We start from the raw sequence: 275325 nt of genomic DNA, 5'->3' as shown, positions 1-275325 counted from the left end.
GTTTAATCTTAAACTGATTCGTTCAGGGTTTAAATACAAAATGAACCACATACATGTACAGGTGAACCACGCTGATATAAAACTTATCTACTCTTGGGGTAGTCTCCATCCGAAGCAGTGAAAAATGTAAACAGTTGCTCAACTTCAGTTGGACAATAATTATTTGATAGTTTGCATGTGTTTCTGTTGACTAATGTACCTCCCGTACGTCATCGCTGAGCTACGAATATTCCCATCTATGCTTAGATTAATTAGCGACATACGCATAGTTTTGCGATGACAAAATCTTCCAAAAATTAAGTAATTTCAACATTTTACCCAATTTGTGTTTACAAGTATGGATCCAACATGCTAGAATGGATCACATCCATGTTGCTTTTTTTGATTTGCCTCTTATCTAACTGCCACTTAGGCTAAAAACTCACAAAATCTCTACTTATTGAAAAATGTATATATATTATTATATTTATCTGGGTATAGAGTAAGGCTCTCTAGACGGTTTCCATGACGATTCAAGGCATTTTTGGAAAGATAAATATATGACCATATACCATGTCAAGCTTAACCAAGATTGGAAACGGTATATGCATGTATCTGGAAGATTGAACTGACACCTACCAACCCAAAGGCTAAGAATACCAGAACCAAGATTCATCAGGACGTTGTTTAACTGAAAATGTATATGATTTTCAATTTGCAAAGACCTAACTCTCAAATTAGCTCATCAGAAATTGGACAATCTTAACTTAACTTGTGTTTTATGATTTGGTGGCTTTCAAGACGAAAAGTAAGCTGTAATGTTAATGATGAACAACTTTTCGGAAAATTTTCAAAATAAACATGTATATATATTTCGTTTGACCGTAGCGCCCTCTATAGTTAGTTCCATGTCAATCAAAGATATTGTTTGAAAGATCTATTCATGAAAAATAAGTGTGCTGAGTTTGATTAAGATTGGTTAAGGTCTGCTCAGGTTATGGCATTTTGTTTCGTCCCCTTCGAACCCTAATGCTATAAGAAAATGCCTTCTAAGCTCAATCATAGGCCATTCCAATAATTGGCTTCCTGAGAGAGAGCATCCCTAAATTTTCACTGTTAACATCTTTTTTCCTATTGGGGACATGCAAAGGATCAAAAAAATATCGGTGGCGATGGGTTCGGGAGGGGGGGGGGTGCACTGGGACCCCCCCCCCCCCCATAGCCCACGGACTATTCTTTAAGGGGATGAACATTGTTGCATGGAATTTTCTCCCAAAAGTCATCGGATTACCACCCAAAATTACACTGAAAATGAAAGATCATGAAATAAGCTTTGATGGGTGTCTCAAACACTCTGGAGAGTTTTGAGTATTTTAAATGATGTTTGGAAGTTCGCGTAAATATCACTGATGTCTATGGTAGTCGAGTTACCGGTCTGCGCCCTATTACAAACAAGCACCAAGTGGTACATGCTAAATTGACTTCGGCAAAAACCGCAAGCCTTATCGTAGAGAATAAGTTAAGACAGAAGTACCGGACTAACCTTCACAAGACTGTGGATTTTGCCAACCAAACCGAATGGTGTTTTCCATATTAGAACCAAACTGCTAATATATACCGCCTCTTTTACACATTTAGATCACGCCCACAAAATGGGTTGAAAATAACAGGTGTTTAATGCTAGAATTTCTTATTTTATGTTTAACTTGATTTCAAAGCATAGAAAAAGGAAAACGGATGTTAAATACAGTTTTTATGAGTTTGTATTGTTTGCACCCCCATTTTTTTAAATCAAGCTCCACCCTCAAAAAATGGGCCACATCCAGGATGGCTCCCGATGTTAAAATGATTTCTAGCCCATTTCGCTTCCGCGTGCCACATTTCATGCTTTTACCACACAGTGGTTTTACCACAAATGGACAAAAACCGTTACAGAAGGAATTTAATATAATTTAAGGAAATTGCAGTGCAAGGACACTGCAATTTTACCATAAAGTGAAACATTTTGACCTAAGCAGCTTAACTATAATGGAATTTTGCAAATTGTGATATTAATATCTGTATTAAAAATGCACACTCCATCCAGAAAAAAGTGGATTTATTTGCTGAGTAAAATTGGTGAGTACAACGATTCTGTAATTGTTGCTCAATATTGAGTAAAATGAAATGTATTTTATACCTCTTACTTGTGTCATATTTGGTGCATGTTAAGAGGGTTAAGCGGTGCCTATGGCGATGAGCACAAAATGCAGAACTGGCCAAGCTGGAAGGTAACATGACTGAACAAAAAGGTTAACAAGAATTGCATTTACAGCCTTTTATTCTAATTAGCCAATACTTCTTGTTTCCGCTCGCAGGACTTTATTTTTTTTTAAATTATTGTAACCCTTCTTCCCATCCGAAGCTAGCTGGCTCCGGATACTGCATTTATCATAAGAAATACCATTAAATAATTACTATAAGCAATATCATGAGAGGCAATCCTTGAAAGCAAAGAAATAAAATGCCATTATTGCATAAAGCATAGAGTACGTACGCACGAAAGCGGGGGTGGTGGGATGGGTTGTTAATAATATTGCATGCACCACGCGTACAGGGATAAGGGGGTATAAGCCAATGCGTACATACCCAGACAATAATCTGTTTTTAAATATATGCCATGAAACAAATATGAAATACCTAAAATTTCCAATTTGTATGCATCGAAAATACAATAAAATAGTTATAAACACTGTGCCTTTCGCCCGCAAAATTTATCTTTCCTGTTCCACCGCCAGCCGACTCCTTTATAGGTCGGTAAACTTCAGAGCCCGCGCCATTACTAAATAAGACTGTTTCCATTAGCGTGGCCAGCGTAGCGCAACGATGCTTTGAAATGCGTGTAGATGTACACGTACACCATGATGTTTGTACAGTTAACTGACTCTAGTCGAACTATTGCAATGTCAACGACCCTGAGAAAATGGCGGTAGCACAAGTTGTTCAACTGTTAATGTTTCCGTTTCTTAAAGATATAGTCAATCATTTGTAATTTTTGAATTGTGTTCGTTTGAAGCAACAAAAGTGTTCAAATAGTAATGAAGGATACTGAACAACTAATCTGATGAAGTTTCAGCTCAGCTTCAGCTGTATATTTAGAGAAAAACAACATTCTAGGATCTCAATTTCAAATCAAAAGTTGCTGAATCATGTTTTGAATTGGGCCTGAATTCAACGCCCGAGATGCGTTCTCACTGAGCCGATTGCAGCTATACGCGATGTCGCGCACTGATCCGACGAATTATAGCACCCGCGCGGGCGTGTGCGTCGTGCCAATGTTTGCGCGCGCTTCGCCGAATAACAAAACGAACTACTAATTTAAATTTTCCTACGGTGCGTCTTAAAGATATAGTCCATCATTTGTAATTTGTGCATTTTGTTCGTTTGAAGCAATAAAAGTGTCCAAAATCTAATGAAGGATACTGAACAACTAACCTGATGAAGTTTCAGCTCAGGTTCAGCTGTTTATTCCGAGAAAAACAGCATTCAAGGATCTCAATTTCAAATCACAAGTTGCCGAATCATGTTTTGAATTGTTTTGAATTGCAGCTATACGCGATGTTGCGCAATGATCCGACGAATTATAGCAACCGCGCGCGCCTGTGCGTCGTGCCAAAGCTTTTGCGCGCTGCGCCCAATAACAAAACGAACTACTAATTTAAATTTCCCTACGGTGCGTCTTAAGACGCACCGTTGAAAAGGCCTTCTTTCGTTGATGATAGCTTGCCAGGAAGATTAATTTCACAGGGAATTTAGTCCACTTACTATCTTTTAACCAAGTATGTTTTTCAACAATAATACGCCAAATACTTTTTTCGGATGGCTGCAAATGATGGACTATAGCTTTAAGACGCACCGTTGGAAAGGCCTTCTTTCGTAGATTACTTCAAAATGACAGCTTGCCAGAAAAAAATGATTTCACAGGGAGTTTAGTCCCCTTACTATCTTTCAACCAAGTATGTTTTTCAACAATAATTACGCCAGTTACTTTTCGGATGGCTGCAAATGATGGACTTCAGCTTTTACACAACCATTTTCGACTAGCGTGCGCTCGATCCAGGCCCGGATTATCTAATGAGCACAGTAGGCACCGTAGGCCTACGAACAATTCGGAGGCCTACGGACAACTCGGGGGCCAAAGAAAATGCTGCAGTGTGCCATAAAACTGAGAGGCCTACCCACAAACACACAAGTGTGTATTTGCCTTCAACCGGGGAACCCATGTTGTCCCTCTTTCGGGGATCTCTCGGGAATTAGGGACCCTATTGTCCTCTTTTGTTTTATGTCCCTTATTGAAAGCAGATACAAACTCACACAAGCAGAATTTTTTTTTTTTTAAAGCTTTAGGGTCTCTCTAAGAATTTTCGATTTCACCAACTGACGCTGTACAGCATCACATGTAGGCCCTACGTATAAAATGTACGTGTAAAGTCCGTTCTGAAGCACGGTGCCAATATGGGCGTCGATCGGTGGGGGACGAGAGAATATCGTTCCCCCTACTATTTTCGTCCCCGAAAAAAAAAATGGCAGAAATTTGCTTCTATAGCTTAGAATAGCCGATTCAAGACTCCCAACTAAAAAATGATGCTTAAATGATGATCTTTCGCTAAACAAAAATTGGTTAAAGTGGTCAGAAATTGCCTCAGATCGCACAACAAAGCGTCTATAATCCATTTTTTTTTACCCCACGCCGTTTAAGCTTCGCACTCGCATTAGTTTTGATCAAGATAAACAGGTATGTACCCCCCCCCCCCAGGTCTGAGAAGCGATCGACGCCCTTGCCGTGCTAACAGGCTTACAGGTTGCAGACCAGTAAATAAACTTCCATTGACCCCAATGATAAATGCTCCTACTTCAGAAATTCGGGAAAAATACTCACAACTCTCCAAGGTGACACACATCAAATTAAAGCTTACATCATCATATTTCATTTTCTTTCCAATTTACGTGGGGTCAACTGATGACTTTTAGAAGAAATTTCAATCCGAATATGATTATTACCCCTTAAAATAGTCCTAGAGCCCATCGCCATTTTGAAAAACGATGCTTACACTCCTTTGCAAAATAGAGCGCTTTTAGTTCCCCCATTTCATCCGAATGGAACGGAACTACAAGCTCAAAGTCCTGTGCAGAGCTTCCACCCATATTTTTTAACAAACCCTCTAGTTCATGGCCCACATTATGCTCAAATACTGAAGATTTTGAGATCGTGATTTGGCCGGCGTAGGCAATTTCGGACCGATTTACTGGTCTGCAACCTTAAAAGCTAGGACCTATACCAGTCTGGCCTGGCTTTATTTGTACAGTGCTCCGTACTTTAATAGCATTAACATTAATTTGGTGCCGGTGCCTAGGGCGGAGTATCTAGGGCCTATGGAACACTGGTGACTAGTTCCTACTAGACACTTAAACCGGGCCTGGTTCGATCACAGTTAGTCGAATTTTGGTAAACTATATGGTCCTTGATCGAGCTTGCCCTTTGGTATCAATGTAATGCGTATGCGAAGAGGGGGAAGGGGGTGGAACCGCTGTGTATGCATTGAGTACTGGAGGAGGGGGTGGAACTACTGTGTATTCCATGAGAACAGGGAAGGGGAAATAAAACAGTCGGCATCTCGTATTTCACGGACGGCCCTTGATATGCTCAATTGTCGTCAGCAATTCCATAAGTGGGGTGCGATTACTTCGAAGGCAATACATGTATCGTGAGAGTCAATTACCTTGAAAGCAATATTATAAGATGCAGTTATTATAAGCTATATCTCGAGCAAAATTTTTTGTGTTGTGAGACTGCTCAAATAGTCATTTTTAAATTTCCAGTGCAACTTACGAACATATCAAGCAGCAGAACGGTTAGGAATATACACTTTCATGCCCCTTTTGCTCAATTTGGCCCTTAGTATTTTGTGCCTTAAAGATACAGTCCATCATTTGTAATGTGTGCATTTTGTTCGTTTGAAGCAACAAAAGTGCTCAAAATCTTCAGCTGTATATTTCGAAAAAAACAACATTCTTGGATCTCGATTTCAAATCAAAAGTTGCTTAATCATGTTTTGAATTGGGCCTGAATTAGGCGTCCGAGACACGTTCTCACTGAGCCGATTGCAGCTATGCGATGTCGCGCACCTATCCGATGGACGAATTGAGCAACCGCGCGCTAGTGTGCGTCGTGTTAACGCTTGCACGCGCTTCGCCGAATAAAAAAAACCCGAACTACTAACGGACTTTTCCAACGATGCGTCTTTAGACGCATCGTTTGATATGCCTTCTTCCGTTGATTTCTTAAAAATGACAGCAATAATTTCACAGGGAGTCTAGTTCCCTTACTATCTTTCAATCTAGTACGTTTTTCAAAAATAATTATAAACATCAGTTACTTTTTGGATAGCTGCAAAGTGATGGACTGTAACTAAAGGAATGGATCAAGTGCTTTACCCGAAATTCCCATGAAACATCGTAAATAAGGGAATAACTGTGTGCTTCGGAGGTTTTTATCACTCTGTTTAAGACTACTTAGAGTCTGGGTGCTGATAATTACCCGAAATTAAAAAATGATGCTTAAATGATGATCTTTCGCTAAACAAAAATTGGTTAAAGTGGTCAGAAATTGCCTCAGATCGCACAACAAAGCGTCTATAATCCATTTTTTTTTACCCCACGCCGTTTAGGCTTCGCACTCGCATTAGTTTTGATCAAGATAAACAGGTATGTACCCCCCCCCCCCAGGTCTGAGAAGCGATCGACGCCCTTGACAGGCTTACAGGTTGCAGACCAGTAAATAAACTTCCATTGACCCCAATGATAAATGCTCCTACTTCAGAAATTCGGGAAAAATACTCACAACTCTCCAAGGTGACACACATCAAATTAAAGCTTACATCATCATATTTCATTTTCTTTCCAATTTACGTGGGGTCAACTGATGACTTTTAGAAGAAATTTCAATCCGAATATGATTATTACCCCTTAAAATAGTCCTAGAGCCCATCGCCATTTTGAAAAACGATGCTTACACTCCTTTGCAAAATAGAGCGCTTTTAGTTCCCCCATTTCATCCGAATTGAACGGAACTACAAGCTCAAAGTCCTGTGCAGAGCTTCCACCCATATTTTTTAACAAACCCTCTAGTTCATGGCCCACATTATGCTCAAATACTGAAGATTTTGAGATCGTGATTTGGCCGGCGTAGGCAATTTCGGACCGATTTACTGGTCTGCAACCTTAAAAGCTAGGACCTATACCAGTCTGGCCTGGCTTTATTTGTACAGTGCTCCGTACTTTAATAGCATTAACATTAATTTGGTGCCGGTGCCTAGGGCGGAGTATCTAGGGCCTATGGAACACTGGTGACTAGTTCCTACTAGACACTTAAACCGGGCCTGGTTCGATCACAGTTAGTCGAATTTTGGTAAACTATATGGTCCTTGATCGAGCTTGCCCTTTGGTATCAATGTAATGCGTATGCGAAGAGGGGGAAGGGGGTGGAACCGCTGTGTATGCATTGAGTACTGGAGGAGGGGGTGGAACTACTGTGTATTCCATGAGAACAGGGAAGGGGAAATAAAACAGTCGGCATCTCGTATTTCACGGACGGCCCTTGATATGCTCGATTGTCGTCAGCAATTCCATAAGTAGGGTGCGATCACTTCGAAGGCAATACATGTATCGTGAGAGGCAATTACCTTGAAAGCAATATTATAAGATGCAGTTATTATAAGCTATATCTCGAGCAAAGTTTTTTGTGTTGTGAGACTGCTCAAATAGTCATTTTTAAATTTCCAGTGCAACTTACGAACATATCAAGCAGCAGAACGGTTAGGAATATACACTTTCATGCCCCTTTTGCTCAATTTGGCCCTTAGTATTTTGTGCCTTAAAGGTACAGTCCATCATTTGTAATGTGTGCATTTTGTTCGTTTGAAGCAACAAAAGTGCTCAAAATCTTCAGCTGTATATTTCGAGAAAAACAACATTCTTGGATCTCGATTTCAAATCAAAAGTTGCTTAATCATGTTTTGAATTGGGCCTGAATTAGGCGTCTGAGACACGTTCTCACTGAGCCGATTGCAGCTACGCGATGTCGCGCACCTATCCGATGGACGAATTGAGCAACCGCGCGCTAGTGTGCGTCGTGTTAACGCTTGCACGCGCTTCGCCGAATAAAAAAAAACCGAACTACTAACGGACTTTTCCAACGATGCGTCTTTAGACGCATCGTTTGATATGCCTTCTTCCGTTGATTTCTTAAAAATGACAGCAATAATTTCACAGGGAGTTTAGTTCCCTTACTATCTTTCAATCTGGTACGTTTTTCAAAAATAATTATAAACATCAGTTATTTTTTGGATAGCTGCAAAGTGATGGACTGTAACTAAAGGAATGGATCAAGTGCTTTACCCGAAATTCCCATGAAACATCGTAAATAAGGGAATAACTGTGTGCTTCGGAGGTTTTTATCACTCTGTTTAAGACTACTTAGAGTCTGGGTGCTGATAATTACCCGAAATTAAAAAATGATGCTTAAATGATGATCTTTCGCTAAACAAAAATTGGTTAAAGTGGTCAGAAATTGCCTCAGATCGCACAACAAAGCGTCTATAATCCATTTTTTTTTACCCCACGCCGTTTAGGCTTCGCACTCGCATTAGTTTTGATCAAGATAAACAGGTATGTACCCCCCCCCAGGTCTGAGAAGCGATCGACGCCCTTGACAGGCTCACAGGTTGCAGACCAGTAAATAAACTTCCATTGACCCCAATGATAAATGCTCCTACTTCAGAAATTCGGGAAAAATACTCACAACTCTCCAAGGTGACACACATCAAATTAAAGCTTACATCATCATATTTCATTTTCTTTCCAATTTACGTGGGGTCAACTGATGACTTTTAGAAGAAATTTCAATCCGAATATGATTATTACCCCTTAAAATAGTCCTAGAGCCCATCGCCATTTTGAAAAACGATGCTTACACTCCTTTGCAAAATAGAGCGCTTTTAGTTCCCCCATTTCATCCGAATTGAACGGAACTACAAGCTCAAAGTCCTGTGCAGAGCTTCCACCCATATTTTTTAACAAACCCTCTAGTTCATGGCCCACATTATGCTCAAATACTGAAGATTTTGAGATCGTGATTTGGCCGGCGTAGGCAATTTCGGACCGATTTACTGGTCTGCAACCTTAAAAGCTAGGACCTATACCAGTCTGGCCTGGCTTTATTTGTACAGTGCTCCGTACTTTAATAGCATTAACATTAATTTGGTGCCGGTGCCTAGGGCGGAGTATCTAGGGCCTATGGAACACTGGTGACTAGTTCCTACTAGACACTTAAACCGGGCCTGGTTCGATCACAGTTAGTCGAATTTTGGTAAACTATATGGTCCTTGATCGAGCTTGCCCTTTGGTATCAATGTAATGCGTATGCGAAGAGGGGGAAGGGGGTGGAACCGCTGTGTATGCATTGAGTACTGGAGGAGGGGGTGGAACTACTGCGTATTCCATGAGAACAGGGAAGGGGAAATAAAACAGTCGGCATCTCGTATTTCACGGACGGCCCTTGATATGCTCGATTGTCGTCAGCAATTCCATAAGTGGGGTGCGATCACTTCGAAGGCAATACATGTATCGTGAGAGGCAATTACCTTGAAAGCAATATTATAAGATGCAGTTATCATAAGCTATATCTCGAGCAAAATTTTTTGTGTTGTGAGACTGCTCAAATAGTCATTTTTAAATTTCCAGTGCAACTTACGAACATATCAAGCAGCAGAACGGTTAGGAATATACACTTTCATGCCCCTTTTGCTCAATTGGCCCTTAATATTTTGTGCCTTAAAGGTACAGTCCATCATTTGTAATGTGTGCATTTTGTTCGTTTGAAGCAACAAAAGTGCTCAAAATCTTCAGCTGTATATTTCGAGAAAAACAACATTCTTGGATCTCGATTTCAAATCAAAAGTTGCTTAATCATGTTTTGAATTGGGCCTGAATTAGGCGTCCGAGACACGTTCTTACTGAGCCGATTGCAGCTACGCGATGTCGCGCACCTATCCGATGGACGAATTGAGCAACCGCGCGCGTGTGTGCGTCGTGTCATTGCTTGCGCGCTTCACCGAATAAAAAAAAACCGAACTACTAACGGACTTTTCCAACGATGCGTCTTTAGACGCATCGTTTGATATGCCTTCTTCCGTTGATTTCTTAAAAATGACAGCAATAATTTCTCAGGGAGTTTAGTTCCCTTACTATCTTTCAACCTAGTACGTTTTTCAAAAATAATTATAAACATCAGTTACTTTTTGGATAGCTGCAAAGTGATGGACTGTAACTAAAGGAATGGCTCAAGTGCTTTACCCGAAATCCCCTGAAACATCGTGAATAAGGGAATAACTGTGTGCTTCGGAGGTTTTTATCACTCTGTTTAAGACTACTTAGAGTCTGGGTGCTGATAATTACCCGAAATAAAAAAATGATGCTTAAATGATTATCTTTCGCTAAACAAAAATTGGTTAAAGTGGTCAGAAATTGCCTCAGATCGCACAACAAAGCGTCTATAATCCATTTTTTTTTTACCCCACGCCGTTTAGGCTTCGCACTCGCATTAGTTTTGATCAAGATAAACAGGTATGTACCCCCCCCCCCAGGTCTAAGAAGCGATCGACGCCCTTGCCGTGCTAACAGGCTTACAGGTTGCAGACCAGTAAATAAACTTCCATTGACCCCAATGATAAATGCTCCTACTTCAGAAATTCGGGAAAAATACTCACAACTCTCCAAGGTGACACACATCAAATTAAAGCTTACATCATCATATTTCATTTTCTTTCCAATTTACGTGGGGTCAACTGATGACTTTTAGAAGAAATGTCCATCCGAATATGGTTATTACCCCTTTAAAATAGTCCTAGAGCCCATCGCCATTTTGAAAAACGATGCTTACACTCCTTTGCAAAATAGAGCGCTTTTAGTTCCCCCATTTCATCCGAATTGAACGAAACCACAAGCTTAAAGTCCTGTGCAGAGCTTCCACCCATATTTTTTAACAAACCCTCTAGTTCATGGCCCACATTATGCTCAAATACTGAAGATTTTGAGATCGTGATTTGGCCGGCGTAGGCAATTTCGGACCGATTTACTGGTCTGCAACCTTAAAAGCTAGGACCTATACCAGTCTGGCCTGGCTTTATTTGTACAGTGCTCCGTACTTTAATAGCATTAACATTAATTTGGTGCCGGTGCCTAGGGCGGAGTATCTAGGGCCTATGGAACACTGGTGACTAGTTCCTACTAGACACTTAAACCGGGCCTGGTTCGATCACAGTTAGTCGAATTTTGGTAAACTATATGGTCCTTGATCGAGCTTGCCCTTTGGTATCAATGTAAAGCGTATGCGAAGAGGGGGAAGGGGGTGGAACCGCTGTGTATGCATTGAGTACTGGAGGAGGGGGTGGAACTACTGTGTATTCCATGAGAACAGGGAAGGGGAAATAAAACAGTCGGCATCTCGTATTTCACGGACGGCCCTTGATAATGCTCAATTGTCGTCAGCAATTCCATAAGTGGGGTGCGATCACTTCGAAGCAATACATGTATCGTGAGAGTCAATTACCTTGAAAGCAATATTATAAGATGCAGTTATCATAAGCTATATCTCGAGCAAATTTTTTTGTGTTGTGAGACTGCTCAAATAGTCATTTTTAAATTTCCAGGGAGGGGGGAATAAAGCAGTCGGCATCTCGTATTTCACGGACGGCCCTTGATATATCCGATGGACGAATTGAGCAACCGCGCGCGTGTGTGCGTCGTGTCAACGCTTGCGCGCGCTTCGCCGAATAAAAAAAAAACCGAACTACTAACGGACTTTTCCAACGATGCGTCTTATACAGCAATAATTTCACAGTGAGTTTAGTTCCCTTACTACCTTTCAACCTAGTACGTTTTTCAAAAATGATTATAAACATCAGTTACTTTTTGGATAGCTGCAAAGTGATGGACTGTAACTAAAGGAATGGATCAAGTGCTTTACCCGAAATCCCCTGAAACATCGTAAATAAGGGAATATCTTTGTGCTTCGGAGGTTTTTATCACTCTGTTTAAGACTACTTAGAGTCTGGGTGCTGATAATTACCCGAGCCGGAGGCGAGAGCAATTATCAGCACCCAGACTCTAAGTGGTCTTAAACAGAGTGATAAATACCGACGGAGCACATATTTATTCCCATTCATAAATACCTTTTCGGTAAGAAAAAATCATATAATTCGTTCAAAACATCCCGATTTTGTTCAACAAATTCACTTTATGCTTTTTGAAACATCCCTCTTGCAAAATAATGGAATGTTCAGCTGGCGAGTAAGATGTAAACAACCCTTTTATGGAGATTGACGCGCGCGTATCATGTTCTGCGCGATGTCGCGCAGAACGCACCTGGCGCGTTGCGTTTTGAATTTAGAACTATAAAATTCTGACTCCCTGGTAGTGTTGTGCATGCCTACGTGAGGATTGTGAGCGTTCAACCAATGAAACGATAAGAGGCACTGGATTTTTAGGAGTCCACATTTTATTGTGACACTGGAAAAGTATTTAAGACCAGCTAGCCATGTCTTTATCATCCGTTTAAGACCGGCCACGTGACGGGCTCTCGACCAATAGGAATGCGTAAACTGACTTAGGTATTTATGACTAGAGATTTAATGCGGTCAATACCTGAGCCCTATTGGCGCTTGAAATGCACGCTATAAAAAGTGGCTTGGATTTCATGTGCTCTTGCCGATCCCCACAACCGAGAGAATGTTTTTTTTTTAGACAACTTAACCTGCGATGCAATTGGGTATATTGAGTATTTGGATAAGCATTCAAAAAGGGAATCATGCTATTATGTGTTATTTGTGTTTGCACTATATGTCGACACGCATGCTCGGTTGCTCGCTCCAGAGATTGTCGCTAAAACCCAATCGCTTTTTACTAACGTCGCCAAAAAAGGCACCATTGCGTACACCACCCACAAAACTCACCAAACCAATGCATTTTCACGCCTCCCCTTGCTTTTCATGTTAAATTTGAGGATTTGAGGCGGACAATTGTTGGACCCACTTCTTCGGGATCAAAAAACATGTTGCCTAGCCAACAAAATAATAATTATGGTGTTCTGGACCCTTGCTTGATGGCCGAATACAGACAGGAGGCCACGGTGCGCACAACCGCAGATTGGCCGGATACATTGCAAACGATTGAAATCATTGCATATGCGTTGACCACCGTTGACAGATCTGAATCCGCAACAAATGTACTGACACTAAAACCAAAAAGGTTAGATTTCTACTACTTGATGGACTTTAACTGGGAAGCCTGCTTAAAAGCTCGAATCTTCCAGCGCCAAGCTAGCCTTGACCAAGGCTGTCAAGCTTGTTCCCAAACGAGCTTGTTCCCGCTACCGCACACCGCGCGCACACTAATATAGTTGTAGGCCTACTACCGTTAAACTCAACAAACCTTGCTTGTGCTTTGTCTGCACGTGGAGACATAAGTAATTTCCCACCCCACACACCCTTACACAGGCATAGGAGTGGGGTAATTCCTTTGTTCTCGTGTACTAAAATTTTGCAATGTCGCGCACTAATTTCAAAATGCTCTTATTTTAACCAGAGTTAATTTCCTGGGCTGAAATTCGGACTTAACATCCCTTTTCTAAAACTCTTCCATTTGCGACTAATCAACCCACCTTGGAAATTCCTAGTTTTTGAGTAAAATCCATATATCTATTTCGTGAAAAACTTGTGGGGTACCAAAACGGTACCCCGCAAGTCGGTGGGCATTCCTTGTGGGGTACCTCCCATTGTTCCGGTACCTCACAAGGCAGTGTTTGTACACACACACACACACACACCCATACTTGTTTCACATGACTAGTGTGGACTTTCCTTTCTTTCGTGTAGTTAAGGAAAACCAGTGGAAAAACTCATTTTTCTCAAACTGTGAAAACTCTTACAACCCAATTTTTTTTCAATGATTCCCTTTAGTGTTTCTCTTCATTCTGCTACAGATAAACCTAACCCAAAAATGCCTCTAAACCTGTTTTCCAGAAATGGGGAAACACTGTGTGGACGTGGGCAAGTCCACACTTCGTCGCTGCTACCTACATTATGTGGACGTCTTTTGTTCGGAAGTCCACACTGCGTATGTAAGACAAGCTCACATCCTCGAGCACCCACGCATGCACATCTAGTGTGGAAATTCCTTTGTTTTCGAGTAGTTAAGAAAAACCTGTTCCGGGTTCGAATTGTAGAGGCATTTTTTTTGTCATATTTCTTTTTTCCCCCAAACGTGTGCTTAATCAAGTTTAAATGATTGATAAAATGAAATGCCCCCCTTCTTCTCATTCATAGCTCTGGATGATTTTTTTGAAGGGATTTTAAGCCCGAAAGCTATTCTGTTACCAATTGACGCATGCACATTGATATAGGCATGGACTAGAATTGGTTTCATAAAGAGTTATTGCATACCGGATGTCAGAACCAGTTCCTTCCTCTTATAATGTTCAAAGACAATGGTAAATAGAATAATGTCCACATATTTTTTCTGTGTTTAAAATTAATCTATTACTTTCAAAATCACTCCTACCTACAACAATATCTGGAGCTTGAGTTTATACTTTTAAAATTCACTAATTGTAAATTGTAATCAACTATACAAATAGTAAGTGTCACAGCTGTGTATCACATTCAAATTAACTACGAATGAATACGTACAAGTTAATCCGCACCGATCAGGTAACAGGAACAATGTTGGACTAATCCAAGCGGTTGAATATACCCAAGATCCAAAACCGTCCCCAAATTTTTAATTTGAACTTCACTTCAATATGAATACACAACTCTTGAAACTTCGATTTATAAGTGGATTCAAAATCTCAAATTCCTGTCCGTAAATATGACAAAATTGCTACGTTATCCGCAACTCCATTGTGCGAACAAGGTCACAAATTTAAATAATCTATCCAACTTTTGGTGTCGTATGACGTCTGCACTTTGGTTACGTCAATTCAAAATAAAGACGTCAGTAGTTATAGGCTCACCACTGAGTTATCTATGACATCAATACTACAATACACATGGACACTTATATAAATACAGGCAGAAAAATAACCGACTTCCTTGTACATAGTTACAAGTCCGCCCTAAGGATACACTGGAAATCCTGCAAGCTGATTCTGCTAAACCTGAATGCATGCAGCTTTGTATTTAAAACATTTTGCTGGCTAAATTTCAACACAATTTGTAAAATAAAGAGATGCAATTTCTGTGTTAACAACATGAAACTTGCATGGTACTGTGACACGGGTAAACGTGTTAAATTTAACACAAGTATTAGGTAAAATATGCACAAAACAGTGTTTATTTAGCTCTCGTGTTGTGCAAAAATTTGACACTAATGGACGACCATGTTTCCTTTTTACTCGCGAAAAGTTAGCAGTGTACGTTTGTTTTTTGAAAGTAGTTCATTTTTAATGTTCAACAGGCATTTTCAGTTCGTTTTCTCTCTCTCTTTCCATTTGTGGACGCGTTTCCTCATTTACCGACACCATGCCCCAGGAAATAGTTTCTAAAAATGGATTGTCTTTTCATTTAAATTACATTTTTCGCGACTTTAATAAATTGTTTTGATGACTTTTTTGCCAGCTGCAGATGCGGCATCTCTGAACACTACTTTTGTTTTTCAATAACACAAATACCTTAGAAATTAGATATACAGCAATACTTCAAATATTATGAAGGCAATCACTGTAAAATAACCCGCACATTCTTTGTATCCTTTTTGCAATATATGTCAAATTGTTTTTTTTTTCATTAAAACTTGTGTTTACACACTGACAAACAATGTTGCCGTTATTACAGTTTAAATTCACAAATTTACACATTTTATCATGTAATAAAGATTCACAAGTTATATTTATCGAGTGCCAGTAGAAGCAAGTATAATTTTATACACAGACATAACAATCTCCTTTATTTTTAATGAAAGTGCTATAAACGTTTAATTCGCTTGGCTGATTCGTTCGCAAGTGGAAATTATTCTAAAAGCAACCAATCACTTCAAACCTCATGCAGCAGTGGTTGTTCCATTCAGTTGGATTAATGCGCAGGATTCTGGTGCGCAAGGCGAATGGCAAAGTAGAAGCTACCGGGGTGTTAGCGTCCTTGTTGCCGGGGAACTGTTAACATAATAAGAAGCGTATTCATGGTTAAGAGGATCGAATAGTTATATCAGTAGGTATAACAATAGTTGGCAAACGTCTGTATTTTGATGTGTTTTTAAAATTCCTACCTTCATTGGTGTACCTAATGCATCAGTCACGTGGTCCCAGGACTGACCGTCGTTGCTGTACGTTACTTGATACTTCGTCACCCTTTGGTAATAGTAGTACTCGCCACGCCCCTGCGAGATCAGACTAGTGACTGTGACTTTTCTATTGAAGTCAACCTGTATCCATGGACTAATATTGTCAGATGTGGCATCATTGCACCAGGCTGCGGCATATCCTGTTGAACAACATGAAAACGTTTGTGTTGAGAAAAGTGCCACAGCTAATTTAAAAGGGTGCCACCTTGCGGCGAGATCCAAAAGCGTGGCCGGATAAGGATGGTGAGTGCATCTGTTTCCCTTCTTATTACTGTTTATGATTGTCTAAGTTTAATTCCGATAATTAGATGATTGATTCATATAATGACAGATTATTCAGTTGTTAACTCGGGTTCAAATTCTTCAATCACAAAGTGTCGGAAATACACGCATCTAACAAACATCGATGTACCACCGTATATTAGTGAATGTACATGTGCATGTATTTAGGTTTTCGACATCCTGTTTCTCGCACTTGTTGAATTGTTTCATGTTTTCCTTGTTATCCTTCAGGCTTATGATGGACACTCCTCATACTGTGTTTAACAAGGGCCTACCACGGTGCTTACCACTGTAAATACCAGGGATTTTACAGCTGCAACAATGTACTGTGTACTTTCCCAGCCAACAAGAACTTGAGAAATAAATACACCGTTTTCTGCCCAGTCTCTCCACCGGTCATTTCCTTTCCTCCTTTGCCATTCCATAACAGTTTTCTAACCACGTTTAACGATAACATTTTATGCCAGGAAAGCTGACTCAAAGTTTTACCACTAACTATTTTGTTGAACACGATATCTGTGCAAATCCAAATGCGCGATTGGTAGCTTAGTTCCATGGCGAAGATCCGAGTGGTTTTGACTGCATCATTTGATTACACTATTTGACCCGGAAGAAATGACGTCTGCACTTTTCTTTCAGTGTGGAGGCCTATTTAGGCTCTCGATTGTAGTTGCTCCAGGAGTTAAATAAAAATCTCTTTCCATTTAAATGGTTGTACACAAATGCGATTACCTCAACCACAGAAAGCTTACCTTCAGTATTGAGTCTAGCCCTGACTGGGGCGTGAGAGCCGAGGTTTCCATAAAAAGACGAAGCTGTGATGCTTTCATCAGGGATGCATCCATCTTCCATCCCAAGAGGTCCTTCCAGAGAGCAAAAGGAGTCACCTGATGATAAAAATGCAAAGTTTTGCACAAATGAAAATAATCATATGAGTATTTTTGCCAAGACTACAAAACAGTCGTAGGCGCCAACAAGAGACAACATTTTATTACTAGCTTCGATATGTGCTTGAAAGGTTTATGAGAACTTCAAATAAAGTATTATACATTTCCCCCGCAGGTCTAGTTCTTGTATTAATCAATTGTCTCACCGCTTCTCCTGTGGTATGTCAAGTTCTCTTCGTTGATTGAAACGATTGATTCATCGCTCAGTTCACACTGTCTGGTGTCTCTGGTATAGCTGAAGTATCTGCAGTTTTCTTCATTAAGGCAGGCGGCCGCACATTTTATGTAAGAGGCGCGTTGGCTTGACCGAATCACTTGAAATTTGACGGTGCTTTTGTACTGTGAAACAGCCGTGAAATCCGAAGATATCACAGAAGGGAGATAACAGGCAGCTCCACATTGGACCACGCAGAAAAGAAATAGGGCAAGACGCCAAATAACATGGATATTCAATACCTGACAACTTGGACAATTCATGGCGACTGTGTGGTTTAACGGCAAAGTGCCTTGTGTATGCTGACACGAACTGTTAGTCTACGTTGTTATGGTTTGATTACACGATAACCCGCCGCAGCGATAACCCGCCGCCATGAGAGGACGCTATCACGACCAACAAAATATCACAAACGAACCCGTCTAGGCCAATTCATACTGGTTTTGTAATACGCGCGCACCTGTTTGACCTAATATATGCAGCATGCATTAAGAAAAATCATAGTAGTTTCTGCCAGTAATGTGAAAGATGCAGCAAGACGTTTGTGCAACTTCACTGGTCAGGTCGTTTGTTGTGTGAGGTATGTGTGGGATTGAAAATGAACAAGTGCCTGCAGAAATTGCGCCGTGCGCAATAGTTTCCCCTATTTTTCGGGGAAGATTTTTGGATTTGGCCTTGACGTTGTTTCGACAGGCTCGTGGATGATATGGATGCACACCTGTAAATAGGCCTAAACCCATCCGCCGAGCTCATGAATAAGTTATAAGTTATACCCTCAAAATTTTCTATATCAGAGAGTTCTGAGAGCCATAAAATTAGGGAATTGAAGAGATATAGCATTGAACCTCTGGCCCGGACTATGGGCTTCGAATTCGGAGCATTTAGGATGCAATTGGGTTCGAAAGTGGCACTATTTTGCCTTGTTATGGATAGATCGTTTTTCAAGATGGCTACTTTTCCGCTTTGGGAAAAATAGGCGTCGTCTTCTCTGGGTGAGAATTCCTCGAAAAGTCAATGGTCACCAAGAAAATGAAAGAAAATAAAAGATGACATGTTGATCATCTTTTTTCTGTGCGGCTTAAATACCTGTGAGAGTTCTGAGAATTTTAATAAGAATTTCGAAGTATGGGCATTTAGCACTAGTGTATGCAAATTTTAATGCAGGGGTGCATCCATATTGGTTGGTCCTGATAACGCCCTCTGGTGGCGGCGGCGGCTATCGCTGCGGTTGGTTATCAAACCATTACAACCTCTAACCCGTAGACTAACGAACTGTTGGTAAACTGTGTTCTGTGGCAACCGCACACAAATATATCTCCATGTATACACAAAGGGGATGAGGTCCTATCTTCAGTAGACCGTTCCATAGTCCCTACCCAGTGCAAAACCACGTGCGCCTATCTAATGCCGACCATGCATGTTAACGCCGCGCGTAGCATAGGCGCGTTCACACAAACTTCCCTGCTAACTCTTCAAAATACATTTCAAAATAGTATAAAATATTATAGCTGGTTGAAATCAAAAGCAGCAAACAATATGTTAAACAGACTTAGAAAACGAGGTGTTTTTTTTAGCTATCATGTAGTAATAGACCGAACTGTATTACCGACTGAATAAACCAATTAACAAACAAACGTACTAACTCAATACCATGACCAATCAATACTGTAGAATTTTAATTGGTTACCATTGGCGAATCAGGAATACATGTATAGTGCTCAAGCCGGCCGTAATAAGGGGCTGAGAAGTTTGAGATCATTCACATAACGTAATGCTTTAAAGATAATTCCTAAATACCTAAGACAGTTAACCCGTTCCTATTGGTCGAGAGCCCGTCAAGAGGCCGGTCTTAAACGGATGACAAAGACGTGGCTGGCTGGTCTTAAAAAACTTTACCTGTGTCACCAACAATGGACTCCTATGAAATCCAGTGCCTATTAACATTGTATTGGTTGAATTGAACGTTCACAACCCTCACGTAGGCATGCGTAATACTACCAGGCAAACCTTTGCCAGTTTTATGCCAAATAACCGAATACAAACCTTTAAAAAAAGGTTCCTTTCAAAGCAAGTTTCAGTAGGATAACTGAATCAAAAGTGAACTGAGGCTAAAGGTACAGTCATTGTGTTCGTTTGAAGCAACAAAAGTGCTCAAAATATAAAGAAGAGTGCTTAACAAATAACCTGATGAAGTTTCAGCTCAGTGAATGCTGTATATTCCGAGAAAAACAATATTCTAGGATCTCGATTTCAAATCAAAAGTTCCTGAGTAATGTTTTGAATTGGGCCTGAATTGAGCGTCCGAGACACGTTCTCACTGAGCCGATTGAGATGTCGCGCACTGAACCGACGAATTATAGCAACCGCGTGCGAATGTGCGTCGTGTCAATAGGGCTCGCTCAATGACAGCCATTTCTGTAGGAGAACTGCAACTGCGTATTTTACGCATTAAGCACGCATTGCGCAGTGTGAAAAATGTTCCAAACACGCGCGATTGTTTCTCTAAATGTGTTTGAAATACGACGCAGCCGATGCGCGTTAAGCCCGGTTCATACTTCATGCGAAAGCGAATGCGAAGCGAATTGGACGTCATAAAACATTCGTTGCAAAATTCGCCTGAGTTGAAATATGTTCAACTTTTACGAATTCGCAGCGCGAATACTTGCCACGACGTCACAAATTCGCGTTCGCTTTCGCTTTCGCGCAGAGTATGAACCGGGCTTTATGCAATTTGACGCCGCTCAAAATGCCGATGCACGTGGATGGTCTGTAGGAAATGACGTCATTTGAATGAGACCTATACCTGCGTGCGCTTCGCAGAATACAAAAAGAAACTACTAAAGGAAATTTCCATTAGTGCGTCTTTAGACGCATCGTTGGAAAGGCCTTCTTATATTTTATTTAAAAACAAATCGCTCAGTTGACGGATGGTGATAAAGCATGATGCATGTCCACGTATATAAACCATGAACGCATGCAACATTAAACAAAGGTGATCCTTTTTCCTCGTTTTATCGTGTTCACATGTATTTTGTACAATGTTCTTAACTTTTACCTGTTGCTTTTTAATGAACCCTTTTAATTGCAATATTGGCTTTCTAGCATCTCTATCATAATGTATTTCTCATCTCGCTTAGACATGTAGGATTTTCATTAATTGATTTTTTCTTTTGATATGCAGAACAGAGCTTGAAAAGTGATCAATTTGGTTATTTTGTGGTTGCTGCTTTCTGGCAGAATCTAGTGAGAAAAGTTCCAATGTAGTTTCGAATTAAATCATATGAACCGGTTTCGAATTCCTTTGCATATGATTTTTTTTTAAATTGGAATGAACAATATTTGACATTTAATAGTTAAAAGTGCATTCGCATGATTTTAGATTTAAAATCGAACGATCTATTTAGTTACTTTAATGTTGATATAAACAAGCATAAAAATGTACGCGAAAATGCGTCATCAATCAATTAAACTGACCGGGAAATATCTATATACTTAGGGGCCATTCAGAATTTTCAATCTTTTAAAATTTCGACTTTTTTCCAAATTATTTTGACCCACCCACCCACCCCTAATTTCGATTAATAAAAAACTGAACATGTACATGTACATGCACTTGCATGCACATATACTTGAACATGAACATGTATACCCATGTATATGTGTGTCTAGTTCAGTGACGGCGTGAAGTTGTCGGTCTTCCTCTTTTGCACTGGTGACCTTCAGTTTTCTTGTGTTTTGCCAGCTGATATGCTGTTGGGAATGACAGGTTGCAGTTTTGGAAGCCACAAAGGTGACCGTGGTTTTGTCGTTTTCTGGATGAGGTGGATGACATGTGACATACGAGGTTGTGCCTGTCACGTGAGGTAGCTGAGAAAAACATTCGCTCGTACCCCCCCCCCCCTCCCCCGCCCTGTTTGCAGGGCGGGGGTACGAGCGAAAGAAAAACATCAGGTTTGGGCAGACATCACATCACAGGCTGCGGTCCTCGTAGTCTTGGAGTCCAGTGGTTGAATAGTCCAGTTTTTATAGCGATTGGTAATCGACGCCCGCGGCGTGTTATAGAGCCGATCTAGTACACCTGGTACCCTGCTGCCTTTGCACGGCCTAACCGCTACAAACGCCCGGCGTCCGAGTCTACTGAAAAACCACCTCCCTCTCATGCCACAGTGGGTCTATATACACGTACATTTCGTCGTGTGCCCGCAGAAGGGCATGTGTGCATATGCCCTTATGCAATAGCGCATAATGACCAAAATGTTCCCAGCAAAAGGGCACATGCAGAAAACTGCCTCCATTTTGATGAAATTTAAACATTTTCGTCAGAAATTAATACAAGTTGTTCCAAAACTTATGATTCATACGTGTGACAAATGTCAAATTCGTACGATTTATATTACGTGTGGGAGAACATTGGATGCATAATGCGCGCGAGGGAACAATGGAACCTTTCAATGCAATTTTCTTGAAAATGATTTTTGCGTCATAACGCTCTTATGCCCTTCTGCCGGGCACCCGACGGTTTGTACATGACGTACATGTACAGTACATACAGGGGACGAAGTTGGAAAAGAAACACGCATCGCGATATCGGAACGCTTGCGCGTAGTTCAGGCAAGTCAAAAGATCTATCTTTCTTTTCTTTTTTTCTTTTTCCATGGAAAGTGAATTTCGATTTTCAATTATTTAGCTTGACCCACCCACCCACAATTTGGAAAAAAGATCGAAATTTTAAAACATTGAAAATTCTGAATGGCCCCTTAACACAGAAATACTTGACCCAGAAATACCTAACACAAAAGACACACCATTAGTCAATTCGTTACAGGAATCGTGACACTCTTTTTTTTTGTAAAATAAGGATTCTGTATTATTTTCAAGGAAGAACATCGTATTGCCGAATAAAGCATCTGCTTGTGCTTTTGGCTTCTTAAATAATTATTAATCTTAGTATGTGGCCATAAATAACCTTTGAATATACCAAAAAATGAGTGTATACAAATCGAAAAGATTCAGATCCAGCTCACTCTTTTTGGTGGTTATCTTATTCTAAAATGTACGTCAATCATTAGTTTCGTATTTTTCAGTGGGAAAAATAAAGAATCAAAATAGAGTCTTGACGTTTGGTGCAAGTTATATCGATCTGTTCATTACTTTACACGCGAAGGCCACTCCTTGGTTTGTATACTGTGTATTGTGCATCATCTGCATACCTGCTTTGCGTAAGCGTACCTGTTTCCTGTCACTTTGTTCATCGAGACGATACTAGAAGGAAGTTAATGACAAGACTGAGCAGGTACAGCAAGACAGCGAGGGAAGACTGGGAAGTATAATACAGGGTAAGATATGCCCTCAGTTTTAATTCATATGTTGGCTTGATTAATGTTGGTGAGGTGCGGTTTAATCGCTATGAAGGGGTGAATAGTGAAATGTGAGATGTCTCTGTGCCAGTGTTTTTTTTATGATACAAATCATTCAACATGTTGTATACAAATTAGTTTATCTCCATGACCAGAATTATTATTGTAATTGTGACGCAAGTAAATTGAGAGGCTCTAAAGTAAATTTAGGATTTGTAAATTAATACATTGGAAAATTCTGTATTTCCGTTTGCCCTTTAATTTGTGTTCGACTTTACGCACCAGGATCAAAGAAGGAATGGCGACGTAAACCAACAAAAATTGTGTTTTTTGGGCTTTATGTTTCGTTTAAGGGTGTCTCAGGAAAATGCAGTTTACTTTGGAAATATTGTATAATGATAATCATCGGTGATTTTGTAATGACATTAAGCGGAGTGCACTTTTCATTGACTTGTCATGCTGTGGCTCTTGGCCGAGTTTATCCGATATTACTTTCCCCATCAAATCTCTATTCGGTTCAGAAACCGGTAATAATTACCTTTTTCGTAGGCCTGTAATGTCCAGCGTGCATTGCTATGCAGCCATGCAACCATGCGATTGAGGCGCGTGACAGGGCTCAAGCAACACGTGAATCTTGGATATATTACTACGAAGCATATGAAAGAGCAGTAATAAATCTAGAAACAAAGCAACTGTTGCTATGGTAACTGTATTACAATCTGCAAGGCAGCAGCAGAAAGGCTTGCATAATTTAGCACACATCATATAATCAATGCAAGCATAGACCAAAATATGTGAGGCAATTCTGGAGGGCTTGTTTTTAGTCCAGTGGGCATACAGATAAACGGTCGGAAAATCCGACCATGCTTTATCATGTCTGTCCTACAGCAAAGATAATACTCTTTGTGAGAGTTAAAGACCTTAAGCAACGGCTGTATGTTGTAAACTTTGCTTAATAACTTAATTGATAAAGTGTCTTTCGTCTGGGTAAGGGGTTGTCAAAAAGCAACAAAATATTCATGCCATATTTCCTTGACTAAAACAGATTATGAGGAAGGAAAGCAATTAATTTTAATCCCAATTTGGAATGCTGCACTCAACAACAAAAGTGGCCACACCTTCCGCAGGTTTGGTAATCTCTCACACGGAAGTCTGTGCCTAGACTAGTCAGGGTTTGGTACAAAGATGTTCACAGAATTAAACTTGAATCGGCGTAACTTGCACGCGCTATTATTGTTGTCATTTATTGATAAAAAAAGACAAAGTTTGTGAGGTCTTTGCATGAATTATATTCCCCGGAAAAATAAGGTTTAAAGAAGCCGCCAATTCTTAATTAAAAACATATTTTTTTTATGTCAAATCAAGTTGGCGTCGCCCAAGACATACTTTTTATATTTGCTCTCTCCTTCAACAGAAAGGGCATTTGGTGTTTGTTTGTTTGTTTGTTTGTTTGTTTTTTTTTTTTAAAGAGGATCAGTTATTTATTGTGCTTCACCATTTACACCGGGCTTCACCATAAGCTGCTGAGTTAAAACTTCTATTTGGCAACTCTTTTAAAAGCATTAAGGAACATTTACAATTACCCAAAATCTTCTTAAATTATCATCCAAAAGTTTACTTGAATTAAAAAACGTATTGGTACAAAGCAAGACGAAAGTAAAACAATTACGATCAGTTGTTCAGAATTTTTGACAACCATTAAAGTTGGTGTATATGTACTTTGTGGGTGTTGCACCTTGAAAACATTTTTTTTTTCAAATTGAATTGATAATGTTGACGTCGCACGAAAAAGATCAGCCCACGACAAGTAATCAATTAAGTAATTCCATCTTTCGAATTAAGAACGGGACGCTCATAATTCGTTGTTGACAGTGTGCGCAATTTCTGAACTGCAGCACGCAATTTAAAACCACTTTTTAAACCTGCCAAAAAAAAAAACTTGACCAGAAAAACAAAAGTTTGGAAAAATAAACAAGAAAATGTATTAGCTACAGGACATTATTTCGTTTGGAAAGGAAAATCAACATATTAAAGAGCACACACCAACTTTAAAGGGTTGGATTCGTAATAAATTACTATGTCTTTAAGTGACAATACACCATGATATGAACTTTCAAACAATTAATTGATGGACTTATACGAAAAAAGTGAAACTGAGGTTGGGTGTAAGAAAACGTAAAGATTTAAATATGGCCAGTTTTATAACAAGATAAAATTGATTCTTGACAGTCAAAACTAATAAAATATGTAATTCAAGTATACAGTCAAAATCATGTAATAACTTGTAATTAAGTTACGTCGGGTAGAAAAAAAACACCAACCAAACCAAACAGCTTGCAAACACCAACCGTACAACAACTGACAGCAACTGACAAACAATCAAAAAGGAAAGTTAATCAATCAAACAAACAAACAAACAAACCATACAAACAGAAAGACACCCCAACAAAGAAACAGACATGCTAAAAGGAAGCCAACAAAGTATCACACCTTCATGCTCAGACAGTTGATCAGTCACAAACAAGTCACACTCTAAGCAAGCTTAAAATTAGCAATGTTACTAACAATAGGTACAAGAACATTATAAATGTGGGGGTTCACTGGAAATCAACATTAAAAAACCCATTAAAACCCAAATGTAATTGATTAAATACACGGGACGAAATAATTCTTAAACCTGTTTGATCGGGTGCGAGGAGAAGGGAAATGAGGAGCAGATTTTAAAATATAATTCATTAGACAGGGAGTTCGAAGTAGGTGATGTAATTTATAACTGTTAACTTTGAATTTGTTGAAATACGACTTACATAATTCGCTATGCCTCTCATATGCAGTGGTTGTAGTTTTAGCCCTGGTTAGATGGACACGAGAGCTCTTTTCTGAACCATTTCAATTTTAATTGACTGATTGTTCCAAACAAAGAGATCTACGTGTATAGACGAAATTGTATATAATGATCAAAATCTTGATCTAGAAAAGTTTAACAGGCGTATCATATGAACTGAAAACTTGTTAGGTTTAACATCCTTCTTTTGGTATTGAATGAAGTTATTATTGTAAACGAACAAGACGCGCGAAGAGTAAATGATCCTAATATGCCTTTAAGAAATGCCTTATCTAATTGCTACCCATAAATTCCAAGTTTCACTACAACGTTTCTTTAGGAAAAGAAATGCCACGGTGTAATTTTTTTGGGGGATTTGAAACCAAGCTGTAACTTGAACACCAATAATTGCCTTTTTTGTTTTAGGTCTGAAAACAAATACCAGGTTGACTATTTTATGCAAATGTGTTATTTCTTAATGAATCTGCTTGTGAGGACAAATCACACAGGGTAGATAGAACAGAACGTTTGGTTTTTCACCGTTCCCGTTATCAGCGAATGTATAGAATTACAGTCAAGTGTTTTTTTGTGATATCACAAGAAATGTCAAAATTCCTCGTGTAAACTTAAATCACCTTAGGGATGTCGTTTCAAACTGTATATGTTTCTTTGTAATGTTGTGCAATAGTATAATAGTTGCTTTACAATCATGCAGTATTCTCGCATGTTTTTTATTTCATTTTCATTGTGGTGTATTGTTTTTGTAATGTATTGCATTTGTACATGTGTATTGTCATTCGTATAGTCATGCAGTAATCCCATGTGCTTTTTATTTTATTTCATTGTGTTGTATCGTATGTGAAATGCATTATATTTGTAAAGGTGTGAATAGCCATTAGTAGTGTATGGATGGTCCCAATGGAAACCAGTTTTAGACCATTTTGGCACACCATGGGTAAAGAAATGTAATAAAACGTGACAATTTTATTGTTATTGCGGCAAGGTACTAGGCATCCATTGCTGTGCAGCCGGGCACTTAGCGATTGCCATAACCAGGCCTTCAATCGATATGCGCTCGACAGCTCTTCTAAACACGTATATTAGGTCTATTGCTACGGTTCTCACTAAAACCCAATAAACAAAAGCTAAATATACACCTGTATTTCCATGGTAACTTCAAAACAGTCTGCAAGGCTGCATCGAAAAAGCTCTGATGAGGTTCCATAATTTGCAGCACAAGGTTATACCAAACGCCTGTAAATTGTCCAAATGCAAATGCAGTGGACTGCCTTCAGCGACAATATAGAACAACACTTTTCCTCTTAAAATATATCAAGGCAACAGATATTAAACATGATGTAGACCTGTACAGCGTGTCCCCAAAAGACATTATGCATGAAGAAGTCGCTGATTTGCTCAAAAGATGGCCATACTAACTAATCAAATGTTATATTATTTTAAAGCCTATGGTGTTGTTTATGATAGGTGAAAATATCAAGGCAATCCATCAATTCAAACCAGAAATATCGTTGATTTTGTAAGGCTATATGATTTTCCTCGTCCACAATCCTGTAGTTAAGCATGTCAACAAAGAACGTCTAAAGGGTCTACAACGCTGACGCTCGATTTCTTCATGCACAGTGTTTATTGGGACACCCTGTAGTGCACCGTGACATTAGCCTAAATTCTGGCTTGAAATCAAATAAAATTCCTCTACAGGAAACCACAGTTTATAAATTATCAACTCTGATATGTGTTATCTAAATTGGGGGCAGTATATGAAAAAAAGCCAGTTTTATTTTACAACGCTGGCCCGAAAAATACCACTTTTCTTCAGCATGTCAACACACCAGGTTTCATGATTTCACGGGATGCTTTAGACTTTCACTAACATTCCACTAATGGTTTTCATAATGATTTGGTTTGCCTAGGTTTTTTGTTTGCAAAATAATTTTCATATTTCCTTTAAGGAAGTGAAGCGTAGTAAACTATCGCTTTTCACGATACAAAATAATGTGCATCTTATGCAAACTTGATAACGCACTGTTAACCTTACATCAAAACGACGCCTTTAAAGCTTGTTTTACTGTTCGCTCATGCTTTATCAGTGTTAATGCATTTGGGATGTTTAGGGCCCTAAATGTAAAAAAAATAACTTGCATTTTTTTATATTTTTCACTACAAAATAAATCTGAGGGATGATCCAATGGCCCATCCCATTGTAAAATGTGTGTCTACGTCTGTGGAAGGGGGGGGGGGGGGATTTATCCTCCTCTTCTTCCGGGATTTACGCCCTTGGTCTCGTCGTTTATTAGTTATTGTTTGTTGTTTATGCAGGTCGATGGCAGCAAAGCATCTGCTACTCCTGTTTTTCTTAACAGGTAAGTTCACTTCCAGGTACGCGTGTGCTTGAACTATACGAATTATCGGACGGGAACCTAAAACGTAAAACGTAAAAAATAAATATCAAAAAGAAGAAGAATATCGTGCAACTAAAATTAAAAACGCGTGATTCTAAATGTTTTCTACCAGTGACGTCGAACGTCTTTACAAGTAAGGTGCGTGCATGGAAAAAGCTTTGCTTTCTGGTAATAATATCCTTTGAAATATATATTAGCCGTCTTTAATGCCCTTCTACATTGACCTAGTCCCAGCATGCTATTAATTATATCTTGCAAGCCCCCTTCAATAGCGACAGCACTTGTGGTACCTGTTAAAACCCGACACACATCTTTCCGATTTTACCGATTCACCAGTACGGTTTTTTTTCACCGTTGCGTTTAGACCGTAACGTCAATCGCGCTCGTGCCCAATTCCCATGGTCACACGATTATCAGTCACATGATGACCAGTCACATGATGACAAAATGGCAGCCATCTATTTTGAATCATGTGACTTCCTTCGTGAATCTGATTGGTTAACATGAACATCGCGTCCGGTAAAATCGTTCGGTGAATTTTGCGGGGTAACTTTGAGCCGGACACATTAATAAAAGAGAAGCGCCATTTTAGGACCTTTAAGAAGACCTGGCTTCTGGGTCAAATCTGGCCGGGACTTTCCAGAGGGCTTATAAGGAGGTATTTTAAAGATCACATTAAAATTCCACTGCATCGACCTTTAGGTATACCTGCGGTATTTGGAGCAGCATGTTCCATTGGGAATCATCAGGAACCTACAAGCAACGGCCATGGTCGTGCTCACCTGACATCCTACACACAGGACCAGTGTAACTGCTCCGGCTTTTATCTAGGCGGAGTCAACGTCTTGGAGACGGGCCAGCAAGTGCCTGGAAGCACTTACATCAAGGAGATGGTCATCGGTAATGACGCCGATGAAATACGGACCTTCTTGAAGTGCCCAGGTAAGAACAAAATAATAAGCTGACTCAAACAACGTATCTTACCGATACCCACTGCGAAAGATATCTCCCGCGAGTCTGCGATCTGGGAAGATTTTAATCATTGCAAAGAAGTAATCGACATACAAATATAATCACTTTAACAAAAGCAAAATCACGTAATGTCTATAATGGGTACATGAAATATTGTGGTACACTCACAACTTGGGAATCTCCTGATTCTTGGTTTGCAGAGCCGTGCGATATGAAGCCACTTGGGATTGGGAAACGCAACGTGTGGGACCCTTCTTCTGTCATCGGTCAGGAGGCACCTTCAACTCGAGTCAACGACCAGATAAGGCTTTGCCCATTAAACCAAGAGCCGTCCATTTCGGTAGACCTCGGCAGACCAGAGCGAGTGGCTGGAGTCTTGCTGCAGTTTGAGCCGCACGGAGACTTTCTGGTATCATCGCTCCCGATTGGTTACATGGAGCTTCACTACAGCAACCAGACCTGGGGTTCCTATCAGGAAGTAAGTGAATTACCATGATCATTTATATGGGTATTTTAATGTATCTCTCGCAGCATTGCACCAAGCGATTCATCACAGCACCCATATACAAATTAAACAAAAAACATAATATAGTCGAGTTTTGTTGGTAATGGAGAGGTTTCGCATCCAAGCGGGGACAAGGCCAGTTCACACTTTCCGCGAAAGCGAACGCGAATCCGATTTTTTTTTGGTGACGTTAGGACAGGTTTTCGCGCTGCAAATTCTCAAAGGTTGAACACATTTCAAGTCGGACTTCTTTGGCAGCGAATGCTTCGTGACGTCAAATACGCATCGCATTCGCATGAAGTATGAACCGTAACCATAAAGTAGTAATCCAAAATGGCAGCCTCTGATGACAGCCTCGTATCTCCGGCTAGTCCTGCTTTGAAACACTGAAAAGCGGCATCTTCGTGTTCAGCAGTTCATCCTCAAAAAAGAGGGAGAAAACTGACCGTAGCGTAGCGCGCGATATATCCGTGCCGCGAGTAAAGCCCGGTTAATTCATACTCTGCGCGAAAGCGAAAGCGAAAGCGAACGCGAATTTGTGACGTCGTGGCAAGTATTCGCGCTGCGAATTCGTAAAAGTTAAACATATTTCAACTCGGGCGAATTTCGCAGCAAATGTTTTATGACGTCAAATTCGCTTTTGCATTCGCATTTGCATGAAGTATGAACCGGGCTTAACAAGACGTCCACCGTTGACCTATCCAGCGCGCAATGCCTAGGCCTAAACCTTCGATTGCCAAACCTCTCTATAATAACATGGCGTCTTCAAAATGCATGTATATTGACGTACAATCGGTCTGTGGGTTGTCATGTATAGAAGATAGCCATATTATTTTCAGTATTAATAAAATAAAATAAGTTGATACAACTGGCCAACAGCAGTCCAGCAGGCATTATTTCAATACGAAAAACACCCACAGGCTCAGCGTTAACAATAATATTGAATGAATGAATGAAAAATAAATTTTGAAAAATGGGAATTTCAAAATTAAAAATAATCTTTGTTTTAAAAATCATCTTAAAATTACGTTTGCTTCACGTTAGTTCATTACTTTGTTATACAGCTTTCACTAGATGAGACCACATCCCAAGTACATCACACCTTTGAGATCTTACTCGACGAAGTTATCGTGGCGCGCTATTTTCGCTTGGAGAGTCACCAGTTATACTCCGATTGTTTCCTTCTTGACCTTTTGGGCTGCAAAGGTACGTTATTCATAACAAGCTGATTTACCCGATCATAGATCGGGTAGGGCGTAGTGTTGGGGATGAAAATGTGGGGAGTTAAATGTAAATGGGGGATATAGTTGGGGAGACATGCAGTTATAGAAAAGCAATTTCTGTGGTGTGATCTGAGGCAATTTCTGACCACTAAAACCAATTTGAGCAAAAGATAATCTTTTAAAGTTTTGAGTTTTGAGTAATTGAATCAGCTACATGTATTCTGAGCAATAGAATCATTATTGTAGGCTACAATATTTTTATTCGGGGAAGAAAAAGTGGGGGGGGGGGGACCAAACAATGTCCCCCGCCTCAAAATGTGTGTGTGTGTGTGTGTTTGTGGGGGGGGGGGGGGGGGGTCCCCCTGTCCCCCGTCGATTTACGCACATGATAATTATGTACCGTGGCAACTGTCTGTAAATGTTGCCCTTGGTCTGTTAAATTGGCATTTTGTGAGGCAGTCGCATTTGGAAAACGTAGTGAAAAGGTTAGTGTAGTACACAGGCGAAGGCTGGTTGTACAGTTTTGACAATAAATCATAATGCAATAAAAGGTGAAGGTGTCATTTGAAATGAAAATGTTGAGTGTTACCATAAAATTACAAACGGTCTGAATCATGGAGGAAGGTCATAATTAAGTTTCAGTATTGGACTCTTCAACAAACGTAAACTTGAACTTCTTATAATTTGCGAGACCGTCTGCGAGGAAAAAGTCGATTCAACTTTTATTCAAGTTGGTTCAACCATCTATATAAGAGCAAGTTTTACTCGGCCTCCGAGAAATGTTTGCTCCTGAAAGGATCCGAGACCGCGGCTTCACGTCCGTGGAAAAATGTGGACGGTGTCTTGCACCGGGTCGGACACTTTTTCGTCGATTTTTTTTGTGACTGCGTTTAAGATCGCGATATTTGAAGCAATGCATCGATCCTTCGTTGATCCCAAACAGGCTCCTGAAATTATAACGCGACACTGAATTATACGTGGCGGGCAGCGAACTCACAACGGTCAGCCTTGGTTGATGCATGGAGCTGTAAACACATGATGGAAGCAACAGAGCACTATACCACGTCACATGCTTGCGCTGCAAATAGCGAGCACCGTAGACCCAACCTCGTTTCCAGGGTGTGTAGCAGGCTGCAGTACGCGTTGCCATCGACGGTTTTACGCATAGCTCGGAAGTACTACGCAGTGTAGACTTTCGATTGGTCAGACCGCGCAAGGCATACTAATGTGTGGTCCTTCTGAGTATTCGTTGCACTCGGCCAGGGGCGGCAAGCGAAGCATATGAAAGAATAGGAACACTTGATGGCCACGCACCATGGAGAAAAAATATTTTGCCAAGGTCACCCCATGCTACCGTTTGGTGGACTCTTTTGCAAAACAGTCAAGTAGAACACGTAAACGCAACCCCTACGTCGAAGCCGCTGACCTCGCACAGTCTAGACACGCAGAAAAAGCCAGCACAGGGGGCGGCCAGGCAGTCAACGTGAAAGCGCACACGACGGCAAATTCCTGCGCAAAACGCAGTCACGAAAAATCGACGAAATGGATCGCCGGACCGTACGGGAAAATCAGGACGACCCGAAGCGTCCGACCCGGCGGAAGACACCCTCCGCATTTTTCCACGGACGTGGAGCGATTTTGGCGCCGCGGGAGCCCGCGGTCTCGGATCCTTTCAGGAGCAAACATCGTCTCGGGGGCGAGTAAACTTCTCTCTTATATATATAGATGAATGCCCACTGCAGGAGGTGTACTCATACGTATCCCTATTGAACAAAAACACACACACGCCTCAAAGATGACTGCAGTTCAAAATGAATGCTGAATACTTGATTGATAATGACCCATGGAATCATATTTCATATTTCTGGGCTGAGGTGAGACTTATAAGTTATAATTCACAATCGACAGCCAGTCAGTGAGCCAGTCTCCAAACTTCGAAACATTCGTTTTAGGAGGTGTTATACACATCGTATCGGATATAGACGATTGACTTTTGATTTTCTCACGCGGTTGCTTTCTCTGCAGCACTCTGTCAGGATCCATTGGGACTGTCGGATGGTTTTATCCCCGATGCAAACATTTACATCTCCAACAACGTGGCCTTTGACTACGGTCCTGAGCAAGCTAGACCAGTTGTGGTCGGTGCGTACGACGAAGGTCACATGTGGTGTGCTGGAGAACAGGGGTAAGAACAAGTGAAATACATTACCTTAAGTCCACTCTAATTGCTCTAATCCCGTCAAACCCGTATCTTTCAATGTCCAGTGATGATTAAGACTGTGCTTTTGACCAAAACGATTGGGTTTTTTTTGGCAGGAGTAACGTAGAGTGGATCCAGGTGGACCTGGCATATGCTACCCCTGTATCTGGCGTCAGGGTGGAGAACATGACGGATTGGCCAATCACTGACGGGTTCTATGTAGGCTTCACAGACAAAAGCAGTTCATGGCACACAATCCACGTAAGCTATGACACTCAGACTCGGCTATCCTACATAGTACACACCGTGACTTTAATGAGAAACTGTGGCATACGCGTGCACGTTCAAAGTCAAAGGTTTTATGTGGATCTATGCTGTGTCGGGGCCTAGGAAGTTGTGGGTAGAATCATTCATTGTGACCGGAAGAAGTTTTGCATTTGTCCACATGATCCGGAGAAATAGCTGATATCTATACTGCGGGTATTTGCTCAATATCCTGCAACTTATACCCGATACATTGTCCGAACTTGTCCGGAATCCGTCTGGGATATGAATTGAGACGGGCCTAGAGTAAAACTGATACGATCAAGCAATCTATGGAATCGCAGGGCTATTATGATGTCACTTTCGGGAAAACGAGAATTACAATTTCCTTGACATTACTGAGGCAAAACCATCGTGATATTGAAACAAATCTGCTTTGTGTATAGAAAAAAACAACAACATGCATTTTCACAATTTTTCGGGAAAGTGTGATATACACAGAGCTACAATTTCGACAGGCTAGTATTTAAATAACTAACTTCAGATTTATTTTTTCCCCTTGAATCAGATTATGTTTTGCAAATGTTTACCATAACCTTCAAGTACTTTTACATAGTATTGTTCTACTGTTACGCTTTTAATATACACACTCAAAAAGTATTCAAACAAAAATGAAAGTCGGTTTAATATCGCCTTTGGATCGGAAGAGATGATGAATATGGTCTTTTGAGGGTTAGAAAGATTTTATTATAGGCCTACATTATTGTTCAGTTCCATATAAGTTTTAGCTTTAGTCTTTCAAAAATGTCTGTAGTTTTTATATAATTTGCTACTTTTCGCTTGAACTTGAACGGTTTAGTAATTATTGTGATATTTGTATAATGATGTCCCCAATGAAAGACATTGAAAAAAAAAATAGTAAGGAACGATCGAAATCCAGTGTTTACCACATTATCCTTCAACAGAAACGCACAAGAAAGGTTATTTATTGCTATTCTTTCAATGGTAGGATTTCCTTCACAAAGATAACTCCGAGTATTTTCCACAACCCGTAGTAGCCAGAAAAGTCCGAGTTTACATCGAATGTACTCTCAACAAGGACGTATGTTTGCGCTTTGAGCTTCTTGGTTGCCGAGGTACGTATAGCATGACCAAAATCATGTGGATTTTTCATCATGACACGAAGATTTCCAAAATGATATCAGTTTCTGTGCACGTTTCCCCCCTCAATAGTATTGTTACCTTTGATGTTGCATGAATTCCTTGACAAACAGCCACGCACTTCATGTGACTTGATTAAAAATAAAAAACCCACACATATATGACCTGATTTGTCCATTCAAATAGCTTGCAGCATCTTTTGGGCCGTCTAATTGCAGTCGAAATAGTCATGTATTTTTTATATTCGTGTATTCAAAATAATGTTAGTTGATAATCATTAATTACAACTCATGAGCCTACAAAAACCTTCCAATTCCGCATGGAGGCGCACAACCTTCTGACAGAAAGTGCGGGCTAATTATTGACGAAAGCTCCTGTGTCGGGTAATGCATTCATGACAGGAGACACAGTTGTGTGCTCTCTTAAAAGTGCTGGTTGGATTCGACCCAGAAACGGATATTATTTGACCTCAGTCCCAAGGGGTTGAAATAACACTTTTCTTCTTTTGTCGGAATGACACTTTTCTGAATCTTCCATTGGGTCATCTTCAACCAGGACCCTTGGGAAATGAGTCTTTTAATCAAGAAATGTGTCCTTTTGACTGGAAAAGTATCGGTTCCACCCCGGGACATTTTAGAGTATTTTTTAGAGTACGAACGCCATGGTCCAGTGGTTACGGTGTTTGACTCATGTACGAAGGTGCGTGGGTTCGAACCCTGCCAGGAAAATGGTGTTTGTGCCCTTGGGCAAGACACTTAACTACAGTTGCCTCTCTCCATCGTGGCGTATCATTGGGTACCCTCGATGGTCGAGGACCGATTGAGGGCTGCTATCGGCTGCCGCGTGGTCTCATGGCCTGATTCGAACGTAGTAGTAGTTGTAAAGCGCTTTGAGATTGTTCATGCGATGGAAAGCGCTATGTAGAAGCACAATTAGCATGAATTCCGCAAAAGGGCGACAAGTTTTGCGGGACTTCCCCTACATGAGGGCGACACACCGCAATAGGGCGACAATTTTGGTGTCGCCCTATTGAGGTAACTACCCTTTAGCGAAGGAATTTACTGTCGCAAATGGGCTAGATCGATTGCTCGTGGTCCAAAGCGTACACATACCAAACTTGGTTGGGATCAGATAAGGTGAAACTTGGTTTGGTCACATTAAAGTTTGAAACATTTTGCACGTTTCTATGGAAGTGTCGCCCTATCATGCAATCCAGGGTTATTCAAATTATTATTATTAGTAGAGTAAACACTTGGCCAAGGTTTCCTGCCTGGTCAAAAGAAGAGGTGTCATTCTTATCGACAAAAACGTAAATTTCCATCCTGACAATGTCAGGCTAATTAGAGCATCAATTTCGAATCATTCTTTTGCCAAGATTTCCAGTTCAAAAAGACCTGGAAAATGAGTCACTGAAGTATTGTTTTTATCTTGACAAATGTCGGGCAAAAGAAGCCAGTTTCCAACCAATCCGGCTGGAGTCTTTTTACAGTGTAGTCTTAGAAGTCCAGAAAGCTCTGCCGCATGAGGATAGTCATGAAATCCTGAATATTTACATTTTACCCAGATTGTCATGATCAGCTTGGTATGGCCGATTACTCCATCCCAGACTCCGCCATCACCGCCTCGACCGTACAAAGTGACAACCTCAGACCACAGTTTGGAAGACTGAACTTGAACTTATGGCCAAATGGTAACACTGGTGGGGGCTGGTGTGCCCTTGAAATCGATGATTACCCCTGGATCAGCGTTGCTTTAGAGCGCCTTCTACCCGTGTCTGGTGTAATAACTCAAGGGGCAGCGTGTTGCCAGCACTGGGTACAAACCTTCAAGGTGAAGTACATAGACGACGCTGGAGACAGAGCCTTGATTTCTACTGGACAGGTATACTTGATTTTACTTTGAAACTAACTCTGTACACGATAGCTCAACCCCCCCCCCCTCCGCCCACCCCAACCCAACGGTGGGTGCAGGGACGGGGATTTGTTAGGAATGAGCACTCAATGTGTTTTCAGCAATAAAATCTCATGTTTTGCCTTCCCCAAATTCTGAGTGGGGTACATGGGGGCAGGCCTGTGGCCATGCCCGCCGTTCCTAAGCTATTTGATTACGACATGTTCCGTATATATTGATTTAAAGAATTCATAATAAATGCAAACAATATTTTAGGTGTTTGTAGGGAACACTGATCAACACACGCCAGTTACAAACATCTTTGATCAGCCGATCGTAGCACGGCACGTGCGGATTGTAGCACTCACATGGCACCAACTGCCTTGTCTTCGCTTCGAACTCCTCGGATGTAAAGGTTGGTGATTTTTTTGTTTCAATTTTTTTTTGGACAATCTACAAAAGAATGAAAAAATGGTGACGTCTATGCCCTGACCCCAGGATTGCTAAATCGTTTTTTTTTCGTAGGACTTAACTTTACGAATCCCTTAAAAAACATTGTTAATTAACACTGACGAACGAATTTAGACTGAAAGAATGTGTCAAAGTCAAGTCCGTCTCAAGTCCTCTAAAGCCCTTTAAATTCATTCACAAGTCACCCTTCTTAAGTTAAGTTACAAGCAAATAATGCTCTCTGACAAACACATTATTTTGTAATTGGTCATCCATTCTTTTTTTGTGACCGCACTTGTGAGTCGACTGTGACTGATGTAAAACACTGCACGATAATTGTATGCTTTTGAAACAGTTGTTGATGAACGTTGTTGATCAAAACTGACGATCGCCGTACATTGTAGGCCTAGATATGGAGATTGTCGCAAACGATCGTTTATCTTTCGTTTTCTGAACCCAAATGCTTGATAACAAACACTGCGCAACCGAATTGAATTATCTTCCCGTTCAGGCTGCAACGACACACTGGGTATGGAGGATCGCTCCATTGGAGATGAGGACATCACTGCGTCCAGCAGCAAGATTCACCTGATGAATCCGATCACAGACATGAGACTGGGCCACCCTGAACCACAACAGTGGCTTTCTAGTGCTATTACGCATTATAACGACCGGAATTATCGGAAAACGTGGATCCTTGTGGATCTTGGTAGAGCCACAGTTATCACGGGCGTCACCTTATATTCCCAGTCACGGCCTGACAAACGTATATACCAATTAGAATACTCACTCGACCCTTCTCGATTGACTTACTACTTGGACGAACACAATCTAACTGTGGTGAGTGATTTCAGGCCATTTTTGAGCACAGGTGTCTTCGAGTTTTCACAGATGTAGCAAAGATGACCTTGCTATTGTAATTTTAAATTCGTCGATTTTCATTTTACTTTGAGGGGTGTTCCTCTGTTCCGCTACAAGTATTAATACGAATTTTTGTTCGAAGAAAAAAAACATGAACAGTTAATCATTCCTTTACTGAAAAAGTTAATTGTACAAAATGTTCTCCTTTCTCTAAACAGTATTTCGCGGCAACTTCCGATAAAGCAGAAGTGACACTTTTTGAATCGGCCTTGTATGCTCGGTTTGTAAGAGTGGCTTCAACTCGATTACTTAGAAAAAGATACCACTTTCCTCAAATTGAGCTGTGGGGATGTAGAGGTAAGCCACCAACTCTTAAATCCGTCTGTGGAATTGTTATTTGCTATTACTCCTGCGATCCCGATATCTTGTGATCAGGCGCGGTTCTAGAACCAATATTTTTTTTTTGGGGGGGGGGGGGGCTAGCAGGGTGGATCCAGAATTTTTTCAGGGAGGCGTGCTGAAATGTAGACCGGTTATTTTTTCCAGACACTTAGGCCTCCGAAAATCAAGAGGTGGGGGGGGGGGGGGGGAGGCCTCATGCCATATTTTCAATGGGGAGCGCCAATAAAATCCTAAAATCATTGACACTATATTAACTAATGCACCCTTGTCACGACTATTTTTTTTAGGGAGACCGTTCGCATGTACATCACAATGCTTCTTTTTGCTAATGCAATTTTTTTTTTACGGAATTTATTTGGGGGGGGCTAGACAAAAGCCCCCCCCCAGCCCCCCGTAGAACCGCGCCTGCAGTTGTGATTCACTTGTCTATTACTCTTTAGGCCAATCATATTAATGCTTCACATTTTTAGTATGTAATCCAGCATTGTTTGGGTATTGTTTCAAGATACACCGTCCATAACACGTAAAATAACCTTGGAAATTACCAAGGTAGCAAATATGCAATCTTCATACAAATACTGATAATACATTTGTGTCCTAATCCAAAGTTGGTACTGTGGAACGATACCCGAGTTGGGCTGAATCAATTGCCGTGTTCTGTGTAATCTCTGCTCAAGTCGCCACTAGGGTCTGATGGCCTTGTCAACAGCCTACAACCGTCAACCTGACACTTCGAACTTCCTTTTGTGTCTTGTGTGTATCTTGACAGGCCGATGTGAGGATAAGTTGGGCGTTGAAGACGGGACAATCCCTGATGACAGGCTGACGGCGTCCAGCGCGACTGCAGGTTACGGTGCCCACTTCGCCCGACTGTACAGCCACAACGCGTGGTCCCCAATGAATACCGACTCCCGCCCATGGATACAGGTCAACTTAGGCTTAGATACGGTTGTTAGCGGAGTGATCACCCAGGGAAGTGGGTTTGATTACAAAGACGCTACACAACATCAGTGGGTGAAGACCTATAAGGTAGGCTTCAGCAACGGCTGGTTGGCGACTAGAATGAACGAATCCATCCGTGACGTAGCTGATGAAAGAGGAGTAACGCAGGTAATTATAATTATAGGTCTTACGGGAAATGGTACATTAGGGTGACATTCCCATGGACTTGTACCAAAAAGAGCCGATCTTTAATGACACTCAATCCTAACCTAAACGTAAACTACCCTCTAGAGATTTCTAACAGTTGGATTTTGCAATAAAAGGAATCGATTCAGGTTATTAGCGACGATTAAGTCATGGGTAAACATAAGGGATACATCTAAATGTCTCCCTAATATACCTTGTCGCCCTAAAGGTAAACATTAAAATGTCTCCCTAATCTACCTTGTCGCCCTAAGGTAAACATTAAAATGTCTCCCTAATCTACCTTGTCGCCCTAAGGTAGAACATAATGTCTCCCTAATATACCTTGTCGCCCTAAGGTAAAACATGCAAATGTCTCCCTAATATACCTTGTCGCCCTAAGGTAGAACATGCAAATGTCTCCCTAATATACCTTGTCGCCCTAAGGTAAAACATTCAAATGTCTCTCTAATGTACATAGTCGCCCTAGGATAACACATTCAATATCTCCCTAATCTACTGTGTCACCCTGATGCAAAGCTTTCAAATGTCTCTCTAATCTACAAAGTCGCTCTAAGGAGAAACATTCAAATGTCTCCCTAATCCACCTTGTCGGCCATAGGTAGAAATTTAAATATCTCTCTAATCTACATAGTCGCCCTAAGGTAGAACATTCAAATGTCTCCCTAATCTACCTGGACACCCTAAGGCGAAGCTTTCAAATGTCTCTCTCATCTATATAGTCGCCCTAAGGTAGAAGATTTTAGCTTACCGCATGTTCTCTTATGGGTCATTTGCGATAATTAAAAACATGCTCATATAATTTGTTTCAGAGCTTCTAGCTCCTACATTCTTTCCTTGTTAAGTTTGAATGCTTGTGACCCCACCGGGAATTGACGTGCACTGTAGAAACCCATGAATGATATAAAGCTAGATCGTATCGAACATCATATCCAATGACGTAGCTGACTGCTGTTTTGTCCACAGACGTTCGTATTGGGGATTAAAAAGCAGTGTGACTGAGAAGTAAGAAATGCACGTTTCGTACTGTAATGCTCGAGCAGAAGTGTTTAACCTAGGTCACTGATTAAGTAAAAAAGATACTGAGCCATTATGACCTTAAAGCTATGATCAATCCCTTTGCTGGCTGATGCCTGATTATGAAAGCTGAATAAATTATGAGAGGCTTACGCTGCATATATTTGAGAAGGAACACAGTCATCTCATCTTCCTTGTCCAGGTCTTCTCCGCAAACTTTGACTGGAGTACGAATGTTACAAACCTGTTCAGACAACCCGTCTTAGCTGTATTGATCCGTATTGTGCCACTCTCTTGGCATCATGCCATCTCGATGAGACTGGAACTCCTTGGATGTCTAAGTAAGTACTACCGCACTGTAGTGAATCCTATTCCCATTGCCCATTTCAGTCGCGCACCCAGGATTTGGCCTGCGGGGGGCTCACAATTTTATTATTACTTTTTAAAATTTTGTTTAGAAGTTTGAATTGTGTCAAAAAATGTTGCAAAAATTGTTTTGCCGCAGACTTTTTTTTTGTTTTTTGTTTGTTTGGGGGCGGACTATTTTGACGTTGGTGGCGCCATTTACACCCCTATTATACTACTCGAAAACAGGCCACATACATATCAACACGGGGAATAAGAAAAATGCCCCCCCCCAAAAAAAAAAAAAAAAAAAAATTAATAAATGAATAAATAAATAAAAATATGACAACCTGGTTTTTTTTTCTCATTGCAAGCCCCCGATTGATACATGTTCTCAAAATATGATGATTAACTAGGGATAGGGCCTCTTAACGGTTTTTTTTTTTGATGTCTTAGGTTGTCTGATTTGGTGCATGTCTGCACCAAACTTGAAAGCATTTGATTGACAAATGTTTGTAAACTATTTAAAAAAAATTCGGATTAATAAAATTGGGTACAAACTAGCAAAACACCCTATTGTGGTCATAACAACACAAGCAAATAATGCAATATTATAGAGAACTGGCCAATCAACATTTCTGGCAAATTTAGGGAAATTGGCCTAAGCATGTTGAATTTGGGATTAAGGCACCATGCCTCCCTCTCCTCTCGCCCCGGCTCTTTGATATCATATACTCCAGTTCGGTAGGGTAAAGAAAACAAACAAGGTACAATTAAAATAAATCCTTACAGTCAATGTGAAATTTTAATAAAATGATATTGGTAATACCTCGTCAAAACATCGCAAACATTTTGGTACACGTGTCATCTTTCTCAGCTGTATGTCAGGAACGACTTGGTATGGAGAATGGACACATTTTGGATCATCAGATATCCTCTTCGCGTAGCTGGAACAGCCAGACGCACGGGCCGCAGCGGGCCAGACTGAATCAGAGAGCCGAACCGGAGCTGGGACTAGCCGGGGGCTGGCGCGCCGACGACATGGATAGCTCAACAACCGGAGACAAGTGGATACAAGTCGACTTTGCACAGTGGACCAATCTTACAGGGGTCATCACGCAGGGTCGTCAGGATAAAAGCGAGTGGGTGACCCAATTCAAAGTGTCATATCTGCAGAATGACTGGCTCTTTATTAACACACCTGGAAACGGCCAGGCACAGGTAAAACTTTTCAACTTAAAACGCCGAGGATTAAGTGCTGTACCTGACTCTCTCTCACTGACCAAGTGTGAATTATGAGCTTGGTAGTACTATTGATAAGTATTATCTCCTAATGCCATGGAATATAATATATATCCGACATATGGTGTAGACCAGTTCTACAACAAGACCTTATATGCATTCCAAATCAATTTAAAATACCATCTGTAGGCGTTCTGAATCATGTGCAATTGTGTGCGCTCTAACACTGTCTTAAGAAGGCTTACCCAATTTTGGTTTTGTTAAAAATTTAAACCAACGTGATCGTATAAACCGTATGCGTTTAATAGGTCGGTGTTAATCGGCAGTGACCTCGTATCGTTTAGATAGCCATGAGTCAAGCGTCGGTGCATGTGTTTGGTACTAAACTAAACTAACAACGAATACCCTATGAGATTCCTGCAATAATGTATGTTGTATCTGTATGGTTTAATTACTGTTTGATAGGAGTTCGTTGGCAACTATGACAACTACAACCTTGTGACAAACCTCTTCCTACACCAAGTTGTTGCCAGGTCGGTTCGTGTGCATCCCGTTAAATGGTACAGGAGACCAAGCATGCGATTGGAGATCTTGGGCTGCACAGGTACACTCAGCAGGTGTTTTATTTAATCAATCAGGACATATAGTAATATATGTGTGTGGGTCCCACCAACTAATCTCCATGTTGAACAAGTACATGACTTGTAGGCCTACATACACAGCTCATGGCGCGCTGACAACATTGGAAGTAAAATTGCAGTAGCAAATGTTACAAGGTGACGTCACAATGCGAACAGTCTCCCCCCCCCCCCACGAATGGTCATGAAAAGGGGGCATTTGTAAACTATAAGGTAATGTAACGGACGGGACCTTATTGGGTTCTTGTCCTCCGAGTCCGGCCAAACGCAAGAAAAGGGGACAAACACACAGGATTTCCAACTTCTGAAGAAAGTCTCATTTATTCAGCACAACAACTCTGTGGTCAACCTGTCACACTGCTACCAGTACCACGACTGCTGATTCCCAGCATAGAAATACACACAGTCTGAACAAATGTATACAATTGTAACAACTTGCAATGACCCCGGCATCTTGCCAAACCTTTCCCGCGTCCCCCAACAAAAGAAACCCACTTAAGCAACCTATTTCCGGAGCGCGCGCCAGCCAGACCCAAAACCAGGTCAGGCTTGCGCCGCCGGAGCCCCTCCGCCGGAGCACCAGCGCTAGGAAGCAATGACAACAAAAATGTGCATAGACTGTCCGTTACAGCAATATAGTGTGCATGGTTGTAGGATGTTGTCAGCGCTCCACATTGAAAATATGGTACCAACCCCCATCCCCTATTGATTTTCGGAGGCCTAAGTGTCCGCAGAAAACAAAACTGGTCCACATTTCAGCACGTTTAGGCCTACCTGAAAAAACTTTCTGGATCCACCCCTGCTAGCCCCCTAAAATATAGGCTCTAGAACGGCGCCTGCCTCTTGCTTTTCAACAGTTGTGTAACCCTCTCCCAGCTACCCAAAATATCGATATTCTTAAGCCAGAGAAAGACCATAAAGAAGCAAAAAGCTACAGACCGATCTCCCTACGGTGTCATCTCTTCAAGGTCTTTGACCGCCTCATCTTGAATAGGCTAGGCCCAATCACAGAACACCACCTTATTACCAGAGCGAGCTGGCTTCCGGCCGGGGAGATCGTGTGAGAGGCTTTGAGAGGAATGAACCAACTGGCGTTGTCTTTGTTGTTCTGACGACTGCATACGACATGGTGAACCACCGAATGCTCCTCAACAAGCTCTATGACATGACAGAGGACTTCTTCCTGACTACACTGATGCAACTGTTACTAGAAAATAGACGCTTCTATGTTGAGCTGAATGGTAAGCGCAGCAGATGGAGGAAAAAAAGGAATGGCCTACCTCAGGGAAGCGTTCTTGCTCCGGTGCTGTTCAATGTATACACTAATGAGCAGCCAGTGTTCACAGGGACGAAAAGCTTTATCTACGCTGCCGACCTTGGAATAGCAGCCCAGAGCACTTGCATAAATCAGGTAGAAGCTACCCTGTCATCAGCTCGAGACAACTTGACAATCTGCTACACGGAAAATCAACTGAAGGCAAACCCTGCTAAGACCCAAATTAGCCTGTTCCACCTTCGTAACCGCGAAGCTGGGAGGAAGCTGTCCCTATATAACATGGAATAGTTTTTCCTTGAAATACTGAGACTACCCTGTCTACCTTGGGGTCACTCTGGATCGAACCCTTTCCTTCAAGCATCACATCGAAAAGGTGAGGGGTAAAGTTATGACAAGGTAACCTTCTACGCAAGCTGACAAACTAATCTTCGGGCCCTTAACGACGCAGTAGATGCATCACTGGCTGCCTTAAACCAACGAATGTGGATAGCTTGCATGTTTTGGCTGGTATTGCTCCACCAGGAGTTCGTAGATCAGCAGCTGCCAGTAGATCTGAACGTAGTGGGTAAGTTAGGGACACCCACCATCCCTGTCACTCCCATCACCCAACCCCAAACCGCCTGAAGTCAAGGAAAAGCTTCCTATCCACACAGCCCAACCACTGTCACAGTCTTCTCACGCAACTGGACAACCCCTGTGGGAAAATAAACGCAGTGAGAACAACTACTACAAAAAGCTGACAATCCCAACCAAGGTACAGCTACCACCTGGTCACATTGTGACTGGAAGACCTGGGAGTCCCTCAACAGGCTTCGTACAGGGATGGGCCGATGCAAGACCAACATGAGCAAATGGGGCTATGCAGATTCGGCAGACACAGCATGTGAGTGTGGAACATCTATAGAATCCATGCCACACCTACAAAGATGCTCACTTCTTGGTGAACAGTGCTGCCTGTAAGATCTAGTGGTGGCAAACGAAAAGGCTGTTCACTGTGCAAGAGCCTGGCCGAACATTTGAAACATAGATGATAAACACGAAAGAAGAACACTAACACATTCTACATACAACATATAGTATTGCGGTTAAACTAGGATAGATTCGTTTACAATGTTCCATTTTAAGAGAAAGATAAAATGGCGGATGACGACTTCGGTATGGACAAATTATGAGCTATCTAGATTTTGTGTAATATGGAGATCAGCGTGCCCGCCCGCCTACGGGAGGTTTATTAAAGCCGAGGGAAGCTGCTGAATATGTTTTTTAAGAAAATTGCAAGATTTTGTACTCAATAATTAAAGCTAAGTCGAGCTGCATCGTTACGCACAGGCCAACCATTCGACTAAAGTGTCAGTACTAGTGTGTGATGAAATTAAAATTGATGTATCTGCAAAGGAAGTTTAAATGTAGTCAAGATTCACAGCAGAGACTAGATTTTCCCAATTGTTTAAAAAAATTAATGTGTCATCTTTACGGAACAACAAACTACATGGTAACATAATTACAATTTTATCAAGACATGCCTCATCTCACTGCGTTGTTGGCATCTCATAATCGGCCAGATTTGTTTTAGTAATGATAAAACCCATGAGACTGTTAGCTTAGTTGTTTAAAGAAAAGGACGCCAGAGCGCCATTTTGATTTTTTTTTCGAGCATTATTTCTTTATTAAAATTACAGTTTGATATCGCTCTGTGGTCATAAGATAAGCTCATTGCGAAGGGAAAAAGAAAAACGGTTGTTGTTGCGAAACGTTTTTCTTGTTCAAACTGGAACTGACGGTTTGTCATGAAATGCGTGAATACAACAAGATGCATGGAATGTCGATAATTTAAATTTTGAATTTAGGTCAAGGTTGGTGTATCATCATAAAATTGTATGAACCCTTGTCATTCTGTTTTTAGTGCATTGTCAGTCTCAGCTGGGGATGGAAGATGGAACAATCCCTGACACTGCAATCAATGCATCAACAAGTCTGCTAACTCGGGGCTTCCGGCCTGATGAAGTCAGACTTGTGCCTAAAGTCGAATGGCCGAGACATCACCCGTGGTATGACTTCGATAAACACCAAGAGCCAGAGTTGTGGATTCAGGTAGTACTTGATAGCGTAATTGAGTTACCAAACAATTGAGAACAAGTACAATTTGGGACATATGCACTTATATAGAGTTTTGAAGAAGAAAACATATCTGCGTGTTTTAGTGAATGGGCGGAAAGGTTCTAATTATGACTCAATATATACGAATAAGTGGAGTGATTGTAGTTGGGAATTTAATTTATAACTGAAAAAAACCTGTTCATGTATGGATTAATTTTTAGTGTCATTAAACATCTGATGCCTTATAATGTGAAAACAGATAGAACAAGGGCATGATTTTCTTTTAGCAAGCTGGAGGAAAACAAAGACTTATCGGCCTCAATTTTGCATAAACTGTAGCAACAGTCACCGTTGCGTGCAACTCAGGCTATGTTGTTAATACCGTATCCAGGACTACCATTAGGCTGGATAAACGTGGTTGCAGTTCCAGTATTATGTTGAAGCCCGTGCTGTGTAACCATACTTTAAATTTTTCATTCGGGTTCTCATGCTCATCACGATATATATATTTTTTTAATGTTAGTGCAAGACCCGGTTTGAATTCTGCTTCCTTGTTGAAGACGGCTTCTGACAAGCGCCATCAAGCCTCCGCGGTGCTAGGGGGTTATATCACTTAAATGAATCGTATCCAGTGTGAGGAACTTTGGCACTCCGACCCAAGCAATTCCAAGCATACCTCAATGCATGCTTAATAGTTTGAAAAGCGTGCATGAAGTATGTTCTAAAATATCTGGTACGAGCGTCAAAATTCCGAAGACTGGACTTGATTCATATTGTTGGTAGCTCCCTTACCGCCCGATTTGACCGCACTTGACAGGCATCAGGACCAACTATTGATAAAACTACCCAAAATCAAATAATCGTTTCTCGTAGGTTGATTTGGGTGGGAGGATGCGCGTTTCTGGTATCATACTGCAGCAGTGGCTCATTTTTAGCATTTGCATCAACCGTTTCCACCTGGAGTATGCCACATCTGATGACTTGAGGACATGGATACCAATCCTGAACAGTCACAAGACTGAGGTAACGGAAATCATTGGTTATAGAGAGCGTGAGATTGTGACTTCTGAATATGTACATCTGTAAGAACAGTGGAGCGGGGTTCATCTAGCCTACGAATGTCAGCGCGGGAGAGTGAGGAAGGACGTACGTGCCCCCACTCCCCCGCCCCCACTCTCCCGCCCCCTTGCAGGTGCTCCCGGATGTCCCCATTTAATCTTGAACTAAACCAAAGTATATATCATTAGTCTTCAATGCCCCTTTTGAAAAAAAATATATATATTCATCCTGGGTGCCACTCAGAAGTTAAACTCTAGTTACGCCACTGATTTTAATTTTAGGAAAGATATCTAACAAAGAAAGGGTAAAATCATTGAAACAAGGTGCAACATTTGATGTTTGGAACCATCGCGCCATATTATTTATTGATGAATGTCATTATTGTATGTATCACTACGTAGATGTTCCCGTCACGAGATCAGCTTGAAGAGTTGTATACTCAAACATCTGGAGAGTGGTGTATCAACTTCTTCTACCGCAGTGTGCTTGCTCGATTCATCCGGTTAAATCCGTATGGTTGCATCTTGAACACGGCATTTGATTTCATCGGCTGTCGAAATCGTGTAAGTTGTAAATCGAGTAAATCCAATTATTCGTTGATTTCTCTTCCTTCCGTTTCTGTCCGTTGCGAATCTGAAAAATAATAGGCCTACGCAATCCACGCAACTGACACGAGAACGGGACAAAGACGCGCTCATAGTACGGCAGCTTGATGCACGTTTTAAGGTATTTGCGAACTATATTTAACCGTTATAATCGGTACAAGGTAAAATATTATGTTATATTGGTTTCAAAATTCTTTCTTGACAAAACGATGTTCAATGTCTTGAAACGATAGGTAGCACTCTCTTGACGTTTTAATAGTAAGTCAGAGTAGTTACTTCTTAATTACACATTGACATAACTTCAGAATTGGAACTGATATTGCGGGCAGTGAAATCTGAAGCGCATTTTTTGGTACGTGCAGTTTCCTTTGATGGCGGGCCATATTTAAACAGTGAACATGAGAAAGAAGATGATGCAGCGAATCGGAACTTGAACAGGCGCAAAACAACTAAGCAACTTAACAGACATCCATTATCTGTTCGATGATAATACCAAACGAGAAATGTGATTGTTCACATAAATAACATTCTGTGCCATAGGAGGGTCCACAATAATCTCAAGTTTTTAACAAATACAGCAAAATACCCTGATATATATATATATAAAAAAACATTTTCAAGACTGATTCAAGCATCTGTATATTGATTTGTCCACCTGCCACATTAAGTCAATGACTAACTGACTCACAATCCATGTGCATCCCTCAGCCGAGAACTACCAGGACTTGTCAGACATTATTCTCTGACGGCTACCTACTTGATGACTCATATCAAATCGACATGGATGGTATGGACCAAGGCAAGCCACCATTCCAGGTCACGTGCAGTATGTCAGATGGTGAGTTGGGAATCAGACAGTATTATAGTTATCATGTCCTTATAAGTCCTCAAAAGTCCCAGCGAATTCCTACAAGTTCCCCTACGTCCTCACAAGTCCATCCCAAATGTCCTTTAATCCTCACAAAAGTCCATCATTAATCAATTTGAGTTCTCTCTCTCTAGAATAATTTCTCCTTCACGTACTATTCATAATGTCTCCTTCAAAATTGACAGCATGAGAAAAAAGGGAAACTATCAGGATATTATAAGCAGATAAATGAAAGAAACACGCAGTCCAAATGTGTGTGTGACTACACGCCTCAGCCAAACGGTTTATTCAAAACATTTCTTTAAACTGTTACTCCGGCTACCGTTTTTCAATTGGGCCACCGGGTGAAATTTCAATTGTGTAGCACCAAATAATTTGTCAATATCCATATCAATATCAGAGTTGGGCACCAGAAGCCCCTGAGCACCACAAGCCCAGAACCATTAATCATTTCAGCCAATGGGCACCAGAAGCCCCTGGGCACCAGAAGCCCAGAACCATCAATCAACGTAAATGCATTTAGTGTGGCTATTAACGAGTGCCACATAAGGCCGAGTGGACACCCGGTCGGGAGACCAGATCAACCTAGGTTATGGCATGTAATGATGAATAACACTTAACAATACACACTCCAACTGCCATAAACAATAAACTATAAATTCCCAGGCACCGTTCGATTCCTTGGTTTGTACTCACAGAAGGAAGAACGGTGCTCCTCCCCTGTTGAACTGACTCAAGGGAGAAGCTGCTACCTGTTACAACTACGATTATAATTAATAACCTTAATGCAATAAACAATAACATATACATTGTGGTTATACTTCCTTTAATTAATGTAGATAATAAGCCACTATAATAACCCAAAATGGGGAATTACTTTACAAAAGATAACACGGTTATAAGAACACGATGTGCTTTTTTTCCTAAGTTTGTTTCATATAAGTCAAGTTGATTGCTCGTAAAATTGCCACTCACGATACTAACATAACAGAACTGGTCGGCATGGTAGTGCAATTCTCTGTTACTTATCGGAAAGCCAGCCTGAAAGTTTACAGATGGTATCCACCGTAGGTTGGACATTTTTTGTGCGCATGTGTTTTGGAAAAAAGTAAAAGATTGGTGAACAGTTTTGTTGGCTTTCGTTTGCCTACAGGTGCGACCATAATCCACCATGATACTGAAGACACTTTCAAAATATCACGATCACCCGACCAACTTACAACGATTGCCATTACGTACAGCATCGACATGCAGCAGATCATTAGTGTGATTGATAAGTCCTCGACGTGTGAACAAATGGTCAAAGTGAAGTGTGGAGAAGCCGACCCAAGTACGCTCTCGCAGCATCCGGCACTCCAGCCAGTCAAGTGGGGTTCCCGCAGCGGGCAGTTGATGCCGAATTGGGGAGGGCCCACTGGTTACACTGGCTGCACCTGTGGTCTGAACCAAGGTAGGCTAGCTCGGGTGGGAGAACACAACCTAAAAATTCATCCATACAAAACATGCAAATATTCTTAAATTTTTAATTATTTTTCGTACATTGCTTCCTTAAGAAAAACGCCTTCGAAAAGGGCCTTTACAAAATTGGTTGTGATGTCTCGATTTATGGAAACTGAAAAATCGCCTGACATGAAAGAGAAATATCATGCCAAAAACAAAAACCGGCCTCTCACTTCCGAAACTCAAAAATACACGTGGACTAGTGGAACTCGGTGGACGCTTACAAAGACGAATATTTATTAAAAACAAAACAAAAAAAAACACCCTGTTGTGGTGGTTGTCGGGTGAAAATTGAAAGTTAAATAATAGACTTATGGTGGCTTTTAGGATATTCACTTTTTGGAATATACTTTAAGAACCCATATCATTTACTAAAAACTCTCAAATGACCACTCATGAACACTGCGTTCAAGCTAGCATGACTAAATCTAGAACCCATCGGCTGTAGGTAGGTAATCTTCCACGGGTTACTTGGGGCGAGTAGTACGGCAGCGGCTGCGGCAGGTAGATATTCTACCTATGTTTAAGGTCAGATCTGTGATGGCCCCACAACCAGGTACAGGTATCTTTCTTAAGACATACTCTGACTGTGTTCCAAATTCCATGCTTGTTTCATCAAAGAAACAATTCCCCCGAATGTTTCCATATCTTCCCCATTGGAGTGGAGTGCTGTTAACAGCGCATCATTTGAACGATTTGCGTTCCTTCGTTGAAGAAACATCCTCATTTTTCGTGTACAACCAACTTTTAGAAAATCGGGTTTCTATTTCTTTATTAGGTCATTGTGTTGTAAAGAATTTATATTGCAGTGAGTTATAATTATATATTGATCCCTTCGCTGTGAGCGCGTGGTTTCAAAAAATCTTAACTGATAAGTTATTTTGCTACTGGTCATATCTAGACCCCACCACGTGTGTATTCAAACAAAGTAGCATTATCAAGGGGGTGGGGGCCGTGGGCCAAATGCCTAGGCCCTCTTTTTTTTCTCAAGAAATAATTGTGCAGTGTGCTGCCATAATCATAACATTTGGGCCTACTTGTCTGTGTCTGTTCCATTCCAACAGTTATTAATTGGGTGGTGGGGATGAACTCGGGACCACACCCTTTAGTTTTCCCTTATTTTTAAAATGTTCTTTCTTCTTTTGGTATGCTGTGTTTTTCTTTCCGGACAGCTAATCTCTTAAGCTTTTCCTACAAACGAAACAGTGTTTAAACTTTAAACTTAGTGTGAACATCATCCCTGATACACAGATGATGATATCGAAGATTTTAATTCAGGAATAACGCATTTGTTTCTTTTAGAACTCAAGTTCAAAATGAAGAAGTATGCCCATACATTGTCATCTGATGAACCGTGTATTGGTGAATCTACAAATAATCGAGTAATTTTAAAAAAAGTCTTCCTTTCGCTGTCTTTAGTCGAATGATAAAATGCTTACTTTCTGAATCTTTTTAAATTTACATTCACGACTGAACTAAGACCGAACGTACCGAGACAGCTATCGGACCTTTCAACCAGCGTTTGTCATCAAAAAGAAAACGTAAAACCACTAGTTTGTTACGCCGAATTAACCCTGTTTTCGCTCTGAACTTGATTTGACAGATTGTAACATTGATGGAGAGCTTTGCAACTGTGGCGTGGGGCTCAACCGATCTAGCTGGGCGTACGACAAGGGGATACTGACGGACAAAGATACCCTGCCTGTCACGCTGATCCAAGCCTTTGCCTTACAGGACGTGTACGTCACTGTTGGGGCCCTGAAATGCAAATGGCCGCACTACTCTCGAGACTAACTTCAGGTCGGAAGGAAGTATGTGGCAAAGTACGTTATCAAATTGCAATGAAAACGGCAAATGTGGTAATTGGATCCTATGAGAAAAGGCCCGCGTGACTGATTAATTTTGAAATATTATCAATCGGTTTTTGATGTCTTATTTATACAGTGTGGCCATATCAGTTAAACAAAATATTACATGATGAATAGAAATTGGATAAGAAATTGAAAGTAGTTGATATTATTAAGCTTAAAATAGTGGTAAAGATGAACGCAACTGTGAACGACAATACAGAAAAAATAGGAAATGATAAAAACAAAATTGTACAATGGCCCTGTACTATCAAATGAAGCATGAATTTCAATGTAAGGGTTTGAATGATGGGTATGGAAAGTGTGTGCATGGAGAAATTGTAAATTCCTTTTGGTTTTTAATCTGAGGATTTGTTTCGGGTTCGTCAATGAAAATAGCTTTAACGACTTCTGTGTCCATTTTTAGTCTGTAAAGAAAATGTGCGCAGGCGTTTGATCCGATTTGAAGCTTCTGCACCTGAGTACACACTATTTGTACACTTTCATAATATGAATCAACTTAAAGGCACTTGTCTCTTATTTCACTTACCGGAACTGGCTACCAAACAAATATTTCTGAGATCAAAGTATACCACTATGAACCCTTCGAGGTGCCATCGTATTTAATGGACAATGTATAACGGACAATGTGTGGTGAAAATAATCCTTTCTCATAGTGTCCAAATAGACGGATAGAGGCCCTCTTTGCTCATGAAAACAGTTTCAAACCAAAAACAATGTATATACATGCAAAGATTACTCTGTATTTTGTCAGTACGCGTGCGAAAAAAAGTTTCGAGTTCTATCTTTCTGCTTTTTTGCCTGTCCACCCCAATACAACAGAGGCTACATAGCTAAAAAGGATGAGGACCACCTGTTTCCCGGCTTCCAAACTGGGCCTAGTGACACAGGATGGTTGATTGCCTCGTGGTAACAGCAGCTTTACAATACAATACAATTGCAATACTATACGTGACAATACAAATCGTATGGGAGTTGACCTGGGTCTGATCTTTGCTTCAGAAATTCTGGGTCAGAAGTTCAACAAGGGTTAAAGGGCACTCGTGATGCTTTTCAGCTATGTCTCAAAAGGGAAATTGTGGATTATGAAATTGTCGACGAAATAAAGGTCAGAGTAATTTTAACATGTACACACCGGAGAGTTAAATTGTGGAAAATTGTTATATACATTTTTTTTTTTCTGGGAGATCATTGGGGTTTGAAATTCCATTTATTTTATGTAACGAATTCCGTTTAAATCGTGTTCTCTTTACCTGCATTTGGAAAGAGTACTTTTCAATTCCTTGGAAATAAGGGTTGAGTTTAAATGTTTATATATTTTTTGAATAACTTTACGTCTGGTCTGCACTAGTCTAAAGTACTTTGTTGTAATACTAAAATTCGAATTATGTATCGCGATCTTTTAATTGGCAGCCATCTTTAACTTACGGCCTTTCGTTCCACACGAAGACGGATATCTGCAGGATCCATGCGAAATTTGGTTTTAAAAAAGTTGATTTTGGCACCTGGGATTTGCCGCTCCAAGCAAAGTCGACTTAAATTTGTTAGAGAAACATTTTAGCACACTTTTATTTTGTTTTTGTACAATCATTTATTATAGGTTTTCCAGGCTATTTTAAAACATTTTTCGTTCGAATTCACGGATTATTATTTTTATATTCAAATTCATCCAGAGACATCGATTTAGTCTTTTGTCTGATATTTTAAAATTCAGTTCAAGCAAATTCAAACACTGAGCGCACGTTTTCATCCCGGAGTATTCGACTTCGTTTAGTCTGCGTCAAACCTTGTTATTTCGAAATCAAATTGGTCTAATTGATTTATATAAGATGAATTCGATCTCTAAATGTTGCCATTTGGCAGCAGCTTAGACGAATTTGATCTCTTATATGACCAACATTCTTGACCCGATGACTAAAGAGGGTGACCAAACTTTGAAATTGAATGGGTAATGACTAAATTGGTTTTGTTAAAAGCGTGTGAACTTTTGCGTGGACGAAATTGAATGTGAGAGTTGGGAATTTTGAAAGGAAAAGTTATAAAATAGCCAGGAAAACCTATATTATTTTCTTCAGGATATTTTTTAGGCTACTGCACGCTTCGTCTTGTTGTTATTTAATATGATCTCACAGCAGTTTGAATGACTGAGGGGAACTGAGATGTAAAAGAGTATCATTTTTGGAAATGTATTAAAATATTGCCAGAAAACAAATTCCTGTCACCAGTGGTATAACAGTGGGTGGGGTGGGTTTGCAACGGGCTACAGTCTTTAAAAGCGAAATTTGGACGCTGATTGAAGTCGGGACAGCGAAATCGTCCGATGGCAAATATGCAGGGCTAGGGATGAGGGAGGAGTACCATCTGTGAGAAGATGGTGACCCCTCCTGCTTTTCTATTTTGTTGATTGCGGACAGCCTTGGGGAAATTCTGTCTACCTTTTACTTTGGATGGTCTGTAAATTAATGACCGAAACGATAATTATAGTTTGGAACGGGCAAACCAAACAATGGTTACGCCACAGCTGTTGACAAATTATGCATTTCGGGATTGAATGTTAGCTTTGCACAACTAGGAAAAGAGATATCCCTATTGGGATTACATGCATGCTAAATTTGCCCATCATTCTTTGCGCGCACGTTTCCTCATGTGTGTGTGAGTTGGGTTTTTATTCAAAAGCGCACCAAGTAAAGCTATAAAAGCCACCCTTGGCAAAGGGCTACAAACCAAATTAACAGAACAAACATCAGTATTTCCTCTCATAACAGGCTAGATCATAGAATGGAGAGAAACACGCAATAGGCAAGGAGTTTCAAAGAGATACAGAACATGGAAAAAAGCATTGTTCCACATCTCAGCACAGCCAGAGTGCAGGCCTATTGGTAATATAGGATGCAGAGAGCTTGCACGCTCAAAAACCCTGACATGAGGGACCAAGTTAAAATAACTGGTGGAACGATTTCCATGGACATATCTCATAGAACAGACTGAGGATGGCTACGTTGGGAAAAGGGTTTGTAATGATGAACCCAGCTCTTCATTAACCAACTTAACAATTCGCTTCTTTGCCCGATCTAATAGAAATTAATGGCAGGCAGAAGCTCCAGCCCATATGTGGCAACAGTCCATCAAGGGAAGTATAATTGTCTTATACAAGTACAGAATAGCATCACGATGTAAAAAATAGCAATATACTTAAGCCCAGCTCATTTATCATGTAAACTTATATAAATGTGAATTATTATTGCATATTGATGTTCGACTTCTGCACGGTCGTATTACATTCACTTTGTAATGTTATTTACATTCGCTTTTATTTGTAATTATTGCTGGTGTTTAATTAAGACCAGCTCAAATACTTCGATTTCTTTTTCTGTAATCTACAATGTGGCTATAAATATCTGACTTTTAGCACGTATACACTTTTTCTCACATTTAAATGTCAGTTAAATCAGCCCAATAACTTATATTAAGTCATTGACTATTAACATCTGATTTTCTGCACCTTTTGGATTTACATTTTAGTAGTTTTGCCAAATGATACATTATTCATTGATTATTTCTTTTTAGGACAGCAATAAATACATTGCACACGATTATCAGTGTTATAGCCGTGTGTGTTTGTCTATTATTTTTTTTATTTTTTTTTTACTTTTTTGTGTTTAACGACGAATGTGTTGATTCCAATTTTTTATACCACTATACGCACGCTTGATTTTGTGTATTTGCATATCATTGTTAAGAACAATGGCCCGCTATTCAGGTAGCGTCCGTCGTCATCCCACACCCTCTCTACCCCGGCTTTTCACATTTTCACGACTCGGCAGTTCCCCAAATAATAAAAATAAGATTAAGAAACTAGTTATGTGTTGTGGACAAACACCTGCTGTTTCGGCTGTCTAGAATGACTATGTGACATGTGATGACGACATGACGACTTTACTACAAAGTTTTTCGATAACACTTGTGCATGTGATAAGATCACCATGACGTCACTTCAAATATAATTGATAACATATCCGTGTTGAGGTACACATCAAGATACAATCAAATTAGGACCTATAGTTCTTTAGATAGATGACTAAGAAAAAGCACCTTCAATGTGACGTCACATGACGTGATAACGTCATGATGACATCACTTAAAGTTTCATCAGCAGCGCGTCCTGGTATAGGTACATATAAAGTTACAAGTAAGTCGGATCTATGGCTCTTGAGATATAGGCCTTAGTCAAATTTGATTTAATGTAAAATCACATGACATGTGACGACATCATGATGACGTCACTTTAATTTCACCCATAACATATCGTAGTCTATCTTCATACCAAGTTTCAACCCAATCGGACTGGTTCTTCAGAAGTTATAGCGATTCAAAAATGCTCATGAAACGAAAATTATCAGGGACTATATTTTGCTGGTGGTCTAAGTGTCTGCCAAATGTATAGTCAATCGGGCATATGAAAGTGCCAAAGTGTACGGTTTGAAATAAAAACGTACACAAAACCTATGGAGAAAAAAAACGCACCTTTACTATAACGTAACTTGACACCTGATGACGTCATGATGACGAAATCCTCTAGGATCATATGTGGTTTTAGGTCTATTTGTATGCCTGAAGTCGATCAGGTTTACGAAAGTGCCAAAGTGTACTTAGTAGCCGAAACAGCTAAAAAAAAAAAAGTACTCGGTTTCCAGACGATAACTTTAGAAATAAAAGTTGCAAAAAAAATGAAATTTCATCTTATTGTTGGTCTTGATATATAACAAAATTCTGTTTAAGAGCAAGAGAAACCGTTCAATAATAAAAATGATCAAACCAAAGTAATGTTGTATGTTAAGCACGAACAATACAAGCCGAAATGAAGCCAACTAAAATATTTCTTTCAAAAAAGGGCGCGCTACACAAACTACTAAGTCACCGCCGTACACAATTTTGCATGGAGAAAAATTGCTCAATTTAATTAAAGGCTATTGAAAACTTGCCACACTACTTAAAAAAAAACCCAACAAACTCATTGACATTGTGTGGACGATAACCCAAGAAATGCCACTTTTTCTCCGTGTTGACATGGATGGGGAGCACTATTTGTGGAGCGCGCCCTCTTGTTTAGAGCTACTACAATACAGGTTAAAGTCAACATACATTGGACCAAATGCAACACACTCGTTTTCCAGACGATAACTCACGCAATACTTGTTACATTGAATCGAAAAGTTGTAAATTAATTTTATGTGATATGTAACATAATTCTGTTGAATATTAGGAGAAATTGGCGATAAGTACAAATAACAGAACGAAACCAATCAAATGTGTTTAGCGCGAAAAATACAAATTGACGCTATTAAGTCAACTTCAATGAAACAAAAACAACACACTCAGTTTCCAGACGATAACTTACGAACTACTTCTTACATTGAATCAGAATGTTATTTATTAACTTTTATGTGATATGTAACATAATTCTGTTGAATATTGGGAGAAAATTGTCAAATAACCAAACCAAACCAATACCAATATTTTGTGATTAGCGTGAAAAAAAGTCCAATTTATGAAGTCAACTTTAATGAAGCAAGCAAACAACACACTCGGTTTCCAGGCGATAACTTAAGGAAAACGTGCTACAATAAATATAAATTTCTTATATTAATTTAGTGTGACGGGTTACACAATTCTATGGAAAATCTGGAGAAACTGTCAAGTAACATAAATAATAATAAACAAAACATGTACAATTTTTACTCGCGAAAAAAAAACGCGACCCGAATTTAAGTCATTTTCTTCGAATGAAAACAACGTACTCGGTTTCCGCCGCACGATTACTCAAGAAATACATATTGAAAAAAAATGAAATTTTATTCCGTTATTGCTCGAGTTATTGCCTTGTCAGGATAAATTCCTTTCATTTTCTTTGATTTTTTTTCTCTCCCAAATGGACTTTGCATAACCTAAGTACGAGAAACTAGCTACGAAATGTTCCATTCAATAGCACGAAGCACAAAACGAAAAAAATAAAAACGAAACGATAAAATTACACCCACGACCGGTGCACGTCATTTTTGTATCCTCCAATCAGAGTGAGTCACCAAACAAGTCGGTGGTCACAAGTCGGTGGTCTGTGATTGACAGGTTGTATGTGCCAATCACAAATCACGTGTTTGGATGATCACCAACATCCATACAATATCCACCAGATGCAGACAATTCAGTGTCGGTGATACAAACGTAGGGATTTAACGTGTGGCAATGAAACACCTTAACATAATTCCGTCTCATTGAACTATGAAGCGAATCGGTGATGTGTGAATGACAGCACGCAGGGTCCAATCAAAAACTGGACCAAGTTACTGAGTCACTTCTCAGGAAATCGATAGCAATATTTAAACAACGACCGCGGCCCATCGCCACATTTAGAGAACAACCCAAGAGAACTGATTGCAAGAACAAGATTTTGCTCGGTGAGTGTTTGAAACAATTTTTTTTTTCAAAGAAATTTGCTGCCTGTTGCACAATGTGTTTGAATCAATGTGGGATTAAGATTCTGAAGAGTATTGGTGACATAATTATTTTTACAACAACGAGCGTGTTTTCCCCGTTTTTATTAGCCTTGACCAAGGCTATCAGCTTGTTCCCATACGAGCTTGTTCCCGCTACCGCACACCGCGGCGCCGCGACACAATCACTAGTTGTACTATACCGTTAGCCTCAACGACCCTTGCGTGTGCTTTGTGTGCATGTACGTAAGCCACACACACACTTCCGCAAACAGCCGTACAGTAAGTTGAGGCGTATCTTCCGCCTCGACTTACTGTACGGCTGTTTGCGGAAGTGTGTGTGGGGCGTACGTACATGCACACAAAGCACACGCAAGGGTCATTGGGGCTAACGGTATAGTACAACATTGTGTCGCTGCGCGTGCGGTGTATGTGCGGTAGCGGGAACAAGCTCATATATGGGAACAAGCTGATAGCCTTGGTCTTCCGCCTCGACTTACTGTACGGCTGTTTGCGGAAGTGTGTGTGGGGCGTACGTACATGCACACAAAGCACACGCAAGGGTCATTGGGGCTAACGGTATAGTACAACATTGTGTCGCTGCGCGCGCGGTGTATGTGCGGTAGCGGGAACAAGCTCATATATGGGAACAAGCTGATAGCCTTGGTCAAGGCTACGTTTTTATGTGCCTTTGAAATGTAGTTGCTAGAGGATTAAAACAAGACCAATACTTTTATAAACAAATTTACATTAAAACTGATCTTGCGTGACTGAGACTATACACGAATTCAAAAGCCAAACCAGCGCGCTAATTTTCTATCCAGAAATTGTGTATTTTCCAAAAGACCAATTTTTCATTTAATTTTCAGTTTATTTCTTTTTATTTGTCTCAAATCGTGGCCTGACAATTCCATTAAAAACAATTAATTTATTAAAAAACACATTAAAATTTACATTGTACAGTTTAAGGACGTTTGTCGTTCATTTTCATTTAAAAATGTGAAATCGAGATATTAAAAGAAAACGATAAAGACATTTAAATCAGGTATTGGCAATACCAAACAAAAGTAGATCATTGTCAGATACTTTTTTGCGGCGTGTCACTACTATACCCTCCTCCCCCATTTTTAATGACTTATTGTTGTTGGTATTTATTTCAGCCAGCAATCTGCTCGATTGTTGAGGATTCCTCTCGTGATAGAATTCAAGAACGTTAAATCAAGGTGAGTGTCTATTATTTGACATTTTCTTCAATCAAACATCGGCATATAGCGGTGATTTTGAGGGGACTGTATCATTTTTATGCAATTTGGCCTATCTTTGCTTAGAAATCCTTTTGAATATAGGCATAACAGACCTTTTAAAATACTTTCATTAATGGGGGTAAATTTCGGCCGAATTCGTCAAAATTGCATTCAAATTCAATTTTGTGCTTTCATATAAAATCAATTTTGCTGATACATACACTCAAAATCGTTCTTAGACATGCAATTGTTTTTTTGTTATAGCAACACTATCAATTCAGATTTTGCGTCTTTCTTTTTAAAAATGTAGATGTCTTGGTTAAGTTCATCAAGGAGCCTCGAGCTAATGGTGATACATGGTCAAGTTTTATTTTCATGTTATTTAAATTTTTCGCAATAAAAGATAACTATAGGTTTTCCCGGCTATTTTAAAATATTTTTCATTCAAAATCACCAACTCTATATGAAAGCACAAAATTGAATTTGAATGCAATTTTGACAGATATTTTATTTATTTATCTATTTAATTAGGCTATATTTGTTGGTCTATTTGTGGTTACGTGTACTCTTGTCATTTTTTTCATATTGCTATGTCTATTTGAGCGCTCTCTTTTTCAAAGCTTTTTAAAAAATATAATAAATAAATATTTGTTGTTGGGTGTTTCACTACTGCAGAAAGTTTGAAATCATTTCAATGTATTTTGCCAAAAATATGAGCAAAAAATTTCCTTTTGGACGTAACATTGACACCGTGTCAGTGTTACACCCAAATATGACACGGTGTCAATGTTTTTAAATTTCTGTGAAACATTACCCAAATTCACTTTGCATACTTCTTACTATAGATGCAACACAATAAGAAAAGCTTTTGTTACGGTAGTCTGGCATCATATGGAGCAGATATGAATGCTTGGTTGTGTGGACGTAACATTGACACTGTGTCAGACCCAAATGTCACACTTCCATTTAGTGATTTTTACACCGTTACATCCACACTTGAGGTATTGTTTCTGCTATATTTGAACCCTGACTAAACCAAAGCAAAAGCTTTTCTTGGTGCTTAGGTGTCCAGTTGTATATGCAATGTCAGTTTGGGTAATATTTTACATATGTGTAAAAAATGGCACAAAAGAAAATTTGGATGTAACATTTACATGGTGTCAATGTTACGTCCGAACTAATACATTTTTGCTCATATTTTTGTCAAAATACTTTCAAATAATTTCAAACTTTCTCAAGTATTGAAACACACTAAGACAAATATTATGTTGAGCAATTGTTTAGAATGCATTGAAACTTTTAATAATATAACCACATATATGGATGTAACATGCACTGCTTCCCAACCCGGTGGAATGACCCACATGCATTTTGAAAGAGTATAGTTCATTAGCTTTTCAACAACAACGACGACATCTTTGCAATCGGCTAATTACTTTTTGAGTTATGACCAATTCAAAATAAGGGCCGAGTTTTCAATCTGTCCACGGTCTCAATTGTCATTTTGTAATAGGAATGTAATGGATTTGGGATGAGGGTTGTTTTGCTTGCTTTAATTCTTTAATAATCTTTTTTTCTTCTTTATTTGGTTCAGTTTATCTTTTGCAATAATAGTCCTTTTGGAAGAAATGGTAGTCCTGAAAAGGACTGTTTCGTTAACTTCTAAGATGTTTACTTTGCTGCTCTGTCTCTGCCCTTTATACTTGGTAGCCTTTTTTCACAAATGCAGGTTTCCGGCCCGTGTTCTTTTATTTTAAGTATCACCCGTTATCCACGGAGCCAAGTCTTCTGTATAACGTCTGATATGACTAAACATGCAGATACATGCAAGCCGCGCGCCAGCCAATCGGAGTCGACTTTAGTAAATCGTGACGTCATTTCATTCCCAAATCAGTACTAATGGTTTGATTGGTCAATTCGCGCATTTCGCGTAACATGATACAGAGCGCGTGTAACAGTTTTCTTTTTATCCAAGTCTATGACGCGCAACGGGTGAATGACCGAAGACCCGATATAGAAAGCGCCCACTGATTGTTCAAAATCTAGAGGCCAAAATATGGTTGTCTTGCATAATCAATCAGCGAATCTGCTCAAATGTAATAGACCATGGCTTTCGACGTGGTCTGTTACATAGCTAATGTTCTTAATGCGGCAGTCAAAATATCAATCGCCGTAACTAACTCAGTGATTAATTCCCCGATTGGATTTTGTTCGTTGTTGAAAAGCTAATGGACTATACTCTCTGAATATGTATAGATATTTGCGATGTATCTTTTTTCTGTTAAAAAAGGGCACTTTGAGGGTTGGTTTAAGACAACCTGTAGCTGTAAATTCATTTATAAAAAGTGCACAAAAGTTATGTCATTATATGCTATATTTTACCACAATAACACAATCTTGCTAATAAAACTGCCCAATTTCATTGAACATGTGTTACTTTTGTAAAATCAAGACGAATGCCTGAGCGGGACTGAAATCCAAATTCAATGCAAGAAATTCAATGCACAAATCAACTAATTCACGCCTACTTTTTACGCGTGAATGAAGATACCGGTACCCCGAAATAATTTTAACTATTGCTGAATTTTAATGAACATTTTAAAGAGTGAAATTGGATACTAGAAAACATATATTTCATATTTGAATGAAATATTTGCTGCTTTTAGAATTTAGAAAAACTCACTTGGCGAACTGGAATTATAAGTACATTTTCAAGTTGTCTGGAGAAATGCCACAAAAACGTGCACCCAAAAAGCATTTTAATGAACTACTACTGCCTCAAAATAGACCTAGGCGATTTATTTGTAATGAATTTGAATAAACGTTTAAATAAATGCGTTTGAATAAAGTCAATGATGTTTCTAACCTGAATCAATTTCGCGAAAAGTTGAACAATGCCACATTTAAAGCAGATTGCTTTTCTTGACGATTTCGGACGGGAAATCTTTTATTTGAATTACTTACCCTTACAACCCTTTTGAATTGGTGTGTTATGTCTCTTGTTTTGGATAGCGATTAATAAAAAATGAGGAAAAAAAATAATAATCTCACTATTAAAGTTATCTAAACTGATAACAAAAGAAGTATTTTATTCCTTACTATGAAGTAGAAACGTAATCGTTTTTTTGTTGGTATGTTTTTTAGCCTACACTGCACTTCTTGTGATCTCTTCTTGGACCTGATCTTCAAGAACGAACCATCGAGGTGGGTGTGATGATGTTTAATTAATGATTCTATTAGGATGGGGCGCAATGTGCTCCACCACCCTCCCCCAACTCCTACCCCCACCCCCTCAAACAATATTATAGCTCCGGAACGCTTCGTCCGATCGGCATGCAATTTGGTGATCCTTTCCCAACTTTTATCAGCGGGCAAAATAATAACAACCCAATGGGATCGATGGGTTACCCATAGTTGCCTGGGCAACCTAATTAACCCCTACGTCACTGTCTATCACGCTGAACGCATTCTCTATTAACGGCTTCTCTAAACTAATCGTATGTGTTTTTCAAATAACGACGAATTGACATGAGTTTTACACTAATTCTTCAGTTTATTTCAATATTTTCCTCTTTCCTATGTCTTTACTCGCTTTTATCCGTTCCAACCTTATTTGTTTTAGTTTATCGGTTTTTTTGTTTTGTTTTTGTTTTTGTATATACAGAATGAAGATCTGTGTGGTAACCATTATTTCAATCGCCCTTCTTCTGGGTAACTCTGTCAAGCTTAGTCAGTCTCAGGCGTGCCAAACAGGCTGCGAGGGACCAGTAGTTTTAGGAACAATTATACAAGGGCCAAAAGGTGACGCAGGTGATTCAGGTCAAAAAGGTGAGACCGGACCAATCGGTCCAGTAGGTGGAGATGGGCGCATGGGCCCAACAGGTGCAGTCGGAGCACGCGGTCGAAATGGTCTCAGAGGTCAAAAGGGTGAACCAGGGGAGATACCAGTCGACCCCAACCAGCGGGTAGCATTCACCATGACGAGGTCGAGCCACTCGGCTGACTCTACGAGTTATGACTACATTTTGCCCTTCCAGGAGACCGAGACACTTCTGCCGGGTACCAGCATCGATATCGAGACCGGCACGTTCACGTGTACCGTGCCGGGCACGTACGTGTTCTTTTTTTCTGTGCTCAAACATTCTTCCTGCAGAGAACTGGACGTTTTTCTCACGAAGAATGACTTCACCGTTGTCGCTGGCCATAGCAGTGATTCAGATCACATGGAGCAGGTGTCTGGGAGCGCGGTGGTGGTTCTGCAGCAAGAAGACGAGTTGCGTATTAAAATGTATGGCAGGGCGTATAGTAATGGCGCTCACTACACCTCATTCAGTGGCTTCCTCCTTTACCCCGAATAAATAAAGTGATCAATTATAACAGCATAAAGCTAACACAGGCATCGTGCTGCTGATTTTTTGTTTATCGCTTTTTAGTTTGCCGAAACAATAACCAATAAATTAGAAAAAGTAATTTTCAATGTTACCAAAATAGTCAATCATTTGTTTTGTATTGCGCATGTGCAGATCTGTATACAACAATATATTAACAAGTATTGTAATTGCTTGTATAGCTTAATGTATAAGAATATCAAAAGATATTAAAAATGATACTTTAATTTGTTGACAACAGTATTTTGTATCCACTGTGGAATGAAATATTTTTAATTGGAATACCTTTACAATATCTGAAACACATTTCATTCGTTTTCCGTTTATTTCATTTGAACAAGGCTTAAAAAATATATATTACGATTGCAAAACGCACATTGTTACTGGCGGTGGGAGATATGTCAATTGATGCATATATATCATTCTTGTTATTTTAATTCTTAATGCTTCAGATAAAATGAATTTCAAATCACCACTAGAATCTGACTAGGCAGCCGACGTTCAAGTTAAAGAAAGTAAAATCAAATTTAAATCAAGCGGGAAATCAACAATGTGCTACTTTAACGATATTCACCAAAATACAACAATACTGATTGCACAACCATACATAATGCCACGGTGCACATTACGACAAATACGCACGGACACGCGAACTGAAATTTGTATCCTTGTGGAGACATTTCTTTGTTCTCGTGTACTAAAGTTTTCGAGTTTGAAAGTACAGTTTCAAAATGCTCTTAATTTAAGCAGAATTAATTCCCTTGGCTGAAATTCGGACTTAATATATACCTTTTCTAAAACTCTACCATTTGCGACGAATCAACATACGTGGGAAATTCCTAGTTTTTGAGTTAAATCGACTATTTCGTGAAAACCTTGTGGAAACGTATTCATCTATAGAAATTGCCCTGTGGAGACGTATACAACCTTTTGTTCCCCATTGTGTGCACGTCTCCAGAGGGCACCGTGTATCAGATCGTATCGTCCGGTGCGGATTGTATACATTCTCTCAGGTTTTTCAGTTGTGTTGTTACAGGATCACGCCCTTTTGATCCACCCAGGCTCGCATTGTCAGCATTTGTCCTCGGAAGCATGTCCTCAGACAACGGCTCAGAACTGATTCCTCACTTAAATGTCTCACATGCAAACATCAACTAATTGAAAAAGGTGTGTTTTCGGATAAGGGGCTTGAGGCTTATTCTTAGGTGGGCTGACACGCCTCAATATCTGTTACTAATTCACAAAGGTTTTGTTATTTTTTGTTTTGTTTTTTAAATAGAATTTGAATTGAACCATAGTTGACCAAGAACTCTCGGATTCAATGAACCACTTTTTCATCCCATGTTAATGAGCATGTCATTACTTTAATTTAATTTTTAATTCCGTTAACAGTTGACTTTTTAAGAGTTTAATTCCGATGAAATAATTATTTACAATTTTAATTGTTTGATGTGACACTACTAGCGATCCGTATTTAAAACGTGGTTATACTTGTATTACAGCTGAAATTTTTTTTCCTGAGAAAAGTGTTGTTCGTTTTAAGTATTGCTCTGTTTAACAGCTTAATTAAGTAATTTACAACACAACGAAACCATGATGTATCTGAAAACTCTAGTTAGCTTTTGATAATGTAGGCCTACCACATGCTACTTTTTCAAACTCCTTGGGCTGGACCTCGATGATTCAAACATTTTGGAAGAATTCAATCGAATCCACAGGAAAGTAATAAGGCGAGTTTTTTCCTAACGTTTTATAGTACTTATAAATCTGTGCTTATTGTTAAAATTGCAATCGCTCAGATATTAAAATTACTGCATATAAAATCAGTCATTTTGTTTGTAATGCTTTATGGTTTGATATTGTAACTTCTGGCAGGTCATTATGCTTACATTAGGGCTGGGGTCCGGGGAGAATCCAGGAATTTTTGAAGGGGGGGGGGGGGTTTCATCAACAAATCAATGCTAAAATGTAGACAGGGCTTTTTTTGTCCGGACACGTGGATCCGTAAAATCAATAGGTGGGGAGGGGGAAGGGGGAGGGGTGGGGGCGCTATTCAAATCCAACGATTATTAATACATGTACTATATTACCGGATAGTGTACAAAATACCCCCGTAACCCAGAGGCTCTGTCCGTTTTTGGGCACAGGCGTATAAATACCATTAAAATTGTTTTTTTGGGTGTCAGAGCGGGGGGGGGGGGGTAGCATTCTTTGTTATGAATTTCTATGGGAAAAAAAGAAAGAGGTGAGGGTTGAACCCCTCCCCACCACTCCGGATCCGCGCCTGGGGGTTTAATTTCCGGACAGGCCTGCCGGTCTGTAATGCCCTTTTCATTTTGGTTCCCCTGGAAATTCTGATATAGATCAGCCATGCAGTGATGGGGTGGGGCATCAGTGCTCATGGCTGATGGGTGGTGATGCGGGCGGGGGTCCAGGATAGGTCCACTCTAAAAACAACTTAGTCAAAATATTGACTTGTTCTCACAGTTATTGAAAATTAACTAGGAATTTAGATAAACATGCAAAGTTTTATACTATGACTATAGAAAAAGAAGTTGGATTTGCCTCCAGTTTTAGTTATTTGCATAACTGTTTTCAAAGCTGACAGGAAAAATCTAGTCAGATTGATTGATTTTCAGTAACGGTTGCACCCAGCTGACCCAGAAAAGTCAAATTAAACTGCTCAGCTTTTTAGTCAAATCTACTAATGTTATATCAGGCCTGTACGTCTCCCAAACTCTCAGGTGCAGGGCGTGGCCAGAGATTGTGTGACACCATATTTTACGTTCTGGTTTTCAATATGGCCTTTCCTGTCAGAAAAGCGCCCTATTGTAGACAGCTGTACCTACAATCCCGGCCAATTCGCTGGGCGGATGTGCGCCCCCCCCCCCCTCCTCCCCCCGATATCCAAAGCTGGATACGCTACTGGGTTTGCTCATTGTGTGGACGTGTCCCAAACCCTTTTGGCCAGGATTGTCTGAATGTATGTGGCCTGGATTGGATGTGGAGACTAGCGTGTGGATCAGAGGAACGGGGGGCAGGAGAGGGTATTCTTTTTGTGACATGTCCAAACCATTTTCGCCGGGATTGTCTGAATGTGTTTAACCTGGATTGGATGTGGATAGGGAGGGTATGTTTATTGCCAGTGTCCCAACCATTTTCGCCGTAATATCCGAGGTTGTTAATGGTGGTCCACAACACCAACACCTTGCATCTTGGCCGACTATCAAAACGAAAGCAAGTAGCAAATGAAAAAAGAATCAACCCTTAATGCCCTGTTTTCGTCGTATTGAAATAACATTGTCAGGGGCGTAGCAAGGTCATTTTTATTGGGGGGGGGGGCATTTCTTGAAAAGGGCACTTGCACCATCCTGAAATGTAGCCACATTAACACTTGGCATCTGTAAAATCAAAAAGTGGAGGCGGGGGTGGTACCACCTGTCAATGGGGGCGCTGTTCAAAACCGACAATTAGGCACACTAACGGACAACGTGTGGTGCTTTTCAGGGCGATACATGCGCCAAATTAAAACAAAAGGCACCCGTAACGGCCGATGGCACAAAAAAGAGCACTATTTTTTGTTTAAAAAGGGCACTTGTTCAGAAAAAAAGCACTTGCTAACCGACGAAGGGTACTAGTTAAAATTTGGGGGGTGTTTTTTTTTTTGGGGGGGGGGAGCTGATGAAAAAAAGGGCATTTGAATGGGAAAAGGGCAGTCTTTACAAAATATTGGGAGGGTAGGTACCCTCCTCCCGCCCGCCCCCCATGGCTACGCCTATGGATTATACTGATTGCATTTCTTCATTGTCTCATAAAACGGAAAATATCCGGTTCGTTAGTGTGAATTCACCTCCAGCACTTTCTGCACGATTGGAGCCGGAAGTTTGTAGCCAATGGGCGCTAGTAAGCAGGCGCGTAGCACGCAAGGGGGGTTTCGCAAGCGAACGGATACGCTTACACTTACGTTTAGCTATCCGTATCCGTTTTTTACTTACGTGTAGCGAGCGAGATATACCCGTGTCGCCGTCTGCACGTTTAGCGGATAGTGAGTGGCGTATGACGTATCCGTCGCAATAAACGTATCCGTTTGCATGCGAAACCTCTCTTAATACTGCACGCAGACGCACGCGTAACATAATTACAACGCAATAACCACGGTTCATTACCCCGTACATTAAAAAGAACGAGAGACACTCACTTCCTTTAAAGATTTGGTGGTTTTTTTTGGTTTTTTGATGGTTCACCGATGGATTTTTTTCGGGAAATTAACGGAATAAGGGAATAAAAACAAATTGACGAGGATTGTATGTTGTTTGTCTATCCTAATGTGCCCTTCCCGTTCAACAAAACGTGTATGTTGTACAGTTATTGGCCAAAATGTCACGGTGAATCGCCACCGTGCACTGCGTTACGATGCACGCTACAATAAGGTCTGATTTAGGATTCGAAATGGCCTCTTGTCGCCGGGTACTCGGTGGCCTGCTATGAAATATGCTCTATACAGGGTGAGTAAAAAAACCGAGACCCAAATGTCGGGACTATTGTTTTATTGAAGTTTTGCATGTAGCACTTTCAAAATCTAGGATATGAAAGCCCAATTCATAAGCTTTTAGTACAAGAATCATTTAATCACACATGTACTTTTTAAGTTTTAGAATTTTAAACACAACCACCGTTTTAAGGTTCTGTCCACGGATCACAAAAAAGGTGTGCGTTCTTTCAGCAAAAGGAAAACAATTCACCCACATCCCAATGTGATTTCTTTTCGTTTTGCTGAAAGAACATGTATTCAATGAGTTATTTCTGCGTGTTTAATATTCATGTGATTTGTTTATGGTCTGTACACTGGGACGTCTTTATGGCAGGATTTCTCCGTGATGACAAAAAAAAAAAACGGTTTTGGGGGTGAGTACAACATTGGTTTGTAGTAATCCTTCATAGGCTTTAGGTACATGAGCCCAACAATAATTAAGAGAAATTTGGAACCAGCACGACATGTATTTAATGAGTTATTGTTCAAGCAACTCGTGGATTGTCTCTGCGTGTTCAATAGTCGGGAGTATTTTCTACACTGGGACGTCTTTACGGCAGGTTTTCTCCGTGATTGTTGGGTGTTTTCTGTATTGGTTGGTCGTAATACTTAATAAGCTTGATTTACATGAGATCAAGAATAAATAAAAGAAATTTCAAACCAGCACAACGTGCATTTAATGAGTTATTGTTTAAGCAACGCGTAAGGTTGTTTCTACGTTTTTAACAGTCAGGAGTATTTTCTGTACACTGGGACGTCTTTATGGCAGGTATTCTCCGTGATGACAAAAAAAAGTTTTTTGGGGTGACTGCAACATTGGTTTGTATGAATACTTTAGAAGCTTACAGTACACGTGCTCAACAATAATTAACCGAAATTTCAAACAAGTACAACATGTATTTAATGAGTAATTGTTCAAGCAACGAGTAGGTTGTTTCTGCGTTTTCAATGGTCATGAGTATTTTCTACATTTTCTATTTTATGGCAGGTATTCTCCGTGAATGACAAAAAGTTTTTTGGGGTGACTGCAACATTGGTTTATATGAATACTTTAGAAGCTTACAAGTACACGTGCTCAACAATTAAGAGAAATTTCAAACCAGTACAACATGTATTTAATGAGTTAATGTTCAAGCAACGCGTAGGTTGTTTCTGTGTTTTTAAGAGTCAGGAGGATTTTCTGTACACTGGGACGTCTTTATGGCAAGTTTTCTCCTTGATGACAAGAAAAGTTATTTGGGGGGTGACTACAGAATTGGTTTATCTTATTACTTTTTAGGCTTTAGGTACATGTGCTCAACAATAATTAAGAGAAATTTCAAACCAGTACAAAATGCATTTAATGAGTTATTGTTCAAGCAACGCGAAGGTTGTTTCTGCGTTTTCAATGGTCAGGAGTATTTTCTACACTGGGACGTCTTTACGGCAGGTTTTCTCCGTAATGACAAAAAAGATTGTTGGGTGTTTTTTACATTGGTTGGTCTTAATACTTAATAGGCTTGATGAACATGTGCTCAACAATAATTAAGAGAAATTTGATACCAGTACGACATGTATTTAATGAGTAATTGTTCAAGCAACGCGTAGGTTGTTTCTGTGTGTTTAATACTCAGGAGTATTTTCTGTACACTTGGACGTGTTTAATGCAAGTTTTCTCTATGATGGCAAAACAAGGTTTTTGGGTGACTACAACATAGGTTTGTCTTAATACTTTATAGGCTTTTTAAAGCTGTCCGGACGGACGCCCTGACTTACAGACGGGCGCCCGGACGGACGGACGCCGTAGGCGAAGACAATACCCCTCGAGCCTCTCGGCAGAGGGGTATATACCTAGCATTTTCAACGGTTAGTGACAATGAATTAGATATCTTATTTATTCCAATGTTTTTTAATCGCATTTTTAACAATATTCATTTACTATTGATTGCAGGTACAGCTAATTTGATTGACGGTTAATGAAAAAGAAACTCCTATTGTACCTGATGCCGATGGCATTAAAATACAAGTGAAATAGAATGGTGAATGTTTGAAATCGCCCTCTAAAAGCGAAATAGAAGTCTTGTAAACGAATCTGAATGGACATAAACGAATGCTACTCAATTGCTTCATTGATTGAACTGAAATGGAATCGAATGCTCTGGTAGCGAAAATGAAACGCGTGTTCAGAGCGATTCTCAAATTAGGTCGAAAATGAATGACCGATTTTCAGAAGTGAATGAACATTTTAGGAAATTGGCAGGGAAAACCTATAATATTAATAATAATAATAATAATAATCGGCATTTAAGAACGCTCTTATTAGTAAACTTAATCACAACGCTTACAGTTATATATCATTACCCCTGATCATTGGGCCAATTAAACATTCCAAATACCATCGCAGCTCCCTGTGGAGTATACAGCTCGATGCTGCCTGTTAGGCGCAAGGAAGCTAATTCAATCACAATAACCATCTCTCACAGCCCTCTCTTATCTCTCAATAGCCCTCTCAGGTATACCCATTAACTCCTGGCTGGGGAGAAGGAATGAGTGACGAAGTGCCTTGCCCAAGGGCACACACACCATAACCCCATACTGGACTTGAACCCACAACCCGCTGGCCATGGCACTCCAGATCATAGAGGAAACATATTCTTCCATTGGTAGACAGGAAATCACTACTCGTACACAATTGCTTTCAAAGTTGAAACAATCATATAGAGCCCTATGAAATGCAACAGTCTTATGGTGTGCGTTTGGCACCACTGTTTCGAGCTGCGGAATATCAGATCAACGTGACCCATCAGTAAAAAAGGCACTTTCCTATAATATGCTAGCGATCGCCGACAGGGGTATGTCATAATTCTATTGCAATCGGAGATTGTCATCCAACAAGTCGGTGACCACAAGAGAGCTGTCTGTAATGGACAGGTTGCGTATGTCAATTAAGAACCACTTGTTTTGATGCATCAACGACAATATCCTCCAATATCACAGTGTTGTGACATAAGTGTCGAGATTTCACGTGTGGCGGTGTCACATTAGCATATTAAGTTCAGTCTCATTAAAAATGAACAGCCGTGACGTTTAATTGACAGCACGCAGTGGCCAATCAGAAACCGGGCCGCCTGGACCCAGTCACTGCTCAGGAAATCGATTGCAGGTTTTAAGGCAGAAGCGGTGGCGCTTAACGGACGCTTTCCATATTCGGACGACACCGAAAGAGAACAGTTTGCAAGAACAAAATTTGCTCGGTGAGTGTTTGAAGTAGTATAGGCTTGACTTTTCCCCTTAGCTTTGTGTGCTTGTGAAATGCATTGACTAGGATACTGATATACGTTTGCTACGAGCAACGCCAATGCGCTAATTTCCTACCCAGAAATCGTGCCTTTCTCAATGGCTAGTTTGGAGTTGAAATTAAATAGCTCGATAATTTATTGAAAACAGAGTGCAAAAGGGCTGTGTTTTGTACAGAAATATGGTACACTTACAACTCTCAGTCTAAACAGTTGGTGCGGATCCAGACAACGGTTTTGTGAGGCCGAATTGTCAGGCAATAAGAACTAAGAGCAAATACATGTATATCAGTTTTTCTTGTTTGGTATGAGGAATTCATGTGTGTCAATATTTCCGCTACTAACTTGTCTCTCTAGTCCTTAAAAAACTCATTTGGATTCTTGTTGCTACGGATAGCACACTGCAAATGCACAAAAGCTTTTATTAAAAAGTGTAAAGCATCAAGTTCTGTGCTGATTTCGGAATATCTTTATTTATTGTCATTACTGCTTATTGAAATCCACGCACTTCACTTAAATAGGTTTTCCCGGCCAACTTCCTGAAATAATGTTCATTCACTTCTGAAAATCGGTCATTCGTTTTTCGTCTGAATTTGAATGCACGTCTTTAATCCCATTTCGATTCAACGAAAGTTCAATCGTTTTCTTTGTCCGTGCAATCGGTTTTGAGAAGCAGACGGCCAATTACGTCACCTGCGCATTCATTTACGCACGCACGCCTTTTCTAAATTCAGCTAATTTGATTGACGGTTAATAAAAAAGAAAACCATAATTGTATCTGGTGCCGATGGCATTCAACTAAAAGTGAAATCGAATGGTGCATGTTTGAAATCGACCTCTAAAAGCGAAAAAGAAGTCTTGTAAACGAATCTGGATGGACATAAACGAAAGTTGCGCTCAATCACTTAATTAATTGAACTGAAATAGAATCAAATGCTCTGGTAGCGAAGATGAAACGCGTGTTCAGAGCGATTCTCAAATTCAGACGAAAATGAATGACCGATTTTCAGAAGTGAATGAGCATTTTAGGAAATTGGTCGGGAAAACCTTTACTAAAGATTTGTCTGGGACACATTATAATGTAAAGGGATATAGGATACTATAATAACCAAACCGATGCGCTGATTTCCCATCCGGAAAATAATTTAAACAAAATTAAAAAAAAATTGTAACGACTGTAACTTTGGTAGTCCACTTACAATATTTCCACTTCTTCCTTGGTATGAGATCGATTTTCCTAATAAATGCTAAACATTTAAACTCATTGTGATTCCTGCAATTTCAAATTGAAATTATTATAGATTATAGTTTTGATTTTGTTGCATTGTTTCCCTCGTTATAGAAGCAAAAAAATTGCCTAAACTGTTAATAAACAATTAACATGATGACATTTCAGCTTAGTGCATGTAATCTGTACATTTTAAGAAGAAATAAAACACGTATGCACAATTGTTGGTTCTTACAACTGGATTCCGTCGGTTACACATGCAACAGAGTATGCCCGACGAGTGTGCTTCTTTTTGTGATTATACTACGTTTGGTTCGAAAATTACAACTCAATTAAAAAAAGATATGAATGTTGCTCGTGCGTGAGTCTAGTCAGTGCCGCTGCAGAACTGACTGGTTTCTCAAGTTTTTGAAAAGCTCAACATTTGGATTCTTATCGCCATGAATATATATTTACATTCACGGACGTTTAATTTATAAAAAAAAAACTGTTTCCTAGTCGAATCTGACTGCAGGTTTTTTTTCCGAGAGCGTATTACATCAGGGTCCGTGTTGTGATTCAGAATAGTTTAAATTTATTTTGTGATTCCCGCTTATTCAAATTCACGCACGTTTAACATTTCAGATGATTTTTTATATGAATAGTTTGGTTTAAAGAAAAAAGCCTGTGAAAGCTCGATCCTTTTCAACCTGACTCATAAAATCAGTATGGCAACCACCCCTTAATTTCTTCCTCATTTCCCCTGTTTGTTTGATCACCTTAATTTCAAACATAAAATCTTGATCTGGATGTTTTCCGGAAATCACTCAAACTAATTCAGGATAAAACGCTATGCGGAAGTTGGTCATGGTAGAACGTATACAGGAAATCCGGACAACTCTAACGCGCATGTCATATTTCTGTAATTAATATTTGGGTAATGTCAGTACCGTCTACGCTTTGTTAAACTGTGTCATTTCGCTAAATAGTTCACAGTCTGTGCGCCATTCCGGTTTGATCATTAATTTACTTTCAAGCATTGCCGGATAAAAGTGTCATTAGAGGGCACAAATACAACCGGACCGGATGAGGATACACGCAGTTTCATTCGCGTTCAAAAGCTTTCGCTAGCTGGATTCATTTGTAGGAATAATGTATGACGTTGATGCTTGTACTAATTAGTTGGCCCTTCTGCTCTGCTGTCCGCTTTCAAAGTGAAGCACAAGTTATCTGACAAATTCAGTCATGTTTGCATGTAGGTTTCCACTCAGTACTCTATATAGATTCTAACTGTTGAATATTGTCTTTTTTTGAAGGAGCGATAATGGTATTTTTTGGCTTCATAATTTGAACACTTTTGGTTGTGCAGATGTACATATTTTCCAAAATCCTCAAGATTTTCTGGAACATATCTTGGTTGAAAAGCAGGTGGTGGCCAAACCGGTGCGCTGATTTCCCATCCGGAAAATAATCCTTTTTGTAACTACTGTAGCTTGACTGCGGTAATCATGATGCACTTTTGATATTTCTGCGATTACTTCCCTGTATGAGATCGATTCCCCTTATTAACTTAAGAAAATGTTTGCTCATTGTGATTCCTGCAACTTCAAATTTCAGAATTTTAAACCAATTAGAGAAACATAGGGTCATTTGCTTTTTGTACATTTTCTTCGAAGCAACCATTTCCCATAAACTCCCCTAAAATAGTATGAAGAACAACTAAACTTGTTGAACTTTTAGCTAAGAAAGAGAGAGAGAGAACATGTAAGCGCAATTTGTTTTGGTTCTCTTAACTGCATTCCGTTGCTAATACATGTAAGAGAGTGTGCCCGACGGCATTCTATTCTGGAAACACCTTCAATCCTATATATTCAACCGATATATCAGGCGGACAAATGTCAAAGGGTATTTGCAATGCAGTCCTGTCGATTTTAAGCATGAATTAGTCCGTGCCGGTTATGTCCGTTTAAATGTTGGAGATGGGCAGCGCAGACATACAAATTAGTGACCAGTTTTTTTTTTTTTTTTGTAAATCAAATCTGATTGAGTGTGCGAGCAAAGGATCATATCCGCAGATCCTCTTGATAGCAGGAGCATGCTTTTGGTTTCGTTGTGGATGACAAGACAGTGTATCTTCGAAGTCATATAAGGTGATATCACATAATTTCTGGGCTTGCTGTGGAGCCCATCACTCGTATTAGGACTGGTACTGCATCCTTTTATGATTGGGGGTCCAGCGAGTGGTTCTCACGGTGGGGTATTGTGCATTTTAGGGAGAAAAAAACATGAACAATGGTACATGGTTGCTTTATGGACAATGACAGTTTTGTGTAAAGTGGGTCATGTCAAGGTAATTCAGAGTACGGTGGTCGATATAGTCGTTTCTCATTTCTATGCTGTGTTCCATGCACCGGAGGACTCCTCCTCGATGGCCTTGTCTTCTGTGGTGCACCCTGCACCGGCGGATTCCCTATCTTCGACGGCCTTGCCTTCTGTGGTGCACCCTGAACCGGTAGATGCCCTATCTTTGACAACCTTGTCTTCTGTGGCGCACCGGGAATCGATTCGACGGCCTTGTCTCCTGTGGTGCACCCTGCACGGGCGGTTTCCCAATCTTCGACGGCCTTGCCTTCTGCGGTGCACCCTGCACCGGCGGATTCCCTATCTTCGACGACCTTGCCTTCTGTGGTGCACCCTGAACCGGTAGATTCCCTATCTTCGACGGCCTTCCTTCTGTGGTGCACTCTGCACCGGCAGATTCCCTGTCTTCGGCGGCCTTGCCTTCTGCGGTGCATCCTACACCGGCGGATTCCCTATCTTCGACTGCCCCGTCTTCTGCGGTGCATCCTGCACCGGCGGATTCCCTATTTTCGACTGCCCCGTCTTCTGTGGTGCACCCTGCACCGGCGGATTCCCTATCTCCGACGGCGGATTCCCTATCTTCGACGGCCTTGCCTTCTGTGGTGCACTCTGCACCGGCAGATTCCCTGTCTTCGGCGGCCTTGCCTTCTGCGGTGCATCCTGCACCGACGGATTCCCTATCTTCGACTGCCCTGTCTTCTGCGGTGCATCCTGCACCGGTGGATTCCCTATCTTCGACGGCCTTGTCTTCTGTGCACCGGCAGATTCCCTCTCTTCGACAGCCTTGCCTTCTGCGGTGCACCCTGCACAGGCAGATTCCCGGTCTTCGACGGCCTTAATATTGCCTTCTGTGGTTCCCCCTGCACCGGCGGATTCCCTTTCTTTGACGGCCTTGCCTTGTGTGTTGCACCCTGCACTAGTACTGGCGGATTCCCTGTCTTCGACAGCCTTGTCTTCTGTGGTTCACCCTGCACCGGCCTTCCCTGTAATCGAGGGCCTTGCCTTCTGTTTTGCACCCTGCACCGGCACGGCGGATTCCCTATCTTTGATGACCTTGTCTTCTGTGGTGCACCCTTCAACGGCGGATTCCTTGTCTTCGACGGCCTTGTATTCTGTGGTGAACTATGCACCGGCAGAATCCCTTCCTTCAACAGCATTGCCTTCTGCGGGGCACCCTCCACCAACAGATTCCCTATCTTCGACGGCCTTGCCTTCTGTGGTGAACCATGCACCGGCAGAATCCCTATCTTCAACAACATTGTCTTCTATGGTGCACCCTGCAAGGGCAGATTCCTTATCTTCGACGGCCTTGCCTTCTGTGGTTCGCCCTGCACCAGCGGATTCCCTTTCTTCGAGGGCCTTGCCTTCTGTGTTGCACCCTGCACTGGCGGATTCCTATCTTCGACGGCCTTGTCTTCTGTGGTTCACCCTACACCGGCAGATTCCCTGTCTTCAGCGGCCTTGCCTTCTGGTTTGCATCCTGCACCGGCACGGCGGATTCCCTATCTTCAACGGCCTTGCCTTCTGTGTTGCACCCTGCACAGGCGGATTCCCTGTCTTCGACGGCCTTTATTGTCTTCTGTAGTGCACCCTGCACAGGCGGATTTTCTTTCTTCAACAGCATTGGCTTCTGCGGTGCACCCTGCACCGATGGCCTTCAAGTTGTCTTCTGCAGTGCACCCTTCAACAGCGGATTCCTTGTCTTCGACGGCCTTGTCTTCTGTTTTGCATCCTACACCAGTGGATTCCCTATCTTCGACGGCCTTGTCTTCTGTGGTGAACCATGCACCGGCAGGATCCCTATCTTCAACATCATCGCCTTCTGTGGTGCACCCTGCACCGACGGATTCCCTATCTTCGACGGCTCTGTCTTCTATGGTGCACCCTGCACCGGTGGATTCCCTATCTTCGACGGCCTTATCTTCTGTGGTGCACTGCCCTGCACAGGTGGATTCCCTTTTTTCAACAGCATTTCCTTCTGTGGTGCACCCTGCAACGACAGATAACCTATCTTCAATGGCCTTCAAGTTGTCTTCTGCAGTGCACCCTTCAACGGTGGATTCCTCGTCTTCGACGGCCTTGTCTTCTGTTTTGCCCCCTACACCAGTGGATTCCCTATCTTTGACGGCCTTGTCTTCTGTAGTGAACCATGCACCGGCGGATTCCCTATCTTCAACGGCCTTGCCTTCTGTGTTGCACCCTGCACCGGCGGATTTCCTGTCTTCGACGGCCTTTATTGTCTTCTGTGGTGCACCCTGGCGGATTCCTAGCTTTTGATGTTCCATGCACCAATGGGTATCCTGTCTTTTGTGGTAATCACTGTACCTCCGGCCTTAGCTAAGGCCTTGTCTTCTGTGATTCGTCCTGCATATCTCGGGGTCAGCAGTCTGTTGGCCTACTGTCGCCTGCTCCTGCCAGCTGTCTGACTGTCGGTGCCATAGCTGTACATCGATTCTAATTTGACGCGATCTTTTTACTGAAGCAGATCCTTTGGTTCACATCAACCGCTTATCCCGTGGCCCAAGGATTTCTTCGACGTCTGTACAAAAAAACTCCAAGGAGTCTTCCAACCTCCGAAAGTGAATAATGACATCGTATCCACGATTTCAGCCATAACTGTGTGCTTCGTCATTTTCGGTCGTGTTGCAAATTGCATTGAGTCAAATTATCCCATCACTACTACGATTTGTATCGAACGCCTATTGCCAGGTCCTTGTTTGTTCCCGTCGGCCAAACGCAAAGGTAAACAAACGAACTCAATCCCACTTCTCGATGCTCACTCATTGAACTCAGTATTCCGCCTGCCTCCTGGCATGGCAAGACAACCTCCAACCATGCCCATTGCGAGGGGGGGGGGGGCAGGCCCTCCCCCACCCCCTGACGAGCAACTGCCCCCCCCCCCTCCCCTATCGGCAAAAACCATAAGCGCAAAAAATGTATATTAAGTGTGTTTTTTCTTTTGGTGTACCCCCTAGTTTTTACTCTGCCCCCCCCCCCCCCCCCTTAATGCCCGGGGCTGGCGACGAGGCTGCCTCCAATAATAGACTCAATAATATAATTGTTATACAACGTATACTCATCGACCCTGGCGTCTGGCCAAACCCTTCACTCTCTCGCTGAAAAAAAGAAACCCACTTAAGACATTTATTTATAGGGCCTATGTCTGGAGCGCGCTTTTATCATCCAAATAGTTTGTGAGAGAGTGAAGAAAGCGAAGCTCGAGAGAGCGTCTTGGATTGCTACTGGATTATTAGAACGTGTCGCAATTGCAAATTGCCGTTAAGAAGAGCGCGCGCCCCCTGTAATTGTCCGGCACATGCTTTGCTGCTTTGAACAGCGCCTCCAATCGATGAAGTTGTCTTATTTTTTTTGGTCGGAGAGCTGGCGCTACATTTGGAACAGTGGAAATTAGTAGAAATCAGTGGAAATCATGGTGGTCACTCGGTAGGTGAGTGAAAACTCTGCATTAAAATAAAAATATGTGGCCCGAAGAGGTCCTTTAAACAATTGTTCCCAATTTTTAAAAGAGATATGGGTCTGGTTCCTTTGTTCGTGGTCATGTAGCCCCACTTGTGTGGCCGGTCTCGCCCTCGGTATTGCTGCGCTGCACCGTCGGCCACACGTCTTTCCAACCTAGTTTAGCAATAGCATTAGCATGTTTTGTCCAAACAGTTTTGGCGCAGATTTTGTGGGCACTTTTTTACATACCACTGCATACGGTTGTATTCTATGATGTCTCATCTTATACCCTCCGGGTAGATAAGGGAGGCCTAATCTTTCATATTTTTTGAGAAATGTTGCCATCTTTCTGGAGTCCATATGCGCCAGTTTCGGCCTATAAAAAACTCCTCACTACTACTACTAGTAGATGCGATGTGTTGAACGCGTCGTAAGTTCCTTGACAACGGCTTAAAGCCCGAGTCCATCATTTGCAGCTATCCAAAAAAGTAACTGGCGTAGTTATTGTTGAAAAACATACTGGTTGAAAGATAGTAAGGGGACTAAACTCTCTGTGAAATTATCCTTTCTGGCAAGCTCTCATTTTGAAGAAATCAACGAAAGAAGGCATTTCCAACGGTGCGTCTTAAGAAGCACCGTAGAAAAATTTAAATTAGTAGTTCGTTTTGTTATTCGGCGCAGCGCGCACAAGCATTGGAACGATGCACAGGCGCACACGGTTGCTTCGTCAGATCAGTGCGCGACATCACGTAAAGCTGCAATTCAAAACAATTCGAAACATGATTTAGCAACTTTTGATTGAGATTCTAGAATGCTGTTTTTCTCGGAATATAAAGCTGAAGCTGAGCTGAAACTTCATCAAGTAAGTTGTTCAGTATCCTTCATTAGATTTTGAACACTTTTGTTGCTTCAAACGAACAAAATGCACAAATTACAAATGATGGACTATATCTTTAAAACACGTCAAGTTACGACGTGTCTAGTGGTCATCGCAAAATACGAAGAGTCCCTTTCTAAGCCAGTTTAATGCCATAAACATGACAAAAACAAGATTATAATAATGCCGAGGCAATGTGTGTAAAGTTGTAAATAGAAAATTCATTGAATAATTGTGAATTAGACTGGAATATTGCAGTTGAAATTTCAAAGTAGCAATACTGTCCACGGAGAGCTTGTTTTCCTTTAAATTTGCATCGCACGGCCACCATTTTGTTTTACTTTGTAACAAATTTCGAGCTGAGATCCGACGACTCTTTGTTGAATATCAGACGACTATTTACTGTACGCTGACTAAATACATAAAACAGTCACATGTGCTATAAATACACCTGCGATGCATCGCACTTACGATGTGTTTCGTGAAATGGATCGCAGCCGCGACGCATCGTATTAAGTTTCGAAGAGTTTGATGAAATCGGGTGCAGGCCACACCTTCCGTGATTGTGTACAAAGTCTGTGTACGTGTACGTGTACATGTACATGTAGTAGGCCTACTGGTAGAGTCAAGAAATTTTTCTAAAGTATTTCCTTACAAAATTGGAAACGTTTCTCAGTCATGTCAGTCCCAGATTCAGGTAATCCTTGCTTTTAGGACCCTGTACCTATATAAGGTTAAAACTCCAGGTGCAGATCTGGGAGGGGGGGGGGGGTAAAAAATACCCCCAGCTCTGTCCCCCCCCCCCAAAAAAATATCATACAAATTCCTAAAAACTAATGCGAAATCCCCCCCCCCCCCCCCTGCTGCTGCTGTGACACCCAAAAAAGAAATTATACTGGTATAAACAGCGCCCCCTATTGAAATATGGTAAAATCCCCCCCCCCCCTCCCCCCAGTTTTTGATTTTACGGAGGCTTAGTGTCCGGAGAAAAAACCTGTGTACATTTTTAGATTTTTTTGCTGATGAAAATGGCTGCAGCATTACATGTAGGTCAGGGAACCAGATAGTTTACTGCCATGCCGTAACTCGCAGTTGAAAATCGCGTAACTCGCAGTTGAAAATTGCATCAGGGCTGCTGTAACGATAGCCACTGCGGTTAAATAAATGGCTGTCATCAAGCTGCCACAGGTGGTCTGAAGTGGATGAGATAAGCTATGGTTTATGGATCAAAAGATCACTGGTTCGAATTCACCAATGCCTATTTTACTACTAAAACTATCTTACTTCAAATTTATCGTTGGGATAGTTTTAATGTAGGGGAAAAAGAGTCCAAGAACCTAAGTGTCTTGCAGTGATTCCACTGAAATTAAACATGCTGAATCTACTGACATAGGTTCTCAGTGTGAACTGACAGCAAATTAGCGTTAGGAAGTACAATGTACATGTAAGTAATTCTTGCCAGGGATGGCAAAATATCCACTGCCAAAAACTAAACCTTTTTGATATTCACGATACAACAGAACAGAAAATGGAACAAGGAATTTTAACTTCAGGGGTGCAACATTTGAAATCTCCGCATCCAGCAAGTCTTAAAGGTAGAGTCCATCATTTGCAGCTATTCGAAAAGTAACTGGCGTAATTATTGTTGAAAAACTAACTTGGTTGAAAGATAGTAAGGAGACTAAACTCCCTGTGAAATTATTCTTTCTGGGAAGCTGTCATTTTGAAGTAATCAACGAAAGAAGGCATTTCCAACGGTGATTCTTAAGAAGCACCGTAGGAAAATTTAAATTAGTAGTTCGTTTTGTTATTCAGCGCAGCGCGCACAAGTATTCGAACGACGCACACGCGCGCGCGCGGTTGTTAGAATTCGTCGGATCAGTGCGCGACGTCGCGTATAGCTGCAATTCAAAACAATTCAAAACATGATTCAGTAACTTTTGATTTGAAATTGAGATCTTAAAATGCTGTTTTTCTCGGAATGTACAGCTGAAGCTTAGCTGAAACTTAATCAGGTTAGTTGTTCAGTATCCTTCATTAGATTTTGAACTCTTTTGTTGCTTCAAACGAACAAAATGCACAAATTACAAATGATGGACTCTACCTTTAATCACTTCGTCAATCAACTCAAACAGCTCAGTTAAAAAAAGAAAATAAGTGGAAGTAAAAAGGGGGGAAAAAACAGCTGGGGGTGGGGGGGATGTCATCTTGCAGTGATGTTTTGTATTGTATTGTAAAATGTCTGTTTATCATCTGTGTAATTCCTATTTTATTTAAGTTTATTTAAATGAATTTTTTTAACATTCTTACATTGTAGGGCCTACTCCTCAGTTCTCACTGAGTGGATCACCCAGGATAAATAAGAAATAAATCTATAAATAAATAAACTTAGGTAAAGATGACAAACTGACCTGGCAATTTGTGCACAAGAATGAAGTGATCATCTTTTTTCACATTGTGGCATTTGTTATTTCAAAATCAATTTTTAATGCTGGTCAGAACGTACATGAAAACAGTTTCGGGAAATCCCTTTTTCTAGATGTCAGTTTCGTTTCTCATGAATATCAAAAGTTTTTATTCGCAGTGCCATTTCTTAACCCTTTTCTAGATGTAAGCATACATTCACTCTGTGCCAAGTTGTCCTTTCAGTCAAAATCAATCAAGTGACTGTTTCCAACGGTTAAGAGTTCAGCCTACGCAAAGCAGGATCAACTGGCTGTAATCATTGGTAACTTGATACAGCTGTGCTTTGACTGTAGGGTGATCCAGCTGTGCCTACCGGTACTTCGTGCCTGCTTTTGTCTGTTGGCTGAATTTGACTAGTCACAGTGCTTGCTTGAAATTTGATAAATACCTTTGGTTAATAGCCTGTGTAAAAGGCATGGCAGGTGAAGAGGATTGACTTTTTGACTGTCTTTGACTGTACAGATAGGGGGGGGGGGGGGGGGGAATTGTCATTTTGCAGATTGATGTGACACTGTAGATTACTGTTCAGTTCTACCCCTCCCCCTCCCACGTTCCCCCCTCCCAATGTGGGGTTCAAAAGAAAAAAAACCAAAAAATGAAGGTAGCTAAAAAACCCTCCCAAATACAGCAGTCTACCTGATGTACATGTACGTATGCATGTGCACATTGTACCATAAATGTGCTTGCTGCACAGTTGAGATATTGGGAGTGCGGCTGTACAATGTAGTTCAAAAATGCCCAGAAAATTGGGGTTAGTACCGGTACAGACCGTTTTAAGTTGCATGCAAAGTGCATGGCAAAAGAGCAACCCAGAAAAAAAGGCTTCATCAGGGGGTTGAAAACAGTCAAAAAAGAAAACTGTAGGTTTTTTTTTTCAGTTGAAATTATAGTGCCTACATTTTAGAATTAATAATGTTCAAAGAGCATGAGTGCAGAAGAACTTTGAGAAAAGTTTGGCCTAAATTATGAATAAAGTTTATATTTCAACTCAATCTTTTTTTTCTCTCTCTTTCCCTCTCTTTCTTCTTCCTTGTAAGTGCAGCCTTTAAATGGCTGAAGATAAGTGCACTGCCAGAAACAGAGGCAAAAACGAGGCAAACCCCTTCTCTTAGAGATAAGGGTTCTTTTACATGCATTACACAACACACGGGACAGGCGGCTTTACCTCCCAACTGAAGGACAAAGCAATAATGGTTAAGTGTCTTGCTTAAGGACACAAGCGTCAAGACCGGGACTCGAACCCACACTCTGCTGATCAGAAACACCAGAGCTTGAGTCAGGTGTTCTTAAGTGCTTGGACATGACACTCCACAAAAGTTTCTCTCGCAAAAGAAAAAGACTGGAAAAGTTGCCTAACGTGTGCTTTGATTTACATATTTGTGAGCATCCCTCCCCCCCTCCTAACTTAACATGCTTAATGCCCACTTTCCAGTCTTCGGGGGTTTGTTGAATTTATTAGAATTCACATTTTTGGGTTTCCAATTTAATGTACTGGTACAAATGTACATTGTGGGCCTACATTTCAATACGGTAAATGTCTTTCTACACATACATGTACTTTCAATGTATGTTTTTAAAACAGAGCAAGCAGAGTACCAGTTTAATTGGTGATCAGATATCATGTGTATTAAGTTAACTCCATATGATATTGCATGATCAGTACGTTTGTATTGTAACGTTATAATATAAGGTGTACTGTCTCAATGAACCATAGGTTTGTACATCTGCGTGTTCATTGGTCAAATTAAAAGCCCACCCCCTTGGGTCTTCGCCAAGTTTGTGGGTGGAGCCAAAAACTGCCATACTTTATACACACGTGCAGTTAAGCAATGGCAAAAATGTTGGCACCGGATCAACTGGGTCTGAGTTTCTAGAAGGTTCGATCCGTTCCTCTTCCCGGATGGACCTTGCCCTGTTGTTCCTCTTCAGTGAACTTTCGATACCTACAAGGAAGCCTAAACCACCCCTGCACATCCTTGTTGGTTATCTTTTCTTTGATAACAACAGTGTCAGGCATCCTGTTTATCGAAGCCTTGAGTTTATACCTCCCTCCCCCCCTCAATTTTTTTTTTTTTCAGTACCTGGGAAACTAAGGTAGCTCTCTCGATGCCATATTTGGGGATAATTTGGTCCTGAGTTGTGCAGCCAGCTAGACGAGGAAGCAGGATGGACATGTGACAAAGTTGTTTTTTTTTCTTCATACAAATCTAGAACAAAATCAGAATCAAATGTACAATTTGGAAAGAAAACCTATTCAGTTTGTTCTCTTTTTCTACCCCACCACCCCCCCCCTTCCCCAAGTTAATAAGAAAAGAAATTGTGACAAAGCTGTCAGAATCTTGCCATGGCAGTGGATTGGATGTTCTAGTCTCTACATGTACCAAACTGGTATTCCCTTTGTCTGTTAATATTCCCGCCACCTCAAAGAGTAAATGAACTAAGACCCAGGTTCGAATCCTACTAAGGACTGTTAATTGTACCTACATGACTGGGGTTGCGTATAGACCTTATACATGTATATATGTGTCTTTATGACCCAACCCAGAGAATAGATAAACTTTTATAAAACTGTGACCCATGGTCCCACTGACAGGTAGTATTACATGTACTGGTCAAGTTCCTACCTAACTATTGTTTTCCCTACATCCTGACTGTGGACTCATAAAAGTTATCCATCCAACAACAAGGCCCCCCCCCTTCCCTTCATCAACCCCCCCCCCCCCAAAAAAGTCCCAATAAGGCCAAAAAAAAAAAAGTCTCCGGTTTCTGGTATGGAGCTTGCCCCAAAAGTGGTGCGGCGACGCGGCTTTTTTTTTTTTTTTACCTGTTTTTTGTTTTTTTTGGCTTCAAATGTCGGCTGATGACTGCAAATGGTGCCCGACTAAACTTAGTGCAAATAAATGGGAGTCCAGAGAGGCCACATAAATCTTATTCTCGATCATAACCCCATCTAAAAACACGTTAAAATTGTGCAGCAGCAGAATTCCAGTCAAACCAGTGAGTTTGGCGGTTTTGAAACATCATCTTGTATTGAAAAAAAAACGTTTTCATTTTGCCGACGCGCATGGCTACGGCGACGCGCGCGCATACCAGAAACCGGAGACTTTTTTTTTTGGCCTAAGGCAATACATTGCTGTTTAAATATTGGGCTGTGGATTATACTTATTCATCTTAATTCCCCTACCTCAAAATTCACCCCAAAGAGAAAGAGAGAGAAGAGGAAAAAAACAAGAAATGTGGCCAGTTTCAGTCAACAAAAAATTCCCATAGAAATTCATGAAAAAAAATGTGAAACACCCCCCCCCCCCCACCCCCTGCTCTGACTCCAAAACAGTTTTTATTGGTAATAATGTCCGCCTTTGCACAAAATACAGACAGAGCCAGCTTGGTTAGGGGGTATATGTACACTATTCTGTGATATAGTGTTAATTATCGGCAGATTTGAACAGCGCCCCAATTGAAAGTATGGTACGAGCCACCCCACCCACCACCACCTATTGATTTTCAGAGGCCAAGTGTCTGGAGGAAAAAAACCTGTCTACATTTCAGATTTCTTTGCCGATGAAACCCCCCCCCCCTGCGAAAATTCCGGGATCCGCCCCTGCAATGTTGTCAGAACACAACCAAACTGTATAGCCTTTAAGCTGAGGAGGGGTTTGTCCCTCTGTCCCCCCCCCCCCCCCCCCCCCCCCCCCCCCTCATTGCTGTACAATGTAGTAATTCCACAACAGTGAAAAGAAAACTCAGTGCTTAGCGCCATGAAATTGGGTCGAGCGTAACTACATCAAATATAATAATTTGAAACAAAGGGTGAAGGTTTCTGGCCCAGATTGTAGCAGTCCCAGTAAATCCCCTAAAGTTTGTTTTCCACTTTCACCCAGTTTCAACCCGGATCTGTTGGTAGAGTTTGTGATCAGGTCATTGTGCCAAAGGGTGCCAGGATCCAACTTCAATCTCATGATGTCATGTGATGGAAAACTAAACTTGATGTTGAGTTCCTATATACCAAACTTTTTTTCAATCTGAACTAACCCCCAATGCTTTAAATTCTTTTATTTTACCCATTTTGACCCAACACAGAGAATAGATTTAAACAAAATAATGAAACTGTTACCCACGTTTGAATACATATACCAGTAAGGCAGTATGGTCAAGTCCCTTTCTAACTATTGTTTTCCTTACATCCTGACTGTGGACTAATAAAAGTTATCCATGCAAAACCCCCCTTATCCCCTTGCCCCCCCCCCCCCCCCCCGCCCATCACCCCTTCTCTTCCCCCTCCTCTATCCCCCCCCCCCTGCTCTCTCTCCCCCCCCCCCCCCTTTCAATAAAAAAAAATCCTCAAAACAAAACAATCGGGTATTGTTACCCAGGTTCGAATTTCACCAAGTCAATAGATTACTTTTCAAGTATTTGCCTGTGGAGTTAACTTTATTTGTCTTAAAGACCCTACATGTACCTTATTCACCCCAGACGGAGAGAGAGAGAAAAAAAACCCCCAAATCCAGAAATGTCAATAATCAAATCCCTGTTGCTTTCCCTGCATCATGCCCCCCTTCAGCAAATATGACAGAGGTTCGAATCCCACCACAAGGCAGTTAAATTACTCCTCATGCACCTACATGTAGGTCTATGTGTAACATTCCTGTGGATTTCTCTGTTTCCCAGTTTCTGTGTGTATGTCTGATGTCCCCCCCCCCCCACCCTCCTCCCCCACTTTCACTGCCTTTCATCCATCTGGCAGAAAGGGCAACTGTATGATGAGTTGTACATGTCTCCTGAAATTCTTTTAATGTGTACAAAAATGTATGGTGCATGCTTATGAAAATATGGAGGGGTGTAGTTTTAGAAACATGCTTGGGGACATCTTGCATACATGCACATGTTTTCTGGCATGATTGGTTTTCGAAGGGCTTTGTCTCTGAAATGCTGGACATTACTTTCCATCCTCTGGTATAGCACAGGAATTTCATGAACTCTTTTTCCTAAAGGATTTAAACAAATTCCTTTGTTGTATTTTTAAGAGAGCTACTTTTAAGCTGCATGTATTTTCATCATCTTTTTCTTTTTTGCTTGTGAGTTCACACTTTCTTGTCCCATGATCCTTTTTTGTGAGTTTACGTAAAGCGTTGCACAGAAACATCAATTTGCTGATCTCAGCTCATCACTGTGGTTCCCAGTAAATGCACCTGTACAGCTCAGATTGCCACCACCCCAGGGATCTGGTAAAGTTTGCAGACCCTGGTCCCACCCTACTAACAGGTGCCACATCTGACAATCTAATTGATCATGTTGTTTTTCTCCTTTTTTTCTCATCAGAACTGGCCTAGATAGACGCTGTTTCCAGTAAACAGGTGAATTCCAAAATTTAGTACTTTCTTGACTTTCACTCACTTGGAGCCAATTGCAGGGAGGGGATCTTGTTACATTTTCAGAAGGGCACACTCAGTGCTTTAAATGATGAAAAGCTCAGTTTGCTTTGCTGCAATTCTAAGCAGGGTTTGAAGGAGGGGGGAGGGGTTGGGAAAGGGGACATAAGCCTCAAGGCAAAAAAAATGGACTTCTATTATTTAAATCCTTTTAACCCTATAACCTATCAAACTCCATCAAAGTCCATCTCCCCTTTGGGGGGATTTGGCAGACCAGCCATCTGTACCAAGTTCATCAAAATCCACTTGAAGTAGTGGTGGTCTTGTGGTGGATTTCAGCGGATTTGGTCCTGAAGCATTAACCAGGGTCAGTGATGGATTTTGATGGACTTGGTCCAGTACATAGTAAAAGACAGTAGGGAGTTAGGGTTAAAGGCCCCCCCCCCCCCCCCTTGCCGTTTAAAAAGGACACCTTCCCACATACGGTACACTGTCACCAGCTGCAATTCTAAGCAGGGTTTGAAGGAGGGGGGTGGTGAGTTTGTTTCTGCATTCAATAGGAGACGTTCAACAATAGAGGACAATAGGGTCCCCAATTCCCGAAGGTCCCCAATTTGGCGATGTGTACAAAACATAAGGGAGGTCTTCCTAAAAAGTTAAAGTACAAACAAAAGAGGGACAATAGGGGGTCCCCGATTGCAGGCAAATACACACTTGTGTGGGTGGGCAAGGGGACACAGGCCTCAAGGCAAAAAGTGGACAAGTTTCTGTCATTGAAATCCCATTAAAGCCCCCCCCCCCCCTTGCCATCAGAAAAGGGCACTACCCCACACTGTCACCAGCTACTGTCGTCAGAACACAACCAAACTGTACAATGTACAATGTATAGCCCTCCAGCTGTGGAGGGGTGTGTCCCTCTGCCCCCTTCATCCCAAAGTTATTCCACAACAGTGAAGAGAAACTGTGTGCCTGCATAGTGTACATGTGCAGTATGCACTTGTAGAATGTAGCAACGCCAGGACATTGGGTCCAGTGCAACATCAAATGTGACCATTTAAAAAAACAGGATGAAGGTTTCTGGCCCAGATTGTAGCTGTCCCAGTAAATCCCCTAAAGTTTGTTTTCCACTTTCACCCAGTTTCAACCCGGATCTGTTGGTAGAGTTTGTGATCAGGTCATCGTACCAAAGGGTGCCAGGATCCAACTTCAATCTCGTGATGTCATGTGATGGAAAACTAAACCTGATGTTGAGTTACTACATGTGTGTATACCAAACTGTCGAGTCCCTTCCTAACTATTGTTTTCCCTTCATCCTGACTGTGGACTCATGAAAGTTATCAATCAAAGACACCCTCCCCCTTCACCCCCCCTCCCTAACCCCTTCAATAAACAAAAATCTCAGTAACAAAAAATCTGGTAATATGGCCCAGGTTCGACTTTCAGCAAGGCATAACTATTGGGCTGTGGAGTTTACTGTATTTGTCTTAGATCCCATACCTCATTCACCCCAGAGAGAGAGAGAGAAAAAACCCATCAACCCAGAAATGTGGCCAATAATCGAATCCCTCTTTCCCCCTTCAGCCTGAGGGAATAGAAATTTAATAGGAAACTGTGTGCCAGGTTCGAATCCCACTATGAGGCCATTAAATGACTCCCCATGAGCCTGCCCAACATTCCCTGAAGAGTTTTAAACAGATTCCTATAAGCAGGCATGAGATTTTTTCAGACTTTTGTCTGAATCATAGAGATACCGATATAAAGAAATGCATTTTTTTCCCAGATCTTTAATCCAATTTTCAGACCTTTTTAAAAGTCTGAACTACATGTAATTTTAAGCTATGTTTATCATTATTTATTTTTGTTGCTTGTTTAAGTTCTCCTTCTTTTGATCATCTGTCTGAGCTCATATGAAGCATATTGCACAGAAACATCAATTTGCTGATCTCAGCTCATCGCTGTGGTTCCCAGTAAATTTCAACAGCTTATACTCCTGGCCCACCCCAGGGATATGGTAAAGATTGCAGGCAAGACCCTGGTCTCACCCTACTAACAGGTACCACATCTGACATCCTGATTGATCATGTTGTTTTTCTCCTTTTTTTCTCATCAGAACCGGCCTAGATAGACGCTGTTTCCAGTAAACAGGTGAATTTTAAAGCTTATAGTTGTTTTTTGACTTTCACCAACTTGGACCCACCCAATCTTGTTACATTAAGGCCTCTCGTAAACACCCCTCCCCCCCCCAAAAAAAAAGTTTATAAATTTTGCTTTGTTCAAAGATGCCAAACTGTCACAATTCACAGTTTCTAGTGAATAACTGAAAAATGTGACATACAGCAAAACAAGTCTGAAGTTTCCAATCATGTACCCCAAAACCTCCTTGCCCATTACTCCCTGTAGACTGTACTGCCCCAAACTGCCGGAGCACTCTTTGTTTTTCCAACTTCTCTGTTAGAGAACAAATACAAGTGCTAATGGGTTTCAACCCTTCAATACATTGCAGCACACTTTGCCCGCTCTTGGAGGTTGGTATCATTGTGTTAATAATTTGGGCGAATTTGCCTCTGTTTAGCACTGTCTTATTTAGCTGGGCTCCCTGCTAACAGTCTCTGTGGAATCCTTGATCTCTGTGAGATAGCTGCAGGGGCCCAGTTTGCAGGGGAGGGGTGATGGGAGGGGATGGGAGTGGGAAGGAAGGAGGGCTTCATTAGAATGGCAGACTTGATCAGTGTGCTTTAAATGGTAGAAAGCTCATTTGGCTTTGCCGCAATTCTAAGCTGGGTTTGAAGGGGGGGGGGGGGGGGGCAAGGGGACCCAGTATTCTGAAGCTCATCATTAAACTCCCATTACAGTTTCAAACAGTTCGAGGTTGAAGGTTCCTGGCCCAGATTGTAGCTGTTTCCTGCAAATCACCGAAGCTCATTTTCCACTTTCACCCAGTTTCAACCCTGGATATCTGTTGGAAGAGTTTGTGATCAGGCCACCATACCAAAGGGTACCAGGATCCAACTTCAATTGTATTCAAATATGCTTGATATCATGTGATGGAAAACTTTACTTGATGTTGAGTTCCTATACCGACTATTTGTTTTTGTTTTTCTTTGGGGGGGGGGGAGGTTTGAAATTCAAGAGGGTTTGAATAAGCTTTTTTTAAATTTCATTTCATGTCGGTACCATGTACAATACATGTGTATGTATTTCATTTTGACTGCCAGGCAAAATCAATCGGATTCCCCTATCACAGCTTGATCAGGCCTCCAGGCCCAAGTCCATCATACTCCATCAATATTCAGTCTAACCACGCCTGTAGGACCAAAATTCCCCCAAATCCACCAAAATGGGGGGATGGATTTTGATGGAGTTGGGGAGGTTAGGGTTTAAAGAAATGACGGGAGAAGTTACCGGGACATCACAAGGGGTCTGTATTTGCCAGGTACATGTACTTGTAACCTCCGCTGCAGCAAATCTACAATACAACTTTTCCATTGGCACATGTCTTTCTCAACAGGCGTTTTACAGGTAGTTCTATCAGGGCCATTCATTCGAACAATCCACTTCTGGCAATGTTTCATATCAAGTGGATGCTTGTCATTAAGAAACCAGAGCTGATTATGTGTAGAATTAGACACCTGAAATGAAAAGAAATAAAGAACAAAATCTGATAAAAAAACAAACCCCCAAAACCAGTTACATGTTGTTGCTTTATCAGATTGGACTGTTTCCAGTGAATTTTCACTTACAGCTCAGTTTCCCCCACCATAGGGATGTGGTATACTTGGCAGACAAACCCAGGTTCCAACACGTACTGGTACCAAATCTGAAACCCTAATTTATCATGTTGTTGTTTTTCTCCTTTTTTTTCCTTCTCTGTATCAGAACTGGCCTACTATAGACGCTGTGTCAGTAAAGAGGTAAATTTCTCATCTTATTCATTTTTTGGACTTCAACCACTTAGACTCATAGGATCGTGTTACATTAAGGACTTATGTAACACCCCTCCCCCCCCCCCCAAAAAAAAATAATAATTAAAAACAAGTTGATAAATGTGGCTTTGTCTGAACATACCAAACTGTCACAATTTGCAGTTGTTTCTAGTGAATTACTGAAAAATGTGGCAAGCTAAAAAAAAGTCTGAAGTTGACAATCCTGTGCCCCCTCAAAACCTCCCTGCCCGTTACTCCCTGTACCGCCCCAATCTTCCCGAGCACTCTTTGTCTTTTCTGACTTAAAAGTAAAAAATACAAGTGCTAAGCCAAAAAAATAAAAGTTCTGCTTCTGATTACATGGCATCCGAAAATTGGGTAGGTACATGTAGGTAGGGAATTTTTTTCGGCCAATTTTTTTTGTGTACGATCACATGGAGGCGTCTGCGTGTAGTCATGGGTAAAAGATAGAAATTGATGGTTTGGGGTGATTTTTCTCATTTTTTCCATTAAAAAATTAGAGAAGGGGCTGTCAGATTAGGGTAGGTAGGGAAACCGGAAGCAGAACTATTTTTTTGGCCTTATGCTGATTATGATGGGTTTAACCTTCAACACACTTTGCCCACTCTTGGAGACTGCTATCATTTTGTTACTAAAGTACTTGTAGTGTGCACTTGACCACTGTTAGCATTGTAGATGTAGCTGGGCGCACTGCTAACAGTCTCGTCCGTGGAATCCTTGGTGTCTGTGAGACAGCTGCAGGGGTCCAGTTTGCAGGGGGATCCGGAGGAGGGGGGGAGGAAGGGGGAGGGAAGGGGAAAGGGAGGGCTGCATTTTTCAGAAGGGCGCAATCAGTGTGCTTTAAATGATGGAAAGTTCATTATTGCCACAATTCTCAGCAGGGTTTGAAGGAAGGATTGGGAGGGGGGGGGGGCAAAGGGACTCGGGGCTCATGGCAATAAATGGGCTTGTCGCTTTAAACCCGTTAAAGTTTAAAACAGATGGAGGATGAAGGTTTCTGGCCCAGATTGTAGCTGTTCCAGTAAATCTGTGAAGCATGTTTTCCACTTTCACCCAGTTTCAACCCTGGGGATCTGTTGGTAGAGTTTGTGATCAGGTCACCGTACCAAAGGGTACCAGGATCCAACTTCAATTGTATTCAAAGATGCTTGATATCATGTGATGGAAAACTAAACTTGATGTTGAGCTCATCTACTGACTGTTTCGGGGTTTTTTTTGGGGGGGGGGGCAGTTTGAATTCAAGAGGGTTTGAATAATGTAGCTTGGCGCACTGCTAACAGTCTCATATTTCATTTTGTTCTTAATTTTTTTTTAATATTTGAAACTTCATGTTGGCACAAATGCATTTCTTCTTGATTCATGGATGCGGTTGCCATAGAGACAGTCAAAGTAAAGGAAAAAACTGATGAATGAGTTCTACACAAGTGCAACACAGCTCTCAATTCGGTACTCACGCTCGTCATTTTCCTCAAAATTAATGGGTGTGATGCAGCAATTGTTGCGTTGCTTATTTACATGTAGTCAGAAAGTTGAAATTCTAGGGCCAATGATTTCCAGCTTCACACAGGGAAATGGATGAAACTGACAGAATCCCCCCTTGAAAAAGAACTTGGCATTATAATATCAATCCTTTAGTGTGTCTGCTCAAAATTTGCTGTTGAAATGCCAATTTCAACCCCCCCCCCCCCCCCCCCCGGCAGATTTTGTTGACAATTTTTTTTGTCAGCAATGATTTGAAGTGTTTATAGAGTTCTTCTGACATCAATCCCAACAAAGAAAACCCGCTCAACAACCATTACAATGCGCCGTGAAATTGTCCATATAATAATATAGTATACATAATAATGGTCAGTTTTGAAGAGCGCCCCATTTGGAAGATTGGATACATGTTGTTGCTTTATCAGATTGGACTGTTTCCAGTGAATTTCTACCTACAGCTCAGTTTCCTTCACCGTAGGGATGTGGTATAGTTGGCAGACAAACCCTGGTACCAACACGTACCGGTACCAAATCTGAAAACCTAATTTATCATGTTGTTGTTTTTCTCCTTTTTTTCCTTCTCTGTATCAGAACTGGCATGCTATAGACGCTGTGTCAGTAAAGAGGTAAATTTCTCATCTTATTCATTTTTTTTGACTTCATCCACTTAGACTCATAGGATCGTGTTACATTAAGGACTTGTGTAATCCTCCCCCCCCCCCCCGAAAAAAAATTAAAAACGAAACAAGTTCATAAATGTTGCTTTGTCTGAACATACCAAACTGTCACAATTTGCAGTTGTTTCTAGTGAATTACTGAAAAATGTGGCAAGCTAAAAAAGTCTGAAGTTGACAATCCTGTACCCCCTCGAAACCTCCCTGCCCATTACTCCCTGTACCGCCCCAATCTTCCCGAGCACTCTTTGTCTTTTCTGACTTAAAAGTAAAAAAATACAAGTGCTAAGCCAAAAACACTGCTTCTGATTACATGGCATTCGAAAATTGGGTAGGTATATGTAGGTAGGGAATTTTTTTTGGCCATTTTTTTGTGTATGATCACATGGAGGCGTCTACGTGTAGTCATGGGTAAAAGATAGAAATTGACGGTTTGGGGTGTTTTTTCTCATTTTTTCCATTAAAAAAGTAGAGAAGGGGCTGTCAGATTAGGGTAGGTAGGGAAACCGGAAGCAGAACTATTTTTTGGCCTTATGCTGATTATGATGGATTTAACCTTCAACACACTTTGCCCACTCTTGGAGACTGCTATCATTTTGTTACTAAAGTACTTGTAGTGTGCACTTTACCACTGTTAGCATTGTAGATGTAGCTGGGCGCACTGCTAACAGTCTCATCCGTGGAATCCTTGGTGTCTGTGAGACGGCTGCAGGGGTCCAGTTTGCAGGGGGGAGGAGGGGGGGGGGGGAGGAAGGGGGTGGGAAGGGGAAAGGGAGGGCTTCATTTTTCAGATGGGCACAATCAGTGTGCTTTAAATGATGGAAAGTTCATTATTGCCGCAATTCTCAGCAGGGTTTGAAGGAAGGATTGGGAGGGGGGGGGGGGGGGGGGCAAAGGGACTCGGGGCTCATGGCAATAAATGGGCTTGTCGCTTTAAACCCGTTACAGTTTAAAACAGATGGAGGATGAAGGTTTCTGGCCCAGATTGTAGCTGTTCCAGTAAATCTGTGAAGCTTGTTTTCCACTCTCACCCAGTTTCAACCCTGGGGATCTGTTGGTAGAGTTTGTGATCAGGTCACCGTACCAAAGGGTACCAGGATCCAACTTCAATTGTATTCAAAGATGCTTGATATCATGTGATGGAAAACTAAACTTGATGTTGAGTTCGTCTACTGACTGTTTTGGGGTTTGGGTTTTTTTGGGGGGGGGGGGGCAGTTTGAATTCAAGAGGGTTTGAATAATAATTCATGTTGTTCTTAATTTTTTTTAATATTTGAAACTTCATGTTGGCACAAATACATTTCTTCTTGATTCATGGATGCGGTTGCCATAGAGACAGCCAAAGTAAAGGAAAAAACTGATGAATGAGTTCTACACAAGTGCAACACAGCTCTCATTTCGGTACTCACGCTCGTCATTTTCCTCAAAATTAATGGGGGTGATGCAGCAATTGTTGCGTTGCTTATGTAGTCAGAAAATTGAAATTCTAGGGCCAATGATTTCCAGGTTCAAACAGGGAAATGGATGAAACTGAGAGAATTCCCCCTTGAAAAAGAACTGGGCATTATAATATCAATCCTTTAGTGTGTCTGCTCAAAATTTGCTGTTGAAATGCCAAGTTTATTAACAACTATGTTTTTTTTTACTACTTTAGTTGATATCCATTCATGTTAAGATGAAATAAATAACACAGACAACAACAAAAACAAACTTAGCACTGTATGTTTCACTGACTGATGCAGAACTTGTACATTTTTTGGATTGATCCTGTCAGAAAAAGAAAGAAATAATTTCATTAGAGATTTACCTGTGCATGTATGTGCGTATTTTGTTTGTACAAAAAAATCTAGGGGTTGGTGAATTACAATCCGAGCACAGGGGAGAACAAACATTTTTTTTTACTCGAGAGATCATTTTGTTGAAAATGGTACTCAGTTGTGAGTTTGTGTGCTTAGTCTATGGGTGAGTGTTATCTTATGGGGACAAAGGGAAAGACAATGCCTTGTTCTCGATTGTCAGGGGGGGGGGGCGGATGTAGAGTATTACAATCCCAGAACCCCATTTTAATTGGCACACCCCTGCATCCCTCGATTGATGTCCATATTATTATCATAAAAACAAAGCCATATCGCTTGGAGGATGATATTAATGGAGCCAGCATAAAAAATATTACGTAGGGGGCTTACATTTTACAGAAGGATGAAAATAATTGAGGAAAATAGAATTACCAGAAGCAGTGTATAAGGACTTCAGGACATGTATGACATGTATGAGGACTTGAGCATGGAATGTTCTCGGGGGTGGAGGATGGGCCACCTGCTGGGTGTGGGGGGGGGGGGGGGGGGGGGGCGGGGGAATCAACTTCGCGGATTATGAGTGAGAAAATACTCCCATGTTTTTTTTGGTCTTAATTATCCTTCTCTGAGGGAAGGGGGTCTGATTGATTGAGTTTAAAGCCTTCACACAAATCTGCCCCCATCCCTGCTGTATATCAACACACATTAAACGTCTCATTTTAGTACCACACCCCGTTGATCGATAGCACTATTTAACACATGGTACATGTACATATCCCAGTTACTGTCCATACCAGGAAAACCCATATGTTGACTGAGATTTTTAATCTTGCACACAAAATGTATGCGTGTATGCTGTGTACATGTATATCTATGTACATACATGTACATGTAGGCCCCCTAAATTAACCCACTGCCTTCAGCCTTCAGGCCTTAAATATATGGCTGTATTTTTGAAAGGCCTTTATAATAAGTTATCATTGTAATTTTATTAGAAAGAGCTCAGTGTTGCTTTCTACAGTTTTGGATTGAACCATTTTTAAAGTCTTAAATTGTTTAATTTTTTTAGGGGGGGGGGTGGACCAACAGTACTTTGGGAAAAGTGGGGGGGGGGGGGGTGTTAGACGCCGTCTGACTACATGTATAGAAAGTGCAGTTCACAGATGTATACATTTATGTACACATACATGTACATACATGCGCATTTACGCTCATTACAATTATGTGCAAGATCTGTGTAAAAAAGGAGATGAGCAATGCATCTTACAGCTGTAAAACCATTGGGGAAAATATAGTCTAGGTACTTTAAATACATGTAGGTTAAAATCTTAACACATTTCTTATTGGGGGGGGGGGGGGGACAACACCATTAGTGTCCCCATCCAGATATTATTGTTTGGAGGGGGGGGGGGGACAAGTCATCCCCCAATTTTGAAATTAACTATGCCACTTTTTTTGCACATGCGTGTGTGATTTGTGTGATGTGAGTACACACACACATAATGAGTAACCAGTTTTCGAACAGACGTGTGATATGTTCTAATTATTGAAAGTCCTGTTTTAATATTACAATTCATACAAAAATGTAGAAGCCTTGACTATTTGCTTTTTGCCATGAAAAAAATGAAAAAAATGGCATATAGCACAATGTACAATGTGCTAAAAAAGTGTTTGGGTTAATTAGACTATTGAACAATTCATACATTCCAGAGATAACAAGAATTGTAATTAAGCTTATGGTGTACACACCCAGATTGATGGAATGGCCCATATTGACCATTCCATGAATGTGAGGTCCAAAAGTGGGTCATTTGTTTGTGTCCCCATATACCTGACCTGTGTACATAATTTGTCATGCAAGTATTTGCCATTAAAATTGACTTCAAACTATTTTCTATTTGTTAGGCGGGACTTTTTTTTTACGTAATCACTCATGGAGGTTTAAAGAAAGTGTCCTGAATTTACAAAGTCTTACATCAGATGTACCAGGACACAATAAAACGGTCCGAAATTTATGAACTGACACATGCGTAGGCGCATGTCCGAATTATTGGCTACGGCTTGAAATCCCCCCCCCCCCCCTTGAGTCTATGGGAAGTGGCTGCAGCGGCTATCATAGACTTGTGTGTGTCTAATATGATCAAGCCGTAGCCAAGTAATTCTGACACGGCCCTACTGTAGTGTATACATTGTATACGTACGTGTATACACTTTACATGTAGGTACACATGTACACATATTTATGTGCACACAATGAAGTTACCAGTTACAATTAGTTTAAGATTTGACTGTTGAGGGCAGTGTTTTCAAGCCGTATATGATCAAGCCGTAGCCAAGTAATTCTGACAATGCCCTACTGTAGTGTATACATTGTATACGTACGTGTATACACTTTAGGTACACATGTACACATATTTATGTGCACACAATGAAGTTACCAGTTACAATTAGTTTAAGATTTGACTGTTGAGGGCAGTGTTTTCAAGCCGTATATGATCAAGCCATAGCCAAGTAATTCTGACAATGCCCTACTGTAGTGTATACATTGTATACGTACGTGTATACACTTTAGGTACACATGTACACATATTTATGTGCACACAATGAAGTTACCAGTTACAGTTAAGATTTTAAGATTTGACTGTTGAGGGCAGTGTTTTCATTTAAGTGGAGATAGAAGTCAAGATCCTTTACTGATCATGTGCACATACTATGTGCATGTACAGCCACAGCTGGTATGAGAGCCAAGGTTTGGCAATTACACACGAGTCTATGACAAGTGACTGCCGCTACCATGGACTTGTGTGTAATATCAAGCCAAAGCCAAGTAATTCAGGCGACCCTACATCGTGTATACAGTGTACATGCATATACTTTTTCAGATACAAGTGTACACACGTGTACATGTGCACACAATTACAATTACATGTAGTTTAAGATTCGACTGTTGAGGGCAGTGTTTCATTTAAGTGGAGAAGTCGAGATCCTTGAGAGAACATGTGCATATGCGGCCATATCTGGTATGAGAGCCAAGGTTTGGAAAATGGCAATGAATAAAGCATTTTACCCCATTTCTTCTTTTTTCCCTGTTTTTTTTTTAACACTTAGGAGCTTTAAATTCATTAGAAAGACGAACTGGGTTGTATCCTACAATTGTAAAGGTGGTAACGATGATTTGGTGATTAAATTGCAATAGTTTTGATTGATGGATTGTTTTCTTTATTTCATTTTCCAGAATTTTGTTGGGGTGAGTGGTGAATGTCTGCAGGCTGCTGAAGGGAAAATTTCTCTGGAACTTCAAGAATTATATTTTTCTTTATTTATAAAGCACACCTATTCTACATTATTGTTGCTCAAGGTGCTACATCATTATTGGCCATTGGGCCAATGAAAAATTCCAAAGTCAATCTCAGCTCCCTGGGGAGTATACAGCTCGATGCTGCCATTTTGGCTCAAAGTAGCTGAAATCAACCACAATAGCCATCTCTGCCCTCACAGGTACCCATTTACTCCTGGGTGGGTAGAAGCAATGAGTGACAAAGTGTCTACCATGGTCACACACACCATAACCCTAGGCTGGTCTCGAACCCACAACCTGCAGACCAGGAATTAAGTACGGCACTCCACAGAAAAGAAAAGACAATGAAAGGATGTCTCGGATTTGGACTCTGTGCACAAACTATAGAGGGCGCTTTGCGACCACAATTTCAGTGGGAGCAACACATCAAGTGTACTTAACTGGTTCAGCCGAAAATGGCGAAGTACACACGACTTATTGTATCTGATGTGCACAAGCCCAACGCGTCAGGCCTCAAACTGAAGGGGGGGGGGGCGGAGTGGGAGTTGTCCCTAGGGCTGTCCATTTTTACATAATTTAGTAAGTTGATTATTTGAAGCAAGTTTTACATGTGCCTCACGCCATGTCGGTCGACTCTATTATAGGCCACGAAGTGTTTTGCAGCATTATAACTGTCGAGGGCTTTAACCTCCTAAGAGGATGGGAGCAATGAAACGAAGTCAACAAAATGTGGCATCAGAGAAAACGCTGCATCTTTACTATTAAAATAACATCGCAATTGCGTGTAAACTGCGTTGTTCGCTGTTTTTTTTTTCTCTCTCTTTGTTTAAAATATTTGAGCCGGCAAAACTTTATTTGAATATTCAGTTGATTATTCATTTGAATAATCAGTATACATGTATTCGCGACAGCCCCAGTTGTAGTATCTTTCTCATAACCTGACTTGACTGTGTGGCAGATTTTGTGCTTGTATCATCAAAGGCACAATTCCCCCAGATTTCCCCGATGTGCCCTGCTATGTAGGCAACTACATTAGGGTCACTTTCATGGCAATATATATGTTTTTTAATCTAACAGGCCCTTCGCGGAAACAATTTATATTAAGCAGGAAGCAGGAATTTTAATTTGTTTTGTGGCGCCAAGTGCTCCGACTCCAAAGTGGCATAACCATGATAACGTGTTAAAATGATTCTGTGTACATGTAATTTCATGTCGTGCTTTTTGGCAAATGTTTGGAGAAATAAAAATGATTGACTGATTTCAGAAATGGCCTCCTAAAACTGATTTTTTTTTTCATTGTCTTAATGTGTTTATGAAGTTTTTTGGGGTCAAATTCTGTCACTTATTGGACCAAAAAAAAGTCTTCGGTTTCTGGTATGGAGCTTGTCCCAAAAGTGGTGTGGCGACGCAGGTTTTTGTTTTTTTGCGCCCTATTTTCTTTCCTTCAAATGTCGGTTGATGTTGCAAGTGACAGTTCGATCCCCGTAAAACTCTTTAAAAAAAATATCCGTCCAGGTGGAGCTTGAGGAGACCTCAGTAAGGCCATAAAGCTTGAGAATTCTGCACCCACTTAAGATCTTGACCGACGCAAGCATTCTTCAGGAAATTTGGATCGTCAAGACAAAAATTTTGCCGACGCGCATGGCTGCGGCGATGCGCGCGCAGACCAGAAACTGGAGACTTTTGGGGGGGGGGGGGGGGCCTTTACTTTAGTAACTAATTAAAACTGTAAATCTCCTGCAGGTGAACTTGACCAAAAAAAAGAACTTAACACTTGCAAACAAGTCGAATTCTCAAAAATGTAGTTGATAAATTTATTGGAAATGACACCTCCGACTAAAAAATTAAGTCAAGATTGGACTACATGTAAAAATATTCTGTCTTTGACATGAAAAATAAATGAATTCAAAAGGGCATAAATGTTCTTTTCATAATTCCTCTCCGTTTTCCCAAGCAGTAAACCTCGGATGCAGAGGGAAACAAATTTTGTAAGAAATTGGTAAACTTTTTTTTTTTTATTGCAAAACGGCATAAAACACTCCCGGCATCAACTTTTTTTTTTTAATTTATTTATTGCAGATCAGTAGTCTCTTCTTCAAAATTCTGGCACAAAAATATGATCTTGCCGATAAATGTCTATTTGGAAAAACTTGAAACTAGCTATGGATCAATAAAATAGAACAGATCTAGCCAGAGCTTTTTATTCACAAGATGCTATACACCCACATGCATACTGCTGGGATAGAAAACTGAAACGCTTTTATATGTTGGACTGATCTGGGCTACTATGATGGAGGCCCCCTTCAATGGTGAAAGCATTGTGCCAGCTATTGTTCAGATAATCCATCAGGGGGCTGTTACTTTGTAGGATAGCATGCACAATAGTTTCTCCATTGAAGGGGGCCTCATCTCATGAGTGTACTGTAAAGCCCGGTTCATACTCGGCGCGAACGCGAACTTGTGACGTCATGGCAAGTATTCGGGCTACGAATTCGTAAAAGTTGAACATATTTCAACTCGGTCGAATTTCGCAGCGAATGTTTCCTGACGTCAAATTCGCATTCGCATGCAGTATGAACTGGGCTTTAAGTGGTGCTTATTATAGCGTTCTATACCAGAGGTCTCAAAGCGCTTCACAATTATTACCCCTGTTCATCAGGCCATCAGACCAGTGTTTTTTTTGCAGCACTTTGAGATCAGCGCAATCTGGTCTCTACCTTCACAGGTGCCAATTTATACTCCTGGGAGGATAGAGGCAAGTGTAGTAAAGTGTCTTGCCCAAGAACACAGCACCATGTTCCCCATCATGAGTTGAACACCATAACCATATAGGGCCACAGCACTCCACAAATCAGTGTACGGTGATCACGTGCCCAGAATTTGTCGATAAGTCATGCCCTTATTGTTCAGGCTTGCTCGGGTTCAGCAATAACTGCTCGGCATTTCGTTTCCTGAAGCTGTTGGCATAGGATTGAGTTGGCTTTACTTCACGTCTTTGTTCCCTTTAAACCTGTCTGCAAGATCCAAGATGCTACGTAGCCTCGGCTTGGGGATGCTTCGATCACTGACTGGATCGGTACGCTCCGACAACGAGGCGGGCTCTGTCGAATGACCGGCAGCCAAGGATTCAAACTGCTGCAGCATGTTCTCGAGGGACGCATCGGTCTCGCCCTTGTGCATTCCAAACGCGTCTCCGTTTGGCTGAGACTGTTGCCACGGCGACTGCGAGCTTACGTCATCACTCTGTGATTCCTGTTTGACATCTCCTCCTGCCCGCGTACATTTTCTGGAATTTTTGTTCCTAGGTGCACTCCTGGGGCGATCGGCCTTTCCACTGGCTTCTGCATTCCGGTGTGGTTTTCGGCTGCTGTTTTTGCCCTCCCTACCATTCGTGTTCACTTTGTTATTGTCGCATTCGTCCAGTTGTGGGCTCTCCAATTGTTGGGACTCCTTAGGACGAGATTCTCGCACTTTTGAAGAATGATTGTGGGCACCCTCTCTTGGAGCTGAATAGCAAGAAATTTCAAGAAATAAAAGCAGATATGTGCTGGTACCTTCTCTTCTTTCCCAAAACTAATGCAACTGCATAGAAAACCGCATTTTCTACTATGAGCTTTTGAAGTAAATGTTAAAGAAATTGTCCATTTTAACCCTTAACCAGTTCACGCTGGGAATATTTTAACGAGAACAGAACGAGGCGCAGGATTGCTTTTCACTCGACCTCAATGCCAGGCAGGCTGAAGCCATCACCCTCGGGCAGCACAGACATATTTCCGGCCTCGCTTGCTGCGAGCGGGCACTGACCGATATTTCCGGCCTCGCTCCCTGCGTGTTTCTCCGTCATGCGTCCCAAATACCACAAAATCTTTGCGTGTATACAGGTATACAGATCATCCCGCTCGAGCTGGTTAAATGGCTGAGGTCGGGATGGGGTGGGGGGGGGGGGGGGATGGGGAGCAAACTAGCTCCTTGCATGCCCCACCCATCCTGTGTATTTGTTTTTGATAAAATCGTCACACATTGGGATAAAATCGTCACACATTTCTTCGTCATGCGTCCCAAATACCACAAAATCTTTGCGTGTATACAGATCATCCCGCTCGAACTGGTTAAATGGCTGAGGTCGGGATGGGGTGGGGGGGGGGGGATGGGGAGCAAACTAGCTCCTTGCATGCCCCCACCCATCCCGTGTATTTGTTTTTGATAAAATTGTCACACATTGGGATGAATCGTCACACATTTCTTCGTCATGCGTCCCAAATACCACAAAATCTTTGCGTGTATACAGATCATCCCGCTCGAACTGGTTAAATGGCTGAGGTTGGGATGGTGTGGGGGGGGGGGGGGATGGGGAGCAAACTAGCTCCTTGCATGCCCCCACCCATCCTGTGTATTTGTTTTTGATAAAATCGTCGCACATTGGGACAGGAACCAAATCGAGGACGACCTCGATTAAAAAATGTGTACAAAACCAATGAGAGCTGTTGCATTTTTTTTTTTACAGTTTTTAATCCATGCACATACCCATCTTCTCTTTAGCTGGCTGAACCTTCAGCGTTGTTCCTTTCAGCTTGTATTCGTCATATCTGGCTATTATGTTTTCTGCCTCCTCGTGACTTTTATACCGCAAGAAAAAATGCCTGATCAAAAAAAAGAAAGGTAATATATGTCATGAATATGGCTTATCTGCCAAAATCCCCCAAAATGGGGGGGGGGGGTGGATTTTGATGGGGTTTGGAAGGTTAGGGTTAATCCATGACGAAAGAAAATCCGTAAATGCCATTATTCCTTTCCTTTTTCCAGATTGTCATTTTATCTTCATAATTATGTGTTACACAAATGACTACTCAAATTAACAGATGGTTGATCATAGCAACTGCCACTTTAAAAATGACAAGCGCGAGTGCACAATAAGCTCTGGCCCGGTTCCGGAATGTCTCACTTCATATGCGAAATAGACGCGCACGCGCATCGATCCAGACAAAGGGGCATGTTCCGAACACTTTTGCCAAGAGTGTGTTATGATGGCATAGCATTTGGTCAATTTGTAGTTATATTTTATGGGAAACTTAGGGGGGCTTGTTTTTGGTCAATTTTCCAGGGACAGACCTACTGACCGACCGACCGACCATGAAGTGGCGTACAGAAGCTCCTGCCAAAGCTTAGAAATGTGATTACTTACATGCCACCCCGACTCAATTCTGCTGGTGATGCCACTTCACTGAAGAGTTCTTGGACATCCTGATGAATAAAGTAAAAAGCAACATCCATGTCTGACAGGTGTTTCCAATCACACAGAACCTAATTAATGTATTAAACTTATAAACTTACTTTGTAATCTAATATTGCCATTTTAAGGGCGTTTTGGTGCCCTTTTGGTTTGTATGCTAACACTGGCTAATGCCAATTTCCATATTCATGAGCACAACTGTGATGTCATTCACGGCAGAAACTTCAGTTTCACATCTGCTTCAGCGTAAAAAAGTCACCAGAATTTTAGGGGTTTGCTGTGGTTAGTTTTCTGCTTTCAGTGGTTCATTTTATCGTTTCAGTATATGACAGTAAGACAATGAGAAAAAATTATGTACAAATCTTTTCAATAACCAGAATTCTGGGTTTACAATTTGAAGGAGAAAGCCCTAATCTGAAGAGTGTGTTCCTATAAAAAGCGACGTCACAGCAACAGCTCCCTCACCTGTTGGAAAAACATGAAACATTTTAAATGTTTAGAAAAGTGCCTTTTACAAAGCAATTTACCTAAAAAAGGGATGCCTCATAGTTTTCATACATTTCACAGGAATAGATATTTGCTACAATGTGCTCAGGTGTATAATTCAATTCATGAACTCTTTAAGAATACGCTTTTCTTTTTTTCTTTTACCATTTTCTGTTACCATGATTCTTACCCTAACTCTATGACTCCTTCAATATCCTCTTTGCCAAAGTGGAGGAATTGGAGGATTGCGGTTACATAGCAAAAGTGCGATACTGATTTCGTAGGAGGCACCTTGTCAAGGTCTTGGGCCAGACCATGTGTTGTTTTTATTCAGGTATGCATAAATATAGGCCTGGATTATGCTTGAAATCCTCCGTACTGCTGCAGGATGTCACTGGCCAAGCCTCAACATGTATATTGACAGTCACTGCTGCAGGATTTTGCAGGATTCAGGCAGTGGTCACCCCTCCACGGACCATATTCAAGAAATAATGGAGGGATTTGCACGATTGAGGCTATGCTATTTTTCCATGAGCCCAATTGGAGGATTTTGCAGGATGGAGGCTATAATCCTAGCAAAAAGACCTAGGGTGCTGGGGTTAAAAAAAATTAAAACCCTACGGTATCAGCTGAACTTTTTGACTTTGCTTTCTGTAAGAAATTATCAATAAATTTTTCCGAGGCAACATTCTGCTTGTGGCTCATGTATTCTGCACATACCCTCTCAAGCTCTTGGGGTAGTCTTGTCACACATACGGAGTACAGCCCTTTCAGGTTAGGCCTCAGTTCCACCAAGCTGCTTGCCTGGGTATTCGTTGAGCTGCCTTGACCGTTGACTGGCTGGCTTTGTTTTTCCCTTCTTTGAAAGGCCTTGGACTTGTGAGCTGCATGCTTAGATTTTGAATCATCAGAATCTAATTTAAAAATAAAAAAATACTCTGATTTTAGCATTTTGTCATTCTAAGGGAGACTCAAGTTGAGTCATACTTCATGTATGGAAATGACTCAAATTGAGTCATTCTAATGGAGTGACCCAAGTTGAGTCATTAAAAGGAATGACCCAAGTCAAGTCATTTTATGGGAGTGACCCAAGTTGAGTCATTAAAAGGAATGACCCAAGTCAAGTCATTCTATGGGAGTTACTCAAGTTGAGTCATTCTAAGGGAGGGACTCAAGTTGAGTCATTCTATAGAGTGACTCAAGTTGAGTCATTCTATAGAGTGACTCAAGTTGAGTCATTCTACGGGAGGGACTCAAGTTGAGTCATTCTATAGAGTGACTCAAGTTGAGTATTTCTAAGGAACTTACTCAAATGGAGTGACCCAAGTTGAGTCATTCAAATAGGTTACTCAACTTAATGAGTTATTCAAAGAAAAGAATCAAGTTGAGTCATTCCAAGACAGTGACTCAAGTTGAGTCATTCGAAGGTGTTACTCAAGTTGAGTTATTCAAAGAAAAGACTCAAGTTCAGTCATTCAAAGGCAGTGACTAAAGTTGAGTCATTCTAAGGGAATGACTCAGATTGAGTCATTCAATGGGAGTAACTCAAGCTAAGACACTTCCAAGACTATTTACAGATTGCTCACATTTTTAAAACTGGAGTTTTGTGCCTTAGACATGATTTGGTTCTCAGTCATTTGGTGACTCGAGTCAAACTGAGTCAGTTGCCTTTAATGACTAGAGCCGAGTCTAGTCACAGAATATTGCAATTAGAGTCAACTTAATTCGACGGGAACCCTTGTGACTTCAGATTTGGGCATTCCTGTCGGCGTGCGTCACATGCATTAATTGGCAAAATTAGCACGAACAAACAGAATTCTCTCGCAACTTTTAAGGCAATTTATTGATTTCTAACATACCTGAATGTTTCTTGGGGTACTTCTTGTTATTCGTCCTCTTTCTTTTAGCTAGAAAAAGAATTGAAATAAAATGATGCGGTTTTGCTGATAAGACTACGACAAACCTGTGGGAATTCAAATGAAGTTGTGGACCAAGATTTAAAGCCCAAAATGCTAATAATACAATTTTTTTTTTTAACGTAAATAAAGTTTTGTAAAAACCAACTTGAAAGTCCAGATTTCACAAATGTTGTTTAACTAATAATGTTTAGTTCTGATGTCTTACTGATGGGTTTGTCTGGAGTGAATTGTGCTTTGATAGCTGGTGAGGACATAAAGGAGTGATCGTCGGCGATTCCAAACAGCATCAGTTCCTGCAGTGCCTCAGAGTACTCAAATCTGTAAAAGCAATAAACAAGTAAATAAAATAATACAGTACTAGCACAATCAGCTTCCCAGATGCATGTGCTTTAAATCTGAAACCCTCCTGGGTATTTTGGCAAGAAACCCTGCCAAACGCAGCAACGTGCAACACTTGCCTAACTGACGGGCCTGCCCAGTGCCTCAAGATCCATCAGGTCAAAAGTCTGAAGGCCAAACTGCCTCAGAGTCTGTGGTCCCCAAATGCAGCAGGATACAACTGTGGCATTGTTCAATGGGACTAGCTCTCATTGTCTCAGAAGTTGGCCATCTCTGCACTGGTGTTGGTAGCTGAATGCATCAAAGGGCATCAGACTTTTGGGATTACCATGAATCTCAAATTCTTGAACAAGAATGACAGTGCGTCTTGACACAAACTCGGACATTTACCTGACAGTGTCAGCCAAACTCTCAAGGCAGGACCGAACATCGCTGAATCCCAGCTCCCGGAAAGGGAACCTTTTCCCAAGCAACTCTCGATAGTCTTTCTCAAATTGTACCAGGGGTACACCCCCTATCTTGGATAGCAAAACCCCTCTGGTGTGTTTCTTAACTTCCGTGGTCAGATCTTCAGTTGACATGATGCTACTCATATGGCTTCTTGTTGGATTCAAAGGTGATGTACCTAAACACAGAGACAAACAAACAAAAGGTTAGCTGTTTTGAGGTTTACGGATAGGTTATGAGCAAAGCCACTCTTACTATTGAAATTTTACTGAAGGTCCCAATTTATGTTTGCATGAGAATATGAATCATTGAATATCACAAATGTTTTTTTTTTTAATCATTGCCCAACTGGAGTGATTTGACACAGTGCTATGAGTGCCTTATAAACAGAAGAATCCATCTGGACATGCTGGAAGTAAAATGAAGATGAAGAAGACAAACACAACACGAAAATAAAGATGGCAATCACCGCGATGCAAAACAGGTAGAAATCGCAATTTCTTCATGTAGGCTTACCTCAAGCATGTGTAAAAAGAAACTTTTCGAAATTTAAAAAGCTGTCATTACACTTTGAACAAGTCTGCTTTACTTTAGGTCCAATATGTCATTTTGGAATGATAAAACATCCTCGACTCTAATTTATGTGCCCAAAACTAAACTGGCATGACTGGGGGCCTATTTTTTTTACACTACACAATCGACAATCGCTGGTCTTTTTTTTTATATATGCCTATGAGTATGACTATGAGGTCTACCACATTAAATTATTATTATATTGGAAAGAATGTTGCAACCTGACGCTGCTTTTTACTTCATCATTTTGTTCATATATCATCTCAATGAAGGTCAGTCGTTGCAGAAATGATGATAAGACATGAATCTGGGACAGAGAAACATTTCCAATTTTGTTAGGAAATACTTAAAAAATTGTCTTGACTCTCCATACTACTGTCTTTGACTTTGTACACAACAACTGCTGAAGTTGCGTCAGGTTGGAACATTATTTCCATTACATTAACATTGTTTAAAAAAAAAGTTGCAATCATGCTATAAAAACTCTTCCAATTGGGGATCTTTAATCCTTGGTAAACCTGTACCTTCCTTCACCACCGCCTCTCCACGCCTCATCCCCCCCCCGGCCCCGGCCACCACATTTTGACCGACGCAACACTGCACTGCTCAACATAACATGCTTATCATTACCATATCGAGCCGGAAATCTACGATCACCCTATGATACACTGACAGAAATCATAGCAATAATCTACCTGTGGTAATTTGCTTTATCAAGGGTAAACCCTGTCAAGTATCAGTCACTTCATCATCAGGCATGTCAGGTGAATTGAAGAGGAGAGGACCATGGAGGATTTACATCGCCTAGTATTATTACAAGAATGGGTTTTTCCCGCATTCCACCTGGCTTAAGGTAGCCGCGGATTTGGCCGGATGTCTGGCTGCGTATTCAGCCGCGCATTCACCAAAATTAAAAAATATATAACACATGCGGCAAAAGGTGATCTATTTTCAAGATAGATAACTCTATTATTTTATTCAACGAATTTCCCACAATACCATATAAAAAAAGACAAAAGCAACCATTTTCTCCACTTTTTTTCTCGAAATTGTTGATGCAATAATTACTATTAAACTAGCTGCATAAGGAATAATGACATTTTGCGTTATTTTTCAACGCAATTGGAGACGTTTTGAAAGTAACTTGCATCATTTGGAGCAAAGTGTACCAAACGTAATATTAAATACTCACAATGTTATTTCATAATCTACGAGATCATGCATGTTACTGGGCATTCTTAATTTTGGTATTGGCTACACACCGAACACTAATTAGTGCCTAATTAGTCCGTTAAAGACCATATTTTCACTGCACTATTACATACAAGTGTCCCCTTCGATTATCAGAACATTATTATTGAACGAAATTTCAATTCAGTGCACTGTGTTGTTCATGAGTTATCGTCTCCACAAGTAATGTGTGTTTTTATTTTTGTTTACTTATTAATGCCGACCAGTCGTTTAAGCAGATCGTGATCCACGTTGAGGTGACCAGTATTTGTGTAGCATGCCCTCTTTTGGAAGAAATTGATGTTCGTAACGGGAGTGCCCCCGACACACTGTAGTTTTTTTTTTTTTGGTGTATTATTTTTTCTTTAACGGTTTCTGTCCAATTTCAAATAGATAGTGTGGTATATCACAGTCAATTATGGGACGCAATTTCAAATCAGTGCAATGTGTTTTCTTGAGTTATCACAAGGAGTGCTTTATTTTTGTTCCATTGAAAGTGACTCGAATTGAATTTTTCGCGATTAGTACACTGTATTTCCTTAAATCATATTAAATTCATTCTTCAATGATTTCCATCGAATGTCAAACGTTTCGTGTCCCATATCTCGAACAATTATTGGAAGTATTTTCAATTCAGTGCAGTGTGTTCTTAAAGGGTTTCCGTTGATTTTCAAAGTAATTGAGTCCTATATCCCGAACACTTTTTAAACTCAATTTCAAATCAATGCACTGTGTTGTTCTTGAGTTATCGTCTCCACAAAATGTGTTTTTTTGTTCACTTAATGCTGACCTCGTGTGGGCAGATCCACGTTGACAGAAGTCTTAAAGGGAATATACAACATTTGCAAACATCGAAAAATAAAACTACCAAGTTTTTGCGAAATACCTTAATAGGATGTTGGTAAATGACAGTCTAAAGCATCCTGTAAAATTATGGCACCTGGTATACTGTCATTTTCAAGAAAAGTGGTATTTTTGTATCAATTTCCAACGCTGATCGGCCGATCAGCGTTGGAAACAACTGGCTTTTTTTTCAAATACTGGACCCAATTGACCATTGCACTTGTTTGCAATCGATTACAAACCTATGAACGGGTACGAGCCAGCTAGACTGGTTCCCTGACCTTACAATTCCCCAATGTATGTAAACTGCTCTGTTTCTTCTTATATGGAGTCAGGGAACCAGACTACAGGAAAATTATCGTTTTTCTTGGTTTTTATAGCATTTTCGAACCCAAAACCTCCAAAAAGTCAGTGTAACTATATTTGCTTTATATTTCCAACCCCCCAATTCCATCCATTTCTGAAAATTACAGCAAAAGCAAATGATGTATATTCCCTTTAACGGTGGTGACCAGTCTTTGTGTAGCGCGCCCTCTTTTGGAAAAACAAGATGTTGGTAAAACATGCGGGAGTGCCCTTACACATTTTAGTTTTTGTTTTTGTTGTAGTAATATTCTTCTCGTACGGTTTCTGTCGAATTTCAAATCTATTGTCTCGTATATCACAGTCAATTATGGAACGCAATTTCAAATCAGTGCAATGAGTTGTTCTTGAGTTAACGTCTCCACAAAGAGTGTTTTATTTTTGTTCTGTTAAAAGTGACTCGAATTCGTATTGAATTGTTTCGCGATTAGTACACTGTATTTCCTTAAATCATATTAAATTTATTCTTCAAGGGTTTCCGTTGATTTTCAAACCATTTGTGTCTTTTATTCCGAACAAATATTGAACGAAATTTCAATTCAGTGCACTGTGTTGTTCTTGAGTTATCGTCTCCACAAAGAGTGCTTTATTTTAGTTCCGTTTAAAGTGACTCGAATTCGTATTGAATTGTTTCGCGATTAGTACACTGTATTTCCTTTAATCATATTAAATTTATTCTTCAAGGGTTTCCGTTGATTTTCAAACCATTCGTGTTTTTATTCCGAACAAATATTGAACGTAATTTCAATTCAGTGCACTGTGTTGTTCTTGAGTTATCGTCTCCACAAAGAGTGCTTTATTTTTGTTCCGTTAAAAGTGACTCGAATTCGTATTGACTGTTTCGCGATTAGTACACTGTATTTCCTTAAATCATATTAAATTTATTATTCAAGGGTTTCCGCTGATTTTAAAAGTAATTGAGTCCTATACCCCGAACATTTTCTGAACGAAATTTTGAATCAATGTACTGTGTTGTTCTTGAGTTATCGTCTCCACAAGTGTGTTTTATTTTTGTTCACTTAATGCTGACCTCGTGTGGGCAGATCCACGTTGACAGAAGTCTATACGATGGTGACCAGTCTTTGTGTAGCCCGCCCTGTTTTGTAAGAAAAAGATGTTGGTAAAACATGCAGGAGTGCCCTTTCACACTTTAGTTTTTGTTTTTGATTAACATTCTTCTAGAACGGTTTCTGTCGAATTTCAAATCTATTGTCTCGTATATCACAGTCAATTGGACGCAATTTCAAATCAGTGTAATGTGTTTTTCTTGAGTTATTGTCTCCGCAGAGCTAGCTTAGCGCTTTATTTTTAAATTCGCGGGATTGAATTTTAGTAGACTGTATTTTCCTTAAAACGAAGTGTACCGCACAAGGCGCTCATGTTATCAAAATCTCAAAATTATATTTCATAATCTACGAGATCATGTTGACACTTAATTATAGTATAAGCTTCAGCCGAAAACTAATTAGTGCCTAATTATCCCGTTATTGAAGTGACCCCATTTTCCCTGCACCGGGTTCTAGTATTCGGCTGCGTATAATGATTGCCTCTTTAAAGTAAAAGGTAAAATGGTTCGCAGTACAATAGGGTCACTTTAACCGGCTAATTAGGCACTAAATAGTTTTCGGCTGAAGCCAAATGTGTGCCCGGTATAACGGTCTCGTAGAGAATGGAAAAAAAATTGTGAGTTTTTGACAATATGTGAGGTATCACTTTGTTTTAAAGGGGCAATGATGTAGTTGAGAACGCATTCTTATAATGTGCTGTAAAGTAGGATGGCTTTAACGGGCTAATTAAGCACTAATTAGTGTTCAGCTGAAGCTTTTACCAAAAGTAATTGCACCCAGTATAATGATCTCGTATATTATGAAATAGACTTGTGAGTTTACTATGAAAACATGTAGTGCAGGGAAAATGTGGTCTCGGGCTAATTCGGCACTAAATAGTGTTCGGCTTAAGCCTAAATCAAAATTAAGTGTGCCCAGTAACATTATCTCGTACAATATGAAATAAAATTGTGACTTTAGATATCATGTGGGGTACGTACACAATTTGTTTCAATGATTCCCATTATGCAGCTAATTTAATCGTAATTTTGAATCACAATTTCAAAAATAGTGGATGAAACGGTCGCTTATGTCGTTTTTTTGGACAAAAATATTGTTATTTGCATTTTATTATGGAAAAATCGTTGAATAGATGAAAATTATCTTTCTTGAAAATAGATCACATTTTGCCGCATGTATTATACATTGTGCGTCTTTTGGTGAATGCGCGGCTGGATCTGTGGCTGAATACGCGGCCAGTTATCCGGCCAAATCCACGGCTACCTTGACATTGTCTTTCCGATTGCACATGTTTATTTCTAGACGTTGGTAAACAATTACTTCGGTATAAAATTGGCGAGAACATGCCAAGTACCAGCGAAATGAAGTGTTGTCAAAATTCTAATCTCTTGAGGGCGCCCTTCAGGACATGTGGAAATTAATATTTTGCAAAGCAAACTCATGACAGCACTCCGGCTGCAGCGCATGGCGACGATGACTACGCTGTCGTACTGGACTGGTGGAGACTGACGTGAAGAACTTTTAATTATTTAGGTTTTGGTTGGTATACGCCTAAAAATGTCGAAATTGAATCTGTCCAAGCTGAACGCGCTTAAGAAGACATCTAAAGGTGCCGACACCGTGAAGTCGGCCGAAAAGAAGAAGCAAGTGTCAATTTCTAGGTTCTTTACGCCGGCGAAACAGCAGCGCCTGTCCGATGTCATTATCGATGTGGACTCGTCATGTTCGTCAAATAAGGAGAGAAATGGTACCGAGGTATAAACATGATAACTGTTTGTATCTTAAGTGTTTTCTTAGTAAATACTTCAATATTTTCCCTGCTAAATTTGACTTTTTACTAGCTTGAGTAATTCCAGCTCTAATGCATATCGCATAGGCATTTAGAGCTAGAGTTACTCAAGCTTACTTTTTTTTTTTTACATGTTTTAGGGCATATTATTATGGAAAGATTCCCACATCTGGCCATTACTTGTCACCCTGTGCCCAAATCCTATTGAGACTGGTCTGAAAATTTTTATGTGTTTTCTCAGTAATACTTCAAAGTTTTTCCTGCTAATTTTGACTTTTTACTAGGATGTATTTTCACTTTTTTCGTTGAAGGGAAAAATAAGTGAAGGCCAGATATGGGAATCTTTCCCATAGAATCATCAAATTTCAAAGTTGATTTGACACTTGTAGAATTTACATTGTCTGAAAGAGCTTTCCAAATGCAATTAAACAAATGGTCTCCTGACTTCATAGGGCAAGCAGTTCTCACATTATTGCAATTTTAAAGTTGCCTTAAAACAATGCTCGATTTGGCAGAAATAAATGTGACCGCATCAGTTGATTATGTGTACAAACGTATGGGAAATTTACACACAAATAACGGCATTGCTGTTTTGGGGAATCCGCAACTTTTTTTGGCAATGTGATTTAATAACAAACCAAACTTTCTATAGCCAGGCAACTATACCCTGCAGTTCTCTTTTGATGATGTTTGGAGCTAAGTGAAAGTATCCCTGTATGTGATACTCCATGTCAAACCTTTTCAAAAAAGGCGGTCACAAACAAATTAGGTCATTTTGGGCATGAAAATAGTGCCATCAATGTCTGTGGCAGTGGTTCAACCTACCCATATTATCACTTTCTTATGGCTGATGATAGGTCACTAAAGGGAAACATTAGTTATGGCCAGATATGGGAATCTTTCCTTTATCTCTACCAAAGGACGCCAGACTTTATTGTTTAACATCAGGATGGGCTAGCTCGGATTGGCTGAATCTCTGCCCTAGGCTAAGCTGTGAACTAACATGTAAGGAGTAGAAACGTAACTTTAAAAGACGGGGAATTGAACTGAACAAACAAAATAAACTATAGGGATAGGTAGGAGACCAAAGTGGTGTTTCAATGATCAAACTTGGGGCTAGTTCTAATCGTAATTTCACACAATCATGACATTGACAATGCTGAAAATGGTGTAGCTACCAGTAGGAGAGAGATCTATGTACATTGTACACAGTGGTGTTATTCGTTCGACTGCCAAACTCGATCTGCCAAATTTTCGGCAATATTCACCCAATTTGCAATGTGTACGCGGAGTCAAGGCACAAATGCACAAACCTAATTTAATTCGCACGCAAGTGACCATTCTGTCACAGTATGATAGACTTTTTCTTTGGTCGCCATCTTTTTTAACAATAAAACCGAAACGAATGAATGAATGAATACATGTCCACTTTTTCAGGCTGCCCTTGTCAAATTAAATTTTTTGATGATGATGTCCCGTCAATTGAGTGCAATTTTGTCCTTATAACGGTTATATTGCCAATTATTATAAATTTATAAGCTTGAATGATGCATCCTTTAATAATCATAATTGTTGATTACTTGCAGGTTGAGGTGCCATCTCCTTTCAGGAAACGATCTCATGTCTCACCCAGCCAGGAAGAGACATCAGGCAACAAAAGACAGAGAATTCAAACAGGTTTGTCAGGAAATCCGTTTCGATTTGATTTTCTGTCAGATCCTTTGACCCCAGCATGACTTTACTGGTGTTTATTTTGACACTGAAGCATTTTTTCTGCCATTCATGTATTTCATTCATATACATTAAAAAAAAAAAACAATTGAAATATATTTATTTTTTAGATTGCAGTAAAGATATCATGAATTGCTTGATTACTCAAAAAAATATTGCCTTTTGATATTTATATAATATTGGATGGCTTTGATGGGGATACAAGAATATATTGCATGAGCTTTAACAATATTACACAAGTTGCAAACAAGTGCAATATTGTTATAGTGAGTGCAACATATATTACCCCGAAAAAAAGCCATTCAATATGAAGCCTGATATAAATAATAATATAACATATCTTCAGTCACTTTAGTGAATATCTGTGTTTTAATACTTATCCCCAATGTTAGAAACTGAAATCAGTCCCATCTCAAGCCACACCCAGCACAAGTTGAACAGCTTCAAGTCCGGTATGCACCAAGACCCCATCAACTCAGAGATGCCTGTCGTCAACATCAGCCACAATTCTGCCAGCCTCAATCCAACACAGGACAGCGAAACAGTACATACATGTGGGGGTCAAAACTTGGGCCAAAGATTGACGAATGAGGAAGCATCGGGAGATCGGAACGAAGCAGACAGCGATGAAGATTTTTCAAACATTGTGTCATCATCCAAGTACAATCCCCACCCGTCATCACAGTGTGAGAATACACCCTCCTCATCCCTGGCGGAAAGATTTAAGTTCGGCTCGCACAAAGGAGGCAAAGCCTGCGCCGAGGAAGGCAAAGCAACTTCCAGGATGTCACCAAAGGAGGGTCCCTTGAGGGGCGTAAAGTACACCCCTCTGGAACTGCAGTTTCTGGAGATCAAGAAGCAGTACCCCGATGCCTTGTTGTTTGTGGAGTGTGGCTACAAGTATAAATTCTTCGGGCAGGATGCTGAGGTATATGGGCATCAAATCTTTGAACACAAAACACAATTTTATCAATAGAACTCTGTATTCCAAAAATCAGTCCATTGACTGATCGTTGGAACCCCCTACATCTGTTGATGTCTTGATTCCAAGTGATCATGACAGCCAGCCAGATGGAATAATTTCACGGGGTGTTTAGTACCAGAACAAGTTTTAATCCAAGTAAGCTTTTTGATAATATCTCGGTAGGTAACTTTTGGGATAAAAGCAAATCATCCAACAGTGCATATGCCTTAAACGTAAAGATCCAGCGGTGCTGTTATTGAGTGAACAGCACATCAGAGTGTACTCTGATGTGATGTGGGTAGCCGTTTTGTCGGAGGATAACGATCCAGATCCTCAGTATATGTATAGAACGACTGACTTGTGACTGACTTGTGATTGACTTGTGATTGACTCATTATTGACTTTTGACTGACCTGTGAAATACTTGTGACTAGCTTGCAATTGACTTGTGATTGCTAACCCTAACCCCCTAGTACTTCCTCAGGACTACCCTGCTGAATCCAACAGAGTCCAAACTGACTTTCCTGTTCAACCCACTTGCCTCATTTTCAGTTGCCTGCTGAATCCAACATTTTGCATGAGGAATGCACACAAGGGGTTAACTGTTCAATCCAACAGGCTCCATCGGGTACATGTATGTGACATAGTTGGATCCTGTTGTATTCAGCAGGGTTAGAGTTCTGATCGACGTGTGATGACTTGATCACATCTCTGGTTTGTTTTTCCTCAGATTGCAGCCAAAGAACTTAACATCTTCTGCCATCCAGACCACAACTTCATGGTGGCCAGTATCCCCGTCCATCGCCTCTTTGTCCACACCCGGCGACTGGTTGCCAAGGGCCACAAAGTGGGTGTGGTCAAGCAGACGGAGACCGCCGCGTTGAAGGCGGCCGGGGACAACAGGAGTGCTCCCTTTCAGAGAAAGCTGTCCGCTCTGTACACCAAGTCCACGCTGATTGGAGAAGATATCCTTGTAATGAAAACAATCCAAGAGTGCCTGTCACATGTTAACAGATCTGGCTACCATGCTTAGGAAAACTGTGATTACTTTCCATGACAGCCATAAGTTAAAGGTATAGTCCATCATTTGTAATTAAGCTGATTGCAGCTACGTGATGTCGCGTGTGCGTCGTGTCAACGCTTGCGCGCGCTTTGCCGAATAAAAAAACGAACTACTAACGGAAATTTAAGACGCACTGTTGGAAAGGCCTTCTTTTGTTGATTTCTTCAAAATGACAGCTTGCCAGAAAGAGTAATTTCACAGGGAGTTTAGTTTCCTTAGGCCAAAAAAAAAAAAGTCTCCGGTTTCTGGTATGCGCGCGCGTCGCCGTAGCCATGCGCGTCGGCAAAATGAAAAAGTTTTTTTTTCAATGAAAGATGATGTCTCAAAACCGCCAAACTCACTGGTTTGACTGGAATCCTGCTGCTGCACAATTTTAACGTGTTTTTAGATGGGGTTTTGATCGAGAATAAGCTTTATGTGGCCTCTCTGGACTCCCATATATTTGCACTTAGTTTAGTTGGGCACCATTTGCAGTCATCAGCCGACATTTGAAGCAAAAAAGTCAGGTACAAAAAAAAAAGAGCTGCGTCGCCGCACCACTTTTTGGGCAAGCTCCATACCAGAAACCGGAGACTTTTTTTTTTTGGCCTTACTGTCTTTCAACCAAGTATGTTTTTCAACAATAATTACATCAGTTACTTTTTGGATAGCTGCAAATGGTGGACTGTAGCTTTAAGCATTTTTCGTTGTTTGATTCCCCCTCCCCCCCAAAAATGTCCTTAAACCAAACATCCTTTGAAATAGTCAGACATTTGACCCATACAAACAAAGTGTTCTGTGGACCCTGAAGCAAATGAATATTTGATACTGATTTCTTTTAAAAAAAAGTTTTCCCTATCACACATTCAGAACATCCAGCAGTTATAAAACAAAGACAATGGAACGGGTATGTGCCATTATCAGTTAGCTATTGGGTATCCGAGGACCCGCACAGCCCTAAAAGCAATGCATTGTGGGCCAACGGTCAACTGTCCCATTTCCAAATGCGAAGTGAACTGTAAACTTGCCTGAGTTTTCATAGAAAGTGCCTGTTTACTGAGATCAGTTTACCTGCCAAAATGGCATGTGGTGTGCATCAGTTGTGACTAGCTCTAGACTGATTCTTGCTAAACATGTACATGTTATTAAGTGTTTGGCAATAATTTCTGAATAGCATTATTTTGATCCTTGCTTGTTGGAGCAAACGCCGTCTGTCTGAGATTCACTCGTTGTTCGTTTCCTTGACTGCTACGGTTTACATGTGGACCCCGTGATCGGCAGTCTTGCGTCTGATCCCACTGACGGTGAGGTATCGTCTGTCGTCCCTAGCAACTACCTACTTTGCCTCAGCGAGTTCACTAAACCCAGCAGCAAGGCACGCAAGAATGCCAGTGTGGAATTTGGAGTCGTGGTAAGTAAATTTTGTTACAATCGTTTTTAAACTTGCAGTTTGCCACTTCTCACCACTTCTCAGACAGCTTCACTGGCTCCCAGTTGCTCAACGCATTGAATTCCGCACACTCGTCCATGCCTACTATTCTCTAAATCACCGTGCTCCTAACTACCTATTCTCTCTCCTTACAATCCATGAATGTTCATACTCCCTTCGTAGTTCTGATGCCATATCCCTTGTGCCTGACAAGTCTCGCAAAAAGTCCGGTGACAGGGCATTTTTCATTGCTGCCTCCCGTTTATGGAATGCTCTGCCTGTCTCCATCACAAACACTGATTCTGTTCTATCCTTCAAGAAAGGACTCTAGACCCACCTCTTCCCCAAACAGTAGCTGGTTTTCCTCATCCTTTCATAATTTGTTCCCTTCTAGCGCCTTGCATCCTTTGGTAATTTGGTGCTATATAAATCTAGTTATTATTATTGTTGTGTGCTAGCTACCATCGGCAGATAAAGAACCAATCGTTATTTTTTTGGCGAAACTTTGCTAGGCCATCCAGCCTGCTACGGGCGACATCATCTATGACAGTTTCCATGACAACGACCATCTGAGCGAGTTGGATACCCGCATTCATCACATCCAGCCGGTCGAGCTCTTGCTGCCCACTGTCTTGACGGAGAAAACGGAGAAGCTAGTACAAGACATTGTCTCAAGCAGGTAACCATGGTAATGCCATATGCCCATCAATCTGGGGCTAATTTCATCGAACTAGGAAAGTCTTTTTTAGTATCAAATTTTAGTCAATTTCCGAATCAAAAAATGTATTATCTCACATGTGTTCATCATGTTTTTAGAACCATTTGTAGAGTCTTTCCGCTTTCTGAAGATGTTTTCTAGTTCTGTTTCTGTAAGCCTTTCAAGTACAACTTAAGTAAAATTTTAGACTGTGTTTGGTTTTGGAGGGTATTGATGCATCCTGAGACAAAATATCGGATTTCTTGACTCTCTTGTACATTTTGAGCAGTTTATAGTGGAGTGCCGTGGCCTTGTGGTTTTGAGTTTTGAATTTGTGGTCTGTGGGTAATTCTGCAGGATGTGGGTTTGAGTCCAGTCTGTGGCTACGGAGCGTGTGCTCTTGGGCAAGGCACTTTGTCACTCATTGCTTCTCTCCACCCAGGAGTAAATTGGTACCTGTCAGGTCATGCAGTTGGTTATTGTCGTTGATTTCAGCTGCCTTGCGCCAAAATGGCAGCATCGACCTGTATACTTTTCAGGGAGCTGAGATGGTGTTAGGAATGTTTCATGGGCCCAGTGAGCAGGGTAATAATGATGTAGCGCCTTGAGCACCAGTAATGGTGGATACGTGCGCTGTATAAAAACGCATTATTGTAGTGTCCAACGTGTTTCTATTACCTTAGCACAACTGAGGATGACCGCATCCGCATCGAGAGAATGGACAATGAGCATTTTGACTACAGCGAAGCCTTGGATGTTGTCACCGCATTCTACAGCCTCGAGGACGAGAGGGACGAAGAGCAGGAGACGGAGAAATGGAAGCAACGCAGAGATTGTGCAAGTAAGTACTAACAGCTTCTTGTATAGCGCTCATATCTATCACGAAGTGACGCTCCTGTTGCTCTATTATCACCCTGGCTTTAGCACAGCTGCCATTACGGCGCTCAAGCATTGAAGGAATTTCTTCCTACCAGGTACCCATTTACTACACCTGGGTGGAGAGAGGCAATCATAGTAAAGAGCCTTGCCCAAGCGCACAAGCACCATGCTCCCAGTCATCAGGATTCGAACCCATGTACCACAGCACGCAAGTCGACTACTGTAACCATTGGACCACAGCACCCCACTAGTAGGCTTATCCTTAGGTCATACATGTAGTTATCTTTATTTCAAGTTTTCCCGAGACAATATGGCACATCAGGCCGGTGTTTATCACTGGTTTCCTTGGCATGCTGAAAATTGCTTCCCCTGGATGGGATGCCAGTCCGTCGTACGTTACTCCCCAGCTAATGCCAGTACCCATCTGTGCTCCTGAGTGGAGAGAGGTAAGTGGAGTTAAGTGGCTTGCCCAAGGACATAACATATTGCCAGCGGTAGGATTCGAACCCCCTTTTGTTCCGTCATCCTTTATTCATCAATAATACTCAACTACTGAAGATACTGTGGCGAAACAGCCGGTGGACTGGTGCGAGTTTACCATGGCTCGCCTGGTTCCCCGACGTCGTGCGTAGGGTATAACGCGTAGTCAGAGATTTTAGGCAGTTTGTCTGCAGACGCTGTTGAGTGAACTTCGGAACGCAATTATTGCCGATTACTGAGTTAACCTCGTGCATGTTCGCCGCTGCTATCGGAAGTGTGGACATCGCGGCGTGCTGTTGAAGGCGTATGGTGAGACTTCAGAGTCATAATTAGCAAGCTAGACCTTTTGTTGTAAGGGGAAATTAGCCTGGGTGGCTGTGGGTTGAGCTGGTGACTGGGGACAGTAAGGTTCGTGTGGTATGTGCAGCAGTATTCCCTGGTCGGGAATTGGGTTGCCTGTTGCCTGTCGACCTTTGTCGCCAGGAGTCACCTCGGGGTTAGAAACCGCGCTCCGTAACCTGAGCCCAGTGATTTCTGTATGCTAGGTTGCATGTGAGGGTTACTCTGGTAAAGTCTTAATCAGTGTGTGCAGTTCATAACTTGTTGCTGTTGATCGCACTGGGTGTGCACAGTGAGGTTCTTGCCACTGTGGGATAATCGTTCTAGCTAATCAACAAGGTTAATTACATAGAGCCTGGTTAGGCTGGTTGTTGTAAGCATTGTATAATAAGAGGTTATTGCTGTGTAAGGCTTACTTTACAGGGATAAACCTAGAGCAGCGGGGAACGTTGTTCTGCGAGGTTTATTTGCCACTCATTAAGCTTGTGTATTTGGACCGAATAAAGAGTTGTTTCTTGTTGTTCTCTAAGACACATGTGTAGTGAGGTTTATTGAGGTTCCCTGGTCACCTCTAGGTTGCTTGCCACGTGAATTGGTATTCCTTTAGCGTTGGTATATTTCCAACAAACGGACAGGCCTAGGACTTGAATCCTCCGTTCGTGACGTAGTCCCCCCTTATTTGCGTGACCGCTCATGCGCATGTAAGGTCATTAAATATTTTTGTGGGATAGTCAGCTCTTGTTGGTGTGGGTGTAATTCCTTATCCATAGACAGGCGAGCGCGCCACAAATGGTGTCAGAAGTGGGATGCTTTAGGTTTATTTTTCACGAGGTTGACAGCATCCTGTGTAAGGTTGCTGAGGTTTACTAATAACCCTCTTGTGAGGTGTTGTCGTCAATATTTTGTTTTTGGTCGATTGCACTTTTGTGCAAGGGTTATTCAGGGTTTTCCTTGCCAAACTGACCCGGAGGTGAGGCAATCACCTGGTCACGGTTGAGAGTGAAAACTCTGGGTGAGGTCACAGCGAGGCTCATAATTGAGACATTGTTGCTGTGGTTATTGATTGCACTTATTTTGGTTGTTCTGGTTTTCACTGCAACTGTGGTCGGTTGCATGTGGTGGTTCGGCTAGCAGACCAACAGAGACGAGGTTAACAGTGGTTGACGGGTGTGAGGTTTAACACCTACAGGGAAGAACTTGAGACGTCAATATGAGCGACAGTTTCAAAAGTAGTGTTGTCACTTCGGGTGAGGTTGCTTCCCCGGGAGTTAACGCTGACAAGTCCCTGGAGGCAGAGAATCAATTGCTGCAATGGGAGGTTCAACAGTTGAAAGCTGAGCTACGGCGGAACTTCCGGAAGGGAAAAACTTCGAGTACGCCTGCTGAAGAGGGTCGTGTTCGGTCTGAGGTTGATTCGGAGATCAATTTCAGGTTGCCGAGGGAAACCTCGGGGTATGCTTCATTTGAGGGTGAACCCAAAGGAGGTTTGGCGAAACCTGGTGGGGCGAACCTTAGTACCAGTACACCACAGGGAAAGTCTTCGCCTGGGGTCAGGTCTGGTGGTGATCTTGGACTGAGTCCAGTCACAAATCTGTTTGTAGGGGTTGTTGCGAGTGATGCTCGGAAGCTGCATACGGACTTAATGAGTTTTGTGACCCGACCGCCAACGAGGTGTACTAGCAACCTCACAGAGAGTTGTAGTGACACTGAAGCAGTTCCTTGGAAACTCACGAGGGAGCCGCGGGTAGTTGGTGAGGTTAATTGTCCGGGGTCTGTGTTGTGCCAGACAGGTATGACGGGAAGGTTGTTTGGAATGAGTATTTCAGGCATTTTGAATCCTGTCGGGAAGTGAATGGTTGGACCGATTTGCAGGCTGTCAAGTACTTGTCCGCAAGTTTACAGGGTAGTGCACTGAGGTTGATTGGTGAGGGTGCACCGTCTGGTCGCGTGCTCACCTATGGTGAGCTTGTGAAGTTGTTAGAGCAGAGGTTTGGTCATAGTCAACAAGCTGAGAACTTTTTGGTGGATTTACGGCATCGTCGGCAGAAACCAAAGGAGACTCTTCGTGAGTTGGGTCAGGCTATTAGAGAGTTGACTGTGAAGGCTTATCCTGAGATACAGGAAGAAGCCAGGGATAGGCTTGCCAAGAATCATTTCATGGATGCTGTAGAGAGTCAGTCAGTGCGGGAGGGCATTCACCGAGCCCGTCCCAGGGGTCTTGATGAAGCTGGAAACTGAGAATTTTGAAAGAGTTGAGCAGCAGCGGAGGCAAGATAACAAGCCGACCAAGTTTGCGAGAGCACTCAACAGTAGTCCGGAGGATAGGCTTGAGAAGATGGGGCATGCCATTGAAAAGAGGGTGTGTTCCATGGTCCAGTCATTGTTTTCTGAGTTGTCGAAGCAGAAGCAAAGTGGGGAAACTGAGATGGTAGTGTCTCCGTTGAGATCAGCTAAAACTCCTAAGAAGGAGCGAGGTGATCTGAGGTGTTTTAACTGCGGTGAACCAGGTCATTTCCGGCGAGCATGTAAGGGGCCGCGGCCGAAGCAAGGTTCCAAGCAGGGAAACGCCGTCCAGCCGACCGGCGGGCTCGCGGGCAGGCTGGAAAGTTAACAGAGCCCACAGGAGGTTGTAGTCAGAAGAGACCCTCGGGTGAGGCAAGCGACCAAGTAGTGGTCGCAGGCCCCATGGGTGGGGGAATGGCAAAATATGGTTTATTCGTGGATGGGACGATACGGGGCACCAAGTGTAGGTTTCTCATCGATACCAGGTCGACCGACACTGTGGTGAGCAGCATAGTGTATCACCAAATTCCACGGGAACAGAGACCAATTTTGGAGACAGGACTGAAGGTGGAGCAAGTTGATGTCAGTCCGTTGGCAGTGGTTGGGGCTGCCTGGGTGGAGGTACAGATAGGGAAGACAGTAGCCACTGCGAAGGTGATCTTTGCCGACGTCCCGTATTCAGGAATTCTGGGGATGAATTTCCTGTTGCCCGTGGGTGCGAGTTTGGATCTGCAATCTCTTCAACTGAGGTTAAATGGTGAGCACATTTAATGCACTTATAGTGCTGGTGAGTCGTTTGTGGGAGAGTAGTTGTCAGTGAGACTACGGAGATTCCCTCTGGCCATGAGGCTGTGGTGTACCGATAACGAAGAAGTACTCGTGCTCCCGTCATTGAAAACCACTGAAACGGCAGCCGACGTTCAAATAGGCACAAATTTGAGTTCCGAGCAAACAAAACAAGTGAAGCGACTTCTCGGCAATTATCAAAGTACAATGACTGATATGCCTGGCAAAACAAACTTAGATGAACACGCGATTACACTGTCCTCAACAGAACCAATCCGAAGCAAGCCTTACCCACTTCCCTATGCATTACGAGAAACGGTAGATTCTGAAACCGCGGAAATGTTCGAAATGGGTATTATAGAGTCATCCAATTCGCCCTACGCATCGCCAATTGTAATCGTCAAAAAGAAAGACCGTAGCAATAGATTTTGCATTGACTTCCGCAAACTCAATAAAATCACAACATTTGATGCAGAACCCATCCCAAATCAGGAGGAAATCTTTGCCAAATTATCGAAAGATCACTACTTCTCCAAATTCGACTTAAGTAAAGGATACTGGCAAATTCCGCTTAAAGAAAGTGACAAAATAAAAACGGCATTTCTGACCCCAAATGGATTGTATCAGTTTAACGTGATGCCGTTCGGCTTAATCAATGCCCCTGCAACTTTCTCGCGTATGATGAGAACACTATTACACGGTATGGATCACGTTGATAATTTCATTGATGACATTTTAATTCATACGCAAACTTGGCCAAGTCACTTAGAAACTCTCAAAGAACTTCTACGCAGACTCCAACGCGCAAATCTAACCGCAAAGCCCAGCAAATGCGTGATAGGAATGGAAACAGTAGAATTCTTAGGACACGTAGTAGGTCAAGGTCAGCTAGCGCCACAAGATGAAAAGATCGCAAAGATTCAGTCTGCACCTCGTCCAGAGACGAAGAAACAAATGAGATCATTCTTAGGACTTGCCGGATATTATCGCAAATTTATTCCCAACTACGCGGCCAAAGCATCACCTCTCACAGACAAAACTAAAAATTCAGAGCCGAACAAAATTACATGGGATGATAGTTCTAAGAAAGCCTTCGAAACACTGAAAGCTAGTCTAATCAGTGCACCCATACTTCATCTACCAGACTGCAATGAACCATTTGTACTTAGAACTGACGCGTCCGAAGTCGGAATAGGTGCTGTACTATTACAAGAACGTGACAATCACTTATTTCCCGTTGCATATGCAAGCCGCAAACTCCTGAATCGAGAAAAAGCATACTCGACGATAGAAAAGGAATGCTTAGCGTTAGTATGGGGCGTACAGAAATTCCAGCGCTATGTTTACGGAAAACCGTTCGTGCTTCAAACTGATCATCAGCCTTTGATGTACCTGCATAAGTCTAAGGTCGCAAATGCCAGAATTATGCGGTGGGCGCTCGCTCTGCAGCCTTACAGAATTCGCATCCAGGCAATCAAAGGTTCGGAGAACGTAGGCGCTGATTATCTCAGTCGAAATGTGTGAGCAATAACAGGCACCTGTTTAAGGTTAAAGCAGCGAACCCAATTATTACGGTACACGGAAGATAGGTTTTTATGACGTTGTAAATATATTTTTGTATATAACGAAATGATCGCAGTTTTTACTTTAATTCGCTCTTTTTTGAAAATGCGGTGCATTTTCTTCGAATGGGGGTTATTTGTAAGAAGTTTTCGTGTATTTTCCCCCTTTTCGCGAAATGGTATAGTCTCAAAAGTTTCTTCCAATAGCACTAACTGCATTTATCACAGAACCGGTCTTTGTTACTCTGTGCGCGTTATGTAACCGTTTTTTGCAGCAAGCTTTTTCGGTAGTTGTGGGTTTTCTCTCCAGCAGCATTACAAAAGCCATGGTTGTGTGCAAATTAGGTGTTTGCAACACCTTTGGTGAATAATAGAATTCAGGTGTTTAAACAAAAGTTACTAGGGAGTTGCTTTGCCAACAGTGAAGGAACAGTGGAGTGATTGGGTGTGTGTGGGTTTCTGACGGAAAAGTGAGAGTGATCATGAAGGAATCAGATCAGAGCAGACCAGATCGTGGTAGAAAGCAGATGTGATTTTGAAGAATTGTCTTGTGTGTGTCACTGCATGAACCTGAGCCAACAGGCATAGCAAAGCTATAGCAGGCAGTTTATGTTGAATAGTTGAGAGCCTATTTGAGGCAGTAATATTTGGGCTTGAATTTCAAGGCCCCAGTGAGCAGTTTTGTGCTCAGTTAAACACACCAAGGAGATCTGGGATTTCAAGAAACCACACAACCGTAAGTGTTTATAGCTAAACTATCCACTGGTAAATTTATCATTTTGTTGAAGAAAATAATAGTATTGTTGCTCCGATTTTATGAAAACCAGTAGTAATCTTGGAAAGAAATACTGATTTTAGTACCTTTGATTTATGTTGATTAAGCATACTTTAAAGCATGATTAATATTAGTTTGAAGATCAGACTGATGTTTGAAATAAGTGTTGGATTTTTATGATGAAGTTATACCTTTCGATAAGACAGCTGATATTTTGAATATAAGGTGTAGAACAAGATAACTGATGGATCATTGATTTGTAAATTACTGATGTCAAGTGAAAGATATTTATTGTAAAGATCACTTGAATATTTTGTAAATAGATGGCTGTCTGGTGAAGGACAAGGGACGAGCTGTAGCCATTAGCTGGGCATCGAACTGGTGCGGCTGTAGGACACCCAACCCAGGAGGCGGTGTATCCAACGATCAACCGGCATCAGACGATTCAAGACAGTACCGTGGGCTGATATCCTTAAAACGCCTGCTCCTCCCATTTAAAGACCCTTGTATAGAGTAAAATAATTTAAAGTAACTGCAGAGTGGAAGTTTGTTTAAAGATTAATTGCTATTCATTTAAAAGGAAACACGAAGGACATAATATGATCTAGAATGTGAATTAATGTAACAAGTGAAGAAATACCGGCCTACCACAGTTGTAAATAAGTGTAAATTGTTTGTAAATAGAACAGATATACTGAAGGAAAAGCTTATTGTGTTTAGTGTGTTTCTTTCGTTGTTGAGGAAATAAATAGTTGTAGACTATTGGACACGAATTTAGGGAATAATCCTAACACCCGGCACCATTTCAAGGTTGTGTGAGGTTGTTGAGGGTCCTGTTCTTGTTGAGCCTGTGGAGGGTGGTGGTGAGTTAGCACAGCGAGGTTTAGTCCTTGCTAGGTTACTGGTTGAGGGTGACTTGGACGTGTTGCCGCTTCGGGTGCTTAACCCTTGTAGGGAGAAGCGCGTCGTGCGGCGGGGTACCACCGTAGGGATGGTCTGTCAGGCTGAGGTTGACCATGGTCATGATATTCCCTGTAGAAGAGGCGAGGTTGAGGGTAACCTCCCTGAACATCTACGGGACCTGTACAGTAGAAGCGTGAGGTTTCTGAGGGATGAGGATCATCATCAGGTGATGAAGTGTCTGTCGGAGTATAATGATGTGTTTTCTCAGGGTGAGCACGATATTGGTCGGACCGAGGTTGTGGAGCATCACATTAACACGGGCGGTGCGGGGCCAATTAAGGAGAGGCCTAGGCGTCACCCGAGTTGTAATCAACAGGAGATCATGAGGCAAGTCCGTGACCTGGAGAAGAGGGGTGTCATCGAGCCGTCGGATCGTCCTTGGGCTGCCAACGTTGTCTTGGTCAAGAAGAAAGATGGTACGAAGCGGTTTTGTGTCGACTATAGGGGCCTTAACGCATGTACCATCAAGGATGCCTACCCTGTTCCCAGGATAGATGAGACTTTGGATGCGTAAGGGGGAGCTCAATGGTTTTCCACACTCGATTTGGCCTCGGGCTGTTGGCAGGTTGCCCTTGACAAGGACGCCAGCCAGAAGTCGAGTTTTGTTGTTCGCAATGGCTTGTATAGGTGGAAATGCATGCCTTTCGGCCTTTGCAATGCTCCAGCGACATTTGAAAGACTAATGGAGAAGGTCATGGCTGGTCTCCAGTGGGACATCCTCTTGATTTATCTTGATGATGTGATTGTCTTTGGGAAGACTGTGGAGGAAGAGGTACAGCGTCTCAGGGTTGTGTTCGAGAGACTGCGGGAGGCTAGACTTAAGCTGAAGTCCAGCAAGTGTAGTCTGTTTCAGCGGTCAGTAGGTTACCTTGGCCACATTGTGTCGGCCGAAGGTGTGTCAACTGATCCTGGAAAGGTGTCAGCTGTGGCCGATTGGCTGGTCCCGAAATGTGTCAAGGAAGTAAGGAGTTTTCTAGGACTTGCTTCCTACTACCGGAAGTTCATCCGGGGTTTTGCGGAAGTTGCATCTCCGCTGCATGAGTTGACAGGGAAGTCTAGGGAGTTTCTTTGGACAGCGGCGTGTCAACAGGCCTTTGAGGAATTGAAACAAAGACTGCAGGAGGCTCCTGTTCTGGCTTATCCCTTGTCTGTTGGTGACTACATCTTGGATACAGATGCGAGTGGAGACGGGATAGGGGCGGTCCTGTCCCAAGTCCAACAGGGGGAGGAGAAGGTAGTGGCCTATACAAGCCGTAAGCTGAGCAAGGCTGAGAGAAACTATTGCGTCACGAGGCAAGAGTTGCTGGCTGTAGTGGTTTATCTCAAACACTTCAAGCAATATCTGTATGGTCGGAAGATTACCGTGAGAACGGATCATGCTGCGTTGAGGTGGTTGCTCAACTTCAAGAACCCTGAGGGCCAGCTTGCGAGGTGGCTGGAGGTGGTTTCTGAGTATGACATGTCAATTCAGCACAGGCCTGGACGGAAACATGCAAACGCAGATGCTCTGTCCCGCAGGCAGTGCAAGCAGTGTGGGCGTAGTGAAGACCCTGGTGAGGTAGACCCTGGTGAGGTGTCCGAAACTGTTGAGGCTTGTGAGGTTTCTACAGAGTCTGTCTCAGGAGTCTCAGAGGTTGCCGAGTCAGCAGTGAGGGGAATTCTTGCTGAGCCTCATCTATCTCAAGAGGTAGTGAGGGAGGCACAGATGGCAGATCCCGATATGAGGTGGTTGATCGAGGCGAAGGAAGGTGCGAGGGGTCGGCCAGACTGGAGTAGTGTCTCACACACTTCCAAGGCCCATAAGACGCTTTGGTCTATGTGGGCTCAAATGGAGGTGCGGCAACAAATGCTGAGCCGAAGGTGGGAATCCAATGATGGTCGGTCAATCCGCTGGCAGTTGTTGCTGCCGGAAAAGCTCCGGAGTGATGTTCTGCAAGCCCTTCATGGTGGACGGACGGGTGGTCATCTTGGCATGAGAAAAACATTGGCCAAGGTGAGGTTACGTTACTACTGGCCAAACATGACGGCCGATTTGAGAGGTCCTTCCTTCGATGTTGTGAATTGTGTCAGAGGCGGAAGTCGCCATCGAAAAGGAGAGTTGCTCCTTTGCAGCAGTACAGAGTGGGTGCTCCCGTTGAGAGGGTAGCTCTGGACCTGCTGGGTCCACTGCCCCAGAGTGACAGTGGAAATGTGTGGATTCTTGTTGTGGGTGACTATTGCTCCAAGTGGATGGAGGCTTATCCACTTCCCGATGCAAGGGCGAAGACAGTGGCATCGAAGTTTGTCACTGAGTTTGTATGCCGTTTTGGAGTCCCGCGGGAGTTTCATTCTGATCAGGGGAGAAATTTTGAGTCTGCAGTTTTTGCAGAGATGTGTAGAGTCCTAGGAATCAAGAAAACGAGGACGACGGCTTACAACCCGAAATCTGACGGGATGGTAGAGCGTTTCAACAAAACTTTGGTTAACATTGTTTCCATGCTGATTGAGCCTAAGAGGAAGCAGAGGGACTGGGACGAGTGTCTACCTTACGCGACCTTTGCTTACCGTTGCAGTCCACAAGAATCCACCGGTGAGTCACCTAACATGATGATGTTGGGACGTGAGGTGACGTTGCCTGTTGATTTGATGGTTGAATGTCCTGAAGTCGAGAAGGTGGTCGAGACTGATTTTGCTTGGGAGTTGCGACGTTGGTTGCAGGAGGCCCATTGCCGGGCCAGTGAGTGTCTGAAGCAGAGTGCCCGCCGACAGAAGCGAAACTACGACCGCAAGGTTGCTGGGAAAGGCCTGAAAGAGGGCCAGTTTGTTTGGTTGTTTAGCCATTCCAGGAAGAAGGGTGTCACTCCTAAATTACAGCTACGCTGGGAGGGGCCATATTTGGTCGTGAAGAAGTTGTCCGATGTGACTTACAGGGTTCAGTTGAGGAAAGGGAGTAAGCCTCTCGTGGTTCACGCAGATAGGTTGAAGCCCTATTCTGGCGACAACTTGCAGCCGTGGGTGTATCAACCTAATAGAGTGACAGAAAGCTCTGAGGATACCGCACACGAGGTTGCTGAAAATGGGACAGCTGTAAGTGACGCACATGAGGTTGCTGCGGATGACCCTACTGTAAGTGGTGATATGGGGCAAGATGGGATGGAGTCCGCTGCGATGCCTGAGACTCGCCCGAGCAACCAACAGGTTACAAGTAATGGACCTTACAAGGAGGTTGAGGTTTCCAGAAGATATCCAAGGAGAGAGCATAAGCTTCCAGTCAGATATCGATAGAAGGAAGCGCCTGAGGATCGCTCTGGTGGAGGAACGACATTCCAAGGTCGTTCACCTGGACAGACAAGTCGTACAGCGGGAGGAACGGGTCGAATTGCATAATCAGCCTGTTGATGCGGACCTGTTCACTGTGGAGCCAGCCGACTAGACATCCATCCCCCAAGAAAAAACTGTAATCTTGCCAATTCCAATGGGGTAGAAAAAAATCCTTAATTCAACTCGTGATCCTTCTAATTAAGAAAAGAGAAAAGAGAATATTTTTCTACGGGTTTTTGAACAAGGTTTAGGCTGTTATGTTTTATATAAAGTTTCTATTTTTATGCATGTGTATTTTAAATAAGGTTTATGGTGTTATGTGTTTTAAATGTATCTTCTATTTAGTGAACCTCGCAGACTATTTTTACTGTATAAGTAAACCTCAAGTGTGAGGTGCATGTTATTTTGTATAATGGACAAGTAGTCCACACTGTTTCTAATTATGTATGTTTAAGCTGTTTAGGCCGAGGCGGCCTAAGCTTTGCTGGGCCCTGTGTGGCGAAACAGCCGGTGGACTGGTGCGAGTTTACCATGGCTCGCCTGGTTCCCCGACGTCGTGCGTAGGGTATAGCGCGTAGTCAGAGATTTCAGGCAGTTCGTCTGCAGACGCTGTTGAGTGAACTTCGGAACGCAATTATTGCCGATTACTGAGTTAACCTCGTGCATGTTCGCCGCTGCTATCGGAAGTGTGGACATCGCGGCGTGCTGTTGAAGGCGTATAGTGAGACTTTAGAGTCATAATTAGCAAGCTAGACCTTTTGTTGTAAGGGGAAATTAGCCTGGGTGGCTGTGGGTTGAGCTGGTGACTGGGGACAGTAAGGTTCGTGTGGTATGTGCAGCAGTATTCCCTGGTCGGGAATTGGGTTGCCTGTTGCCTGTCGACCTTTGTCGCCAGGAGTCACCTCGGGGTTAGAAACCGCGCTCCGTTACCTGAGCCCAGTGATTTCTGTATGCTAGGTTGCATGTGAGGGTTACTCTGGTAAAGTCTTAATCAGTGTGTGCAGTTCAAAACTTGTTGCTGTTGATCGCACTGGGTGTGCACAGTGAGGTTCTTGCCACTGTGGGATAATCGTTCTAGCTAATCAACGAGGTTAATTACATAGAGCCTGGTTAGGCTGGTTGTTGTAAGCATTGTATAATAAGAGGTTATTGTTGTGTAAGGCTTACTTTATAGGGATAAACCTAGAGCAGCGGGGAACGTTGTTCTGCGAGGTTTATTTGCCACTCATTAATTAAGCTTGTGTATTTGGACCGAATAAAGAGTTGTTTCTTGTTGTTCTCTAAGACACATGTGTAGTGAGGTTTATTGAGGTTCCCTGGTCACCTCTAGGTTGCTTGCCACGTGAATTGGTATTCCTTTAGCGTTGGTATATTTCCAACAAACGGACAGGCCTAGGACTTGAATCCTCCGTTCGTGACGTAGTCCCCCCTTATTTGCGTGTAACCGCTCATGCGCATGTAAGGTCATTAAATATTTTTGTGGGATAGTCAGCTCTTGTTGGTGTGGGTGTAATTCCTTATCCATAGACAGGCGAGCGCGCCACAATACTTTATTTTAAACTTTTTACGACAGTTTTTCTCAGCCCTTCAATCTTCTTTTGTTCAAAAAGTAGCGAGACAAAGATAAACCGAGAAACACAATGACGTTGATCCACTTAAATTGTAAATAAAAAAAATACCAACGAGGATAAAAAATGATGACAGCACTGTGTTAAGTTTTCTTGTTTTCAACAGTCGTTCTTGGCCGTAAAATTCACAACAGTTAAGCCTATTGTTTGTTTGTTTACTCGTTTGTTTTAGACAGACAACATTTTTCAGACAGACAACCTATTTCTCATCTTGTTTTGTTTGTTTGTTTATTTGTTGTTTATTTCAGACAGAAAGCTTCAAGAGGTCATCAATCTACCAGTGCCGGTCATCTGTTGTCTGGCCGCTCTGCTCAGATACCTGAAAGAGTTCAACCTCCATCGAGTCCTGAAAATGACCAGGTGAGAATGATGGCCCAAATTAGGCATGACCAAATGACCGTCAGTTTATACTGGCCGAAACCTTAATCCTTTTACAGTCCCTGTACTGCCCCAAAATGCCCTGTCTATCTGATTCTCCTTTTTGTCCCAAACCGCCCAAGCACCTTGTGGTGTATGGATTTTAAAAAAAGTAATTACAATGTAAGGCCAAGTAAAAAAAATAAACCAGTTTCTCTTCCCCACCTGCTTCCTTTTTCCCGTCTAGCACTTTGTTTTGTTTTTAATTCACACATTTACAAATATATTTTGCCAAGTTTTGTCAATTGTTGTCTTTTTTTTTCAAACAAGATTGTAGCTATGTAAAAAAGGATGATGGCTCCCTTGGACACAACTTTGTATCAGCAAAGAGTTGAGAAAATGGAAGAATTCTTCCACCAGGCATCTTGTAAAATCTGCCATCATGGAAAAGAAAGGGAGTTGCTGCTGCCTTCATATTTTCAAAAAATCTGGACCAAACCCTTTTTTTATTTTCAGTTTACTCGGCCTCATACTATGTTGCTCAAGTACTAATGGGAATAAGTTACAACTTCTACTTCACAGAATATATAGCGTTTGACATAGGTGCCCTTTACGTGCATTAGTATTTCCAATTTGCAATCTCTATCAAAGAACAGTCTGCAGAAATTAAATCTGTTAAACATCAAAAGCAGGGCTCATTATAAGCCAGTTCGGTATTTCAACTCTGCATGTGCACAATGATATGGGTCAAAGGTCATTTGGGATAATCAAACGTTTTGAAGGCACATTAACGTGGGCGCACGACGCTTGCGTGTAAATTTTCAGCTGAAAGGGCATGCGCGTAGCATCGCGTAACATCACGTCAGTGATGTTATCCCGAATGACCGCGGTCATTAAAATACTAAACTGGCTTATTAGAGTCCCCAGCCCCACACACCTGCAGCCTGTACACCCCTTAACGGGAGTTTGCTTGCAGTATTGATCCAGATCCATATCCAGATCTACTATCAGTCATAAAATTCTTCGAGTGTTGAATTAATTGCCCTAAGAACACGGATCCTTAAGTTTGAGAGGACGTATCAGCTTGTTGTCTCTAGAGGGTGCCATTTTGAGCTAATATCTCAGCTCAACGACTCATTGCTGATGGTATCAGGGCACATTGTTACAGCTTTTGCTTTGCTGTGCGAAAAATCCCTGCTTAGACTGTGGCAGGCAAATTGTATGCATCATCAAATTATCTATCAAGCATGTGTCAAGTAGATTAATAAGCAGGGTAGTTTTGGGAAATACAAGCGCTAACTGATTCATGGTGGGATGCTCTTGTTCCGTTTTTACATTTTCTCAAGCTCTTATACAGTGGATACGAAATTTTGGTATTTCTTTCTTTCTTTCTTTTTTTGGCCCAGTAACTTGGTATCTTTCTCGGCTAGAAATCAGTGCATGAAGCTGGACGCCTGCGCACTACGAAATCTGGAAATATTTAAAAATCAGGTAAATGTTGCAATCGCTAATAAAGTTAACACGTTAAAATTCCCACAAAAGCGGTTACAAAGTCTGTACGTGAAGTCAAGCCCAAAGCATTCTTTCCAAGTTTCCATTTTTCAGTGCCACCACAAATAGTACAAAATGTGAACTCATTTTGTTCCTTCGAGAAATATGTAATGCTAAACTATAAACAAATTAAAAAATTAAAAATCTGTATATTCTGTGGGTTGCTACTGTAACCTTTTCTGTTACGTGTCGTTTCCACTATGGCCCCTTCACAGATAGTCCCTTGACCAGAAATGTGCAGTTAGCCTGGTACTATATCTGTTCTAGTGCATGATGGGACAGGGCTACAAAATCACTATTAATTACATGTAGCACAAACATCCCACAATGCACTGCAGCAGAAGCCTTCACTGCACATTCCTTACCTATCACACTTGTGACTAATTAATAACTGTAGGCTGATAAAGAGAGCTGGGCAGTGCTCTCGTATAGGATTACCCCTTAATACCAATGAATGGGCTAATTCTGGCCCAGTGTGTATAGACTAGTAGATGTATGAAAAGGCTTCCAACGAATAACCATTCTGAATCAAATGAAGGGAAGGAAAGAATGTAGTATCCAGATGCCACTTCTTTGGTTGTGTACAAAGTCTACGGAAAGTCGAGTGCATTTTCAACGTATTTTCTAACAAAGTTAGAAATGTTTCTCAGTCCTAAATTCATGTCTTTTCAACATTTTTGCAGACGGATGGATCCGGAAGAGGGAGTCTCTTCTGGGTCCTTGATCACACCAAGACTAGGTTTGGCAGCCGGCTGCTACGAAAGTGGCTGGCAATGCCGCTGATGGAACTCAGGTGAGCCAATCAGCCGCCTAGTTGTGAGCACGCTCCCTCAATATAGGAATGCCATTGGTCCAATCTGAGTTGCACTGTCTGACTTGCATGTGCTGACAGACTGTTCATTATTCGGCTGCGGACCATGTTATGAGATGATTACATTTGAAATGCTGTGCTTATTGTAATGTACATTGCTTAGGAACACAAAGCTAGATAAAGGAATCACAGTGAAATTTAAAGTTGGAGTATACCTGTTTTTTTTTTAATTTCAAATTTATTTTCTGAACAAAATTTGAAGGAATAGAATGTCCTGTAACAAATAAATGTAATTTGTTTGTTAGCATTTGCAGGCCTTTATTGTTTTAAAAAGTGGTTTTACACAGCGCGTTCCAGTTCAGAAAGTTTTAAGCGTCAGGCTATAAACATTTATATTTAATGACGTGGCCACATATTCATGTATGTTAACTTTGGAATCACGTACGTCATATATAGTAAACCAATTTGCTGAAAAATATTTTGTTGCTGAAAAACTTCATGAAGTTAAGCCCAGGAAAGTTTTAATGCTGAAATTGCTTTTTATCAATGTTTTGAACAGCAACATCCAGTGTCGCCAGGATGCCGTGGAGGAACTAATGCACTCGGACTGTGAGGCAATGAGTCGGGCCAGGGATCTACTGAGCAAGGTACCAGACCTGGAGAAAGGCATCTGCAGTATCTATCATAAGAAGGTAATACATGTAGTCTGGCGCTCTGTGTTTCCGATTTTATTTGGTGAGACTTTCATTTTCATTGATATTTTGTAATATTCTTCATTATCCAGTTGTCTCTCGGACCCAAGTGTTAAGTTTTTATTGTTATTATTATTTTTTTTTTTTGGCTTGAACTTCAAAACGTTTCCTCCTCAGCAGGTTTCAGAAACTTGGTTTGTAAAAAAAACTTTTTTGAAGAGCACATACATTTAGAAACAAAAGGTGTTGGAAAAAAAGTATTATTCATTTTTCTGTATACAGTGCTCGTCAGCGGAGTTCTACACTGTTGTCAAGTCCCTAAGCAAGCTATGTCACACGTTGAGCTCCTTGCAGCAGCTGGCCAAGCGAGAAATGACCTCGGAGCTCTTAAAGGTCATCTTCACAGAGACGCCGTCACTGCTTGAAGGAGTGAATGAATTCCTTCTTTCCATCAACGAGAAAGCAGCAAAGTGAGTCTAAAAAGCCCCAGAAATATTGTTTGCTCTTTTCAAATGTAGTGGGAAAGGATCAGTAAATGGAGACGAATTTCAACTTTGTGGAGCGATGGTACGTTGGTTCGAATCCTGATGGGGAAACATGGTGTTGGTGTTCTTGGCCAAGACACTTTACAACAACTTTGCTCAGTACAGTGTTAAAGATGGTGGAAATAGGCTCAAAACTGCTTGAACAAACTATTGAAACAAGACCAATCCATTTTGAGCTTTGATATTAGCAAGATTTGCATTCTTTGCACTAACTTCAAGAACAAAATTTGACTGGGATTATAATTTGACAAATATGTGAAATTGTTAGGTAATACCCAATCTTCGAAAGTAATTTAAAGTGCCGGTGAGTGGATGAATATTTTACAGTATTTTCAGCTTGCCATGGTAAAAAGGCACTTTTTGAAGCTTCAAGCATGAAGTTCTACCCTGTCAGATCCACAGTAACGTTTTTGTCCAATTTCTTATCAATAAAGTAAAGTCTGCCATGAGCCAATATGGCCTATCAGGCTGGCATTTATCTCCTGTTTCCTTGGCATGAAACTACTGAGAATATGTCTGTCCCCCCTGGATGGGATGCCAGTCCATCGCAGGTTACTCCCCAGCTAATGCTGGTACCCATTTATATTCCTGGGTGGAGGAGGGAGGCAAGTGGGGGTGAAGTGGCTTGCCCAAGGACACAACGTATGGCCTGTAGCAGGATTCGAACCCCAACCCTATGATCATGAGTCATAAACCCTAACCTCGTGGCCATATTCCTCCACAAATTTCTTGTAGGGATGGGAATAAGACTGAGCTGTTTTGTGACACATCTCCTTTCCCTGGTGTGGAACGCTGTCAGAGAAGCATCAGTGAAGTTCTCCAGAAGATACAAGACCATCGAAGGGAAGTTCGAAAGGTTCTCCGAAAGCCAACCCTGGAGTATGTCACTGTATCCGGAATGGAGGTAAAAACCAAACTTGTCTCACGTTTGTGGGGACCACACTTTGGTTTTACAATAAATTTTGTGGGGAGCAAAGATGTTGTGGGGACACTTGAAAGTCCCACGTCAGTGCAAATTGACTTCCTGCACCCTGTGGACCTCTTTTGTTTAGGTAAACATTTATTCTTGATTTTATTGTTTCAGTTCCTGATTGAAGTAAGGAACATCTTGATCAAGGAAGTGCCCAGCAACTGGGTCAAGATCAGTTCGTAAGTTTGTCATCAAGCTATTTACAGTTTAATAATAAATACTGCATAAATCAGTGTCAGTAAGGTTTTATTGTGCAACACTTCACAGTCTTTTTGTCTAGGTTTCACAAGCGATGGTTCTGTGCCAGAAAATTGTAAGGAGGGACAAGAACAAAGCTGACAACAGTTAAGATAATAGGTCAATTCAACTCTTATTTCATTTGCCATTTCAAAAAAAAAAAAAAATGAGGGGAGGGAAAAGGAGATTGTCTTTTTGGAAAAATGTCTTTTTTATTCAGGTTGGGCAGTGACATGCTCATTTTTCTCAAAGTGAACCAACCAAAAGGCTCGACAGTTTCAAGACCCTCCCAGCCACAAAATGTTGTTCTCAAAAGTAGTTTTGGTCCACAATTGAATTTTGGATTATGTTCCCCAAAAAAGATCTGGCGAGAACAGCTAAAACACTGTACTGTGGCAATGCGAGGCTTCAGACGTCAGGTGGCAGCAGACACTCCGGTCCTTTTCTGTTGTGTGCGTCATTTTGAGCATGCACACATTAACTTAAAGATCAGTCACATTGCCTTACTATCAAAAGCGGTTGTTCATTAGGGAATTGACCATTACATTCATTACGAAAAAAAAGGCATCTTTCCCCCACATTGAAAAAAAAAGGTGTTTCCTGAAGTAAGTCTAGCATGAGAATGCTCAGAATGGAAACTTGCTTCAATGAGGGCAGCAAACAGAAACAGCCTGTTTGCTTACGTCAAGCAACGTCTCTCGTGTGCACCACACAAATCAAAGTTTCTGGACCAGATGACTGTCTGGTTCCGGACCCGTCACTCTCCCCGGGCAGCTGGGCACGCATGATGTGAGCAGTAGAAAAGGGCAGGTATGTTTGCTGCAACTGGGCATTTCAAAGGTCTCCCAATAGCTGTTAGCAAGAGTCCTGAGGTATACCAAGCATACCTGATGCGAGCGCATTGCCATCTGTGGTGTTGTTAAATAGAGAGCTTGATCTTAATCCAGTCTGCGACCCAGACTATTTCACTTCAACTCTGAAGGACTCGGATATAATGGGTCTTCTTTGTTTTTGTTCCAGGACGAAGCAGGTGACGCGATTCCACAGTCCATTTCTGGTGCAAGCCTACAAGACATTGTCTCAGTTACGGGAGCAGCTTGCTGTTGAGTGCCAAAGAGCTTGGCTCCAGTTCCTGGAGTAAGTTAAAAATCTCCGCCCAAAATTTGTATAATTGTCTGCAAACAAACTTGAATCCCCGATCCTGATTGGTTGATCCATGGCAACAGCAGTGTGATATTATACGTAATAGCTTGGTCGATATCGCACTTTGTGTATCACGCCATCCCAAGATGCGTGGGCCGTTCCTTCTGCACACAAGTGTGATGCGATAACTGCTGACAAGTTAGTGTACCGCATGCATGTGCCGTCTTTACTGTGCGTGAAGTTTGTTTGAAGATAAATTTGTTATCCCACTCGTGCTCGTGGCACACGGAAAATGTAGTGCGTTCCACATACCACTTGGCCTTCTGCCTCGTGGCATGTGGGAGACAAACGCACTTCTTTATTTCATGCTCCACTCGCGCATGTGGGATTACTACATGTAATGTTATATTGGCCTCAAATCGCAAACAAATCTTACTGATTTTTCTCTGACTGATAAAAAAAATTCCATTCTTACATGTTGATATATATTTTTGTTTAGTTTATTCGGTGACCATTATTTTGCCTATCGGAAAGCCATCCAGCATCTTGCAGCTTTAGACTGTCTATTCTCAATGGCCGAGTTAGCTCAGCAGGAAGGATATTGCAGGTAAGCAACCAACTTTGTCGCTTAGCTGGCGCTTCTTTCTGCACGCTGTTAAAAAATCACTGGGGAGCATAACCATTGGTTAAAGGGGACATAGACGGAAGATTGTGAAGCGCCATGGTCCAGTGGTTACGGCCTTCGAATCATGTGCCATGTTCAAACCTGATGAAGTACATGGTGATAGTGTTCTTAGGCAAGACACTTTACCACAATTGCCCTCTCCACCCAGGAGTATCAATGGGTACCTGTGAAGGTAGAGACCAGAATGCGCTGATCTGGAGCTGCTGCAGAATAACTGGTCTCATGGCCTGATGAAAAGGGGTAATAGTTGTGAAGCACTTTGAGACCTTTGGTGTAAAACGCCATAAGCACAACATTATTACTAAGTGGCAGTCTGGAAAATATGCATAATCTTGCTTCAACATGTTGTGCGAGCACTTATGAGAGTTACAATGGAAGGAATACGTTCATGCCCCCTTGGGTTTGCACATACATGTATATTGTGCAACGCATGCACAATTAATGTTATTCCTGAATGCGCACAAGCCCTTGTCATCTTGGCTTGAAGAGCACCAGGGCTACGACGGCATTGTATTTGAGTCCCACCAAACTCTCCCTTCGTTAAGGACTAAGGGGGGACTTAGACACCAAGATTTCAAACTTTTTGAAAAACAACAAATAACTAGTTTAACAACTTAAGTGAAGTTTACACTCTGTGTTTCCATACTGAACTCAGTGACCCCACATGTTATAGGTGACCTGCCGTGTAGCATAGTAAGGAATAACTCCCACCGTTGACTTTTTGAGTTTAATTTACCATGTGAAAGAGCATCTCTTTAGCTTTCTAATGATACCAAATGTATGGCGCTGATTACTCAAAACAAGGTTTTGGGAGACATTCCTCATTTAGCCTCAGTAGGTCACATATCCCATTGGATAGCCCGACTGCCTCTAGCCGTATATACTATCACAAGTTCTGTATAACGGCCATACAGGCGGTGCTCCCCTAAACGCTAAAAAATGATGAGTCATAAACCCTAACCTGTTCGAAAACACGTCCCTTTATCTAGAAACCTTCATCCATCTGGCCAAAAAACAATGAGCAGTCATCAGCTCCCACAAATATCGTCTAAAAAAGTTTTCAAAATGGCGGACGCGTTGTAATGTATGCATTATGCGGGCGCACTTGGGCAAGACTATGAATATGCATTGTACAGTTCATGACCTCGTGTTTATATGGCCGGCCGTGGGCGCCGCGCGCGCCCAACAACACAACGTCATGCAGTCAGAGGCAGTGAGGCTACCCCTTGGAAAGCTCTTATATTGCAGAATCCAGAAATATCAATAGCTCAATTCCCCCCCCCCAAAAAAAAATGTGATGACCAAGTTTGTGATGACAGGTCACATACTTGTATGTTTTTTTTTGTTTTTTTTTCATTTCCTGCAGGCCAGTATTCAATGAAGATGGTCCCTCTATTCATATTGAGAATGGTCGACATCCTGTCGTTGATACACTGTTGGGTGAACAAGAGCAGTACGTGCCAAACAGCACCGCCCTGCAGGTTAGGATTTGAAACTTTTCATGTTGGACACTCATGTAAACTGTGTATTAAAACGTAAAGTTTGTCCCAATCTTTTTTCTTCTTTTTTCTCCATACTACGATGCTTCAGGGGTCAGGTCAGCGTTGTATGATCATCACCGGTCCCAACATGGGCGGTAAGAGCAGCTACATCCGGCAGGTAGCGTTGATTACTATCATGGCTCAGATTGGCTGCTGGGTACCGGCGGAGTCGGTCAGCCTAGGCGTGGTGGATGCTATCTATACAAGGTTCGTCATCAGGAGATGGTGGGACGGGATGTACTAGAATTTGTGCTGGTGGAAGTGGGGCCAATTGCTTAAAATGAGTAACCAACACACCAACATACCACCAACAATTATACTTCCCCCTTAAAGGGAATATACATCATTTGCTTTTGCTGTAATTTTCAGAAATGGATGGAATTGGGGGGTTGGAAATATATAGCAAATATAGTTACACTGAGTTTTTTGAGGTTTTGGGTTCGAAAATGCTATAAAAACCAAGAAAAACAATCATTTTCCTGTAGTCTGGTTCCCTGACTCCATATAAGAAGAAACAGAGCAGTTTACATACGTTGGGGAATTGTAAGGTCAGGGAACCAATCTAGCTGGCTTGTACCCGTTCATATGTGTGTAATCGATTGAAAACAAGTGCGATGGTCAATTGGGACCAGTATTTGAAAAAAAGCCAGTTTTTTCCAACGCTGGTCGGCCGACCAGCGTTGGAAATTGATACAAAAATACCACTTTTCTTGAAAATGACAGTATACCAGGTGCCATGATTTTACAGGATGCTTTACACTGTCATTCACTAACAGTCCAGCAAGGTATTTCAGAATGATTTGGTAGTTTTATTTTTTGATGTTTTTTGTTGTATTTTCCCTTTAAAGGCATAAAGGATCATTTGTATTTATCCCAAAAGTAACCTAGCAAATTATTACCAAAAAGCTAACTTGGATTATTAAAGATCCTACTGGTACCAAACACTCTGTGAAATTATTCCGTCTGGCTTGCTGTCATTTAGAAGAAATCAAGAAATACACTGGCGATTTCCAACAATCAGTCAATTTACCGATTTTTGGAAACAAAGAATAATATTAACTAAATGCTCAAAAATGTTGTGAATGGATGTGCAGCGTTTTCTCGAAAGTGTATTATCCACTGAGCTGAAACTTCAACATGTGAAGTTTTTAAGATTCTTGTTTTGATTTTCAGTGGTGTTATTAATGGAAACGAACATATATTGCATGAAGAGCAAGTAAGACCTATTATGCCTGTCATATCTGAAGTCATGAATGCGACACTGGGCAAAATTTAGTGCCAGCCATCGTTGAATTTTTTGGCCGTTGCCGCAAGTTATTTTGATTATAGTTTAAACATCAAACACACGGATTCTGTTCATAGAATGGGCGCCTCTGACAACCTGGCGCAGCATCGCAGCACTTTCATGGTCGAGCTACAAGAAGCCTCGGACATTCTGAGCCGAGCCACTCCACGGAGCCTGGTCATTCTGGACGAGCTGGGCCGGGGGACCAGCACCCACGACGGTGTGGCCATCGCGCTGGCCACAGCGAGACATTTCATTCAAGAGGTGCGTTAGCAGGGTTCGACTGATTGAAAGAGAGTGGGGGATGCACACTATCCCGGGGTGCAGAAAAAAATCTTATACAAAAATTATGATTATGCTGAAGTGCATTCTCGGAATATCTGACAGTGACATTATTATTATTATTAATATTATTAATCATTTCTGGTAATGAAACCAAGGACTCCTCAAAAGCGCCCTAGGCACTGTAGCTCGCAAGCCTGAAGAAGCCTGTGGAGAGAAGACAATGAGAAGAAGTTACAATGTTAGGGGTGGGAGGAAATGTCCAAAAGAATATTCTGGAGATAACCCATGGAATCAGGTAGGGACTGAAAACCCAATCCGAATATTGGCCCAGGTGGGATTCGAATTCGGGTCACAGCGGTGGAAGGCAAAAGTACCGCTACACCAACCTGACTCCCATTAATTATTGTTTTCACATTTTTGTTTTCCTCATAAGGTGCAATGTCTGTTACTGTTTGTAACCCACTACCCACCATTAGCGGAGCTGGAGAGGCAGTTCCCAGACCACGTGACCAACTATCACATGTCATTCCTGCTACATGAAGATGAAAAAGGTAGAGCCATCCCTCCCATCTTTACCAATTTAAACCCCACCCCCTAAGAGGTTATCTCCCCTCCGATGCCCCAGTTGTCGCAACAAGTGTTGAAACTTGTTGACTTCATGTATTTGTAACCGTCTTTTGAGTGGGTTTATGAAGATTGGGTTTTAGAATTAGCTTGCACAGTGATGATACCACATGAGCTATTAACAAAAGCAGAATAGTTTGTGTGCTTTGCTGGGTATCCGCTCCATTCACAAGTACCCCCTCACCGGCAAAGAGAGTACAGTTGGGGGTGACCGACCAACGCCATCTTGCCTGACTGCAATTCATTTGCCGCGAAGCGCGGCCACTGCGTGTACATAGTACAAATCTCCTGGTGACGTGCTTCACACACAAGGAACGGTGCGCGTCAACCAGCGAAATGTCCCGCTCATGGGACGTCGTTGCTAGGTAAAAGGGCGCCCTCTTTTTTCGGCGCACGGAGCCCATAGGCTTGCATCGCTACCTGCCATTTTTGTATCAAAACTTCAAAAAGTAAAATTTTGTATGTAATTTCTAGCTCTTTTTTCATGGTTTTAAAGGCAATATCCAACATTTGCAAACATCAAACAACAAAACTACCAAATTATTATGAAATACCTTACTGGACTCTTAGTGAATGACAATCTAAAGCATCCTGTAAAATCATGGCACCTGGTGTACTGACATTTTCAAGAATGGTGGAATTTGTGTATCAAATTTCAACGATGGTCAGCTGATTGTTGGAAAAAACTGGCCTTTGTTTAAATGCTGTCCAAATTAAGTTCACTTTTTTTGCAATCAGTTACACATCTGTGAACGGGTACAAGACAGCTAGACTGGTTTCCTGAGCTTACATTTCCCCAATGTCTATACATTGCTCTGTTTCGTCTGAAGTAGGATCAGGGAACCAGACTACACGAACAATATTTTTCTTGGTTTTTCCAGCACCTGCAAACACAAAAGGTCAAACCAGTCAGTGTAACATTATTTACTGTAAAATACTAACCCCCAAATCCATCCACTTCTGAAAATGAAGGAAATATTGTATATTCCCTTTAAAGTTTGAATTAGATGTTTTCTACTTTTATTTTGCTGATAGAAAAAGATGACACAGTGGACATCATTACTTTCTTGTACCAACTGGTACCCGGCATGGCGGCTAGAAGTTACGGTCTAAACGTCGCCAGACTTGCGGAGATCCCCGCAGAGGTCATCAAGATGGCCGCCGTGAAGTCACATGATCTGGAGGAGGTTGTCTTGGCAACCAGGTACTTGAAAATGATGCGCCATCTTCCAACCCCCTACCCCCCCCCCCCCCAAAAAAAAGTATATATCTTTATTCCTAAAAGTCAAGTCACCTTATTACCTAAAATTCTGTACAAAAATTGGAAATGCAAATAACTACATAAGTGTTTTTTTTTAACTTAAAGATAGAATTGTACAGGCTAATTCAAAAAAGTGGAGCCCAAATCCAAAAAAAATATTTTTCATATTTTAAAAAAAATTAAGCCCCAAATATAATAATGTCTTGAAAGCCAATTTCATACCTTCCTATTAGATGGAAAAATTAATGAAATTGCTCAGTCTGTTCACCTTTAAACGCAATGAGGAACAACAAAGGAATGACACAGAATGCTTGTTTCAAGAACTACAGTACACAATATCTTTATTAACAAACTTGGTAAGGCAAACAATGTGATTTATAAAATCCACTTTTTTTTTAAAGACGGGCCTTCAAAAGGACATTGTTGAATATTTTTCACTTTTAAACTGAGGCTTTATCGCTGGTGATATTTGAAGGCAATTGTGACGACGATTCTTGAAATCGCATTTTTGGGGGAAAGAAGTTTTAGGGTAATTGCATTTAAATGGTGATATTCATTCTTCAAACGGATTGAGCAATTTCAGTAATTTTTTTCATCTAAAAGTAGCTAATGAAATTTGCTTTCCAGTCTTTATTATGTTTGGTGATACATATTTTTTAAAATATGAAATATAATTTTTGGGATTTGGGTTCTGCTTTTGTTTTTACTCACTCTGTAATACAGTTTGGCAAGGATCAGATGCCAATAGTAACTTTCAGTTGTTCAAAGTTTGCACTTTCTATTACTTAATAAGCTAAATTCCTCTTGTGGTTTTTGTTCTTTTCTTTGCAGAGCAAAAAGATCATCTTTTGTCCAATTGTGGGGATGCTCGTCAGAAAACACCAAGAACACCATAACCAATTTTTGTACATCAAAACAAGCATAATTGAGCATGTTATGGTGTTATACCGACACGTTTTTTTAAAGTCGCTTCATTTTTTAAGCATTATTAGTTGCGCATATTATTCCAGGCTCTATGGGCTCCGTGCGCCAATGAAGAGGGCGCCCTTTTACCTAGCAACGACGTCCTATGGGCTGGACATTTAGTTGGTTGACGCGCACCGTTCCTTGTGTGTGATGTATGTACACCAGGGGATTTGTACTATGTACACGCAGTGGTACCGCCGCGCGTCGAGGCAAACTTGCAGTCAGGCAAGATGGCGTCGGTCGGTCACCCCTAACTGTACTTTCTTTGCCGGTGAGGGGGTACTCATGAACGGAGCGGATATCGGCATAATCTGACCTTTTATGGTGCATTACGGTTTTATAAAACATAATCAAGAACTTTTAAGACCACATCTGTTAATAGAGCATGTTCTTAACTTCTTTGATATTTTTGGGATACACTTGTAAATTCATTCATAATCTCCGTTTATCGTTTTGATTTTTCAGTAAAGACTCGTTGGGAAAAGGTTGTCTTTTCATCGAACTGATTCTGAAACAGTTATATTGACCAGAAAGCAAATATTCATCTTTTGAATGTGAATAAAATTGAAATGTGATCGATTAGATCTCAAATCACTTTTGAGTCAAGTTTACGTCGGATCACAAGACAGGTCGCAAATAACAGTACTATATAGATGAATGACAAACGAATGCCTGAATTTTTCACAGGTCATTCGAACCGCGTGCCACTGTTTCATATTTTTTTATTCATTCATTCTTTTATTTTACATATAATTGGTGTTTACACAATATATACGAAAATAAAAAATAAACGTGGATGGGGGTCTCCAAGAAGCAAATGCTTGTCGAGTAGGTACCCCCATTAATATTAATTGACAATTACATGTACATATTGTATTGACACAAAAAAACACATATACAACAAAAAGGACAATAAGTCTTGTAACCCTATGGGCCTTATTCCGAGTTGGCCATTTTTGTCAAGTTCCCTGAATGTATTTCATTAATTGTTAACTGTTAGTGGGATGGTGCCAGACTTTTTTATGCAGGCACAATGCAGCCTTATTTTAGTGCCATTTTTTTTTTTAAATATGGCTTTAAACATAAGAGAATGTTTACTTACACTGTTAAATAATTCATTGAAGCCGACTGGAATTTATTAAACATTAAGTTGCTTTCATTTCTCTTCGCAAGTTCCAAAAATTACTTTCAATTCCATATGGCCGACTCGTGAATAAGGCCCATGAGACATGTAAACAAGTAGACTAATTTTTTAGTATATACTCATCAGTAAGTAGTTTGGCCTTATTTTTTTGTTTAAATAATGGAAGAGTCAATTTTTTTTTTTATAGAAACATCTAGGGAATTCCACAACTTGGGGCCCTCATTTTTCAAGTTGACTGTATTTTGGGCGAGAGTCGTACGAGCAAAGGATTGACGAAATGCTGGTGCTTTTGTTCACTTTTTGTAAACATGGAATAGATGAAGTTGGGTAAACTTTTTAAAGGCCAGATGACTTTTGTTTTGTACTTGTGATGAATTGAAAACAACATTGGCATTAAAAAACAATACAATTATATAGAGAAAGTAACACTTTAAAGACTAATCAAACTTAAAATGAACATGGCATTAGCTTTCGTAACTACAGCTACTTCATAAGATGTAATTAAAAAATTGTGTATTATAGAAAATAGGCTTGTTTGTGCTTTCGGTTTGCGTTTTTACATTGCCGTCTTAGGCATGGTCTGCTACGAAAAGTTCACGCGCGAATTAAGTTGTCACATTACTTACTGCAATGTATGCTTTGGGTTCATACTTTAATGTCATCAAATCAAACGACCTTTGGCATCCAAGGTCACCACAAGAGGGCCCACTCTATACCAACTCCTTAACTGACGTGATTTTGTCTAACTTTTGTGGGGGTTTTTTCTTAATGGCAAAAACATTTCAAAAAAAATATTTCCATTTTATTCATGCAGGACTTGTCTAAACGTTGGCCTTACCCAACTTCAAACAAAGAAAATTGTCTCCAAAAAAGGGAAAATATAGTGTTTTCTTGCGCCAGAGGCGGCAATATTGGAATCCCAGCGTGGTATAGTTGGACATGTGACCAGTATGTGTATTTCACATCAATGTAGAATGTAGCCTATGTAAGTGACGAAAAGGCACGATGTCACAGTTGGGTGCTTCTGTAAACGGGAGAACTCAATGGACTAGTTTTTCTTTCAACAGAATTTCACAGCTCACGACGCCATTGCTATACAAATAGAACATGTTCATAAAGGGTTCTTTCACATAAGGGTTCATAGTACAACCTGATACTTTGACGAACAAAAAAAGGATTTAACGATTTCGGTTTGTGATACAACATGGAGATGAGTGACTTCAATAATAGATATGGCCACCCTTACCGGGTAAGTCATGTTCATAATAAAGGTACAAATGTATCTGTGATCAAGTGCCTTTCGTACCTTTTATTCGTTTACAATAATAACACCACTCAAAATCTAAAGAAGAATATTCATGGCGCAACTTGTTGAAATTTCAGCTCAGTGACATTTTGATAAAAACGGTGTCTAAATGCGGAACCATGAACACGAAACACGATTTCGCCTTTTCCAACGCTAAGTCTGATTAGTCTTGGGAAATTATACATTTCTCGATTTCTTCCAAATGACAGCAATTAAAACTGGACGGTGGTGTTTCACGGGGTTTTGTACCATTACGATCTTTAATCCAAATCAGATTTTTGAGGTAATTCGGTAGGTTACTTTTGGGATATCAAAACGCAAGCGACCCTAAAATGCCTTTAGCTCTGGTAATCGTACGGTTGAACTGTAACTTTGAACTTGTTCAGTTCTGCTACTATACGTTTCCAAAAATAAATACATGTATTGTCTTACTCTAGTTTGATCCTAAATAAACAGGACATGACAAATTGTATGCAGTTTCATCAGCTTTGCGCAAGGGGTGGCAATTAAACGCCGTACGAAAAATACTTTCAGAATCTACTGCTTTCGACTTGGCACCCTCCAATGTCGATACAGCGCTGGAGAAGGTGGCAGAAGGCGGGTGCTGCGGCCGAAAGCTTCTGAAGGCGCAGGATCACCCCTGATGTGATTGCACACCTCTTCGATTCGTTTGGCGCAACAAAACTTCAGAAGCTTTCGGCCGCAGAACGGGCCTTCCGTCACCGTCTCACCGTTTGTTTTTTCGTATGGCGTTTAAATCTCACCCTCTTGCACAAAGCTGATGAAACTCGCTCCTAAACTTTGTCATGCCTTGTTTACATGATCTGAAATTTGGTTATTTAGGATCAAAAGTAGGACATGGTTTGACACGTAGTAGTTTGGTGTTGAATGAATATTGAATATTTTACTTGTACAATGATTCAAACAACCTGTACAGCTTTTTATAATAGTCGAATGCATCAGTCATTTATCAATTTCGGATACGTGATCTGTTCTAACTTCATCAAAATACGCGTCATCATGCTGCCACAAATTTCCCTAAAATATTGATAGCCGCAGTGCTGTGAGGGAATGTTTTGGTCGGTTTTAGGCAATTAATTAAGAGATGCCATCAAATTGTATTAGTCATCAATTTTTGAACGGGATTTTCCCCTTTGGTTATCATGTTAAAATTTGGTACCGAGTGTTCTTCATGGTGTTGATGTGGTAAGACCAATGTTAGGAAGATTTAAACCAAACCTCAGTACTTACAAAACAGAACTCGGCTAAAAATCAGTCACTGTGGTAATTAGAGATACTTAAGCTTAGGCTGATGTCAATGATAAACTCCAAGATTGTACTCGGAATTGTGCAGGTCTTAAAGTGATGAGATTGATGAAATTGATGAGATTTATTTCAAATGCAAGCCGAACTGTGCCGTTTTAGTAATTTAGCGCTGTTAATTACATTAAACAAAATAAAATAGTTTTTACTACTGACAGCATCACATTTAATCATAAAACTCGTTCAAAGGGTTATTGTATCCGCAATCTAAATAACAGAACCCAGTAGGAAATATGGTAAGTCGCCTCCTATTCTGATTCGAACTACACTGAATTAAGCTTATTCACAGCAAATGGTGTTGAACACCTTTGAAAAACGCAACCACATAGCACGAAGAAGTCCGCCAAGGAGGTTATGTTTTCATCGGCGTTGGTCTGTTTGTTTATTTGTTTGTTTGTTTGTTTGTTTGCTTGTTTTTTGGATGGTTGGTTGGTTTGTCTGCTAACAAGATAACACAAAAAGTAATGGACGGATTTTCATGAATATTTTTTGCAGGGGTGGTTCTTGGTATAAGTTCAAATTGATTAGATTTTGGAAGTGATCCGGATCTGGGTTTGGGAGATATGGCCTGATTCCACAACTTTACTTTTAACTCTACATTAACCCCTTGACGCCGGGATTATCATGCCTCACTTTACGGGCTTACACGCATGACTGCACAGCGGCCTTTGTGCGGAACAGCTGCACGGCCCACAGACCGCATTCCACGTCGTATTACGGCTTAAACAACATACCAGGACGGATTAGCAGAAAGCGGCCAACAATGCTAGTTTCGACAACTTCAGAATATGAGCATTCCTGTTGAAATTTGAAATGTGCAATAAAATATGAAAGTCCAGTGGATATGGGAGTATTTTTTTTTCGGTGTACTAACGATTTTGGCGGGGAATTGTTCATCCTTGGCGGAGGTTTGCGCTCGCTGAGTGCTTTCTAGTTTACCCAATAGACCCTTTGGAAACAGCAGCCCCTTGGGTAAAAAAAAATATGTTTCTTTTTTTGCTGCGGTATAGCAGCTCCACAAATCATCATATCTCTCCGTTAGTCAATTCGTTTGTTGGAACTATTGAGCTGAGTGAGAATTACAGATTTACACGCAAGCATTCAAATACGAATGATATTTTCATCATTTTAATCAAGAGTGAAATATTATTTCCTTTATTTCAGAGTTTGTGTTTTAAATGTGAAAAACAAGTTATCTATACAAATTCCGTGAAATGTTCACAACTACTAGTAAATATAAAACATGTTCTTTAATTTGGCTGTGTGTTTTTATGAAATGGAGCCTGCCACATATTTTTAAAAGATATTTTTGTTCTAATTCAGTGATTTTCTTTTTGATTCTCCCTGTATTCAATTGAAAGAGTTTTTTTTATTAAAACGGCTGGTCCCCAACTCAGTCTGCGGCTGTGAATTTCCACTCGAATCGTGTGCTTTACAAACTTTAGAAATGAGATTGTGTCAATAGAGCTCACGGGTTGCTTTGTACCCCATCTGAGTCAGTGTACCATGTCGTTACCGGTACAGCAAAGCCGCTACTGGGTTTACATCGAACTAGAATGCCAACGTCTGTGAAAAGGAAAAGCGTCTGTGGAACTTTTGACCAAAAGTAAATACTCAGGGATCCCACAAACAGTTCTTGTAAAATCAACGACATGTTTTTTTTCATTCTGTTGAATGGTAAAACGCCTGACGGATGTAATGCCCCCTGCAGATATAACTTGGAAGAAAACTTTTTGATAGAAAAAAAATAATAATTTGCACTCTTTTGCTTGTACTGAAAAGGTTGTACTGAAAAAGTTAACTTTTCGTGATTCTTTGTTCTGACATTAAATTATTCATGACTTAACTGGGAGGTGTATAATAAAATAGTTGTTGGCCCGACCACTCTGCGTTTGTAACTCAAAAACTTCTTTTGGCCTTAAGAAGCGTATAACCATTTTAATGGGAGTAATTAATATCCTACAGAAATTAAATGTCTGCAGACGTTGACTTGTTTTTTTTGGTTTTTTTCTTGTGTTTATTGATTTCATACATCATCCAACAGCGCAAGCGCCAAAGTCGAAACATGTCGAGCATTTATCGGTGTATGGGCTTTGCCTAGGTTTTGATTGGTGGCCGAACGTTCTGGGCACAGGGCCAGCGGATTATGATTGAAAAGAATATTGTAAGCCAAATATCAGCAGGTTCATTGTTGTAGTCCAGACGGCCTCGACTGCGGCATTCCAAGTAGACAATAGGACTGAAATTCCGGTGCACCTGGGAACACAATGAGCTCGTCAAGTGCCGCAGGTATTTTCGAGGGGGAAAATAGGTAGTGCATGCAAACCACATGTGCAGGCGGGGGAGGAACAATGGCCTAGAGGGTTGGAACAAAAGGCAGACGTGTTTCTACTTTCTAAATAAAGTTTACTGTCAGGTGCCAGTTTTGGAATCTGGGTCGTGGCGCGTGCGCTTTAAATTCGGGGTCCACTCATAAGTCCGACGCCTCATAGGTCCGACGCCTCAGCTCATAGTCCGAAATTTCGGACTTATGAGGCGTCCGGACTTATGAGGCGTCGGACCTATGAGGCGTCGGACTTATGATACGGCCCCTTATAATTTCGGGGAATGGCGACGCTGTTGCCGCTCTGTCAAGGCTCTAAGCTCACACACTTTCCGTCAAAATACACTTGGAAATATCTATTTGACTCCCATAGTGACAGGTACGTTTCAGAATACAACCGCTAGGCATAGGGCGACCTCAACGATGACGGGTTTTGTTATTCAAATAAGTGTCTACTCATGCGTATTATATTTCTCCATGATTATATCACAGGGAACGGCAGACTGGGACCTGGAGTGCTCTGATAGAGAAGTTCAAAACTAAATCAGGCCAACTTCAGTACTCAATTTAATAGCCAGCAAATTTCTCCAAAAATTCTATTGGGCAAAGAAAAGGTCCACAGTATTTCACCAACCAAGTTTGCAGACTCAATTCAATTTGTAAAGGAGACTTTTCTTCAACATTTCGCACATGAGAGGGAAGTCAAGTGATTTCAAAATGAGGGTAAAAACTAGACTGGTACATGTATAACCATGGTCCAACTATTCGAAAAAACTGACCTCTTCATTCAGTGTATTCTAACATCTCGCATGTTTAAGGGCCCACTTTAATACTCGCCTGAAAAGGTAAGCATACAATTCGAATTAGAGGGAAGCATTAACAAACTGTTATCATGCTGCAGCCGTGCAACCATGAACAGCATGTGCACACTGTAGATTAAGGCTAGTAATTTAGGCTACCAAGTTCTGACCTCTTTAGGGCTATATGTTGGAAATATCAAGATAAAAACAACTATCTGTGTTTAAACCATTGCTATATGACGTCACACTATTGTTAAAAGTGTGGATTCGGAACTACGAATCTGTTAAACTAGTCACAAAGTGTGGATTCAGTTAAGGAGATTACACGAGAAAATGTGGATTCGTAATTAGTAAATTTGGAATCCACACCTTTGCGGGTGCATTCTTCGACTTAAACCATTGAGTCAAAAAGAACTATTGCCCTTAACGGTCCACAGTGAGAGGACATTAAACGACTTGCATATCTCGTGTGAGACGTGGCATTAGGGTAATTTACAAGGGAGTTTTTCAAAGCTTTATACGCCAAGCATTGTGGCGTGTTTAGCATGTGTATCGCCAGTTCGCCACACCCGTACAACAATGGAGCAAGTCATTTTGTGTGTAGGTTCCTTACGTCAACGTGGATAGCTCATGGGACCCCATGGGAATCCCATGGGATGCTCATGGGACATTTCTGTAAGGCCCCCACTGAGATTTTGAGTTTCTAAAAAAATTATCATTGCTCTACATGACGTGATGATGTTGTAGATATGTTACCTTTGTGTTTGCTTATAGGTTTTTTTTTTAGGTTTCATCGCATTATTGCTATTTGAATGTTATGCGAATCAGAGGCGCATACTGCTGCTGTGGTAAGATTAATGTCTACCTTTCAGTAGGTAATAACATATGGGCGTGGCGAGGGGGGCAATGGGTTCCCCCCCCCGGAAAACGAAAAAAAGGGGAAAAAAGGAAAAAGAGCTGCGAAGCCATATTGCTGTTACTTTGATTGGGAGGGGGGGGGGGCGGTAGGGCAAATGCTCCCCTGCTCACGCTTGGAAAAATGATAAATTGAGAATATAATGAAAAAATTAAGGAATTTTGGGGAAAATTTGCTTCCCCCCCCCCTCCTGCATAGGTGTAGCCGGGGTGGGGGGTATTGAACGGGCTTATACACCCTCAACAATTTGTAAAGAGTGCCCTTTTTTCGGAACAAGTGCCCTTGTTTAAGAAGAAGTGGTGTCCTTATTGTGGCATGTGCTATTTTGGGTGCCTTTTACTGAATTTCGCACATGGATCGCCCTGAAAAGATTGGCCGTTTGTGTGCATAATCGTCGTTTTTGAACAGCGCCCCCAAAACGTTTACCCCCTCCCCCAATAAAAATGACCGTGCTACGCCACTGCCCTGGAAAAATCCTGGCGACGCCCGTGGGTATATATGCGTAAAGATTAATCTGAATTTAAGGCTTAACCAGAGGCTGAGCTTTGAAAACATGTGGTCACATTTTACTCAAGAACAGTAAACTTGCCCTCACCTGATCATAGCTAAATCTGGGTGATGTGAGCACAGTTTTCTGGAAGAATGTGGAAATCTGTCTTTATATATTTTTAAAAAGACTTGTCTTTCAAAAAAGAGTTTTTAAGCCGGATTATATTTCCTCTCTTTTTATACAGACAAACCAAACGAAACTTCGCCTATGCCCCCTCCCCCTTTCACAGGCATGGAATTTTGTTATTTGTTTGGAGGTTCAATCCGAATTCCTTGTCTGGATTCTGAATCCCCCCCCCAAAAAAAAAACCCTGAAGTATCGGAAATGTTCATTATTTGAGCTTAGAGATGTGATTTTGTTTTTCTGAAAGCATGACTATTTTTACGCCGAATTTATAAGGAGCGTGATTCTAACGGTTTTAAAACTTTGGTTGTGCGAAATAGATTTAACACACACGTCAAGTTCAAGTTAACACGCAAAGGATCGGAATTCTTTAACTTCACCTAGCGATAAAGCTTACATACATTTTAAGATATTCATTTTCATACCTAATAGTCAATCATTCGTTTAATTTATATAATACAGAAGGACACACTTCAGTCTCTGATGTTGTGACACAGGAAACACCCTTGTCTGGTAAGTTTCTTTTCAGTTTCCATTACTTTATTTATGAAAACCTTAGTTGTCGAAATAATGAAAGTGATACAATATGAAAACATATTTGAATGTTTTCCCTTAATTTGCTAGTCCAAGCGATATATTATAGGAAGATTGTGAAAACCATTGTAAAAACAGGGTCGGACTTTAGCGGTAGCCCGCTGGCCAATTGCTAGTCGGAACAGCGGCGGGCTGGCTACGGCAAAGATGAAAAGACAGGAAGAAATAAATCATTAAATTCAGAAGCCAACCTGTATTAATATTTGTGTCTAATTTCATTTACTGTTTAGGCTTAAATTTTTGGATCTGTTTATTAAAAACACTGCCAAGATTTCCTCATGAAACATGTTTTACATGACTATACACATTGTTGTTTATGAGACACTATATAAGAGAACAAACTTGCGGGCTAGTTTAGCCCGGCTGACTAGTGAAAAGTTAAAAATCGAACCCTGCTTCAGTGCATCAATGTTGTCGGGGGACCTTATTTTATTCATTAATTAGATACACCGTTGCCATGGTTGCTCTCTCACTGCTGGACACGCTGACGGCACAAGTAGGATGACAATCGGAACCTTAAAACAAAAATCGGAGCATGTTATTCACCTGCCCCCAGCCTCTTTCAAGAATTAACCATAACATAGAGATCCAGAAAAGTGACTTGTTTAATTACCCCTTTGCATTTTTACTTACTTGTCTTTGGGACAGGCCCGGTTGAACTGGACTACTCAATGACGATTCAACAGAAATTTAAGGACGAGTACAACGACCCAACTTCCACAGAGTATAAGGAACTTGAAAACATGGTTTTGAGTACGGTAAGTGCAATCTAAAAAGCCCCGGGTCAAATTTGACCCGGAATCTGGATCCTATATGGAGCCTGACACTTTCCCGGGTCGCAATGTCAGTTATAGGGTCAAAAGGACAATTTCCAGGTCAAAATAATCCCCCAAAATGAGTAACGATAGAAGTGTCATTTTGAACTGGAAATAAGTGCCATTTTGACCGGGAAAAGGACAATTTTGACCCGGAAAGTGTCTTTTTGACCCGGGGAATGTCATTTTGACCCAGAATGTCATTTTGACCCGGAAAACTGTCAGAACCCATAGGATCCGTATGCCTGGTCAAACTGATCTCACTTTTTCCACCAACATAGAAACAAACCTGAAGATGACTGTGGTAGCTTATGGCAGCTATCATGCAATAATTCTCAATTATATAATGTGCCATTTGTTTTCCAACATCAATGGATCAAGCATGGCTGCTTGAATGTCTTACATCAGTTAACAATTGTTGACTGCTGTGAAGATGCGGGATATGACGTTTTGAACACCCAAGGGGCGCAAAGCACCCTAGGCGTTGGATTCTTTGGCTTTTGTTGTAAAAATCACGAAACAAACAGCAGTAAACACAACAATCATGACAATCGAACGTCAACTCACATGCATGTTGCGTGCTCGAAACAGCTAATCGTCTGCTAGTTCGCTGCTCCCACTCACGCGTGAAAACATGGTGAAAATTGCGTGGGTACCAACGATACATGCGTTTCACACCGTGTGTACCGTACGTACACAGTCTATCATAGCACACAGTTAGTAAGTCTTACTAATGGAGATCAATGGATATCACGTATGTGATATCCCACAGGGAGTGTGCCATGCCTTTTTATAAACTTAACAGGTGATAGTTCTAGGCAATGAAAATACAGTATTCAAGACAGTGGTATAACAATCAAAGTTGTCTTAGCCTTTTTTTTTCTGAACAAAAATTTGATTTACAGATTGACAACATGTTCATGAACAGCGATAAGAGTGGCGTGTATGATGGGTCGGAAGTTCGCGGCTTCAGGTGAGTTGAGTAAAAACTTTTCCAAGTGCTTGAGGGCGCATTGGAAACGGTGATGTGTTCAAGAATCATTAAACTTTCATTTGCCAGCTGAATATTTTGCCAATTCTTGCTTTTTTCCAAAGTGATAATGTCAGCAATGAATTCAAATAACAGTTTTTCTTATTTGGTTTTTCACCAATTCGCTCTGTTCACGCTCCACCATTGTGCCGCGATCTGGCAACTTTACACAATAACCGGTTCAGTGATCTGAACCCCGACCCGGGAATCACTGAACCAGCTATATCTATTGTGTAAAGTTCCCAGATTGAGGCTCGGCATGCCCATGGCGGAAGTGTGAAAAAGGTTCTAGTATAATTTTCGAGCTTAGGTTCTGTCTCGTTGCGGTCCAACTGTCCGTGTGTATTTGTTTCTGTTTTGTGTTTGTCCGTCCAAGGCATCTCGCCACAAGCCTGTAGGCTTCCAGTAGATGCCTTCATATACCTTTATATTTTCACCTCTTTGACAAACTCTTTGATTTATGTACTTAATCTAGTATTCTATGCTTGTATTTATCATATGATTTTGGGTATGGGAATATATGTGAGTTTTGAATTGAAAGCATACCGACCGTATATAACGTTGATTATATAATATTATATTCTTTTAACAAACCCTCTTTTCCAAAAAAGTAACTTCTTATGGTTTTTCATGTTGTGTCACCCTAAGCACATAAAAAGTACTAAAATCAGTCCCATAATTGTAGGGCTCCCCCACAAGGAACGAATGATTGTGTATATTATTTTCATAAAATAATGATGCATAGTAGTACGTACGTTATTATGATGTTTTTCAATTTCATAATTGACTGTACTAGCATGAAAAAAATATATGTTCAAAAGATATGCCGACCCTCCGCTTACGTTGAAGTGCTCAAATCTCTACATTATTTTTAAAGTTCAACATTTTCTATACATTTTCCATTTTCGATGCAGTAATGGAAGCGTCATCGCCAAGGTGTTCAGTCGCTTTAAACGAGCACTAATCCACGCCACTGAGAAACACTCAGACTTGAACAAGGTCCTGGACGTGTTCGTGGATGAGGTCAAGAACCTGATCGAAGAGTTTACCAGTCAACCAGGCTGCTGCAATGGCCTCAAATTCGTCACTGTCATCGTCAATGGAGGTGAGAATTTTGACTGTTCCCTTCCCCATACCAGACATAGGATGTAAGTGCCTGAGCTATCCAGTATTATGTGTGCTGTCAATCACAAGCATAGTCCAGCGAGGTCGGACTTCGCATAAAGCCTGGTATCTGCTTTAAATCCTAAACCGAAGGCATTATGAAGATTAATATCACATATCAACACTTTTTTCTTTAAAGCAAACATCGAACCACCATCACCACCTCAACCAGCAGACCCGGCAACTAATCCACCTACTGCAGCACCAACCGATCCACCAATCGTAGCACCAACTCATCCACCCTCGGATCTACCAACCGCAGCACCAACTCAACCACCAACCGCAGCACCAACTCATCCACTAACCGCAGCACCAACTCAAATACCGACTATTGCACCAACTCAACCACCAACAGCAGCAGCTACTCAACTACCGACTATTGGTCCAACTCAACCACCAACTGAAGCATCAACAATTGCTGGTATTTTCATGTTTAGTCAGAAGTTTTAGTCAGTTAAGTTTCCTCGTCTCAGTGTGCGACAGCTTTTGGTCTTCTTAATGCCTATCACTGACCCAGTGTCACACGTGGGCCGGGTATAGTGCTATCCTACAGGGCACAAGCGTCAAAGCACAACAGTGCAGTGGCACTGACAATTAAGTTGGCGGCGCCTCAAAGCCTTTTGTGTCCATACACCTTGGACTGGATGGCCAGATCCGCCACTCATCAGATGTTTACGTCACGCCGGAGGGTGGAGTTACTTGGAACAGGCCATTTTGGGGGGCGGGTGTATGCAGCTTGCGGCAGCGCCGTTGGCCACTTTTAGACTGGTGTGACAGAAACGTTGGATCAGCTTTCTCGGAAGCAGAAAAGCAGAAAAGTGGATTTGTCCAAAACGTTCAAAGGTAGAAAAATGCATTTTACAAAAACGTCTGATCTGCTTTTCTGCTATTTTGAAAGCAGAAAAGCAGATGTCCACTTTTGAACCAACGTGACAAAATGTTCAATCTGCTTTTCTGGTAGCAGAAAATCAGATGTCCACTTTTGAAACGCCAGTGAAGGGCAAAAAGTAAAACTTGCTTTCTGGTAGCAAAAAAGCCGAAAAGTAGAAAAATGCGTTTTAGCAAAACGTTCAATCTGCTTTTCTGGTAGCAGAAAAGCAGAAAATTAGAAAAATGCATTTGAACAAAATGTTCAATCTGCTTTTCTGCTATTCTGTTAGCAGAAAAGCAGATGTCCATACTGTCGGTGTAAAAAGAACCGTAACAAGTTGATTAAACGTAACAAAATGTTGCCTTCTTTCATTTAATGCATTTTAATATCACCATTGGAAACCGGACTTGCAGAAATTGCTGTACACGTTAGCATTAATATCATGAGAATTTTTGTTGTGATTACAGGCTGTGTGTTGAACTCTTGTCTGAACAACGGGACATGTCAACCATTCGGAAGCGATGGCTTCATCTGTGAATGTCTTGATGGGTTTGTTGGCACGAGTTGTGAAACAGGTTAGGGCTATCATTCACTGTATTCAAATACATAATTTAGTAGTTTTAAACAATATAAAACTATTATTTCTAAATTTCATTTTCTTGGGGGTGGGGGGGGGGGGGTTCTAACACAGTGCCAAATCTTGTCAATCTTTTGATGAGAGGAACGAGGAAGTCGAAATTACTTCACCATCCTATCCAAGCAACTACCAGAACAATCTGGACATCCAGTGGATCATCCAAACAGCGGAGGACCTGGGAATCCTCCTCAGTTTCCACGCTTTTAACGCGGAGAGTTGTTGCGACCATCTGAGTGCCGGGGAGGGCCGCGACTCTACTGTCACCTCCACAAGGGTCTTCCGTCGGAGTGGGAGCAGTCCCCCGCCTGATCAGGTTGGGGACTGCTCCCACTCCGACGGACCCTTGTGGAGGAGACAGGCTCTCAACCGGCAATGCCATGTGGCTGAGGTTCACAGCTGATGGTAGTGTCACCAGAAGATTTCTCTTTATCAGCTCGAAGCATTCGATCTGGTAAGAGCAGAGTGAATGAAATTGAGTGATTTATCGGCTATTCCACACCAGTAAACAATACATTCTTAATTAACAAATTAAACCCCGGTTCATACTTCATGCGAATGCGAAGCAAATTTGACGTCATGAAACATATTCGCTGCGAAATTCGCCCGAGTTGAAATAAGTTCAACTTTTACGAATTCGCAGCGCGAATTCTCCTCATGACGTCACAACATCGCGTTCGCTTTCGCTTTCGCACGAATACGAACCAGCCTCAAGACGGCATTTAATGGAAAATGTTTTCAATATTTGGAATCATCGTTTTTGTGTCCCAAATGATTATATAAACCATTGCAATATTGATGCTGTTTTTGGTGTCTTAACCAAGAATAAACCCCTGTTTTTCTCAAAGAAAATAAAGCCTTTGTGTGTTTCTCTAACTGCGCTTTCTCACTTTTAATTAGGAAAGTGGCCCAAGACGATTTTCAACCCTTGAGTTCAATGAAGCATAGCGTTTGTACTAATGCATAGATTGGAATGAAATAAAGTTTGTATGGTACATTGGTTATCTGACTTTAAGAGGTAGTTTGAAAATATTCCAAAACTCACATGCAGTATATTAATTTGTTTTCAACAATATATTAATTGGTTTTTTTTTGTGGGACAACCTGCAGATTCCGCTCCTTTACCGCTTGATTCAAGTACACAGTGGACCGTCACTATATCGAACACCGCTATACCAAACATTCGGCTATACCAAACATCAGCCTTGGCCCCAAACTTTTTGTACAAACGTACCGAACATTGTTGTTGGAAATGTCAACAGAAGAGCGACAAATGGCTATTATTTCCCGGTTTTTCCCCATCGATTAGTAGGAAAAGCCACCTATGTAAGCTCAAAAACTGTGTACATGGTTTAATAGTCGCACGTGTTTAAAGTCGTCTTCAGTAACTACCAAGGCGTACTTGGTAAAGTTGAAGTTCTGCTAAGGGATTGAAAATATTAATGGATACGTTTGGCGACTCCGCGTGTGATTTGTAAATGCAACAACACTGTAACAATGATCAAAAGAAGGCGCCACTAATGTGTGAAAATCGCTATACTGAATGCTACTTAAGAAGGCCTACCAGTCAGATTGAAGCACTATCTAATTTGGTTATCGTAAATACTACATAGGTAGAGGCCTACGGCTAAGCTTATACTTTTCCGTGCCTAGTGTAATTAAATGTCATCATGTTTCACGCAACAAAACACCCTTCAAAGGCTTGTCTGCGAGTTTTGAATTCACAGATGAACTTTGCACGGCTTAATTAGTATTCTAAGCCAATGGCCGTTTTCAGAGGTCGTAAATGACGATGAAAAATGTATTCGAAGGTCGGATCATTGGAGGTGGATTGGGTTTATCAGCCCTTCCTCAACTGACCAGTGCATTTCATTTACATGACTGATAAAGTCCCCAGTTTCCTGAATGACGTCATCACTCAATATTCTTACTCACGATTCATTGCTAATTAGCTTTTTTAGAAAAAAACTGCATTATTTTGTCCACCCCGACCGCAATTTAAACAAAACTTGGACTGCAGCACATGCAGCAACCCTTCTTCAAAAACCCTTGATCCGCGACTGAGGTGGTTTATACAATTTGCTTGATCTCGTGTCTGTCACATTTTGCATCCAGCTGTCTTTCAGTGTGAGGCATTCGGTTACGACTTTGGTGAATCTGAGACATGCGATGGCGTCCTTCAGTGTCCAAATGGCGATGACGAAAAGGGTTGTGGTAAGATTTTTGTTCATTATTCGATTATCGTATATAATAAGTGATTAGAAAATGTATTTTCGTTCCCGACATGTCAAATAAATACTTATTGTATTACGTATTTTTGTTCCCAGAGAATTCGGAATTTTGTCCAGCTCAAGATCTCACTGCCTTTATATTCATCAATGTTTGGTTAGATTAAGTCTCAAACTAATGACAAATAATACTGTGCAACGTTTTTACAGCTGAGACTGGGCGACATATAGTTGCTAAATCAAAGTTTGTCATTTCATAGAGTGCGGTGTACATGAGTACCAGTGCCGTAACACTATCTGTGTGAGTCCGGCTGATGCGGAATGCAACGGAGTCGCTGAGTGTCTGGATTATTCAGACGAAGGAGTTAATTGTAATGACGGTAAGAAAAGATAGTTGAAAACCTTATATTCTGATGAACCATGTGTCTCATTTTATCTGTTGAGACTCTTCTGAATTCCGGTGAAACAGTGATACAGGACAAAAGAGGAACGTCTTTTGCTGCATGATGTCAAAAGTAATCATACGATTCTTAAGAATTAAAATTTAGTTAGCATGAAAACTGCGTGTGAAACTTTTTTTTTATCCTTTACATCCATAACACGTGACCTGAAGCCCTTTCACTATTTTTGTTTATTTTCTTTTTAGCTTACTGCGTAGAAATCGACAGCGATGAATGCCTTGCCATCCTGCCTTATAATACAACCTACTTCCCGAATGACCTTGCGACCAACAACTCCATCAATGAATATCTGTCTCAACTCACGACCAACTGCACCGATAGTGAGAGACTTGCTCTGTGTATGGCGTTATTCCCGGAGTGTCCTCGGTTTGGTTCCCAACGCAGGGTCTGCGCATCACTGTGTTCCAGGGCCTTAGAATGTGTCGGTATGGACACCGACTCTACTCCTTTACACTGCGATATGTATCCGGACCGGGGTGTGTTGTCCACCTCAGATGGTTGTCTCTATGACGAAGAAGGTAAACTAAAATGCCTGACGCCATGATGACGTCATCAAGATGCATATAGATATGGTCTGAACATCCCTGAAACTTTGTGGAATATGTTGCTTGTATATATACAGAGAAGTAACGTAATTTTGAGCCTTTCTCTTTTTCTTCGATGCACAACATGACTCATCTAAATTCAAAGAAAGTTGACATCAAAGTCCACACATACATAGACCATTGCCTGGAAAAGTGTGTCTTAAAATGGCGTCAGAGTCAACAACATCGACACTTAGCACTTTTCTTTCCTCCATTTTGCTCTTTGCGATGTAATTAACTCGGGCATGTCTATCAAAATCGAAACTGGAAAGCTAAGCTCTATTCACATTTTGACGCAAAGACATCTTCTTTTTTAAGGTAGGCCTAATTCTTTTTTTTTTAAATGGTGATTGCCAAATACATACTGAATATCCATAACATGCAGATGTTGTGCAGACAGGAGATTGTGGACGTCGTCCAGCTGCCTCGCCCTCTCTCAATCCTTTCAGTCGTATCGTTGGTGGCGCCCCGTCACACATCGCCAACTGGCCCTGGATTGGTTCATATCAACTTTCTCACGGACTTCACTGGTGTGGTGCAACGTTAATCAGCCCACGTTGGGCAGTCACTGCGGCGCACTGTGGGTGAGTGTTAGACACCATTTAAAATTTAAACCTGCATACAGTGTTATGTCGAATAATTTTGACATGGTCCCGTATGGGAGTGTCAGTGTGGCCTAATGGATAAAGGGTTCATGACTGATGACTCATGATCATAGAATCAGGGGTTCTAATACAGCTGCTGGCCATAGGTTGTGTCCTTGGGCATGCCACTTTACCCGCATTTGCCTCTAGCTCTCTCCACCCAAGAGTATAATACTGTCATTAGCATGTCGTATTATTTTAAAGCTCTTAAGGACAACATGACACCTCTTCGTATAATGCCTAAACGACAACAGAATGGTTACGTCCAGCATGAACCAAGGTTGCCAGTTTCAAAGAGTGTCAGCAAATTTCTTGCGGAAGCAAGATTTATTTAGGATCGAAAACAATGTTAACTCTTGTTTAAAATGAGCAGAAAATATTTAAAGATGAAACAATTTCCACTTGGAATCTTTTTTTTATTGTCCTTTCGCAGCCGAAACCATCAGATAGTGTTTGGCAGTTCACTTTTGGATACTCCGTCCGATTATCCCCACGGCTATCGCATTGCACAGTTTTTCATTCATCCCGAATACGACGACTTGACTCATAAAAATGATATTGCACTAGTGAAGTTAGCTACACCTGTACGATACACTGACACCATCCAACCAGCTTGCTTGGAAACCGAAGACGACGAAGTGGACAAGTACGACACGTGCCATGTGGCAGGATGGGGCCACACTTCATTCGGAGGTAAAATTAAAGATTTGTGATTTATGACTGCAGTTCAAACTGTATTGGACGAGCTCTTGGTAACCTCAATGCTGAACGGAGCCGCTGCTTACATATCTTCTCATCTCATCCAATATTGAAACAAATCTCTTGGCAATTAAATTTGGACAAGTGTACATTATCATGGGCGTCGCCAGGATTTTTTCTAGAGGGGGGCAAACAATTTGCTTGCCAAAAAATGCTTGTATTTCCCAACACATTCTCGATTTATCAGTTTTAGAGGGGGGCAGGGACATTTTTTTTTTTTTTTGCTTTTCCGGGGGGGGGGGGGGGGGGGCAAGTGCCCCCCCCCCCCCCCCCCCTCCCCTCGCAACGCCTATGTACATTATTCAAGCCAACTTACTATCTGTTTTGCAGGGAATGTTTCTCCAGTGTTAAAAGAGGCAAGTGTGCCGCTGATATCATTGGAGCAGTGCAAGGCGTACCTTGGGGGACGTCTCTTCATCTCCCCCGATCAAATTTGTGCTGGGGGTCGGAGTAATGACACTTGTCAAGTAAGTAATATCGCAATAAGAAGATCCAGGTTTTCATTAAAGTCATGAAAAGTTGCTATTTTTGTAAAAATACAATCAAGCATTAACCTGTACATGACATCTGGGGAACCTCTGATGGTCACCTCCCACACATCCCGGTCCAGCGTCAGCGTCCTCAGCTCAGCGGTATCTTGATGCGCTGCGTCCCTCTTCAGCTGGTTGACGTACGAGAGTCTCCTCTTGCCCCTGCTCCTAGCTCCATCAATGAGTTCCCACAGTACTAGCGGTCTCATAGCTAGAGCTCTGGCTGATGCACACAGTGGCCTGCTAGCCTCATCTTCCACTCCCTGACCTTAGCAGAAACTCTGGGCAGGGTGTCATAGAGCTGGATATTAGGCACACGGTCTTCTCAACTGACGTCGAGTGCCATCCGAGAACGTGTCGACTGAAGCTCTCACATCGTCATCACATGACAGTGATTTTAGTTGAGATAGATTCTCTATCATTTGTAAATGTAGAAGTTTAACTTATTTTAGTTTTAAGTTATCTTTGGTTTTGCCACACTTCTGATTTAGAATAAAGGAATCTTTAGACACCACATGGACAAGCTGTATTCTTCCCAACTTCACAATTTTAGTATAACTTCCGCAGGTGCCATTCCTGATATTTACACTTCGGGTGTAACATAGTATGGTGGAATTGATATGCATATTTAAATGGGGTGCTGTGGTCCAATGGTTACGGTGTTCGACTCGTGTGCCGTGGTACATGGGTTTGAAGCCTGGCCGTGGGAACATGGTGCTTATGCTCTTAAGCAAGGCACTTTACCATTATTGCTTCGTCCTTCGGATGGGACGCAAAGCCGTAGGTCCCGTGTGTTGTGTAATGCAGTAAAGAACCCAGTTACACTTATGGCTAAGAGAAGGGGTTTGCCCCGGTGTTTCTGGCAGTGGCTGCAATATGCGCCGCAGCACCTTGTAAATCCTTATAAAGGTGCTACATAATGGGTCTCATAGTTCTCATTATAAACTTGAGGGCCTCCATGGAAAGCAGTGCCTTGCACTGATTGGAGTTTACCCTCATTAAAGATGACGTTAAAAAACTATTAATTCAAAACAACGCACGCAGTTTAAATTCAAATTCCAAATTTCGCACTCATATAGATTTATATTGAGTGACCCATAATATGTCTGTTTTGTATACTTTTCGCTTTATTTGTTAATTGAGATGTGTTAAAATGTCTATTTAAGGGCGACAGTGGAGGTCCTTTGGTCTGTCGTGGAGCAAACGGACGCTGGAAGTTGGTTGGTATTACGAGTACAGGTATCGGATGTGGTGGCGTCACGCCGGGTATTTACACAAGAGTCTCCAAGTACGTGGACTTCATCAGATTCACAATCGCTTCAGGTAAATTGGAAGTCCCTCTACTACTTCGTTTTCTACTGAAGGTTTGCCCAATACCTTATGATGTCAGTGGACACATGTCATAGGCCTACATGGACAGTGGACACATGTTACATGCCAACGATGAAACCCTAATCTATCCGATCGCACACAAGCCCGCATTGCATACTGGTTGTATACATGTACATGTACATACTATGTCCACGCACTGCCCGAGTCACCTCGGATCGCAGCCTTGATTATTCTGTAACTTTTGGGTTTGATGTTTGTCTCCATAATCTCACTACAATCAAACTGTAATCGATATCGAACTTCATCGTTATTGTCAATTAAAAAAGGAGGCTGCAATTTAATTATGCACTTTTGGGGTATTTTTGTTTCCTAATATACAGCATTTCAGCCGTGTACCACGGATCAGTTTGACTGTGGGGATTACGTTTGTATCGACGGTCATTCACGTTGTGATAGCCAATACGATTGTATCAATGCAATCGACGAGGAACTGTGTGGTAAGTTTTTAGCTAAGAGCTGTGGTTCAGAAACTTTTCCATACCGCGGTTGGACAAATTGTCGCCATGCGTATTATGATACTGCCAGAAAAGGTAAACAGACCTAAAAATTGGAAACTGGACTTGCAGAAATTGCTGTACACGCTGGCGTTAATATCATGAGTATTTTTTGTTGTGATTACAGGCTGTGTGTTAAACTCTTGTCTGAACAACGGGACGTGTCATCCAATTGGAAGCTATGGCTTCAACTGTGATTGTCCTGATGGGTTTGTTGGTACGAGGTGTGAACAAGGTAATTGACTCTCATTCACTGTTTTCAAATATATAATTAAATAGTTTTAAACAGTAATAAACCATTATTTCTAAATTTCATTTTCTTGGGGGGGGGTTCTTACACAGACCCACATCCCATCAATCTTTTGGAGAACGAGGCAGTCGAAATTACTTCACCATCCTATCCAAGCAACTACCAGAACAATCTGAACAGCCAATGGATCATCCAAACAGCAGAGGACCTGGGAATCCTCCTCAGTTTCCACGCTTTCGACACGGAGAGATGTTGTGATTATCTGAGTGCTGGGGATGGCCGCAACTCTACTAACTCTGCCACAAGGGTGTTCCGTTTGAGTGGGAGCAGTCTCCCGCCTGATACGCTCTCAACCGGCAATGCCATGTGGCTGAGGTTCACATCTGATGGTAGTGTCACCAGAATGGGTTTCTCTTTATCAGCTCGAAGCATTCGATCAGCTGGTAAGAGCAGAGTGAAGGGAATTGAGTGATTTATAGGCTAATGCACAGCAGTAAAGCATAGCATCCTTTAGAGAGATTTAGAGATTAAACCCCGGTTCATACTTCATGCGAATGCGAAGCAAATTTGACGTCATGAAACACATTCGCTGCGAAATTCGCCAGAGTTGAAATAAGTTCAACTTTTACGAATTCGCACCGTGAATACTCCTGATGCCGTCACAACATCGTTTTCGTTTTCGCTTTCGCGTGAATTTGAACCAGCCTTCAGACGGCCTTTAATGTTGAATGTCTTGGATATTTCCATCGTTTTTGTGTTCCAAATGATCATATAAACCTTTGCAATATTATTGCTGTTTTTGGTGTCTTAACCTAGAATAAACCCCTTTTTTTCTCTCGTTAAAACTAGGCTGTATATTAAACTCATGTTTGAACAACGGGACGTGTCAACCAGTAGGGAGGTCTGGCTTCAACTGTGAATGTGCTGCTGGGTTTGAAGGCACGAAGTGTGAAGCGGGTAAGAATGATTGCATGAACTTGAGCTCAGAACCCTAATTGCAACATCAAAGGACACCTGCTTGATATGATATTAATTTGATTTGTTTCAAACAATGGTTATTGTTTCCTTCCGGAACAGTGAGTATCTTCGTCGGTGAAAACGAAACAGTTGAAGTCACTTCGCCAGGTTATCCAGACAGGTTGCCAAGAGAAGATGCAGCCATTTGGATCATCCAGACAGACGAAGACATGAAGATACTAGTTGATTTCAATGATTTGACCACTGATTACTACGACTACTGGAAAGTTGGAGATGGAGTCGATATCGATGAGTTTACTTTTCTGTCATGGAGTCGACGAACGCATCCCCTTCCGAATCTACTTTCGCATGGAAGCGCCCTCTGGATTTCGTTGTCGTTTTCTTATTCCTTCGGCACGAGAGGATCATTGTTCTTCGATGTAGCTAGCGTTCAATACACAGGTATATGCGAGGCTGAACATTTCTCTTTTCTAATATTTTTTTTGGCACCCAGAAAATGCTGCTTACGATGACTTAATGACTTGAATGACCTTGAATGTAATTTGTATGATGAACGTAAAACATTACTTTTGGCCTTTTTTCCCCTTTTTGTTATTTAGAATCTCTGACATGTTCTGCTGCTGAAATTGATTGTGGGCATTCTGTCTGCATCAACAGTGCCTGGCGGTGTGACAGTTATGATGACTGCCTCGATGGCAGTGACGAAGATTTTTGTGGTAACTATTATGCTTGAATTACTGTAGGCTTTGTCGCGGACAAAGTGAGAATCCGCACAACATTGGAATTCCCACTGGTCCGGTTGGGCAATGTGGGAATTCTAATACTGCCTGAGGAGGAATGCATCCAAAACTTATTGTTCAACGTACTTTGATGATTGTCATGCGAACCTTTACACAGAAGCATATTGTGCCAGTAAAATTTTGATTTTATTTTGTTGTAGATAAGGGGTTGTTAAAATCACCCATTGTTAATATTCCTACATTGCGCTGAACCTGGGCAAAGTGGGAATTTCCGTCAATGTCGATGTAACTGCCATAGTAAGGGTGTTGACATTACTATTTCTCCATTGCGTTACTACTAAACCTGGGCAAAGTGGGAATTTTGATAATTTGATTTACTTTTCTATAGGTAAGGGGTGTTGAATTTACCCATGGGTAATATTCCAACATTGCGCTACTACAGAAACCAGGCAAATGGGGATATTACTAATGGACACTTTAAACAGCCGTTATACTTTAGCAAATTAAATTAAAGTAGATCGAAATTCCCACTTTTCCCAGGTTCTGTATTAAGGTACATTGTGCCAACATTCTCGATGTTTCATTTACAGACGTCTTACCTGTAGCAGGTTGATCGAAATTCTCACTTATCTCAGGAGCGCAATGTAGGAATAGTACATAAAACAACATTCCCACTTTGCCGCGCGCAGTGTTTGAATTCCCACTTGCCCTGGGCAAATTCAAAATTCACCCAGATTAATTCCACATTGTGCGGGACAGGCGTGATGGGTTAAACCAGTGAACGAAGATAATACATGAACTTTAATATAAGATCGTCCAAAATGTCACAATGTGGTTGCACGTTTGGCCTCATTCAGAAATTCTCTTTGGCAAATACAGACACATTATGTCCAGGGTAAAAAAAAATGAACGGCAGAATATTAATCAAACATAACTGATTGAATTATATATCCACGCGTTTGACTGAGTAAACTGCGACTTTGCTGTTATTTTATGTAATAAGTTGTACTAAGCGAGTTGATATTAACATGATTTTTAAAAAAAATGAGTTTTTGTGTGTGATTATTTTAGGTTGTGTGCTTAACTCTTGTCTGAACAACGGGACGTGTCAACCAATTGGAAGGAATGACTTCAACTGTGAATGTCCTGATGGGTTTGCAGGTGCGAGATGTGAAATAGGTAAGAACTATCAATCACTGGTATTCAAATGTACAATTTCAAATGCAACTTCGATGAAATTGAATACAAGAATAAAAAAAAAAATTAAATTCGCTTTTTGTGGGTTTTAAAACAGAGTCAATTATACGTATCAATCTTTCGGAGAACGAGGCAGTCGAAATTACTTCACCATCCTATCCAAGCTACTACCAGAACGATCTGGACATCCAGTGGATCATCCAAACAGCACAAGACCTGAGAATCCGCCTCAGTTTCCACGCTTTCGACACGGAGGATTGTTGCGATTATCTGGAGGTTGGAAATGGCCGCGACTCTACTAACTCCTCCACAAGGGTCTTCCTTCAGAGTGGGAGCAGTCTCCCGCCTGATACGCTCTCAACCGGCAATGCCATGTGGCTGAGGTTCACATCTGATGAGACTGTCACTGGAGAAGGTTTTTCTCTATCAGCTCAAAGCGTTCAACCAACCGGTAAGAACATGTTGAAGTGAAAACCAATCTTTCATAGATATTTAATACTGCATTTACTGAACTTGTACCATTTACTGCATCTATACAGAACCACAATTTCTTCTGTCATTTTTTTTCTATTCAACTCTCAGATCTTTCCAAGTGAGCTCATCAAGTCTGCTTCCCTGAAGTGTTTCAGCCATATAGAGAGCAAGTATCGCTGGCGATGACAGGCATTACTATTAGATTTGCTACACGAAGAGGTAACTATAGTGGCATCATGTTTTATATCTTTCATTTTCTCCTAAAGTCTTCTTTATTAAGACTTGCCTGTTTGCCAGCTTGTTGGCCTACTCATAAGCTGGCAAAATAATGTATAGTCAGTGTAGAATTTCTCATCTTAAATATCTGCTTTAAATTTACAAGATTCGCGGACACGTTCATATGGTGGTCCTCAAAAAGTTACAGAAAGGGTTATATCAAGAACCATTAACCGGATTCCAATTTGGTCAATTCCAAATTAAAATTTGGTTAGTCTTTGGGATGTATCCTTTCAGTAATTGAAAACAATAACTAGATATTTTTGGACTAATAAAATACCTATATTGTGCGCTTTCATGTATATTTTGGAAATATTTCAGACAGGTCTTTTTGAGTCTTAGTTATCGTTCGGCTAAGAGTAAATCTGCATTATCGTCATTTGGGAATTCGGGAAAATGTTATAAAACTGTTACAAAAAAATTGAACTTCGGAAGCAGTACGGAGATTCTGGCGGACCAAATATTATTTAGTATTACTTAAATTATGTGTTCCAGAATTCTTGTCATCAGGAATTTTTAAATAATTTTAATTTACTTGCTTTCTGTTGTACTGCAGAAAATTGTTCTATTATACACAGGAAAACGATCGTTATATTGTACATGTATATGCACTTTAGTGAGAACATTCGCCCGCAGTTTACATATGATTATGTATTTGATTACTACATATAATTATGTATTATGACATTGGATTTTTCTTCAAAATGGTACAATCCACATATAGCAAAATCAGAAAGATTAGTTTGTAATCAAGAATTTTATTGTTTTCATTTCATTCAATTTTTGTTTAAATTTACCGCAGAAAATCATGATTTACCCAGAGATACGTTTATTAATCCGTACATCCCCTTATTAGAACTGATTTGGGATACTCGGAATACTATTAAGAATTGGGTATTTTTTTTTATTTTACCTTTTACACGATTATATACCATACATGTAGTTCCCTTTTTATTGCAAAATGTCGCCCTCAATTTGCTCACACTAAACTGGAACATTCTATGATGTATGCAATCTATATGTAGGATAATCAGAATTGGTGGGATTTGTTAATCGAGAATTTTAATATTTTAAATTTTATTTTTTTTACTGCAGAAAATGTTTCTATTAAAGCTATTATAGCAATACGTTTGTAATACCATAGTTCCCTTTTATCGCAAAAGATTGACCGCTATATGTTCTCGATTGGAATGTTCTATGTAGGGCATATGCGGGCCACATAGTACTGGGTATAATCAGAATGCTATTTTGTATTTCAAATTTGTGTAATCGAGAATTGTAAATATTTGTAAAACATCTGTTTTGTTTTTACTACCTAAAATTATTCTATTCATACACAGATATACCGTGGGTGCCTTGGATGCAAATGATCGCCCGCGATGTATATATTCTAGATATATTCTACAGGGTGACCCCACACAAGTTTTGCAAGCAGACATCTTTAAATTTCTCAAAATATATCCAACATCAGCATTTCGTGTTGATGGAATACCGGTATATTGTTTGTATTCTTGTGTATAATCACAGTGAACATTTGATGAAAATCCATTCATGCAAATGGATTACTACAGATTATAAGTGGCAATTTTCACCGTTCCAATGTGATATACACAGCTGATGAAAAGACCCATTGCAGAGTGCCGGTTTAGCGACTTCGAATTGTATTGAAAAATTGGTTGAAAACACGCACTTTTATAACCTGTTACAGCTCTGGTTTGCAGGAATTGGTTTCCATGACATTTTCACAGATTTTTTTTCCATTTTAACAAGAGTAGGCCTATAATGAAATACTAACGTTAGATACTTTTGGGAATTTTAACGATATTCGCCTACACAACTTGTTGAGGGTCACCCTGTTGCATGCATGCAACATCCACGCATGGGATAATTAGAATGCTACTTAGAATTGTGTAAATGTTTATTCCAGAATTATTTTCTGTTAACGAGAATTTTATTTCAGTTTCATTAAAAAGATATATCACTGCATGAAATCATTCTGTTATACACATAGAGATATTTATTATTCTTAAGTTGCTTTTTAGTTCCAACATTTAATTGGAATGATAATTTACAACAATACATTAACCCTATGTTGATATGCCAAAAAAACTTAAATATTACCCAGTGGTTTCTCATTAGATGATCACGGTCTTTTGAATGATGTACGTACGTTTTGGGTAAAATCAGTCAAAAGTAATGATTTTTGCCCTCATCTTTAAAATATTGGTCGCCCCTATTGGTATTCAGAAACGCTTGTATTGCAATAAAATTTCATGTAATATTTTGTCATGGTATTTGACACGAAACTCTAGAAATTTGACCAGAACAGCTGAAGAATGAATGTAATATAATTAAATGAAACTTCCGCTAGGGGCGACCAATAATTGTCGCCCCTAGCAGTTTACTAAAAAAAGCTCACCGCTAGGGGCGACAATTATTGGTCGCCCCTAGCGGAAGCTCCTTTAGGGGCGACCGTTATTGTTCGCCCTATAGCGGTATACAGAAACGCTCGTTTCTCTAGGGGCGACAAATAGTGGTCGCGTCTAGCGAAAGTTCCTGTAGGGGCGACCGTTATTGGTCGCCCCTAGCGGAACTTTCGCTAGGGGCGACCAAAGTTGTCAACAACTTCTTACAAAAGAGGGCGCGCTATACAAACACTGGGAATTTTAATTTGACCCATAAAGACACTCCGTATTTTTTCATCAAGTCAGCAGTTATTGTGAAATTGGGAACTCAAGATAAACACATTGTATTGCAATGAAATTTTCTGTAGTATTTTGTCATGGTATTAGACACGAAAATCTAGAATCTTGACAGGAACTGCCGAAGAATGAATGTAATATAATTTAAGGAAATTGCAGTACGAAGGAAACTCCGTTTTTTCTCGTCATGTCAACACAGTTATTGTGAAATTGGGAACTCAAGATAAACACTTTGTATTGCAATGAAATTTCCTGTAATATTTTGTCATGGTATTTGACACGAAAATCTAGAATCGTGACAGGAACCGCCGAAGAATGAATGTGATACAATTAAAGGAAATTGCAGTATTTGAAGGACACTCAGTATTTTATCCTCATGCAACAATTTCTTACAAAGGGGGCGCACTTCACAAACACTGCTCACCGCGCTCCGACGTCTGGCAGTTCGAGATGCAATTACAGTTATTGTGAAATTGGGAACTCAAGATAAACACATTGTATTGGAATGAAATTTTCTGTAGTATTTTGTCATGGTATTTGACACGAAAATCTAGAATCTTGACTGGAACCGCCAAAGAATGAATGTAATATCATTTAAGGAAATTGCAGTACAAAGGACACTCCGTATTTTCATCATGTCAGTACAGTGAAATTGGGAACTCAAGATAAACACATTGTATTGCAAAGAAATTTCCTGTAATATTTAGGGGCGACCAATAATTGTCGCCCCTAGCGGAACTTCCTTTAGGGGCGACAGGCGATTGTTCTCCCCTAGCGGTATACAGAAACGCTCGTTTCTCTAGAGGCGACAATTATTGGTTGCCTCCAGCGGAAGTTCCTTTAGGGGCGACCGGTTTTGGTCGCCCCTAGCGGAAGTTCCGCTAGGGGCGACCAATACTTGTCGCCCCTAGCGGTATATAGAAACGCTCGTTCCTCTAGGGGCGACAATTACTGGTCGCCTCTAGCGGTAGTTCCTTTAGGGGCGACCAATAGTTGTCGCCCCTAGCGGAACTTCCTTTAGGGGCGACCGGCATTGTTCGCCCCTAGCGGTATACAGAAACGCTCGTTTCTCAAGGGGCGACAATTATTAGTCGCCTCCAGCGGAAGCTCCTTTAGGGACGACCGTTATTGGTTGCCCCTAGCGGAAGTTCCGCTAGGCCCCTAGCGGTATATAGAAAGGCTCGTTCCTCTAGGGGCGACAATAATACTGGTCGCCTCTAGCGGTAGTTCCTTTAGGGGCGACCAATAATTGTCGCCCCTAGCGGTATAAAGAAACGCTCGTTCCTTTAGGGGCGACAATTTTGGGTCGCCTCTAGCGGAAGTTCCTTTAGGCGGAAGTTCCGCTAGGGGCGACCAAAAATTGTCGCCCCTAGCGGTATATTGAAAGGCTTGTTCCTCTAGGGGCGACAATTACTGGTCGCCTCTAGCGGTAGTTCCTTTAGGGGCGACCAATAATTGTCGCCCCTAGCAGTATGAAGAAACGCTCGTTCCTCCAGGGGCGACAATTTTTGGTCGCCTCTAGCGGAAGTTCCTTTAGGGGCGACCGTTAATTGTCGCCCCTAGCGGTATATAGAAAGGCTTGTTCCTCTAGGGGCGACAATTACTGGTCGCCTCTAGCGGTAGTTCCTTTAGGGGCGACCAATAATTGTCGCCCCTAGCGGTATGAAGAAACGCTCGTTCCTCCAGGGGCGACAATTTTTGGTCGCCTCTAGCGGAAGTTCCTTTAGGGGCGACCGTTAATTGTCGCCCTAGCGGTATATAGAAAGGCTTGTTCCTCTAGGGGCGACAATTTTTGGTCGCCTCTAGCGGAAGTTCCTTTAGGGGCGACCGTTATTGGTCGCCCGTAGCGGTATATAGAAACGCTCGTTCCTGTAGGGGCGACAATTATTGGTCGCCTCTAGCGGAAGTTCCTTTATGTACCCCTGGGGGCGATCAATAACGGTCGTCCGTAAAGGTATGTACCTCTGCGGGCGATCAATAACGGTCGTCCGTAGAGGTATGTACCTCTGGGGACGATCAGTAACCGTCGCCCCTAGGGGTATGTACTTTCCGTAGAGGTAAGATTGAGGTAAATATCGATGATTTTTTTTCAAAATCTTCATTATATTGGGTGTTTGAATGTTGATTGATGCTCCTCTTGCTTGTAAATGAATTTCTGCATAGTTTAAAGAAAATTTATTTTTTGGCAAATTTCATCAAAAATGTAAGGCTTACCCCTTGTGTTTTTTTTCTTCAATTTTGGCCAAAAATGAATCGCTTCAAATTTGGGGTGAAATTAGTCAAAAATAATGATTTGTTTTCCTCTAAATATCGATGATATTTGCCCAAGTCTTCAATATACATGTATTTGGTGTTTGAATGTTGATTGATGCTCCTCTTCCCTTAAAAACAATTTCTGCATAGTTTGAAGAAAATTCATTTTGAGGGCCAAATTTCATAAAAAAGTAAGGTTTACCCCTTGTGTTTTTTTTTCAAAAAATGAAATTGCTTTTAACCTCAAGGACAAAATATCAATCTAATACAACAAATAAAACCCCTTGTATTTTTTTTTTCTTCAGATTTGGCCCAAAATATGAAATTGATGGAAACTTGCAGGGAAGACTCCTTAAACCCACGGATGTTAACTGAACCAAATTAACGTACAAAAAACATAACACAAAAGTCCAAATTCGTTCACTTTAAATTTATTTCACACGTCAATTTCATTCGATCCTCATAAAGTTAACCAATTTTACTGATCATATAAGTGACATTGAAATATGAGAAAATAAAATATGTATTACTCATAGTGAAGTTAAAATGCAATGATACTACCTTCTGAAAATTTAAAAGAAGCTAAAATGATATTACATCAGTAACATGCAATAATAAAGATCATGCTAACGTTCATTGTTATATCGTGTGCTTGGATACTGATATAAGATTTGAGGCTTTGCATGGTGGGGTATCGGTATCGTTTCGGTTTGCGGCAACACCATGTGGTAATAACTACTGCTTAGAAGATATTAGTTCTGAAAAGAACTTGTCCTGCTTATTATCAACTTTGCTAAGTAGTTTTTTGTTCTGATAAGAACAGTCCTGCTGTAAGTTCTAAACGAACTTGTCTTTGGTCTCAACGTTTCGACTAGCCTGCTCTAGTCATCGTCAGGAGACTGGCTTGGATACTTGGATACTGTTTGAACATTTGATAGGCGCATACGTTTCAACCATTTATCTTTCTGAGTTTATATTGGCACGATATAACAAAACAATTGTTGACTGCTGTGATGTGGGATATGACGTTTGTAACACCCGAGGGGCGCATATGAGGGTGCTATGCGCCCATGGCGCCCAAACGGGAGTTAAAAAGGTCACAACCCACATCACAGCAGTCAACAATATTAAGTGAAAAATAGGAGAACATATTATTATTTAATAATGACACGTATTATAGAATATTGATAGTGATTGCACTTACAGGTATCATACGGCAAACATTTTCACAGAACAGTATCTAAAACAAAGATATAAACAACAAACAAACAATGCCAAAATTTGGCCAATGCTGACTGGAAGATATGAACTGGCAAAAATTGATCATTTTGCTAATGTAAAATTATTTACCAAATTCATTATATCATAACACAGGTGAACTGTTCTGACAAACAAAAATATCCAAAATCGGCAGATTGTAACTGCCATTAGTAAGGGAAGATCTTTTTTCTTTTTTTTTTCTTACATATACATGTATCAGTTAAGTGGGGTTGCATTGCTCATGGCGGTGAAATGGGCAAGATGTCATGAAGAGCACAGCAGCCACCCCACCCCCCGCCCGAAAATTTCAGTAATTTGAAAAAACAATAAGGGGTGATCTAAAGAATGCAGCACACTACAGGCCATGCTATAACACATGATGTATCATGTGCACTGAGGTCATGTGACTAATGACATCATGTGACTAATAACATAATCAAACCACTGACATAAAAACCAATGACATCATGTTGGTAATGATTTTATGTGATTAATGACATCATGTGACCAATGGCATGATGTGACCAATGACATGTGAATGATCACATCATGTGACCGACAACATCATGTCATCAATGACATGTGACCAATGAAATCATGTGACCGATGACATCATGTGACCTCCACAACGTCCTCGTAGAGTCCCATTCGCACCCCTTCGTCCAGGCTGTCTGGCAGGCCACTGTCACATGACGGAGGGTGGAGGTAGGCGTCACTTTGGAAGGACATCACTGGCTGGTGGCTGGACCTTTGCAAAAAGTGATTATAGTCAAATATTTTAGAAGTTCTTAAAAGTGACATGAACGTCTATCAAATCTTGGCAATTTCATCTAGAAGGTTATTATTATTGGACTCTTGTTTATTTTGGGAATAGATAAGCAGATACATATAGCTCCATTTGCTCAGAATTGGGAATTTATGCTGCTCCAAGTGACTGCTCCATGCTAAAGAATCAACATCATCAAACTCCACAGACACTTCATACCAGATCTTATTGCCAAGGAACATTTGATTATTGCAGCATCAGAAGAATGGAAAAAAAGTACCTCATCAAATCAAGATCAGCCCATCCTTGGAAAGTTTCAAATCACAACTTAAGACACACTTGTTAAATGCTTTCAGAAGTGCATAGAGACATTTCTTGTGCATATGCGCTATATAAGAACTGTTAATTATTATTATTATTAACATGTTTCTAGACCTTGAGTGCCCAGTGTGTTGGGGACGTGGTTATGCGCTACAACGTACCACTGAGTTGGTCTTGGCCCAAGACTTGATTTGGATTTTATTCCCCTTTATAAAGCCAGTCCATAGTAAGCAAGGTCGCTATCAACTAGATGAATCAACTCCGGTGTCACGGTCTCACTTCTCCGGCGTGCTAGCTTCTCCGGGTGGATTTGGCGGGTAATTGAGCACGTTACAGTGCACGTTACATGAGCACAATTCATGCTCATGTGTCCGCTGTGCTAACTTTTCCTCGGGCTGTGAGGGACACCCAAGAATGCGTTATGTAACACCTCCTGCGGGTCAAGTCATATTGCAAGCATTCTGAAGTTGTGTTCCCATCGTCATTGCGTGTGGGTTGAGGAATAATTAAGAACCGTGTTCCTTGCTTGGTCGTGGTCCATCACATGCATGTTCAATTTGCAACCACGTTCAACCACGGTTTAAAATAAATGTGCATCCTTCAAGTCTTTTTGGGTATTATTAGGATGTTGGTTTATAGTTAATTGCGCGCTAGGTCTGGATTCGATGGTACCCTGTGACGTATACAAAAGTGCACCAGTACAACCCCAAAGAACTCAGCACACAAATAAAGTTGGCGAAAGTGAGCACTATACTGCGCAATTTTGTGCATGCATGTTGAAGCGAAATGTCCAACTTGGAGAAGCTAGCACGCCGGAGAAGTGAGACCGTGACACCGGTCTTGGCAATATTGGCAGCGCTACCCAGGAAATTTTGATCACTTCACACTCGCGTTGTTTTCAAGCCAATGCATGCGCGTGAGGGATGCTCGGAACTTCCTGGGTAGTGCTGCCAATGTCGCCGAGACTGGATTTGATAGATCTTGTTGAAAGAGACCTCCACCGCTGAGGCAACTTTACCGCGTTTGTCATGGGAATGGACCAAGATTACCACTGAGCATGATTTGTACATTGTTACCTCAATGGATTCCAAAGACTTTTTTTCAGAAATCTGAATTTGCAGTTTGGGAGGGGAGGTTTTCAGATCATCAAGGTATCCATTGGAGGAAACATTTGGATAATACAACGGCTACCTTTGAGGTTCTTTCCCCAGTTCATCCAGTGAACTGAAATACAAACAGCATGCAAAACTTAAAATGAATAGGAATGGAATATACAATGAGAAAACAAAAAGGCCCCCAGAACAGATATGATAAAGCATACTGCCCGATGAATTTGCTTCAAGTCTAGCCAAAACAGAACACCATGATTCACTTGTCTTGTCTGTAATTTCCACAGTATTTTTGAGTAGGGATTTTATATGGAAAATGCGGAGGAAGTGGATGCCTGAGCAGATGGAGAGTTATCTCCGATGATCTTCCTTCACAGAATCATGCTGTGTCCGAATTAACTGACTGTGACTGGAAATTACACACATGCCTATCATGCCTATGGAAGCAGCTGCAGCCACATCCCATAGACTTGGTGTGTTACCATAGAGCTATATTAAATTACTAGAGCACTACCTCGTCATTCTGCGCGTGGAGACGCTTTGAAGCCGTCCTGGGCGCAGACATTTTGAATTCATGTGCGTGTTTGTAGAACATAATGAAATTAAATGGACTAGTGCAGGGCCAGTCGAAAATGTGCGTGTTCGGAAGGGGCAGTTGAGAACTGCAGCTCGTGCAAACAACGCACATTATTCAATGGTGTGAACGCACACTCGCAAGTTAAACACACAAAATGTCGTCATCCCCTGGCACTGATATTTACCCCTACTGGACAATATGGTATCGCCCTACAACTGTAGGGATACCATATTGTATTAGAGTTGCTCAGTCGACCGCCTACATACAGTGCAGTGATGGTTGCTCAGTTGACTACAAAATACATGTGCCCGTGCATGCCACTCACGTATATGTACGTACGAAGACATGGTGTGCAGTGCTATCGCCCTACAATGTGCCCGTCCCTTTTGCACTGCTTGCGTCATATTGAGCACGCGCGCTTTAGCTCGAACATGACGTAAACAATTGAAAAGAACCCCATGATGTGCCCGTCCTTTTTCCATTGTTGCGTCATATTAAGCACGCGCGCTTTTGCTCAAACATGACGTAAACAATTGAAAAGGACGAAAATATGCCTGTTCGGGAGGGGCAAGTTGAAAATGTGCCTGTTCGGGAGGGGCAAATTGCTTGACCGCTGCATTTTTGAGAATTTTCGTGCAAACAACGCCCACAATTATGAGGAAGAAAAGTGTACCATTGCTTATTTACCCTCTATTCTATGCGCGGACGCGGCATATTGACGCCATAGATATAGAACTATACCTTTGATTGACGTGGCATATTATTCTACACGCGGCTTATTATTCTATGCGAGGACGCGCGCTTTGGCTCGAACATGACGTAAACAATTGAAAAGGACTGCGCGTGTTCTAGGCTATACTCTGCCACGTTGAAGCTCAAAAAATGCTGCTTTTTTGCAGCTTTTTCGAGAACCGCTCGTCCAAACCACTTCAAACTTGGCACTGCACATTCTGCTGTCCCGAGCAATACACCCGCCGATTTTCAACTTCATACGGTGCCCGGTTCTGGAGATAGACAGACAGACAGACAGACAGACAGAGATTCCTGGAATTATAGTAAGGATTGAATTTTGAAAGTGTACTCTACATGCAACACGCAAGTAGAACATACGCAAACAACTTAAGTGCGTCATTGTGACGGAAAAAAGCATCGGCAGCGAATACGCGCACGCGTTGCGCTGTTTGTGTAGAGCAAAATGACACGCTCATTTGTTGATCGTGCATTTTGGTTTTGGGCGTATTGGCTTCGATAACGCACCGGTATGGAATACAAACGCAGATATGCAAATAGCCGTACAAAAGCCGTACAAAATTTCTTGTTCACCATAGGTTTGTGCACAAACATGGATGCGCCCAGCAGGCATTACTTTGTACACGAAGTTGGCGCTCTAGTAATTTAATATAGCTCTATGTGTGTTACGGACGCAGCCTTACAATCAGCTCAGTGAGAAGATCAATTAGCGCCCTCAAGTGTTCATTCAAAGAGTCTATAAAGGGGGTTTTCGAATAGTCGGCTCCACCATCAGGTTTGCCTACAGGACATTTTTATGCTCGTGACATGGGGGTGCTCTGACTCTGCTTCAGGATGCTGGCATAATGTCCTTTTTGGCTGTTCTTGATAAGTTTGAAGCCAGAGCTGAGGCTGGAAACGTGGCCGGGACTTCGCAAACCACCAAAGTTACCCACATAATGTATCAATTCTTATCCCCAAAATAACCACAACAGTTAAGAGACCCCTGCATGAATAATTTTTGAGTCTGTAGGTCCTTAGCAGTGGTGGGATTAAAAAAAACACCCTTCCAAAAATTGAGCCTTCCATTTTTGTGAATCAAGCTAAAGAATACAACTGGAATGTCTCCCAATTTGCTCCATGGTTTCTAAAATCTAAGAACTGAAGAAATTGTGAAATGCTTTGAGGTCGGTGGAAATCTTTCAAAGTTGTTACTCACTCGTAGCTGACAGTTCTGAGGTTCTTGACTTTGAGGAAAGTCAACAAGGACTTGGGCACATTGTCTTTGTCTAGGAGTGTCTGAATGAACAAAAAGAAAAGAATGGATTAAAACTCTTCAGTATCACAATGTTTACCGACTTGAATCTCCCAAGAAATCATTAGAGCGTGAAAAATAGATCTTTTAGTAGAAAACTCACACTTTTCAGCATATTTTTTCACCGTCAAGGAATGATTACAATGGCAAATATCATGCGAGAAGATTGCTTCTTCATCTTTCCTCTTTCATGTGATGTGAAGATTACGGCCATGTGGGTAAAACTAAGAAATGTTCTGCCATTTTTTGTTCTTTATCTGGTCCAATTTATTCATCAAACTGCCAGTTTGTTTTATCACAAGGAAATGGAACTCCATACCTCAAATTGTGCATGCATTATAATTCCACACGCAGTTTTCTCTGGTGAGGGTGGAGACTAATGTTGTACATCGTGTCGGTTTGACCATACCAAACTGACCCAAAACTTAATAGATATAAACAGCATTGGACCCCAAACCGATCTGAACTCCCTAAATCCGACCCGACCCGCCCAAAAATCGAGCAAAAACAGACCCGAACCAACCCAAAACCAAACCGACCCCAAAAGCCCGTATATCTGGCTTGGGCAACTGCGTCTGATTTTTGCGCCTGAAGTTACCTGGATCACATGAAAATCATTGTCTCTTCATTAAGAATCATACTGTACGGTGCACGGTTCAAGATTTATTACCTTCTGGTGGGCCTACACGTTATAGACTGTGCACGATAGACTGCAAAACTGAAACCGACCCGACTGAAATGATGGAAAAACCGACCTGAAGAGACCTGAAGTCGGTTTCGGGTAGGGTAGGTTTCGGGTCTGGCTTGCACAACATTAGAGGAGAGGGGTTGACCAAGCATTGACTGGGGAAAGGGGAGGTTCTGAGGTGGAAAGGGGGTGGGATTTGGAGGGTGATTAAACACAGGAAAGGGGTGCAACATTCAATTTCTTTCACAAATCTTCTCCCCGAGTCCCATCACGGCCTGCCCCCACCCTGGGAATGAGAAGTCAAGATTACAAAGTAAATAGAGCATGTTGCTACAGGCACATTTGTGCCAAGTCTGTCCACACAAAGCACAGCCCACCTGTAGATACGTCTCCAACGCCTGCCTTCTCTGTTCGATGCCTTTCACTGTCAGTGATCGCATTTTCTTTGGGGGAAAGTCGGGCGTCTCAATGGACTTCTTAACCTTTGAAAAATAGAAGCAAAAATACTCACTGAAATTTTTAAGTTTCTGTAATCTAAAAGAACAAGGTAAGATGACAACTCTGTTGTTGGTATATAAGGGCTCTGTGTGCAAACAAGAGAGGGCGCTGTTTTGACCACATTCGACAGCCCCGTGGACGGACCACACCGCGTGCGTAGGGTGCACGACTTCTGAAGGGGCAGAAAGCCACAGCGTCTCCGCCTGAGCGTTAGGCGTCTCACACTTCGTCGGTGATGCATTCAATGTCACTTGTAGTTGTCTTTCCCAACTCTCCCTTTCTTACCGTTGAGGGTGGTATTTGTACACAGACCCCATTTGTAAAGTGGCGTTAGGATACTACATTTTCCTCCGCAAACCTATGTACCAATTTCAAAACTGGAAAGACTGGACAGTGAAGCAGACAGCAATGAACTAATAACAATGCTTAGTTTCAAACAAAGCTTACATGTACATTGTACTTTACCTGTTTATGTAATGAATGGAATTCACTGTATCGCTTCTCAATGACGTGGGTTTTACCGGAGACTTGGACGTGCACCTGGTAAGTCTGTGTGATTAAACAAAGCGAAACATAGACATTTGTGTTTCATTTTAGAAAGATATGGGCTCCATGCACCAACAAAAGAGGGCACGCTTTTGCCACTTTTGAGCGCTCCGTGGACGAGACACTCCGCGTACGCGCGCGCACATTGTACCGTTTTGCATGCAAAGTACCCACTACTTACTCAATGTGCCAAAGGTACTAGTCACAGCGTCTTCGCATGAGCATCAGGCGTACGACGCGTAAATATGTTTGAATTTCACTTGCGATGGTTTCCCAGACAAATCCTCGCCCCTAATAACTTTGGATCATTCAAAGTACATTTCATGATTTGTACGCAGTGGATGAACCGGGAACCAGTTATTTCCTTTGTACATGAACTATGTTTGTACACAAACCAACTGCCGCTCTGCCTCGACACTAACTTGATTGGCTGTCAGTAACATGCCTCCTTTTCACTGCAATTGTAGGCTGAATCTTCCCCATGGATCATTATTTTCTTCAAGGACCTGTGTAGTGGTTATGCTGGACAAGGTTTGGGTGAGTCCCACTCCCAGGGAGACTGAGTGTGTTTCTGGGACGGAAAGATTCCCAAATCTGGCCATCACTATTTTTTTCCCTTGAGTGACCTAGCACTATCAGCCATCAGACAGTGATGTCCTAAAACGTCAAAATTAGCACAATAGCAGGGAAAATATTTAAGTATTTACTGAGAAAACACTTAGAAATTTTCAGACCAGTCCCACAGGGTTTGTGCACAGTCAGGGTGACAAGTGATGCCAAAACTAAAGAACTGCCTGATGCCTGACTGCCTCTACCATGTCTACTCCCCCTCTAGCAATAGCATGTCTAGGGATTAAGAATTGGTCAAAAATGTGTCTTACCGTGTATTTCTCATCATCCTGCACGACCTGCCTGATGTTTGGAATACAAACACTGATCATGACAAGGCTGAGAAAATTTTACTGGAATAAATCATCCGTAAAAGGACAAAACCTCGGTAACAAAACCCCGTGTGACCTACAATTTTGCAAGCTCGGGTGGAGTACATGTAGGGCGCCCTCCATAGTTGAGTTCCACTCAGGGGATCGGGGCGCAGCTTGCGCTTGGTATCGTATATATCGTTTTTAATAGACCCGTACCCCCGTGTAACCTCTTTCGTTCTTAACTTCACCGATATGGAAGGATTCCTAATTTATTGCTTAATATTAATAGCCATGTTTAAACAGAGAAAAAAGGAACCCATGGAAGCTATAGAGCATCGTTTGCCGAACTAACTTTGTTCCCATTATAGAAACAAGAAAACTAGCGCCCTCTATTGACATAGTCAGAAACATTATTCGCACGCACGGAGTGCAGGCTATGATAATTCGATCGTACCCCCGCCCTGCAAACAGGACGCTGATATTAATTCACGCTCTGATTGGATAGATTTTTCGTGGCCTGTCGGGGTGCAACCCTGCATTAAAATTCCCATAGACACTAGCACTTAATGCCAATACTTCTTAAATACTTTTTTTTTTACAAATACTCAGCTTTGGTGAATAACAAAATGTTATGTGCTGACCAAGCATTCACGGGTCGGATGACCCACGCCAACCCTTTAAAGGACTCTTCTGGGATCTCGACGGTCTCGGCCTACACACGTACTTCCTTCCATGTCCATCCATAGGCCTATAACCCCGGAGGGCCATATAGGCCATATAGGCCCATATAGGCATATAACCCCTCCGGGGTTATCCCCCGAGTGGACCACATGCCCTCGAACCTGTACGAAGATGCACAACCTGGACTTCGCAGACTGCAGTCCCAGCAGCAGCGCTTATAGGCCGCCTTTACACAGGGCTGCGACCTTTGTACCACCTATGAGCGACCAAGATGGCCAGGACGCTCAATGGTCGCCTAAACCCAGAAAATCCTGTTTCTATGTAACTATAACTGCTCCAGCGATCCTTGTGGCCTCCCTTGAACCACCAAAACTGCAATTTTCGGGCATTTTCATGTCGACTAGCGACCTGTGCGTCCACTGTACAGGAAACTGCACATCCGTGCCGAAATGTAGACATGTTTTTTCTCCGGGACACTTTGCCTCCGTAAAATCAAAGGGGGTGGGGGAGGGGCTGGTACCCACCTCACAAATGGGGGCGCTCTTCAAAACTGACCATTATTATGCATACTGCAAATTATATACCCATTTTCACGGCGCATTGTAATGGTTTTTGAGTGGGTTTTCTTTTTTGCCCCCTCTGCCCCCGCCCCCTGGATACGCCACTGCGCGCCGGGCTTGCTTGGTCATTGATTTCGTCGCATTTTTTAAGCTCTACTATGCATCATTATGTTGTTTACACTATATGTACGCTTGAGTCGAACACTGCCAGCTTACTGTGCACTCGCACTTATTTCCATAATACAAAATGAATTGATGAAAAGGTTTAACATTTTTTTTTTTTTTCAAAATACATACACAAGTCTACTTGATGAAACAGTTTGGAAATACGAGCGATTTAAATGGACTCACAACACCTTTTATTCAGAAATAAAATACAAAATGTCAAAAAAGATTTTCAAACAGCTGCATTCGGCGAGTTAGAAAAAAAGTTTGCAGGTAAAAAATTAGACACAAGATGTAGCAGTTTTATTTACACACCACTATGGCGCTAAGTGGAGCGGTAACATACCCACTCAATATAGGGCCCTCCTATTTGTATTCACCAAATCTCAACTTGCTAACAACCACCTACCAGCTAATGGACTGATCCATTAAGCCCCGTCAGCTGCGCACGTGGGAAAGCAACACGTGCACGCTTCATCAATGCCAGAAAGGGCATAAACCAAGGCTGTGATTGGTCAAACGTCAGGGGGCGGTACTTTTTAATGGATCAGTCTATTGCACGAACTTGACGTATTTTGCATGACTAAACTTGCATAAACATCCCATAATTGACGCTGCTTATTATTACTATAATCCAAACACGCATATTCAGTTGCAATGACGTACCTAATTTTATACATTTACATTTTGCATACACTGGCGTCTCTCTTAATTGCATAAACTATTAATTAATATGTACCAATTCGGGTCAAGCGGTTTTAGGGCTATGGACTCGATCTGTACCGTGCACCGCAGTGAAGCCCTCAACGTTAAAAAGGAGAGAGCGACTGAGGACACTTAACGTTTCCACCGTGGGCTCATATTCATGTCTTGTGTTCATTTTCTGATTATAAAGACACCAAATTCTGTCACACAAGGTCATTCTCTTTGGGTTTGAAAGCATCAGGATTATTATGAGCCTTGGACTGTACGTAGACGACGAAGATGATACCAGACCGAAGTCTCCCACATATACACATATAGCACGGTAACAAGTGCCACAAACCAACATGTACGCTCTGCGAATCGGCGTTTTCATCGCGAAAAATTGTCCAACGGATATAATTATAGTGGTAACTTTGGCCAAAAGGCGATGGGGACGATATCGATACGAACAAATACGACTAGGCACAACAACGCCCCCTCGTGCTCACGTACCGAATCTGCATAAACACCACAAAAATCAATTTCTATCACTCGGAAGGCTGCACACAACAACACGCAAAGATACAGACGACAATCTTGGAGTGCTTTTTCATTCTTTCCTCCTGTTTCTTGATTTTCTTCTCACTCCTACTTTCCTTCCGGCTTTCCTTATTTTTCGCTTCTTTGTCCTGCTTGTTTCGGCGTCTGACGAAAATCCTGACGAGACCTCTTCCCGTGGATGTTGTCTTGGCCGTCTCATCATCTGGTTAACATACAGGAAATCCAGGCAGAAATTTCAGAATTTCCATTTTTAGACAGAGGTTTTAGATCTCTTATATCATGGCTGCAGCATGAGTTGCCTTAAAACATAAACATGCCTTCCCCCATCATGGGAAAGTTCTTTCTCTACCTAGTTAGCTCCAGATTTTAGTGGGCATTATCTTTTTGAGTTTAAAATAAAAACCCCAATAAGATTTCCATGTTTTTTTTTAAATACTTTGAGCGCCTCTTTAAAGTTCTGATGGGCCTTTGAAGATTTTAAAAAGAATGAAGCATCATCAGAAATCAAAATGGTATTGTTACGAATGATGGTATCGCATGTAGCCTTGGATTCAATTTAAAAAAAAACATTGAAAATAAAAAAAAACCTACCACATTTTCGGACATTCTTTGGGTTCTTCATTTCCGTAGCTACCTCGTCTTTCATGGTCGTCTGTTCAGTTTTCTCGTGGTCAGCATCCGTGCTCGCTTTATCTCCTGTTGCCATGGCCACATCATCATCATCACCATCATCCGTGGTTTTTGTTTCCTTGTCAACAAGCTCTCTCGCAACATCCTCAAGACTAACTCCGCCGGGAGGAGGTGTAGAAAACCCTGAGGGGGTGTTTATGTATAATGTATACATTTAAAGACATCTAAGAATCACTTGTATTTATCCCAAAAGTAACCTACCGACTATTATAAAATAAAAAAACACACTTACTTAGGCTAAATATATGATAGTACTAGTAATAAAACACCCCGTGCAATTATTCCGTCTGGTTTGCTGTCATTTAGATGAAATCAAGAAATGTACGATTTCCAACGATCGGTCAATATAATGGTTTTTGGAGTAAATAGTGCTTTTGATCAAATCGTGTTTCGTGATCAAAAGGTTGTTCATTGTTTTTCACCGTTTTCTCGAAAAGTGTTACATCCACTGAGCTGACACTTTAACGGGTCAGGTTTTGAACATTCCTCTTGGATTTTGAGTGCTGTTAGTATTGGAAAAACACAAAATGCATGAAAAGCAAATGATCCTCTAATGCCTTCAATCAAACTACGTTCGGGTGTGTTTGCAATAATGCAATTAGTTAGGTTTCTGTGAATAAATGCGATTGACATTTTTTTGGCAATGCTCGTATATATGAAAAGATATCGATATCGAGTTTGGAACATGCACCCAAAATGTCATAATTAATTAAAAAGAAATCGATACAACTTCTCTTGTATTATGGTATTCGACAACGGCCAATTAATACATGTCGGTATACTTAATACGAAATAGCAAAGAGGTTTCGTTATTTTAATTCAATGACTTAAAAGTAAAAAAAAATGTGTAATCATTTTTATCAAAGGAGAAATAAAGACCTGCCCTTAGATGTGCCATCCGATGTGAGGGGTCTACTGCAATCAGTTCTAGACACAATGGCTTGAATATGGGAACAAAATAATGTGCTTGGTCGGATTTAAGCAAGTACGTTTAAAGCCCGCCGCACACGAGAGCTATACGTGCTGAGCAAAACGTCATCCGAGACCGTTTGCTGAGCACATAGCTCACAAAATATTCCTGTGTCCGGTCAAATTTGCTGAGTTTTCTGACTGTCTCGCAAGGCTGTGAGGAAAATATCTCCCCTGTTTGATTGTTTTCGCCTCGCGAAGCGAAAAACTCACCGTGTGCGGACAACCTGAGCTGCGTGCTGAGCTAAATAGATTAAAGCCAATGAAAGCACAGTATTCTTGTTTGTCGGTCTTGTGATAAAAAAAAAAAATGGGGGACAAAGGCCAGCAGGCTTGAGAAGAATTACACAATAATATCTTAAAATCACTTGTACAGAGTACGTGATTTTATTGGCTAGTCCAATTACATGATAAACATATCGACGAGAAACGCACAGAATTTCAGACAAACAAAACTTAACGTACCAAATTACGTAGGGTTGTCTAAGGGGCGTGGCTACGTGCCAGCGAACGATAGGTAAATTGATAAACTGTGCCAGCTATTTATGAATAACGATTAAGATCTGCAGCTCATTGTCATGGAGATGCTCAGCAGAGAATACTCAGCAAAATTATGTGCTAAGCAAAGATCAGCTGCGAACCAGTCACATACAGTAATGCCGGCATGAAAATTTAGCTGGTAACCATTTTTTTCTGGGCGTGGCAAATTTCTGTACTTACCAGGTTCGTGATATTGGCCCCTGCCCATTAGCACGTGGTCTCTTACCTCGATTGTCGGCGGGTCTGTCTCCCTCGGGGCCCTCCCCACTGTCCTCCATCATGCCCACCCTTGTGTCACCTTCTCTCCCCCTCCATCCTGCGAGAGGCAACTGCCTAGACTGAGCTTGCCCGACCAGACACCGCAGGGGCTTGCTGACTCACCGGGCCCGCGACTGCAAATGTTTAGCATCCCCCCACCTTCAGTGCTCGAATCGCATTACAAATTGCATGATTCACCTGTGATCGTGTGCACCGGGAACCGAATTTCAAATGAGCGATTGTCCTATGCAAATCTGACTCAACTGACCTTCACAAAGAAAATGACCTGAACGACCTTTCATTTTGTTACATTCTTTCATCATCTTCTCGTTATCTCATCAATGAGTGATCACCGTCAAATATGCCCATCGGCATGCATTCCTTGTCTCCACTCGACTCGTCTCCTAGCAACGCATCTCTATCCAGTCATAATGCCACCACATGACTCATTGCCATCAAGTACACATACATTCGAGACGTTTATTCTTTCCTTTCTGTATAATTCTTGCCGATTTCCCCCCCATCGATTTAAACCTCCCTAAAACAGGTTTGAAATGTATGTTGCTATTACCAAGAGTAAATTGTATTAATTTATCAGCATGAATCATCGCAATCACAAATTCCCCTATTTCCCTTTTCAAATTTTTTCTCTCCCTTTTCGTCTTGAATTTTCTCCTTGTTAGACTTGATATTTTGTCTTCTTTTCTTCCCACATCCCCGATGTCAGCCTGATCACTCAGGATGGCCACCTTGTTAATTGTATCGGTTTGATTACAGACACCGCTTCAGTTACCAATAACTCAACTGGATTCGAATATGCAAAGGCGGATCTGGTCGGCATTAAAGTTGACGGTGCAGGCGCTGCTGTAATCCTCAACGAGGAAGTTTGTGCAATTTCGCCTCCCCCCTTCCAATTTCGCCCGGTTTCTGAAAGCAAGATTCGTAGTCCTTACAAATTAATCACAAGTCATTCAGTCTAAAATGTATTCAAATGAACTGTGACATGTTAGCGCCTAGTTGACAAAATCGCTTCACAATTATTGCACCTGCTCATCAGGCCATAATAAGACAATTTTTCAGTAGCAGCTTCAGATCGGCGCAATCTTGTCTCTATACCCCTCGCATGCAGGTACATATGTACCGTTTACTTCTTGGTGGAGAGAGGCAATTGTTGTAAGGTGTCTTGCCCAAGAACACATATACCATGTTTCTTGTCAGGGTTCGAACCCGTGTACTGTCGCTCCATTTTTCCTGTTATTCGAGATTTCTGACGACTTGCAATGGACTCCACTATAACTGAATGATGAAGGCACTGATTGTATACATTGTGAACTTACCTAAGAAAAGCGAATCTGAAGTGGAAAATCAATTATATATCTTCAACTCACTGTGGTGCATCCTTTCATTTTGATATCGTAAAAACTTCCATGTCAAGTGTTTGATTTTCTGAGCTCCTTTATTAATCACAGAAATATGTTCAACACGACACTAAGATAATATACTTTTTAATTGTTATGCCCATTTGGAATTTTGTTTAAGCAACGCTAAAAAAACGCTAAAAAAAAATAATGCGAGCAAAGTATGGTTGTGAAATATACTCGGGTTCAAAACATTTCTGTTTGCCATATTGTTGTTCAACCATTTAATTAAATAACAATCGAAACTAGGCCCCGACGAAAAGAAAAATGGCAGGAAGAATAACATTCCTTGCAATAAATAAAGTTGTCGGCAGCGGTAGGTAATGTACATCGTTCATAAAAACAAGTATGTTGTCTGTACATAGGATCTCTTTTAAGGACAAAAAGGATCCATTGTGCTGAGTGCAGAGTAGTTGCAGACTAAACAATCCTAAACATTTTTAAAACTGGCTGTAAATTAGTGGGTTGTACGGGGAAAAATCATTAGAGACAAACAAAAAGATAAGGCCAGTTGAAACATGTAATAGCCGAACATATAATAGCAGACGGGCTGTAACAGCGGAGGTAAATACTTTTACAATAAATGGTACATATGGTTCTACGTTCCTGTGCACAAACTGACTTCTTTCACATTTCGAATATAAACGCTCATTATCTACATTATACAATATGTGCACCTGTTGTTACAAATACGAACAGTAAAAGACATTTAATCGTCACGATCAACTTAATTTCTAATGTAAGAGGTTTATATCTTGATAGCTCCAACACAAATTATGGACCATCGTGAATGATCATACTTTGTAATAATTCTGTCAATGCTATGGTTGCCAATTTTACCAACACCGTTTCTGTTGGGAAAACCCTTTGATAAAGACGTGATGAAATTGTAAATCTCTTCTTTAATATCATCCCCAGTCAAATTTCAAATTATGGGTTCATGCTCAAAGCTCAGATGTGAGCAAAATAATAACGACTGTTGTGGAGACTGTATATCAGTGAAAAACATGCTATCGGCTCTGCATGCCGCGTCACGTATCAACTACTAGTTCTTTCATGGGCCACCTCTACATGGAAATGTAGTTCCTACTGGTGATTGGGTGGATTTCAAACGCACGTGCTCACAGACGTCGCCTCAGTGCGAGACAAACGACGTGGCGACCGGTACATCTCGGACCGGTATGAAGAGTTAGCGCCCCCTGTTGGTGAGAATCGACTGTTGACAGAGCGCCCTCTCTTTGGGTTTCCCGACACCATCTGGCGCAGGTGGTGTCGATAGCTGGTGCCCGCGAGGGCGTACACAAACGGGTTAATGCAAGAGTTGGCGTACGTCAGACACAAGCAGAAAACATTGGCGTTGAAGATGTGGAAAGATGCTCGGTGGGTTTCGTGATCAAAAGCGTTCCAGACGTTGAGGGCCTGTTTGGGAGCCCAACACACGGCAAAGAGCATGACGACACACAGTACAATCCTGGTCGTCTTCCAGGTTTTACTAGCGGTGCGCGCCGAGCTCTGGGCCGGGGGAAGGCCGGCAGAGCGAGGGTTCTGAGACAGTGGGCCGTAACCAGCATTCGAGGAAGGCTCCCTGGTCCTACTCACCCGACTCAGCTTCCACAGGTGTGACAAGATCAGGATGTAACACACGGCAATGATAAGGAGAGGTATGACAAACGTGGACAGGCACATGTAAAGATAGTAGCCAATAATGGCGTATCGATCTTCTAGACTGAACAGGCAGTATTCCCTGAGCTTGCCGTAGTACCACTGCTCCTCAACGTCAAACAAGAAGGCGATTGGGATGTGGACAATGGCAGAAACTGAAACAGTGCAAAGAGAAACCACCTTTAGTAACATTATAAAAGATTGCTCAATCGGGTGAATAAAACACTATGCCATTGACAATTCGTTATTACCTCCGCCGAGGAGTTTATGCTTCATCGTGTTGGTTGGTTTGTCTGTAAACAAGATAACTGAAAAAAAATTATGGACGGATTTGCACGACAATATTTGTAGGGGTGGTCCTTGTTAAAAGTAGAAATTACATTTTCGAAGTGATCCGGATCTGGGTTTGGATCCAGGATTTTGTTTAAGGATTCTGCACCATTTATGCGAGTATTTCTTTTGGCTGTACTGACAAGCATTTAGATGGCTCCCTCCAACACTCGCATCATCGCGCCTTGGTTTCCCATCCTGGTATTTCTCACGTCTTCCACATTGGCACAGTGGGGCGGGTAATTAGCCTTGGCGGAGGTTTGCGGTCTCTGAGTGCTTAATTTTTATCTGTTGTGGGGACCGTTTTGGTACAACAATCCTACACATAAAGAGAGACTTTTTAGACACTTGGTGGCAGCAAACACACTGGTCCTTTTCAATTGTCTGTGTCATGTTTTAGCTCATGTACGCATGTACAAAAGACGTACTCTAAAAAAAAACCGAGTGTGTTGGCTGCCACCAAGCGTCTTAAGTCTCCATTATTCGCGAGCAACATCACGACTAATTTTTTTAATCCCCCTCTATTTGATCATAAACGCTCACAATGAGAATGATAGTATTCCTAAGGCCGTTATTTCCCTTTTTCTAAGCTCCGACAGGAGATTCTACATGTCACTTGGTGATCAGTCGGTCCGTCCCCGGAAAATAGACCAAAACAAGCCGCCTAACTTGAATTTCTCATAAAATGTAACTACCAAATATTAATTTTCAAAATAAGCAAACAAAATAAATTAAATACTAACAAAAAATGTTTGTGACAATTTGGAAAGATGAGAAGTTTGTAAATTGAGGCAAATTATGTGCAGCAATGTTATAGTCACGTGCCGTGGTATTCATCACAAATTGCTATTAATCTAGGTATAAATCTAAAGTATGGTGTTCCATATGTGCCGTCGGCGTTGTATTTTTGGGCGTCGCATTTTTAAGCTTTGGCAGGGATCATATTGATAGATTTCATGTAAGACTTTCATGCAATACGGCCAGCAGAGCTTATGTGCACTCGCACTTGTTCTTTCATAAGCCATGCTTTCTCACCAGAACATGCAACGAGATTTCCCCCCACTACAGCACACACACAAGACGTAGTCATATTACATTTGAATAAAGACGCGTCCCCAGACGGTAAATTTCTTGCCGAGTGTCTGCACCCCAACGGCAATTGGAACAAGCTATCGATTCTACTTCCGTGAGCGATGGATATTGCAGAAACCTAAGCCACCGTTACAAAACACCATTCGATTCCATGAACATGAGAACTGTTCCATTGTATACTTCAAAACCGCCTTGAACCAAAAGAAAAGCATACGCTCTTTAAATTGAAACTAAAGTTGGTTCCGCAACACTTCGCATTCGATATTGGGAAACTTTAGAACCAATTCAGTGACGGGGTCTGTTACTACCCAACTGTCAATCTTGCAAATTTCAAAGCTGTGTTGTGTGACATTTGAACACCGTTTTAACAGTGAGGAACCTTTTGGTATGCTGATCTTGCATTGCATTGCATTGCGTCCTACATTGTGAAATGCATAAGATTTTCGTTCGGGAAATCATTTTATCCAACATCCTGTTGATTTTACGCTTGAAATATTGAATTACAGAACGCCAAAGGGTCACGACGGAATCTCCAAAACGCCAAATTTCCCGTGTAATGGGACACCTGATGTCTCAAAACTCCCAAGTCATGTGTTGACTTGGCGCCAAATTTAATCCAAACATCCGTCTAGAATTTTTTTTCTTGAGGTCAATCGTTTACCGTGTGCGCCGTATACTCGACATTTTTTCCGGCAAGGCACTGCTTAAAATTCTTAAGACAACACCGCCGTGATTCGCGTCCGCTGCACGGCCGGCTCGCGATGCCATTAGCCCCTGGTGTAAAAAAAAATAATCACCGGACTTCCCTGCGAGTCGTTTGCCATCGATTTCAACAGCATTAATGACATGGCTTGTTACTTGCCGCGATCTATCACAACACACCGGGAGGAGGGGACTACACAAGATCTAAAAACCGGAGTGACATCTACGGTCCTTACACAGAACAGCCGTAGGGTATTGGGAAATATTATGGGGACACCGCATTGCCGGGTGGGTATGGTAGAGGAAGACGGTATAGACCTTTCTATTGTTTGTAAATATTGAGCGCCATTTTGTATGGGCTGCCGCAAGCGTAAGAAAATGAAGCCGTGGTTGGCAACATATTTTGTTCCAAAAAAGTCCTCATAACACCATCAGGACATAAGAAAAGAGCATGTTTAGGAATTATTTTGTAGCATTTGTTGATAATTTTGTTTGTTCAACAATGAAATAATATTGTTGTAATCATTATTTACTATTCTTCATTGTTGTAGTGTAGGACCTTCCATAATTTGTCAACCCTTGGTTGGCAAAATGTGCCAACCACGCGTCGGCGGTAGAACGGTCTATAAAAGTACTGCCCGAGGCCAAAAAATAGGAAGGGAAGGATTTTATTGGCACAAGGTGCTCAACTTGACATAGCTAAGTGGTGGTAACATTTCAGTATACAGTTTCCGAGTACCGAATTCGTGTTATCCAATGGAAGGCTTTTAAGACGTTGGTGGCAGCAAACACAATGGTCCTTTTCAATGGTTTACGTTTACGCCATGTTTAAGCCTAAACGCGCATGCTCAATTATATGACGCAAATAATGGAACAAGGACCGGCGTGTGTGCTTCCATTAGTGTCTCAAAAGTCTCCCATTGATCCAGAATGGCTATACACTGAAAGTCTTTTCACGCATCATGTCTACACAATAGGCCGGATTTAGCTCATTCGTTTGAGTAATCCTATACAATAGCACTGCCCGGCTCACAAGTGACAGTCAGTGAGTTCATCAGCCAGTGAGTCAGTGAGATAGGTACAAAGAGGATGCAAGGCTGGTACTCTTGCACCAACACTATAGTTTTGGCGAAAATGGAATACGAGATAGAAGAAAGTCATTTCTTTTTCGAAACTCACATATCCAAATGGACGCACACACCACCCCAGCCCTGAAGATGGTGCGCGTGCGCCGTGAAGAGAGCGGACACATGATGACGTAGTACCTATCAACCGTCATGACAGTCAGTGTCGTGCATGTCGCCTGGACCGACACCTGTGAACAAACGGGAAAAAGACTGTCCCTTAAAATTACGTCAAAAAAGCGTTGATGCTCGACAATGAAGATGTTGTCTTGTGCCCCTAATTGCCACTTTTAAAGGGTGCAGCTGGTGAGGGGACATTTCTTCAAATGCATATTGTGAAGGAAACGCGTAGCATTGACGGTATCTTACTGCCTTATGCACGCGTATTTTATGTTTTCCCCGGTGAAAATTCCAACTGGTACCAGTAGATCTGGAAATCGGTAACTGGTTTTGATCGAATGGTATGAATTGGTTTTGAACCAGTTGAAAGCCGCTCACCAATTTCAGTTGAGCTGCTTTAAACTGATAGTTTTCTCCAAAGGTTTTGACCCGGCTTACTGATTATCCCATGAGAACTCCAGAGAAATCAGCCGATACCAGCGCACCCACAAATAGGAACGAGCATAAACGAAGACGCGACTGTGTGCTGATTAGCCCCTATACATAACCTCGTCCCCATGACTTTAGATGTTGATTGGTTTTGTCATTTCTCCTAGTTGGGGCTGGTTGTGGTGGAAGTGGTGGAAAACAACGGTGACTGGTGTGGTGACTAATAATACATCATATTCAAATTATCTCATTTCATTATCGTCTACCGTTTCTTGCAGAAGTCCAAGATGCCTGTAAATATTTCACTCTCAGCCCACAACACACACCTTGAAACGCGGGACAAATTTGCATTTTGATTGAAATCTCCCCGAGTCTTTTGCCTGCAGCCAAAAACGGGCAAATTGCAAAGGCACTTGGGACATTTTCTCTGCCCAACTCTAAAGAGGGGTGTTAGGCTCCTGGGGAATTTGGATGACGAAGTTGTGCCTTGTTCCACGAATACACAGTTTCTGATTGCGATTGAGGTGCAGCAACAACATAGTGAGGTCGGAGATTTCAGTGCAACTCAACAGATTTTGGTTTTGTAATATTCGTAAGATTGTTTTTTTTTTTAACTGAAGGTATCGACTTTCCAGGAAAGAATCTTCAACCGAAAGTCACATAATTACAAATTATTATTTTTAGATCGGCCTCTTGTACCGGTCACATGTATTTTTCAATACCGATCTGTTATTTTCGTGGTGCGTAATTACGGTCGAGCTGATGCATTACAATGCGTAAGAAATCGGCAAATTCAATTTGGTGCAGAAATTTGATAACAAAAGCCATTTTTTTATAGAAACTTCCCATCATCAAGAGAAATGCAATACAATGACCGACAGAGAAAATTCCGACTGGAATTAAAAGTAGGAAAGATAAACCAGCAGGGGGATGAATAAATTTTTCTTTTGTGTATAAAACCGGGGTAATTTTTTGATTTGTAAACTAAATGCATGGACGCGTTATCAAAACAGGAATATTGCGAGGCGCAGGGTGTTTTCTACTGATATTTTCTTCAATATAATATTTCATTTTTCAAACAGAAATGGGGCGCTCAATTATGTTTAATTTGGGTTAGTTATATCATTGGGGCAGTTTGGATACAGAAATTCGGGTTTTTGTCTTTTCGTTTATTGGCACGTTTGAACTGTTGCTTAGGAAATGCACGGGGGTGGTGAGGCTGATCCGACTGTGAGTTTGTGTCTCAATGAGGAATGTTAACCAAAAATCCCTTTCACCCAAAACAATGCAGTTTTCCTGATCAAATGGCACTAATGCTTTGATTAATTATTTGGCACTAATGCTACATACCAAAACAAAGATTTACGAAATGCTTCATCAATTTTATAAACACTTCCTGGACTCGTGGCGTTATTTGATATTTTCTGCTTTGATTAATAATAAAAGAGCATTCACTTTAGGGCAAATCCACGGTAACTATATTATTCTATATAGTCCAACCATTCAGGGTGGATTTTTTTCACGAAAGATTATTTGAAATAAGTGACAAAACTACACAAAAAAGGCAAACTATACTTCAGTTGGTTTGCAAAAGGTGTGTTTTACCGGTAATTCACATTACATGAAATGGAAATGGACAAAAATTAAGTGTCTTACGTTTGAAAGTTTCATCATACTGTGAACTGTTGGAAAAATCTGTTCAGTGCCCTTACATTATTAGGGTGTAAGTCATATGCCACCATTTCAATTATTAAAAAAAAAACCGATGAACTTTTGGTAACTCAAAAACTCTTTGGTACCAAATAAAACATGTTCACAAGAACATAATAATCTCTCAAAAGAAATATTGGCATAAAATATGAAACTTTCTTTCCAAATGAAAACCAAAGACTCTAAAATCCTTAATTGAAATGTAAGCTCCCCCCAAACGGTGTTTTTTTTGTAAAAAAAAAACACTTAGGCCAAACCATATCTGATCTCTCTGGCACACCACTCAAATGAAAGTTCTTATTGTCCCCTTTAATTTGATACCACATTGAGGTTGTGATGCTTGTAGTTCTGAAGATCTCATTAAATTTTCCACTTTCCAGCCATGCCCCTATTCTCATGGAATTGCCCATTATGTTTTTTATTACCCATAAAACTGCAATAATGCTTAATTGGAATTGGAAAGCACCGCTGCAAATTGGCTCACTCACATTCAAACTGGTGTTCACACGATAAACAGACATGTTAAATTCACACAAGCGGTACAAATGCATCGTCCGTGCTGACGAAACCAGGCCAGCTGCCATTGTGACGATATTCGTCAATTTTTGTTGAGTGTCAAAGACCCTTACAGAAGCCATTGCAACATTAAACAATCGCCTGTTTGTGTGATTTTTGTGAAAAACTAAATACCCTTTGGGTGCACAACCTATATTTAAAGAACATCAGCTGACAAAATTAAATAAGGAAAACTGTTGGGGTTTCATTAATTTTGTCTAAAGTTTTGAAGATTTGTGTTTCTTTTCAGTAAACTATACTTTTCAGCAATTATTACAATTTTTGTGGGGGTGGATTTGGAAAGTACATACGTGAATAGACGGATATTGACTTATTACGTTTACATTTTACTAAAATTTGTCATTTTTATAATTTGTAATTGTAGTAATTAAGCATGATATGTCTACTGTAGGAAGCCACACAACGCCATTGTTATAGCGCCCCGTGCTTACTTCCAAAAAGCTGGCCAACATGGTCGCCATCTTAGCTGGATTTTTGTATTATTATGGCTGCGTCCGAATGACTTGGCTACGGCTTGAACATACACACGCGCCTATGGAAGTGGCTGCATGCAGCCACTGTTATAACACCTCACCCACAGATTTTGTGTCTTGATTGGCCGAGAGCGAGTCACATGGTACTTTCTATTTAGGCTATATTTCAGTGCATGGCTAAAGTAAAAGTACTTTACCCATAGCAACTAGGGTACTATACCCGTAGCAACCAAAGTACTATACCCACTGTGTGCAAAATGCATGGGGGCGGTGTAGCGCGGTGCGCGTATTGTTTCCAAGCGAGGGCACTTTAGAGCTGGGATCAAACATTTCGTGAAGGGGTAGTTAGAAAACGTGAAAGTTAATTTTCAACAAATTTCGTATTCAAAGAGAAGTAAATATCAGATTAAATTAATCAATTATCGCTTAAAATCAAGCAGAATCTGTGGGAGAGGTGTAATAAAACAAACATTGACTGCTTTATCTCGTGGTGTAGTAAAACTATCATCCCTCGGTGATCCATGGAGCATTATATTTCCCTGGGCTTCGCCTCGGTAAAAATAGAATGCTTCATGGACCACCTCGGGAGGCTAGTTTTACTACACCACTCGACGCAGTCAATATTTGTATGTGTGTAATTTCAAGCCGAAGCCAAGTTATTCGGACACGGCTTTAATCTAGAAACCCCCAAACAAGCAACATGTCTCATTTATGGTCATGCTGGTGGAACAAAGCATTGCTCCCTGAAATATAGCCGTGCAGGTGAAACAGTCGTCGGGTATTTCCTCAGTGTCCCTATATAACTCTATCAGAAAGATGAAGTGAGCGAGAAGTTGATAGGGGGCTCGGTAAAGTAGGAGATGTTGGTACATGTATATAGAACACTATACAAGGGAATACAAATGGGCCACCAACATATTTTACAAGATAGGAAACATTCTCCTCCATAATCCAAAGTTATACAAGATAGCTAAGACAAACATTCATCACACTTAGTTGCGTACTACCGTGAAGGGTTCACGCAATCACGCACGTCCTCTAGACACAACCTCTCTGAGAAGAGATATGGGAAGCTAATGTGACGACAAACGTGAAATGCATATTATTTAGGGACAATGTGTATAATTGCGTGATTTCATGTCGACTTGAGTGACAACAATGCATATAAAGTGGCTTTGTATCAAAGCAAGTCCGAGTGTCAATTGAATACCTATTAAATGGTATAGTGTGCAACAGGTGGGATCAATTATGTTTGGCCATTACCAAACCCATTTTTAAATATGAGCTTGGGGGAAAAGAAACTTTGCTAACATCGAAAACATTTTGATATGATGCATGAACCTGGACTGACTTCTCTTATAACAGTGACAAAACGACAATTACAATTACAAAACGACAATTGATGAAAAAATTGCAAGGCCTACTCACACATTGGACGTAGGCGTTCAGCTTGCAGAAGAATTCCCCGAAGGGCCAATGAGTGGTGGCAAACAGGACCGACGTCAGTGGGGCACAGACCACGACAAAGACAATGTCGCTGATGGCGACATTCATGATGTAGAAGTTGGTGACACTGCTGCGCATGTTGCGGTAGCGTAGGACAATGAAGATGACCAAGGAGTTTCCCCACAGGGCCAGGATGGTGATAATGGCGAGGGTGACGGGGACAATCACACCTGCTGGCCCCGGATGAGGCTCGGGATAGGTCGTATTGGGGTAGTAATAGTAGAAACTGTCCATTTGTAACTCTACATCCGCCATTTTGCATGCAAATGCCCGAGGGTTGGAAGTCGTTCTGGTGATTATTTCAGTCTAGTAGTCTATAGCAGGTATGACGACAATTAAGACAGGGCAACGAAGGTTTGGTGATGTTCCTTGGCGTCCGCAAACCAGCAGAGCAACACTTATACAGGAGTGTGCGGTTCCTAATGAGGGGAGACACTCACTTAGTCGTGCCTTCAAGCCGGGATGACAAGGGAGGAACTAACCGTGCACACGCAACCCTCGTGTTGTTTGAGCTGAGCTGGTAAGTCTCACCCGGTCGTCGCCAACACTATCTCCCAATCTATGAAGCATTAGTTTTCGCTTGACGCACAGAGCTGGGCTCTCCTCCGGTACAGTCAGCTAGTTTGATAGGTAGAGAGGTTCTAATCGTTCAAATCCCAACTGATCGTTTGTAGCCTTTTCACCGTTAAAAGACTGACTGAGCTCACAAATCCAATCGCTTACACGCGATCACGAAGGATATTCCGCATGGGTGGTCTTTGGATGCACCGCCAACCTGCAACGTGGAGGCAATAAAGGAGAAAGAAAAAGGAGATATGTCTTGAGAAACTTTAGAAGCTGGAAAACAGCGGAAATGGCCAAATTCGACAAGTGGGGGAGCAAATATTGAGCAATGCTCGACGTCGGCATCCACTGCCTGTCACGTGCTGTTGATGCCAATCGGGCGCGGAATGGCCGGCTGGCCAAATAATGTGCGTGCAGATGGGTCTGCGTGCGCGTGACTTGCAGCGCGGCCGCTGATTGGTTACTTGCCGCGTCCCGCGCGCAGTCTCGTGTCTGTCTGTACAGTCCATTTCACTCGACCAACAACTCGCGGCGGGAAAAAGCCGGCGGCACGAACATTTCAATATGACGTGTTTGCCTTGTCGTTCCCAACTTGTGTGTCCAGGCATTACTTGCGAGTGTACAAATCATTTTGTCGATTGACTTTTTAAGAGGATGGATGTGTTTTTGAAATTATCTCCGAGAAAAAAAATTCACATTACATGTGCATTGATTGACAGTTAAACACACAACTCTTCCGTAGTTCGTGCCAGCAGATAGGCTTACACCAAATATGCACACAATGTATTTCATTAATCACTGGAATTTTCAAGTTTTCCTTAAAAAATGCTTAAGGCGAGGTCGAACGTTCAACACTTCATTGTAAAGCTCCTTTGACATCTGTAGATTTATAATTACTGCGAATTAAAAATACTTTTCGAGTTGGGGTTTGGCCTTATATCTTGTATAGGTGATTGTATATTGTGACAATGCTATGAGTCGTCATGAATGTGTAAACAAAACGAGTAATGATTTGTAAAAATATGTGGAAATTCTCTTAGCTTTTTTTTGTTAATAGGAAAGTTATGTTTTTTTCTAACGAAAAAGAATCTACGAGTCCAACTTATTGTTACAGTTTTTAAAACAAAAAACCCAAATTTGTTTAATTTTTCCAATCATACAACAAATATTTAATCTTGGAGACGCAAATTAGTGTACTCATTTCTTTCGTAGCAAACGACCCTTTTCTAAGAACACAGTTGTTTTCTGGCTTCTAACGTTTTACGACCGTGACATGATTTTCATTGGGAAGAAAAGTAAACGACCGTTTGGTTGGGAAAGCATTGTCTTTCACTCTTAAATCCCGTTTCCTTTACAGTGGCTTTGGCGCGCTCCCAGTTTGTTTGAATGGGCTGTTGACTGCGAATACTCGAGAAGTCCACACGGGCAGACGTCGCCATTTGCACTGACACTCGAAACCTTAAAACGATTACGTTAAAATATCCTATGATTTCTTGTAAAATAAAGTACAGCATCTCTGATCTTCAAGAAGTAGCACGGGGAGTACAGATTGTATCATTTTAATTGGTATAAAAGAACCCCCCTGTAGATTTAGATCTGGGTTGAAACACAAGGAGATATCAGTTAAAAACAGTCGCCGTGCATTCAAGGCTGGGTAGATTGTCTTGATATATTCTGTCTCTGTCTGTGTAATGTCAGTGGGGGAAACTGTGATGGGGCTTATACAGAATGTTTGGCAAACTGGCCACACAGAAACTTATTTTATGAGGACCAGATTGAAGAGAAAAAAAAAGATTTAAGATTGCTGATTTAAAGGGAATATACAACCTTTGCTTTTCTGTGATTTTAAGAAACGGATGGATTTTAGGCATAGTATTTTACAGCAAATATTGTTACACTGTTATTGTTTGAAGTGTTTTGTTCGTAGATGCTGGAAAAACCAAGAAAAACAATGATGTTCCTGTAGTCTGGTTCTTTGACTCCACTTAAGATAAAAACGGAGCAATGTATAGACGTCGGGTAATTGTAAGACCAGGGAACAAATCTAGCTTGTACCCGTTCATAGGTGTGTAATCAATTGCAAACAAAATGCGGTCTAATTAAATATGGTAAATTAGTGGCAGTATTTGAAAAAAGCCAGTTTTTTTCCCAACGCTGGTCGGCCGACCAGCGTTGGAAATTAATACAAAAATACCACTTTTCCTGAAAAGGACAGCACACCAGCCGCCATGACTTTAAAGGGTGCTTTCGACTGTCATTCACTAGATATTTCCTAATAATTTGGGGTTGTTTTTTTTATGTTTGTATGTTGTTTTTATATGGTAAATGGATGTAGTCGTGTCCATCACAATTACATCACAACTGAACTATAACAAAGTTATTCCTTTGTCAGAGCTCACTTCGAATAGCTTGTGATTCGAATTGGGACTACAGGACTGGTGATGATGGACATACAGGGACTTGCAAGGACTTGTGATGCACTCAACGACATCCCTGGAGTGACTGTTATGTACTACATGTACATGAATGCACTAAGTGAGCGAATGTACCGAGAGTATTGATTAGTCACGTTCCGCTGGTGCACATCGTGTAAAATGACCTCAAATGACAGAGCGGACTGGAAACGGTTGCCATGACAACTCCCTGATGAAGCTTCATTGCCAAATGCGTAATTTCACGTCAATAAACGGGGGGGGGGGGAGCTAAAATAATCATTTGAAATCTTGCCAGATAGGTAACAAGAAAAGGTGTTGTCGTGCCCGTGCCTCAATGGGGACATTTTGCTTTCCTACTATCAAAATTAAACGATTGGCTTCATCTTTGCTCTCAAAACAATCCAAAACACCATGCAACGACGACCCGAAAACAATTAGAAAACAAGATTAGGAGAAGTAGATTTAACAGAATGTATTTCAGACGTTAAAGGAAGAGAGAAAAAAAAAGAGTAATGCATAAATTAAATGTTTTCGCCTAGTACCCAAACAACTCAAGTGCTTTGCCTCAGATACCAGATGATTTTTACTTGAAATCGGGGTCATTTCGATTTTCCCATAGTTGTACAATAGAAGAGCGTTTCACAAAATATCAATACAATTCTGACTGCTGTCAATGTGTTTTTTTTTCCCCAAAGAAGTTTGTAAAAGTTCTTATCATGTTGACCCTGCAAACTTTCTAGGCACGCAATCACGAGCTTCATTATTCACGATATATGACTTGGTTCTTTGTTTCTTTTTTTAAGGAACAATATCGTACAATCGCGCGAGATCGTATCCTCTCCGTTACTTGCGGGTTGTGAAGCCGGGCGTTGGTAATACACCCTTGCGACCAGCTCGGCAAAATGCGCCATAAACGCACAGTGCAGTGCACACACCAAACCTGCGGGTTCTTAAAAATACAATTATCACCTCAGATTATCAGACAAGAGGTTAAAAGTCACGAGGTCAGAGGGTATCGTACAACGTCATCTGGAGTTGCCACAGGATGTGTTACTAAACCTTCGTACGCGCTTGAGGCGATGGGAAAAAATTGTAACAGTTTGGGAGGAAATCTGTAAAAGTTTGGGGGGATCTCAAAACCTAAGGTGTTTACAGCACTGACGAAGCTAACATGGCGAGTAATCACCAAGTATTTTCTAGGATCCTTACATTTATTTAAATACAATTAAAACGCTTACATTTCTTTTGCATTGGCTTATCTAGCTCCCAGACCTACGGTTCTTAAGTCTACAGTGCTGAATGGTATCACATGGCAACATATGAAAAATTGAGGTGCATTTGAATATATCTTTTTTCAGCGGAAGACGTGATCCCGCCCGCGCCTATAGACCGTTTGCACTGCCGCCATGCTTTAAGGTGTGTGCTTTTGTTCCACAGTGATACGCACGAGACCTCTTGTGCTTGCATTGTAAATGAATCGGACATATAACACACCTCAAAGGTGCCTGCCGAATGTCATCTATATAACGTGATTCGAAGCCTCTAACCATCCAGCAAAAGCTCTGGAATGGTCTGGTGTCACTGTTGCCATTCCAAATGGGAACAACGTATCGGTACTGGACGTCTCACTTAAACGTTGCTAAGCGCACAGGGCCTACTCCGAATCGCGTAATACAGCATGGCTGTGTAATCAGAAAAATTCAAGAAGGGCAACGCATCAAGGGTGCAGACCTGAAAATAGGCCCGAAATTGCCTACGCCGGCCAAATCACGATTTGCATGCCCTCAATGTCTCAGGTATTAAGCATTTTGAGGGTCGTGAACTTGAGGATTTGTTAAAAAAAAGAAAGAAGGAAGTAAGGAAACCGTGCAGAGAACTGCAAGCTCGTATTAGTGTGAAATTTGGATGAAATAAGGTCCTCTATTTTTTTCAATGGAGCGTATAGGCGTCCGTTTTCAAAATGGCGATGAGCTTCAGGCATCATAGGGGTGATCACCTTTGGATGGAATTTTCTCAAATTAGTCATTAGTTCATCGCCAAAAAAATGAACTAAAAGTAAAGGATGATGGAATAATTTGATGTGAGTCTCAAACACCTTGGGGAATTGTGAGTATTTTAAAATAATTTTGGGAAGTCCGCGCAATTATCACTGAGATCTATGACAGTCTATACAAGCCTGCAACCATGGGATGGTAATCAAATTTGACTCACAAAGGTCAGAGGGCAGAGGGCATGGGTAGTCCACTGAACACCGTTTATGGTTGTTAGTGAGCTTAGTTGATTACTCCTACTTCTATTTATTCATTGGAATAGTAATACATCTCGACGCACGTACAATTTGATACTTCCAACCTACACATTTCTTTTCCTAATTATATATACCAGGGTTTTTTGTTTTTGTTTTTGCAGTTTTTGCAGGGCCAGCCTTCATCATGTAAGCCCCATTTGCATCAGGAAATTATTTTAAGTGGTCTTTTGTGAGCTTTCTTTAACTTATGTGACATTTAAATGTCGGTCGATTTATTTTTATTGATACCTTTTTTTAATGGAGAAGAATGCGTCAAAAGAGGTTGGGAGTGGATATCGTCACAAATCGTGCGTATAAGCATCGTAAAATTTCTATAGAATTGCTGATGCATCATCTATTTGGTCGGATACATCGCCGTGATTGTCCGACTCAGCATCTTCATAACAGGTGAGCCCAAGGATGATTTATGTTAATGGAAAGTGTGTCAAAAATGCTCAGGTTGGGGAATCGTATCAGACGAGGAAATAAAAAACCATCAATTTGTGAAGTGGCCGAGATTCACATGAAGCCTGTGTTCTGCTTGAGCCCATACACACTGGAAAATACGTGGGGTTTTTTTACCCAAGGAAGATTGAAAACTGCAACTACCCAAAATTAGGCTGTTACCCAATTGTTTGGGTTAGAATTTCTGTTACATTCAACCAAAAGTTGTGGTCATACAGGACCAAATAAAATTTAGTCTGCTACGACCACACGTTTCGGTTGAATTCAACAGAAATTCTAACCAAAACAATGTGGTAAAGGACAACCCAATTTTGCGTAGTTGCAATTTTCACACATGCTAGGGTAAAATTAACCTAGACAATTTTTCAGTGCAGAGACAGTAAGGAAATTCAAACCCCTTCCTTTTTTCCAATATCATTGTCACGCTTTCCCCAATGGACACTTCATTTCAATGAAAACTTGACATTACAATGCACGGGCAAGACCTCCACGTACGGTGGTGTGAAATCCGCTTCCCGGTTTTGAAACCTTAGATTAAAACAAACCTGGCTATATTAGGGTTAATTCAGTTAAGATTCGGTTTTTCAGAGCACACGGGACATGTCTCGTTTTTCACAGCCAAGGGAGTATTATTTGCATTCTCACAGAGTAATGAAACCGATAATGATTAAAATAATAAATCCTCACAGGAATTCAAAGACCTGTGAAAACAGTCATTGATATGTCTGAGTTGATGATTAATAAATTGAAGTCAGATAACCGGTCAGGAACCTCCATATCGGATCCGATTTCGAACAAGGCGGGGTAAAAGTGCAATAACATCAAATCTAACCTCCTGTGCCCAGGCAACACACATAACCGCGCCATTTTTTTTGGACAATTACATGTAAGGCTCTTGATGAGACATAATACTGAACAAACCAATAAAAGCTGTGTGTACAGACTTACGGTGTAACCTTCAGCACATTATGGGGAGAAAAAAATGACCATTTTACCCACCAGTCTCATCCTCTTCCCCCGGTGACAGCTCATGAGGCGGAGATTTCCCCAATCATAATATTATCTTATTGTCTTGCTCCATCATTTCCGAGCAGGTTTTGTTATTTTTGCGACTCCCAAATGGTCGTGGAAGGGTATCTTGTCTCCTCCCTTGTCAGCTGTGAGCACAATATGAAACGAGGCATTTTTTCTTATAGTTTCATTTTATCAGCACCATTTTCTACGAATATTGATTTCAATAAAAAAAAATTGAAAAACCACGGTTATTGCGCCTCTGTTATCAATCCAAAAATAAACTTCTTTTGTGGCCCGTTGGAAAGGTGATAGGTAGGCATAAAATGGTTGTTTATAAAAACCCTTTGGAGTAAATGAATATCTGAGCATTGATTTGCACAGGACAGACTGTTCGTCGAGTCTGGTTGAAGTCTTTCTATGGCCTTATCGATGTTGTCACTGCTTTCGTATTTGCAAGCGATGCCAATATAAATTGGTTTTCTCTTCATTATTTGAATGAAATATCCAGCAAACATAACTACAATGCCTTGTTAGGGAAAGAAAGTTCTGGATGCAGCCTCGCAGGGCAGATTAAGTTTAGAAAAACACGTTATTGAATCAACTGACGTCTACATTGTGCAAAATGTAGGCGCCCGTGTGACAAGATGTTGAAAAAGGTCCGAAATGTCATTTTGTTTTTATTTAAAAAAAGAAAAATAAGTAGAAAAACATTGTTAATGTTAATTTTTTTTGTATTTTATTAAGTTCCTATAAAATTGCAGACTTTATGAGAACAAGTATAATATAAGAACAACTAAATATTTACGTCGTCTTAAGTGAAACGGCTTTAACTGCCTTGTATTATTCTGTTTTCGTATATCCGCGTGAAGTGTTGGCATTCTTGTTATTACCAAAGAAATGTTTCTTCTCTTTGAACAAAGAATTTGACTCGAGTGGGGTTTGAACATGCGACCTACATATTACCGTTTATAAAAAAAAAAATCAAGTACAAAGAAAATGAGATTTAAAAAACCATCCACATGCAACTTTTGAAATAGGTTTGACTTTTGGTAAAACTGGTGAGGCATTACTGGATTTAGGCAGTGGGGAAAATACTGTCGCAATGTGGTGAATGATGTTGAACTTTGTAGATTGAAACTTATCCTGATTTTGATCCATTACAAAAAAGGAAATGACGCAATTATACGAAGATGCCCATGTGGATAGTGAGGTCTAAAAATGGCCCAAGAACACGTCGAGCTACGTAACAAATGGAATTATAAGAGGCCCCTGCCGGCATATCAATTCGTCATTTTAGAGTCTGGGTCGAGATCGGTATACGGACGCAGTTTGATAAAGTACACGGAGAGGGGATTCGTGCGTCGCTAGGTCCCCCATCTAATGCCCCCAAATGCCGGTGTTAGCCAGAGACCCGGCAATGTTCTCGTGTTTTACCCATTTGGCGCGGGCGACAGCGATCGTTACGCGGTAATTACGAGGCTTGGGTGGTCGCTCTGTACCTCGAAAATTTAGGCCTGGCGGAAAGGGAGGGAGAAGCAAGCTTGGTCACTTGTTGGTGCGTTTTTTTCCTCTTGCTCTATATATATATATATATATAAGTTCGATTTTTGTCAGCGGCTGACAAATTGGATTCCAGCCCTTTAGGTCAATGAATAACTCGGGTTATTGAGAAGGGGGGGGGGGAACAACTGATCCATCTTCTACGTTGCCAGTAGCCCCCCCCCCCGAAAAAGTAAGTTGTGACACTGGAAACTTACGTGAATCTGAGAATTCACATTTGTGTAGCAAGACAAAATGCGAATATGTAGTTTGTGAATGATTCCAATTGCGTTATTACGTTTTTATTTTGTTTGTCTGTTGCTTGTTTGTTTGTTTGTTGGGGTGCTTGTTTGTTTGTTGGTTGGGGGGGTGTTTATTGGTTTGTTTGTTGGGGTGTTTGTTTGTTTGTTGGTTTGTTGGGGTGTTTGTATTTATACTGGGCTACGCCACCTCTAGCTCCCTCCCATCTCCAGAAAAGAACAGAAAGAACAAAGAAACTATTTGAAGTGTGAATTGAATGCAAAGTAACGGAAGGATCTAAGGGTCCTAAACTACGGGCATGTACTTTGCGTTCATTTAGGAGTTTGTATGCGCCCCAAGAGTCAAATGGTGTTTCCAGGGTTTGTACATGGATTTCTCACTGCAGAGTATTCCCCCATCAATGGAAATGATTAGCATATAAGGGCACTGAGACATTAGTGGGGAAAATAGGTTTTGTTTCTCTCGATATATAGTTGGTTTGAAGCAATTGTGTTATTGTATGGCTATCTTTATATTATGGTAATTAGATGAAACACAATTTATAAAAACAAACTGCAGCACTGTTGAGACAAAAAAACTGTCACAAAACCTCGCTAAACAAATAAAGAAAATGTTGTACCAACAACACCCCCTCCCTCTCGGAAGCGTCGAGATTGATACTTCAAAACTCAATATAGCATGACGGTAGAAATGGTAATGCAACATCCGTTATCCAAGACGACGTGCGATTATTTTATAAAAGATGCATTACACGGAAGCCCTAAGGGAAGCTCAAACCGCTAGAGCCGTTATACGCGCAGGGCTAATTCATATCAATGAATTAATTCGGTTATAGGCCTGTCGTGGTGAAGGCTTGATTTGGCATCAAAATAATGGTGAAGTTTGTGGCCAAGAACAGATTTGGAAATTTGCACTTAGACTCAACCAATGAGGACTGAATGCAACCAGGCAAACCTATAGTAAAACTGGTCCCGCAACACACACAGTTCTGTTCGATTGAGTTTTTTTCATGCATTCTGGCTACACAATGGGCCAGGTTAACTCCATTCATTGGCATTACTGGTTACCCTATATGATAGCACTGCCCAGCCGACAAGTGACAGTCAGTCAGTGAGTCAGTCAGTCAGTGACGGTCAAAACACCAGTCTGGCCACCTGGACTGCAAAATAAGAACACACCTTGAAAGCAACAAACGTTTTACGTAAGGAATCAAGCTCTCTGTGCGTTGTGTGCAGTTCTTTGCGTGACGTCACATCTGGAGCTGCATTCAGCCCCTAATTCCGTACGACATTTACACATTGCTTGCAAACTCAATTTAACGAAGGCGTATGATTTTGTTTGTCTGCAACTTAATTCAGACATTTAGACGTAGTGATTTGCATCCTGATATTTCGAACCATATGGATGTTACTTTTGGTTATGGACATCCCAATAGGGCTCGAAAAACCTCGTCTATTACTGTTTTAGGCCGACATGTTGGGTGAACTTACCTTCTTAATTCTCAAAGTTCATCGTTGATGTGGTTATGTTTAACCATAACTCATAATTAGAAACTAACTACGATATTTGCCAACATCAAAACAAGAATTTTGTCATTATCTCTGTTAAAGAAGGTATTCAAATAATTATTTGATAGCTTAGTTGACAAAGGTATGCTAGGTTTGTTGACATTCGGCGTATCCATTGATTTGTTATCAAGATCGACTTAGAATGTACACCAAGAATCCTGGATTTTAATAAACGACCCTTTTCCTTCTTTGAATTCGTTCGTAAACAGATAATTATTACATGGCGCAAGACAAAATTGGTACATTCCTTCTCAAATATTGACCGAGGATGTAATGGACAATCTTGTGGGAACAGATAAACAATATAGTGGCGTGCTGCCACCAGAGGGGAAAATATTGACACAAGAGGGCTTTTGGGAGCTACAGGCGGAAAAGGTACTGAAGTGAACTCAGATCAAAGAGGCGGGGAAGGGGGAGGGGTGGATCTGATGGTTTGCGGGAGCCCTGAGGAAGAACTGAAAACACATCGTACCACCTCCCTTACTCTGCATCTTAAAACATAAATTAAAACTGTTTTTATCGTTGATGTTATTCATTTGAGTAATTCCTCATTGATTATTCTTTTTTGTGTATGTTGTTTTCTTGATCCATTTTGTCGTATTTTGTTGGGCCTCTTTTCTGTACCCTTTTGTCTTATCTCGTTCTTTGCCTATAATCCATACGCTGATCTCAACTCAATTGCTGTGCTTATTTGGATATGATGCTAATTCGACATCTACCTTTGTTGTACACTCTACATGAAAAAGGTAAAACACTCTTGGGAAATGTTATTATTTGCCAACAAAGTGTCTGAAATTACCTCCATTGTTGGTTAATACGGGTAAAAATGACTTACTTCTGCAAAGAATTTGTCCCCAGGAGTGTCGGCAGCTGATATGTTGACCAACAGTTGACAAAATATACCAATCAGTTTGCCCAACTTTATTTTCAGTGTATTTTTGTTAACTAGTCAAAAAAATTACTTTGGAACATATTTCGTGCAACTTTTCTACTCCTCTTAAAATATTTTTATATGTGCATGCTTTTCCTGACAAATGAGGCTGCTGTTTCTGTGAAACAACAACGAATCACCAAAGAAAAGAAAATTGATGACAGCAAAATATCCAAAATATCTGGCCACCTTTGATGCTGAAATAGCTGTAACATGGAGGTGTCTGGCTGAATTTGCCTCACACTTTTGCCCATGAATATGCAAATTTGGATTAGCATAAAAACCGAAAAGGAATAAAATACCCTTAAAAATGGCAAAATGAAAAATTAAAATTAGGTTATATGGGACACAAAGGTGCATTAACAAGGACTGCCTAAAAAAATACATTGCATGGGTTCGTTAATCACGCAGTATGTGTTTTATATTGGAAATAAAAAATGTTATTAAAATTACATTGACCTAGCTCGTCTTATGGCTGCGGCAGTTTCATGACAACCATGACTCAGAATTAATGATGGGGTTGGGGAGAGCTACAGGCGGGGGCGAGGTAGGCCAAGAACGGCTCTCGCCCACATACAGGTCTAAATAATTATAAAACCGGACAGATGCCAGAAAAACAAATGAGCGGGAAATAACGTATCGGCTACAGGCTTCCTGCGTCATTTTGGCGGGAAAGCGAGATTGGCGGGAGAAAAAGTAAGTCGGCTATTAAAATATCGAAAACACTTATTAATTGCCTTTTGTCGTGTATCAGTCATTGAGCTGAATCTTGTGGGTTATAAATGTATTTGACAACTACTAAAACCAACAGATGATACCCAAACGAAAAGAGAACAATCTTGATAAATTGCTATGAAAATGCAACTTTATAGTGGTGGCTACAAGAGAAAAAGACTATAAGTTTGATAAATTACCTTTTCGTGTTACACGCTATTTATATGAAACTACGCTATTCTTTATGCTAGCAGTCACACATTCAGCAACTAGATCATGCAGCACAACACAAGCTTGTACAGAGCGTGCCAAAAAAGGGCAACATTCAGAAAACAAATTATTAATACTGTTTAATGTGTTTTTTTCTGGCCCCTCTCACCTGTGATGTCACCAACTCCAATACCTATTCAATGCCTATTCAATGCTTAACCCAGATTCAGCTTGTGAGAGTGGCCCAAATAAGATTTACCCCCTTTCACTTAATTGATTGTATTTATGGATCTATGGACCCAAATGGAATGGATTGGGAAATAGTCAGGCTTGAATGTATATAATTTCATTGGAGACAAAAACAGTTTTAATTATTTGTTTTCTGAATGTGGCACTTTTTGGCAGAGTCTGTATCTATTTAGCCGTGTACTAGTGGACTCAGTCATTGAAAACGATCATAGACATTGGTGGTAAATTGTTAATGGTTCATATGGAAACGACTTAGTTACAGTAAAACAGACTTGCAAAACCAAAATATACATGCATGTTATCCGTCCCACGCTTGTGTGCATGTCCGCACACTAAATACCCACCGCGCATTTTTGCAACTTTACGTCCATATAAATATCGTGGTTGCCGGTTTTGTTTGAAATTTGGACTATAAAAATACGGACGTCTTAGTTGTATTGCACATGCCTAAGTGAAGATTATTAGGACAGTGACATCACGTGTGAGGGTTAGAGTTCATATAAGGTAAAAGAGACCAGGTTTTATAGGAGTCCCAATGTCATATGACACCGGATAATTTGGGCAGTTAAATAAATGGTCAAGGGGTGCAGACCTGTAAATCAACTCCCATAGACCTAAGTGATAATTACGCGTAACAATTATTAAAAATACTCACAACTCTCCAAGGTGTTTGAGACACCCATCAAATTAAAGCTTATTTCATCTTCTTTCATTTGTTTTTTCAATATTTGGGTGGTAAATCAATGACTTTGGAGAAAATTTCATCTAAAGAATGATAAGCCCCAAAAGTAGTTCTGTGGCTCCTCGCCATTTTGAAAAAAAAATATGATGGCTACGCTCCATTGCAAAATAGAGCAATTTTAGGGTCCAGTTTCATCCGAATTTCACAGAAATACGGGCTCGCACTCCTGTATGCGGCTTCCACCCATTTTATTTATTTATTTATTTATTTGTTTACAGACATTCAAGTTCATTGTCCACAAAATGCTTTAATAGCAAAGAAATTGATGGCATACAAATCGTGATTTGGCACGTGTAGGCATTTCTGGGTATCGATTCCCACTAAGATAAATAAAAATGGTTTCCTTGAAACTAGACGTCTTTGTGATAAACGGTATTAAAAGAAGCGTCCGTCAGAATCAAACTCCTTTCCAGCAAGAATGTCTAGCAAAAAACTCCCGTAATTGTTAGGGCCCATTTCAAAACTTGAGCTCGGAACCGATATCTGCGTCGACCGCAATTGATTTGACGAAACCCTCACGCGGTGTCCTAGATGGAAGAGTGTGTGTACACGTTTGTGTTTGAGTTTGAGAGGAGAGGGAACGGCGGCTATCGGCTCACTGATGGAAAGAGACACATGCATCCTTAAACAAACCATCGGATGTAAATAGTTGTCACACGAACTACAGGCATTTAAAAAGCCACGGCAATACTCTATTACTCCATCGGGTTCGGGAGCAAATATGCACGGTCCCAGGTCGGTCGATCGGCCCACATCACCGGCTATATAGACGGCCATTGGAGTTACGTTAAAAAAATGCAATAAGGCGACCGGAGGAAATATTGGAATACGGAGATTGAAATCGCAGGTTTTTAAGTGGAGCGGGGGATTTTCGGTGTCGAAAACAAATCGATGATACAAACAAAGTTCAGAACAAATATGTATGTTTTTCGCAAAAAAAAGCCTTCGAAAGTCAATCATGATCAGTTTCCGTGTACAAATACTAGACCAGAAAACAACTCATTTACACTATTAAAGAACAAGCACATAATTGCATTAACAAAAACACAAGCACAAATCTGTGCAGACACAATGGAGTAAAATCAGTTGTACACATTTGAAAATAAGAAATACTTCTATAAAATTGAAAATAAGGAATAATTTCATAAAATGATTACAAAATAAATAATAATAAAGCAATTTTTTTTTGCCAAAACATAATGAATCCGTTTTTGCTGACATATTTATTATTGATTTACAAATCGGCAATAATTTCCGTTAAAAAAATATTGAGAAATTTTGGGTGGGGGTGTAGACGCAAAACAGTCGTCAGTAAATCTCACCGGTGAAAGGTATCGCGTTTTATCACTGACACATGTGGCATTTACCTAGCTGCGGTGCATTAGGGCAGGTGCCCCGGCTGGTGTGGAGACAGGAATCGCTCTGCCCACTTAACACAACGTGTCATGCCAATGACTGAACAGCCAGGTAATAGGGGAGACTGGTACGCCAAGTTGTACACGCCTTCAATGCGGGATAACAAATCATATTCAAATAATCGACGGCCGGGGTGGGGGTGGAGCCAAGAAACCGCTTCAAAAGGAGGAGGCTAAAGGAAGCACAAGCGAAGATATCGGAACAAGCTGTATACCGGATGAGGCAGATTTACCCTTGATCTTTTAACTTCTGACCAGGGGATCTTTGTACCAAGTTGCACACGAGAAGTTTCTCCAGTCCCGGAACCGTGTCTTACTAGGAGTGGGTCCCCCGGAGACCGTTTGGCTCAAGTCTTCGGATAATTACCCATAATAGCCTTCGCAAGATGCAATACCACGCTACTATCCACCTACCTAAAAGTATACCGTTACAATTACCAAGCTTGGCCACGATTACAGGTTCAATAACACCCATTTAGGCTTTCTGGCGTACTCTTCGCGATTAGAATTTCAACACCGATGCTTATTTGGTTGTTTAAATTCCACTCATGCATTTTCCAATATTCACCATTTTCAATTCCCAACACACACTGAGATCGCAGTTGGAAATATCACTCGCACGCGCATCAATTGGGTCATCTCGAGCAGACGGCAATGTGCATCTGATAGGCTTCACTTTTGACAGGACTGGTGATGTCGGAGATTTTTTTGGGGGGGGGTGTGGGGTGGTTGGCTCCGTCTAATCCTGTCTCAACAGTCCACTAGCCTCCCTCTAATTGCCTTAATCTGCCTTGACTAGGGGGTACCATATTGTATTAGACCTGACAACATTTCCCCCTCTTTCATCCTGTCAAGACGTTGTCATCTCCGGGACCCTCCTGGGACGAGTACGTTTCCTCGGCGAGGCGCAGTTTCTCCGCAGACTCCTTCTGCACGCGGAGCCCGCGGACTTAGGCTACACGGCCGGCAGAATTTTGCGGGAAGTTTCACATTTCGTCTTTTCAAGAGGAGCTCAGAGATATCTCCACTTGGCAAGAGTGCTTTGGTTCTTGTGTATATTTTAATCGTGAGCTTTTTTTATAAGAAGCTAATCCGTGTGATTAATTAAATTGAATTCTTTGCCGCTGGGTTATTCTGCTTCGATCTGGGCTGGTGGGTAAATAGCCGCAACTTTGTCAACATGAATAAACGCTGCCAGCTAGCGCCAAATTAATCAATGCCTGCACATTGCACATCAAGTGAGGAGCCAGATGGGATATTATGAAAAAGACAAGAAAAAGAAAAACACAGGCACGATATAGCTGTACCGTGCACAACATTCTCTATTCAAAGAATATCACATCTTTACAAACGTGCAAATGTGTATGCTGTGCTAGTTCACGCGCCTTCAAACTGTTTGCTGTTCATCAAATTAAACTTTAACATGGAGTTTCCAAACACTCGTTTGTAAATGCCATGTTTCAGCAGTCCAATTTAATCATTCATGATGTAAGATAAGCATGAAATGTTCTTTTCCTATTTCTGTATGAGCCCATAATGCTCCCACGTTAGTGTGATCTATGTTCTGCGAATAAGCCGCGAATTTGAAAAGAGCCACATCGAAAGAAAGTTCAATTTAGAACATAGAGGGGGAATACATTGAAGTCGATTAGGTAGTCAGGCCTAAGGATAAATAATTACAGTCAATATCGTACGGGTAGGGTCTGAAAGGGATCCCTAGGAAAGTAAAGAAGAATGATGCAATTTTAATTATTACAAAAGAAAATGAATTTCCGAACATTCTTATGGCCTCAATAGTTGCAAATTATTTTCAGATAATTTTCGTAACCGAATTAAACAGTCTAAAGGTTAGCATTGAGCAATGTCTTTCAAATGTTGCAATCTGATAAACAAAAGCAATGATTTCAAACTAAATTCAAGTCGCATTTTGTTAATCAGGCTGTGTTATAAATTTGACGGCAAGTTTTGTATTTGATTGAATACTAGTCGCCCACGAAAGCTAATCATTTCCCCAGCGATTGTTATCATCTGTGGAAATATTGTTTTGCGTTCACTTGAAATGTGTACACAGTCATGGTGGTTTGTATTGAGATCTATCAATCAAATCCGATACAGCGGCCAGTAAGGGGCAAAACACATCTGGGTACAGCTTTGCATGTATACTTCAAGGGGAGTTAAAAGCCTCACCTCTGCTCAGAACTAAACGTCTCACCGACTGGTTAAAAAAACCTTTTGTTGTATTGGCACTGCATTGTGGGAATATAAAAGACTAAACCATACTTTTATGACAAAGACGTAAGAGTGAGGAAGTCATAAATGTTGTTTCCTATGTCATATGAATTTGGACTCCTATGAAATATGGTCTATTTTACCTTTCATTTTAAAACTCAGATTTATACTGTGTAATGTTGATTTGAAAACGTGTGGTGCATTAGTTTGTTATTGTATTATTTAATTTGTGTGGGCACCAAACTTCTACGTTTTAAGTAAAACACTTGAACACTTAGGCATGCGCCATACAACCAACGAGTCCTTATTTCATATAGAGTCCAAATTTCGCACTCCACCGGAATTTAGTGACAGTCTTTTCGATTATTACCTTGTATAGAAGATTTAAAATGAAGCTGTTTATTTTTTTCTTCTAATTATAGCATCAACGTGTTGCTCAAGTTGAGCTGAGTTATGCTCAAGAAGAAGTAGAAGTAGAAGAAGTGGTAGAAGAAGTAGAAGTAGTAGAAGAAGTAGAAGTAGTAGAAGTAGTAGAATTAGTACAAGTAGTGGAAGAAGTAGAAGAAGTAGAAGTAGCAGAAAAGGTAGAAGTAGTAGAAGTAGTAGAATTTGTACAAGTAATGAAAGTAGTAGAAGTAGAAGAAGAAAAGAACCGGAGACCCTATAGCGTATCAGTTAAATGTTTACCATTAAGAAACAATGACAAATGGAGAATTATTTATTCTATTGAACATGCAGGTTGACCTCCAAAACCTGCGAGACCTCCAAAACCTGGAATACACTACATTTTGGCATCATTAGGATCTACAGCGTGTTTAACGTCCTATTTTTGGCATTGTGTCCTGGCTGGGTTACTCCAGTCAAGGGCAATAAATGGGTTCTGTGCAAGAAATAAAAGCATTAAAATTTACAACATATTGAAAATATTGCGAATTGATGACTAAAATAAAACGAACAGGCTTGACCTCAACTTCCATTCAATCGATCAAGCGGATGATAGGTTGGTCAATTCCAACACGGAAGCCTGGGGCTATAGACTAGTCAGTGTTTGGTACCGAGACGTCCACATTTAAAATGGACGTGAGCTGACGAGACCGATTTTACACATTGGCATATGGAGCGAAGCACATGTATAACAGGAAGTGTTGTCATTATTAAAAGTACTTTAAAAATAATTAGCTTCATTGGCGTAGCAATTGGTCATTTTCATTGGGGCGGGGGGGGGGGTTGATAAGAGCACTCGCATGGCCGTGTAGACAGGGTTTTGTCTCCGGATACTTGGTCTCTGTATAGGTTTGGGGGCAGTATCATCTTCCAATTGGGGCACTGTTCAAACCAGACAATCATGCACTCTTTCGGAGAATACTTGGCACTGATAAAAATAAAAGGACACTTTGTTCTGTAAAGAGGTCACTTGTTGATAAAAAATAAAATGCCACTCTTCACAATATCCGGGGGGAATATGCTGGCAAAAAAAGGGCACTTTAATGGAAAAGGGCAGTCTTTACAAAATATACCCCCCTCCCAACATGGGAACGCCTCTGATTGCGTAGGCGTTATGACATTAGGTTGGAGAAAACACAACCATTCTCGACAAACACCTGACAAAAATACACCAGTTAATTTGCAATTCGAATCTGTGGACATCTACTAAATATAGACCCTTATGCAGAATCAATAATGGTCTGGCAAGCCGTTGGACAAACCACACAAAATAGTTAATCATTAAATTTGATATAAAGTAGAATACTACGGAAAGAGATGTGAGAAGTTTTACGTTGGGCAAATATGAAGAGAAAAAACAACAGTTACGAAATGCGGAAGTTAAGTTGCAGTGCTTGAAATTGAACAGATTTGAATATGCATTTATTGGGTGAAAGTAAAATTATTTTATTTTTGGTGGAAACTAGTCATCCTTTATCTTCTTCAAAATGGGAAGACGTTTTTACACAGTAACACTTATAAAGATTTCAAATTGCCAATTTTTTCTCTGGTTTTTGATTGCTTGGAAAATTGGAAAGGTGCACACGTTTCAAATATATAAAAGACTTTGATGTAAATTAATTAATTCATCAATCAATGTTGTACAACTCAGTTCTATTTGTTAGTTAGTGAGCTTTCAAGGAGAAGGTGGAAATGGCTTATTTACAACAAAAAAATTACAGCCAATGTGCCAACTGTGTTATTTAAACCGGAATGGGAAAAGAGTAATAAGCCATTTGCGAATAACCTATATCCTTTGTGAGTTACATTTGAATAACATCCGGTACACTGACTTGCTCATAATGCTTGGCACATTTTAACTTTGAATTCACCAGACCAAAGACACTGTTGCTATATCACATGATTCGGGGCAAGCTATTGCATAGTTACGTAGAGATGCTCAGCATCAATACATTGGTCACAATGGGTGAGAATGGCACAAAGACACCAGACCATTACGGAACTGGGGGTTGCTAGCGTAAGGCTTGCCAGAATCATGATATAGCAACAGTCTCTTTGGTCTGGAGAATTCAAAGTTAAAAATGTGCCAAGCATTCGAGCAAGTCAGGGTACCAGATGCTACTCGAATTTAAATCGCAAATGGCTTATTGCACACTATCGCAAGGGGCAGGGTCCCCACTTTCAAGTTGTCTCGCAACAAATCTCAAGCGAAGCTATACAAGTCAGATCACCCCTCTCCCTCCGGACTATAAACTATACCCTAACCACCACTACTTCCACTAATACATGTTTGCTACTATACCCAAAGTCAATTACACACACTTAGTCATATATTTCAAACTACTTCGCCGACCGTGCGCGATGATTTTCAAGCCCGCTGATAGCCTTACCCACTCAAAAAAAAATCAGGTATAGTAAATTGGAAAGACAAGTACGGGAGATGCCTTAATACTCGCTCTTAACTGGATTTCCAGCACTTATGGGACGATTGCCGAAGCAAATAAATCAACACGTCCACTTCGCTCTTCGTTCGGTTCCAGCTCTTGGCCCTTCGACCGTTTTATTGGCTCAAGTTACTACCAGCATTATTTTCTGAAGACAAATTTTCCCATATTGAGGGTGAGAGTAATCTCATGGGTTCTCGTATACACTATACTTTAAGTTGCCTTCCATTACAAGGTGTAATGGCCGTTCCTTTTACAAATGTATACACTTTCCCTAAAACTGGGGTTACATACACCTAAAACGTTCAAAATATCATAAGGCCTACACGATAGACGCTCTAGTTTACTCGTGATACCTTTTAAACGCTTGGTGCGCTCAAAATTCTAAATTGTTAAACGTATGGGCTCTAAAAAGTGCATCTGACTTACATACTTTCTCTGTGAATAAACGATATGTTAATTTTTCATGGGGAGTAAATACTTTAACTTTGATTTACCGCGGCCGGATGGCCTCTTGATCGAACTACTTACGTATAAACTACATGTACTTATCCTCAATGGAGAATATTGACGTAAACAAAACACTCACAAAACCTCTAAGGCCCTTGAACATTTTGTAATCCACTCCATCCTATATAAGATTTACCGTGTTGTACACTATAGACCTTGTGCATTAAGGTGGAGTTAGAAGGCACAGGTTTTGTATCGCTATATATAGGAAAGGCATGAGCAAACGTTGTTAAAACTAGATGTCTGTGTCTGTTCGATGAACATCACCTTTATGATGATGACGTCACGTAACACCTGATGACGTCATCACGACATTAGTTGATGAGACACAACTTTGCTATGGGATCTATGTCCATGTTAAGCATCATTCAATGCCCAAAGTTGCCGGTACAAAAGCGTTGTACAAAAGCTGTAAGATTTGGGATACAAGACTCAAGAAGGGAAAAACAGAAGAGGAAAACATATCTGAACAAAAACAAAGGCTTTTCCGCAACTGTGCGGAAAAGCCAATAGTGAGTGGCATCGGAGATACCCGCAAAGCATAAGGTCTGCATATGATATGTAAATGCCAGACTAATTTTAAAACTGTTCTATTCTGCCAAATATGGAAAATGTTGAAATACATGTACTGAAAGTAGATTTTCAAGATGTGATACTCGCCCTGAAACCCATTGCCCCCCCCCCTTCGCTTGTTGGTGCCCCTCCCATTGTATGGAGCCTGGATCTGGTGTGTGACACAGGAATGCATATACGTCCGTTACGTAGATATTCACCTTCGGTTAAACCTATTCGTGCAACATGTCCGATTTTGATCTGCAGCTCGGTAGCAAAAATTCTAGATTGCTTTCTCGATAAAAGGACCTGTCTAAAAGACTATCTCCCCGGAAAATCAAACTCGGCCGGGCGCGCGGCTATTTATCAAACAATCCTTCAATTTTGGAAATGTTGACGAACAAAAAGGCTTCGTTTAAAAAAGGAAAAGATTATATCGCAATGGAAATTAGAGATTTGTAGAAACAAGGTTAGTTTTCTGCTTGGCCGGAGCTTTTAATTGGATCGTGGGGAGAATTAGCGCGGGAAGCTTTCATCTCAGCGGGAAAACGGGAAAACACTCTATGGTTATTACAAATTGGGGAATAAGACCATTGTTGTAAATTGTAATTCATTTTATTAATAATCCAATAAGTGTATTACAGTATAGTGTCGGTGCCTCAGTTAAATGCCCCCAAGAGTTGGAGAAAGAAATATTGGTTTCAACTTTATTGCGGTGTTTTGACAACTGTACGTGTTCTTCATCACCAGTGATTCCGATTATTTCCCGTTTATTCTGAAAGACAAATCGATTCGTCGATGTTATTCAAGAAATTCAGGATATAATTTCCATTTCGTAACGCCTAGGCCTACGTCATAATGTTTAATTCAATATCTATGTGATTTAATTTTACCAATTTTCCCCAGAACTGTTGTAGATTACTTTTACAGTGAGTTTTTGAGCAATTAAATCAAATCTGCAGCTGGACAATTACATCTTTCGGACGTGTTAAATTGAATTGTATGAAGGAAATGTTGCCCGTGAGAGCGTGTAATATGCCCAAAAAAATCTCATTAATTTCAAGGAAATTCTCAAACATAGGCCTATACATGTATATCCGAACGCACCACCGAATTAATCAAGCTATGGGTTAGTATTAATAATTTAAATCCGTACCTGAAAGATTATTTAATAAAATACCCTAGGAGTTTGGTGTCAACAATTACAAAACAATTAAGGGAATAATGCGGTTGGCCGGTTTGAATACTCTGTTAACTACCGGTTGGAGTCTTGATGCTGATAATTACCCGAGCAAAACCCATTCATAAATACCTTTTTGGTCTAAAAAATCAAAACGTTTTGATTCAAAAGTATAAAAAAAATATTTAATTCGCAATGATTCTTTCCGGAACAGTTTTTCTTCACGTTTTTGAAACACCCCTGTAGCTATAATTATGGTAGTTTCCATGTCGTAAACAACTCCTTATATGGAGATTGGCGCGCGCGTCGCGCGTAATGCGCGACGACGCGCAGAACGCAGCTGTGGCGGTCGGTGTATTTAGGACTATGAATCACTAGTAGTAGTATTGCACATGACTACTTGTGCATTGTGAAAGTTCAACCAAACAAACGATAACTAAAAGGCCCCACAGTCAAATTTCATGTGACATTGGAAAAGTGTTAAGACCAGCCAGCCAGTCTTTGTTAACCGTTTAAAACCGGCCACGTGACGGGCTCTAGAACAATAGGAATGGGTAAACTGTAATAGATATTTATGAATATAATTTGAAGGTGAAATGTCCCATTTTCCAATCACCCATTGTTACTTTTACACTCCAAATCTACAGGGGAAAAAATGAGGTTTTTATCACCTCTCCAACAAAGAGAGGGAAAAATCTGACATTTTTTCCTTGATATTTTCATCAGAGGATGACTACAGAGTTGTAATCATTTTCCAAGTGATGAAGTTCGTCTAAATTGTGTAAATGTTCTTCCCCAGCGGCAGGTCAGAAATTGAATTAATTATCTTGTTTTCCAGGACGAATAGACTTTGGATGGGTAAATTCTTGGTATGCGCTGACCCTGTGAATTCTGGTTGCCTCAAGTCAACTATACACGTGCCAGAGCAGACGACACTTTTAGATGCCCATCGCCCCTAGCAACACATTCCTGCAGATTCCCGCCAAAAATGAAAAGAGTTACTGTATCAACATTGTAGCGTCCAATAAAAGACAAAAGCTGATCGCGTTTTGCTTAAACGAACGAGGCATTTTGGTGGCTTTGTACACTGCCTTCATTAAACGCGGAGGATAGTCTCCCCTCCAGCCTTTCCCTATAATTGGATTATTTCTACGGCTTAGGGGAATTAGGGTTTACGCCAACTGCACGGGCTGTCATCATATTTGTTTTTTTTTTGGCGGGATGAGCTTTTGAGAGGCGGGGCGCACATGTTTTGGAGACTCAGCTTGAGTAGGCGTACAGAGAACGGTGCCAACGGAGAAAAACACATCTCGGAAGTGAAGATGATATTGATAAAGGGTATTGATGTTATCGACAAAATTAAGCCAATTTGGGGCTTGACAAGTACACCAGGTTGAAGTGTTTGCCGTGAAAATACAAGTACGTTAAAATCATTCACAGAATCTGCAGGTATAATGTTTCCCCCTAGGTAATTTGTGGATGCCTCAGAAATTCTGTTTGTTCGCTCAAGGGAGTTCTGACTTGATAGTCAAGTCGGGTAGTCTGACTGGGTTCCATTTTGATTCCTTTTATAGAAATTGTGTAAATAGGTTTAGGACCTCACAATGAATTAATGAAGAGACTAAAAACAGTGTTGACCCAGAAAGGAGGTCACACAAAGAGTTCAAAAACCCGAATCGAGGTCACATTATCTGTAAAGATTCCAAGAATTGATCGCAGACGCTACATATAGAAACATCTTATCCAAGAGTGTGTCTATAAGATTGAAAAAAAAAATTGTCTGCTACTGTCTGCGATGGTACTCCATACGCTTATTAAACGATCCCTTTTCCCAATCCTTTTTTGCCCCTTCTTACATGGAGATGGATTGATTGTAACTCAGGGACAGCGCCGCGTGTCTGTTAATGCACTTGATCCATTTGGCTGCGTGCCTGCCGCGTTCAAAGTAGAATAAATGTAAACATATCCGAAGGCCAAAAAGGGGGTTTAATCCATTCTTGTTCCGTTTCAGTCCGACCACGCCCCATGGCCGAATGTATCAGCGAGATTTATATATACACACACCAAGGATGGAAGCTTGGGCTGTGCCCGGTTAATGGGTAAGGGGCTAAGTGCTTATCCAAACAAGGAAGGCCGTTTTATAGTTTCGAAGGAAACCAAAGCACGGTGGGTTTAAAATCGCCCATGGAAATCTCGACTGATTTTTCTTGTTCAACCTTCCTTTCTTTGTAAACTGAGAAGTTACCTGTGTAACTTTCAGCAGTCTTAGGCGACAGGTATCGAGTCACGGCTTTATTAGATGAACCTCCTTTAACTCGGCTTGTACAAAGTGGGAAAAGTTTCTAGTTTGAAATTGAACTTAGTCTCGGTGGGCGGTTATCAGGAATTCGAACACTATACGCCAATAGGCGTTTTCATGCAATGTGTTCCTGCCAGCAATGGTGTCCAACTAAATCGAACTCAGACTGATGTACTCGCCTTGCTATTTGGTAAATTGGCCTAACCTATATGACAATAGCCCTTGGGACGAGGCTACCAATTAAGTTAATGTGGGTCAATTTATTTTTTATCGATTGCCGGGGCACAAAATACAAGCCTGATGCCAAGGGGCCTGGCATTACTTAGATTCTTAAATTCTTTGAATTATGATGACCTGATTAAGCCCTCAGACTAAGAAGAAAAACAAATCAATTGGGTACAGAGTATAGTTCCAGAATGGTTACCCACAACAGCTTGTACATGTCAAAGAGTCTTGCAAAAGTTTCAGAAGCACTGATATGGCAACCGAATAAAACAATATAAAAATATCATGTTAAAGGGCCCATGTAATATACTTTTTTTAATGCAATCCTTGAAAATGCAACTTTGTGTCTCATTTACCCTTTTTTCAATTTTTTTGTCATTTTCACGGGTATTTTGGTGCCTTTTTGGTTTCTTTGCTTACAAATTTTCATATTCGTGAGCAAAAGTGTGATGTAATCTCAGGCAGAAACCACAGTGTTAAAATTAGCCAAAATTGTGGATAATGTGCTGGTGTAATTTCCTTTTCTGTGGTGATTCGTTGTTGTGTCAGTAAATGGCTGTAAGCCATTGAGCAAACTTTTCTCACGGATATTTTCAATGCGAAATGTTTGGGTTCACAGTTTCAACAAAAAGCCCCTCTGAACAGAATCTTCCTGGTATGACATCACAGCAAAAGCGCCCTAAGTTGTCTGCAAAAGCATTGACAATTTTAAATGTTTAAAGAAGTACACTTTTTAACAAAATTAAACCAAAAAATGGATGACAAATACTATTTATAAATATAAAAGGAGTAGAAGTTTGAACACAATACGTTCCTCAGAAAAATGTATTTCATGGACCCTTTAAATACCATAAAAAAAGGTTTGTCTGGTTTAGACGCTCTTTACATAAATGTCCTCCAATGTAAGCGAGTGGAGCAATTGGAGATTAATGTCTCATGAAAACCTCTCGTATTATTCTCATCCGGGACGAACCGAGTATCATCCGGCATTACTGATTCATTCCATCATTTTATATGACCCAATTCCAACCAATCATAACCAATTGGTTAGTGCACTTCATCGCCCTGAACGCCATGCGTTCTAGCCAAGCTTTCTAAATGCGTTTGGACAGAAGGAGGTCGAGTCAACTGCAGTCCAGATCTCGATATTCCCGTTTGGGAATACCAACCGAATTGTTTGAAACTTATCCAACGCCGCGGCCGGAGTGGTAAATATTGATATTAGCCTATTAAATTAATCATGTGGTTCAGAATAGCATATAGGGCATTTTTAAAGGGTCACATGTTAAAGAATACGGCAACTCGCAAGTAATCCTATGACTTTTTGATTTTGTCGTACTGAAGGTTGCTTGGGGCTTTGAGCCAGAAATTAGAAGTGAGATTTGGGGGTTTCGTATTCCTATAGGCCCATAACATTCTTCCACCTTAACCTTATGCCTGTCTTATCACTATATGCCCTCAATTGTTTTGTAATTATGTTACACTATTACTTTTATTGTTTGATTAAGTAGGATTACAGTTCAATATTAGGTTTTTTCCTTCACCGACGTATAAACACTGTATACTCAGTGTGTTACCCCCGAGTGAAAATGACAAAAAAAAATCACTCGGGTGGGACTCGAACCCACGACCTCTTGTGGAAGTTCCAGTCCTACCCGAGTGATTTTTTTCTCACTTTCACTCGGGAGGTAACACACTGAGTGTACCGTGTTTATGCGTCAGTGAAGGGCAAAACCTAACATTGAATTTACATCACCCCGACGCAAAATTCCATCAAATAAGTATAGGATTAGAGTGTTTCGTTAAACTTACTTAAAATAAAATTGTCGGTATGGACATTTATTCAGTTTTACAGCTTGCAAAAGATGTTGTATACATAACAAAATTTACTGACAGCGAGATAGTCTGACCAAGTTTGACAAAAAGTTAAACATTAAACACATAGAAAAAAAGTAAAATAAATAAAATGCGAGTCTAGAGAATGGACGGTTTAAATATGATGTGCGAATGCAGACAGAAATCCATATGTACCGATATGAAGTTATGATATTGATTGAGGCTTATCTGGTTGATTTGTTCGGTTTGTTTGCTAGCTGTATCAGCTTTATTGACAGGGAGCTGAGGGGCCTTTTGTCCACCATTACTATCATCTACCTAATCAGTTTCGCTTGTTTTCGGCTTCCCAACCCAAACAATGTGTGTGCAAGGTGCTGATAATTTGAACAATGGAATTTTCAACACCTGTCATAATAATTAACTTTCTTTAAACAAAATGTAGACCTGGAGGTGAAGTGGTGGTATGGTCTGCTTACATTACACAAACTAAGGTGTTAAAATAACACTAACACTTCATGGTGTCTTGACATGATATCAACAGCGATTCAATAGCAGGAGAATCAAAAAAATGAGAATCATAACCTAAATGTTAGTTATTTTAGCGCAAAAAGTTGCTAGAATTTTTGATATTTTGCTGTCGTAAATTTTCTTTTCTTTGGTGATTCGTTGTTGTGTATGTACATGGCAGTAAGCCAATGATATGAGCAAACCTTTCTGACAATTTGTTTCAATGAACACATTTTGGGGTTCACAATTTTGAACAGGAAACCCCCGAAACTGAACAGTGTCTTCCTGAAATGACATCACAGCAACAGCGCCCTAGCTGTCCAGAAAAGCATGAAACCTTTTAAATGTTTAAAGTAGTGCACTTTTCAAAATAATTAACCAAAAGGGGATGTCAAATAGTTTGATACATTTAAGAGGAGTAGACAGTTGCACAAAATGTTTTCTTAAGAAAAATGTATTGCAAGAACCCTTTAAGTTAATCGAATTTAACCATTTCTGTTGGGGTTTTTTTCTGTGAACGATTGCCTATTTACTCGGTTAAAGTAACGATGTATGGTCAGGAAACTCCCTGAAGTGCAGCAGTAAAGTCGACGCATGTTAAACACAATGGACAACAGAAACGAGACTTATTTACATTACAAAAAAACAAAACTTACATTTGTACGAGAACTGAAAGGTTCCCCGTTGTATTCAGTTTTACAGCGATCGGGTTCGGCGACGCATACTACGCTCTGGGGCGTTCGCGCGTATTTCATAAAACGCGCACCCCTACAATATTACCACCTCTGTACATTTTTACACAAATAGGTTTTGGCTAAAAAGTAAAGAAAAAAACGCCCACGTCGAGGTGCTTGGCTTACTTTTTAACTAGATGGATGGGAGTCGATTGATGATAAACAAACAGAGTTTTTTTTTTCAATCCCCGACAGCACTCGATTAAGTGATAAAACTCGTGTCAGCATCGTTTCCTTGTCAGCTGTGCTTACAGGAAAGTACATGTTTAAAGGACATGTTCGAATTAAATATTTAAAGATTGCGCAAGACTGAGCGTAGTTGCCGGATGGAGATTTTTTTTGTTCTTTCCATGTCCAAACTGTGGCCTGCTGTGGTGTCAATCAATTCACTTTTGTCTTTACGGAATCAATGTACTGTTGTCTTATTAGCCGTACTAGCACGCACAAAAACACCACATAAAGTGTGAAGTAAAATTGTAATGAATATTCGAACCAGGCAGTGGCGTAGCCGGGGGTACGGGTCCGGGGGCACCAGCATGTTATGAGAAGGCACAAAGGGTGGACCCAACAACATTTCCCCTAAATTCCCAGGACACCGCAAGTGCTGCAAATTCGAAAAGCGGGGGGGGGGGGGGGGGCACTCTTTTGACGCTGGAGGGCGCTCTGTTTTATCAATTTATTCACATTTAATAAAACCATGCGGTTTCCTCTTTCTTTTAATTACTCAAACAAATACTTCAAAAAGACACTTCCTTGACAAGCGGGAAATTTCAGATTTGTTGGTGGGGGCACTTGGGGGAGCACTGGGAATTTGTGGGGGGGGGAGGACTGCCTCCCCCCCCCTCCCCCCCCCCCCCCCCCCCCCCCCCCCCAACTACGCCACTGGAAACAGGTTATACTCACACTGCGAACATTCTTTCAACACGACTTTCCGATTATGGTTTCCTTGACCGTCACTCTTCATTTTGTGACGATAACACTAACCCCAAAATGCCTCTAAACCTGTTTTTTTTTCAGAGAGGGGGGAAACGTTGTGTGGACCTGTGCAAGTCCACAAAACGTTCACACATCCTGCACCCCTGTGGACCTCTTCTGTTCACAGGTCCACAAAGAGTATACAATGTTTAATGCTTACTTCACATACCTATAGTGTTACACGCACACGTGTCGACTGACATATCGTAGATTACACATTGTCCTCGTTTAGATTTTTAGTATAATCTTCGTTTTGAAATTTGAGGACAAGAAAAGTACACTGCCTTTCTCAACAGGAGTGAACACAGTCTCTTGCGGGACAGCAGTCGTTAAGTGCAGCTGCAGTAATGGAACGGTATATTAATATTTGTTGTTATACAGCCAACGTTTTGTTTGGTCTAACCAAGGGAGGTACTTGACTAACCAGGAATTTCATTAATTTTTTTTTACCGCAGCTCATTCGTTGACATCCACGTTTACTTTTCACCAGTATGTTTCATATTTCACCCGTTCAATTTTCATTTTCACCGCAGCGGAATGGATGCGGCACCAGGCAACACAGTTCAATGTTATAGCTGTCCAAGCAAAAGGCACATTAATGTCAGGATTTTATGCAAGATGATACACATACTATTGTATATGATAAAAACCAGTTTCTCACCATGTTCAATAAGAAATATGTATTTCGGTTGTCAGGAGAGTGTTAATTGACAAGGACCGTCCAAACCCACTCGACGTAATAAAATATTACACTTACCTAATTCAAAACGGCTTTTAACGTCCTGTTAGAATCAAGTTATTTATTGATCCTCTTTAAGTGCTTTTGGCTTTCTTTTCTGACTTTTTACATCTTTCATCATGTCAACAGCTTAATGACAATCTTTTCATGGATATGGGGGATATGGGTAGGGGGAAAACGATATCCATCACAAAATGTATAAGCTGTTTACACAAGGCTTGACACGCAATCCATACAAAGAACCGGCGCAAGTGCTTTAAAATCGCTAACCCTCCCCCTCCCGCCCCGCACATTATCTTAAGCGAAGTGCTAACGACGTGCGAAAGGAACAGATGAAAATTCCCATACATCAAAATACTTTTCTGTAGTCATTTACAATAATTCTGACACTTCACCCGAACGGTGGGGTGGTTAGGGAAACTGACCACGTGCACTGTGATAACTTTAAAGTTGAACAAAGAAATTGATTGGAGCGGGATTTGAACTTGTATATACACGGGTTTACCGATTCTGTCTAACACCCCTTGAACAAAGACATTGACCACATGGGAAACCGCCAACGTTGGGCTCAGAACAGCACCGGAACGGCAATCCAGAGGGTACAAGTTCAAACCTCAAAAGAATGATACATTTTGCGAATTTGGAAAGTCATTACTTTTTGTATTATTTTGAAAACTCTCCGCATTTACATTGGCGTCTTTTGTCAATTGGCACAATGATAAGGCGAATAATTTTTCATAGTATTTTTTTTTCTTCCGTAAAGTTGAATAAGAAGTAGGGTTAGTTTAACTACTTTTTTGGTACATTTTAAACTGTAAAATTGTAAACTGTAAATTTTTAAACTGTTAATTTTGAGCTTTTTTCTTTTCCATTTGTTTTAATTAAAAGTAGATTTCCTGTCAACAATGTTTTTTAAAGTTGCAACCAGTCGACCCAAGTGGTCAGCTCGGGGTCAAGTACAACCAATCTTGTGTTAAAAGAGAGCTGGAAATGTCTGCAGTTTTCAATTTTAAAATAAAAAATAATAATAACAATCAGAGTGCACCCTGGCACTTACCTTAACAAGACATGTGGAGTGTCCTGTGTGCTGCCAACAGTCCTAAAGATTGGAGTCCATATTGTTCTGTGGACGAATGCAAATAAAATAAAATTAAACAACACCGCTGCGAAAACTCGTTTCAACTACCGAACTTATACAAACCCAGAATGGAGTTTGATTGAGGGGTTGTTTAAAAGTTGGAGTATAAACAGTATGTCCCAAAAAAGTATATCCCCAAAAAGTGTCAGTCTGACTGGTTTTAAAATAACTACAAACCATGAGGTCAATTTTTTGGTTGTGCAGATATTCCTAAGCCTTGGCCTCAACCCCTATGAGATTGATATAATTTCAGTCATGCATCACTGCACAATTGTCAATTGGGCACAACAACGTTTTTGGACACTTGTGACCAAGTTTTATGCCTTAATCAATTTCAGTGCTGTGTTATCCTGAACGGTGAGAAAAACAAGCTGATGTGTTTTGGGATTGGAATCATTTGCCTTTGAGCATTTAACTAATGTCTTGCCATGATGACTGATAGCCAGGCAAATGACGCCAATCCCAACTGCAGCCGTTTTCACAACATGAAGGATTTTACACAGCTTACTTAACGCAGCACTGAAATTGAATAAGGCAAGGAACTTGGTCACAGTGTCCAACAAATGTTGTTGTGATCAATTGGCAATTGTGTGTGTGTGTAGAGATACGTGACTGAAATTAAATGACAGTCACAAGGGTTGAGGCCAAGGAGTATCTGCACAACCAAACCATTTCAAAATCGACCTCGCAGTTTTGTAGTTATTTCAAAAATGGTCAGAAGGGCACTGTTTGGGGGACATAACCGTGTACTAAAAGGTTTTCACTTTAATGCTTGCCAGTAGATTTAAAGATGACAAGAGGTATTTCTGATCACACCGGGCTTTTAAAGAAGAGCAAAAGATACCAAAAAAAAGGAATACATCGGCAGAGAAGAGTAAGAAAACAGGAACGATGCAGTAGATATGAAGGCCAACAAAACAAGATACGATTACACAGACAACAAGGCAAGGTCGCGTACTGCACCAGGGTGATTTATCAGCCAGAGTATACCTTCATCGTGAAGTTCGTTCGAAAACACTTTCTACTCCCGCTGACAAAAACAAATAATCTTGCCAGTCCAGCCTGTTATAGAGCGACTGAAATATGTTCCATGGAAAGTCACGACTATCCAACTTTGTGCCGTGTGGTTGCGCCACACGGTACGTGGTCTGACGGACGGGTTTATTTGCTCTGACGCCTTCTATACAGTCACTCCACACACACCCACACTGTGTGTCAATTAAATGTAAATCCTATTTTGACAACAAACACTCTGCGTCTGGGTTTGTTTAGTGTGGAGGATGAGTTGATTTTAAACATGAAATTATTGCGATTCTGCTGGAACAACCTGTATAAAAGTGGACCCATATGGACAAGTCGGTAAACCAAGTGCATGTGTATGTCTTGTACCTGACTTCTTACCTGAATCCTTACCTTTAAAAAAAAAAGGGCCGGTATTGGTTTGTGGTTGCAGACCAGTAAATCGGTCCGAAATTGCCTACGCCGGCCAAATCACGATTTCCAAAAAATATGGGTGGAAGCCGTGCACAGGACTGTGAGCTAATAGTTCCGTTCAATTTGGATGAAATTGGGGCCCTCAAAGCGCTCTATTTTGCAATGGAGTGTAGGCATCGTTTTTCAAAATGGCGATGGGCTTCGGGACTATTTTCAGGGGTGATCATCTTTGGATGGAAATTTCTCCTAAAAGTCATCAGTTCACCCCCAAACAATTGAAAAGAAAATGAAAGATGATGAAATAAGCTTTAATTTGATGTGTGTCTCGAACACCTTGGAGAGTTGTGAGTATTTTCCCCGAATTTCTGAAGTGGGAGCATTTACCATTGGGTCTATGGAAGTTTATTTACTGGTCTGCAACCTTGTGTTTGTGACATGACGAAGAGACATGGTGCAACTGCATGGCGTTGAACTACAATGACCGCCGGGGGCGCTATTGCTACTCATCGTACGTTGGGTATATTAAGTACACCCAAAGATTGGTGACTATTATATAGTTTTCGCGAGGCGTGTACAAATAAAGTGTCGCCGTCGTGTCATGCACAATTTACCTTTATGTACTCAACGCAGGGCAGTCGGGATATTTCCAAACTTCTAACTGTTTTTATCATAGACAGTTTTGTTTGTTTTACATGTGCCACTTTTTACGTATCATGAAGAGCTCATGCCAAACCCTGATACAATTGTCACATGGCGATTTTAACCGTAACGAAGAGAGGATAGGAAATCTGTAAAATATAATATTAATAATAATAGTAATAAAAAATAAAAAAATTAAAAAACTCAGTCACTATTCTGTTTAAACATGATTGATAGAACTTTGACTTGAAACTACGTCTCCTGAAAACCGTGACTGTCATTTAATTTTATTTGGCATCAGTCCAAGACATTGCATTGCTCTGTTACACCAATAGAGGGCGGTATAGTTTTCCGTCATTGAGCAAGTTCGACCGAGTACTATAGTGAACCATAGTTCGACTAACTTCACTTAAAAACGCAGGATGGTTGGATTACTTTGGTGGACTACTTTGGTGGACTTTTTGGGATCGGACAACTGGGCATGTCGCTGGTTACCAATAGCCGCGCGCAGATCAAAATGCACACCAGGGAGCCAGGACCCCGACGGACAGGTGGTGTGTGATCCTAGTATCCTGTTCCCAGAGTAGTGTTCGTGGGTCGTGTTCGATCCCGCCGTTCGAGCGCGAGAACAATATACCCTTGTCAAGAACAGACCCCCCGAACTCGGCCATTTGTGACTAGAGGCGTTTGCCCGTCGCTAGTAGTGCGCAGGAGTAATTTACGTCACAAATCAACCACTAATGGACTAATGGCCCTCGCCAGAACGTGCTCAAAGCTGTCTATGCCCAGTAAATGGAGGCGCCCTTTCGCTCACCAGGTGCCTCGTTTATTCGCGAGTCTCACCAATACTCTGTTATCGCATATAGCGCCCCCATATGCGGTTTATATCTACGCTAACATTTTCCAGGACGATGCATCTGGAGTGAAACGCGGTTTAAATCTGAATGAATGCAGGTTTCATGCATTTAATACAAAATATAACACAATATTTGAACAACTTGCAGACCTACCTTTTTTAAGCACATTCTTTTAACTGGATGATTTTACAAAAGGGACTCCCCCTCCTCTCCATGCAAATATGCAATAAAGCATATAGGATCGTTTGCATTCATCCGTAAAATTATCTACGGAATTATTATCAAAATGCTTACTTGGATTAAAGATCGTCCTGGTACTAAACACCCCGTGAAATTATTCCGTCTGGCTTGCTGTCATTTACAAGAAATCAAGAAATGAAGGTAATTTCCAACAATCAGTCAAATGACTGCAGGTTTGGAAAATATTCCATCTTATGATATTTTTTCAGTGCTACCGACGCGACCGTGTTTCGAGATCAAAAGGTTGTGCATAGCCGGTTCTTCACTCTTTATTCGAAAAGTGTCGTATCCACAGATAGGTTGGCCTAAAAGGTTTTCCATGCTCCTGTGTTTTACGCCGGTGAAAGAATTCTGTTCAAAACATGTGCTTCATTTTTTTCGAGGACATGTTTTGCAAAAAATACATACCATGCAATCGAGTTAGTGACGCAACAGATGCGACTGCTGTTTTTGTAACACCAGTGCGTGTCATCGCTAACAACAAACCAGTAAAATGTATTCAATTAAGAATCAATTGGTTTATCCTTCCCGAAGCAGGCATGAAAAAGGGAATCGAAAACCTACAAATCTAGGCACGAGATGGCGAAAGTCTGAAAATTAAATTCAAAAGATTTTCCACTCCGTACAGCCTTGTGTCTCGGCGGGTTTCTATAAAGGGAAGTCTCAGGGTCTCTTCTTTGACCGGGATTATCCGGAATTTACTCTCACTAAACCGCCCTCAGACAGCCTACTCCGTGCTGCGAATGACACAACAGACAAAGTGTATTCAAGATGAATGTATCGCACATTATCTCTTGGAAGACGTAGTAGTGTAGGGACGTGGTACTTATTGAACATGGTATCTTAACTCTATGATTTCACCTTGGTATAGAGGTTCTCTTTAATAAGGCTTCTGCTTTTCCAACAAGACAACGGGGGTCAGGGGACCCAATGGGCAACAGACTGTGATTAATTCGGGCGACGGTATTCTAAGAAGATTGACAGATTGATGTGCATTTGGGGTGCTGTCTAGAGAGTGTTCCCTTTTCAGATGTGTAAATGAACAAGTGTGAGTGCACAATAAGCTGTGGCCGTCTTGCATGAGAGTCTAGCATGAAATGATTGTGCGTATAAGCACAACCCCGGGCTGGCGTCCCAAGCGAAAATCAAGTGCTGAAAATTGACTTCTTTTTTTTAAATTAAAATTTGGTAGTTATATTGTATTGGAAACTTAGGGGGCTCGTGTCAATTTTCCGGGGACAGACGTACGTAAAATGGACGTGCATAATAATCATATAATAATAATAAATGGAGCATTTATAAAGCGCTTTTAACAAAGATCAAAGCGCTGTACAAAACTACAAAACTACAAATCTACAAATAAACAAGGCAAAAACAAAAACAAAACAAAAACTTAATTTAAGAATAACTCAAGGGAACCAGGGGATAATGAGAGGAAAAGATGAAGGTGAATTGATATAAAGAAACAGATGTGTTTTGAGCGATTTCTTGCATGCGCACCGATCGAGACAAAGTCCCTTTTCCGATAACTTTCACCAAGAGTGCATAAACTGACGACGGCATGGCATTTGGTCAATTTTTGGTCAAATATTTTTGGTAAATTTTCGGAGATAGACAGACAGACAGACCGACCGACCGACCACTACTAAGTGACATGTGGAAGCTCCTGCATGGCAGAGCTTAAAAACGTAATTGTAGACACGAGGGAAAAATCTTGTCCGTTCCTAAAAATAACAGGTGTAACATTTATTTTCAAAGGAAAACTGAGCTGGGTTTCTTTTCTTACTGAATACAAACATGAACATCACAACAGTTTGATTTTCACTTTACACCTAAGTTGGAGAAAACTTGAATTAATTGTCCAACTTCAAATATACACCTCGAAAAACTTTTTGAGGCATACATTTAAAGAAGAGAAAAAATAACGCACCTAATCGGCCATTTGTGGAAAGCAGCAGGGACACGGTCGGCAATCTTGGTGGCAGTAGATAGGATCTGTTCTGAGCATGCGCACAAAAACTTATACGGGTGCACCGCAGTGAACAAATTCCAATAGACACTAGTGTTATATCCCCATACTTAAAAATTCTTTTTAAAATACTCAGAGCTCTCACAATTGTTCAGGCTGCACAGAAGAAAAAAAATGATGATCAACATGTCATCTTTCATTTTCTTTCATTTTTTTTGGGGGGGGGGGTTGACCAGTGACTTTTTGGAGAAATTCTGACCCAAATAAGACCTCCCGTAAACGACTTATGTTTCCAAAACTGGAAAAGTAGCCATGTTGAAAAAAAGATGCCTCCATAACATGGCTAAAAAGCGCTACTTTCGGACCCAATTGTATCCAAAATGCTCAGAATTTGAAGCCCCAAGTCCAGGCCAGAGGTACAGTGCCATATGTCTTCAATTCCCCAATTCCATGGCTCTCAGAACTCTATAATACAGAATAATTTGAGTGTATAAGTTGTATTCATGAGCTCGGCGGATGGATTTTTGGCCTATTCACTGGGGTAGGCCTATACCCATAAAAGTCAGGAGCAATGGAAAATAATGGATAATGTTTTCAATAAAAGACCGACATGAAGGATATTCGTAATGTTTTATGATTTTTGCTATAAGACTGATGAATTACAGGAACGCTAAAATTGCATGTGTGCCAATTGGTTAACACACACCAACGTGCCTCAAATTAAAGAGCACTCTCATCATCTACCTAATAATGCACGAGACTCAATGGAAATTATGCTAAATAAACCAACACGAAGCCTCAAATATCTTTGTCAGAAATCTCAACAGTGAAGGCCACGCAAACTGTATCCTCCGGAAAGTTGTCCAACTTCAGCCCAGCAGATAATTTTTTTATAGACCGAATAAAAAAAACCCGAATAATATTCACACTCTTCTGAACATGAATGCAGAAAGGCAAGATGATCGACGGAGACTCATATTGAAGAACAAACAAGAAAACTATGCTAAATTCACACAGAAATAAACCCCTAAATACATAAATGTCCAAGCCGGTATTGCAACGCAGGATTCAAATTGCCGAGTTTGGTGATGCAGGATGGCGTTCAACCCCATTCCTCTTCCCCGGAGATGAGATATAAAACCTTCTAGCGCCTGGTCAAATAAAGAGACCTTCTTGCTCATCTTACCAACACGGGAACTCTAATGAACCCTTTTGCTGGCAGATTTGCACAGACGTTGGGCTTAATTTAAAGCTGCTTGCTTGACCCGTGTCATCAGCGAGTCATGTTTACGCACGGCCCAGCTTCTGTAGATTTGCACAGGGGTAGGAAAAAACTCCATTTAAAACGAAGAGTCGAGAACAGGTGTGTACTTGGCCGAATTTCCTGATCTTCCGTGAGTGTTGGCTGCACTTTCGTCGGTAAAGACAAAAAATGTCGGCAGAAGCTTAATTCGAAGGAGCCTAACACGAGAAAGAAATACATTGCTAACGACAACCACTGCGTTGACAACTATGACGACGACGACAACAACGACACTGACGTCGACCACGAGAATTTCAACGACAACAAAAATAATGGCGGCGACGACGGGAACAGTGAGAACAATAACAACAATGACAACGAGTACAACGCAACTACAATGACGATAACAACGGCGACAATATGGACGACAACCATATTGCATCGACGCCGACAACAATGGGGATGATGACTACGAAGCCATTAATGTTTATGACGGCAACCGCGTCAACAACAACGACGACGATTACAATGACAACAAGCCTCGAGCAAACAGCAAACAAGCACAACTATCAAAAATAAATCAAAAGCTGATGAAAGATGGCAGGAAGTTATTTTTTTTTAAGCCAGCAGGGGCTCCACTTGTCGCCATTGGAGAACACAATATTTTGATTTATCTTCATCAAATGAAGAGCACATATAACTCCAGATGACACAACAAATACAAGATCAACACATACTGAAATATACATCTATAAGGTTTCTGACAGGCAACGTCAATCGGTGTAATAATAAGGGATATAAATTTCCAAGTTTATACTTTACCAACTTTGGCGGTCGCGCTCTCTACTTAGTCTTTAAATACATGTACAACTCCCCGTCACAACATCCCCAGAGAATTTGTTAGGAATATTCCAGTCTAGTCTTGTTTATTTGTCCAAACCACACGGAATGGAAAGGAAACTAGTAATTTGATTTTCATGTAATTTTGTACAAGAAACTGAGACCCAGAACTCATCTCCCCGCTACGGACCCATTAACTCAGACAAACATCGCTGATTTCTATGAATAACAAATTGGATTTGAAGCTGCAAAATAATTACTCATGCAATCAGGGACAGACAGACAGACAGACCAAAAACTATACCTCTTCGTTAACAAAAGAAACTATTCATGTGACATCATTTTACCATGGCAACCGCTCTATTTTTGACGTCGTCATGGCAACTGGAGGCGTGAGGAAAATTGCAGAGCAAAAAAAAACATGGGAGGATGGGAACGTTCACGCGTGTCGCAGCCGAAGTGCAACATGCGTGCATGGAATAGCAATCGGGGATAGCCAGCTTGAACCGGAGCGCTAAGGCGAGAAATGTACCGTATCGTGGCCACCACGCTTATTTGGCCAGGTTCTGTCACTGAAACATGTCCGTGGCTGAGACTTCAAAAGTAAGACGATGGCGAGGAACCGCTATCGATCGCCTAAATGGGTTTGGCGAATGAAACCTTTTTTGGATACAAATTGACATTAACGTGGCAAGCGATGTGACAAAGTGGATACAAGTAGAATGAATCAGGCACAAAATAACAGGAGAAACACCATCATGATTAGGTAACCGTGAAGGAAAAGGGGGTTCTGGTTGATTTGCAGTACTACAATCCTGAATACATCCAGAGAACATGTCGTAGATTTAGTAAAACTTGAATTAAAAATGATCTAAATTTATTACCTATATAACGACAGCTGAAAAGAGTGCTTGTCAGCTTGTGTAATAATCTTTAAAAATAAATCGATTCAAGTAAAAGTGAACAATTTAATGTTCCATATATCTTTCAAAATGTTAGTAATATAGAGTTTTCTCTAAAAAAAAATTCAAACGATAAAAAGAACTGTAATTACAATTTACAATATTGGCAATTGCGAATTGATGATTATTATAAAAGTAAAGTTGTCGAAGTCAACTTTCGTTCCATCAATCACGCAGATAACACACAATTAGGTAAATTCAAACACGGGGGTCTGTGACTCGACTAGTCAGGGTTTGGTACCAAGACGTCCAAATAAAGAAGTTAACGTGGATTGGCGAGACTAACATTCTCTATAGCACAAAGAACAGCTTAAGATGACTTACAATTTTTGCGAAGGATATGCTAAAGCTTTCATCTTTTTTCTTGGAACAAAGAAGTACAACGAGGCAGTGGCGACTAACAGAAGCAAGACGCTGGTTTTACGGTGTCATTTATCAGGATATAGCGGCGGGCTGCAGCAGCTTGATGTCACTTCGGAGTCGTAAAAATCACAAGAACGTGTCAACTGTGGACATGCTGAGAAAATGAAGGGTTTATGTTACTCAGCATTTGCTTCACTGAGTCTGCCCAGTCCCATTATGTACCATATAGCTGTTGACTAGCTAATCATGTCTAGAAAATGCTGTTCTTGGTGCACCCAACTGATGTCGAAGGTTATTCTGAAATACTGTCTTTGTGGGATGCCAGAATTTAATTCCCGAAAGACACCAATCAGATGGAAAATGGAAGGGTCGTCTCGTTTCTCTCGACGACCTCATGTCAATTAGTTAAGGGAACACCTTGGCTAAACTCGCGCCAGATTTAACACACGGTAAACAAAATGATTGTCATAAATTAGTTTACACATTTTGTTACATACTTTGTGCTGTTGAGCACTCTCATTATTTTATCACATGTATACATTATGTATAATGACGACTGAACAAGGACGTTAAATATGGTATTGTAATTCTCTCCGGACGGCTATAATTGAATTGAACGAATACAATTCAAGACAGACATAATGAACTAATGATACATAATTTGATAATCAACATCTGGCGATCGAAATATTTCGTCAGGTCAATGGCATTAGGTGGAAACATACCATTCAGTGATAGAAAATTCACATCATCCGTTTAGAAAGTTCTTCCATCATACAAAAAAAGGGTCTTGCTTTATTTAGGAACACATGATTTTACTTCCCTTAAAAAAAATTGTTTCTTCGTAAAATCAGACCGATACTAGACTTTTCATTGCGGATTTTGAACCCCGTTTTATGGCTTTGGAGAATCGTCACCACGGCAACCGTATAAAGGGCTTGAGAGACATTACTAAGTCAGAGAGGTTTCAAAGCAGTATCCTCGACCAGGACTTGGCATAAACACCCTGTAGGGTGCTCGACCTCAGAACTTGCTCACCAAATCAAAGCTGATATGCATTCCTGACAAACTGGGAAGGCAAATTTCCCATATCCAATATTTTAGGGGCTCCTGTTTTCCACCGACATCATCAAGCGGATCCCCTAAGTCCCCCCCCCCCCAGATACAAAGCTACCCGGCTACTCCAACTATCCCCACTACCCCAGCTAGGGGGGCGGGGGAGCTGAGTTCTGTATACGATTTGTTTGGGGGGGGGGCTGATATCCAAGACATCATACTATCACGGTGTGTGCTCAGAAGGTCTCCTACTCCCTACTGTTCGCACCTTCACTTCACTTGCAGCACACGTTTTGCAATCGCCTCTCATCCCTTCACTGTATCTGTTCCAAAGGCCAGTACTGTCAGATATTCTTTCAGCTTTTTTTCTCGTACTGCTGCACTTTGGAACTTCTTACCTGAATCCCGTTTCCACCAACTTATAATCTATTCCTGTTTAAAAGACATGTGAATAGATATCTTCTCTCTCTCTGTGTAACTGTTGTGTCTTTATTTTGTAGCGCGCACCTCGAGTGGCCCTCGCCTTGTGATGGCCGATTACCATTTAATGAAATATCAAAATGGCCATAGGCCCTGCGTCGTGTACCGATATGTAGACTTGTGCCTGCTTTACGTTGTTTCAGAATATGCAAGACATTTTATTATTTTTCCCAAGGAAATAGACGACATTATAGGTCAGATGGAGAAGGAGGTGAATAGTTAGCCATACCCATCCCGGAGATGCATGCCCTCGAATCCGCCCCGAATTTCCAATTTAAGAACGCTTCCTTATAATTATATCTCTTACCTGCCTCTTTCGAATATGTGTTAAATCCGGTATGTAAAACGCGCAAGGCTCTGTCCCCAGCAATTCTAAATCAGCATGCCTAAAGGCATCAAGCTATTTGTTTATACCAATTTTATTCTGCTTGGCATCAACAGCAGCATCTCTAAGTCGTTTTCCATCTCTAAGAACTTAGCCAAAATGATCAGCTTTCTATAAATCCCTCTCATTGAGCAATCCGATCCAATTACAACCGGAATTAACTCATTAGATCATGAGTCCGTTATGACCTTCCTTCATTAAATCTACTTTTGCATTCCGCCAAGTCGCTCTTTTACGATTTCTACCAACACCCTCTAGCTATTCACATACTTCTTTGCACTCGCATTTTTTTCTTCTGCGGGTTCTTCTGAGTGCATCTTCACTGGTTTTAATTAAATTGAACAAAACATGTATCGACCAAGGTCGGAGTTCTTGTGCACAAGTGATTCAGCTGTCCAACTAGTCCAATTGCCGTGTAATTGAAAAATACTGTCTTGTTCGGAGATACCTCTGTTATCTTTTTTTTTTAAAGCTCTTGCAGGAGCTTCTACATTTCACGTGGTGGTCGGTCGGTCGGTATGTCTGTCTGTCTGTCCCCGAAAAATTTACCAAAAATAATTGACTAATAATGACTAAAATGCACCGGTGTTCCAGTTTTCGGAACACCGATTTTGTTTCGATCGATTCACTGCGCATTTATTTACATATGTCCGTCCCCGAAAATAGACCAAAATAAGTCTCATCAGCTTTCCACAAAATATAACTACCAAATTGTAATTTAAAAAAAAAGTAAACAAAATAAATTAAATACTTCACAACAAAAATTGTAACAATTCGGAAAGACGTTTATGAAAAGTTTGCAAATGGAGGGAAAATTATGTGCAGTGATTTTATGGTCACGATGATTCATCCCCAATCACTATAAATCTAGGTATACATCTGAAGTATGGTGTTCCATATGTACCATCGGCGTCGCAGTTTTAAGCTCTGGCAGGAATAATTTTGATAGATTTCATGCCAGACTTTCATGCAAGACGGCCGGAGCTAATTGTGCACTCGCACAATTGTGTTTCTAAAGGTGAACGGAATGACTTCCACTGACCCCATTTCTGACAAAGGGTTACTTTACCGTCCACTGATTTACGGATGAGTTGGGTTTACTCCTTACACGGCAGATAATGTTCGTCGTATGAAGTAAATTTCGCCCGAGGTTTTTTTTCCGATATGTCGTGAGCACATGTTATTGTCTTGGTGATGAGACCTAATAAACGTTTATATGCTCTCGGAGTCCTCTGTCAATGGCAACTTGGTGATTTGTGTTCCTCACTGTCGTTTCAAAAGTTAATTTGGCACTTCACTGAAGGCAATTGATTACTACGTACGCAATCGTAAACAATCATCACATACAATCCTCTCTTGATAGTCTGGAGTCGAGCCTGAAATGTTGAAGGTTGCATACTTGAGCCAACTTTTAATCTCTCTACCAGCACCTTGGATTGTGGGGAAAAATAACCTCAAACGGCTGCGAATCAAGACTACTCTCAGAAAAAAATGAGAGTAATTTTAAAGAGTAAAAAGAAGAATTTTAATGTCCCTTAAATCTTCTGGAAGACTTGGTACTCTGTCGCATGTCTTGATTTCAGTGAAAAGAGCTTATGAATCAAGAGGTAGACATTACACGATCGATTTCGTTTTCGTACGTGTTGTGCCTTTACCCAAGGGATGACGGAAACGTCCTAGGCCTGAAAGGATAATATTTTAACAGGGTTATTGGCATGTTTTACATCTTTACAAACAAGTTTATACCTTTTTCATATCAAGTATACTTCCTCCCTTCATGCTAAAGTCTTTCCCGCGGTCAGTGCTCTTGTCTGCATCAACCTCCAACCAATACAATGTCAATATACCAATCTTTATAGTTGTTTACGCTCAAGGTGTATCAAAACAGAGCTGATGGCTCGTTGTTTGCGCAACGAGCAGTCTGGCATGTCACAAATTGTTCCACAGAGAGTTGAACAGGAAAAAAAATCGTACCGGATATATTTCGTGCCGGTAAACTTCGATCAAAACGATTTTTTTTCCAAGTGGAAATTGGTCATCGAAGACAATTTGCAGAGTTTTTCTCAACGATTTTTTTTGGTTTGTTTTTGTTGTTGTCACTTTTGGCCGTGAAATGTACATGTACAGCTTCTTGGCGCATGCGTGTACAGCTTAATTGACAGGATATCTTCTCTACGTGACTTGACTTCGAAGGGAGTTTTCACAGTAATTCGTCCTCGTGCTGATGCTGCTATAACGACGAAGATACGGGGCAATGTGTCTATTTTCCCCGTAATGCCAATGTCTGCTATTACATAGTAGTATGATTTGTATGAAAGATTTCTAGACGGGCACAGCCTGTCCAAATCAATGAGGAATCCGCTGTTAGTGCACAGAGGGAAAAATTGGCGATAATATCTCAGTAGCTCCAGTAATGCCAATTGACAAAGTGTAAATATACAGAGATATTTCTTTTAGCAGTGAACCGAATGATAGTAATTTGTGGCATGTAGCTTGCTGGCTCCTTGCTGCAAATAAATTCCAGACATGTTACCAATTCTGTGGCAATAAGAACACTCTGCTGTCAAGGCAAAGTTATTGCTTACACGTTTATATACCCGTCACTGTGTTTTAGTGTCTACTCCACAACCTCGTCCTCACGGCGTCGAGCAGTACGCTCCCACTAGCTGCTCTATCACCCTGGTACTGGATCATGTTCAAAAAACTTACATTGTGGAATAGTCGGGTGCCTTAATTCATGACGCTGCGAGTCAATTATTGTTGTTGTTATACGCAAAACAAAACGTTGATGATGAAACATGTGGCTAAATTGATTCACCAAGGCCACCACGCCCACTTGGGTCAACATGCAAATTGAGGTTAAAGGAAATATCAAACCTCCACCCAACTAGCTCCACCCAACTAGTTATATTAAATATGACTATTATGAGAAAATTGAATAGGTGAATAGTTATTTGAGCAGGATTGAACATAATAACTCACAATGAACATTAAAAATACGTACTACACGTCGGCAATATAAAATCACAAAGCACCGGTACAAGATATAAATCCATTACTTGCTATTGCGCGATCGATTCAGAGGACACTAAGCAAGTTCATACCCTACCAGGGTCTGTACTGTCTCGAGGTTGAAAGCAGACCCCGAGAGCGAGCTTGTCGTCTCCCCGCTTCCCGCGTTTAATTACCCCTCAGATTTACGCGCCAAAACAAATTTGACAGATGTAGCGTGGAGAGGATTCCAGGTGCCGGGCCCGCCATGGAATGGGGAGGAGAAGGGATTTCTATACAGGAAGCCTTGCTGTAGATACAATTATGTGCGATGCATGCTGGGTATGGGCCGTAAGGGTCTACTGACCAAAGTAAACTGCCTCCGACGCCGATGAAAGATAACCCATTTCGCAAAATGCACTTTGTCTATCTTGGACACATCCTTCTGAGAATCCTAGCAACAATTCAGAAGGCTCAAGTGTAAACATGAAATTTTTAGACTGTTTCTTCAATAATTATTGAGAAGTGATGTAGCTTTTTGTTCATCATGAAAGGAACCACGTTATAAATTCGGATATGCTAATCGCCAAGGTGGCATGTTGCAAGTCCATTTTCCGATCCATTGTAACTGATCAAAATGTGCCATCACGATAAGATTTCGCTCTTCGCAGCCTCATTGAATCCTTCAATCAATGGAATATGCTTTCACAAATCCGTATATCTCTCAGCATCAGGACAATGGAAAGACTGGCGGAAAGAGACAGTTCGTCTTAGCTTTCGCCCGAGGCAGTCACAGTATCACGTTCTTATCTTCCGGAAGAAAAATAATAATAATAAAAAAAAAATCTGTCCTTTAAGCTTGCAGTTCAACATGTCCACATAGGAACGGGTTTTTTTTCTTTTCTTTTTTGACGTACTCGGCAACAAGCATGTGCAAAGTGACATAAATATTTAATCATGCAGACGGTTTGCACCACCTGCGCAGAAGGCCAGGTGCGCGACCTTGGCTTAGCGTGACGTCACGCTTGCATAAACATCTTCAAGATATAGAGACTGTGAAACTAATTAATCAAAAGTATAATTCGCGCACATGTTATTCACGCCTCTAAGTTGTATGAAATTAATATGGGAAACCTGTATTTTTTCCAAGGTCACTTTCTTAAGTGTTGACAATGACTAAGCTAGCTTGACTCCTGATGAAGGCGCTGTTACCGTGACTGTTATTATAGTTATACATAACGAACCAGACACGTACTTCATTGATATTTGTTCATGAAATCACTAATACCATGTGACTTGAGCACTGGTGACGTCATGCCGAGTGTAAAGGGGAAAACAACTACAGGTTTAGAACTAAAAAAACCCGGACGTTCCGCTTGACTATTTTTAAAATTCTTTTACAAAGTCACTCTTTCTCGTTTCAACATGTTACAGTACCGGATCAGGATAGAGACTATGATTCATAACAAGAGATATTATTACGGACGTATGTCTTGGGACACGATGACATTACAACAGGTGGGATGAGTGGGGGAGAGTTGAGCTTAGGTAAGGTAATCCGATGACAGTATTACTACTAATAACACTTCGTAGATGGGCGAAAGGAGAACGTATTGAGTTGCCCGGTCTTACAGTGTTATTGATGGAGTTGAAGATATAACTATGAAGTCTATCTATGAGCATTTACTCCCTTGGGGAACAGTGCCCATCAAGACAGATATTGCAGATCACTTTCGGGTAATAACATCTTTCCATCGGCTTTGATTTCAAGTGATTGTTAAAAGCCAGATAAAGATGTGAAACTGGAGATGGAGCGATTGACGCGAAATACACAGGCAGTAAGAGATGGGGAGTAGTTTGCTAAGGTCGGTACTGCGTTCGATGGTTCCCATGACAAAAACCACACGACAGATTACAGAAAGTAATGGGCTCGCTGCCTCGCTGGCTAAATAGCACGATGCATTGTGGGTAACTGTAACAGCTTCACCGGGGAATGCGCGCAAGCAAAATGATTACGTTTCCAAATCTCGGAGTGGGGCTAAGTCCTTGCATCTAAACTATCCCTATACAATTACCGAACACAATATCTGTCAACCGCTTTAACACTCGCACTGTCAATGACTGTTCGTACCGGTGTTCTTTACAAAGAATAAGAAAACGACTGATATGTGAACTAAATTTACAATGTGACTCCTTTGTATTTTATTACTCAGACTCATTATATTTTGAACAATGATTTTGATCTTCAAACACCTCTGACCACAATGTCAGCCTATTGACAAGAAAATCCATGTACTTCTTCATTGGTATGCTAGTCACTATTGCGCATAATCTACGTATAGATCTTGAGCGTAGCAGCCATCTTAGATGGCAAAGGCTTGGTTTCGCTGGGGTATGCATGAGTGAACCTTTCGTGTGTTCATTGTTACTGAATAAAAATAACAAAAGATGCCCTCTAAGATGGCCACAAACATCTCAACACCAATCCGCCATTCGCTTCATTCGGCCAAATCAATAGTAGATGTCCGGGCAGAGATTTACAGGAGATATCAAATTACTGGAGCATTATCATATTTCATCAATAATATTATACAGCTTCTAGCAAAATGTATTGATTTCAGCCCGAAGCAAAGCCCTGAGTCCCAGTCCTTTGTCACTATAGGTACTCAATAGTTCGTTAAATTTGACAGTTCAGGTGTCACCCTTGACATTTGTGATATCAAGTCTAAATTGACGCCCGAATGAATATTCAATATAAATGGTTATGACACATGCATTTTCATCAAGTCCAGTTGTATGAAGCGGTGGGCGAATTTGTTATTTGGCAGCTTATTGTGTGTAATTGGTATACTTGTTAGGTAGTATCGAACGTGACGAGAACGTATACAAAGAGCTGAGTGCTTATTTGAAGTTTGTAATTTCTAGTTTAAATTGTATGTTCATCTGTCCGTTTATACAGGTGTACTTATTTGTTGTTACAATCCCAGAGATCTAGCATTGAGTCTAAGCCTATGTGATTATATTAGTGGATGGAAATGATGTGAGTATGGGAGACACATTCGGCTCAGTAGGGCCTATAATATCACCTACTTGGTCATTTTAGGTGGTTATTTGAATTTCAATGAGCTCACGTATCAACATCTCCCCATTTTTTTGGGCGCGAGATGCCTATTGCCGATAGTCCTTCCGATAACCAACAACACCAAATGCTGATGTCATCATAAACCTTTCCCGACTGGACCCGCATATACGTCTCCCACGCTCGCGTTCATTTTTAGCGGTCCCCTCGATTGTTCCAGTTGCGACGACATTCACACGGTGTGCGAGGCAGCAATTTGGCATCCCAGTGAAAAACATTGAAAACTAATTGAAACGGACACTTCGCTTTACAGTTCCCACTTCGACATATTTAGAGAATCAGACATGTAAGAGGCGGGAGCCCGCGAAATGAGCAAACGCCGAATCGCAATCCTACCATACCAAGCTCTTACATTCCCTCTCCCCCCAAAAACAACGCATCCATCATCCCCGTTTTATCGGAAAACCGGGCCTCGAGTCTGTGTTACCACATACACTCATACCCTTAACGACGGTTGTTTTGGCTCACTTAAACCGTAAGACGAATGAGCAGGATTACTTGGGCTCACTCGATTTGCCTAAGAGAAATCGACTAGTTGGGAACAAAAATGTGGACAATCATGTAGCTGGAGCACTCCGGGCACGTGGTCATGCATACCCAATTCACCACTGGAATACCTCCGCGGACTTTCAACCTAAAAAATATCGACGCGCATATGTTGCCCTGAGCTCTCTGGCAATCACAGGTGATTGCATATATCCATAACCACTGCGAGGGGCCAGTCTAATTGCATGTGCATCAAATTAATTTCCAATTCCCCCGAGGTTACACAATCCGACTCCATCGACATGTTTTTTTCTTTTCTGTTCCCGGAACTTGCATTGACTGAGTATTAAAGCTGGTGATGTTTGGAGGCAACATGATGCACAGGCCTTGGCAGCTTCCTCGATTATGCCAAAAAACCAAACGTTATCCTGGGAAAAATCAATGAAGAGGAAGCGCGCATTTCCACCTCGGGATGAAGGCTAACGAGTGACAACTTTTGAACACTTTTATTATAGAGGGCCTCGTTTTCCGGAGAAACGCTCAAAAGGTTTAATCATATTATCAGACAGTACAATCTCCGATGCTCCATTTTTCTTCTTCTCCCAGTTCTGAGGGGGGGGGGGGGGTACATTAAGAGGCCCATGGCATCACTGGGGAGGGGCGGGGTGTTACACCGTGAGTGGCCCTTTAACAGTGGTTGATCTTTTGAGCAAAATTTTCTGAGGCAAAAATCAGACCCAGGCCAACTCCTATAGGATTTGTATTGTCACGTATAGTTTTGTAATTGTATTGTATTGTAAGTATAGCTGCTGTTAGCACCATAAGGCCATTAATCATCATGTGGATGGCCAGGCAGAAAATCAGGAAGATAAAAATCGAACCTTTCTCGCACGGGTACTGACCAAATACAGAGTAATCTGGGCATGTATACACTTTTTTTGGCTTGAAAATGGGTTTTTTGGTGCAAAGAAGCCCTCTATCCATCTTTTTAGAGACTATGAGAAGGGATTATGTTCACCGAAACGCCAACTGAAGGGATGGTGTTAGACCGTAACACACGTGCACCTTCATACTGAAAAGTTCAGTACCGTTGTGGATTACAACTAAAATAAAACGATGGCGCCTCCCAGGGTTATACAATAACGTCAAAGAAAGACCGCTTTCTCTAGTTCTCCACAACTAAGGTAAACACGCTTCAGCTTTCAAGTTGATTCTACATCACCGCAGATTTCCAGTTAATAACACTGATCAAAAATAAATAGATAAATGGTTAGTTTGACTGATTTTTAATATAGGCCCTTGTAGACGATGAAGCAATTCCACGGTACAGTATAGGAGACTAAGTGAATTTGCCACACATAATGGTCTTTTGTCCGTGCGTACATACCCAACACCAATAAAGAAATAAATAGGAACGTTTGCCACAAACAAATAGAATAAATGTCCAATTTAGTCACAACCTAATCCGCGAACCAATATTAAGCCCAGGCAATCAACGAGTAGCTGTGAGAAGCACTATCGCGCGGGCACTTTTCATTTCGGCTTCGCGTGTTTTAATAATGTTCCCTGTGTTAAGAGCTCTCTAGTCTTGCCCACTTGATGCATTTGCATTGCTATCTTACCGATAAATCTACTCTTGTCAACCAAAAGGTAACCAAGAGGAGGAATTGTAAGCACACTCGGTTGGGGGAACAAACTCCAGACGATAAACCCAAAGAAAATATTTCCCCTCCGGGATAATTCGGTCATTCTCCGCTCAAAACACGACCCCCCCCCCAAAAAAAAAAACATGAACATTGGTAGGATAGTTGTTACAACCACGAGTTTTCCCAAAGGATGGATATACCGTCCAGAAGCGGTAAATCTTAAATAATAACACACCAAGCAACCATAATCCTAGTTTAATGAATCATCACTTGATTATTGTTTGCTTGATTCGTTTTCCTCTTATAACAGCTCTTGATTGTCGTTCCTCAAGGGTTTGACATTTATACAAAGGGTTAGAATTCTATTTTTGTTTTTAATGGAGGATAATATTTTGCTTCAAGGACAGTCGTGAACATTTCAAACTTCTATTTTATTCAGGATTCGCTTGCCGGCAACTGATCATAAAGTCCAAAGACTGATTGGAATCAAGACGGGGTTTTATGTTGTTGAGAAGAGGTTGTGAAAGAGGCTTGCCGGAGGGTCAGGGTACCGACCAAATAATGTACATCTTAGTCATTGAACTCGAGTGGGCCGCCGTCAGTGAACGATAGGTGACGGACATTGAACACTGACCGCGCGTTGTCGTTTCTCTCAGATACTCCCGATATCCTTTCGCAAACATGGCATATCTGGAATCTACCTTTTGGGCAAACGATTCATTGTTGACTGTGGCAACACTGGACAAGGCTTGTCAAATAGCGCTAATTCTATGGCTGAAAACTAATCCCTGCACAATGTAACAAAACTCTAGAGCCTGCATGTTGCATGCGTGGGCATATTTTAACGGCCGGACTTTGCAAACGCACCCACAAGTACATAAAAATGTTGTCTTATTCATATGCACATACTGTTCATACATTTTGACAGGATGACACGACATGTTACAGGGGCAAACTAAGTAGTAGTCTGGTTCCCTGACGTCACTTAATAGATCTTATTATTAGCCTTCACATTCAAAAATTGTGTTCACTTGTGAATACTTGAGGAAATATGGACATTAAATACAAATGAATGTACTGTGGATATTATGTCCTGTGTAGGCCTATTTATTTAACAAACTCCAACATCCAGGACTGGTAACAATCATGACATGCATTTTGTCGGTAAATAAAAGCACATTATGCACGGAAACACCCGAGCTACATGTCCAATAAAACTTCGAACATTTTTTTGAAATGGGCCGAATTCTTCTTATTTTTGGTCACGTGACATTGGCGTCTACCTTGGCCAAATATTCTTCAGAGTACCTTGGCAATATAACCGCGCGTGTGCGGAAAAAAATCGAACCACTAAAAACAATAAATATATCATTTACGATTTGTTTGAATGCGTTGGGGAAAATAAATAGTGTGGAAAGTTAATGCTTAATTATATCTACATTTTAGAAACAAAATAAGTAGGCCCTATAACTCTTTAAGCCATTAAATACATAAAAGCTAGAATTATTCCGAGACCAAAGTAGCAACAGAGGGCGTTCTTCGACTCAAAGCTCTTAATTACTATCAGAAATAGGTACAATGCAGCGTTGGCTGGTTTTCTTCTTTCCTATACTTGGTTTCCTTTGTCTTGGCGGTTTCAACTACCGTGAAAAAAAGATCCCCTGAAACAAGCCAAAACATAAAGTAGATAAATGTTTCACCGCTACTTTAAATCCCAGTAGAAACGCTAATCCGCAAAGATAGGACTTGCCCTTTTCTCGCGTTTACAGTTTCTCTCGATTTCCTGCAAACATCCCAGACGTGACTCGAGCACCGTCAACGAATCAGAAGACGATTTCAGATTAGACCTCGGATTACCGCGCCAGCTGCGATATTCTGCGTGCAGGGCACGGACTAGACTAGCTGGTGCCCTGGCCCCGCCAATTCACAGGTATCGTGGTCATCCTCAGGTGGAACCAGTGAAGCCTTATTGCTCCCCGTGTGATGTGGGGTTCAACTCAACTCAACGCTTGCCACTGAGCCGACAGTGGGATGTGAGTGTTGGAAATGTTTGACTTGTGATGTGTACTCCCCCAACGGCATCTGACAAAGAAGCAACAGTGAAGCACTTGCGTCTGTGTGGATTACTCACCCATCCCAATTAGTGTCCTGGCTGTCCTGACCGTTCACGCATTGGAGAAGATACAATGTTAGCAAACCAGGCAGCGCACATGTGTCGCTTGCTTTAAGAAGGAAAAAAAAAATATATATCGCTGTGATCTCGGGAGAAAGACGCAGATGAACAAGCCCGATCCCGTCCAGGCTCATCACGCGACAGCTGCCAGAGAGAGAGACAGCCCCTTTTCATCTCAACATCGCAGGGGGTCTGCAATCAGCGATTCCCCAGTCCGTTGATGACATTACATTCTCCTCCATTCACTGTCCTCGTTTTCTAGCGGGAAGCAACAGCTTGCTCACCTCTCGAGAGACAAGTTGTATCCCAGAGCGCTGTTAACTCGGACATCAGGGCAACCCAACTGGAACATGATGGAATACTGAATAAGCTTGTTGAGGACACCCCGTCGATCCATCTCCTCCTGTCGACAAGGAGCATTATCTTTCGAGTTCAGGCGTGTTGTTTTCTACCCACTCCGTGTCGAAGCGAACTTCTAGCTAAGTGAGGCAGTATGGGGGAGGACTATTCCTACTCCGCTTCCTTCTCGTACCTCTACTCCTTCTACGACTACAACTCCAGCGCTTTTGGGACTGAGCCCGAGGTAGGGGTTCACACCGTGTTGGTGCCCATCATCTTTGGGATCATTACCATCGTGGGTCTGGTCGGCAATGTCTGTGTCGTGGTCGTCATCGCCCGCAATCGTTCCATGAGGACCGTCACCAATTTCTTCATTATGAATAACGCCATCACGGATATGGTGTTTATCGTCATCTGTGCGCCCATCACTGCGTCCCAGTTCATCCTGACAGACTGGATTTATGGAGATTTCCTCTGCAAAACCGTGGCCTTCATGCAGTATGTAAGTAACAGGAAACATTTATTAATTAAATTTGGACTCAAAAAGGACTAATGGATGTTACAGGCAAACGTGATTACGTACCACCATATTATAACAATTAACTATCACCTTGTAGGCCTATCCACTCCCACGCATGATTGAGTTTTCACTGATCCGATCCCGTAAACAGTTTCATAATTTGACATACACCACAGATAGAAGAGATAAAGATGTTGCAGAAATTATCCTGAAAACAAACCGACCTTCCTAATCATTAAGTTTTGTTTTCAAGGAATTGTTTAAGTAGTTTAATCCACGATCAATACAGGGCAATATGCTTATCTAAAAGTGGAAATTCTTTTTCGGGATTCCAGTGTTGTCAAAATCAAAAATTTTACGGCTTGTAAAAATAGATAAAACTTCTTAATTTACAAAATTTTATATAAAACCTTTGCTGGCAAAATCGTGCACGAAACGAGGCTGATCGATAGCAAGACAGTTGACTAGGGGAGATGTAAATGCTTTTAAATGTTATTTTACCCCGGAAAAGAAATGCTTCAAAGAGATCTAACAATAACCTATAGGACCGACACAAGCAAGACATTGTGACAGAATCATGCACGTGGACAACAGGCTCTTCTTTCTGTTACGTGTGAGTGAAGCTGGGAACATGTTGTCTGCGGTCTGCAACCGAACAGATTTAAAATGATCAGATGTAAATTGATAACGCGTAGAGCACTATTATCACTAAACCTGCGACGATCGAGTCACCTTGTCTTACCTGACTGACAGCGGACAGGTACAAACAATTTCCTTCTGCTTTGGTTGATACTCGGCAGGATAATTTGCATTGTGGAATTTACAGACGAATTTCAATGATGCAGTACAGATTATTGCATCGTCTGGAGAACACACACAATACAGGTTGAGAGTATAAGTGTCATCAATGAATAGAAGCGAAAGGTCAGATGAATAAAGGCATCATTAATCCTAACCGCTACACTCAAGCTATTGAATGTCCTGAACATTTTTTTTAACAGCCTGGCTGGGGAAAGCTAAACCGTCATTTCGTCACGTGACTTTTTGGTTTAATCTTTGTAATCGGATTTCTTTAAAAGGATGATCTGAAAAGCCGGTGTTGAAAGGAAATGTGATATCGTTAACCTTTTTTTTTTAAAGATGCGACATAAAAAATGTATACTAGTATCAAATTATACAAAGAATGGTCATCATGTCTTACACAAGCTGGCCATTTGTATGTGAAAACACAATGAAACTACAACCTCTCGGGTTGTGTAAGGTTGATTTTAATGACCATACGGCTATTTTGATGTCACCACGCGTGTACATTGATCCGTGCAGCAGTGAACGGAGACGGAACAAATCTCGCGAGATTTCACAACAGCTCGGGTGAACACAACGAACAGTAAAGTTTGGTGTGCGGTCAGTCACGTAGTCCGAACGACAAAAGAGGCGACACAAAGAGAGATGACCCAGGAGAGCTTATCGACCCTCCCGTGTTTCTTCTTCTGTCTTTTAGTAGGTGCATTAGTCCTTTCCCTACCAAATAATTAATGCAGTAATACTAGTTTCCTGTTTTCAGTCAGGGCAGACGTATTTATCAAAACAAAAATATTAGAGGGAAAATTACAGGATCGTGTTTTTACTCAATTCATTTGGGTAGCGTCGCTGCAGGGATCAGCAACACTTTATAACGGAGCAACAACCCTTAAGAGATTCCGAGTCTGTTTCCAAACTGTACCTCAAGGATATCGGGTGTTCAATTTCAGGGGTTATAGGAAGGAGCAAATCCGCGGGATCTTAACTGACCCAAAAGCGCTTGCGTCCAACTGAAATCCTGGGCTATTATAGAAAATGGTCGGGGAGTACTTTATGCCGCAAATTATGGTGTTCGGTTACGCAGAGATGCGCAACAAGAAATGGAAGTCACAAATATAAGTTTCCTTGCGGCAACATCAATGCAACTGGACCGTTCAGAGGTACGTGACACCAAAACTGTTGCATTTCCTGCAATCGATAGTGTTAAAGATCTGGCAGACTGTGACACTTTTGAGGATCCATCAATTAAATGTGACAAACAACCTGTGTATCAGCCAGCAACAGTGACCCGTTTATCGATTCAAAGTCACATTGTCAGTAACTATAAAAAAGTTTCCACCTTATAACTAAAAAAAACCTTCCAGGCACTTAAGCTTTCCTTACGAATCTGTGATCTCCTCCATGTAATAAGGGATAGGTTTTTTTGAAAATCAAAGAAGTAAACAAAAGAACAAACACATTAATTTGTGAAACCTTGCAGCGAAAACACGAAGACACATTGCTCAAAATTGTACATACCGTGCACAACACACCGCAATGGATTCAAGGGTTCAAGCGGGGACGGTTGTCCATTATATAGGTGCAATGCATTTGTAATTTGATTGAATTGTGTTTCAGTCTCGTGAGATTTACCCCAACAAGAAACCAAGTTGATGAATCGCCAAAGGGTGATTACTTCAAGATTGTTTGGCCTTCGAGAAATAAAGCCTTACAACGTGGCTGAAAAACACCCCCCCCCCTAAAAAAGGGAGGGGGCTGCAGGACGGCAGAACCTACAACAAATTCAGAGGTTGTTCCAGAAAAACACTTCTTTTCGCGAACACACCTAAAATCGGCGTTTAATATAGTTGTTGCCAGATCGCTACAGAAATAGTCGTCGCAAAAAGGGTCAGTTGTGTTCAACCAGCTTCAGTCCCCAGGTACGGCGTACGTATAATCAAATAAACTATATACCAGGGGATTGGAAATCCATTTGGATCAACCGAAACAAAAACGCACAGCCGACCTGGGGACTTCAGTCGGAGCTGTAATTTTCATAGAATATTTTTTTTCACAGCTGAAACACAATACTATAGTCATAATTTCGTTTAATCTTTGGGTGGGGTAAAATGAAGTCCATTGCCCTCTTTTTTAGTTCGGTCGATGCACGGGCAAATCGAACCCGCTATTCTCAACTGATTCAGAACCCTTTTGCGTATGTTCGCTGCTAGGCGATTTTTTTCTCACAATTCCCAGTTGTTGAGAACACCTTTGCGCAAGCTCATTGCTAGGTGAACCTTTCAAGATGGCATTTGTGATTATCTGCTGCCACCAAGTGTTGAAAAGGTGGGGAACCGTATTTCACGTTAATTATCAATATTTATGCATGTAGGGTCTAAAATGGTGATTTGTTTTTGTCTCCATTGCAAGATGAAAGCAAGCCATACCAAAATGCTCTAGCTTAATTTTCAAACAGATAGTAAATTCATAGTTGTGCGCGTTATTTTCTTGATAGAAGGTAAAACTTTTTCCAAATGTATCGTCCAACTATACTCTAAAGTTTTAGATCAGCAATCTCGTTATCCTATATACGCCATATTTTCCGCACGGCACACCTCACCAGAGATTTAATGAAGATGTTGCGAAAGATAGTGATCCTATAAGTTTATAAAAAAAAAATCATCCTGTACTGGAAGTTAACGATGGTGGTGCAAATGAAAAGAAAACAAATATATATTTAAATCTCCATCTGCCGTGCCTGCGTTAAGGAAAGCGTTTTTTCCCTAATAAAGAGAATAATGGTATCTCTGGTGCATCGTAGGCCTTCCAGTCAGGAGGTTTGGCGCCGAATGGTTTACCACAATGTGAAATACAAACAAAACGATGCGCCAAAGATACCATTTTCCTCTTTAGTGGGAAAAAAAACGTGATCCTTAACGCAGGCACGGCAGATGGAGATTGAAATATATTTGTTTTGTTTCATTTTCAACCACAAAAGTTTCCAATCTACAGAAGACAAGCTTTGTTTACACACAGTACATACGCTGAAAAAAAAAAACAAGTGGTTCCCAAATGTCACATTCTGTTTGGTGAGTGCACTTTTTAATATTACGTGCAGACACTAATACAGGTATTAGTTAATGGCCATCGAACGACATTACTTATTTAAGATTGTGTCATTACACGTCTTCGGGTTATCATCTGCGTGCTGAAAATGATCTGGGATTAACGTTAACAGCTTCCGAGGTCGTTGTACTATCGTGTAGAAAAGAAACACACATTAAGATGTCAGTCATTAGTATCAATGAAGCGTACAGGATGCATCGTTTAAGGAATTACATTGAAAACGAACATTGGAAGTCGCCGTATTGCAAGTACGGGGCAGCAAATTAATGCAATCTAAACTGCAGGGCATTGCCCTGTCCCCACCACGTGACTGTCACGTGATGTCATGTCTTGAATACAACCGGCTGCAAATATTTTTATTGATTATTTTTATTTTTTATTTTTATTGATTATTTTATATTTTATAATACGCATGCGTGCAACGTATCACGTGAAAAATTAACTATGTCACATGATTTGAAATAACTACTTATACTTTTTTCCTGCTGAAGACGATCAGAGCATACTGATCGGAACGTTGGGTTTCACAACCAACCGGTTCTCAAGGGTGGATCCAGGGAGGGGGCCAAAGGGGGCCATCCCCCCCCCCCTAAAAAAAAAAAAATCCATTTTTTTTAAGACTTCGCAATAAAGGCAGGCAATGAGTAAACCACTATCTTTTCCTTACAAAAAAACACATTGGTTAAAGTGGTCAGAAATTGCCTTAGATCGCACCACAGAGCATCTAGAATCCAAAAACAAAAAATGTCGGGGCCCTTAAGCGGGCTCCGAACCCCACGCCGTAATTTTTTTGGACACATTTTTGGGGGACCAATAATTTTTTTGGCCCCCCAAATAAATTGTGTTCTGGATCCGCCCTTGCCGGTCCTGTTCAGAACCACAGAACTTCTCAATAGGTAGGCCTATTCTTCCACATGGTTTTATCGCAAACCCTCAATATTTCTTATAATAATTATATTCCACGGCAGATAGCGGGGCTTAACTATGTCGTGCTACGCTAATACGGTGGTCCAGATGCTGCAGGTTGCGGGCTCGAATCCCCGAATTTTTACATTTTCATTTTTGTTTTCCAAAATTGAGTTTTCTTTCCTAAATTGTGTTTAATCAAGCCCTACTGATCGATAAAATAAATGTCACCTTTTTCTTCTCATTCATGGCTCTGTAAGATTTTACAAGGGAAGTTAAGCCCGAGAAGAACCTTCCCGTTACCAACTGACGCATGCGCATTATGGTACTTGGTTGCAGAAGAAAAAAAATAATTGGCAACCGGGAAACCAGTCTGGAAATGTTGGTCCTTCATTCCCAGGGTAAAAGCTTTTGGATGTAATCAACGATCACATCGATTTAGCATACCCAAAACCGTTAACGAATCATTCAGAATTTCGAGGGGGTTTTATCCTGGGTTGCCTTTCGTTATTGCTGTGGAAAAGGGTTGACTTTTTCCCGAAGAAATTGCGGTGGATTGTCGTATTTCATTACGTTTCGCGTTCGGGTATCGCATACAAAAACTGTCTATGAATATAAATAGGTATTTGCCATGGAAATCTATAAAGAAAAATGTTATGCACTGTTTGATGCAAACTCAATCTTTTCAGAGGCTCTTTTGGCAAAGGGCTTTTTGTTCTTTTCTTTTTCTTTTTTGGCTGAGAAATCATTCTAGTTCAATGTTTCGTGTAGTAGGCCTCACATAAAAATAAATTAAAAGGATAGCAGTCTATCATGCGGTTGTGCAGCAAAGAGACTCGAATTTTGAAAACATGAATACTATTTGTCAAAAAGAAGTTTATTTAATCAGTTTAGGTTCTTTATTGACGAGGACACAATCTGTGTTTCCCATATTATTCCATCCATTTTAATACGAGAAGCTAATTTTTAATCTCCCACCCCATTAAAACAGTAACCCGTCAATCACGGTCAATATTCCTCTTTATATCCTCCTCGTGTTTACGTTTGCGATGATCTGCCGGAGCTTCGAAGCAAATAGTCAACAGAACTGATTCATAACTATTTACCCGCGCGCGGATCATTCGACAAGTCACGCGTTTATTGGCGCCCAAAATTGCGTGCGTGTCGATTGCCGCGTTTGTATTTATGCCAAGTCATAGTTCATAATTAATAACTATAAGCTTCGAGGGAGGCAATATGTCGCATCCCATTGAACTCCCCAACCGTATGGTTGACAAGGGCTTACACTTCGCAGACGACGCTAATACCCCTAAAGCTTAAAAAAAAAGCTATAGTTTTCACAGCCCCCCCCCACCCCTACCCCCCCCCCAAAAAAAATCTACCCACTTTAGTCTAATTTTATTTTGAACATGGACACATCACGAGAAAGGGGTGATTGTAAAATTTGCGGAGGAAAATATTTCTCTTTTTGTAAAAAACAAAACAAAAAACGGACTTTTATCATACAATTATTAGTTGGGGTTTCTCGATAAGGAAAAAAACAGGAAAGGTGAAGCACGCAAGACGCGAGCACTCAACCCGTTTTCTTTTATTAATGCGATTTCAAGTAGAGCTTAGTAAGTCTAAATAATCACCGGTATGTTTCAAGTGATGACAGATCAACAATATGGAAATTTATGGAGACGCTTAGATGCATCACACGAATTTCAAATTAATTCATTTTTTTCTCGAGTTTACTCTTCAGATTTGAACGCGTAATTATCCAGGGATCGATTTCCGTAAGGAATTAGTGAGAGGAAAAAATCATGAATTCGCGTGAAGATATTAGTCGTTCGCACTCCTAATATCGGAGTCGTATTTCTCATTTTACACATCTTGGGTTTTTTTTCTTATTTGTGATAGGGGTTAACGAACGATAGGTTAAAATGGCGGGAAAAGATAGAAGCGAAGGTCGGTGGCGGGAAACCCCTGGAGGGCGGTTGAGATTAGGTTCGGATATGAATAAATAATCTGGACGTGGTTGACAGTGTGAGAGACTAGCGAGAGTATCCAGAATAAACAGGCAAAACAAATTACTATCAAAATAAGAAATCTGACTTATTTTGTGGGGAAAACAAATGGACCATATGGGACTTGTGAATAGGAAATGTATGTCTGGGGTTTCTCTTTATTCAGAGGTTTTGGAGCGAGATGAAGAAGGCTTACTGTCGGAACAGTATTTGCAAAATATGTCAAGCAAAGACTTCGTTTCACATCTCTTTGAATATTTCCTTTTGAACGTTCATTGGAATGTCTGAACTATACATTATGTGAATATCGGTATTTAGTTTTAAGTGGCATTTCAACAAAATAACGCAATGTCTTTTTTCGACGAGAAAAAAGGAAGAAATCTTGTAGGACGAATGTTTTGCGTACAGTGATCCAAGCTGTACCAATATATGTTACCGTTTTGTGGTCGCCGGTAAAATTATGTGATGAATTTTCGGCTTGGAGCTTGGGTCTTGGCGTCGATTAATAGAATGCTTAGCAACATGGGACTTATTAAGGTGCAAGGTCCACCTGCAGAATTCGCGATGGAAGAAATGAGCCTTTTTTCACGGTTGCCGAGACATATGTTGCAGCATCACAGTAAATTAGTCGGACAGGTACTCTGTTCACTTAACGAGGTCCACAGAGAGTTGGAAGCTACGGGAATAAAAACACCCCTTCGATTGAGTCCTTCTTCAAAGCTTCCCTTTTGAGACCCCAAATCCTCCCTCTTTTCCACACATTATCCGAGGGCTTAAGGTAGGCAAACCCTTTTTAGCGTCACAACTGGGGAAACAGGGTTTAACATTAGTAGGTAATCCTGCGCTCTTGTGAAGGGGGATTTCTTTTATTTGGACTATCCAAACACGGACCGGGTCAGTGAGCCGTGGGTAACTCCACAAACGGACTCATCAGTTGATAAATATAGCGCTCATTAATAGGTTGTTTCTTCTGCAAACACTGACTTAGATAAGTCCAGGTTTTGTACGAGCCATTTCATTTCAGAAGAGCCCCCACCCCCTAACCCCTCCTCTCAATAGGACTGTGAATGCCCCAAATGTTTTTGTGTGTGTTTTCATTGCCCATATTTCGGAAATCCGAATATATTTTTGTTATTTATACAAGTACTGTGACACGCACAGGTCATATTTTCATCCAGTTGTTTACAATCGAAGTGGAAAAACGTACGCCTGTGTACTAACGCTTTTGGAGGGACGATGCCGTTTTTCCACAAGTTCCCATTATTTCTAAACCTTTGTCACCACCTTTAGAAAGTAATCGAAGATTGGATTTCTGACAGATCAGTAGTTTTTTTTCGGGAACTGAAGATCCTTTGGATTGATGATTGATCCAAATGATGCAGCCTCCAAACCAGTCTTAAACATAATGTTTAATACCAGCCAAGCACATACATATTTCCATTCATAATTATGTTTTCGGTCAAGCAGTCAAAATAAGTGAAAAAATATCTTCCAACGATTTTGTTTAAAAACAAAATCGTTGGAAGAAATTTTTTAAAACAACTTTATTTGGTGTAATTATTTGTAAATAGCCCTCTAGCTATGTTAAGTTATGTGCCTCTCGTAAGTAGTCTTAAACGACTTCTCATATGGAGATTGGTGCGCGTTGCGATGTGGCGCAGAACGCAGCTGTGCCTGTGTAGAGTGAAATTAGGATTAAATGTATATGAAATACAGACTCATTGGTTAGTTTTGCGCATGCCTAACCGAGTATTGTGAACACTCGACCAATAAAAGGGTAAAAGTGACCTGATATCATATAGGAGTCCAGACTTCATGTGACACTGGAAAAGTGTTAAAGACCAGCCAGCCGGTGTTTTATCAACCGTTTGAGGGGCTCTCGACCGATAGGAATGGTAACCTGTCTAAGATATTTATGAATTCATTATCAATGAATGCACAACACGTCTACTCATGCGTATCCCTACTGAACAAAAGCACACACCTTAAAGATGGCGGCAGTGCAAACGGTCTATACTTGAATGATGTCGTGACGTGCTTCATAGTATCTTATTTGGGGTTGTGGTTCTATGATCTTTATAGCGGTTGAGCTTTTCATTAGGTCTTTCAGACATATTATTTTTGGGATGAGGAATTGACGTGAGACAGACACAAGTTATTTGGTGGCTGTCCTTATGGATCGATACATATAGGATGAACAAGTTATGGATGATTCTGTTAAGGCCAAACACATTTGTTGACAATACAAATAGGGTTAAACTTGTGCACTTTACATTTCATTTACCAGCCCCGTTTTAAATTCGGACGATCGAGCTAATTCATAAAGTATCCGTGAGCATTTTCGTGAATGTTACTACAGGTTCGACACTGATCCGGGGGTGGGGGGGGGGGGGGTTCACCCCACCCGTCCCCCACACACCCCTCTCTGACACCCCCCCCCCCAAAAAAAAAGATTGTAACAAATAGTAATTACCTATTATGTCCGCCTGCCGGCAACAATTGGACATATCAAAAATTTACGAGCCTGACCCCCCTTAATTGGTCCTGGATCCGCCCCTGAGGTTGCTGACCTTCCTATGGTATCGAGGGACTATAGCAACTGTGCAAACTTGATTTAAATCTGGACAGACAAAACACACAACGCCTATCAGGAGTAGAATAAAGCGGACAGAATTCAAAACACATCTCCGACTGGATTTTCATCTTTTGAAGCATTTTTTTTTAAAGTGAAAATCCCCCCTCTTTTTCCTCCACTTCAGAACAGGCAGGAGAGGTCTGATGTTATAAGAAAAGTATTACGTGTTGCAAAGTAAACAAGCGATCTGCTCAACTAAACCCCCTCCTTTACGTAACTTTCGAACAGGCGGGAGTTGGGGCTTAACGCTAAAAAGGAATCCCAATCCTCTACCCCAAAAGTGACGACCGTAAACAAACAGTTCTTTGGAATTTCGAGTTTTGGGTAATGAGGGGCATTTGCCAGCGTGGGTCGTATTTCTACAGCGGGTCTAAAGATCACTTCAAGCGGGGGAATTTAACCGTTCTGAAAGGGTGTGAATACGCAGCTCGTTATCTGAAGGAAGGAAACATTTCACTTGCAGGGATGCCTAATTGAGTTCGATCGAGCCAGGCTATATATTGGACGAGTTTATAGACTTCAAAGCAATTCATTTGTCTTGATAAGCAGTAAGTGGTTTCCAACCGAGACAGGATGTGTTATTGTTAGCTTAATCACTATCCTGGTACAACATTAGTGAGGGAAGATGTATTCCAATTATCAGTTACCGCTAATACATTGGCACAAAATTGGCTTATACTAATTTAGAATCCGCTTATTTTGGCAATTTGCAATATACCTCATGCGTTATAGGGCTGAGTAAGAGGGCACTGGCTTTGTATAGAAAAAGGATAGGCGTGAGTTAACCCATGTGTGCTTGGCCGGTGTTAAACACTATGTTTAAGACCACTTTGTAGTCTGGATGCTGGTAATGACCCAATACGAAGGTGAGGTTATTATCAACGTCCACACTCCAAACCAAATACTGGCCAAGCACACATTTATTCCCTTAATAATAAATGCAAAATTGGTTAACTCACGCCTGTCCTGTATAGACACATATTTATTTTCCATTCATTAATGCATTTTCGGTCAAAAGATCAACAACATTTGGTGCAAAATCAAAACAACTCAAAATTAAAACTTTTCAACGATTTTGTTCAACAAATTACTGCATGTTTTTCGAAACACCCCTCTAGCTATGTTATGGCATGTCTCTCTCGTGAGAAGACGTAAACACCTCCTTGGAAATTGATGCGCGTCGTACGTACTGCGCGATGTGGCGCAGAACGCAGCTGTGCCGGTGTAGTGTCAATTTAGGATTATGAAATACTGACTCACTGATAGTATTGCGCATGCCTACTCGAGGATGGTGAATGTTACAACCAATGAAAAGGTGAAAGGCACCGGGTTTCATAGGAGTCCAAATTTCCAAATGTGACACTGGAAAAGAGTTTTCAGACCAGCCAGCCGGTATTTTATCAACCGTTTAAGACCGGCCACGTGACGGGCTCTCGACTTATAGGAATGAGTAAACTGTCTTAGGTATTCATGAATACTAGATTAAAGTAACAAAGAGCACCCTCTGAGAAATCTGCAACGCACAAAGTCTATAGTAATTCTTGGGATCAAACCATGGCGGTGCACGATGGTTGGCAAAACAAGTTGTGTTAAACTAAAACAGAAAATTGTGCTTAAATTCAGTTCTGTCCTTTTCATGGCGTGGATGTGCTAACGGTTGCACGCTCATAGAGATTTATATTATGCCACTGATTTAAGCAACTTTTTCCTCTGAGGTAAGCGTGTCTTTTGCTGTGCTCACTTCTTACGCTCTCCGGGAAATAGACGGAGGCTCTCTTAGCAGAAATAGCAGCACCATGAAGTCGGACCCTGTTTGATTTGAATTTTTGAAACCTGTGTAGATCAGTGCCACCCCACCTATATTGATTTTTTTTAATCCGAATTATACCCAATACAATGCCGCGAAGGCTTCAGCATTGATATCGTTTTGCAGACTTTCTGTATGGCTTAGGGTTACTTCATTGTGTGGCGATGAAAATTATCACGCATTGGATTTGCTTACTCCTACATTTTGATATATACTTCGACTCGCCACAACAAATTTCATTTAAATGGAATCCGATGTGAAGACGTTTAAGGGTAAATATCATTGTGGATTACAATCTCACACCTGTTCATTTTGGCCAGTAATTGTGATTAAAGGAGTCTAGCCAAAACTCCAGCGCACCAGTAAACAAAAAAAAAACACAGAGAGTGCGATGATTTTTTTTTTATAATCACGTAGGCCTATGCGCCTCTAGTCGTAAAGCTCTGAATTATTGAGTTATCTGCAAAGCGGATTTGCCCAGAACTCATGCAGTGTCGTATTACACTGACGTATGGCACTGACGTCCCACGCATACGACATTTTGACGGGGAATGTTGGAGTTTTTTTTAACAAAAGTGAAATAATCCTGTCTGCCGATTGCCCATTACGATTTGCTGAAATAGTCCTGACGTCACAACCAGGTGCGACCACGTTTACTGGTTCGAAGCACTGCAATGGTCCAGTGAACACCATGGTTTCATAATTGGGACGATTCTTCTCTCTAAAGCAAAAATAAGCACAACCTTACTGTTGTAACTGGTGTGGTGACAATCTGCTGAAAGGCATTGCAGTAGACCATTTTCAGGTACTAATTTGTGAAAATGTTCCCAAAACGTAGGATTTAAAATAGCTGTCTGTTAAACGTACGTGTAATGCTCGTCAAGGATTGCACGTCAGTAGACCCAGGGAGGAAGTAAGCCTGGTCCGGGGAGGAGGTGACGTCATACTTTCTCAGCGTATATACTTGCCATTTCCCAAGCTTGACGTCATCAGTTTCGATGAAAAGTAGTCAACTATAATGATAACATCAATAATTACCGACTAGGGAGACATTCCCATAGACTTGTGCACAATTGGTTTTCCAACTTTAAAGACCCCTAACCCCAATTTTACCATATCCTACCCCCACGAGTATTTTTTTTGTTTTGTGTACTGGACTTGGAGCAGTCGATCTAGCCTAGTTTGCGACGATACATTTTTGCCTCTAAATATATAGTGACAGTATAGGGAGACATTGAAATGTCTATCTGTCCGGCGTCTCCCTAAGGTGTAATTTATGACGATAATAATATCTCATTAAGGAACCATTAACAGGTGAAACTAAAACCCTCAATATGATTGCCCTAACAAAACATAGGCCCTGTACCTCTCTCTCTCTATCTCGCTAATGGGACAATGGTAAATGTATTAACCATAAACAAGCCAGTTTTACAAAAGAGGGGTGAGTTCCAGCCCCAGGCCCCCCCCCCCCCCCGCCCCCCTTGAGCTCACGTTATTATCGTTATTAATAATATACATTTCGATCCGCGACTGAGTCTTTTGCCCTATGTGTCCACTGCCAATGAAAAGATGACTGTTTACGCCATTCATATTACGTCCGAAACAAATCTGACATTTTGTCACGAACTGTTCGCTCGAATTTCATGTTAAAAATACAATGTAGGTCGAAACTTCAACCGAAAAAAAAAATGATTAGTTGGGTTCGGCACGAACATAATGCATGGCGGTGATATCGGGGGAATTGCACTGGGGACAGATTTTGCCTTCGGCTCTTTTGGGTTGAGGGCCAACACTTATACGGATATTTGGTTACTGTGAAGAGGTTGTGGTCAACCTAAAAAAAATCCCTTGTGGGTTCCGATAGAGGGCGCACGGCACGAATTAAATTTCATGAACAATAACGGTAGCAATATACACAAAGCTTTCGCAGGGAATTTTATGCAAGCTCTTTGTATCTAGTTGGATTTCACCCTTTTTGGTTTCAGGCGAGACGTACTTTCACAGATTAAGATTAAAGAAAGGTCTCTTTTGATATCAGATTAAAGAAAGGTCTCTTTTGATATCAGTGTGATACCAACGATTGTCCTGATTATACCCGCTAGCTCACCACTACAATACACAGTGGCTCTTCAGGGAACTAGACCCACTGTTCCCCACATCGTTATTACGTTTTAGAGACATTTCCGCGGGGGGGGGGGGGTATCTTAGCCTTTCTGCGGGAAGAAAGAACAACTGTCAGAAGTGTTTGCCAGGGCAATTCGGACGTCTTTTCAGAGGCTTGGCAATGAGTCAACTCGAGTCTCTCATGGATTATTTCCAAAACGCACATCCTCATGAAAAAGCAATCACATCTCCTCCGAGCGAAATAACCTTTTCAAAATGCAGACGATGATTACTAGCTGTTTTCCCGCCACAAAGTAGCCATGCATATACAGCTGAGCTCTCTATAAAAGATATCGCGCAAACACGCCTGGAGCTTACGGTATAAGACAAATGAGAAGATTTAGTAATTAGTCTGGTGCGTAATTTGAAAGTGATCAATACAAAACCAGACCGTAATTGCCTTCGGGTGTAAGACTTTGTAAGCTAGATGGGACTTCGTCCGTCTTAATAATATAAGTGGGCACGACACTGATTGGAAAGTTCTTTTGGTTTATTTTTTAATCGTTTTCGCTGGCGGGCAACTAGATAAGATAGACAAACATAACAATTATTAGTGGATCCCTTAAAAAATTGATGGCATGGACTTTCCATTCGACTTGAAGACTGGACTATACAGTTCCAGGCAAGATTTTGAAACCCATTAACTTAAAAACCATGGTTAAAGACCGGAATCATTCCAAACAACACAGACAAACAACAGGAAAGAAAATACAAAGCAAGCCCGTAAAGCTGGTCACAGACCGTACAATCTTCTGTATCAATCGATTCGGAATCGCTTTATAAAGTCTTTTCATGCACGCGTGGCTTAAATGGCGTTATACGGGGTAAATGGCTTTTAGACAATGGTGACAATCCCGGTACATATACCGTTATTTCGTTTTTCCGTTTTGGATTCCTCAAAAACAAAAACATTAAACGAACCATTGACCGTTTTGTCGTTTTTCAGTTTTGTAAAACTGTCAAACGGTGTTAAGATAAATACGGTTAATCCGTTTTATCAGTTTAGTAAAATTCATAACAGCATAACGATCAATGATTTTTGTTTTACAGTTTTACACAAATAACCTTGACAAACAGCAAAACGGTCAGTATTGAATACAGACACTTTTTTATTCAGTGTCATAGTTAACAGTCCGTGGTGCATTTTGTGGTGGTGGACAAGGGGGTGGAGGGGGACCATAATGCCGTGCACGAAGAAGTGTATGCACTCAGACCGTATTAGGGGCGATCGTTGCTGTGTCTATTTTCAATTCGACGACAGTTACCGGGATTTCCCCAACTTGGAGCTCGGCGTGGTCTCCATTTCGGCTTCTCCTGCTAACAGTGCTATTTGGGTCCCTAACTTTGGAGATTGCAGGTCAACATTAGTCAATGTGTTCTTACAGAAATATCAAACTGTATGTCATAACTGTATATGTGAAGCAAGAGAATTTTTTTTTTTTAATTCGATCTGAACATTATAACCTATAAATGGTACAGCCAAACCGGACACGAAGCCGTCGAGCTTTGCAAAAGGGCCGGCATGTTTAGTTTTAGCCCCTGCGGTTGCCTGACCTACAATTTAGACGTCTGGGCGTCGGGGAAAATTGTCAGGTCATGGAACCAGGCTATAGGCTGGCCCCTCTGGGACCAACCAAAAAAACAACTTGGGGAACATGAAACCAACAGGATATATGTCACATTATGAACGTTACAGCGTTTACGTTCCAGCGCTTCACACAGACGCAGTAATTACACCATTAACATATAGCGGTTGGTACTCGCATATTAAACCCACAGACAAAATGACTATAATTGAACCGGAGAGTGGCAAGTTGAACTTCGCTTCTCGCCTGGACCGTACCGACGGGCCCGAGTCTAATGCACCGCAGACAATCTCTGCTGAATATCCATGAGACGATGACGTCTTTTTGACGTCAAACAGAGAGAGATGGGAACACCTGTGTTCAAAAAATAGGATGTGTCACCTGGGATACCTCTATAGCCTAATAATAGACTAATAGTAACGGTCACTCGCTTGGTGGGGAAAGTGCTCTAATTTTAGAAACTAAATGATGATTACGTCTGCTTTCCTTTGGCGCCATTTTTGGTTCTCAAAATAGTTTACACATTTGTGTGGGAAACCAGCGTTGCAAGTGCAGTGTCGCCTAATATCAGTGGGTCTGTATCTTACAACGATAAAGCTTGGGTGTAGCAACAGCTAGATTTGCCTTTTGTTGTCGATCCAGATCGCCTCAAAGAAATCTACCGCGAGAAGCACGAGGGTTAGCGATTCCCCAGGTCATCATATAGTCCGCGCTGAACTGGGTCAGCTAGCTCTCTATAAAATGGGAAACAGGCTGCGACCAAAAATGCATGTGATTACATTTCATTTCATGCATCTTTGGTTTCCCGCCGCGGTGTTTAAGGCGACACTCTGGAGAGGAGGAACGCACGGCGCGACACATTCGCCATCCTCCGAGGATGTTTTCTTTCATCCGAGCCACAGACGTGACAGAAGTTTCTTACCAGGAGCTTTGAAGATAAAAAAAAATGACCGGCGATCGGGAGCGAGTGGCGAATTAGGAATGCCGTAAACGTGGGCGTCCCATCGCTCAGGCCGACCAATTCTGGCCACGTTGATGTATTTATCCGTTGACAGATGAGGATGTACATCAATTTGGAATGCAGAGACAGGCAGTCCGTTTTATGCCCGCTATTTATCTCTTAAGAGCGGTATCTTATAAACCGAATTACAAGCTGTCGACTCAAGCGGCAATACTTAAAGTGAATCATGGGATTAAGAATGCCGGGTAAAATTGGAATTTAAAGTGGATGAGCAATGAAACCACTGTAGACATATTATCATTCTGTGCTGTTGGAAACAAAATTGCGGGTGTGTTCTAACATTTCCTTAATTGCCATTCGATGTTCTTTTTTTTTGCACGCATGAGGGCGCTGTTGTAATTCATTCTCGTGACGCAATCATAATTGACGCAATTATAATTGGCGCCAAAGGGACCTGTACCCCATTTCGGTAAATTTTCACGTAATCAAATTTATTGACTTGTTACCAAAGAGATTGGGCTATAGTCACAGATGATTTTAAAAAAAATGCTGTTATGAATATAAAACTAAGCTTAAAAATTAACATAATTTTGCTCGAAATGTACAGCTTGCAGCTGCATTAGAGCCTTACCAACGAATGTAGATCTCATCATGTCAAAGTTGATTCAAAAGTAAACCAGCTAAAAAAAAAAAATTTAAACTCATTCGTCTGAAATTAAAATAAAATAAACTCCGTGTGTAATTGAATCGGTTTATGAATGGACGCATTCTTGACTAACCTAGAATTCGGAGATTTTTCCATTGTCAAGTTTATATCCCGGTCTTAAATAAGGCTCGTCCGGCCCCACGGGGTTTTTTTTCATATCGGCGTAGAAATCTCCTGATCAAAATCAGTGGAACCAAACATTGCTGGCAGCTCGACTATAGCTCCGGTAAAACTGGCTCGGGGTAGCGGAGACAACGACGCGCCGTACCGGTCGTTGCGGTCGATGATACCGGGGCATAATCAGCCCGATTACCGGTCAATTTATTCCGTAATTATCGCTGAGTAAACCATCCGTGGACTTTTTTTGTTGTTTGTGCTTTTGAAATTCCAATGCAGCCGCTGAGAACGCGCGGCAGAGCAAGGGACAGCTGTCATACGCATTGTGAAGATGGAATATTTTTTTATATAATTTCAACATTTTTTGATCAATTAAGAACAATTTTCCAGTAAAATGAGTAGAACATTAATGAATCAATTTCTTTTCAGTTTTCCCCTGAGCCGGTTCAATTTTGGTTGTCATGAAGTTGAAAATCTAAATGAACTTACTTCTCAAGGACGATATTTTAAGTTGAAAGTATAACCATAGTTTTGTAATAGTTTCATACACAGCAAAACAAGATAGATTGAACTGGAATCAATTTCAGTCGTGTCTTGAAAAAAGGAATCGATTTGTTATACATCATTATAGTCAACACATTCATTTAACAGCATCATTTTGTCATGTCTCAATTTATCAGGTGGACTAAAATACTCGCAATTTTCAATTTTGGGGGGAGAAAACAGTGAATGCACCCGTAAGTATAAGATACGAATTTGCATATTAAAGCGAAGCCGCATTTTTGCATACGTCTGACTCGAAATACCAACGACCGCCGATCCCCAGCGGAGATTTTTGAATACGAATACCATATTATGGAGAACTAACTAAAATTATACAATTATTCAGTTCTGAACTCATGCATTACCACATCAAAGGCTTCGGCAATCGCTTTCATTCCCATCAGCAAACAACAGAGAAGTAAAGCGCAAGTAAAGTTAATAATTCAAAGTGTTAACCGGTATGTTATTTTTGAGAAAAATACCTTCAGACGAAAGTTCAAAATCCTGAGACTCCCGAATCGTTGGGACTGTTTTAACTTTTGATTGCTTTCAATAATGTATAGTTGCTTGGACTTTAATCTCATAAAAATCTCAGCCGATTCCACGAATAACCATGATGGTGCGACATAAATCCAGTAAAGCTACCGTCAATTCCGGCCCACCGAAAAAAAATTCAACAAAAATATGAAAATGTTGTTCACCAACGGTATTTGCGACGACGGGTATTAGCGAATAACCGTATACGGGGCACGTCTGGTTCTAAGAACCGGTACGATATCTGCAGCGGGTTAGTCGCGGATATCAAACTAAACCCCTAAAGCGATCGATATTGGATTATGTGTGTACGCCTTTCGCGGGCACCATTCTGTCAGTTTCAACCCATCTTGTACTGAGAAATTGGATTTCTTGGTTTTTAATAGTCAACATTGGTTTGAGGGGCAAACTGGCAGTTTCCCCGAAGTGACAGGGGCCCGAGCTTAGCCAATAGATATGAGCAAAACCTGGAAAGGAGGTGATCGTATAAAGTGGGCTGGTTATAATCGTCTTGATTGGACACGAGGTTGATACATCATGTCGGGGTGAATGACTTTTAAAACTGATGAAACTTCTTTAATGATAGTCGTCTCAGGCTTTAAAAAAGGAAAACCCCTGTTCATTGCTGGTCCACTTTGTAACTAGCTCACTGACTGACCGCCTATGATAGCAGTGCTACCGTATAGGATTACCTCATATCGCCAATTAATGGACTAAATCCAACCTCTTCTGTAGACCAGATGCATGAAAAGACTTCCAGTGAATAGCCATTCTGAAATAGAATTGTGTGCGCTTTCACATACACTGGTCTGGGACCATGGCTTGCCTAGCCTAAGCCTGCCATGCAGTTAACGTCCACGAGTGTTTCAACCAAACCAAATCCTTTCAAGAAGAGATAAATATACCAGCTTTAAAACTCCTTGGTTATGATCTTAACAAACAGTCTTACACTTTCAAGAAGTTAAATCTACTAGCTGTGAAGCTAAAAACTCCTTGGGGGGAACGGGGAACCGATAACAAATTAATGTATTAAAGTACGTTTTAATATCAGAGTTGATGGGTGCAGACAGACCTATACATCCACAGTTCCTATTTTGATTCCCTTGATGCAGAGACAATGAAAGGGCCAGGTGTACACCGTGTATCGTCTCCTAGCTAACATGTTGTACGATATTTCAGGGGGATTATGCGAGGTCTTGACAGTGGAGTCGCAATCAAAAGGTTCAGGGGGTGTTAGTGTACTTTGGCTTGCGTTCTCGAATGTCGATGATGACGCACTACATATCAGAGTCTGATGGGGGATGTCGGTGTTCAGTTGGAGCACCGTCTCAAGTGGATCCATTTCTAAGGGAACGGAGTTGGGAGGGAGGGGGGCTTGAAAACCAGTATCAACATGTTACGGGTTCGAATCCCATTTGGGTTTTTTCCAATTGTAACTGATTTGACGGGGTTTTTTAACGGCCATGCACAGACTGGGTTTTGCGGGGACGTGCAGGTGTGAATTTGTTCTTAGATTTTTTTAGTTTGTTTTGTTTTATTTTTCACCTCATCCAAGCCGGTCAACTTCTCAAGGGAGTCAGGTTGGCGCAGTGGTTACACTCTTCTCGCCTTCCACCGCTATAGCCTGGGTTCGATTCCTGCCCGGACCACATGTGGATTGGGTTTTCAGTCCCTACCTCACTCCACGGGTTTCCTCCCACCTCTTAAACTGTAACTTTTTCTCATTGTCTCCCCTATACTGGTTCCGTCAGGCTTTCGAGTTACAGTAGGGGACCTTTTTTTCTTTCTTAGGAATCCTTGGTTTCTTTACCAGAAATAAATAAAATTAAAATAAATTTAAAATAAAATAAATGTTGTTTGTAACTGAAAAAAACAAACTGCAAGACTGTAGTGCTGTAGGGTAAAATCTTAAAACTATTAAAAGTGAAATAGGGGAAATTAATAGCCATAGTATTAGCCTTGGCTTGTCAATGACAGATACTGAAAATTAAACTTTAAAATCATAGGCGATCAGTAAATGTCAAATAAACAATGTAAGGGAAAACAATAAGGAAAACACTACTCTGTATATAGAAATGAGAAAAAGACACAAACATTTGGATAGACTAAGAATCAGTCCGTAGATGTAACAGCTTTCAGAAATGAAGTTAATATCCATCAATTATTTCGTAATATTGTTGCTAGCGCGATTGATCCACGCGCCACGACACATCCCACGCGATTTGTGACGATTGTGTCCCACCCTGATGCAGTTGTTTTTAATTCGAAAATCGCTGGCAGACTCTCTTCAAGCTCCCTGAGATAATATTCCCATTTCCCGGGTATTCACTCACGGACTGAAGTGGTTTGCCGAACGGCCATAGTATAATAACGCAGGGCGTTCGCCGTATTTGTCTAGCGTATGGTCCTGGTTCTCACGTTTCTGAGTGCACTCCACTCCGAAGTTCGAAGGACTTCGTTCACTGCCAGCAACTGTATATTTTCTCCCTGATATTAAAAGACGGCATGTTTTGTGTGTTTTCTTTAAGCCCCCACAGTTGGACTCTCTTGAGCACAGGCTTTAAGATCCGTCCAAAATAAACTAGTCCAAATGTTTCGATCTCTCACAGGCCTGGCGCGACTTGCGCGCACTGATATGTCTGATAATCGTGTGACGACTTATAATAATTGCCTCAAAATAATCTCTTTCGCCTGACTCTTGGTCGCGCCAAAAGATTGATCGCCCACACAAGTCGAGCGATCGATATCGAGACAAGAGCGTGGCAACGATACGTGTAAAATTAATCACTAGTTAATAGCATTGGGTTACCCCTAAAGCGCCCTCTGGCGTTCAGGTCGAAGCGTAATAAATAGTAGTCAGTCGCAGTCTATTCGAAATCATGTATTATAAAACACTTCGCCGTACAAACTTCAAGCTCATGTCTCTCCATATAAATGCCATACTTTTGTTTCGGGGAAACGGTGCTGAAGTTTTCTCTGCCCTAATGCAGTCTTTGGATGTAGCTACAGGGCTCATGGCATGAATTGGTCCAAACATGTTGACGGCACGTATTCACAGAAATAAAGTTGTTTTGCAATGAATGCAACCTGATGTAATTAGGCGCCAGCACATTTCTGTTTTTAAGCAAGTACCTCAACCCATCCTGTTCTTCGATTTGTCCTTCTGGCGGGACAGACCACGGACAGTTGGATGACGGGAGGGAAGGGGGACGGGGGGGGGGATCGACAATCAAATTCGGCTCAATCAACGCGCCGATCGATGACAGCTTAACAATGACTGGACATGAATCGCCCAGCGGGTGGGAGGAGAAGGGAGGTTATGCTACGATCGTTAGGGGCTCATCATTCCTGCCAGGGGCAACTCCATCCAAGCCATCGGGGCTTGGAATGATAACGTAATTAGCCCGGTTAAACTGGGAGAGAGAATTCGGTGAAATGGTAGCACTTGCTGAGCAAACTCTTCTTGAGTCTTTTGAATACCGTAGGCACCCTGCATCAATGAATAAAGCTTGTTAAAAAAAACCGGAACTATTGGGACCATGGGCGTCGCGAAGGGGGAAAGGGGGGGGGGCACCGCCCCTCTGGAAAACAAAAAAAAAGAGGAAAAAGGAAAAGAAAAAACCAAAAAGGAGAAAGAGGTGCGAAGCAACATTGCTGTTAATTTGATGGGGGGGGGGGGGTAGGTAGGGCAAATGCTCTCCTGCTCACGCTCGGAAACATGATAAATTGAGAATATAATGAAAAAGTAAAGGGATTTTGGGGAAAAATTTGTTTTTTGCCCCCCCCCCCTGAAAAAAATCCTGGCGACGCCCATGATTGGAACGTCAAAGATAGATGGTCACGTGGTCAGCTGGTGACTTGGGGGTAATACCAAGCTTCTTCTCTTTCTGTTTTTGGAACTCCTTCTTCAAGCATGTCTTTATGAGACACGATCTTTTATCTTAGACTTACTGGTAACGAGAGCGAATCTGCACGATTAAATGACTGGTGTCTAGAAGGGTTTGTCTGGATACGATTAGTTAGACGAAATGAATATGTTGACAATCGTAACAAAGTAATCAGAATGACCTCAAAGGAAACAAAAAAGTGGTCGATTTTATGAAACATGGCGTGACTTACGTCAGGAGTAGGATTTACGTGACAAGTTTGTTGCGCAGCTGCGTAACAAACATGCCATCGTTTTAACAAAACGTAACTGCGCAACGATTAAAATTGAACTGTTTTTCAACATCTTGGACGAGGATGATCGCAGCTTTTAGCGTAGATGTTTGTGTACGTTTTCAAGTTGGTCACAAAACAGTCGTCGAGTCGCCTCCGCCCGACACTTTAAAAAAATTAGTTTCATAGAACATTCTTTGGAATCGGAGGCAACTCTACAAGATTCTGTCACGGGTAAAATCAAATCGTATTGAATTCCAAACCAAAGCTGTTAATCTCTTGCATCGAGCTCCATAAGTTGGGTAAATGAACAGCTTGGTGCTACATCGTTTCCCAACTTCTTCCAGTTCACCCAGGTCGCAACGCTTAATCCCGTGACATTTCCAGCCCGTGTTCCCGTTGTATGTATGCAGCGCTGTTTGTTGATATATTTTGTACGGTACGTGTTTTGGAGGAAAGTTTGGTTTAGCTTGAGGTGAAATAACAAAAAGATTAACTTGTTTACAATTACAATTTCAGGAAGACGTCAACGCGTTGAATTGGTTACCAATGCCAGAGCGAGAGGGGACAAACTAAAAAGAAATCCGAATAGTATGAGTAGATCCTCAGTAGGGATTGTATCTCTAGAGACCATGTGGCTTATAACTAGCTGGCTTAGTCATCGAACACAGACCTTTCTAAACGAACCATGCACGTTTCCTTCGTCGCTGACATATATGCCATTTGCCATTTCGAAGATGTTTGTTAGCACCCTGGTATAGCCCGAAAACATCACGGCTGTTAAGACTCTGATTTATTCGATTAAATACCGGAGTCTCGCAAATTAAAATCGGATTACATTGCGATTGTGGTCCTAGTTGGGTAGGCATTACATTCACTGTGTGGACTTCCGAACAAAAGAGGTCCACATAAACCAGTTGGAGGCGACGTTGTGTGGACTTAGGCAAGTCCACACAGTGTTTCCCCATTTCTGGAAAACAGGTTTAGAGACATTTTGGGGTTAGGTTTATCCGTGGCAAATGAAGAGAAACACTATAGGGAATCATAGAAAATAATTGGGTTGAAAGGGTTTTCACAGTGAGAGTAAAATGATTTTTCAGGCACCCCGTTACGATTTAATTTAGGAATTCTCAGTAAAGTTATCAAGAGATATGTCAATCGACATAACTACAGAAAGATATTAATGAAATAATATCCTATCGTAAGATATGTCAACATTCTAAAAGTAGGATGACAATATTTTCTAGATAATTTATAACAGGACGTCATCATCCTTAAAAAAGAATGTCGACTCCTTAACCTTAAAGGAGCCTGGTTTTTTTTTACTATCTCACAGCCGGGGGCGGATTCCGCCCCAATCCGCCCCCTTCCCCCACAGATCTCGGCCATTGTGTGACGTGAAATTATGAAACTCGGTGCATGCCTAGAACAACCTAATATAAACATACCCAAGAAATATCATGACTATAGGTTAAAGGGTTTTGAATTTATCGGCTACTTAATTGTTCATATGCACCAATGGTAATTCTATTTTGTGTACACTACATATAGGGAGATTCAGTTATCACGGCGCGGAGCGCCGAACAATTTTTCGCTGCGCGGTAAACCATAGTCGGAATTTTATGTTTTTGGTATCAAAAGATGCGCAAGACTCGAGGCAAAAAGTCAGGAAAGCTCGGGACGGAAACAACATTTTGCAAGGGTATCGTAGAAAAAGTTGAGGGGCGGATTCCGCCCCGGCCCTTTTAGGGTGCAAATGACATCGACAGTCGACATCCTTAAAAAGG

At 41.1% G+C, this 275325-nt stretch overlaps 8 protein-coding genes and 2 long non-coding RNA genes across 11 annotated transcripts; 5 read left to right on the top strand and 5 right to left on the bottom strand.

Annotated features, from left to right (window-relative positions):
- Positions 1-16087: 16087 nt before the first annotated feature.
- LOC119745131 (lactadherin-like) lies at positions 16088-23108 on the bottom strand. The gene is made up of 5 exons (XM_038221354.1): positions 23067-23108; positions 17789-17981; positions 17448-17582; positions 16339-16553; positions 16088-16225 (listed from the first exon to the last, which is right to left on the bottom strand). The coding sequence occupies exons 1-5, from the start codon at positions 23106-23108 to the stop codon at positions 16088-16090; spliced, it is 723 nt and encodes a 240-aa protein (XP_038077282.1).
- Positions 23109-78760: 55652 nt separating this feature from the next.
- LOC119745632 lies at positions 78761-100172 on the top strand. The gene is made up of 5 exons (XR_005273638.1): positions 78761-78991; positions 87665-87699; positions 89825-89859; positions 91591-91625; positions 98843-100172. It is a non-coding gene; the product is annotated as an uncharacterized LOC119745632 (long non-coding RNA).
- Positions 100173-100957: 785 nt separating this feature from the next.
- Positions 100958-108723, bottom strand: LOC119745631. The gene is made up of 8 exons (XM_038222136.1): positions 108595-108723; positions 107270-107504; positions 106746-106858; positions 106481-106528; positions 105342-105535; positions 104088-104146; positions 103430-103545; positions 100958-102411 (listed from the first exon to the last, which is right to left on the bottom strand). The coding sequence occupies exons 2-8, from the start codon at positions 107470-107472 to the stop codon at positions 101888-101890; spliced, it is 1257 nt and encodes a 418-aa protein (XP_038078064.1). The 5' UTR covers positions 107473-107504; positions 108595-108723; the 3' UTR covers positions 100958-101887.
- A 4095-nt stretch (positions 108724-112818) lies between these two features.
- Positions 112819-146938, top strand: LOC119745394 (DNA mismatch repair protein Msh3-like). Its single transcript, XM_038221716.1, has 22 exons — positions 112819-113157; positions 114778-114868; positions 115315-115850; positions 116617-116851; positions 118188-118339; positions 118870-119036; positions 119738-119895; positions 132298-132409; positions 133813-133897; positions 134641-134750; positions 135328-135460; positions 135743-135930; positions 136741-136909; positions 137090-137154; positions 138233-138349; positions 138855-138962; positions 140407-140521; positions 140631-140788; positions 141944-142130; positions 142585-142702; positions 143811-143979; positions 144868-146938. Exons 1-22 carry the CDS (start codon positions 112960-112962, stop codon positions 144959-144961), a joined length of 3465 nt encoding a protein of 1154 aa, XP_038077644.1. The 5' UTR covers positions 112819-112959; the 3' UTR covers positions 144962-146938.
- On the top strand, positions 125703-126864 carry LOC119745395. Its single transcript, XR_005273625.1, has 2 exons — positions 125703-126119; positions 126482-126864. It is a non-coding gene; the product is annotated as an uncharacterized LOC119745395 (long non-coding RNA).
- Positions 146939-153938: 7000 nt separating the features above from the next.
- On the top strand, positions 153939-171596 carry LOC119745130. The gene is made up of 22 exons (XM_038221353.1): positions 153939-154000; positions 154730-154839; positions 155802-155869; positions 156841-157031; positions 157230-157511; positions 158429-158536; positions 160711-160809; positions 161084-161203; positions 161470-161802; positions 162254-162452; positions 162946-163205; positions 163602-163738; positions 164968-165124; positions 165514-165630; positions 165815-165922; positions 166030-166380; positions 166787-166894; positions 167015-167356; positions 167515-167631; positions 168727-168834; positions 168950-169303; positions 169435-171596. Exons 2-22 carry the CDS (start codon positions 154753-154755, stop codon positions 169446-169448), a joined length of 3660 nt encoding a protein of 1219 aa, XP_038077281.1. The 5' UTR covers positions 153939-154000; positions 154730-154752; the 3' UTR covers positions 169449-171596.
- A 3376-nt stretch (positions 171597-174972) lies between these two features.
- LOC119745625 (sorting nexin-24-like) lies at positions 174973-183470 on the bottom strand. 2 transcript variants are annotated; one of them, XM_038222123.1, is made up of 6 exons: positions 183248-183467; positions 182286-182369; positions 181700-181804; positions 180539-180618; positions 178096-178128; positions 174973-176565 (listed from the first exon to the last, which is right to left on the bottom strand). In XM_038222123.1, the coding sequence occupies exons 1-6, from the start codon at positions 183305-183307 to the stop codon at positions 176430-176432; spliced, it is 498 nt and encodes a 165-aa protein (XP_038078051.1). In that variant the 5' UTR covers positions 183308-183467; the 3' UTR covers positions 174973-176429. The 2 variants fall into 2 exon arrangements, with proteins under 2 accessions (XP_038078051.1, XP_038078052.1); XM_038222124.1 differs by lacking the exon at positions 178096-178128 and having other exon boundaries at positions 183248-183470.
- A 1721-nt stretch (positions 183471-185191) lies between these two features.
- LOC119744658 lies at positions 185192-188547 on the bottom strand. The gene is made up of 3 exons (XM_038220716.1): positions 188366-188547; positions 186532-186753; positions 185192-186142 (listed from the first exon to the last, which is right to left on the bottom strand). Exons 1-3 carry the CDS (start codon positions 188418-188420, stop codon positions 185928-185930), a joined length of 492 nt encoding a protein of 163 aa, XP_038076644.1. The 5' UTR covers positions 188421-188547; the 3' UTR covers positions 185192-185927.
- Positions 188548-189954: 1407 nt separating this feature from the next.
- LOC119746429 (G-protein coupled receptor 54-like) lies at positions 189955-229728 on the bottom strand. The gene is made up of 4 exons (XM_038223382.1): positions 229665-229728; positions 199462-200314; positions 194781-194916; positions 189955-191632 (listed from the first exon to the last, which is right to left on the bottom strand). Exons 2-4 carry the CDS (start codon positions 199792-199794, stop codon positions 190923-190925), a joined length of 1179 nt encoding a protein of 392 aa, XP_038079310.1. The 5' UTR covers positions 199795-200314; positions 229665-229728; the 3' UTR covers positions 189955-190922.
- A 21413-nt stretch (positions 229729-251141) lies between these two features.
- Positions 251142-252527, top strand: LOC119745129 (G-protein coupled receptor 54-like). The gene is made up of 2 exons (XM_038221352.1): positions 251142-251485; positions 252509-252527. Exons 1-2 carry the CDS (start codon positions 251142-251144, stop codon positions 252525-252527), a joined length of 363 nt encoding a protein of 120 aa, XP_038077280.1.
- Positions 252528-275325: the final 22798 nt, after the last annotated feature.

Source organism: Patiria miniata, unplaced genomic scaffold, assembly GCF_015706575.1.
Source record: "Patiria miniata isolate m_02_andy unplaced genomic scaffold, ASM1570657v1 HiC_scaffold_7, whole genome shotgun sequence".
In the NCBI taxonomy this organism is placed as follows: domain Eukaryota; kingdom Metazoa; phylum Echinodermata; class Asteroidea; order Valvatida; family Asterinidae; genus Patiria; species Patiria miniata.
Note: the sequence above shows the minus strand (reverse complement) of the source record. Positions and strands in the feature narration are given on the sequence as shown.

Coding starts and splice junctions, on each gene's coding strand:
- LOC119745130 (XM_038221353.1), top strand. CDS start 154,753: ATGACGATTCAACAGAAATTTAAGGACGAGTACAACGACCCAACTTCC. Junction 165,923..166,029: donor TGGTACGAGGTGTGAACAAG/GTAATTGACTCT, acceptor GTTCTTACACAG/ACCCACATCCCATCAATCTT. Junction 166,381..166,786: donor TCGAAGCATTCGATCAGCTG/GTAAGAGCAGAG, acceptor CGTTAAAACTAG/GCTGTATATTAAACTCATGT.
- LOC119745631 (XM_038222136.1), bottom strand. CDS start 107,472: ATGAGTAGCATCATGTCAACTGAAGATCTGACCACGGAAGTTAAGAAA. Junction 106,529..106,745: donor CACTCCAGACAAACCCATCA/GTAAGACATCAG, acceptor TTCTTTTTCTAG/CTAAAAGAAAGAGGACGAAT. Junction 104,147..105,341: donor TACCCCAAGAGCTTGAGAGG/GTATGTGCAGAA, acceptor TTTATTCATCAG/GATGTCCAAGAACTCTTCAG.
- LOC119744658 (XM_038220716.1), bottom strand. CDS start 188,420: ATGATGGAGGACAGTGGGGAGGGCCCCGAGGGAGACAGACCCGCCGAC. Junction 186,754..188,365: donor CAGACCCGCCGACAATCGAG/GTAAGAGACCAC, acceptor ACACCCCCTCAG/GGTTTTCTACACCTCCTCCC. Junction 186,143..186,531: donor AAAGAATGTCCGAAAATGTG/GTAGGTTTTTTT, acceptor TATGTTAACCAG/ATGATGAGACGGCCAAGACA.
- LOC119745625 (XM_038222123.1), bottom strand. CDS start 183,307: ATGATCAGTGTTTGTATTCCAAACATCAGGCAGGTCGTGCAGGATGAT. Junction 182,370..183,247: donor AGGATGATGAGAAATACACG/GTAAGACACATT, acceptor TTAATCACACAG/ACTTACCAGGTGCACGTCCA. Junction 181,805..182,285: donor TCCATTCATTACATAAACAG/GTAAAGTACAAT, acceptor TATTTTTCAAAG/GTTAAGAAGTCCATTGAGAC.
- LOC119746429 (XM_038223382.1), bottom strand. CDS start 199,794: ATGGCGGATGTAGAGTTACAAATGGACAGTTTCTACTATTACTACCCC. Junction 194,917..199,461: donor TGAACGCCTACGTCCAATGT/GTGAGTAGGCCT, acceptor GTTTGTTCACAG/GTGTCGGTCCAGGCGACATG. Junction 191,633..194,780: donor GTGTGCGTCCATTTGGATAT/GTGAGTTTCGAA, acceptor GCACTGTTTCAG/TTTCTGCCATTGTCCACATC.
- LOC119745131 (XM_038221354.1), bottom strand. CDS start 23,108: ATGAACAAAGTGACAGGAAACAGGTACGCTTACGCAAAGCAG. Junction 17,982..23,066: donor GGTACGCTTACGCAAAGCAG/GTATGCAGATGA, acceptor GCTGTTTCACAG/TACAAAAGCACCGTCAAATT. Junction 16,554..17,447: donor GGCTAGACTCAATACTGAAG/GTAAGCTTTCTG, acceptor GTTGTTCAACAG/GATATGCCGCAGCCTGGTGC.
- LOC119745129 (XM_038221352.1), top strand. CDS start 251,142: ATGGGGGAGGACTATTCCTACTCCGCTTCCTTCTCGTACCTCTACTCC.
- LOC119745394 (XM_038221716.1), top strand. CDS start 112,960: ATGTCGAAATTGAATCTGTCCAAGCTGAACGCGCTTAAGAAGACATCT. Junction 114,869..115,314: donor AAGACAGAGAATTCAAACAG/GTTTGTCAGGAA, acceptor CCCCAATGTTAG/AAACTGAAATCAGTCCCATC. Junction 142,703..143,810: donor GCTACATGAAGATGAAAAAG/GTAGAGCCATCC, acceptor TTTTGCTGATAG/AAAAAGATGACACAGTGGAC.